Genomic DNA, 263,522 nt, shown 5'->3' with positions numbered 1-263,522 from the left:
TGTTTGTGTAAATAGTTTCCTTTGCTTTACCAGAAGCAGTTCTTTGTGCAAATGAATTTTTGCCACTGACTTCAGTGAGTAAACTTTAACGTTCTGTTTTTGTGTTAGTGCTGCTAAATCACTCTAGTTAAGGAGGTATGCATGGCTACCAACTTGCTGGGTCTTCATTACATATTGTCACTTTGAATGCTTTTGAATGCTGAAAGTAATGGGAGCCTCAGTTTTCATTTAAAAACTAATAGATTTTAGTGGTTGTGGAAACAAAAGTATGTCTGCAGTGTCCACTGAAGATTCAAAAAGCAAAAGAGAAATAAAAAGAATCCAAAATGGAATTTTAAACCTCATGATTCTTAGGCCATGATGTCTTTTTAAAAGGACCATGAATTTTAAAGAATTAGCTTTAGAAACACAAATGTAATGATTAAATTTGCTTCCCAGTTGGATTTAAGTTGTAACTAGCAAACCTTTTCCAGGCAGTGTATTAAATTCTGGGTGTCATTAATTCATGTCATTACTAAATTACAAAGGAAAGTAAAGAGTTGGGAGTAGAATAAGTATGCTGTTGTCCCTTTAGCTACACATTTGTATAGAAGCGAATGTTCATCACCACGGTGGTATTATCGCAAAGTGCAATTACATTTTGAACTGAATGCAAAATATTAATTTGTTGTGATGTCCATCTTTTCTAGAAGGACGTTTCCTTCATACCTCCCTTGCATTTCAGTGCAGCTTTCCTGGGACAATTTTCATAAGTTGTTCAAGAGAACCAAGAGAATCTCCCCCCCCCCCCAAGTTCTGTATTATTCATAAACATGCTGGTAATACTAGCAAATGTTATATGGCTAAAAATTTACATTTGTTTTTCTTTCTCTGTTCAAGCAAGCTATGGTAGTATGTTGTTGTTTTTTTTTTAAAAAAAAGATCTTCCCAAAAAGGGAAATGCAGGATGCTAGAGAAAGTTATAGGAAAAAAGCAGTTGGGGGGACGGGACACAAGCACTCTTCTTGAATGGAAATTATGGACGATAACAGAATATTGTGGCTGGCATAGTAGTGACTCCTCATGACTGTAGATGCATCACCTCATTTACAGTAGATTAGTAGATCTTAGGAACCACTCATTAAAGGAAATGGGCAGAAAAGAACCTCCCTGCTCTCCCTCCTACATCTCCAAATCACCTTTCCTGAGGGTTGAAAAACCTGGGTGGGTTATGACCTTGGGAGCTAGGGGAAAGGGGAGAATTGCCCAAGATTTTGAAGTGTCTTCAGCAAAGATGCACTTGCACGAGGTTCTGCTGCCTGAGTTGGGACAATCTTCCCATCCCACTGTGCCATAGCCCACCCACTCAAGGAGGACCCTCCAACCCTCAGAAAAGGGTGTTGGAGAGCGTAGGGGGTGAGGAGGGAGAAGGACAATCCCCTTTTGTTGTTTTCCTTCCACGAGCAATTCTTAGGATCCAACCCAGTACTTTTCAGGGAAGCCCATTCACACATGTGGAAATAAGCTGCCATGTGTTAATCACACACTATAAATGTGTGTGAACTCATCTTTTGTCTTTACCATTTTCCTGTGGCTAGTAGAAGACTCTTGTTGCTTGAGTCCTTATTCGTTGAAATCCCTAAATGAACAGGGATTCATTTTATTGCGTTAAACCATTGATAGTTAAAATGGGATGAAACCCATATTCACCTTCAATTTATTTTACACTAAGCATGGAAGAGGAGCTTGACTAGTGTCTAGAATGTTCTGTTCAATTTTGAGAACTGCATGCAGCATGAGCAGGAAGGAAAATAATTCTTTGTGACTAGATGCTTGTGCAAACATTGTTCCTCTCCTATCTTCTCATTGTGAGTAGCTTGCTATCAGATGTCCAATGAAATATTAAATTCCAAAGGATTTACTTGCTATATTGTAGAACTGCAGCTGGGCTTTATCTGTGTTAACTATGAAAGAACCTCATTACAGCAGAAGTAGTAGATTACCTGAAGCTTTTTGTGGCATATCTGTGCTGGCCTATGAAGACGGTTTGACTTAATGACTTGCATGATTTTGCTTAGATTATCAAAATCCACTTGTGACAAAAATTATGTACTGCTGTGGCTTTAAACCATAGTGAATTCCTGCATGCTTAACAGCAAATACTGCAGAAGCAGGAGCACTCAGGTAAATCACAGGGTGAGTTAAAAAGATGGTGCTTAAATAGTGCTAGAATACTGCAGTGGCTTAAGAGATTTTAACTACAAATCAGGATGTTCCTAGTTGCAAATTCACCTCTGCTGTATACTCACTAGGCAGACTTTTGGGTCTCAGAATTTCAGCAGCGCCCTGTGCGGTGCCAAAATTCAGCACATGCAAACTGCCTCTTGCACTCCGTTCTAAATCATAGTTGTGGAGTCCCCTGTGGCGCCCCTAAAGCGCCACACCCAGTGCAGCCAAACCAGTTGTTCTCCCCTAAATCTGCCTTTGCCCTAGGTTCCCTTAGGCAAACTACTCTCAACCTCACCTCAGGTCCCCCCAATTTTGTAATGGGTTGGATAATAAAACTGATTTGGCTCAGTGTTGTAAGGATTACAGCTAGATTATGTTTGAAGCACTTTGAATGCTTGAAAGTTATATACAAAAGTTAGCTATTATCCTTCAGAGAAATAATTCGTTTTGGAATGTGGTGTTCCTATGCGTCTTGTCAATATATGATACTGACCATCAGCAATGCACTATTCTGTCTTAATTCAAAGTGTTAACCTTCCAATTAGCAGTTTTTCTATCAACTTCACACATTTGCTCCACACATTCCCTGCCTTGCAAATGCATTGGTGTGAACAAAATTATTGGCACATCAATCAGTTACAGGTAGACAGCAGAAATGCCTGGGGTTACTCCTGTCTGGGCATTGGGCAAGCAGCTATACAGCCAACAATGAGCCACATGACTGAAACAAGTATATTTGCTCAAGCACAAGAACTGACTTGTTCACAAGTAGAGCATAATGTTTTAATGTGTGGGATTTCTATTGTTTGTTAGTTGTATCAAGCATATTTTTTTTTTGAAGTGATTATGGAGTTTACCGTATTAAGCAGCATATGTGATAAGCCAGCCAAAGGTTTATCTCCTCTTATCTACCATGATCATATTGGAAACTTTCTCATATCTAACTGGTACTGCCTTATTTTCAAACCACCTCTAAGAAATTGATATATTTGCAGAATTGTGCTAATTATTGGATCAAATGGGTTGGCATACCTATATTTTGCTACTTACTACTTTGAACAGCTGTTTAAAAATTCTGTTTTTCTGTTGCATTGGTTGTTCCTTGGGGTAAGCTTCCTAGTTTATCAGCTTAATTCCTGCTGCACCTCAGTTCCTCAAAACAAGTTCCCTTCATTGCTAAAGGTTCTGTGTGTGTTACTCCACATTTGATTCCTCTGCCTATACTTGCCACCTCATTATGTACTTTTATTTTGTTCTTGGTTCTTGCTTTCTTGCTTGGTACATAATTATTAATTTTTTCTTTCTTCAGTGTATGAATCTCACAAATCAACTTCTAGTTTTCAGCATAGAAGATTGTTTAGGTGACTTAAAAACTAAGAAAGTTTTGAACTAAACATTTTCAAAGAAAGGCACATAAGCAGGGATGATAAGAGTTATATAAATTTATGCTTAGTGTGAAGGAAGTACATAGCAAAGTTTTTCTCCCTCATAATTTTGGAAACTGATTCAAGATGGGTAATGTCCACCCATATCTCCTAATAATGACTAATACCTGGGGTCCTGTCTGCACTATATTTTTAAAGTACCTTTCCCCTCTTAAAGAATTCTGGGCACTGTAGTTTGTTAAGGGTTGCTGGAAATTGTAATGGGGGGGGGGGTAAACTACAGTGCTCCAAACCCTCTGAGAAACCATGTGCTTAGAATGTGCTTTAATGGTGGTGTGAGCACACAGAGCTGGTATTCCTCTGAATGTTGGATGCTGGTAAGAGCAGGAGAGTGCTGTTGCATTCATGACCTAATTGTCGGCATCCCAAAGGCATCTGGTTGACCACAGAGAAATGGGAACCTGCACTAGATAGGCCTTTGGTCTCATGCAGCAGGGCTCTTGCTATCTTACATTTTAGGTCCTTGCTCAGCAATTAATTCCCCTGCGAGATCAGTTTCACACAGGAGTAAGCGGGTTAAGTTTCAATCCCTACCCCATTAAGTGGCTGCTAGCCAGTTCTGTTACCACAAATGGCATTTCTTCCAGAGATACTTTACCTCTTAGGGTGGTAACTGTAGGCTGGCAGCACGTTTCAGAACCAAATGCTGATTCCTGTATTATGTTGACCTTAGTGATCAAGGCAGAAAGAGTCTAGTTGGGAAGAGGAAAAGTTAGCATATACTCCCCCCAATTTAACAATTTTGGTAATCCTTGTTTCATCTGTTAAGACTGCTGTCGCTTAATATACTGGCCCTTCATAGGCTAATATCCAGCTTAGTGCGCAACCATTTGCTCTGGCCAGCAATGGCAGGGCTTGATGGAACAGCACAGCCCCAGAACTTGTCCCAGCCAGAGTGGAGGGGAAATGCTCCCAGTGCAACAAAGGCCAAAAATGAGTCAATGCCATCCAGTAGATCCAGTGCTGGCTTTCCCCCACAACACCCCATTTCAGGGCTTCCTGCTGACTACCAACGGGAGAGGCTGCTGGGTGGTGCATGGGGGTCCTTGCCTGCGGGGCTGGGCAGAGGGATACCTTTGCACCACCCAAACTCCTTCCACTATAGCAGATCAGGGGCTTGGATTTCTCTGTATATCATGCTTGGGGTAGATCTGTTGAAATCAGTGCACTTAGCACTGATTTCCATTGATTTCCATGAGTCTTATTCTGAGTGTGACTAGTGTCAAAACTTACATGGCCAATTCACCATGAGTTTCCTGTTAGTCCTAATAGGACTGAGAAATTTGTTCCAGCTATGGGAAGTATTTTTCTCTGTCTAGAGATAAATGAGTTAAGCTTAACCCACAATTCTGTCGCCACCTCTATAGGAATTCTATTTTTGGATATATTATTGTAAATGCTACTGACACATTTTTCATTTCTAATAAGCATTTGTTTTGGCCATGTTACTTTGATTCCGCTGCAGCCCACTTTCAATTGTATTTTGAGTATTTCTAAGCATTAATTACAATTGAGAGTCGCCATTACCACAAGCAAGCATTAGGGGGAAAGACAATAGAGGGGAAATTTAGTTAAGTGTGACAGGCCTTTTACTAGACTAATACTGACTTTCTTGCATGTTACAAACTTACAAAAACTGTACATTGTGGTGGTGGAGCAGCTATTTCAATGTGTAAGCCTATTCTGAAATACTTAATAGCTTTTAGTATATCTCTGCTTCACCATCACCCGCCCCCTGCAAGTATATTCAAATAACACTTTATGTCATCACGAGCGTCAACTACTATTTTGCATTTGAACTAAATTTAAAGTTTTCAGAAATTCATAATTTTAAATTCAACATAGATCTATGGGGAATATGAAAACTTAGAAACTCTCTGTATCTGCCATTTTTATGCAGAAGTATTGGTTTGCAAGACATACTGTAGATGGTTTCTAGTTCAGCACTTTCTGAAACTGTAGTCCACTACTAACTTGCAAGATTAGTCTTATGTTTAAGGGGAAAGTTCATTTATTATGTACTTATTATGTCTAGCTACTTTAATGCAGTTGAGCTTTATGCTGATCTACAGGAATGCTGGAAATTTGGTTTCAATTTATTGTGGTTTACTTCAAAGTGTATTTTCAACTGTACAGGTACCCCTGACCATTAGGTCCAGTCGCAGACAACTCTGGGGTTACACACTCATCTCACTCTATAGGCCGAGGGAGCCAGCGTTTGTCTGCAGCTTCTGGGTCATGTGACCAGCATGACTAAACCACTTCTGGCAAACCAGAGCAGCTCACAGAAACGGTGTTTGTTTTCCCGCTGGAGCGGTACCCATTTATCTACTTGCACTTCAATGTGCTTTTGAACTGCTAGATGGGCAGGAGCTGGGACCGAACAACGGGAGCTCACCCCGTCGCAGGGATTCAAACTGCCGACCTTCTGATCGGCAAGCCCTAGGCTCTATGGTTTAGACCACAGTGCCACCCGCGTCCCTTCAACTCTATACTTCAATATAAATTAAGGATTGCATGTACTATCACACTAAGGAGAGTAGAAGAAACTACTACTTGCTGTAGAAACTATTTGCAGTTTCTTAACTTTCTGCTCTAGAATGCTTTGTGCCTCATGATTGAAAGTAGCCCTTTTTATTGGAAAGCAATGTTTTAGGAATAAGTTGCTTTGTTACTATCTTTTCAGGATTTTCCCCGGTTGGTTAATTCTGTGAAATAATTTTGGTCCTTGTAATTTTAGTTTTCTCTCCAATGTTCATATGCTGGACAGAGCAACACGTCACTGGACCCTTGTAGCAAAATTCATGACCGGTATACCACTCTGGGCTGCTATTCTAACACAAGAGCAGTTTGACTATAGCCTACTTGTTGCAGCGAACAATCATACAGTGGTACCTCGGGTTACAGACGCTTCAGGTTACAGACTCCGCTAACCCAGAAATAGCACCTCGGGTTAAGAACTTTGCTTCAGGATGAGAACAGAAATCGTGCGGTGGCGGCAGTAGCGGGAGGCCCCATTAGCTAAAGTGGTACCTCGGGTTAAGGACAGTTTCAGGTTAAGAACGGACCTCCAGAACGAATTAAGTTCTTAACCCGAGGTACCACTGTACACCTGTAGGCTGTCTCAAGTGTCCTACATATGGTGAAAATCATATTATTCTAGGTTGTACCGGTATTGTTAATCTAATCTATTGCTGCATGCTACCTACCTTTTCATAGAGTTTATAATTGTTTCATGGGTTATAAGTCTGGCCAAGACTAACATTTTTGAGAGCTCTACAGCTTTCAGGCTGTCAGCAGGACATCCCCCAAAATATTTTAATTCATTTTTCTTTAAATACATGTATTATGTGTATATTGAATATTGGACAATACTAAAATCACAAGTAACTGATAGGATTAGTCTCTAGCTGCACCTCGTAGCAGTTTTTAAACTATATAGTCAACGTGTTGACTTTTCCTGCACTGCTAGTTTACTTCTAATTAAGCAATCCTCATTCTTAGCTCAATGATTCCTTTCAAGAGATTGTTCTTCACTAACAGTTACATCACTGTTTTTCTAGAGGGTTGCTGTGGACTTCCAGCTTTAATCAACCCCAACCAACAGATCCAGTGGTAAAGGATGTGTAAATTATAGGCCAGCAGACCATAGCTTCCCCGCACCTTGCTCTTGAGTAGCTGTGCACTTACAAATGCAAGCAGTAGTTTTCCAATTGCTGTACATCTAGGAAAAGCCACACCTGCTTCTGAGACTTACTGGGTTGCTCATTAAAACCATTTGTGCTCACACAGCTTTGCTCCATACATACGTAAGGCAGTTGCCTGTTATTTTCAGATAGTGTGCTCTCTACCATGTGTATTATAAAGGTTTGTTAAGCTATATAGTTCTTGAAAGGAAATGAGAAAACTCTGTTGCCTGTGACATCATTAAGAGTACATGTCATTAGCCCAGCTTCAAAAATATTCCAATTTTTGTTTTCCAGTTAGCAGCACTTGTGTATATTTCTTACATGCTTCAACTCCCTTTTGTGAAAGCCGCCTTCCCTCCACCTCGTTTATCAGCAAAATACAGCATGCGCGTGATAACATCATGCAAAGCAAGAAGTCTGTTAAGTGCCTAGAAAATGTATGCTCCCACAGCGTTGCTTTTACTATCCGTGGTCCTCTGAAAACTATTCCATCTACTAAACATTGAAACTTGTTTTCTCTATGTTTGCACAATGTACTTAGGGCACCGATAAATCCTTATGCTATTTACATGGTATGGGGCAAAGCAGACCACAGAACAGGAGTTCACTTCAGTCTTTTCATTAAATGGAAAGCAGGAACTTCTACTTCCACCTGCTGTAGCAATCTTTCTCATGTTGTGCTGCTGCTGTGAGAGCCGTCACAAGAAAAAAGGAGGGGAAGCTGGAAAATAAATTGTATAAGCAGTATCCTTAACTCTGGATGCAGTCATTTGAGCCATGTTCCAAGCAGCCCAAAATGACATTCTAGGGAAACTGATGTACCATCAAAACATCTCTCCACTATTTGGATATGGGCTGCTTGGACTATCCCTCTTTCCTTGAACAGCTGACCATGTCAAACGGCTTTTGGAGGGAGATGTATCCTCCTCCCAAGTTTGCCAAAAGACCCTTGGGTGCAGCTGCATAGTTTGGTCCTTATTGAACAGGCTTCTTTAAGACAAAATTGGGCTTTTGTATCCAACACTGCAAACCGTTCTGCTCATGCAACAGGACTTCTTCCACTTGTGTGTACCCCCAACCCTCTGGAGAAATTTATAGTGTGCCAGGGAGCAAAGGGGAGAGGAAGGTCCTATTACACAAGCAGAACATTGTAAGTGCCTTAAACATACCTAACATTTTGTTCAGCGTTATGGAACTGTTTAAAGCACGGGTGTCAAACACAAGGCCCGCGGGCCGAATCCGGCCCACCAGACCTCATCATGTGGCCCGTGTAGCCGCCGCCGGCCGCCAGCCTTCACCTTTTATTCTCACTTTTTTTTTTTGACACAAGAAAGCCGCCTCTTCAGCGCATGCGCGGCAGCCTACAAGCCAGAGAACGTCTGCCCTCTAGCGGCGCCGGCCGTTCTACACAGGAAACCTCCACTTTACATGCATTCAGGAAACCTTCACTTGTTTTTATATTGAGCGCATGCCATCCTGTGATGTGACAGATCCAACGGCTGCCTGAACAACCGGCCCTTTGAGGGTGACCAAACTGCTGATGCGGCCCCCCGATGAATTTGAGTTTGACACCCCTGGTTTAAAGGATTCTATTTTGCCATTTATCTAAGCATATCACTCGCTTTCTACTCCCATTTGACATGTCTTTGCTATATAGCAAAGTGTAAGAATGTTGCATTGTGTACTAAGAACCAAGTTTGAGATCTTGCCTTCCTGAAGCTTGATGAAAGAGAACAAGAGACCCGCTGGATCAGACAAAAGGCCCAAAGTCCCGCTTCCTGTTCTCAAACTGGTCTACCAGATACTTGAGCTATCTGGACAACTTCATACACAATCTAAAACAGTTCCTTTGTAAGGTGATTAAAATTTCAGGACCATTTACACATGTATAAAATGTTTAGACAAACTGTTAAAACTAAAAAGAAAATGCCTCTCACACACATTGTACCAGTTTTGAACAAAAGGTGGCATTTATTTCTTTATGAATATATTGAACTGAATATTTAGTTCTCCTTCTCCTGCACCGTCTTTGTTCCACGCAGTCTGCCAGTACGACGGGCCGCAATGAGACCAACCTTGCGACCAGCTGGGGCATCTCTCCGGATGGTTGAAGGCTTACCAATGTGCTGATGGTTACCACCACCAAAGGGATGTTCAACAGGCTATGAAAGAAAAGCAGCAACCAGAGTAAATAATAAGGCAGGAAATTATTTCCAATACAAAAAAAAAAAAAGGGGGGGGGGGGAGAAACCAGCAACAAAGTTTATCACTAAGCTCCATCTGCATAGTTTGCTTAGATCAAAGGCGTGATTTGATGACCTTCAGGAAATGCTACAAAGTGAAGGTGTTACATTCTGCTGTTGATTTAACAACTTAGCTTGTTTTAGCTTTGAACTGAATGCTGATTTTTATTTTTTTTTACATTTGTTATGGGGACAGTGCCACTACAGATATATATTGAATTACAAGCCTTAAACTTAGCTTGCTTCGTTAATGTATTGGTTGTAAAGAAAACTTGCGTGGACACTTAGGTCATATTAGCACTATCTCCATTAGCAGCCATTTTATCTGGCTTCATCTGCAGGAGGAACCAGTCCAATCCCATATCTCTGTTGGAACCAGCTACCTGTTGGTTCCTATCCTTGTGGAACTGTATTCTCCATACTATGAAGGAATCACTAGCCAGGTCTGATTACATTTCTTCTACCTCTGCATTCCATTTTCCTCTTGTCTAATGTCACTAAAATAGATTACATCTTAAAACTGCAAACCACCATCAGTGTATCAAGGTAGTAGGTTAAGTAACCAGAAGAAGCAGGTGCAAGAAAGACTTACATTCATAGCTACACCACGGACACGTGGCCAGCAGTTTCTCTTTGCCTTGTATTTGTGGTAAGCCCGTCCAGCTTTCAAGATAGGTTTGTCAATACGACCACCACCAGCAACAATACCTGGAAGATTTTTTGCAAGAGATTTTCCCTGTTATTATTTTCCAAAAACAGTATTAGTGCTTTAACTGTTCCCCCATTAAACATGGTTAGTTATGCTCTTTGTAGGCCTTCCAAGTGCGCAGCACTAATAGTAGCAATAGACAATGTTTACCAAATGATTTTATTCGAAGCTTTCCATTTGCTTTGCTTCTGGGAAATGCTTTCATATTGTCTCACAGTTCACTTGGGTAAAAATATTTGAACCTTCCATATTTAGTACTGTGATCAGACTTCTAAATGAGACTGCAGCACTGAGGATGCTAATGTGTGCCCTTGAGGCTGCCCACAAGTCTCTTAGACTCCGTTATAAGGGGTGGCAATTATTATTTGTATACTGCCCTATACCAATAGACCTCAGAACAGTTCACAGCCACCACCTCCCACATCAAGGCTAAGGGAGGAAGTGGGAGGACCTTTCCCACTCACTCTTTCAGCAGTATGTGCATTCTAAGGCTAAGGTTGGCCCCTGATCAGAAAGCAGAGTGACTTGTGAGGGTAAGTAGGGAAAGTGAAGCAATCTAGCCTGGGGGAAGGAACATAAGACTGACAAGTGAAGTCCAAAGACAATGAACTGAGAAACTTGAGTGAATGTAAATGTCTTGAAATTCAAAGTTTTCCCCACAGGTTCTCTTACCACCATGTGATCACATACCGCATCAGTCTCCATTGAATGAACATCACATCTGGTACTTTCTAGTGTCACCATGGTGCAGAAACATGGGTCCAAAACACAGAACCCCATTGTTTATAGGGACTCCATCAAAACCATTATCTATCCACACATAACCAGATCACAGATATATTCTGTGATTCTGTTGTCGTACTATGTAAAAATCATGATTCATGCCATGGATCAATGATTTCCCGGTGCTGGCAAGCAATGGTTCTGTGAAGCCTACCTATTTAAGCTAAAATTTGAGAACGCTTGGGGGGGCATGTAAAACCATGCACATTCAAGAGGATCTGTTTTAATTCTGCTGAATGGTTTTATCCAGACCACCTGGAAAAGTGAAAGTCTATGTTCGCTTTTTGGGTGGGCAGGAAAAAAGCGACCAGAGGGAGTAACGTCCATGGCACTCTCAAAATTCCAAATTTGTGTAATCCACAAGCAAAAGCTAAAAGTGGAATATTATGTGATTACCTGTAGCTGTATTATATTTATGCTGCTATGATTGTTATTAGTTATACACTTTTCTTTTTCTGTATATTTCTTCATTATTGTATATTTGGATAATTTGCAGTAAAACATTTTTTTTTTTAAATTCCAAATGTGCCCAGGGCAAAAAAAAAGAAGAGAGAGGTTGGTGACCACTGCTGTAGCAACACAGTATTAAATAATGACACAGAACACATTTTGTGCAATGTCATTTTTAAAGACTGGATTCTAATTTCTTAAGTGCTTACAAGCAGCTATAGTGACAAATACCAAGACACCAATAAGAATGTAACAATGTCAGGGGCTTAATCATCACCTCATTCTTGCAATGCAATATGCCCATTGTCTATCAACAATGCCCTTCTGCTGTCAACAGAGACAAAAGAGGTCAGACTCAATGCAAAATAATATATGCTAAAAAATTCTCTTTTAAGACACCCAGCTGCCAACTCAAAATCACAATTATTCAATAAACAACATCAAAGACTCCCAAATGAATTTGCTTGACTAGACAGTTGGAAAATCTTAAGCTCCAAATAATCAGTCACGGTCATGTTCTTCTCTTTCATTACAGGCCTTAAATTAGTATGAGAAAGTTAGTAAAATGGTGATATCATGCATTGCTGTTGTAGTAAATAGCCAATTCGGTTGAGTTTTGCAGAAAACCTCCTCTATGTTAAGACCTTTTTCGAAGTGTTATTAGTTGGAAGCGCCAGAACACCTCTACAATCCAGATTCTGCAAGTACTGTCCTAAAACTACAGAACTTGCAGAATCTGGATTGTAGAGGTGTTCTGGCGCTTCCAACTACAAACACTTCAGCTTATGAGGCATAAAACCTAGCATATATATGAGGCAACACTTACCAACAACTGCTCTGTTTGCAGAGGAGATCACCTTCTTGGACCCGGAAGGCAGTTTCACTCTGGTTTTTTTGGTTTCAGGATTGTGGGAGATAACTGTGGCATAGTTCCCAGAAGCACGGGCCAGTTTACCACGATCACCTGGCTTCTCTTCAAGACAGCAGACAATAGTGCCTTCTGGCATAGTACCAACGGGCAGGACATTGCCAATGTTGAGTTGAGCTAAAAGATTTGTACACATGAAAAACATTTTTTAGAGCTGCAGTATCACTCTAATGTGCCACCTCTCTTGAAATCTACATTTTCAAGTTACCTAACTACAGTGGTGCCTCGCAAGACGAAATTAATTCGTTCCGCAAGTTTTTTCTTCTTGCGAGTTTTTCGTCTTGCGAAGCACGGTTTTCCATAGGAATGCATTGAAAATCAATTAATGCGTTCCTATGGAGACCGCCTTCAGACCAGGTCCGGGGACAGTCTGTCCCCGGACCTCTTCTGAAGGCTGGCGGGGGGAGGACTTTTCTCCCCACCGCCAGCCTTCAGAACAGCCTTCAGAACAGCCGGGCAGACATCCACAGCTTGGGGAGCCCTGCAGGAGTTCCCCGCAGGGCTCTCCAAGCTGCGGATAGCAGCCTGCTGCCCCACACGAGGGGCGCTCTTAAGCAGAGCGCCCCTCGCGCGGGGCAGACATCTGCAGCTTGGGGAGCCCTGCAGGAGTTCCCCGCAGGGCTCTCCAAGCTGCGGATAGCAGCCTGCTGCCCCGCATGAGGGGCGCTCTTAAGCAGAGCGCCCCTCGCGCGGGGTAGACATTCACAGCTTGGGGAGCCTTCATCTTGCGAAGCAAGCCCATAGGGAAATTCGTCTTGCGAAGCCGCTAAAAATCAGAAAACCCTTTCGTCTTGCGGGTTTTTCGTTTAGCGAGGCATTCGTCTTGCGGGGCACCACTGTATTTCCAAAAATATGCACAACTGTTTATTGTCTTTACTCACCTTTCTTGCCACAGTAAACAAACTGTCCAGTATGAATGCCCTCGGCTGCAATGAACAATTCTGTTCGTTTCTTAAACCTGTACGGATCACGGAAAACAACCTTGGCAAGAGGAGCTCCTCGACCAGGATCGTGAATTATATCCTATTGAAATATAAATACAGTTTAAGAATCTTATAATTTCAGATACTCAGTGAATTACATGCACTTTCCAGATCAAAAGGCCAAGCACTTGAGATAACTGCTTAGCCCTGCTAGGTAATATTACATATCTACATAACTTATGAGCTGCCTCATTTCCACATATTTTCCATTTGGGAATGGCTGAGGTTAAACAAAGTTGGAATAAAGGCAATCCTCCCCTAAATCAATCAAAAGCTTTGTCCCTTAGCCTCTGTGCTTTTCAACTATGCCATTGCCTTTTAAATGGAAGCCTATAGTTGTCTTGCTCTTAAGCAAGCTTAAATATTTTCAGAACTACCTTATTGGTATGCACTTACCTTCTTCCCTACCATCTCGTTTTTCTATTGTTATAAACCATCAGCAGAACAAAACCATTAAGAGAATAGCAACAGAAAATAAGTGTGACTTTAGGATTTTCCTTAAGACCTGCAATGTTGGCGCCTGTCAGAGCACAGGTTACTGACTGAATTTTGGAGATATGGGGGCCACTAAAGAATTCCCCATGCAAGATAAGTTATAAACCATGTTATGATGCAGTTTATTTCCTTACCCACAGTCAGTACCTCAAGTCCTGTCTAGGTCTCAACCTCAACTTGTTTGCCCACACTGCCTCCAGACACTGACTTCAATAGCCTCCATGGTATTATTAAATGGAAACAAGACAGTATCATCTGCATACTGCTGACAGTGGTTTCATGTAGATGTTAATATTTGCATAACCCACATTCAACATACTACCAGATTCATCAAGATGATAAAATACAAATATAAATATGCATCGTATTAAATACCATTAATACATACTGTGTCAATCTTAAAAACATCAAATCATTTGAGAAATTTTGTACTATAGAATTTCACAAAAGTATGCATAACAAAATAATACTGCCTGTACTAGTTCTATTGACTATAAACTGCTAATAACTACTCTTATTAGGGAAAAAGGGATTCAGATTTCTTAAAACTTAAGTTACAAGAATAGAAACAGAACATCCAAACAACTTGGTACTTGCCTTTACAATGCCTTTGATATAGCCATGCCTTTCAGCAAAGTCTACAGCTCTCAGCTTTGCTGCGCCTTTCCTGTGCTTCACATGGGCTCTGAACACTGACCCCGCACCTTTTCTTTGACCTCTGATTACACGGCCCATTGTGAACCTGAAAATAAATAGTTATTAGCATGCTTATTTAGAAAAGGCAGCTGTCTCTAGTGTAGAAAGATTCTTTAGTATGGGTCTCTATCCCACCCATCTTTCAGTTTAAAACACTTTCAGTATCTAGCGTGCTTGTTTTCTATATCACAAGTATTTTAACTGTATTTCTGGATCTCGCACACAGTGTTCCTATCAATCTAATGCACTATTTATGGTTTCTCAAAGCCCTCTCAAATGCCAAAGTTTGAGAGTGCAGCTTTTTTGTATGGGAACTTACTTTCTCCTCTATAGTCATGGTCTCACATAGCACAGTATAGGTTAAACACACACAAACATATACCCCAATGTTTTTATATTATTTTGAAAGTTTTTCAATGAAAATGTTTGCAACTCATACTGTTTCTGCACCAAGAAGTTATTCTTGGTATATGGACCTAAAGCATAAAGACTTGCAATCTGAAAGTTAGCTTATTTAAAAAATGCAACAGGGCCTTTGACTAAAACGGAGTAGGTAGAAGAAAAATATTTGCGACAGCAGGAGTTTCATATATCTTAAGATTCCTCTAACAATGTTATTCTGTTCTGAGGGATCGCCCTGGAGAATGGCTGCCGTTACAGACGTTTTTTAAAACATAAAATCACGAGCACAAAAATATCCCCCTCCTCCTGTTCCCCTCGAGCTCGGTCTCCCGTCGGAGCCCATTCTCCGCTGCTCATGGCCTCGGCAGCCAAAGGAAAATCCAGGCTCGCCCGGCAGCGGGAAGCGAATCGTTCATAGGAGCCGCACGAAGAGACGCGCGAAATGTTTCCCGCCCGCGAAACCGGCCAGGGGAAGCGGAGGCCGATGCCGGCCGTAGATGGTCGGCGGGGTGCCGCCGCGGCCCCGATGGACACGGATACACACCCGAGGCCTGTTTCGTGTCTTACCTCAGCCGGGGCTTGGCTCGGAAAGAAGGAAGCTCCGGAGGTCACGGCGCCACCAAGTCCTTCCGGCCTGGACGGCGAGCGGCAGGCGTAGAGGCGTCAGGGGCCTGACGGGTAATGTAGTTCCGGCATCCGGGTACTTGAAAAGTCTGTGGGGCACGTGACTCGCCCCGAGCCTCCCCGTTCGGTTCAATGCAGGACGCGGCTTCTCCGTCTCCCCTGCCATAAAAAATCGCAAGGATGCGCAAAATGGCAGCGAAGCGCCCGCCGCTCCCGCTTCTCCTTTCCGTCCCCCATGACGAGAGTTCGTGGGAAAGGCGTTGGAGAGCCGCTGCTGCTGCCCGTGCCCTGGAAATGGCGGGCTGTCGGCGAAACATCCCCCGTGTATATTTACCCCGAAGAAAATCGCAATAAGTTAAATGGGACTTAATGCCCCCACCCCACTTTCTGGTATGTTATTATTCATAGGCGGTTCCTGCTGTTTTGTAATTGACTTGAAAATTGTCTTTTAAAAAAATAAATAATCCACCGAGCTCCTTCCTCAGCAAGTTGGCTTAGTAAGATTGCCCCTGAAATTTGTCACCCTCCCTTTCGAATCTGCGCTGTCCCTGCAGAGGATAAAACGCCTGCTTGATTCCAGCTGCACTGCTGCTCCCTTTGCGCGGCCACACCAGGTTATGTAACGCGCGCCGCCTTCCTTTCAGCGGCAATGGAGCTTGTGCTCTTGTCAGGGCTTTTTCTCTCTCTCTCTCTCTCTCTCGCTCCCCTCCCCGCCCGCCGGGGCTGTGTTGGCATTTAAAAGCTGCGTCACGACAAGCAGCGATTCGGCAGGTGAAGCTGTCAGCGCAGATACAATGGGCGAGAAAAGCTTCACATTTGCTGATTTCCCGCTTGGCAGGAGGCTGTTGGAAGGCAATCGGAGCCATCCTGAAAAACGAGTCGGGGTTAGGCCATTAGAGAATTGGGAGGCTTTCATTCAGGCAAACTAAAATATCCTTGCTTGCTGAGATTAGGTAATGCTGTCATGTTTCTTTTAAACCAGTGGCTCTTAACCATGTTTGGGTCATGGGCTCTTCTGAGAACTTGATGAAAGCTATGGACCCCCCTCCCCAGAAAAAATATACACAAACACATATATGCACAAACACTAAACACAAAATATGCATACAAATTTTACTTTCAGCATTGGGAGAAAAAAGTATTTTTGGGGTACAGATCCCCTGAAACATAGGTAAAGAACCCCATTTTAAGAAGCTGCTCTGCTGACACCTTTCAACTCAGACCCAAGGTCTACAACATCCCTTGTTAGTTTCCAATTTTGGAGAAATACTGTCTGTTGATCCCTAGGACAGGCAATATTCAAAATGCTTCAAATAATACCTTTTTATAGTGTTCTTTATTTTTATTAAATTATTTCAGCATACAATAACAATTTGCAGATAAATAATGAAATATCCTAGCCCAGAAGCTGGTGTTTAGGCAATACATGCATAATAACAGCCAAATAACACGAGTTTTTATCCCAATCTACTTTTTTACAGATGGTGATGAACAGTTTAGGTTAACCAAAAAGTTTTAAAGTGTGGGGGGACCTCTCTACTTTTGTTTTTAGCTGTGTGCATAATAAAACTGCCATTCATTTACAAAGGAGTCTTTGTGCTTCATTCTAATAATACCTTTTTATTGGATGAATTGCATTGGCAGGTAACAGACTTCTGATATGTACTGAATTCTTTTTTAGATCCAATGGAAACTATATGAACCATTTCAGATATTGTTGCCTTTTTAAAAAGCAGCATCTAAACTAATATCCAATTCAATGCTTTGTTTGGATGCAAGGCACGTTATTGGCTTAAAATACAACTAGGTTGTTCTGTTTCTTTATTTGGATTGAAGCTGGTGTGTGTGTACACCACTTCCCAAACCAACAACAGGAGCACATGGGAGTAAATGGGAGTGTGTACACAGCCACTGTACACCTCCAGTTTCTGATTGTCTTTTACATATGTAACACCCGTGTCTGAGAAATTAGCCAGTTGCCTGCCCTGGAGACGGTTGTACTCCCCTTGAAGGAGCAAGCATACAGTCTGCAGACGCTTTGGGCACCAGCTTTTGTCACTGGAGGCACAGCTGACAATAATACACAGAGAGCTTGCAACAGAGTCCATCACTCTGCTGCTACAGATTAAGCCACATTGGTGTATGCGTTGGAGCTGTGGGACTGAAGGGAGAAAAGAATAAAAATGCCAACCGCCAGGAAAACCAATTATTCTAAGGGCATGGGTAAAAAAGGTAACTAATCCATTAACCAAAGGCTTTGGAAAAAATGGTGCAACTACAAATTATGGATGTGATACTAACAGTGGGCCTTATACAGGCAGGTTGATGATTTCTCATGATATGTCAGATACTTGAAGCAAATCTGCAGTGACAAATATTTCAGTAATGTCTGAATGTAAGAACTAGAAATGTCTTTTGTCAGTTTGGCTGGTACAACAGCTACAGCCATTCCTGGACTTGACCACAGTACAGTAGTAGTCCAGGCACCGTTAAAGATTTGATTTCGTCAATTAACTCTATGTAAGGCTTCCCTTGTGCTTGGTCTGGAAACTGCAGTTAGTGCAGAATGCTGCACGACTGGTAACAGGAGTGAGACCCTGTCAGCATATTACACCTCTGCTCAGAGATCTGTACTGGCTGCTGGTTTGTTACTAGGTCAAATTCAAGGTGTTATTATTAGTATATAAAGCCTTCAACAGCTTGGGACCAGTTTGCTTGAAGGATCGCCTTACCCCATCTACGCCCATTTGACGGCTTCGATCTGTGCAGCTGGCACTTCTACAAGTGCCACATAATGACCATTCTGCACCTACACTCTGAAACACCCTGCCAATTAATATTAGGCAAGTGCCATCACCATGTTGTTTTCAGCACCTGCAACAGACGTTTTTGTTTTGGCAAGTCTGCCAAGGCATGCAACTTTAACATGCAATTTTATTATAAACCCTAAACAACATAGGCCCCAAATATCTGAAAGATGCTTCCAGCTCTACAGACCCTCTTAGGTATTAACCCTTTTGGTTCCACCACCCACCTGCAGTCTTTTGTGTGTATTTTTCAAGGAGAGGACATTCCTTGAGGATGTTTTCAAGGGAGAGGACATTCCATTATGATTTACAGTGTCGAAGGCCTTAGTCAGGTCAATAAACACCATATACAGGGGTTGGGTTTGCTCTCTGCATTTTTCTTGAAACTGTCGAGCAGTGAAAATCATACCCTCTGTCCCCCCTAGAAGGTCAAAAACCATTTTGGGATTCAGGAAGGGTGCCCTCAGATATAGTTAGGAGAAGGTTTGCTAAGATCCTTCAATAATTTGTTAATAAAGAGATGCCTCAATATTTCCACAATACATTCTATCACCTTTTTTTAAAAAAAAGATTGATAATTTTAGCATCCCTAAAGTCTGCTGGGATCTCTTCTCTCGCCCATATTTTTCAGATGAGCTTGTGTGTAGTAAGTTCAATTCTGTTCACTTTGAAGACTTTGGCAGGTATCCCATCAAGTTTGATGACTTTTTTGTTTTTCATTTGGTTAATGGCAGTACACAACTCTCCCAGATTTGGAGATACTGCAAGCTCATGTCTATTTTGTTTTTGCAGGGCCACCATTTTTATCTGTAAGCTGCCTTGAGTCCTTGGCAGGGAAAAAGGTAGAGAACAGCTGCCTGGCTGCTTGTGGAGCGACAAGAGAAACACGAGAACAGTGATGACTAGGTGCTCATTGCGGGCAGGTGGCGCTGTTACGTGAGTGAATATGGGGAAGAGTGTCATATCACCTAGGGATTCTTGCAGTCCGCATATCTCATCTTTGTCCTTCATCTCCCAATGAAAAGCTCCCAGGGTCTCCATTCCAACTGCACCAGTTGTAGAACACAAGGTAGCCATTTGCGACTTTGCTCATCTTTTCTACAGTAGGGAGTTGCTCTGTAGTTTCAGTTTGTTCTGTTCCATATGCCCTGGTTCATATCCTGCACGCATGAGCGTCGTGACTGTTTGGCCAGCAGCGGCAATACCCAAAGACGAGTCTGCTATTGTGCTCCTCGTTGCTTTCCCTGGGATGTAGCGGAAGTTTGTATGCAGTGGGGTTATAGCGGCCACCAGGGCCTCTGCTTTTGCACAGTACAGATTTACCCTATATCCCCTTGTACAAGGAATACTCCTGCGGCCTCGCAGATAAGGTAGTGATGTTAAGCCAATCCACATTTTGTCCCTATTCTGGTGGGAGATACTCTGTGGCCTTGAGTGCTTTCCACGTCTTTCTTTCCTTGGGGGAGTTGGAGTAAGTGCAGGTGCCATACTTTGAGGCATGGTCTCCCCTTCCATGCTTACCCGCGTGTCATGGGGGAGTGCTTTGTTCTTAGACCACCATTTGCAGGAGTGGAGATTTTTAATGGGTACAGTAATACCTCCGTGACCATCCGCCTTGTCTAGCGTCCATTCTGGCGAACGTACACGGTAAACCCGGAAATACTGGAATGGGTTACTTCCGGATTTGTTGCTTGTGCACGTGCAGAAGTGCAAACCGCTCCGTGCACAGACACAGCACTTTGCCCTGCGTCCTTTTCAGCTAGCGACCGGGGCTCCGGAACGGATCCCAGCCGCAAGACAAGGTACGACTGTATTAGTGTCCTGACATGTGCTCACAGCAGCCTAAAGAACAAAAGATGAACAGACTCTGGGCCACAACTAGGATAGTCATGTTTACAGACGTTGGACTTTACATGTTGGCCTTTGGCAATCCAATATGTGGCTGTGTGCTAGGACAGGCTTGCCTGCATGTAGGCTCTGAACCATTATCTGAACCATTACCTGCAGCATTCTACTTTTTGTAACAACATTTTAAGTTAATGTGTTTTACAATCTTCTTATCCTTACAATGACATTGTCAAGCAGATCATAGTGCTGCTTGAACATTATAACAAAACAAACAGTACTAGTCTCTTAAAAATACAGTGGCATGAACTGTCTTGGGCTAGACTCCACTTCACTAGATGCATCATTCTTAGTAACCCACAAAAGCATATTGTTACACTTGCCAGCTTTAAACTGCTGCTGGACTGTTGTCTTATTTCTGGTGTAAGCCATGGTTAGCTGGCTACCTCTTTGATTAAAAGTGTACCAGAGTTGTGTACTCAGTATCATAAAAAGGCAAAGGTACCCCTGCCCGTACGGGCCAGTCTTGCCAGACTCTAGGGTTGTGCGCCCATCTCACTCAAGAGGCCGGGGGCCAGCGCTGTCCGGAGACACTTCCAGGTCACGTGGCCAGCATGACAAAGCTGCATCTGGCGAGCCAGCGCAGCGCACGGAACGCCGTTTACCTTCCCGCTAGTAAGCGGTCCCTATTTATCTACTTTCACCCGGGGGTGCTTTCGAACTGCTAGGTTGGCAGGCGCTGGGACCAAGCGACGGGAGCACACCCCGCCGCAGGGATTCGAACCGCCGACCTTTCGATCGGCAAGTCCTAGGCACTGAGGCTTTAACCCACAGCGCCACCCACGTCCCTTACTCAGTATCATACAATAAGCCATATTCTGGTGGGCTGTTTTTTTTTTTTTTAAAAAGGTATAAGACAAGGCTGTTGCCACTTGGCTTACTGAGAAGGAAAATGTGCTGCCAATATTGTGCCCAATCAAAATGTGACACAGCCTAAGTATTTTAAGTTGTATAGGAGGAGAAACAATTAAGAATCATGAGCCTCAGAAATGAATGGATAGCATGAGCATGTACAGAGTGTGCTTGCCTCCGTAACATAGAATTTGTTTGTATTTAATAACTTAAGCCTAAACCCTTAGTCATCTACGTGATGCATGGAATCACTTTTTTTTACCAAAATGCCAAGGAAAAAAAGGGGGGGGAAGACGAAAGTTAATTTAACAGCATCAAATAATTATCAATGTATTGCTAAGGGTGGGTGGGGGGAATCAGGACTCAGCTACACTGGCAAAGAAAAAGCACTTTATATGTGTTGTTTATCCTTTCTAACACCGTGACACATATAAAGTTTAGAACACGTTTATGAAATGTTTCTTTGATGTGTCTCAATCCAGCCTCAGTATCTTACGTGTTCCAGTTCCCTAGAACAGCTCCAGTCTAGGTTTCACCAAAAACACAGGAACCTAGGCTCTCTGGCAGATTTTTGGTGGGCTATATCACACCTAATGATAGAGTTTGTGATTTGGTCACCATCGTTTGTACATCTTACAATCACCACTATCGAGTTCTGCAATCCATCTGCCCAACGGCAGTTTGTACATGTACACAATAAATGTCCCTAGGTCCAATCAAGCTATAAGTACGAACACACACCCCTTCTCAGGTGGTACGGGTGGAGAGAGGCAGCAGCTGTCGGGACTCACACGACCCTCAGTGGGCTAAAGGCAGGCACCTCAGTGGGCTAGCGCCAGTTGCAGCAGACCGGCTGCATCTCCTGTTCCTCCTCCTAGCAGACCTTCTCGCTCTCTCATCCACGCTCCTCCCTCCCTTCCTCCTCCTCACCACCTTCTGACTCCCTCTCAGGGACCCCCTTGCCGTGCCGCCATCTTGGGAGCCGGCCCAGCCAAAACCAGGCAACATCTGGGGACAAGCCTGCTCCAAGCCAATTTTTGTAAGGTTGCGAATATAAGCCGCACTTTAACTTTTCACAGTCGGAATTTGGGGGGGAAAGTGAGGCTTATATTCAGGCCAATACGGTATTTTTATATGACATTCTTGTTTCAGAGCATCAGTCTTTAAACCAACTTCCTACTATGCACCTGTATTACCAAGTTTCCAGGCTCATGCCATCCATTACTGGTCAAAAAGAAATATACGTCCCGGCACATCTCTCCTTTCCTCTCAGCATAATTACCCTGTGACTTCCATCAGCTGTTAATGAGGGTTAGCTGGTTGTAGAATTGACAGATGAATTTTTTTTAAAATAACTTGAAATCTCAATCTCTCAGTCATCAAACAAAAATGGTATAATTGTAGTAACAACAACAACAACGTTTATTTTATATTTTATTTTTTACAAACAAGAGACTCACAGTATGTCCAGTGGTGTTCACTCACACAAACATGCAGGCCAGTGAAATGAGATAAGAGAAGAGAACAGCAAGGCAGCTCAGGGAAAGAAACACGAGGGCTTGGCTCTGCGGCTGTGTAGGTGTGGCCTTGGAAATGAGCTCGGACCATGTTCAGAGCAGATTTGTGATTCTGATAGGTCTACCATGGCAGCAGCCCTGTTAATATTACGTATGCCATGGCTGAATTGCCATCATGAGAACAGGAGGAAGGGAGAACTTGCGAAGCTAAGGCCAAGGAGCTTGCAGTTCTAGTAACATACAAATTTATCACCTGGCGTCAAGATGTCGCCAAATCCCTTGCAACTTATCAAATGGCATTTGATCTCTCCTGAGAGCTTGCAGTTCTTCGCATCTCTGCAATTGATTGAAGGCAATTCAGAGGAGAACAACATGCACCAACAATACAGAGGCCGATTGTATGCCTTGTGTCCCTTCCAGGAATGATCTATCCAGCATGTACATAACAGCCTCCTGGCAGTGGCTGTCAGGAGTTCCTTTATGAAGGTTTGCCAAGAAAGGAACAATATCACATACCAGGGCAGCTTGTTGGCAAAACGGAAGGGGCTGCTTTGCCCTGCCGCCACCATCTACCTACTCCTGCCGCTGCTGCATCTGCTACTGGACCAAAATCAGTGCCAATGGTGGGGCACCCATGGAGGCTTCTGCTGCCTGAAGCAGTGGTCTCATCCTGCCCTATAGCTGGGCCAGCTCTGCCACATACCATTTCAACAGATTTCACTTCTTGCCCCCTGCCTGTCCTGTCAGTAGCCTCCTTGAACAAGGAGGGACTTTCCAAAAAAAGGCCCCAGTAACCCCTCCATTTCAGCTTCCAGTGGGAAATGAGATGTCTTTGCATAAAGATCCTTGGTACCATGTATTCTATTATCTAGATGTGTAGATTGTCCAGCACTTTTTATTGATATTTTCTTACTGATGTTTTATTGATCCTGCAATAATGTATGTTGTTCGCAGGCTTAATAAAAGTGTGGTGTATGCATAGCTAAATAAATAATCATAGTAATCCCTGGGTAGTTTCCAGAACATCATAAAATTAACAGCAGTTGCAAAAATACATGTCAGTTAAACCAACAATTAAAAGAACGGTATATTTTAAAGAAGCACAGAACAGTCTAAAACACTGCAAATTTTTTTTTTAAGTCTCACTGGTTCTCTCCAAATGCCTGAGAGAGTAAGAATGTTTGGGGTTGATGTCAGAAGAGCTTCTGCAAGTAATTTGAGACTATGCTGAGCTTGATGGATCCATGTTTTGACTCAGGATAAGGCAGCTGCCCAGGTTCTTTGTATGCAGAAGTTATACAATAATTCCTGTTTGTTTTTATTTTTTCTCTAACAGAAACATGCCAGGTCAATTGTCATGTCAATCAATGTCAAAATGTATAAAGTATGAGACAGATTCAACTAACAGATCCCACAACTAGAAGCCTGCACAAGGACATCCTGTAATGCAATAGGATCCTACTCAGAGTAAATCTATTGAAATCAATGAGCACGACTAAGTTATGCCTATAAATTTCAGTGGGTCTACTCTGAGTAGGACTTGCATTGGCAATTAATAATAATAATAATAATAATAATAATAATAATAATAATAATTTGATATTTCTACCCTGCCCATCTGGCTGGGCTTCCCCTCTTACAACTCATCATTGACGGTTTTTACAGTGCTACATGGGTGCATGGACCATTCTAATTTAGGATCATAATTCTACATCAAGCAAATGCAAACTAAAATTATTTGTGGGAGAGAAAGGAAGTGTTAGTATTTTTTCATTTTGGTTAAAATAGTGCTATACCACCATTTTCTAAATGCATGGGAAAGTATGCAAAATATTCAGATGTACTGTATACATTTCCCCCTTTAAAAAAAATGTAAGAAGATTCAGCTGGGTGGAAGGCAAGCAGAGAAATCATTGGGTGGTAGCCAAAAAGCCATTTTTGAAGTAGGTACTGGAGAAGACAAAGTGGCTTAAAAAATGATCTCATTGGGGTGGCATATTTTAAAATTTATAAACTAAAACTTCAAGAGAAGCTATAAGAGCAATGCATGCATTTGCCAAATAGATCTGTCCTTTTAAGATGCATTTTTAATGCATGCATATTCCATGGCAACCTTATGGAAATCTCAGCAAACGTTCCAAATATAGCGTTTACCCAATTCATCCTAAGGGTTTGTTTTTAAGTTGCCTTGTTTTTCCCTTCTTTATTTCCTTCTGGACCTCCCAAACACTTTAATGACAGCATTGATTTCATAGCACCTTCCCTGGAGGTTTAAGCGAGGGCTGCAATGCACTGGCAGTTTAAAGACCAAGGAACATGAAGGGTTTCTCTCCTTTCATAAAGGTTACTTCTTATAACAACACATTTATTGGGAGATGAAAAAGAAGAACTAATACCTGTATGTTGGAAGCAGGAGACTTTTGAGTTTTCCCAGTGGAATATGTCCCCCCCCGCCCCCCGCTTTTTCTTATGCGACGTTAATCTGGTGTCTGCTGCTTTGTTTTTGCTATGTGCTCTTGTAGGCACTTGGAGAACTATTGGGATTATCAGTGACTTCATCAGAGACCGAAACTTAAGCTGCTAAGAGGAAGAGGGAGTTTGCAACACCTAAACACCTTAAAAAGCAAAACAAAACTCCAAGCACACATGGCAGAAAAATGATCTGAATGCATCCTAAAGACGGTTGTGTGAGAAAGGGCACAGTATGCAAATACAACAAAGGATCTTGTGGCACCTTCAAGTTCTTTGTTAATATTTTATGTGCCATAGGACTTTTTTTCTTGTTTCTGCTACCCTTCTGGAAGAGCTACACACACAGCACTTTTGATGCAGGTACACATCTGCATCCATGATGAGACCTTGATAGTCATTTTGGGAGGAAAGACTGGCCTTTCATGCTGTGTTGCCGTCCTGATTCATTTGATACGTGCAGATAGACACCCACCATAGGGATCCTGTTGAAATGTCTAGGCTCTTTAAGGAATATTGGAGGATTTACAATACTATATTAATCATAAACAAAACTTCTGATTCCTGAGGTGAGTTCCAGCACCTCTTTTTCTAGAAAAACAGCACTGAAGAAGAAGAGTTTGGATTTGATATCCTGCTTTATCACTACCCGAAGGAGTCTCAAAGCGGCTAACAATCTCCTTTCCCTTCCTCCCCCACAACAAACACTCTGTGAGGTGAGTGGGGCTGAGAGACTTCAAAGAAGTGTGACTGGCCCAAGGTCACCCAGCAGCTGCATGTGGAGGAGCGGGGAAGCGAACCCGGTTCACCAGATTACAAGACTCCTGCTCTTAACCACTACACCACACTGGATGTCCCTATTTTCATCAGAGAAATATTGGAGGGTATGTGCTCATCAGAATCATGCATAACTGATGACTGTGAGAGGAACATGCATTTGCCAAAGAGAGGCTCCTTTTCCGCCCCTGCCCCTGTCTCCCCTAATCCTGCCTTCTTCTGGGTCAAAAAGGACCTGCACATTGGCGATTGTGCATCAGTTGGATGCACCTAAAATGGCCGCCGCCTGTGTATCCTGGCCTCAGGATACCCCACAGCCCAGAAACTCTGGGAAATTGCAATCAAATATCACTAGCAAGCTTAGGGCTGGTTAATGCATGAAGGGGTTAAGATCACTGAATTGTATTGCTAGACTCAGTTAAGTCACGCACCTCATATCTAGTGAAGGAGGAAGTGAACCTTTCTTCATTCTCTTCCACCATGTGAAGCCAACCAGGCAATATGTCTGGGCTCGACTGCTTCAAGTTAAGACCATGTGTTCAGAAGTATTTTTCCGTATTTTGCAAACCCAATATTTCTGCCTGTGTTCTTCTTGCTGCTGCTTTTTGCTGGAGCTTTTAAGCAAAGCATTTAAACTTATGAATGCTATGGTCTGTTCACTGCAAGAGGAATAGAGAAGGGAAGCACTGTAAGCAGACAATGAGATAGTTAAAGTGTCTGCAACCTGTGCTCCTTATGCTTCACTGTGCTGCACAATTTTGTAATTTTATGACTCTGCTGTGTAATTTTATGACTCTTGCTGAATCCAGCCTCTTTATTATTATTAATTACCTCACCCAGGCGATTGTATTTATTGCACGGAAACCTCAGCCACCCCAACCAGAAACCTCAGCCGTGAGCCACAACAAACAACCTGAGGCATTTTCCACCCAGCGCCAGAACTACAGTTCCACAGCTGCTAATGGGACGGACCATAGTCGGGATGGAACTGCTGCAATAGAACAACATGGGCTTTGAAGCCCAGAGTTTATATACCTCTTTGAACAAAAACTTCAAAAACTGTTTCAGACTGAATATGTGCAGCCATGCCTTTTCCTATGGACTAGTGTAGCCAGGATACTACTTGGCAGGGTGTGGTGGATTCCTGCCCTGTCAGGATACTCTTCTTCCTTTCCTTAATGGAGCCCAAATGCATATGCAGTCCTTTAGCCAGTGTAGATAAATGTAGACTCTCGATTAATAGGACCGCCCTCATTGAGAGGGGGCACTTTTTTGTAATGTTGGTCTGATTGGATCACATTCCCTGAGCTAAGGTAAACTTGGCTTATAAAGACAGGACATTTATCATGAAGCAATCAGTGTAACTCTTCCGATACTTGTTTCCCGGATGCTTCCAGCTTCCCTCCTTTTTCTGAATAAACGAATTCCATTCTAAACTCTTAGCTGAGGTAAAGCATATCCCAGGCTCCTGCAGCAAGCAGCTGACCCAACAGTTTATTTATTAAATTTGTATCCCGCCCTCCCACTCCAAGGTGCTCAGGGTGACAAAAAAACAAGTGAATAAAAACACAATTGGGGGCAACATAGGAAGCTGCCTTATACTGAGTCAGACCATTGATCTATTTAGCTCAGTGTTGTCACTTGCTGGCAAATGCTCTCCAGGATTTCCGGTCTTTCCTGGAGACGCCAGGGATTGAACCTGGGGACTTCTGCATGCAAAGCAAATGCTCTACCATTAAGCTACTGGTGATAGCACCTTCTCCAGCACTAACATGTAACTATATTGGTGTAAACCTTTCAAGCAGTCGTGCTGTGCTCTGCTGGTCCAAGTGATTTAGTCTCAATCTCTATTCCTGCATAAGTCATAACTAGACAAAAAGATCATAGTGTTGTTAAAAAACAGTGTTATTTATTTTTTTTAAAAAGATATTTATTGAAATTTTCAACTTTAATACATTAAAAAAGAATCAAAAAAGAAAAAACAAAAAGGTTTAAAAACACATAACGTTCACAATCCTTATTTTTCTATAACATATTTCCCTGACTTCCCCACACCTCCCCTTCTTATATTCCAATTCAAAATGTTAGTTCAGCAAGTTCTTATCCCTAATTTTAACCTTTTTCTATTTAGTTCATTTTAAAAAACCAATTTTGCCTTATCCAAACTTAAACATCAATACTTATACATCAATACTCATTCTTAAAACATTTTTCTAACGTCGACCCAATTTTCATACAAATAACAAAGTAAAGTAAAAACAAAACAGATTGTAATTATGCACCCTTTGGATTCCCAAACTCCACCCCCCGTTTCCTGGTTTCAATCCCCAACAAATGTCCATCAGTCTTAGTCTACTATCAGCCTGGAGATCTCACGTCCGAGGCTCTTAATTCTCTCTCAATTCCTCTCTGCCGGTTTTTTTGATAGTCCTTAATATTAAACACCAGATATCGGAGAAGCTCTGGCCCAACGGGATCCATGTTTCTTCCAGCCAGACCTCCATACTTAAAAGTGGAGCCCGAATCATGTTTCTTACTCCTTTCAAGTCCAAATGTCCCCAAAGCTCCAACTTCCACCTTAAGCAAATTTGTAATCCTTGGGTCTTCAGATCTTCACATAAGGAGATCTCTCCATTCTTCAATCTCCAATTCAGACCAGATTTTTGACATCAATTTCTTATTTTCCTTTGTAGCCATCATGTCAGGCCTCTGGCTCTCCTTTGTCATCTGCAAAATTACAGCTCCTCCTTCCTTTTCCTCAGGAACAACATATATCTCCTTCTCCACACTCTCAAAACTCTCAAGTTTCTCTTTTTGTCCAGCTGCATGGGCTTCCTGAGTCAAATCCTTATCAAATTCAGTGATGTTATTTACTGTTAAGTTCAGAGTTGCAACATTTGTAGCCAAAACATCAATTTGGCCTTGTAGCTTTCCCAAAAGAACAAAAACTCTGTCCAACCCAGCCTGAATTTTCCCTCCTCCAGCCATTCTTGTAATGTCCCAAATCCCCCTCTAGAGGGATTTTGGAAACTTAGTATTCATTCCAGTTCAAATCCAAAAATCAAGTTAGTTTGTAACAGTTCTTCCTTGTTTTCAACAAATTGTAACCAAATTGTAACAAATATAGCCAGCAGAAGCAACAAAAACAAAGTTCTCTTTTCCCGTCTTGACAGCTAATTTGACAGCTGTCAAACTCTTCAATACCTCATCAGCAGGCTCTCTCGCGGAGCACTCCCGGGTCCGGGGGGGGGTGGCACTTCAGCTCCCAAAATTAGCTCTTTATCCTCCAGTAAGATTTCTTATATTGCCAAATCGTGAAATTAATGTCTTTTACCAAGTAAAAAAGAAAGGGTTCTCTCGACCTTAGTTAGCAGGTCCTTGCTTTAGATTATTTACAAGACGGGGAGACGGACTTCCTGTTTGCGCCTTCCCCGATCGTGCCTAATTCAAAAGAAAAATTTTTCTTTCCAATTTCCGTACTACTCACGGGTTGAAAAAACAGTGTTATTTTTCTAGAAAAAGAGGTGTTGGAACTCACCATTCTCTTAGAATGGCAATGGCACCTACCTGGTTGGTGCTGGAACTGAGTTCCAGTGAGTTCTGGCTGGAAAAAATCCTGGTTTAGAATGATTTTTAAAAGAACATTAAACTCTAGGTGCCACCCCCCACCCTCCATCCTCCCAAATGATGCTTGGAAAGCAGAGTAATCATGGTACAAGCTATTCTGTGTTGTTCTGCCTTCTGCATAAAGCAAACACAGCTGCACAAAAATATCCTCATGGTTTCTCAGCCAAAAATTAGCTTGCTTAAAGAAGGTGAACTTCAGTAATGGAGCTTTTAGAATGTAGGCCAAACAGCAGTAAATGTTCAAGTTGTGCATAAAACCAAGAGAGGGCATCAAAGCAGATGTAATTAAAGTTCAAGGTTCTGTGCGTAGGCATAAGGTATTAAGGCTGCCGGCAAGCAGAGAGCTGTTATGTAGTGAGGCCATTTTCCGCAGTAAGAAGGCATTTTGCTGTTATAAACAACAAATTTCCTTCAAAACACCTGGTGACCATAATATAAAAGAACCATGCCTGTACAACTTAAAGATGGCATTGATACCTCAACTGGAAGCTGCGCTATATGCTCAGTCTGCAGACTCTGGAAGACTGCATCAGCAAGAACCCACTTGTCAGGCAGTACCTTGCTTCTATAGCTTGGCTCTTCTAGTTCCTTATGGATGGTGTCTCTAACAATATCCAAGAAATTCTTGTCTCGGTCACCAGCTCCACTGTATACCATATTACTTTCTTGTTCAATTCTCTTCCTTCCCATCAGAATTCCTTCTTAGCATATAAACTTGGGTACAAGATCCCTCATTCTACTAAATCTTCAGGCTAATGCAAGTCACACAAAGGATTGCAGCTCTTCCCATTCGTAGAAATCTGGATTAACCTCCTTTACTTTGATTTTAAAAAAACCTTCGATTCTGGTTATCATTGCTTTTAAGTGCAAATTAACTATGCTATGCACATTTCAAAAAATTGCACATTTATTCCATTTGCAGTACAACGTTTCTGGGAAATTGATCTGAGGTTTATAGCACAGAATTATGGAACCACTCACATGGAGTGAAGCAGAGCTCAAAATTCACATACTAAAAAGTATCATGCCTGATCAGACCAATGGTCCATATATGTTCCTCTAGACGTAGGGGACCAAACACTGCCTGCCAGCTGACAGGGCTTTACAGAGCAGCAAGTCTGGGGCAGAGGTGGGAGGCTGGATGGTTGCTGCATGAGCCCCTGGCTGGTGCTGCGTTTGGGCCTGGATCAAGCTTGCTGTCATCACACAACGTCAGTAGGATTGGCTCAGGATTCCACAGATCCCCTCACTGCCTCTCAAGGTTCCAAGTGGAGGTTCCAATGAATGGAGGTACCAAGGGCAGGCTTTATTCATCTTCCAATCAGGACACTGAGGGCCTCAGCACCTTGAGTGGGCTGGGAAATGAAGCCCTGTAGTTACTTAGACACCCTCCATCACTTCCCTGGAATGATCAGACATATTCTCTCCCCTGGCAAGTTCTCTGTATCTAGGAGGAGATGTACCTAGGAATGATGTGCAGGGTAGGCTCAGGTAGAAGAAAATGGCACACAATGTGTTATCACATTCATGTGTTGTTCAGGGGTGCCAACTTGAATAAAATATGGGGGGGGGTCATGTAAGCCCCACCCCACATAATTGATCACATGATGTGGCACATGCACACTATTTGAATGGTAATGCTGATCAACTTGGGGGGGGGGGCTCGGTCCCTTCAAATATTTTATTGGGAGACCAAAGGGACCTGGGCCCCTAGGAATTGGCTCCTATGGTGTTACTGTTTTTTTTTTTTATGTGCGGCTGTGGAAGCGCCCTATCTGGATTGAACTCCAAGGGGGCTTTAACCAATTCCCATGATCTCTATTTTCCCCTATGAAAATTGCTCCCCCAACCTTCTATTGGCCCCAGAAAGGAAACTGAAATTTGCAGCTATGGAGGGGAGGGGCTCCCCACTCTCCCAGAGGGCCGTAGCTCAGTGAGAGAGCATTTACTTTGTATGCAGAAAGTTCCTGGATTCATCTCTAGGTAGGAGTAGGAATAGGGTTGCCTGGAAGTTGCTGAGGTTTTTTCAGGAAGACCCCAAAAATGCGAAAAAAAGAGCACTTTTTTGATTGACTTGCCTAAGGTCCAGGACAAAGTGCCTCCTCTCGGAAATTCCCCCTGGAATTTCTATTCTGCCTTTGAAATCCTGGTAATGTCTGGGAAAATCCGGGTGCACGGCAGCCCTAAGTAGGAAAGTCTCCTCTCTTAAAACCCCGGAGAGCTGCTGCCAGACAGTGTGTACAGTACTAAGCTGAATGGACCAATGGTCTGACTCCAGGTAGCTGTCAAGCAGCTTCCTATGTCTCTGCACATGGGTCGGCAAACTAATGCCCGGGGGCTGGATCTGGCCCAATCACCTTCTAAATCTGGCTCATGGACGGTCTGGGAATCAGCGTGTTTTTACATGAGTAGAATGTGTGCTTTTATTTAAAATGCATCCCTGGGTTATTTGTGGGGCACAGGAATTCGTTCATCCCCCCCCCAATATAGTCTGGCCCCCCACAAGGTCTGAGGGACAGTGGACCGGCCCCCTGCTGAAAAAGTTTGCTGACCCGTCCCTGCATTTCAAAGAGCAGCTTTCACAGTAGCAGAGGAAATAATTAATTTCTCCTTCCATGCCTGCAATGACCCTGATCATTATCACATGCCCCAGTTGGTTGATATTTTCATTTTAAAAGCAACAACCCTGCAGGCTAAATGCAAAGATACATTTAGCATCGTATCATATGAGAGGAGGAAATGATAACTAGCATACTTGTAGCAGCCTGCTCCACCCTTCTTCTTTTTTGCCAAATTATCAGAGCATTCCTTTTTAACCTCACATCCCATGCTCCATCCTACATCAGTCTGAAGTCTCCTGGTGCTCAGCAACATTCCATGCGGCGGCTACTGAATGAAACTCTCTTGGAAAATATAATTGTTTCAGAATAACAGGTCACTCCACTTCATCTAGAACACTTTGCCCTGGCAGTTTTCTAGGTATCTGTTTAGCTGGGAGAACAAGCAAACCAGGAAGTTGAATCTGAGGACTGATTCACACAGTCAGGCTACTCGAATCACAAGCACAAGTAATCATGGCATTTCATGATCATGCAGAGGGAAACCATGGCCAGATTCAGGGAGGTGTGGGTGCCAAGCTGAGGGGGCACAAAATAATATAAATAAATAAATAAATAAAAATTATTGTGAAAATAAGAAGTATTTTTTTTTGGGGGGGGGGGAAGGGAATCAAATTTGGTCCATGCTCAGAATGCCATATGACCAAAATCGGCCCCTGCAAACTGGAGGAAGTGAGTGAAGAGCTAAGGAATACGACTGCAGCTGCTTGCATGTATGTGCTCTCACCATCAGCACATGGTCATATAAGACGGCTGCATTGAGGAGGGGCTGGAGGACGGTGGGCTAAGCCCCCTTCCACATCCAACTGCATGGACTATGAGAAATATCTGTTTTCACAGTCAGCAGCTTTTCCACACCTTTCTCTTGCCTCTGGTTTGTGAGCAGCAGATGGTAATGAAGGACAACTCTGCAGAAAAGGTTCCAGTTTGGCCTTGAGGGTCTTCCGTTGTGCAGCATGATCCCTAAAGTAAGGGAACTGACTGCAAAACAACCCAAGGTCTTTACCATAGCAATATATTGAGAGATTCCCACAAGAGCCTGTCCAGTGTTCAGGGATGATGGGAGTTGTACTCCTGCAGCTTCCAAGATATCCAGCAGCAGTGGAAGCGATCCCTGTTTTCAATGCTATTTTATCTGTTGTTGCCTGTCTTTGATTTGACCCATTTCCTATTCGTTTGCCTTTTGTGTGGGCTGATTTGGAATGTTATTTCTCTCACACACAGTTCCTTATTCAACACAAGAAATAATAAAGGAGACAAAATACGTTTGCACACCTCTACTCTCCCCACCCAAAAGTCCCTCATTTGGAACAGCTGAAGTCATACACCTTCAGGTCCATGAGCATGGGCATAGCCGGGAGGGGGGGGCAGGGAGAGGCTGCTGCCCCCCCAGTCAATAAAAATACATTAGTGGGGGGCAGGCCCTAATAAAAAGCCTGCTTCCCACTAAAAATCCTGGCTATGCCCATGTCCATGAGTCTGATGTCAGAGATGCTGTAGGATAGGGTCTGATCCAAATCTTCCTTTTTTCCTCACAGCACTCCAAAGCTTCATATTTAAAAGGCTGAGCACAGTTAAAACAATTTTGCACCACTAAAAAAGGAGCTGCTCTGGTTCTTCCAAAATGGATTTTTAAGTGGTGGCAGGTTTATAAATACTGTTACACTGTTTCTACACACACACAGTGAATGGCAGCACAAAACCAGAAAACTGCACAAGCAAACTACACTAAAAATTGTGCACGGAGAATCTGCTTGTGTGCTTTTGCACACTTATTGGGCAGCTTCTTCTTTTTATTCTTTATCTTTTAAAATATATTTTTATTGAAATTTTCCGGTTTACAAAAGCATGTGCTATGCCTCTTTTTTCAAGTTACATTTTCTACAGATCAGTTTCATTTGTTGAGACATTGGTATTACATTAGGAAGAAAAGGGGGAAACAGGTGGAGGGGGGATGGTAAAGGGTGTGTGTGGGTTGGGTGGCAATGCTTCTACTGTATTCCTGTTTTGTGTATGTGTGCCACTTATGTGGGTTCTCTTTACTAATTGCATGTATTTCTTTGGTGAGGAGAGAGGTTGGGGGTGGCCTAGGCTAGGGTGTGGCTGGTTGTCTTTGGCTGTAGTGAAAATTGTTTTCATGTGTGAGTGGGCTGGGTGGGTGTTTTTGGATCAGGTTAGCCAGATTGATTCTAATGCTGTTGGCAGGTTCTTGTTGGGCTGTGTATGTGATAAAGGGTAACCATACCAGGGTGAAGGCGTCTTCTTCTATTTGTCCCCATGTCAGTTTCAGTTTGTTGGTTAGTTTTTCTAATAAGGCTGTTTCCCATACTATTTGACACCATTGGTCTATGCTTGCTCCTGACAGGTCTCCAGTGTCTGGCTATGATGCTTCTGGCTGCTGAGAGTAGGTGCGTTATGAGCTCTTTGTGCTGTGACTGGGCATTATTAGCTGTTTCTTTTTTAAGGTACATATGCAGCTAACTGTCAGTACTTAATTGGTATAATAGAGTCAACAAATTAGAAGGCAGGGACAAACGCAAACGCACTGGATGTCATCCACAGGCAGAGGACTAGCTCCAGGTCCTGCTAGCAGACAGAAAACAACAGGGAGAATTTGTTGTCCTTGCCTCACTTTGCTAACATACAAAGGACCATCCATAACAGATGAAAATAGACACTTCTGCTTAGCTAAATGGCAGAATCCTGGCAATGTTACATTTTTCATGCTTGTGTGTGACCCTAGGAACATGGACTTTAAGAAAGGCTGTGTGTATCCTACAGTACTGGATGCTGGTCATGATACTGAACAGAGAAGGCAGTATCCTGGGCATTTCAGCTTTCTCTCTTTTTTTAAAAAAAGCAAGTTTCTAGTTGGGCTTGAAAGAATACTGCAGTTCTTAATGAACTCTCAGAAGCCAGAGAATTTCCAAATAAAGTTTTCAGTGCTCCTAGGGCATAATTTCTTGTCCTTCTCCATGACCAGCAAATGTTAATTGTATGCATGTAGATTCAGAAGCAAGCCCTACTTTGTTCAATGGACTTATTCTCAGGAAAACATGCACAGAATTCACATATCAATTTGCATAATTTATAGCTTTTGTGGAAGCCAGCTTTAAAACAACATGGAGAGCACCATGCTTAGTTATACAAGCATTGTTACTTCCTTTGTTCAGGCGGTAGGTTTTGTATGTGTGTCTGCAGAGATAGGCACTTACCAGCTGCTGCAGTTGAGCCACTTACAGTGCTCCTTCTGGTCCCCCAAAACAGCAATAAAGCCTTTATTAAAGTCTTTATCCACGCCTTTCTTCCTCCATCCAGTGGATAACTGTCAGAAGGCTAATTTCCCTGCATCTCAGGGCTCTATGGTTTAAGAGGATGAACTGATGCTTGGGCAATCTCAGGATGGAGTGGCATACCTCCTCCCCTCCAAATATTCCACAATGTTCATTCAGACTACATGAGATGCATCACAGGAAATTAGCAACTCTTTCACAAGACATTCACTTTTAGAATAACCCATGAACCAAACCAAACCACAATTGTTTCTTTAACTTCCAGTAAAGTGTATATAGAATTGCACCCTTAATGCTAGGAGCGGAAAAGTTCACATAAGTGGCCCTGATGCACATATGATGCATATACTGGTAAACCCAGTTTTTTTAGTGTTGAGAAATTTAATTATTTTGTAGTTTCCTCAGCAAAAAAGGGGCTTTGCAACTTGAGTTGTAAATATATATTGCCAAGTGAATTTACAAGCACTGCGAGATAGGATACTTTCTGTCTCTTGAAGGAATAAATGGGTCCTATCTAATACACAACTCATATGAATACACACATTTGCCTCAGAACAAGCAGCACTTGCAGCACTATTTTATTTTGATGGGACTTACTAAAATAAATGTGCCTAAGATCATACTGTGTCAGATAGTGCAAATGTGAAGTTAGCATGTATGCACGGGGAGAAACAAACTTTTTGAGTATACAAAGATCTACTGAAGCAAGCCAACAATGTCAAATTGCTTTTCCTCAGGTGAATAGAGGATGAAGTTGGGGGGGGGGGAGGCTACTATGAGATCTGCTCCTTTGTCAAAATGCGTCCAAGGTGACAGGCATTCTGGAGAAGCGTCCTGAAGAGCTAAAAATACTGGGCGGCCTCTCAGCCCTTGACCTCTGGGGTCAGAAGCCTCCCGCACTTAAGACGGCAGAGGCCAAACTCCTCCTTGCAATGGAAGGCAGCATTTTCCGTGGGCAAATGATGCGAGAGGCCCAGACAAGGTCATCGCTATGCATCCTTTCTCTGCAGAGGGTTTTTTGTGACCAAGCGAAGCAACGGCATTAGGCGCCAGAGGGAAGGGGGTGGGAAAGGGGGAAAGGCGTAAGAAGGGGAACTCCGCCAGGAGGCCATCGCCTCCTTATTGTTCAGGGGTTACAGGGCGTCGGGAGGGGCTGCTGGCTGCGCTGCTGGTTGCCAGGCGACCCCTCCTAGGTCACACACAAGGCAGAAGCGAGTCGCGCAACGCCACTCTGACGTTACCGCCAACTCTCGTGCTGCTTCTCGCAATCCTCGGGAAATAGATGGCCTCGGCTCTCCACTTTGGGCCCCTCACACTATACCCCCACCCCCACCCGAAGGCTGCGCCACTTCAGCAGCCGCATACAGCCTAAGATGGCGGCAGGACCGAGCGGAAATGCCCACGTGACCTAGAGAGAACCACTCTGTTCCCAGAGCCTTATTTCATTTGGACAGAAATCTCGCGAGATCTCGAAGAAAACGAGGAGAGGGGGTGACTCACCAGAGTCTTTACGAAACGGGAGGGAGGGGAAGGCAAACCAGGGCGGGGAGAGAGGGGTAGAGATCTCGCGCGAGCAGCGCTGTAAACATTGTGTGAAGAAACCTCGCGATAACACCTAGATCCTCCTGAATCGGGAGGAGTCCGCAGCCTCCCTAGTTCTCGCGGTAGCCTTGGGATTTCTTCGCCCTCCCCCCACCTCTTTATGCGGAGCGGAGAGTTCTCCCCGCGATACCTTTTGCTGCAAGCAGAGGTGGGGGGAGGGGATCGAGAGGAGGAAGAAGGGGCGTGGTTTGCGCGCTGAAGTCAGCACGGCGGCTGCGAGGGGGCGGAGGAATATATAAACGCCCGGGCCGAACTGGGGGGGTTTCAGTTAGAGACGCGATTCTGAGGCGAAGTAGTGGCGAAAGCGACAGCGGCCCAGGCTAGTTCTACGTCTAGTGAATCCGAATTTCTCTACGCGGAGCGGGACCTCCCGACACGATCTCTCGTTATGAGTCATGTGGCAGTGGAAAATGCCCTCGGTCTAGATCAGCAGGTAAACGGGGGCGGGATGGCGGGTGGGCCTGGGGGACCGAGGCGTATCCCCCCCCGCTCCCCGGCCTGTTTTCGGGGAGCCCTCCGGACTCATTGAATCGATCCTAGTTCGCCCCTTTACTCCTTTTATTCTCGCCCCCCCGCATCCTCCTCACGCCGCTCTCCTGGTGGCGCATTTGACTGTGACGCAGTTCCTTTTGTGGGGTTCGCCCCATTGGCGCCTCGGCGAAGCCCCGAGCCTCCCTCGGGAAAGGGAGCGGAGCGAGGCGAGCGGAGCCCCCGCGAACGAGGGAAGGGAGCGGCGCGGCGGAGAGCGGAGGGTAGCTCGGGTGAAGCGCCGCCGGGCCCTTTGAGGCCTGCTGTGGGGGCTTTGTGCGTCGCTGGCGACTGCTTACATCTGCCGGGCCCCCTAGCGGCGGCGGCCGGGAACTGCAGCGGGTGGGGGACAACGGCGGCCATTGTGCGTGTGACGAAGCGAGGGTGGGGGAAAGAGAGGCTGCTTGGCGGCGGAGGCGCGTGCGCGGCTCCCTCTGTCTGGGGAAGGGGAGGAGGAGGGGAGTGGGAGCCACAATGGCTCTGGTGCTGCTGCTGCTCCCGCTCTCCCTCACGCGCACGCGCGCGCCCCCGACTCCTTTGTCCTCGAGGCCCACGAGGTAGGCGGGGAGGAAGGGCAGGCCTAAGGCCGCGTCTTCCTCTCGTCTTGGCTTCTCGGAAGCCTGTTTAAAACGAAGTTGCGCCTTCCCTCTGCCCGGTTCGGGGCGGGGTGGCGCTGCGCTAGAGCCGGCTCCCGAAGTAGGTCACGAAGCCGGCCGGGAAGGGGAAAGAGGAAGGAGCCACGTGACGCGGCCGGATTAGCGGCCGCCAGTGAAAGCCGAGCGTCGCTGCTTGTGTCGCTCCGGCAGTAAACTCCGGCGGGGGGGGGGAGCGGGCGGCGCTCCGTCTTCGCCAGGCCCGCTTGTGGGGCGGGAAGAGGGAGCGCTTTCCCCGAAGGCCCACCCGGCCGAGCGAGCCTGCCTTGTACAACTGCTAATGGCTCTGTCTGAAGGCCGCGCGAGATGATGTGCATCCATCTTAAGTTGAAAAAGGGGATTCTTAGATATAAATGGATCACCTTATTTTTTTAACCCCCCCCCCTTCCGCAAACAAAATAATAATACATGAAAATATTCAGCGGTATTTTTTTACCTTGGTTGTATATACCGCTTGGACAATCCTAAGGCCTAGGCCCTTTTTTTCTTGACAGTTTCAGTAAAACTACAGGAAGGCTAAGGTATACAGTGTAAGCTTAAGTTCTGTTATTTTTAAAAGCATTGGCACAAGTAGTTATGTTTGAGGAAAGGGGAATTTGGGTTGTAATCTGCTGTATATTTGAATGCAAATATTAAGCATATTGGAAGACAGCACTAAATTGAGGGTTTTGTCCATAACTTCACATGCTTTAAGTAAAACCAAAGTAAGTTTTAAGGAGGTATGGTTTAAATTGACATTAAATTTTCAGTAGCAATATCAAAGCTATTCTGGTGTTTAAAGCGGAGAGCCTGCTAACTTACAATGTGACATAAGACTAGAAATTCTTTACTACTTGAAGTATTTTCAATTAATCAGATTGAATGACTGTTCTCTTCCTTTTTTAAAAAGTTTGCTGGTCTAGACTTGAATTCCTCAGACGATCAGAGTGGAGGAGGTACAGCAAGCAGTAAGTATATAATTCAGAATTAAAGCATCTTACTGCAGCTAGTAGAGAATATTTGATGGCATGTTGGTCCAGTACAATAGTAGGTAAACGGCAGATTTTGAAGCTTGAGAGGGCAGATCTATAGCATCCTGCAAGTACTGTAATTGTAGACTACTAAATCTCATTGGTATTTTATGTAAATCAGTTATACATAAATCTGTTATACATTACGTATTACCATGCTAGAAACTTGCTTTTAAAATGAATGTTAAGAACCTTAAATTGGGTGCCTGCTTAATCAGTTAATTAGCTGCAGACCTTGAAGGAGTAGACTGCAAGTTGCATACAGTTTTGGTGCACAATAGTATGAGCATGGTATCAACAAAAGGGATTTAGTGATTGTGTTACTCGAGTGCATCAATTGTTTGATCTGCTAAAATGGGGTATGTATGTATTTCCTATAGTGAGGCAGCAGCATGTTCCAGTTGTTGCCGTTACTATTATTTATTAAATTTGTATATCGTCTGAGAATACAAAATACATTAGAAAACAAAACAAATAACCCACTTCCCACAAACACATTTGGAAAGCCATAGAATGTTAATTAGCTAAATGCCTGCTTGAAGAGCAGAGTTTTCATTTGGCACCTTTATTACATATATTTAGGTGTCCCTAGGGGAGAGCATTCCACAAATGGGGAAACAGCATCCAAAAGGCTTGTTCTCGTGTTGCCACCCTTTGGTTGTTTGCATATTTATAACAATGAAAATACTTGGGAAGGGGTGCTATATGTTTAAACACTTCTTAATGTGCATGTTGGTTTGGTTTTTTGCTTAAAATACTGTAAGTTATTTAGAGTTGCTATAGCAAAAACTGACTAAGTTTAATCAATAAACAAAATAAGGTGTTAATAATCTTGGTAATAAAAGAGCAACAGACCTTGCTGTACAGAGTTTTAATTTGAAACTTTTTTTTCCAACTTTCAGAAGGCCGGTACATTCCTCCTCACTTACGGAATAGAGAAGCTTCAAAGCAGGGTATGTTCGATGGTACTTGAATATATAGAGCATCAGGGTTAAAAAAATAGGCTCACAACTGAATTGAACTGCAAGAACCTCAAAATGTTGGGTGCTCAGATTCAGGGAGATTTGGTACAAGGGGTTGGACATATGAGTACCTAGGCTTTTGAAGGTAGGGAAAGGTATTAAGAGTGCACATTTAAGTAACACCTTATTAAGTCTGTGGCAAAAATTAGATTCCCTCATTCTACAGCGGGTACGGGGAAGATTTGGGCTCAATGTAGTTAGCTAGGCAAGTCTAAGTAAGCTGCTGATTGATGAGCTGTATATTTGGCTTGAGTAATAAAGCTACTTAAGTAACCGTGCAATCTGTTGTAAATGTAGTGCTTGCATCCAAGCAGAATAAGAGAATGGTTTGCTCATTTTGAAAGTTATGGTAATCATGAAGTCAAGCAGTGATTCCTGTATTGAAATATCCACCCTATTATCAGAGTGTGTCAATAAAGAATTTGTAAGGGAGTGGCCCCCATACATTATGAAAATGTAAAGTAAATGGTGACTGTATACACATACCATCATCTTGATTGACACTGGAAGCAATTTTCAGCAGTTCCTGTATACCCTCTAAATCTGCTGTGGAAGTTTCCTTAACCCTCTGGAGATCTAGGAAGGATGTGGTGGGATGTAGAGCTGATGGAGTACTGGTGAAAATCCTCTGCATTCTACTAATGGAATCCTTACGGTCAGCTCATTGACATTTTTTTGTTTTCACAATCCGTTCTAATAAGTTGGTGGCTATACCATGCCCTGAAAAACCCTATGTGTAGCCTGTAACCATCAAGCCTGTTTATGGGGAAGTTTGAACACAGAGCTTTGTCCAAGGATTCTTGAGCTTTAAGCAGTTGGTTGATTAAGCTCTTAATCTGCTAAATTGCATCATGATACTCTAAAAATTTAACCCTCCAATGCTATAGGGGAATATGCTGCATTAATAGTGTCTGATCAACTACTAAACTTGGGCTGCAGTCCAATACTCATTTACCCGGGAGTAAGTTAGTGTTTTACTCCATGTGGCTTAATTCAAATAGGATTGAAGTGCTGGAGACCATCAGGTCTCATCCCTCTCCCAACCTGTGACAGCTTGTCTTGCCTCAGATGCCTCTGCAAAAATTACCTTGCTTGTGGACTGGCAGGGAAGGCACCAAGAGTTCTCTAGAATACTTTTTACTTTCAATTGTGATATTTCAGTATTTTAGCTTAAATCTGCTTCATGGGTAAAAGCCAGAAACTAATTTACTGTGACTATAAATTGGTTCATTGGTAAGTAGCTCTCCAAGTTAATAAGAGGTCTCTCCCTTCTTTGCTGCCAGAAGTCTTTTAAAATAGGTGTGAGAACCTATGGCCTTCCATATATTGACTGGTCTACAACTCTGGCCATTCTTGGCTGAAGGGGATAGGAGTTGCAAGTCCAGCATCTTCTGGGATGCAGGTTTCCAAGCCTACTTTAAATATCTACAGATTGAATATTGTGTCCTTTATTGAACCATGATATCTGCACAGTTCAGCAAAGCTGTCTGGAAGTGCTACTGAATTTGGGAGCAGGGAAATAATGTACAGATACTACTTTTGCATGTATTCTAACTACTAGATAGGAAAGTTTAGGTATAGGGTGCTTATTGTCAGGACAACTTGACTCTGCCCACTTCGTTGCTCAACTGATAGAAGTTGTGAATAGTGGCAGAACAAGGGGCATAAGATGAAGCTTGTTCAAATTCACAGATTCTAATTTCTATTAGAAACTAACAGCTCTTTGCAAGAAAACTCAGTTGTATTGGAGCTAAGAAAATACTGAATGGCATTGATATCCAGCTATTTGTAGTTGTCCTTACCCTTCTCTCCTCGTGTAGGTATGGATACTGTAAAGACCAATAGAGTTGTATCACATTCACAGAAGCTCTTACCACAGTTGGTCAAGTATGTCACAAGTTCCTTTATTTTTGCAACAGACTGATACAGGTGCCCGTGCGCATTTGGAAGTTGTTGCCTCACAAGGACATGCTTGGAAACATTGAAGAGTGATTCCTGCTGCTTCCAAGGACTACCCAACACAAGAGGATAGGATGAACCTTTCCCAGGGGAAAGCTTATTCTCTCTCATACACATGTGGTTCATTCTGAGTTCCTCTCAGTAGATTCATAGAAATTAATGGACCTTAAGTTAGCCATGTTTGTTTATTTCAGTGGGTCTACTATGAGTAGGACTAGGACGCAACCCTTAAAAGCAGCTGTATAAATTATTGAGTGTGACATAGCACAATGCCTGTTGAATCAGATGGATTGCCCTTTTCTTGAGGGAAAGGACTCCTTGTGTTGGACTGTTTGGAGCTGTTGAGAGTTTATCTTGGCTTCTCAGGGTGTCTTGACCTGGTGAGAGGCTGGCTCCTGCCATTCCTAAGTCCTCTGTACATGTGCTTTGGCAGCAGGACGGGGTTCCCCTATCCTGGCCACCAGGAGGCAAGAGAGTGCTCTTGTTCCCCTTCCCTCTCATCGCCAAAGGTGAGCTGGTGAGTGAATGTGAATGTGGAAGCCTGGAAAGTTGACGTCTTCACACGGATATTTTTATGTTGCTTGAGTAAAATATCTTTTACAGGTTGAAGAAATTCTACTGTACCATTATGTTGAGTTTTTTATGCATTTGAACTGGAGTGAATTATAATGCTGGGAGTTTTATGGCTCTTTTGCAGCAGGTAATGCCTATAACTATGCGGCAAACTACTATTCCAATTCGATGCCACCAAGAAGCTGTAAGTTGGTGTCAGGATGGAGTGGTCTTAAAAATTTGTCATTTGAGAGCATGCCTCTAAGCATATTGCATAGTCATAACTTGCAGTCGACTAACAGTGTGAGCATTTGTTCCTTTACGCTCATTGTCAGGCATGTTTACTTTGCCTGCAACTTTAACTTTTTTAGGATTAATTTGAATACAGTAAACCCACAACTTACACACAGTTAGCTAGTAGGCATTCAGCTTTACATGTGTGGCAAAAAATAAAAAGGGAGTGGGTTTCAAGAAAACATTTATTTGGCAATCCCACCTGCATTTGAACCCAATGTGTTTTGAATTTGGCTTTAGACGCAATCCTTGGAATGTAAATTCTGCATAAGTTGTGGGCTTAATCTATTGGCTTACTGTGTTTAAGGAAAACTACACATTAAGGAAACTACAACTTCAGTTGCACTTTGTACCTGAGCAAGCTTTTGTTGCTTCTAATGGATAGACTGAAAAAGGCAAGGAAAGGTTTCTGCACCTTATAAAATTTAAACCCACAACAATCCTAATACTCAGGTCTGGCAAGTGCTGGGATTGTGTTTTTTGGATCTTCTGATTTATTAAACATGGCATAAAAGTAGCTGGCCCACAAGACAATTGAAAGTTACCAAGCCTTTTTAGTGCTAATTTTCTAGCAAGTTTACCATGCCCCACACTTTATTTAGTTACATGTTGAAGCTGAATAGTGCGCAGTGCTGTCTGGTGTGAATAAGATATAAGAAAAGCCCTTCTGGATCGGTGCAAAGGCCTATCTAGTCCAGCATCCTGCTCTCACACTGGCCAACTTAATGCCTATGCGAAGCCAGCAAGCAGAAGCTTAGCTCAACAATTCTAGTTCTTTCCTCTTGATACAGTACTTGGAGGTAGTAAATAGCTACTGTAACTAGTAGCCATTAATAACTATTCTATTTGGATATAGAATTTTAGACACCTAATAAAATATCTTTAAATATGGAAGGAAATACACAATATACTCTGAACTTAAATACTAATAATTTATTTTCCTTAATTAATGGGGTTGTGTGCTTAATCCTATTTACAGAATTTCCCAATTAAAAAAATTATGAACTTCTCCCCTAAGCCCTTGGACAGGTTCTCTAAGCAGGTTCACAGAACTTCTATAAGTTTACATATTAGCCTAATGTACTACATCTTTGAAAACTATTATTCCAACAGATGTCATGTTGCTTTTTTCAGTTCTTTTGCATTTTGGTTGCTTATAGGTTGGATAAGTTTGAAATATTTAGAATAGCTTGTTCTAGGTAATTTAGTAGAACTTGGCATTTTGAAATCTGCCACAAACTTCAGATTTTTGGAATGTTAAAGAATAACAGATGGAGCAGAATCTTACTTCAGTCTAGAGATGTAAAATCTTTTTGTTTTGACAGTGATGAACAAACAATTTTTCTAGAACTTCTTAAAAAACTGAAATACATGTACAGTAAATTGTTAATTACAGAAAGTAAAAATGTTAGGGTGCTGTCCAACTCCCTAATCTACTGTAGTGGCAGGGGGCTCCCTCTAGTGAGTCCAGACCAATCTGCTCTGGCAGTGCAGATTCCCTATTCACCCGCTGAAAATGTTCACTGGTAGGAGTACTGTTAGCAAGCTTCACTCCACCAGCTCATAAAAAGTTCCCAACTGGGTAGGGATCAGGGTAATTCAACTGGCCTGGGATTTGCTGGATCCTGAGCTGACCCCACTGTTGTCAATTGATTGCATTGGTCCTGATAGCTACAACAACTCTGCTCTTGCCTTCCAACCTGACCAGCGTGAGTGACAGTGCTGTGGGTGGGGCAGTGGCTCTGCTAAACCCTGCAGCTGCCTGGACAGAGGTTCGATTGCTCTGCTAGTCAAATAAATTCAGCATCTTGGAAGTATCATACATGTGTCAGTGGAAGGATCTTGTAGTGAACAGAAACCTTGTAGTGAACGATATTCTTACTAGGGCTTAAGTAGTGTCTGCAGTTAGCATCATCTAGGAATTGAAGAATCAATACAGCCCCCTGAGGTAACAGTGGGATAGTTTGGATATCATGCTAAATCACAGGTGTGATGCAAGCAAGCCTTGGACTCGTACACTTCCCGTGCTTGCTTTGGTGTGCAGCCATCAACGGGAGTTAAGACTTCTTTTCTGTTAAGTGCAGTTTGTTATTGACAAGCCTGTTAATACTAATTCTGGTTTCAACTTGGCTTGTTGCAAATGGTTCTGTAGTTAATATTCACCAGTTTGTCAGTTTGGACATCTAGCATTGATACCAGTCTTTTTGGGCTTATGGCACATTTGGAATGATGAGAGTTCTGTGGGCGTCACCACCTGTGGTTGCTTCTTTCTCATCTCTTTCCATCTCCCCCTGCAGACAGAAAGCACACATTTTTGACTTGAGTAAACATTGGATCCTGTAGAAATAAAGATACCCCAAAAATGACGATGAGAATAAAGATTGCAGTGCGAGACTGCACAGTAAAAAATGCAGATCTGGTGCTTCCCACTATCACAAACATATCAATGGCACAAATTCTAATGGATGTCCTCCAGAGTACCACAGTGGCCACCCCAGGCATAACAAATTGTGGTCAAGCGCAAATATAAGTTGAAGCCTTCAGAACTCCTTGTTAGCGTGTCAAGGAAAGTGTGGGAGCCCAAGGCTCACCAAGGTTCATTTGCATCACTAAACTGGCTTAGACTCAACTTTATACTGCAATCTGCTCTTACTAGGAAGCAGGATTTGTAATCAAAATAATACAACACTCATCGTTGACTGGTCTGTCGTCAATCCATTCATAATAAAATATATATTTGCCAAGTTTAGCACAGGATCTTGAATCTTGCTTCAGTCGGTTTGACTAGCTTACTTTAGGACATGCTTCTGTTTTCAGCATGGCAGCGAGTATTGATGCACAAAACTAATACACATACGAATCACTGCATTAGTTTTCGTTTTTTTAAAAAAATCTCTTTGCTCAACTAAATACACAACTTCCTATAAAACCTGGTTTGCAGCTTTGTAAAGTGGCTCACAATGCAGCATCCATGTCAGGTGAAGGCTTGCATCTCTAATCAAGAATTTAGGCCCAACACTACTCTGCTTTCCCCAGAAAAGGAGCCTTTCATGTAAATTTCTGGCAGCAAAAGTCGCACTGATGCTGTGGAGCTTGCAAGAACTTGCTAGCGCATTTTACGCTTTAATTTTGTAACTTTTTATTCTCTGCCAAAGATTCCCCCAGCTGGGACTCTCGTGGAGGTAATGGCTATATGAATGGATATGATCGTGACAGCCGGATGAATGGCTACGATCGTGATCGTGGTGTGTTTGGATCCAGAGGAGGATCTGGACGTGATGACAGAGGTGGGCGAGGGAGACCTGGCACCTTTCATCCAACAAAACATGAGTGTCCACTGCTGCTCTTGGCAATAAAGACAGCTTCTTTCTAGAGAGCTTAGATCAGGTTATAGTAGCATAGGTTGAGACTTCTTAGGGAAGTTTGAGGCTTCGTTTATCAAGTACCATTTGCAGAGCTGTTTTGCCCTCGGCTGGAAAGCTACGAAATTAGTACTCATTCTTGTTGGTTATTTGAATTTGGATCCCGGAGCCTTAATTATAGTTACAGCTATAGGATACTACCATAGGATTCTGGAGTTGTATAGTTATCCAAATAAAACAGTCATACGAATGTCTCAAGAACAGTGAAGCTTCTCACTGAGTGGCCTCATTATACCAGTTACAACCGACTCCAGATTTTGCCTGTCAGGAAATACCATCAGTCTCCAGGTCTTTTCACTGCTTTCTATTTCATCATCTTTGCTTCAGTGTACCTGTGGACACATTGATGGACTCCGGGAAGGTCTCATTTTCAGCTTTTCAGGTTGCATTTTTTTTCTTGAGACAAATTAATTGTAACTAGAATAAGATAATGACATAATTTTTGGAAGTGGTTCACGAAAGGTTGCCTGATGGCCATACTCTACTACAACGCCATGGGCACAAAAGTAGGCAGGGTCCTAATGGACATTTCTAGGCTTTGCTTTTGGGGTTTGCTGCAGCTCGAGAGAATAATCGGCTGCTGCCTCTTGAATATAATTTGCTACATGATCACCCTGGACCAGCTTTTTAAACTCTGCCATCTTGCAATATTGGCAGTAAAACACACAATTTCAGTGCCTTTCCTTGATTTAAAATGTGCAATAAAATATGGGAATTTCTCTTAAGACAGGCTGCTAATTACTCAAACATTTTCATGGTGATGGTTTGAGGGATTTTGTATTACAGTGAGCATCTACACAATCAGTGATTTCATTGGTGATTTTATTATTCCTAGGATTTGATGGTGGGTGGAATGCTGGCAGAGACAGGGATGCTGCATACAGTAGCTTTGGTGCAAGGAGTGACCGTGGATCAGGAAAATCAAGCTTTTTTGCTGAGCGTGGTAATGGTTCAAGAGGAAGGTAAAAATGTAGCTCTTTTCCCATTAAAAATGTGAATGCCACCACTGTAAAACATTCAGTAATCTGTAGAAATAGGGGAGAACTGACTGAGGTTAAGACATGTGTTTTTTGTGTTGAAAGCCTGCTTTGTAGCTCTTAGGCTTGCATTGACTGCAGCATGTTAATTTTTATGTGTATAGTTCTCATTTCCACCAACTTACTGCTGTAGGACTTCTAAAGTTTACATCCACATAATAGAAGTCCTTGTGCCTTCTTAGCATTAGCACATAGGCCCCAGCAGAAAGACAGGGGAATGACAATTTAGAGCAACTGTGCAGTTATGGCATATATCTGGGATTGGAAGGAGCTCTTTCAGTAAGCTTTCTCCTTGTTTGATGAAGGACCAGGAGGCTGGGGGCGTTCAGGGGATGTGGCAGAATTGTGTTGTGAGAGCAGTAGAGGAGTTAAATGATAGTCCAATTCCCAACGTGGATTAAAATGCAATCTGAACAATTAAATGCCTCTACCTGGCAGGTGTGCCACCTCAAATTTCATTGGTATTCTGTCCACATGCCTCCTATATATGAGACAGTTGAAATATTGGGGTAATATATCCTTCTCAAGGGGATGTCAAATCTTGGGAAATAGATAGCTGTGGTGTTATACGGATTTATTGTTTAATTATATCATGAAATACTTTGAAGCTGCCTAGCAGCCAGGCAGCTTCATTAGTGTGTTTAGTACATCACATCACAGAAACTGTCATGAAAACTGGTTTTAGTGTAATTTCATGTAATCTAGGTTTGATGACCGTGGTGGAAGAGGCGGTGAATTTGATGGCATTAGCAGTCGTGGTGGTGATAGAAGTGCCTTTGGCGGCAGATTTGATCGTGGTGGAAACAGTCGATGGTCTGATAAAAGTGATGAAGATGACTGGTCCAAACCACTTGCCCCAAGCGAACGTGTGGAGCAGTAAGTACTAGCAGTGGGATCTGGTGGTCTGTAAGTCAGGTGTTCAGTGCTATGTGATGGTACATTGAATGTTTATCTTCTAGGGAGCTGTTTGCTGGTGGGAATACTGGCATTAATTTTGAGAAGTATGATGACATTCCGGTTGAAGCAACAGGCAACAACTGTCCTCCACACATTGAGAGCGTAAGTATTTGTTTAATGCTACAACTAGTGTGCTGCTTACACTAGAATACCAAGGGACTACTTTTATACATTTAAATTAGCGTTGTGGATCTGATGGTCCTTCACAGGGACACGTTACTTAAAAGTCTTTGTCTTTAATAATCTATGTGATTGCTATAGGCAACATGGAATTGCATGCAGATGAATGAATGCAGGATGTTGGAGGAGTAACATAACTCTCCTTGCCTCCAGCAGCACACTATATTTTTACGTTAGGCTTTGAGAAAGATGCTTTGCTGCCTTTGTATTCAGCATAAACAAAAGGGGATACCAAGAAAGGAGGGGGGCATGCCATCCTACATAAGAATCAAATGGGCTGATGAGGAAGATGGAAAGTTTCTTCCATCTGCATTAGCCCACTGCAAGACTTGTTGGTATCCAGCCTTTTAGCAAGATGCTGGAAAATGAGGGGCAATTCTCTGCCCATCCTCTGACTTCCCCTCTTATGAGTGTAAAGCAAACTTTGGGCTTTTACCAGGTTGTTTAATAACTTGAACTCTGTTGCAGTTCAGCGATGTTGACATGGGAGAAATCATTATGGGGAACATTGAACTCACCCGCTACACTCGGCCTACTCCAGTGCAGAAATATGCTATCCCTATCATCAAAGACAAGAGAGACTTGATGGCTTGTGCCCAGACAGGCAAGTTTGTGTTTGCTATGTATTACTGCAGTGTTGTAATTGAGAAATTTTGGGGTGTTAGTTGAGGGTTCTTGGGTGCAAATAATGAGGAATAGGCCATTCCCTTACTGGCAGTTGACACTAGCACAACATGGACACTGCTCATTTGGTAAGACGTATATTAGGATTTAAAATACCACCCTAAATTTAATGCCAGTTTCAGATTAACTTGAAATGAGTACAGGATGGATGGAGCATAACATTTGCGTGGGATTTATGGAATGAAAATGTTTTTGCATTGCTTTCAAGGTTAAATGTCTTGTTTTTTAGGGTCTGGAAAAACTGCTGCATTTCTTCTGCCCATATTGAGTCAGATATATACAGATGGCCCAGGTGATGCCCTCAGAGCCATGAAGGCAAGTTCATTATATCTGGTTTAAACAAACAATACAGTACTTCACTTTAGCACTGTGCGCATTGCCATCTCTGTTACATTGCTGAAAAATGTAGATCTTGAGTACAAATATACCCTTTATTACATTTATTCATTGCTTACTACATAAAGCAATATAATTTACTAAAAGCAATCATTCTGCAATATTGTAGAAAGGATAGTTTTTTTTTTGCACCCCACTAAAAGATAAATATTAAAGCAGGCTAGGGTACCATTATTAGCATATAAGAATCAAATGCCAGAGTAAATGAGGAAATGTTGGCCTACGGCCTAAAAGTTGATAATTGTGCCAGGCACCTCTCCCTAGCATTCCACACCTAGGGGGCTACCACTGAAAAGGCCTTTTTTGTGTTACCACACTCCTCATCTCTCTTCACAGGAAGCACAGAAAAAAGGACAATAAGATGTGTGTACAGCTTTAGGTGAAAACCAGCACTTTGAATGGAGCCCACCCAGAAACCAGAAATCTGGTTGCTGAATTCTGCACTAGTTGCAGTTTCTAGACTGTCTTCAAAGGCAGCCCCACATAACACATTGCAGTAATCTATCCCAGAGGTTGCCATAACGTAGACTAAGAAACTGGGCCTTCCCTCTCCAGTCTAACCTGTTGGAGGCACTGGTCCACTAAGACCACTTGTGCCTGCTGTGACAGTAATGGATCCAGAAGTACTCCCAGACAGTGTATTTCTTTCAGGGGGAATGAACCCCATCCAGAACAGGTTCTACCATAACAGAAGGTGAATTGATTTTAAGACACTGCGATCAAATAAGTTTACACATCAGGATGGAGTTTGCACAAAATTACCCAGAGCAAGTCTAGGTTCAGTTGTAGCCAGCATCTTGATTCTGATGACAGTCACTTTGCTAGAATTGCTGTGATGCTAATAGTTACTGGTACAGCTTGTGGTTCTCCTGCCTGGGTGCAGTCATGAACACTCCAGGATTCAGACCTTTAAAAATCTTTATGGAAAGAGCAAAGTAAAGGTGTAAACACTTGGGTAGCAGATTGTGTTGAGAAATAACTGTTACTAGCAGCTTATTTTCTAGCTGGTAATGAGGACTTAATATTGCAGGAAAACGGAAGGTATGGACGCCGTAAGCAATATCCCATCTCACTCGTTTTGGCTCCCACAAGAGAGCTGGCAGTGCAGATATATGAAGAAGCCAGAAAAGTAAGTATTATTCAGGGAGTGGCTAATACAGCCACATTGACCTATGGTGGATGTGACAAACTTTTAAAAGAGGAAGATTGGGTGGGTGGTTAAAAAGCTTTCATGTATCACAGAATCACAGCAGTAGTGGTCACTGATTCCCCCCCCCCCCCCGGAAAAATATTAAAAGAGCAAAACAAAAACAAAATGGGGTGAGGGAATCTGCAAAAATCCCAGGGCGAGGGGGATGGGCACATGAGGCCTTTAGATTAGCCAGCCCTGTGATATTGTGCTCCTAGGAACTTGATATCTCAAGTCTTGAATTCTAAAACTAAATTTTGTTCCCATAGTTTGCATATCGCTCCAAAGTCCGCCCCTGCGTCGTGTATGGTGGGGCCGACATCGGTCAACAGATACGTGACTTGGAACGTGGTTGCCATTTGCTTGTAGCAACTCCAGGTCGTCTTGTAGATATGATGGAGAGGGGAAAGATTGGACTGGACTTTTGCAAGTATGTGAAAATAATATTTTAATAATTTTCACAGCAGCATATTAACATGGAGTCTTGGAAATCCTAATGTGGTCTTATAATATCTTCCAGATACTTGGTACTGGATGAAGCTGATCGTATGCTTGACATGGGGTTTGAACCTCAAATCCGTCGTATTGTTGAGCAAGACACCATGCCACCCAAAGGTGTGCGTCAGACTATGATGTTCAGTGCTACTTTTCCAAAGGAAATTCAGGTATTCTGTTTTGCAAAGTAGTTGAATGCCCATTTCCAGTGAGTCAGCATACTATAGAGGTGGGGATACTCAACCAGCTGCTGTTGTAGGCAGCTAATCATAGGAAGAGAACAAGAAAAGTTCTAAGTATTTCCCCCCCCCCAATACTTTGTTTCTAGTTTAAAAATATGGTGAGAAACACCTAGTTTGTATGTGTCCATGGAAGCTTATAGCTATAGGTAAGTCTAATGGGGGTGGATTCATTATTTAAGTGTCCCCCATACTGAGTAGAGTTCTCTCTTTTGAAGATGCTTGCTCGTGACTTCTTGGAGGAATATATCTTTCTGGCTGTTGGCAGAGTTGGCTCTACATCTGAGAACATCACACAGAAAGTAGTGTGGGTGGAAGAGTCAGACAAACGGTCATTTCTGCTTGACCTCCTAAATGCCACAGGTAAAGACTGTTTGGGAGAAATCCAACACAACTCTAATGGCTCAGGTAATGAGAATCTATGTTAGGTGGAGGAAAAGCTTCAGACTTTTCCTCCTTGTTTTCTCCTATATTTGAATATTTTTCTTTAATCTGCATGCAGCTAGCTTGACTAGTAAAGTTGTTATTTTTTTATGGTTGCAGTCATAATACTAGTTTGCACCACTTGGTGGTGCTATAACAATAGATTTGGCATTGTTTTACTAATGAGATGCTTCGCTTACATAGGAAAAGATTCCTTGACTCTGGTGTTTGTGGAGACTAAAAAGGGGGCTGATTCTCTGGAGGATTTCCTCTACCACGAAGGCTATGCTTGCACAAGCATCCATGGTGATCGCTCTCAGCGAGACAGGGAAGAGGCATTGCACCAGTTCCGTTCAGGCAGAAGTCCCATCTTGGTTGCCACTGCAGTAAGTATAGACTTTGTTAAGAAAATGCTTGTGTCTTTGTATTGGCTCTTTACACTGCAGTTTCAGCTTATGGGGAGCTGATAGCTGACTCTTTATCTTCATTAGGTAGCAGCAAGAGGATTGGATATCTCAAATGTTAAACACGTCATAAACTTTGATTTGCCAAGTGACATAGAAGAATACGTGCATCGCATTGGCCGCACAGGCCGTGTCGGGAATCTTGGTAAGACACTCTTCATCAACACCTTGATAAAACTTCCACGGTGGTATAAGCATTTGTGTTTGCATACTTTTAATGTCACTAAACTCCATCAGCATGCTTTGAGTATAAGAAAGTTGGTGACTGAGTAGACAGACTGAGTAGATTAGAACTGGTTTTGTGCAGAAGATCTCTGGTTAACAGAGGCATGTTGTGAAAGATTCACATGAAACATTCCCATTCCTGCAAAGCACACGGCAATTACCTGGATGTGGGAAAGGGTGGGTGTCATTGTATGCCTGTGTGCAAAATTTCTTGAATGCTGTTTTACAGTTCAGCTACAGCTGTAACTAAAAGTTTGTGTCATTGGAGAGCACTCAGGAATATGTCCTACTCATGCTCTTGGTATTTTGAACACACAGCTGCCTTGCCTTGCCTTGCCTTAATATGCTGTATCTCTTTCTTTAGGTCTTGCCACATCATTCTTCAATGAGAGGAACATAAATATCACAAAAGATTTGCTAGATCTACTTGTTGAAGCTAAACAGGAAGTACCGTCTTGGCTAGAAAATATGGCATATGAGCAGATTCACAAGGGTGGAAGCAGTCGTGGGCGATCAAAAGGGTAAGTTGAGTTAATCCCCAAGCAGTTAGATGTCATGTAGATGAGCTGGAATATACCCAGCGTCAAAGCAAAATACCTGACTTCCATATAGCAGTATAATATTTTACTTCTGTATTCCTCCCTTTGGCCCTTCAGTGGGAGACAAGATACTGCTCTTCCTTTGTCTTCAGGATGAGAAGAATAGTAATTACTAGCCGGGAGAGGTTGCTTTTAAAAGAGGACACATGGAGCAGCATGATAAAAAAATTGAAACCACTGCCCTCGCTGGCTCTGGGGAAATGATATTTTAGTGGAGTATGGCCCATAGAATAAGCCTCCTCAGCAGAAGGTGTTTGGTGTAACACAAATCTTAAGATTCCATAATTAATAATTAAGCACCATCAAAATAGTTATTTTTTATTATTAATTAGCAGTGGAGATCTTAGGTGAAAAATGGTTGTCCTTCAATTTCTAGAACTCTCAGGGTGGCTTGTAACTCGAACATATATAAACTATTACTTTGAAGCAGCAAGGCAGATTTAACAGATCTGTTTGCTTGGGTCTTTTTATGAGACTCCCTTTTACCTGGCAATACACAATTCTGCACTGGATGAATGCTCTACGGATTGGGAGCCACAGCTGTGAAGGCCCTTTATCTGGCTGCTTCTGTCCCAGCCTCTGAAGGCAGGGGCTGCCAGAGGCATTTATTTAGACTGGTTTATGTGGAAGTGGGCATTTCTTCAGATACTGGCTCTGAAACGGATTGGGGCCAGCATTGTTTTTATTCCCCCCCCCAAAAAAAACCCCATGATCTTTAATTGAAAATGAAATATATAACATTAAATATTAGTATAGTACATCATTTTATCCAAGGGACTAGCAATTGTTGAAAAACTAGCAAAGATGTTTGATTAACTGAATTTCCTGATGTAGCAACATGAAGGGCAATGAATTAGGAAATGTATTAAATAGCATATTTAAAGGAACCGTGGTCTTCTAATCGCAACTTGTTGCTGTTCTTTCCTCTAGCCGTTTCAGTGGAGGATTTGGTGCCCGAGATTATCGAACAAGTAGCAGTACCAGCAGCAGCAGTAGCTTTGGCAGCAGCCGCACAAGTAGTGGGCGCAGCGGTGGCAGTGGTGGTGGCGGTGGCCATGGAGGCAGCAGAGGATTTGGAGGTGAGTTTCATTTCACAGTGTGCCTTGGGCTGTTGGAATGAAGGAAGGTGGTGGGGAAATCTAAGCTCTTGGGTTTTTCCCAAGCTGTAAAAAATAAGATTGTAAAGGTAAATTCACTTGGTCATAAACTCTTCTTGCCTTTTTGTCTTAATAGGTGGAGGTGGTGGCTATGGCGGCTTCTATAACAGTGATGGATATGGAGGAAACTATAACTCTCAGGGGGTAGATTGGTGGGGAAACTGATCTGCTTGCTGCAGATTCTTACCAAACAAGCTAATATGGAAACCACATGTAACTTAGCCAGACTATACCTTGTGTAGCTTCAAGAACTCGCAGTACATTACCAGCTGTGATTCTCCACTGAATTTTTTTTAAGGGAGCTCAAGGTCACAAGAAGAAGGAAAGGAACAGAAGCCCTACTTTGAAGGTTTAAAGACTCCATTGTAGTTGAGATTAACTCCTCCACCCCCCTACTCCCAGACTGTATTTATAATTTTGTGACTGAGGATCATTTGTTAATGTACTGTGCCTTTAACTTTAGACAACTTTTTATTTTGATGTCCTGTTGGCTCAGTAATGCCCAAGATTATCAATTGTCTTGACAAAATTACTCTACTTGGGCTTTAAAAAAAAAATCAAACCTTGGCACGCAGGTGTGATACAACTTACAGGAATCATTGATTCATCCACTTTATACTACAAAAAAAAAAACTTGTGCGGTGGCCTGCATTAGGGCTTTGATACTCAGATTTGAAAAAATAAAACATCTTGAAGCATATCAATGGAATTAGTTTCTAATGTGGCAAAACTGTACTAAGTTAAAGTTGATTTGCTCACTCTATCCTGGATAGGTACTTAGAACCTGATAGTCTTTAATAAGCCATTCCAGTCATGATGATGATGATGTATGGATACATGCATACAAGCACTGTTTTAAAGTTAATGCAAGTAAACACAGCAATTCCAGTGTTTAGGCAGATTATTAATGTGAGCTAGCCAAATGGAGGCGGAACATTACAGGGAATGTTTAAAGGTCTGAACTTGAAATAGTTTTTAGGAGAATTCATCTACTTAGACTTTTCAAAATTGCCTGCCATATTAAAATTGAAATGGTAGAATGGCTGACCACAACAGTGATGGGTCCACCTTTTAAGGGCCTGACTGATTTTTTTGGTCTTAACGCATGCTAGTGTTGATGTTTTTTGGTCAAGGGGGAATGAACAGGAAGAATTATGCAGCAGGCTTTATTTTAATGCAGATTCACATTACTCTGTTCAAGCTGCGTTGAAGTGTTAACTGGCTTACTGTAGACTTGTAAAATGGCTCCAGAAGAGTAACAAATTCTGAGATCACAAAGGTTGGAATGTACATAACTGCACAAGGTTTCAATTCTGCTATCAAGTGCAGTTTTAGTCAGTTTTAGTTGCATAGGTTTCCATTGTATTTAGTCTGTTATGCTGAATCTGGCCAAAGATAAGTATTTTCCAACAGTAAAATGCCTCTGCCACTTAGTTTCTCTGAGCTATCTTCTGCGGCCAGAGCTGTTACCAACTCTTAGTCTAAGTGGCATAGGACAACAGCAAAATCTCCTAAAGTGCAATAGATCTTTTCAAGTGTATTGTGCCTTGTTCTAAACTTTAAGTAGGTGCACTTGACAGTATTTGAGGTCATTTGTTATGGTGCTATTTCAATTAGTCTAGATTTAGGCCCTTGTACATTTTGCCCATAACTTTTTACAAAATACTTCTTTTATTGCACATTCAGAGAATTTTATATGTCTTGTGTGCGTGTCCTTAACTTCCAATCTTATTTTGTCTCTTGGGAGACTGAACGCAGCTTGTCTAAGGAGGAGGAACTAGATTCTAAAACTGGGACCATGGGAATAATGGTTGGGAAGAAAACTTTGCACACGACAGATTTCTAGATACTTTTTGCTGCTAGTTTTGTGTAATATTTATTGAACATTTTTGACAAATATTTATTTTTGTAAGCCTAAAAGTGATTCTTTGAAAGTTTAAAGAAACTTGACCAAAAGACAGTACAAAAACACTGGCACTTGAATGTTGAATGTCACCGTATGCGTGAAATTATATATTTCGGGGTAGTGTGAGCTTTTAATGTTTAAGTCATATTAAACTCTTAAGTCAAATTAAGCAGACCCGGCATTGGCAATGTAGCCATAACTTTCTGATAGTAAAACAAAAATTGGCAACTTTAAAATTAAACATGCCAAGGTTTTGATACACTTGTCTTAAGATATTAATGAAACACTTCAAAACACTGACGTGAAGTGTCCAGATTCTCAGATGTTTGTTGCGTGAGTTTTTGTTTAGTTGTGTGGTTTTTTTTTTCAGTGAATGTCTGGCACATTGCAATCCTCAAAACATGTGGTTATCTTTGTTGTATTGGCATAATCAGTGACTTGTACATTCAGCAATAGCATTTTAGCAAGTTTTACAGCCAGCAATATTATTCAGTTCAGATAAGGATTCAATCATATGCAAAGAATGGGTTTAATCATATGCAATGAACGGATTTAAACTTGCTGAATGTAAAGATTTGAACTTCAAGTCACTGTAGGTTTAGTAATTGCTTATTGTATTAGTTTAGATGCTAGCACTGCATGTGCTGTGCATTGCTCTCAATTTTAATAAAATAAAAAGTTGAAATGCACTTTATGATGTTTGGTCTTTTTCTTGGTGACAAAATGTGCTTCTCCTTTTTCATTGTTAATCTGGGGTGTCTCACTGCAATCAGTATTGATTAAGTGCCACAGATGCAAGTTTCTATAGAAGCAGCTCACATATTTAGTTAGGAAAGGTCATTATATGGAACAGCCCTTTGTAGCTGTTCTGCTTGGTCCCCCAGACCTAGTGGCCTGTTTTGGTTCATGTTTTCTTAAATGTGGGGATGTTGTTCAAGTGGTGGGTCTTCCTTCCACCTGCAGAAAAATGGCTGCTTGATCAGTGGTATGTGGATTTAACCCCTTGCAGAACGATCTTGCATGCCATTCAGAGTTTTGACACCAAAACACTTTCATAGTCAGAATTCACCCCAATATATTTCCAGAATTATATGCTTTATGTCCATATAGTAATTGAAGGGTGTGAAAAGGAATAAGTGTGGTTTCAATTAGCTCAAGTGCCCTTTTCAATTCAGAGGTGCTTGAATGTTTATTATTAAATCATTAAAATACAATTTTTCTATCTTTAAAATAATGACTCCTCCAACAAGGAGAGAGTAGTATCTTGATGGAATAGGGCGGTGCTACTTAATAAATGTGGAACAGATCTCTGTTTAAACAAAGCACCTGAAACTTCAGCATTCACACAACTCAACCAGCATTAAACTACTTAAAGGTGGAATAAAATGCTGAAATAAAGTTGTGTCCACACCTGGTACAGGGAGGTACTTAACCCCTGAGATTGCTGTTGGAGTAAGTGACTGCAGATGGCAAGGGTAACTTCCAATACAGAAAGCACAATCTTCCAAAAGTCATTTTGAAAACAGCAGCTCAGACAAATCGAGAATGGTTTGAGATTGTAGGGTGTCAAGCTTTAAAAAGCTCTAATTGAAATGTGATCTTCACAATCTTAACTTGGAAGTTTAGTTTGGAAGAAGAACAAAATTAAGACCTGATAAAAGCCTGGGAAGACAAGTCTGCTAGGAAGCCATTAAAGTATTCATCTCATACAAATGATGCATTGAGTTAAAAATTACCTGAAATAAGCTGGGTTTTTATGGTAAGAACTCAACCCACCCCCTCAGTAACTAAAATGTTTGGGGATAGGGCTGGCAGCTCTCTAATACACTTGTCAACCTGGTGCCCTCCATATATTTTTGACTATATCCATCCCTTGACACCTTGCTGTCCCCTGCTCCCCTGAAATAAGTACTACAAGGCTCCAGAACAGGAACGTTCCTCTTAGGGGATGTGAATCCACTGAAACATTGTTACATATTGCACTTGTATTAATGTACTATGGAAGTAGGCGCAGGCGGTGCCTTGTGTTGCTGGTAGATCAAGTGGGGGAAAATAATGTGGGTTTCTTTTTCTGGTTAAAAGGAATATATATTGGGTATAATAAAAATATAATTCCCTAGATGACTGAGATCTGGGTTTGGGGCAAGTACTCTGGTGAGAGAACCTCAGCAGAGATTTAAATATAGTCATACCTTGGCTCCCCAACACCTTGGGAGTCGAACATTCCCGTTCCAGAACAATCGAAACCCATAAGTGACTCATTTTCGAACATTCTTTTGGAAGCTGAACGTCTTGACAGGGCTTCTGATTGGCTGCAGGAAGCTCCTGCAGCCAATCTGAAGCCGCGCTTTGGAAGTCAAATGTTTCGTAAGTCAAACAGACCTCCAGAATGGATTCTGTTCGACTTCCAAGGTACGACCGTACAGCAAAAGAAAGTGTGGATGGAGCAGTAGACCTTTAAAATAACCCCTCAGTTGCTTCTAAAGTTCTCCACTTCTCTTAGCATAGAAAAAGACCACGTGTTTGGTAAGTTAAAGATGGTTTACTTACAAACTCTTCAAAGGTCAGATTCGTGTGCTTTTCCGTAGAGCAGTTAGAAAAGACAAGCGGTAAGATTGGGGTTCCAAAGTCGTGGTCGTGAAAGTTCCTAAAGTATAGAAACACAAGGATGTCTTGCTTAAGTCACATGGTCTAAGCTAGAGATAGAGTTCGCATGATGGAATGGAAGAACAAAGGCTTGATCACCTTTCTAATGTGAGGGGAAGTGACCTAGCTAAACCTGGCAGGACAGCTTACTCTATGGTCTTAACCCTTTCATGCATTAATTAGGCTTAAGCCTGATTATCCCACAAATACTGGGTGCAGATGCACCGAAAAGCACAAACATGCAAGTTAATGTTTCAACAACAGAACTTTGCCTTTTGCTCCACCCTCCCCCAATCTGGAAGGCATGCTGGGGCAGGGAGAGCAAATAAAGTCCAATTGCATGACTGATGGCCACAGTCTGCACTATGCAGCAGGTTGGTTATGCAACTAGTGCATGCTAAGAGAACAGCATCTGGCACCAGAAATGTTTGTTACTTCAGCCCTGGTGGCTGGACAGCATTTTCCCCACTGCACCTGTGGGGGCATTGTTCAAATACATTGGGGGGGCACATTTCTGTCCCAGCATCTGCTTTCTGAGGTGGCTGCCTCACTCAGCCCAATGGTAGATCCAGTTCAACTGCTATGTGTTGTGGTTCAGTTTATGGCAGGCAGCTGAGTTTTGAGACTTTCCCTTGATAGGAGAAGTCAGGTGTGTGCCTTCACCAGTCACCGTGTATGTTAAAATCATAAGCTTGCCCTCAAACATAATTATATGCCTCTCCTTATGTAACTAGCACTGGGCGAGGGTTGTTTTCCTTTGTAATGCTGGGGATGGCTGAGGGCCAGCTCCTGTCTGATTTTTGGGGGGTGTGAGGGGAATAAAAGCTGATGGATTTGTCAACAATCCAGGAGCTTTATGGAACAAGACAAACTCATCCGTCTCTGCTAATCCTCCCCTGATACAGAGGATTTTCCTGCCATTAAATGATAGCTTTTGAGAGCAGAGAAAATGCCAGCCTTTCAGAGATGCTGCAACAGAGCTAACCGCAAGCTTCAGAAGAAAAAAGGACAACACAGACATCCCCCTGTCAGGTAAGGAAGGCAGGTAACCAGTCCTTTTTCTACTTCACTTTGATTCTGTAGGTGTTGGTGGAGGAAAGTATCTGTGGCTGGTTACATATAGCCATACATTTTCATTATTTCCACTCCACTTCATATTTCAGTGTGATGTATTATAAGACTGTTTGGGCAAGTAGGATCACAATCCAATGCACAATTTTTGGGGAGAAAGTCCCATTGAATTTAGAGGGAATCCAATTCCCTCTGAAAATAAAGATGCAAAGGATTGGGTTGCTGGTTGGAAAGGTTTGTGGAAGAAACCAGCGGAAGGGAGATCAGTTGTGCTTTCAGACAGAGGATGACAAAAACATATTGTAAGCAGTACTTTTTAAAAAGGAAAGGCAAAGGACAATTGCAAATCAGAACTGTATGGCATAGTTCCCTGTTTTTGGTCTGCTTTTAGATTTTGGAGGACCTGAGATGCCACAAGCAACTAATCAGGGTAATGTTTGTCATCATTTTAAATGGTAAGTAGACTTTTCATTCCACAAAATTTTACAGCAATTTCTAAAGCTAGTAGTGTGTAGTTCTTTTATTTTGAAAGAGTTAATTTATGTTAAGTATCCACTGCAGGGAATGTATTAGTTTTAGGAGTCAGATTTTTCAGCATAAAGGTACAGGACTGGATCATTTGCCAATTATTACAACATCTGTGTCATTTTTCTGCTATGCTGCACTTCTACTTCAGTCATATTTGGACACCAGCAATTCCTCTTTTGTTTAATCTATTATATTGATTAGTTTTTGTGGTTCTTTGAAGAGAAATATGGACCATGAACTCTGAGGAAATTGTATCCCTCTGTGGACTCTACTTAATTATGTATTAACTGTCTTTCTGTGTAAAGACAGTATGGCAGCTGTCCTTTAAGCTTATTCCTTTCTTTGGATACCTAAAATGGATACTTGCTACAAATGTCAAATTGACATTTGGGATTTGAATAACTTTTCAGCATTTTGTGCGGCTTAATTTGTGACTTTGATTAGGGACAATTTTATGGAAAAGAAAAACACTGCCCATCCCCTGCTATACTGAGGCAAATTAGAATAAAGTGGGGGTCCAGTTTACAGTGGGGAGGATTATTTACCTCAGTTTAGTGCTTTTTTGACTTAGTTTATCCTTCCTTCTCTCGCATGGAATAGCTAAGCCCTTCAGGTAATGCATACTTAATTCTAGGTGACATAGTTTTGCATTAATAATGCCTAAATAAACAGTAGAGCTGTGCAGAGATTTTTGATGGTGGACTATTGCAGTGTGGTCATTAAAGCTGACCTACACACAATACACAGACTAGCGCTGATCCCTTTTAGTTAGGGGAAAATGAACAGAAAGTGTTATGCAGCGGGCTTTATTTTACTGCAGCTGTAGGCCTTAATGTACCACCCTTTATGTTCCTAAGTACCAAAGATACATCAGTGTAGGAGAAAGGAGTGTTTCTTACCATTTATTAACATAAATGATGGTGTGTGGTTTTTTTTAAATCCCTTTAAAATGTCCCCCCCTCTACCCCAAGTACTTGACTGATTATTCCTATTCCAACTTTTAAGGCAGGACTTATAGCAGGGATGGGGAGCCTATAGCTCTCTAAATGTTGTTGGACTACAACTCCCATCATTTGCTGATCACTGGCCATGCTGGTGATGACTGATGGGAGTTGGAGTCCCAGCAGCATCTGGAGCAAGGAGGGGGACCCTTTTTAGGGGGCCATGTTAGTGGGGGGGGGGCAAAAGTGTGCAGAGCAATGAGTTCCAACATAGCACGAGTGGGCCTATGTTTCTTCTTCCCTGTGTGCTCCCAAAAATCTGCTTTGGAGGGTTGGCAGTCTTTCTCAAGCAGATATTGGGGGGCAAGTGGGGAGAAGGGAAACACAAGCACAAGCTGATTTCCATTGTGCAAGCAGATCGATATCATTAGGTGTTGTCCGCTCACTATTCAGTAAGCGTGTGTACCATCCAAGCTTCACAGAGAGGACTTTTAGAAAGGCTACAAGCACACATTTATTACCGGTACATGTTGCTTCATAGATGTATTTTGTTCTAGGGGGAATCCATTAGCAAGTTTCAAGCAGCACCTAGAATCCTAGACACTACTAAATGATTCTCAAACGACAAATCAGGACAGTCAGTTTGGACACATTTCCACCTCTCCAGATAGTCATTAAAAAGTGGTCCTGAGTGCAAGTATCTGCCTGAGTGAATGTGACACACCACTGACACCTTCTCCAAGTCCTTGATGTTTTCTGGAATTAATATGATTAATAATAGTGGAGTGGTATTCTAACTCATTCCCTTGGTGCAAAGATTACTGCTAGCGCAACAGGACTTTCCTCCTCTTCTCCCTTGCACCCTCCCCAAATCTGGAGTATTGAGGGGAACCTTTGAACAGATTTAGCAGGGGCAGGAGTGGGGGAAGTCCTATTATGCTAGTGGTAAACTTTGCACTGGTGGTGCCCTGCCATAGCACTATGTTGGATAGAACCCAAGAACAGTGCGCTAGATGTTGTATATATTTTTCTCTTTTTTAAAGCAAGAGTGCATTCCTCGGATCACTCCGAACACCATATCTGAGAGATCCTAAGCATGCACACTTTAAAGCATGTTGGTCTTCTAGGAAAACAAAATACTTACATTCTATAAGACAAATTCAGCCCACCTCTGGCCTTTGTTCATACAGTATGCAGAGGATGAAATGAATGTCCTGTAGTAGCTTTTCAAATGTCAAACAGGCCTGAGCTTGTCTGCACTCTTGAGGCACTTTGCAAAATAGATCTGTGATGTTCGGTATATCCATCTCCACGGTGCATAAAGCACAAAGGATTAAAAAAATGTATTCCTCTCTCCCCCCCCCCCGAAATATTGTTCACTGATGCTTAAATTATGTCATGGAGGCCTAAGGAGCCTGCAAGTTTGAGCAGAAGAACTTTGGGAGGAAAGGGAACTGCTTAACCCTTTCAATCCCAATTGCTTTTCTGTTCAGAACAACCCCCCCTTTTCTGTTCAAAACAACATAGTTTAGCATGCAAGAGGAGGAGTTGCTCCTTCTTATGTCATTGTGCTGGCATTACAGAGATCTCCAGAGAATTCCTCATGAAGCCTCTTATAGTAGCCTAAAGGAGACAAGATTCAGGTAGCCGTGTTGGTCTGATGCAGTTGAAATAAATTCAAAAAATTAAAAAATTGTCCAGTAGCACCTTAGAGACATACACATGAAAGCTTATTCCCAGAACAAACTTAGTTGGTCTCTAAGGTGCTACTGGACAATTTTTTAATTTATTTCTAAAGGGGGCAAAAACCAGTAGAAATACCTCCTTCACATTGTAGTAGAACTAGAGAGGGCAGGACTTTCTTCAAACTTGGGCACTGAACCAAGGGAATATTTCAAGCAAATCTCTTCTCATGGCTGTTTAAAAGGTGTCAATTGGATGAAGTTACAGTAAATATAATCCGGTCTTTGATGTGTAACCAATGCACTGATCCCACAAATTAAGGGTCTGGGAGCAAAGGATGTTCTGCAGGGCTTGTCCCACTGAGGGCAGAAGACAAAACTGTGAACTCGTTTTAATTAGACTTTGCACTTTTGTAGCTTGCTCTTAGAAGCTGAGTACAATTTTGGCCTAATACCACATGTTTGTGTTTGGTTGCGAAGAATACTACCTGCTAGCTTTTACTGCTTATACTCCATTAACTTGTGTTTAAAAAATTCTTTGCCCAATGTTTGAAAATGTGGGGCCCTGTGAGCAGATCAGCTGACACAAGGACCCTGTAATATTGCAGTGACATTGATGCCTTTAAACTCTCATCACCTGCCATGATGACAATCTTATCGGTTGGCTAGCCTGCCCACAGTGTGCACTTGAGAAGCCTCCCCATTCACAACCAATAATTTCAGTTTCCCCTTTTCCCAATCGAGAGAGTCCTAGGCTTAGTTCTAGCTGTATCCCTTAAATACAGTTCACAGGAATAGATAAAACTTACTGATGGGAAGAGGATGGGAAAATGCCTTCATTATGTAAGTTGGGGGCAAGTCTCTCCCTCGAAAGGATCCTAAAGAACCACCTATTGGATGTGATAGCAAAGCTTTCTCATGCCACATAATTTGTAGAGCTTATTGAGATTCTGCGAAAGTAAACCAGCTTCTTGAAACTTAATAGGACCCTTCCACAGCTGGTGTTTGTCTCAGCAACTAGTCACTCAATCCCAGTACATTTCCGGGCTCAATTCAAAGTGTTGGTGCTGACCTTTAAAGCCCAAAACGGCCTTGGCCCAGTATACCTGAAGGAGCTTCTCCACCCCCATCATCCAGCCCGGACACTGAGGTCCAGCGCTGAGGGCCTTCTGATGGTTCCCTCACTGTGAGAAGTGAGGTTACAAGGAACCAGGCAAAGGGCCTTCTCAGTACTGGCGCCTGCCCTGTGGAACGCCCTGCCATCAGATGTCAAGGAAATAATCAACTACCTGACATTTAGAAGACATCTGAAGGCAACCCTGTTTAGGGAACTTTTTAATGACTGATGTTTTAATGTATTTTTAATCTTTTGTTGGAAGCTGCCCAGAGTGGCTGGGGAAACCCAGCTGGATGGGCGGAGTATAAATAATAAATGATAATGATAATGATAATAATAATTACTAGGAAGCAAGATCCATTCATTATATAAATATTGTGTTTTGATACTGCGAGTGTTCACTAATCTCTGATTTCTCTCTTTCTCTCCCCCGCTTCCCTTGCTGGTACACTTCCTTGCCAGTCCTTCTCTGCATCCCCCCTGTTCACAGTGTGTGGGCCTGTGTCCGCTCCTGCCCCACCAGCTGTGTGTGCACTCAAGAGAGGAGTTGTGCCATTCTTTGCGACCGTGCTGGTTTCACACAGATCCCTAAAGAGTTTCCCTGTGAGGCCTACTCTATTAACCTGGATAAAAATAGCATCAAATTCCTCGCTGAGAGGGCATTTGGTACCCTCCCATCCCTCAGATCTCTCTCATTAAGCCACAACAACATATCCTTCATCACTCCTGGTGCTTTCAAAGGGCTAGCCAGCTTGACGGAACTAAAAATGGCCCACAATGAATACATTCAGTATTTGCACACAAGGACTTTCATTTCACTCAAGAGGCTCGTCAGACTGGACTTAGCGGACTGCAACCTTTTCAACATCCCAGACAGGATTTTTATAGAGCTTCCAGCCCTTCAGGAACTCTTTTGCTTTCAGAACAACTTCAAAAGGATTCCAGGAGCGATACGAGGGATGGAGAATTTGACCCATGTTTATCTGGAGAAAAACAAGATCGAAGCTGTGGCTTATAATTCTCTCTTGGGTCTGACCCAGCTGAAATATCTCAATCTGCAAGATAACAGAATAAACGTGATTCATGACAGAGCTTTTCAGTACTGTCAGAAATTGGAGTATCTTTATTTAAATGACAATGTCCTCAGTGACCTCCCTGATAACTGTTTTGACGGCCTAAGACGTCTCAACATGCTTAATCTTGGCGGCAATTTACTTCGGAATGTCTCTAATACATGGTTCCAGGACCAGTTAGAGCTGGAAGTTTTGTATTTGGACAGGAACAGGATTAGCCACATTGAGGAAGGGGCTTTTGAAAACCTCATAAGCTTGGTGTCTTTGCACTTGAACAGTAACAACCTAACCACCTTGCCTTTCTCAGTCTTCCAACCTGTCTACTTCCTAGGAAGGCTCTATCTTTTCCGAAACCCCTGGGAATGCGACTGCAGGATTGAGTGGCTGAAGGAATGGATGGAGAACTACAGACTTGTTAGGGATATTCCTTGTGCCTCCCCATCCTCTGTGGCTGGTCTTGACTTAACTGATGTTTCTTTCGAGAGAACGCCTGAAGGTTTTTGTCTTGACCCAGAGGAGCTAAATGCCACAACTTACAATCCTTTCGCAACTGCAGAACCACAATCTACCACAGAGAACAAGTTCAACAGCCTTATCTCTAAATTCCTGCTCCAGAAGGGCCTTTCGGAAGAAGTAGGAAACACCACAGAAGCTTTTGTCAACACAACCTTGTTAGATGGATTGACTAATGAGGCATCTTTAGGACTGGGGGAATGCAATATCAGATTAGTATGTTATCTAAATCTTTGGATATTGTTTAGAACTACTAGAAGTTCTATACCCTCTGTATAGTGTTTTGTACAGGATAGAATGTTAAGCTACCACCTTCAGACATAGATCAGGTACAAAAGGTCTCTGTGGTTTAGTGCATATTTAGACCTAGTGATCTACTTTGGGCCCATCTTTCAAAATAGGTTTAGGTTCACAGAGGCAGAACTCATTTATAAAGCGCTTTATAATTTTATAATCTGTCACACTTAGTGAGTGTGATTCCTGTCATTAGTCTCCCATAAGAGTGACTCTAAAGTCCCTCAGCTGCAGTAAAATTAATCCAAATTCACGCTGAATTGAAAGAAGCTTGGCAGGAACATGATTGCTGTTCATATTTTATAATGAGACATAGCTCAATAAGGAAGACAGAAAACAAATATGTATGGTGATATGCACTGAAAAATTTAGATAATAGACTTGCAGCTTTACTAAGGGATTTGGCAAGACATTCAGGTGGTTCTTACATATAGGATGCTATTGTCATGGAACAAAAAAGGGTGATGGTGTTCTGCAGCTATTAAAAGGATCAGAAAAACAGGGATCACTTTCTCTGTATGAATCTCTTGCACCTGATGGGAACCTATTTAGCAAGACTAAAGCATAATAATGCAGACACTGGAGATGGGTTTTTCCCTTTTCCTGCCATGTTTTTTATAAACACACTTCACAAATATATATCCATGTTTAAACAAGACTTTTCACTTCCTCTGCTAGTCCTGATTCTTCTGCTAACCGTGGGGAGAGCATTTCACCATTGCCACCGCGCACTGTACTCACCATGCCTGTGAGTCTGGCAGTGCTGAGAGAGAGGCCTAACAACTGCCACCATTCCATTATCTTCAGGGGACAGCAATGGAAGCGCCTCTTAACAGCCATGATAGCTAAATGGAATTACTACTATTAAGTAGTGGGTTGACAAAGCAGACGACACAGAGATTCCTCCAAGTAGTTCTTTATAAGTAAGCTGGAACTGAACTGAACTGAACACAGCTCAGCCGGCCTGCTTTTATAGCCCGCCAGCTGTCACATTGTAACAACAACAACCCAGGGTTTCCCGCCTAAATTAACTGACGTGGACCTGAGTGAAAACTATATACACAATACCCCTGGGTGGCCAGGGTGAGCACTTCAATACATAACAACTACTATATCAGATGCTAGGAAGTAAACAAAAACACAGGAGGAGCACCACACTCGCATCCTAACTATAAGCTGGCTAGCTTCTGTGGGAAAAAAGAATGCTGGATTAGATGGAGACAATTGACTTTGACCAAGATGGAGCCACAAATGCAGTTTAAGGCAAGCTGCTTCTTTGCTCCCACAGCTGCTGTCACCCCCATTTTTACAGAAGACCTGCTTCTGTAAGGCCACAAATGTTGACACTGCCAAAATCATTTCTGCTTCCAAAGCTAACCTCTCTCATTTGACTCAACATTAGCTGGAGTGCCATGGTCTGAATTGTTCTCCCCTCATGATAGCCACAGTTCTCAGAAACAAGGGAAATAAAATTCTGGCAGCTTTATAAAGAAACTCTGCTAACATTCTTCTTCAAACAACACATAATGAACATACAGAACTCACAGTTGTGAGGTGTGCTGACCACCATTAGTTTAGATGGGTTAAAAAAAGTATCTCTGAATTGACATATTGACAGCTTTTACCTGTGATAGCTAAACAATCTCTATGTTCAGACGCAATATACTTCCAAAACACATGGGTATAATAGAGATAAAAAATAAGAGAAGGCCACCACCATCTTCATGCCCAGTTTTTGAGCTCCTAGAGACATTTGGCTGACTGCTTTTGGAAGCAAAATGTCTGAATACATGGCCTTCCCACCAGGGGTGTTGTTACATTCTGATGCAACAACCATGACATGAATTAAAATTTTTAATTTCTCATAGTGATCTCTCCCAAAATTACATTTTCACTTCAATTAATTTTTTCAATAGTCACATCCCACTCTGATTTTCCTACTAAGCAGTGTTACTTGTCACGATCTTTGTTTTTAAAATTGCTTTTGTCTCATTACATCCAGTTATTTCAGCTCTCCTTCAGACTTTGTCCACTGGGCTGTGGGTGAACTCAAGGGAGGGGGAAGGGAGGGGGCAAGCCCCTGACTCTTCACAGGTGCTGAGCAAGCCAGCAGTCCTCTCCACCAAATAGAAGGGACTTGGACAAAGCAGTGTATGCAGTATATATCATGTAAATAAAATTAAAATGGGCAGGGACAGCTGCTGTGCTATGGGCAGTGGCTACTCAGGTCAGTAAGCCATTTGCCCCTGCCTCCATCATCCCTACCTCTCCTCTGTGAAGAACAGCTCAGGACCGCAATACCTCAAGGACCGCCTCTTTCCATATGAACCTACTTGGACCCTAAGATCATCTTCTGAGGCCTTTCTTTGTGTGCCTCTTCTTTGAGAGGTCCGGAGGGTGGCAACACGAGAAGGGGCCTTCTCTGCATTGGCTCCCGTCTCTGGAATGCTCTCCCCAGGGAAGTTCGCCTGGCGCTTTCATTATATACCTTTGGGTGCAAGGCAAAAATGTTCCTTTTAAACCAGGCCTTTGGTTGATTTGATGGACATCCTATGCCCTTTTAAAATGTGGGTTTTTTGGGGGGGGTGTTATTGGGTTGTTTTTTTATTTTGATTATACATTTTGTGGTTTTAAATTTTGATTTTATTCTGTGACCTCCAAGTACAGGGCAGTATATATCAATTCAAATAACACCACCACCACCACAAGCAGCGATGTGGTACTCCTGAACTCCTTATGACAGAACTGTAGAATCACAGAATTGAAGAGTTGGAAGGGACCACGAGGGTCATCTAGTCCAACCCCTGCAATGCAGGAATCCTTTGCTCAACGTGGGGCTTGAACCCACAGCCCTGAGATGAAGAGTCTCAAGCTCTACTGACTGAGCAAATCCTGCAAGTGCCATTTATGCACCCACACCACTTGGAGGCTCTTAACCCTTCAATTACATCTCAAATAGCACATAAAAGGGCATTTTAAAAAACAAACAAACATTGAATTCTTCTGTTTTTTAAATTTGCTTTTAAATGGTTAGTTGTGCTATAGGCACTGAATAAATATAAAAGTCTTTGCAGTGCTATAAGCTATACTGCAATACAAAATTAATTATGAATGCCCCCCTCCTTAGAAAATGTCTGTACTCATACATGCCTTTATAGGCATGGATATTAATTAGCATTCATGAAGAAACCAAATCAGTAAAATGTGTAAGGTTTCTACTTGGAAAATATTATTATTCGGGGTTTCTTAAAAACAGACTTTCCAAATGCACAATTCCCCATCACTTAAACAAACAAACAAACAAACAAACAAACAAACAAACAAACGTAAATGAGTTCAAAGCATGCTTTTCTGCTTGTTTACAAGGACTTGCATGGTTTGCAATTCCATGCCTACACGTTGGGCAAAATAAATTCCTGCATTGCAGGGGGTTGGACTAGATGACCCTTATGGTCCCTTCCAACTCTATAATTATATGACTCTACACTCTGTAGCAATGGCTGTTTCTCCATAGGAGTCAGCAGTTATTATCTACTATGCAGTCTCTAACAGAGGACAATCCAATGGCCCTTGCACTCATGTAAAGCCCAACTCAGTATCACTTACATTGGTGCAAGAGCCATTGGATCTACCTGAAAGTTACCTGTATCTATTCTTTTTGCCCCATCAAACATGTGCTACCAAAGCTGGTATCTCTCAAACACGACGGGGAGGGGGAAGAGGATCCTGGCAAGGGCTGGGACTGGGACACACTGGGGCAAGCAGGGGATAGGGAAGGAAGTACTCACGTGATGGCGAGGGGATGGGGGCCAATGCACAGGAACCAGAGCAGCAAGTCCCATCGCCAGAGCCAGAGGGGGCCTTGTCCCCACAAACATGGCAGGCCCTGAAGTGTAGAGAGCAGTGGGAGAGGCGTTGTAGGAGATTGAGGCAAGCAAGAGCCTACAGCCCAGCTCCCTAGCCGGCCAGGTGGGACTCACTAGCTCTGGGAATGTGTGTGATTCCTCAGCTGGAGTGGGCTTGGCACAGGTGAGGGTCATCTGCCTCATCAAGCCCAGATGCTGCAATCAGCAGGCAAAGTACTAAAGGGAAGCAGAGAGGAAGTGCTGGGTCTGCTCAATTGCCCATGTTGGTGGACCTTGGCTTGAATGTTCCTGGACCTCAACAGTACTTTGCTTCAGCTTTGACTCTGGACTGTATCCTGATATCAGACATTTTTACTTGGATTGACCCTGGACTGCGTTTCCTGACCTTTGGACTTGGTGTGGTTTGATCCCTGGACTTTGAGCGTGACTTGCTTGCCAGGTAGGCCAGGGGTTCAGGACACTCCCTGTTTCTTATGTTTGTGTGAGGTGGGGGAAGGAGAGAAGGAAATTGACGAGTGGAGCTTTCATTCAAGAAAACAAAACAGCCAACAAACCTAACAATGTTCATTGATGAAATATTTGGCGTTGTGTTGAGAGTGTGTCTTTCATGGCTTTGAGAGACAAGATCGATTTTTTTGCAGGGCTGCCAAATTACAAGAGCACTGCTATGATCCTCGCCAGCGTACGCACTCCACCCAATGAATCACTGTGCTCAACAGCTGTGGAGCTGAAATGATCCTGAAGGAAGGGAAACACCTCAGGTCTTGATTTGGGGGGGGGGGGTGAGGCAGGGAAAGAAGACACAACGTCTCTTTCCCTTCCCCTCTTATTGACTTAAGGGTTCAAAATCCCTAATTAAGCATTAGCCCTTGTCCCCAAACTTGTTTAGGACAGTACCCTGCCCTTTCTCCCAGAGGAGTCTAGGGTGGTAAACAAGTGATAAAGCAATAAAACATCTTAAAAACATTGCATATGCAGACAAGGCAATATATCGGCTTAAAAGTGCTTAGTAAACACATACACCTAATGTCCCTGCCCCAATTTTTCCAACTGCACTTTTTTCTACCTGGGCACCATCATAACCATCCACTTTTCAACTGATGCTGAGCTGGACAAGCGTATTGGCAAGGCAGATATGGCAATGGCTCGCCTCTCCAAAAGGGTGTGGGAGAATGTGATGCTAATGACCAATGTCAAGATGAAGGTCTAGCAGGCTTGCATGTTGAGCGCATTGTTTTATGGAAGTGAGTTGTGGGCGGAAAGATTTTGGGCGTCACATGGCAGGACAGAGTCTCATACAAATATATGCTCTCTCAAGCCCATATTCCTAGCATGTTCACATTCCTCATCCCTTGCACATGATTGTAGTGCCTGGGGACAGACAAGTGAGGTTGTGCATCCGCAGCAGTGGTAGGAGGAGTGCAGAGAGCAGAAACGCCATGATGCACCTGTAGCAGCAAAATAGGGTGGAACTTAATTTTTGCAGCTTTCTTCAGTGAGAGGGTCTTAAAAATATTTTTTGGGGTGTGAGGAATTCAGATGTGCTATTTACCAAAGAATTTTAATTTTTCCTCTTGAAAATGTCATGTAATGCTAAATAATAATAATAATTAATAATAATAATAATAATAAATAAACTGCAAGTACTTGACAATCATTTTTAATTATTTCCAATGAATTTTTACACACATTTTACTTACCAAGCTAAACTAAATTATATTATATTAATTTAACCAAAATATCTTTTGAATTCCCAAGTCATGTTACAACTTTTTTAGCATCCCTCATTCTTGGAATTTGAAAGCTGAAAAATTCAACACTCCCTTAGGCAACTGTGAACTAGATAATTATGTAAACTGTCTTTAGCTTTGGATTATTAGTTTTTTTAAAGTGTTGTCTAGTGTAAGATTATTTTTTTTTAATTTAATGGGAACTCTAAAAGAGCACTTTTCCCAATCTGGTGATACAATAAGAAAAAAAACATTTACCCACAAGTACATGGAGCTTGTAATATGTGGCTTACGGTTTTCAAAGCACACATATTCCAACATAAATGATAAAAGAACTGAAAGAATAAAATGTCTGACTAAAATTTCCCTACACAAAGATCCTGTTTTAAAATATCATTCATGTTCTTACATCTGCAATGCGTATTATAGGGAAGAATAGGCAAACAGATGGTTTTTAAACAGGATTAAATAAATAAATAAAAAATCATTGACTAGGCATGTCAAACACACAATCCAGCTATAAAAGCCATTTCCCACTCTTGATTTAAAACAGCAGATTTATTAACGACGGATGCTTCAACTAATAATGACCCTTTCCTGACAAATTTTATATGGTTTACAGAGAGTTACACATTGTTTCTGCTGAGCCTTTCAGAGTAGCAGCCATAGTAAGAAATAATGAACAACTTGTTATTGCATGGACTGGTGGAAATGTATTGTCCAGCTTTTCCAAGGCCAGCTGCTGTTGAAAGCGGTGTAATCCTCACTCTTTCTCCAGTCCATAGTTTTGACTGCCTTACAAAATAGGATTTTATGCTGCTAAATTCCTAACTGCGTGGCCCTATTATTATTCAGCTATGCAAAGAAAAAAGCAACCACAGCAGCAGTAGCAGCAAGCATTTTCGGGTGGAGTGTTAAATACACCCAAACCCAGGCATTCTAGCCAATGCAGTGTTATAGGACAATTTTCCTACTGCAAAAAAGGGGCCAGATGGCATGATAACTACTTGATTGATCTCTTCTGTGCACTACATTCAATGACTTTGGATTTTCAGGCTATTTATAAATGCAATAATCTTCTTAAATGCTAAATTCAACTGTGTATTATAAAAGGTCTCGTCCCTGTCCCCTCCTGTATCAGCCAAATGCTGTAGATTAAGTTGAGGATTTCTCCAGGGAAAACATTGTTCATCATGCAGCTTGAAGTTTGCAGACATTTGATAAAACTGCTAGTAGGATCTGGAATACTGGTTGGTTTTCATTTCGGTACAGCTGGTTCTTTTTGTAATGTATATTTAGGAACTGCTTTTACTGCTGTTGTCCTTAACATGAAAACTTTTTTTTTACTACAATTGCCATAATAAAGTTAACAGTACATTTTAAGCAAAAGCCAGCAGACAGGGTTTCTCAAAACTAATAAAAACACAGAAAGATTTGTGACTTAAAGAGATATCAGCAAACATTTAAAGACCCATCAACTATCTTAGAAACTCAATTACAAAAAACCTTTCCATTTCAGGGAAATTGGTGCTGTTCAGGGCCATGACCCTCAACAGACAGGTTGACATTATTGATTTGGACTCCTGTGGTTATTTCAGCTTCACCACTGCCATGGAGATGGAGTTGGAAGGGTCATCTAGCCCAGGGGTCGGCAAGGATTACCAGGCATGGGCCGGATCACTCCTGCAGAGATCCTCCGTGGGCCAGACTGGCGCAGTGTGATGCCGGAAATCACTTCTGCGCATGCCCAGATGCTGAAAATCGTGCCTGTGCAGAAGCGATTTTCAGCGTCTGGGCATGAGCAGAAGCGATTTCCAGCACCAAGGACATGCGCAGACACAATTTCCACTGTCTGGGCATGCACAGAAGTGATTTCTGGAGCAGCGGAAGAGTCCCTGCGCCGTGCCAGTTTAGCGCAGTGCGCGGGGACTCACTGAGCACACAGCTTGGTTCTGGGGTGGCTCATGGGCTGGTTAAATGGCCTCTGTGGGCTGCTTCCAGCCCATGGGCCACAGGTTGGGGACCCCTGATCTAGCCTAACCCCCAACAATGCAGGAATCTTTTGCAAAATGTGGTACTCAAACCTATGATCCTAAGACATGGGTGTAGCCAGAACTTGTTAGGAAGGGGCAGGGATGATGTGATTGGTCGGTTAGTTATTTCTATTGATTTACTTGAGAAAAGAAGACTCCCTGGAAAAGACCCTGATGTTGGGAAATATGGAGGGCACAAGGAGAAGGGGACGATAGAAGACGAGATGGTTGGACAGTGTCCTCAAAGCTACCAGCATGAGTTTGACCAAACTGCGGGAGGCAGTGGAAGACAGGAGTGCCTGGCATGCTCTGGTCCATGGGGTCACGAAGAGTTGGACATGACTAAACGACTAAACAACAACAATAACTTTGTTTTACTTGATCGGGGGTGGGTGGGGCAGCTACGCCCATGCCCATGCTCTGAGATTAAGAGTCTTATGCGCTACCAACTGAGCTATCTTAGTTTTGTTTGTTCACTGGAATACACATATGGAGTCTATACAGCTGAAGGTATTATTTTGCATAGCAAGTACCCAACTGGCAACAAATCCCATTCGCACAGAATGATATGGAGTTGGAAATGTGCTCGAATGTCACCTAGGTGAACTCCCTGCTTACTGCAGGTTAGCCAGAGTCAGTGGGAGAGAAGAGAAGCTTTTTAAGAATTTACTGAGTTTCCTGGCACAAGAAAGACTGAGGTTTTGGACTTCGTGGGTAATGATTGAACTGCATTGTAATGATATGTGAATTTGTTCTCAAGCATCAGCCATGGGGTTAGGGCAAATGAGCTCTCCTGGCATTTTGGAGCTGCAGTGAGCATGGAAAGCCCTTAGCAGAACATGCTAAGCTGAAAGGTTTTTTATGAATTGAATTTGATCATGAGCTATCCTCAGTATATTTTCTTCTTCACAAGTTTGAACAATTTGTGCAAAAAAGTAGCCCTGAATATAGTGCTCATCAATTTAATTGGATGACCCTGAACTCTAAATTTTTATCTACACTCCTCTCAGTTCCATTCATTATTGTCAAAAAATCCCAATGCAACTCCATAGCTTTTTTCTGAACTAAAAAATAAATAAATCCTGAAAAACTTTCATCATACGGTGAGTGCTCCAAACACAATAATTTGGGTAGCACTTTGGGGTACCTTTTCCAAAGGTATGATCTCCTTTTTGAAATGGAGCACCCGTTCACAGTATTCCAAATACAGCCACACCGTTAGAATAACAAAGCATTATGATGCTAGAAATTTCATTTCCAACACCTTTCCTAATAATTTAAGCCTTTCCTACCACTTCGCTCCCACTATTTAAAAATCTGAACAGCAGCTGAGGAGGAAAGGGCCAATTTGGACCACCACTGGACCACTAGGGTAGGTTAACTTTTCCATTGTGTACTGTACTCCTACTGAAATTTGCCACTGCAGATGCTAATTGTATCACAGTAAAAAATAGCTGCATGACACTTGTTGGTTCTACATTGCAGGGCAAATAGCTGCTGGAGAAACTATTTAAATCAGAAGAAGGCACTGGGAGAGAAGGTTATCTCCCACCCCGATACCAGAGTCCTGATCCAAACTTCCTCCTTGTGACTGCTATCCAATTTTAAACAACAACAACAACAACCCTGGAAGATTTAATTATAGATCCTCATGGGAATATGCCATGGCTACATGCACTCCTTGAAAACAATGATCTTTCCATTTCATTTTCTGCTAATCCTTTCATAAACAGAGTACTATTCACATAAAGCATTCTGGCATATTTTTCAGTGAAAAAAACATGAAGGCATTTCCACAGGATGAGCATAAGGGGTTGACATTGCTGAATAAACATGACACTCAGGTAAACATTCGAAGATAACCGGCCTAATTCACTTTAGTATCTGGCATATCCCCGCTCCCCTTGGATTCCCCCAAAGTAACATCTATGCGTTGATTTACCCCCATTTCAGAATACCAATTAAAATGAAAGCTAGTAGATATCAGAATATTACAAAACAATGCAGTAACTCACCATGCTAATTTCTTCATAGAAGTGCTAATTCTCTGGATAGATGCTCTCTTTTTTTCCTCGAGACCCATTTCAATTTCATTTAAATATTAATAATGGTAAGGTTTCTTATTCCAACAGAAAACAAAGCCTCTGTTTATAATGCCTTTTGGATAGATGCATACAGAGAAGCTCCTTCATTGTTCCCTAATATTATTTTTAAGAAGGGGTAGTATGGGGGCGCCATACTTTAGTGATTCCATTCTGACCTCCAGGGCTGTTTCCAGAGTAGTCATGGGAGGCTACTGTTCAGTACCATGGAAGTTGTCCTGTGGTGTCTTTTGTTTCTCAAAAACATGGCAGCATAGGCACATCCAGTAAATCAGGGTGGGCAGATTTCAGGCTTGCATTTTCTACCTTAAAAAAACAAACAAACAAAAACCTAGAACTCTGAAATTTACCAAATGGAACCAGGTGCAAAGGAGTGGCCGGGGTGGGGAGAACAGCATATTCTTCAAACTGAGGAGCAGGATGCTTCCAAGCACCTGCTCAAGTTCACAGAAAAACGAACTCCTGGTTTTCACTCTTGAGACATCATCTGCACAATATATTTAAAGTGGCATCATACCTCTTTAAGCAGTCACGACTTCCATGTGAAGAATCCTGGGAACTGTAGTTTGTTAAGGTGATGAGTTATTAGAAGACCCTTATTACACCCACAGAGCTACAATGCTCACAGTGGTATAGCAGCCAATCCTTCTTCCTAGTAACTCTGTTTTGGATGCAGAGTTCTGCATTTCGATGCCTCTGAAGGCGCTGTTGCTCAGTATGGTGTTGTGTCGCCCAGTTTGGTGTGATGGTTCCAAGCTGAACCAATTCTGACACCTCTGAAAATACTGTTGCTTAATTTGGTGTGTTGGTTCCCAAGAGTGAAGAGCAGGTTTTGGTCTGCTTGGATACCATTGGACAATGTTTTGAATCCAAACAGCAGACTGAACCATTCCAAACTCTGCCTATCTGGAGATGTCACAAGAGATTGTTGCTCAATTTGGTGCAACAAACCGGGTCAATGGGGATGTCTCTGATGGTTCTGCTATTCCAATTTGACATGGCGGTTCTTAAGATGGAGGTGCAGATTTTGGTCTTTGTTTGGAAAAGGTTGACTGCTATTTTGAATCAAGATGGGGGACCGAACCATTCCATACTCCACCATTTTGGATGGTGTGGGAGGTGGCGGCATTGTTAATGGGTGTTGGCAGTGCAGGAGCCACCCACCAAGAGTGCAATCCTGGTGATCACAGAATCATATAATTGCAGTCAGAAGGGACCCTGAAGGCCATCCAGTCCAACCCCCTGCAATGCAGGAATCTCAACTGAGAAGCAGAATACTACAAACCATGGGTGCTACTTAGCTGCATTAAAATGAACTAGAGTTTTGCTGTTGTCATGGAAGATGAACTTGCATCACAAGTGTACACGGATACTTCTAATAAATATGCTACTAGCACAAATGTTTTTGATAGTGGCACTGGCTACTAAATCCCCATAATTTGCTGCTGAATATTTAGCTAAAGAATAAAAAGTTTAACACATAAGAGCAGAAAAAATCCAGAGAGAATAAGTCACTAATGCAGATGTTAGAATGCTGGGAGATTAAAAGCTTATTGAATCAGCTCAGTGATTCCATTTCCACAGCACTGGATTATAATAGTACACTCAATTCCTTAAGAATAATGTTGATGGTAAAGAAACAGCTGTATATTGCTTCAATTTTTTGCCAGCCCTGTGATGCAAGGCATGATGTCATAAAGTCAGGAAAACCATGTAGTATAATAACAAATGCAAATTAAATGGTTATGTTTATAGTTGAATAATCAAAGCCCGGAGAAGGGGATAGAAAAAGGGATCTCTTTCTCTCATTAAACATACATTGTGCCAGGCTCAGAAATTCAAAACTAGCTTGCATTCCGAATTTCTGAAGGTGTCATGGGCTATGCAATGAGACAAAGGCAATTGATAAACTTTTTTGGGTGCTATCCAGCTAAATTATGGTTGTCCACTGAGATCAATGTATTTAAGTTTATTGAGTTGTGCTATGGGACTTCTCACCTGCATACCCTCAAAATCTGCTATAAAAGGTTTGCAGAGTAGTTCTTTGGCACATGTGAGGAAAAGTGAGGCAGGAGAAGTCCTGTTGCACAAGTGGAACTCTGTGTGCAGAGCTGGATTCAACTCATTGATTTCAATGGGTATACTATGAGGAAGACTAATGTTGGGTATCACCCTCTGTACATAAATACCCAAGTGCAAAGACTTATATGCCAAAGGAAATGGCTCTCTTTGCTCTTGCTTGCAGTCTTCTCAAAGTGCATTAACTCTTCTTAGGCCCTTTAAAAATCTTTAGTCTTTTATATTGTTAACATATGTTGAATTCTGAATGGTTCTCAAGGAGGTGAAGCTATCTATGAGTAAATAATTTTTTTTGCATTTTAACGTTGAGGATAACACTTTTCAAAAACATACTGGAATTTAATAACAAAAGCAAAAAATCCATATTAAATAATAAAAATGTAAAACAATCAGTCCAAGGTACATCAATACTGGCGATAAATGGTGATTTAAGTTCACAAAGACATCAAACTGGGATGGGAAATGCTCAGTCTCCCTCTTCTAGGACAGGGAACAGACGTTACCCTTTGCTGAAGGAAGGTCAGATAAATCAGAAAATAGCAACAACCCTGAGATGAATACATGGAAAATATTTGCTTATTAAGGCTCTGCATATAAAATTTAGGACTGCTTCACACATTGTCAAGAACAAACGCTTCCCCACTCAGTATGGACTGCAGGAGGACGTGGCCAATTGGAAGCTCCCGGAGATTTGTACCTGTGCACCACATGTTTGTTTTATTACGCATATTTTTTTCGGTATATTGTTTTTAGCATGTATAATATGCGCACATGCTAAAAATGTGACTGTATGAAGCAACCCTTATTTGCTAAGTGAGCCACAAGTCTTCAAGTCTCGCAGTCAAACCACGTATGCCAATCAACACAAAGATGGCAAGAATCCCTCCCCACCCTAAACATCTACAAAGGAGTTGACTGGCTTTCGAAGCACCTGAAGAATCCTGTGATGAAATGAATGACCCAAGGCATTTAATTGTTGAACACATAAAAGGAAGTATATTTAAAATAAAAAATTGGTCAGAATGTAGAGTCATTTACCGTTGAAAGGAATTTACAGGGCTGCGGCAGATGAGTCTTTTGGAATTGTTAGTTCATCGCAATGCCTAAACTGGTTTCTTCATTGCACAGTATTTTCTCTTAAAATGTGTGCATTTTCAAAACAATTACATACATATTAAAAATCAGCGTTTCTTTGCTTAAACGTAATTAAAACGTTAATACTCTCAGACAACACAGATCTGAAATGGTGAAACCAGTAATTTTTTCCCCCTCCCACCTTTACAACAAATTAAATTGAGACAAAATTACAAACACATTTCACTACATGATTATTAATAAAAATTAGGATTTTTGTTTATAAAGTTGCCCAAAATGCAAGGGATGTGCATAGGTTTTACAACTTAGTCATAGTACTTAATTTTATTCCCTTGGGTACTTCCCCCCATGAACGGAATGTACTTTGCTGTAGATTACAGTTTTTTTTCAACACAGATACACCAACAGCATGAACGCTTGCGACTGTCCACATGCATTAAGAGTCAAGACCCAACTTCAAATCTCTATAAGTTTTACAGAGTTCTTCAAAGAGACAGTATCACATTATTCGGATATTACATGAAAGTACTTCAAAATACTATTCTAAAAATAAAAAAGCAAAGGAAGGCCATTAGAATTTAAGAATTGATCTTGTTATGATTGGGCTAATAATTTCAAATAAATAAAGGAAAGCAAGGTATTCCAATTCACAAAATCAGACTCTAAAAAGAATGTAGTGTTCCAACCCCAAGTTAAGTAACAGATCATATTATTATTAAAATAGATTATAGAAAGCAGCATCTATTTTGTGCAGTTTTAGGGGCCTTTGAAATTAAAAGCTATGATTTCCAAAAATATAACATTCCAAAGGATTGAATAATACATATATTTAAAGATACATTTTAATAAAGTTTAGGAGAACTGATTAAAAAAGATACTGTCTCTTTAAATTAGCATTTTCTCCTCCTATCTATAAGGACATGACGATAATTATAAATTTAGGTCACACTACATCTAGGTAGTCTCTAGGGGCCAAGACCTGTTGACACAAGGTCAACAACAAAGAGGTTCTTCCATGTATGAGGTGGTTCCCAGTAATGATAAAATTCTTCCGGTGATAAGATTAATACACCCAGGAGACAGGAACCCATTGCGAGGCTGTACAAACAAGCTCAATGGCTTCCTCCAGATGCCTGATTGTTTCATCAATTTCATTGTTGATAATTGTAAGATCAAAGTAGTGTGCATATGTTCTCTGTAAGATTTCAGATTCCTTTTGCAAACGCTGAAGAGATTCATCCTGCACAGTGATGGGGGAAAAGGGGAGGTGAAACACATGTATTATTTTCTTGCCATTATATCTTGCATGTGTTACTTATACAGAAGAGACTACCAAATGAAATTCTTACCTAAGAATTTGTCAGTGATTTAGTACCTTAATAAATGCCAAATTCCACTTAATTTGTTATACAGTTTGCCATAGGTTTCTCACAACACAACCATACACTTATCTACTTTCAGGGAGACTTAAATGAACAAGGAATGAAAATGAGAAAAAAGGATCAGCATAAACAAGGACCAAGGGGTATGGAGGGCTATGTCATTAAGGACAACACAACACATACAACCTATTTGTCTTCTGTTATGCATTGATTTGATTAAGGCACATGAGCAATCTAATTCATTTCAATGAAAGAAGCAGCTCCGCACGCATAAAGGAACATGAGCTTGATCCTGTTGTCTCTTTCTAGATCGGGGGTAGGTGGGGGAGGGGCTAACCTGTGGCCTTGCAGATGTTACTGGATTCCAATTCCCATCAGCCACAGCTTGCATGGCCAAGGGTCAGGGATGATGGGAGCTGTAGTCCTGAAATGTCTGGAGGGCCCCATGTTAGTCGCCCCCTTATTTAAATGAATGGGGCGGCCCTTATGAAATCGCTTAATTCACACAAACTGGAAGTTCCTTTATTCACAACAAATTGGTAGATGGTGTTGACTAAAAGGAATACATTGTATGCTCTCTGGTACACATGAACTACTAAAGTGTATTAGAGAACAGGGAAGTTGGGAAACCATTACAGGATCATATTAAGTTTTTCTGATGTGCACACTTTTGCAAACCCTTTAAAGTGTTGGATTTTCAACTCCAGCCAGCATGACCAACAACCAGAGAGCCGTATGTATCCCACATGTGCTCTAAACCTATAAATGCTGGTGTTGCCTTCACAGGGACAACTCTGCTCCCTCCAATAAGAGCAGCCTATGCACACAAAGAGCTTCTAGTTTGGGTATTGTGCATTAGCAACATGAGACCTGTGGTATCAACTAATCCACAGATATATTGCTCCCTCTTCATTACTTTGGCCTATATGAAATTGCCACCACGGGAAACATTCACAGATCAAACCACACTCCTCCTGAACAGGCACGTATCAGGAAAGGGAGGTGAAGCAGAAAAGTACTAAGATTCAGAGCCAATGGATTCAGAAGCCAGGCATGTTATAGCCACACCCTGGTGATACTATGGGCCTTAAAATGATCATGGTGTAAGGCAGGCACCTTCAACTTGCGGCCCTCCAGATGTTTTGGCCTACAACTCCCATGATTCCTAGCTAACAGGACCAGTGGTCAGGGATGATGGGAATTGTAGTCCCAAACATCTGGAGTGCTGAAGGTTGGGGATGCCTGGTGTAAGGCAAAGAAAGTGCAGTTGTTCTTCATTAGTCTAAGTATCTACCAAGAAGCTGCATTTTGGCTTCAGGGATATAACATTTTCCTATCAGCAGAGGCAGTGCTTTTTTCCTGGCAGTACTCAACAGTATGCAGTACTGGGACGCCCCCACCAATCTTGCGATAAGGTATATGGAGGGTGGGGAGAGCAAGCAAGCAAGCAAGCATGGCTAAAAGGGGGATTGCAAAAAGCAGGAGGCTGAGGCAGCGGCAGTGAGGAAAAGGAGGTCCTTGTTTGGGGCTGGAGTTGCTGCTCTCAGTCAACAGGTTGCATCATTCCCCCTCTTCCGCCCTGGACAGGCTCCTATGCTGCTGCCTTGCAGTGCTGCGAGCGGCTGAGTGAGTGCCACTTCCCTTTCGTCTCTGCTCACTCTTTGCATGTGTACGGGGTGGGAGGGAGAGAGAGAAGGGGGACAAGGCTCCACCGCTCTCCATTCTGTAGCTGGGGCAAGCCATAGAGGCGAATGCAGATGGTGGCTGGGGGGAGGGGAAGGAAGGAGAAAGGGAGGGTGGGATGTTGGGTAGGTGTGAAGAGCAGAACGGACCAGGTTGAGGGAGAGGTTAGAGAAGTGAGAGGGGCACACAAAGTAGGCCTTTAATTAATGGAGGGGGGGACAGGAGAGAGTGTGTGAGAGAGAGAGAAAAGGGAGGAAGAGAACCACGGTAAGAACTGTCACCCCTTTTTTCTAGAAAAGAAGCACTGAATAGAGGTACTATAATTTTATATTTGGGAAAATGAAATATTTCCTTCAAACATTGTTACTGAGACTCCTGCATGGATTGTAACCTGTGCATTCACTGGTCTGTGACATCATTACTGAAATGCAATTCCTGTTTCTGTCCATGTCTGGCACCTTTCCACTGTGCAACTTAAAATAATAAGGATTATATATTATTGGTTCCTAAGCTGGTACTTACAGGCAACTTTCTGCACCATTTTGGCAGCTAGATAAAATTAGTACAAGTGCAAGAAAATGAGAAGAAAAGTAAAAATGATAATTCAAGAAAAATAAACAAAACAAGGGCAGTCATGTAGGAGGATATGTCTGTGACATCACCACATCTTACACTTATTTTCATTTCAATTTCTGTCTCCTTTTGTCAGTTCTGTCATACAATTTCAGTGAACAGGTGCTTGCTCCATCTTGGAATCACGAGTTCAGCATTTTGCTTTTTATAAAACGCAATACCAAAATATATACAATTACACCTAGACACCAACTATTGACACTTGATACAAAATGAAATGAATAAAATAGATCTATATGGAAGTTTTAAGCAGCTGGGCTTGGACAAAGTAAAAAACAAACTCCTACTTTCCCAATAAATGTAAGTAATGCTAAAAATTGTTTTAAAGATTAAAAGGAAAAAAAGCTCTGATAATGTCTTCACATCACAAGACATTGTCCAAACTAAATCTATATATTTAAAAAGGTTATTCTCTAGCTGTGTGTAAAGAAACTTGATGTGAACTTCTATTTAGGGACAATCAGTGACATAAAACAGAGAGGCAGACTTCCATCATCTTTTCATGCATTTTCAGCGAACGACTGTGCAGAAATGAGTGGTACAGACATGTCCTTAGAAATATGTGCTTTTAAGGTAGGTTTTAAAATAAGGTAAAGCAGGTAAAGAAAAAGGGATATTTATGCAAATGATGATTTGAAAGGAAAATGAATGAATGGACGTAGTCTTAAACTTCCATTACAGTACAGAGAAACAATAATGAATATAAGATTTCTTCATCAAGATTTCATTCATCACTATTATCTATCACATTAAATTCTGTCAAATAGGGATGAAGTTTCTGTTTGTGCCTATTCTTAAGTACTCTACAAATGTGATTTCACTGCAAAAGTCTTACCTCGTTAATGCCTGGGGTAATTGTAGGTGCAGCGATAAAAACAACAAAAGGAGCAAACTCTGCAGTCCTCAGGACCTTCAGGGCCTAAGGAAAGAATATTTTAGGAGGAGGAGCATGGCATACATTGTAATACATTTGAAGACAAAACATGACTCTGGATCCTTTTGGAAGCCAAATTGTAAGTTGATTAAGTGTTTCCAACCTTGCAGTGCCCGAAATGTCTATGCATTGTTAGGACTTGTTTCTGTCAATGGTACTACTGAATGTAAAAAATAAATTAAATATAATACAAGGGCCCCCAATTTTATCTGGGCTTGGCAGGCAGACACTATTTGTGGTTCTCACTGACCCCACCTGACCTCAGACTTTCTGTTTGTATCAGGCATTGGTGACACTTGGAAGCAGGCTAGAGAACTTAGGAGAGTGACAGCAAGAGGGGAAGAGATCTTTACCACCTTTGATTTCTCTGTGATGTGCAGAGAACTAGGTGAAGGGGCTTTCAATTGCTACTAGGTAACCAGGAATAGCAGGTATGTGTAACTGCTGCTGACTGCCAGGTCGCAACAGTTGTAGGTATTTGATGTTTGATGTTGAAGATTTTGCAAACCAGTACTCAAGCTGATATCATTGCAATTTATACAAATGAGAGAACCCATCTGCACAATTCCTATTGTTCATAAGACAACCTGCAGTTTAAAATACTGTTTCCGTCCGCAACTGTTCTTACTAGTGCTTGAAAAATAGCAAGAAACACTTTGGGCTATGTATGAAGTCTTTTCAGGAGCCCCGCCAAATTTTAATATTTAGAGAGGAAATGTTCCCCCACAAGCCCCTTAGCTGCATCCTTTCCCACTGCAGTTCACAGCTTGTTTATCCCTCTACTGCTGATTCAGCGGCATTTTATATTCCCCAGGTTCTCTTCCCTGAATGATCCCAGCTGATCAGGGATCATGTTGCAAAGGCAATGATTTCACAGACAATAAGGTTTGGCTATGTGTCAACCCACATTCTAAATGGGTATGGAACATCCTTGTTGCTGAGGTGGCTACACCCCACTAACAAGACAGTGTACTGGCCTGATTGCCTAAATAATTAGGGGCACCCTTGGAAAATATTTTCACAAACTTTTGTGGCCCACCTGGGATGTAAAACACACCGCAGATAGACTTTTTGTTTCATATTTCTTTTTGCAAGAGACAAAAATGTTCAGAAAAAGGATACATAGTTAGCTGAGATTCATTTTGTGGGAAAATGTCATATGTTTTTCATATATACCAACAATTTAAAAATCAAGTTCATATATGAAGAAAAGCTCATTAACATATCAAATGTGTTAATTTAGCGCCAAAAATAAAATCGTGTTATATATTTGTAATACAATGAGTTAGTCGCTTCTATATCTACCTGAGGTTCTACGTCAAGTATTGCAATTAATCCCTGTTCATGGATCTTCCGTATTGTTTCCAGTTTTGTCCCGTACATTGCATCTTCATGGCTACCATATTCCAAATATTCGTTGTTTGAAATGTCCTGCATCATTTGGTCATGTGATACAAAGTAATAATTCTTTCCATTCTCTTCATCTTTCTTTGGTGGTCTGGTTGTATCTGTAATTACAAGAGTCAGAACACTGAAACTAGCTCTTTGTTCACTCCCCATGTTTCACACCCAATCTATAATACAGACATACATACAGGATGGTTGCCAATGCTGTCCATGAGCAATGGAGCAGACTTCTGCTCATGTAAGGGGACTTTAACTTCCCCTCAACCCCTTTGCAGCAGCTCCTTGCATGCCCTCAAAATTTGCTTCAAAGGATTATAGACTGTCCATATATTCTGATGCCAAAGACATTCATAAGTAAATATGGTGGACTATTATTTTTCTCGAAGCAACTAACATGAGTCTGACCAAACTGCGGGAGGCAGTGGAAGACAGGAGTGCCTGGCGTGCTCTGGTCCGTGGGGTCACAAAGGGTCAGAAACGACAACATTATTCTTCACCTTCATATATTTGTATTTGCAAAGACTACCACTAATTATTTCAGTATTTTTACATTGTTTTGTCATGCGGTGGAAAACAAGAATGATGTTTTTTAAATTGCAGAACACTGAAGAAAACACTTCTGAAAGCAATTCTTTAGAATAATTTTTTAAAAATGATTTTATTACGAGTACAGCAGCCCCATATTTTTACTACCCACAGTTCATAATATCTCAATACCTATACTCAGAAAACGTATAGGTAAGTTAATGTTGTAGTTATCCATAGCTGTATCTATTGTAAATGTGGCTGCGTGAAAGTTCCACATTTGTACTGTGAGAAGCGGACAGCCAGGGAGTCGTGCTAGGGCTGGAGGTGGAAGGGAATAGGAAAAACTGACTAAATTTGCCACGACAGATCACAAAATGGTGTGAATTTATGAGGGAAAGTATTTTGCTTCTGCACTAGGGTTCTTTGGTGCTGTTGAGGTGTTTCTCTTCCACAGTCAGCTGGAAGGGGTATATGAAAGAAGCTACACTTGAAACTACATAATGCTATAATCCCCATTACAATTCTGCAATGCCCATTGCTTGTTGTCAGGGTCCACTCTAGCTGGGGTGTCCCCCCTCACTTACAGAGCCAATAGACACCATCTGCCCTATGAGGAGAAAAAGAGGGCAAAGACAACAAATGACACAGTATATAAAGCTGGCTTGGGCTTGCTCTAGGTGGACCACCCAGGGGCCAGAAACAAAACCCCCGTGAGGAGGAAGAAGAGGGTGAGGCACAGAGAACATGAGGTCAAGCAGTCTCCCCACCCCCAAGCCTGCTTCACATACTGTATCATTTGTTGTAGGCCTTTTAAACTGTAAACCACCCTGGGTGCTTGGGCAGAAGGGCAATGAATAAATAACATAATTTTGCACACAGAAGATAGTTGTAGGCAATCTCCGGTAGTAGATGATGTGAAATATTCCTTCCTGAGATCCTGGAGAGCAGCTGACAGAATAGAAAATATTGGGACAGACAGCAGAAGCTGCCTTCTACTACTTCAGATCATTGGTGTACGTGGCTCAAGTTGCTACTCTGAGATTGGGGTTAGGATGCAGAGAAAGGAAAAGTTGAAATGTCTGTATTGAAATGTGTTCCAAAAAACACAGCCAAGGGTTTTGCGGTCAGGAAAAGGACAGAAAATTTATTTTCAGCCTTATGATTGAAAGGGCATACAAAAAAGCTGGAAGTGTTTCCAAGAGGCAGTTCCTCTCATGCTGGTTTGATCAATGATCTCTACTGGGTGTAGAGAGAAAGAGAAATTGCCTTCTTAATTATCAGGTGCGTTCTTCATGCAGCACCTTCTCCCACAGTCGTCTCTTGCAATGTATTTGTGCTCTGCTTATTGCACAACAGTGTATATTATTAATTAATTAAATTTGTATACTGCCTTTCATCTGTAGATCGCAGGGCGGTTCCCAACATAAAAGTTGTGCATTAGTTATGGTCAACCTCTGACTGCAGGACTGCAAACAGCCTGGGGATGGTTTCCAGTGTACAGTAAATTCAGGCCATATTCCATACATGGTTTACAGAATGCACAAAATGAAGCAGGTGGCAAGGGACTTGATGGATGGAGTTGGTAGAGGAACTCTGAAAACCACCACTATATTTAGCTTTTAATCAAATTACAATTGTTGGAAAGTAACAAATTAGGTATATCATAATAAGTAGTTAATATGCAGCTATCTGCCTCATAACACAGTTACTTACGTGGAATAGGGTATGCAAATCTGTCTGGATGTTTTGTGATTAGTGTATTTTTTATATGTCGTCTCCCAACACCATGTGCTCCTACAGGAAAGGAAATTTAATATTATCACAGAGATTCAAAATTATGTTGTTTAAATTTCAATTATAGAACAAAAATGATGCTTGAAATTACCTAGTAAGACTAGTGTTTTCCTTTTGAATGCTGGCAATTTTACTACTTCTTCATACGTGACAAGATCTAATTGATCAAACACTGAAACAGAAAACAAAAGCCAGAAATAAGGTGAAAAAGTATAGCGAATCTACCCAATTTTCCACAAATGCCAAATTTATAGGCTAAACCAATATTTTAACCAACCATTTCCTTCTTTCAATTTATTAAACAAGCTAATTTTGCTTCAATATTAAGATCATATTTCAAATTGCATGCTTAAGAATTTGAGATCATGCACTATGCACGTTACAAAAAATTAGTGCTTCTGGAAAATTCTGGGATTCCTGAAAGTGAGCAATAAAGTTTGTAGACAGATGAATACAAATATGAGAACATCTACTTACACAGACAATAAAGATTTAGATTTTATTAAAACTATGGAAATGCATTAAATTGTTTGGTTTTATTGTTTTACTTACTCTTCCATGTACATTTATCAGATTAATTGTAAGTAGAGTTCTCTTCACACAGAAGTGCTAATTTTATATTAACATGCTCTCTAAATTTCAGACGGTGAGTAAAGATCTGATGACAGAGGATGGCTTCACGGCACACTATAAAGCCACCACCATAATTCAAGCATTTAATAAAATATGACTCTAGTAAAGGTTCTCAATTTTCCTTATGTTTACTGCAATGTGATCTCAAACCACTGTCAATTGCTATGATACAGCAAATCAAATTAACAACCCTGTCCTTACTTGTGGCCAATAATGACAGGTTTCTGGTGCTTTAATAATTTCTGTAGAAAACAATTGTCAGCTGAAGGATTTAGGCCAATTGTAATGGTATATTTGAATAACTAAATTATGATGATGTTAATAGTGAAGAAGCCATTCTATTAAACATTGTCTAGTATGATTTTGAAAAAAAAGGGAGGACCTAACAGTATGCATGGCTTAACTTTAATCAATTTATTAGAGTACCATTTTAAATTTAGATTCAGAACCAGGACATCCAAACATTTTTTCAGGACCTATTTCCAGGACAGGACAGGACAGTCAGTGGGTGGATCCAGATTAACTTCAGGTGTAATTCTGTCCATAGTACTCTCCTGCTGTCATTGGTCAGTTTTCCCATTCTCCAGGCAGCCTCCTCTGCCTTCCTCCCAACAAGCTGCTCTGGAGGATCAGGAAAGCCTCCGAAGAGCATGAGGAGGGGCTAGGAGGGTTGCAGAGGGAGTGGGGAAATGAGTGACAATTACGTCCTCCCCTTCTTCCAAGGGAAGTCTCCACTGCATCTCAGCCCATTTTGGCCAGCTGAAGGTCCCCTTTCATTTGTTGGAAGGCTACGTTTGGACCAAATCTATCTCCAGGTACAGCAATATTATGTCAAGAATGTTAGAAAGCTTTCAGTTTTGTTTTTTAAAAAATAAACCCCACACCCCATATAGCTGCTACGGTGGCAGAGGTGTCCCTTGAGATCAAAAGGTGGGGCATAAACACTTGATGAATTAAAAGCCAATATCTACTTCAGCAAGCGAAACATTTTAGTTTCAAAAACATTTCCAGGCAAATTCTAGGTATTTTTTAAATATTTACATCTTTAACATTTCTTCAGAGCTATCCCTAAACATATCTCAAGAACTTATATTGCCATGTACCAAGAACGTGTGTCAGTTATATCCTCAGGTTATTAAAATCAAAGAGCTTGTTCTACAATATCCCACCTAAGTCAGTAACTAGTAATATTAAGTCCTAAAAAATTTCCCTTCTGAAAAACTTCACTCCAGCTCCCCAAAATAATATATCATGCTAATAAGAATAAAAATGGTCACCCGGTAGTACTTTTCAGGCCCTTGCTATATTTGCTAAGAGTAGAACCACCCTTAGTGAAAACAGAACACAGTTCCTTAACTACAAAACAAACAGAATAAAACATTCTGGTAAATAATCATGACCACTAATAATTTCAGGGTTTCCAACAGAAATGAAGAAATGACTTTTTAAACACAAATTCAGGAGTACATGGACACATTTACAGACTGAACTTTTAAACACTTCTACACTTCTAGCTAATAAAGAAAAGGAGTTATTGAAAGGAAACCGTAAGAAGCAAATAAAGAGGCATTGTCACTTGACAGGTTACTTACATGCACAGAGGCCATTGGGATTAAGACAGCATGAAAAATGTACAGGGGTCATTGAAATATGGCTCATAATATATTAGTAAAATAAAAGTATATGCACAAAATAAACTTCACCATGCAATAGTCTAAACACAAGGCAAATAAATCACGTTAAATGATAAGCATGTTTTATAAAAACTTGGCTCTGTCCTGTAAGTTGCTGTCATTGGCATTACCAGACGAATAATTGAATATGCCTATGGTCTGGTGTTTAGAGAAAAGAAACCCACAACACTTGGCCTTTATAAATTCAGGGTTGTATCCAATGCTTCTGTGTGCAACTGGAAGTCCACTCACAGAGCACTAGATTCCACTCTTACTTTATAATTTTAAAATAAAACTTAGAAGTAATAACCTGCACTTCCAATTAGCTGTAGATATTGATGGGCAAGAATGAGCCTCATGGCCAGAATTTCTAAAATAACTAGGAATAAAATAAAAAGGAATTCAGAGATAACAGAAATAGGAGAGAAGGTAAGAAATACTGCCTATACACTATAAATGCAGGGTTGAATTCCATGGTGTCCTTCCATTCAGGGAACAGTTTGATCTAGAGGACTATTTCCTCCCCATTTTTTGTAGGATAGAATGCCCTTTCCCCCTGAATGCTTAAATCCGCTTCACAGACTTATAAGGGTAATTCCCTCTTCTCTTCTGCCAGTGGAGGTCTCCACTATATCAAAGATGCTTCTGCAAAAGGAATGATTCCTTCCAATTGTGGAAATGCACCATTGGATACCACTCAAAGGGAGGAGAAAAATAAACCAGTTTGAATTTTGGAACTTATTTTAAAGAGCTTTCCTTTCCTTGTGAAGTATGTGTCTAGCCATCTGGTTTGTTTGGAGGACACCATTTATAACTTGTATTTTTTAAAAATTAAAAAACACATTACTAACAAGGCAGCAACATGCCTCCCCATCAGTATTGAGAATGAGATATTGCGCATGTGCAAAGGTTGAGTAATTGAAAGGAAAAGGTGGAACGATGGGGCGTGAAAGAATTAAGGGAGGAAGGGTTGCAGAGGTAGTTTTAGCAACTGGTCTGTACACTACAGATTCCATAGCATTTTTAAAAAACCCAAATATATTAAAAACACACAGATTGAGGGGTCCTGACAATCTCTATGGTAGCAGCAAAACACAAAGAACTCTGGATTTATTTTGGGGGATTGGTGTCTGACACCCAGAAAGTTTCTGCCAGCAGTTTCAAATTCTCTTTGATAAGAGACTGTAGTAGGGACAGGACCACTCATTCACCCAAAGCACAAGAAACAGGCAAGAAGATAATGACACACAAATCAGGTATCCAAGTTATGTAACTCCATTTTTGCCTATGTACTTACTTGTTATTGCTTCAGATTTAAAATACAAGTACAACTACCTACAATTTATTGTGACTCATCATCATAATAAATACTGGACTCCTCCTAGATTCCATAAATTATGAATGGACCAATCCCCACCAAACCTAGAATATTAGGTGAATTGGGGGCATGAAGTACGGTAGTTCAAATGAAGTGCTGTTAAATCCCATTCATTTCAGAGGGTGAGTTAAGCACATGCTTAAATCTCTCTGCTGAAATCAATCGGACTTAACACCGTTTACCTCAGATAGATTGGGCCTTTCCAATTTGAAACATTTACTGTTTGAATTTTATTCCTGTTACCTTAAACACATTTGAGTTTTTCATAAGACTCTATGCAAGGAAATGCACCCCACCAGCAATATGAAGCAATTTCCAAATTGCCTGCCCATACTTTGACAAATTCCACATTTTAATGAGCATGCTTTGGAACATGGTGATTTCTGCATTTGATGGTCCAAATTAAAATGCACTAATCCTAAGAACAATTTAGAAGAAAGTCTCACTGAATTCACTGCCTCTGATTGTATTGTAACAGTTTTTTCACAAGGCAGATCCATCTAGGTAATGGTCCATTTTGAAGTACATTATTGCGCTTTATATTGGTAACTAACACAGCAGAATAGTACAGAGTATTGTGTGGGAAAATCCACTTCAGAAAAACATTCACAGTAGATTTCAATCTATCATTCAGGTGACACGAGTTTGCAGGCCATGGGGGAACTGCTTGTGGTCTCATATGAAGATTTGATGTTATACACAGGAGCTTATCACCACACACTGGAATATGTATGCAAACTATATTTTCACACTTTGACTATTACTTTTAATCTTCAACTTGTTTTTGTAAAAAACTTAAATATTTTTAAAACAAACAAACAAACAAACAAACAAACAAACAAACAAACAGGCACAGTCCTAATTTTAGGAGCTTGGAGTAAAACATATAGAATAGAAATAATTATGCTAATAAATATGAAAGGAACTTTTGTCTTTAATATACAAGCAACCCTTATGAATATTTGCACTGTCCTTTTCTATTTGTCAGTGTAGCTATGTGTAGCTCGACTATAAAAAATATCCGTTCTGTTGCACAATGGATGCCCACTCACAATACATTGTACCTAATGCTTAGATACTATTTCCAACTGTGCATAGGACACTGAAGGACAAAGTGGGAGGTGTCTATGTTAGCATGAAAAGCAAGGGGTAAGGATTTACAGGAATTTTCACTGCTGCATTCATATAATATCTTTTAGAGAATAGCCCCCAAATGTAGAGTCTGGGTGTGTGCGTGTCTCAAAATGTGTGCACAGTTCTGGTGAAATATTTCCAAATTTGGTGAGAACCTGGAATTGCCACATTCAAGATACCAAAACTCCTCAGTCTCAGTCATGTTCATTGCTCCTCTCCTCCCCTGCCCCACAACAGAAACTGTACTTAGGTTGTCCCAAATTTCCCACCCTTTCTTCTATAGCCCTTTCCCAAACTCCTTAAAAACAAAAATCCCTTCCTTCAACTATAGCAAAGGAATGAAAAATACACAACAAATTGTATATTTAAGCAAGTTCCAGAATTTGGAAGTGCCCTATAACGCTTAATTGTCTGAGTGTCAGAGTACCACAATACATCTTCATCACAAATACAGTGCCCACAGTCACATTAGACCGAAATGTCTTAACACAAAAACTTAAAATATAAACCCCCCAAATGCAAACATACAGTAGATGAAAATATGCATAATTTTCAGTTCCATTGTAATGAAATCCATGATGTACCCAGTCTCTTTCTTTTTGCTAATTCCCTTTGAGACTTCCTCAGATGTGAGAAGCGTCAAATGTAATAAATTACACTAACTCTCAAAAGATATGCATAATGTTAAACTTATTAAAACTGTTTTATTTCTTAAGAGCACTGTATTTTCTTGGAAGTTCAACTGCATATGCAAATTCTGTACAGCTGCAAAAACATTCTTGTACAACATCTCAGATTACCTAACACTGTCTCCAAGATGCAGATCTTGCCCCAGATGCATCAGCACATTTTCCATATTCAACTTATGCTAACCATTGCTTTTCCCATATATTGTTTATTCACCAGTATCTGTTTAGCGCTTATGCTTTCATACGCTTCAATATCTGGATTTTTTAAGTTAAATGTTTCCACTGAGAGACATTGGTGAAATTAAAATTTTACTTGATAATGAACAATGCAGCAATGTTAAATACGGCTTTATGTGCATTATGTTTTTCTCACCTGCATTGTGCTTTGCTAAGTATTTGTCTTTGTATTGCTTCTTTTTCTTTCCAAACCAAGTACAGCTTGCCTGCTGCTCTTGTTTAGTCTTCTCCATAGCAATACAAGCCACTCGCCTTGTAGGTGAAGAGGAAAAAACTATCAGCTTGTTACTAAAGATTACTTTTTAAATGAAGCAATGTTAATATTTATCTGTAACATAATCTCCCCCACCATTTTTTTTTTTGCAGGACAGATTAAAATTCATTCCCCAGCCTTCACATTGGAATTTTTGATGACCCTTTTCAAAACACCAATTCATTGTTTACCACACCAGCAGCCACCATGGAGTCAAATGAGTTATTGCTGCTTTAAAATATAGCTGCAGCTGCTGAGAGGAGCTAAGGCAGGGGCGAAGCAGCACTTTGACAGCTGTGGCTCTTTTCATCAGTCACAGCACAGGGCATGGCAGAAGGTACTCCAGTTCTCAAAGCCCCTCAGCCTGCCATGGCTACTGACTGTCATGACTGATGACAGGAGGGAGCTCCTGGGGCAACTATCATGAATACAATCCTCCAATAGCAGGGTGATCTGAAAACAAACTTAAATTACATGACCTTCATAGTCTAAACATGAAGGAAGGCCTTGATTTCATTCGCATTGCCAAAAGCAGGATGGACTGCTGCTTAATCCATAGTGGTCCAGTTTGTTCCACCTGGTTATTTAGTGCAACATCAGCCACAATTTGGGTACGGAGTAGATCTCTGATCTCTACAGTGGTAGCCTTCCTTTTAGTAGATAACCAGTACAGACTATATCCACATATAGGATAAGGATGACTGAGATTTTATCTTAGAGACTTCCTAATAACAGACCTGGTCTTCAGGTTTGCTATTATCAAGCCTTTAGCAGGAACTTCATGGCCGCTATGACAATCATTTGGCTATGCTGATGTGTTACAAACCCAGATAATGGCCTAAGATTATATGATGCATTTCTGCTACTGAAGTCTAACAAGTATAATCTTGGAAGCTGCCTTGGTGGGGTGCTGACTAAGAACCATATATAAGTTGCTCTGAGCTCCTCAGAGGAAGACTAGGGTGTAAGTTTAATTAATTAATTAGAAACCACACACAGAAGGCAGGATACACTCTTGATTAAGCGTTCTGTAGCGGGAGGCAGTGGAAGACAGAACTGCCTGGCGTGCTCTGATCCATGGGGTCACGAAGAGTCGGAAACGACTAAACAATAACAGCGTCCTAGATTTAGGTAGCCAAGGTATGAGGGTATTGTTGTAATACATTTTGTCATGAATTGACCACAACCTTATGTAGGCCTGAGTAGTCTCAGTTCATGCTCTCTGCAGTACTTCTCCAGAAGCTGATGGATCCTTTGACTTACAGAATTATTTGGAGGATTTATCCATTGACACTAAAGGTCACTCTGGTGACAGAATGGTTGATATATGAAATCAAAGTTGAGTACGGCTACAATGCTGTGGCAGCTAGGCATTCTATTCTCACACTTTTGTAAGGTGCTACTCCTTGGTAACTGAATTGCTAAGAAACTTAAAGCAGCAGGAAAAGCAACTGAGGGCAAGCAGTGTAAGATTCAGGCCGAATCAAACTAAGCACAACACAGATATCATTTGAAGGTCATGCCATGGGAGTGAAACAAATGCCATGCCATCTGGTGGAGCTCTTCTGCGTAGGCAAGGGGTTGTTGCCCTCTCTGGTTGGTCACTTATGTGAACTAACTGCAGTTTGTTATGGACTTGCTTTGCAAGGCATTTGCAGAAAAACAACATTGTCTTCAATCTGATCTGGACACTGCTACTACATGATAGTATCCAAACAGAGGCACTGAAAGTATCCTCTTATTTGTCCAATGCCAACATGGTGTATGGGAAAATGTTAGCGACCATTTACACTAAAAGGAAGAGCAGGTTGTTGAATGGGATTACCAATACATTTTTAAATTAGAGGAAGCTACTGCTGCCTCAGATGACAGCAATGATAAAAGCCCTCTGAAGGCTAGTGTATAAGCAGATAATTTATACAGCTACTATCTAGTGTCTAATCTCACTATTATTTTAAAGATGGTGGGGAAAAATGGTTGCTGAATCACACAACTCTCCCCAAACAATTTGTTTAGTTTAGTAGACCTGGCAGTCTAGCCAAGGAAGGACAAATGCAACACCATTTTCAACCATAAATTTCTCATGGATTGTCCACAGCACTTGTTCAAAATATCAATGAGAAAACGTCATGGCAGCACTCATCTGCGTCTTCACTGAATTGTTGATAGAAATGATTATGGAAGGCATATTTTAGTTTGTAGGGCGTCGTATCCAATGGAATGGGTGTTCACCTTGTTGTGAGACATGGTAAACACCCATTTCGTTGGAAACGATGCTCCACTCCCAAAACTACACTTCAAGTAAGACCAATTTTTCTTTTCTTTGTCACAAAGAGGCTGCCTGAATAAGTTCCACAGGGACTGATCTTATCACTGCAGTGTTACCACCACTTACGTCTCCCAGGAGTAGTCTCAGGATATATGTGCATGTTCTTGCTATAACAGTGTATGTGTGTTTTGAGCACTAGACTGAATGACCAATTTAATTGACTAAATCAAACACTTTTTTTTGCCAGAAAAAGGGAACAAATGTTTCAAATCGTAGGCACATTTTGACAGACCAATTTATTTTAAATTACAGACATATTAATTTTATAAAATTCCAAACATACCATTCCTGAAGCTCAGGAGAAGGAATGAGGCCTGCAGTTCCATTTTTTGAATTCTCCAGTTTACCCTGCCACCAATTGTGATCATCTTTGCTAATAATCTGGATAATATCACCAACTCTAAATCTGATACCAGCTTCTTTGCAGGGAATGAGGTCATCCTTTGCTGGGTCATATTCAAATTGTGCTCTTACATATATCTATAAAACAGGAGTTTGTGAAAACAATGCGATGTTAATATGGTTAGACAGGTGAAATGTTACTCTATAATCTAACTATCACTGTTTGCATCCAGGCTTAGGAAGATACCAGTATTAGACATAAGAATGACGGCTGAAAACAAAACAGAAAAAGCTGGAAAGAACTGTGGTAATGATTTTGATGAAGCCTTTAATTGGAGTGCTTTAACATTCCATTGAAACTTTGAAATTCTACTTCACCTCTTTGTCTGTTTACATTAAAATATTGTTACTAGTTACTCAAAATATGAAATAGAAATATGTATAACTTAATGGACAATACCTTAACTAACAAAAACTTTAATTCAGAAGATGAAAAATAATGATGCACACAGTGCATCTTTACTATGTGCTGAACACAAGCTATATTACTAGGGGCATATCTATAGGCAGCTTCCTGTGTTCTAAATCTTTCATTTTTATGTATGTTAAGATTCCATTTGACCCAGACCCTGGAGGAAGAGGACTGGGACCCCACGGCAGATCCCACCCCAACTGAAGACCTCAAGCAACTGACAGAAAGCCAGTCTATAAAGCCCTGTTTCAACGATTCCTTGTCTGGGCTCCCCAATAACTTCCTCAACATCATCTCAAGTCCTGTCTTAATCCTCAGTTCTCCCTCATGCACCTCCAGCCTTCAGGAGTCATGACAGCTGTAGATAAGAAGGACAGAATCATAGAAGGAATGCCTAATTTTGCTGTCAGATGGCCAGAGGTCTACTGAGAGAAGGAAAAGATCTAGCCCTTAGATTCAACATGTATTGTATTAAATATATATACTAATTTAAAATCTGGAATTCTTGGTTGTATTTTCCCAAGTCTTGGGATTTTTTTTAAAAATAAAGATGCTACTATTTTTGAAATTGATGAGTTAGTTTGAAATAATTTGTTGTTCAAGTGATGTTTTGGAATGAATTGCAAGCAGACAATACAGGATGCAAAGAATTTTTTTGAGAAGCGTATCACTAAAAACATTAAGAGCAACCATTTAAGGAAAAAATACATTAGAAGTAGGACACCTGCTAGACAGGCAGTTGGACCTTTGGAAGACAGGAAAGTTAAAGATGTATTAACAGGAAGAAAAGGAAATTGTGAAGAAGCTGAATGAATTCTTTCCATCTGTTTTCACTGTGGAAGATGTAGGACAGATCCCTGTAGCTGAACTAACTTTCTCAGAAAGGGAATTTGAGGAACTGTGCCAAACAGTGATGACAAGAGATGAAATTCTGGGTCTTATTGACAAATTAAGGTAAAGGTAAAGGGTCACGACTCGACCATTAGGTCCAGTCGTGACTGACTCTGGGGTTGTGGCGCTCATCTCGCTTTATTGGCCGAGGGAGCCGGCGTACAGCTTCCGGGTCATGTGGCCAGCATGACTAAGCCGCTTCTGGCGAACCAGAGCAGTGCACGGAAACGCCGTTTACCTTCCCGCTGGAGCGGTACCTATTTATCTACTTGCACTTTGACGTGCTTTCGAACTGCTAGGTTGGCAGGAGCAGGGACCGAGCAACGGGAGCTCACCCCGTCGCGGGAATTCGAACTGCGAACCTTCTGATTGGCAAGTCCTAGGCTCTGTGGTTTAACCCACAGAGCCACCCGTGTCCCTTATTGACAAATTAAAAACAGACAAATCCCTGGATTCAGGTGATATCCATTTTAGGAGTTCCTAAGAACTCAAACATGAAATAGCTGATCTAACAAAAATCTGTTAACACCTCCAAGATCAGCCTCTGTACTTGAGGACTGGAAAGGACCAATATTGCGTCTGCAAGGGTACCTTCTGTCTAACTTAAAAGTTATTTGAGAGTGTCAGTAATCATATGAAAGGACTTATCTAGGCTATATTGCATACTTCGACTTTCAAAAAACTTTTTGATGGAATTTGTCATCAACGGAATCTGAGTACTTTTAGCGGTCAGTCATGGGATCAGAGGACAGGTCTTTTAATGGATCGGTACCTGGCTGAACAGTAACAAGTCAAGCAGGAAGACAAAAGTAGAAAAAAGGACAGTTCTCACAATGACAGGATGTGAGGTCCTCAATATTGGGCCCAGTGCTTGTTTTAACTTTGTCATGATGTAGAGTTACAGGTGAGCAACAAAGTGGCCAAGTTCGTCCAGGGTGGTAAGAACAAACAGTGAGGCGCTCCAAACAGATATCTATTCAAACTGGGTGAATGAGCATTAAAATGGGAAATGAAGCTGAGGGTAAGCAAATGTAAACTGAAGCACATTCAGACAAAAAAAAAATGACGACACAAAATTGCTTCTTTGTAATATCTGAATCAGGGTCTAGATTGGTGTTTGAATGCCATGAGTGGGCTGCATGAGGACACATAAACAGAGCTCAAATCCTATGTCTATTCCTCGACTGAGATAGCTTGGCCACTGTGGGTATGGTCCTGGTACCCAGAAGACTGGACTACTACAGGGTGCTCTATATGGGGCTGCCCTTGAGCTTAGTCTGGAATCTGCAGCTGTTGCAGAATATAGATGCTAGGTTGCTGACTGGGACACCCTGTTTACACCACATAAACCTCTGCCACGGTACTGCACTGGCTACCAATATGCTATTGGGATCAGTTCCAGGTTTTGCTTTTAACATGTAAAGTCCTAAACAACTTGCCTCACCCCATATATCCCTGCCATGGAACTACACTCTTCAGATAGAGCACTGCTAAAAGTATCACATGCCCCAGAGGTGTGATTAGTATGCAGTAGAAACTAGGCTTTTAGTGTTGCAGCTCCAGCCCTTTGGAATCAGTTACCATTTGAAATCAGACAAACACCTAGCTGTTTTTATATTTAACTAAAGGGAGTTTTGTTTTAAAAGGCTTTTCATGAAATGTGACCCAGCCATTTTGTGCAATAATAACCGTAACTACAGAACTGGTTTTATTGTCCTTTGTTCATGGTGTTTGTAATACTTATTATTATTTTATTGTATACCACTTCAGTAATTTTTTGTTGTGAAGCAGTTTATAAACCTGCAAACAAGCAAATAAATAAATAAATTCTAAAGGTATTGCCAAATATTATCAGGATACCTGAGTAATAATCATAAATAAAAAATTCCAGCTTGTAAGAACTGTCCCTTAATCATCTCCTCCTCAGCATAATGAAACTTAAGAAAATCTAGTATTTATTAAGACCAAAATACTCAAGAATGCACAACTACCACACATGAAAAACTGTTATGTATAGTAAATGCCTAAATATTATTTTCAGGGCAGCAAACGACAACCATGAAGATGCAATGAAAACGAAACATTAGAAGAATGATGGCATCAACACATCACATGGTCCTGAATCTAGCTACTATTAGAAATTATAATAAAAGTTGTAATAAAATATATATATATAACTACATTTCAGGTCACAGGAAAATGGAACTATGATGAATCAGCTAGGTGAGTAAAACACAAAATGGGAAAAGTTTTTAGAGTTAAAGTCAGCACATCATGGAATACCACATTTGAGATGGTAAGGAGTGATTGCTACAAACTAAAGGCGCTAAATTAGGAAAGCTTCCACGTAGAATAGCTATTCACCTGTCGTCCTTTTGGTTGTGTTGTTGATGGCAAGTCCTGCAGAACAAAGCCAACCCAGGAAAAGAAAACTTCATTTTACTTTGAAAGCAGTCAACAGTATCAAAGCAAATAGTTAATTTGCAAGTATTAACAACAAATTTATTTTCAGAAATAACAATTTAATAGGAAAAAATGTCAAATCCAGGCTGTTTAGCAGCAAGCTGAAGAAAGCAGGTAAAAATTAAGCAGACAGAAAATGTGCTTTCAATAAGAATTCATCATCTTCAACACAAAAGCACCTGTAAGCAAAGGAGGACCCCTCTTTTAGTCTTAACATTCTAATTATATTCCTATTGGGACAATTATATAAATAAATTGTTTTTACAATTTGAAAGCTACTGTGTATCCAGCCATTACGTCTAAATAGATTTCTAATTCATATAAATCTTAGTGTTTATACATAAACCAAATTATTCCTGTAGCTAATTACAATGGCAGTATTTTAAACAACATATATAACAGTCTATATTGACGTTAATTGAAAGTTCGCAGAAACAGATACCATTTCTCATCTTATAGTACATGGGTTAACAGCACAATTATCTAAGTATTTCTCAAGGAAGATCTGTCTACAGGTGCTTTCTAGTGTTTTACCATATATGTTCAGTGAAAAACAAATGATAAAAAATAGTGGTGTCTGCCATTATGTTTAACAGTACCTTTTTTTCCTGAACATATGACTAAAAAGAAAGTACTTTGTGTTAAAGATGTGATGTTAATAGCTTGGGATTATAAATGCGGTTTAAAGCCAGTTCCTTTTGCTTTTCATATCCAGGCAAGGCTCATATTTCACAAAAATATGTGCACATACCACAACAGCAGAGGACACACCAATTCCTTAACTGAGATAGCGGAAACCAATACTGCAATCTACAGAGCTTTAAAAATAAAAAATGTCCAGGTCTAAAAAAACCAAAACCCTCCAAATACCTGCTGTGCAAATATTTTGCTTCAAAAGACCACTTCAAAAGTTGAAAATAGAAATTAGCCTTTTGGTTTAGTTTTGAGCAAGTCAGGATGAGGGTAATGATAAGCATATTTCAGGGATGAGTGAATTTTTACATTACAGTTGAATGTAACTCATTAAAGGGATTTTAATGAGAAGATTATGTTGTCGCGTAAACCCTTGAATGGGGAATTAGACTTCTAAGTATTCTTGATTTTATCAGCAGAACACAATTTTCTACTGAACATGTAATCATAACAGGAATGGTAGATGAGCACCAACAAGATCTGAATACTCTCTGTCTAGAAGTCTTACCGAAACAGAATTGTTAATGCTGCTATGGCCATTAGCTGGGGACTGTCTGGATGTAGAGGGGGAATCTCTCTGAAATAAGACACAAGGTTCATTATCACACAACACTACTGCAGAACACAGATATATTCATGTCAACAGTTATCCACAGGCTTATGACCAATTATTTTGCCTTTTCTTTCCTGGTCTGCTTTCCACATCACACAAAGCCAAACCACAGCTTTGTGCAAACTCTGGAAGAGAGGCAAGTGGCTGCTTTGCTTCTCCCAGGTGGTCCTGATGCTATATTGTACCAAACCATATTTTGGCTCTGTGTATTGTTTAAACCTAGTTGTAGTTTAGCTCTCTCTAGACTAATGTTAAGCTTTATCCAAGGTTTTGTCGCATGGTTTACAGTTTGAGGTTTGTCTGGGAGAGTGAAACCATGCATCCAGATTCAGATGACACACTGAATCAAGCTATGGCTTAGCTCAGCAAAACAACAGGGGAGGAGCAAAATTATTACCCTCTTCTCTTCTGAAGTTCATGCTAAACCAGTGATGGCCAAACTTGGCCCTCCAGCTGTTTTGGGACTACAACTCCCATCATCCCTAGCTAACAGGACAAGAGGTCATGGATGATAGGAATTGTAGTCCCAAAACATCTGGAGGGACAGGTTTGGCTGTCACTGTGCTAAACCATGGATTGGCTTAGCATGATGTGGAAACCAGGAGTCTCGAGTATTTTCATATTTTTTAAATACGCAATCTAAATTAATGTCTATTTTTTAAACTTGAAATGTAAGTGGGACATACTATATATATGTTTTTATGTGTGTGTAACTTGGAATGGCCTCTCTTTCATAGTATTTTGAAATATTGGGACATAATTGAATAGAAAACTTGCTATTATCTTTCTGGTGTATATGGGGAGGCCTTCCTCCTATAATAATAATCTGTAAATTCTGTTGGGCTTTTCATAGTCTGCAGTTCATCTGGAGGGCAACATGAAGAAACATGGCTTGCTTAAAAACAAATGGAATAGTATGATATTGTAAATAATAATAATAATAATAATAATAATAATAATAATAATAATAATATGCCACCAATCTGGCTGGGTTTCCCCAACCACTCTTTAGAAGAAATATATTTACACTTCTGATGGGGCATATAATACATGACAAACTTGTCAAAAAAGAAAACTTTTTTTGAATACTTCCATAGTAAAACAAATCACTTACATTATAGAAAAAAGGACTGAGGCAAAAGTACAGGACTCTGATATTTTAGGATGAGAATATTCAGTTGGGTTTAATAATTTCCCCAACAATAAGTAAAATATGTCTAACACCATATTAGATTGCAACGGGTCAATAGCTTCTTGTGTTACAAAACAACAGAGGACACGAATGGCTTCCTCATACATTTCAGCTTAAACAGTTGTGCATGCATCTATTAATATTAATATTAATATTAATAGCATGTATATGTATGTTTTGGGACTACAACGCCCATCATCCCTAGCTAACAAGACCAGAGGTCAGGGATGATGGGAACTGTAGTCCCAAAACACACACACATACACACACAACAGGGGCAGCTGCATATTTTCCTCAAAAGGGCTCACCCATCTATTGATATGAGAAGGAGTAGCTTCAGTCAAGAAGCGCTATCAATGAGGAGATGCAGCAGTCTTTATTGTTATGGCTCCCATATTTTGTATTCTTTGCCTAGGGAAGTCTGTCTAATCACCAATCATTTGTCTTCTAGGAAATATTGTAAGATCATCCTTTTAGGAAAAATGTTCGGACTCTATGATTTTCAAAATAAAGTTGTATCCAATGCTAGTCCTGCTCAGAGTAGACCCACTGAAATTAATGAACATGATTACTTTGGGTCATTAATTTCAAGAGTGCTACTCTGAGTAGACTAGTATTGGATATAACCCATGATTTTAATAGCCTTTTAAACATATACTTGCAGGTCCTGCTTACCGAGCACAATACTTTCTGTGAAAATCGTTCGTCAGGTGAGTGTTCACATAATGAGTTCATGATTTCCATTATTTCTGACATAAATACTTCTAATCTGGGATTTTCCCAATTTCTCCCCCCCCTTCAATTTTTTCTGCAGCCAATCAGCAAAAGAGAGACAAAGGGAAAAACTGATTTGTCTGATCCCTCCTACTCACTGATTCATCTGATCTTGCACCCTCAATCCCTTCATAGTTTCTGCCTAAAGATAGCTGCTACCAACCAGCAAAGCTGAAGCAAGCAAGCAAATAAGGAAGTGGGCAAACTCTGGATGTTTGGATATGTGAATCTGTGGTGTTTATAGTGAGGTTTGGGCACAATTCTTTACTTGTGGATTGGTGAATTTCTGCATACTGAGTGGGTTGATTTGCGCATATAATTTCTCTCCTTGGCCATACTTTTTTCATATCTAACTCTCAGCTTGTATTATCAGACATGTGTAAAGGTAAAGGTAAAGGTACCCCTACCCGTACGGGCCAGTCGTGTCCGACTCTAGGGTTGTGCGCCCATCTCACTTAAGAGGCCGGGGGCCAGCGCTGTCCGGAGACACTTCCAGGTCACGTGGCCAGTGTGACGAAGCTGCTCTGGCGAGCCAGCACCAGCGCAGCACACGGAAACGCCGTTTACCTTCCCGCTATAAAGTGGTACCTATTTATCTACTTGCACTTAAGAGTGCTTTCGAACTGCTAGGTGGGCAGGAGCTGGGACCGAAAGACGGGAGCTCACCCCGCTGCAGGGATTCGAACCGCCGACCATACGATCGGCAAGTCCTAGGCACTGAGGTTTTACCCACAGTGCCACCCGCGTCCCATCAGACATGTGAGGGTCTTCAAAAAAAGTACTGCATTGTTCCTTTGGGTTCTAAAACTTATCCTCCAGCTCAGAATTCCAGGCAGCCTGAAACAGGAGCCTTGCAGCACTATTTTGGACTTGCAGATTAGGGGACGACAGATTTGCAGTAGCAATCAGGAATGCATTCATACCTCAAGAATGTGTTTACACATTATTAATGTTTTCCAATAAACATTAAGTGCAAACAGCCAGTAAGGAAGTCTTCATGACTCCTTTGGTTCTACCTTCTTTTAAAAAAAACTAAAACAAACAAACTCTAGTTCAGTAACAGATTTTGCTATTTTACTAAAGGCTGTACATTCTCCTGTGGCCAACCATACAATTTGTTTATAATGTTCCTTTGATTTGTTATGCTTTATTTGTTGTATCTCAGTTGTCTTACCAAAGGCCAACTCGAAATCTGAACTCAGTTTAAAAAGCAAGGTATTCCTAACATAGCTACAGTTCTGAACACCTGAAATTACAAAACAACTTGCAGAACCCAATGGAGGAAACATGGATTTGACTTCTGCACAATTCCCAATGTTCTGCTATAAATAATGAAATCAAATTTCCATTTATCCATGGAATTTTCACTTCATGCCAGATTTTCATATGAAGGTAAAACTCGCATTGCTATTCTCTGGCTAAATTTCCTTCCTCTGTATATATTGTCTCATTTTCAGATAATTACTTTTGCTACTTGCAGAAGAAGGAACTCATGGACCTTTTAGGAACAAGCCTCTCAAGCAATGCCTCATGAACTAAAAGGTGTGTTCTACCTTTCAGCATTAAGGGAATGTCATGTTGGTCGCCAGCTCTGGGCAATATACTCTGATGTATTATTCAAACAGTCTATGCATTCCTTCAATGTGCACTTAATGGATGAGGAGCCTGAGGTTATAAATTTTAACCTATCTCAAAGTTAAGGGATGCAATATAATACTGGTTTGTAGGGCATGCTCAAACCATAGTTTGTTAATTCAAATGCGATGGCAAATTAAGGTTGACCTCAAACCAGAAGGGAAGTAGTGAATCACTATGTTCACATAATGCCAACCCATGGTTTGCCATTAGGCTTGAACCATTCTAGAGAAAGATACTCTAAGCAACATATTTTGGGGGATGAAATTTCAACACCACATTTGAATTCTAACTATTAGCCTATCTTACAGCAACTAGGAGAATATTTGTTAGTTCTGTTCCATGTTGAGTTTTGCTCAAGAGCTAGAGGCACAATGTGTCATAGACTGCATTACATTATAAGAAACTGGGCATAACTAAAATACCAGCTGTAGCATAAAAAATTCTAGTAGATCATAATAAGCTTGTGCAAAGTCCTACAAAAAAACTTGTACACATGGAGAAACTCCTCTGGATCTGGGGATTATTTTCTCACACAATGCTTTCCTGCTAAGTCAGAAACAGCCCTTCCATGCATGGAAGACGCTTTCCACCGACTGATGGCATACCTTTGGTTCCAACCCAAAGCCTGCATATTAGGTTTTCACAAATTTCCTGGTGCTTTTTTTAAAATGCAAAGCTTCTCCAAAGAACTCAAACATGCATTTCAATAACTTGTGTTTTGAAATTTTGAAAACTTAGCTTTTTACAGATGCTAGAAGTTGAGTTTTTTAATGAAAAATCAAAGTGTGGATAGACTACTAAAAAGAATGACTAGTAAAAAGCAAAATGAAAAGAAACACAATAACAGATCTAATTTTACTTCTATGGATCAAAAACCTCCAATTGTATTGTTTTAACGTAAATGAATGTAAAGTCATCTCTTTTTTTATTTTATTTTGTAGGAGCAGGAGAGCTTTGACAAAGGCAGCATCTAAAAAAAGAATTCTTAAAACTCAAAGTGATTATCAAAGTCTAAAATACATCCTGAGAGTTCTAGAAAAATAGTAACTTGTTTTCAGTGCTTGACTACAGATATGTGCTTAATCATTTGCAGAATGCATTTAGAGAAATAAGATTCTACTGTATACAAACTATCCTTTAAAAATCATCTTATGCTGAGGGTTAGTATTAGAGGTTGAAGCTATTTCACCGCCTCCTGAATTAAAGCACTCTTGGTATAGTCTATAACCATGTTAGGTGTTTTGAAGGGCAACATCCACTCAACATTGTGGTGCTTTGTATCACTGAGTAGGATTTATGTGTGGGAAATTGTGGGTTCCCCGCTAGCATATTCATTGCTTCTTTGATTGTTGTGAGGACTGCGGTGTGGAAGTGTCATGGGCACCTATTCAGTACAGTTTGTAATGTGACTTGTGATGCCAACACAGGGTTTTTTTTAAAAAAAATAAAATCCAGGCCATTTTTAAAGTATTACTTATCCTTCTAAAACAAAAGGTTTGGAGACTGTGCACTGAATCAACTGCACGACTCCTGAACAGGAGTGTACAACTTGTCAAGGTTTTAAAATGGAGAAACAGTAGCATGGCAAGCCTCCAGTGCAAGGTGGGCCTCTCCTTACCTTTTACATGAGTGTGAAATGTTGTGCTATTGACACAAACAAGTAATCTACATGGATGTTGAATAATGGCTTATATGCACTTCTGGCAACTACTGAAATAAATACAATTTACTTCAAAATTAAATAATTGCCATTTTAGAATGGAAGATGATAATTTTGCGTATCTGTATATTGGCAATCTATAATATGCTACGAAAATCCACATAGGAACAACTGATACATTGAGCATGCAGTATTTTAAAGTATGACATCACTTACATAGTATTTCTCCCAGTTTGTTTGCTAAGTAGGAAAAACATCCTTCCTTAAAATGAATTTAATCAAAACAAATCTATCAAAGCATATTTTATACAGGTACAAAACCCCAAACAAGCAATTAGAAACATTTTGCATGGGAGAAAAGAGAGTGGAAGGCTCTTTGGTTTAAGAAGTTACATGTACTTCCTGGAAAAAAAGTGTTTTAAATAGTTTTACACTTAGGCATTGCAGAATTAAAGATTATGAAACTAGAAAAAAAATTAAAGAGGTAACCCAACAATAATTTAAACAGAATTATATTAAAATATTTTCTGAAAGCTGTTTGGCTCACAATGTGCCACTAATTTATCTCCTTGCTAGTTTGGCTGATATCAGGATATTCCTAAACTTTTAAATCTTTTTTTAAATGTACAGTTCAAAATCCATGAACCACTTCCCACTTTTTGGAAGTATTGCAAACTGTGTTAAATTCCTAATTATAGTTTTCTTTTAATATTTTTGAACAGACATCATTTTCTTTGGCTAGATAATCCCCCCCAAATTTCATTCTATCCATGCCTCATTACAATTATGAATTGCAAAAAGAATCCAAGTTACCATAAGCCACTGTGAATTTCTACTTCTTACAACTAACAGTGATTATATGGAACTTTGGGCTCAGGATATAAAGTACAGTGGTACCTCGAGTTACAAATGCCTCAGGTTACAAACGTTTCAGGTTACAAACTCCGCTAACCTGGAAGAGTTACCTTGAGTTGAGAACTTTGCCCCAGGATGAGAATGGAAATTGTGTGCCGGCGGCACAGCGGCAGCAAGAGGCCCCATTAGTGAAAGCATGCCTCTAGTTAAGAACACTTTCAGGTTAAGAATGGACCTCTGGAACAAATTAAATTCATAACTAGAGGTACCACTGTATTAAAATCATGAAATAATTATCTGTGATTTTGAAAAGGGCTGGCTTTTCTCATAACTGCAATTCTCATAACTGCAATCTTCTCCTTTCTTCTTTTTCTTCTCTCTCTTACAAGGCATTTGATCTGCCATACTACTGCCAGGTAGATAACTCTACCCCCCCAAAATCAGCATTTTCAACAGGAACAGACTTTGTAAATCTACCCTATGTATGTTAGAACATTTACTTGTCTCATGAAATAAGTTATCCCATGAAATAAAATTGGTTATAGCGTTGCTTACTCCTGACAAAGCCAAACATCTACTTAATTTCTATCATAAGTGAGAAGTTTCATGACTGTACTTCTCATTAGGTACTAGATACAGAAATTTGTCCTAATGTATTAAATAAAAATAATTATTTCCCCATTTTTTTCTGATATCAGTGATTCTTCAGCCATCTGGTGCTTTTGCTTTCCTCTGGCTAAATTGGTAGATTAAACGGATATCATAAATGAAATATATCATACATCCCAATGACGAATTCATTTTCAACATTCTTTTCCTATTTATCTATATAACTTTTATCTCTTTATTGAGTATCTTGCCCTTTGGTCACATGGTTATCCTTTTTATAATAAACAAACAGGAATTTCCCCCATTAATTGATAATCATAATCCTGCTAAGCACTTACAATTTACTGATCTTTTTGCTAATTTATTTATCCTCTGTGATGTTTAATATTTTCACTAGATGCAATATATTGGGCTGTTGGCTTGATCGGTTTGTTTCTACTAGAACATCTACATACGAAATGTTTCTCTTTTTCTATTTAAAAGCTTGTCTTTAATTCTCACATTTTAAAAAACCCTGCTGCTACAGTGTGTGTTTCCTTTTAGTATCATCCTTCTGTCTCTGTCAGTGATTTGCTATAGTAGTTTAAACATTTTAACTCCTTGAGAAACAACAGACCATGCATTCTGAATTTATTTTGCCTTTACAGTCCTCCTGAACATACCATCTTATTCACTGCACTAAAAAACTTACTTAAGCCTGCTTTTTACCATGCAATGTCCCAATTAGGCCTAAAATAAAGCAGGAAATAGTACAAGTCCTTTTTCATATTATAGCTGTTAGGGAACAATTAATGAGCTGATGTAATGATATGAGAGAAGGACGACACAGTAGGTAGGTAGGTAGCGCTACTCCTCTGTTCCGTTATCTTTGTTGTAAAATTGGTGTGCGTGATCTAACAGCACAGGCAGAAACAATTTCCCAGAAAGCAATAACATTCAGCCATCAGCAGGCAGTTAGGTTATAGGATTGAGAAGAAAGAGAGTAACTCATTAAATTCATTACCTCACATGAAGAAGACTGGGTGCGATAACTTGGCACAATCTTGAAGGTGATACTACCTCGCATTTCCCTCTGGAGAAAGTGAAATACATTTTTTAAAAAACAAAAAAACACAACAGAACACTCAAAACCATCTAATATTTCAAGAAAATAAAACACCTTAGGGCTTCAGCAGTTCTTTCAGAAATTCATGTTCAGAAATAAAATAGAAAATATGGCAATCATGTGGCTGTATTTCAAACCAGATGCACCTGTACTGTTCACTAGTACTCATTAGAAGTCTTCAGAAATCAGCAAGACATCACAAACATTTTGAACCTGCAAGCTGCTTCTCTCTTGGTGATTTCAACCTTTTCTCCTTGTCATTTCCTGGCTTACTTTAGCAACAAAGACATGCGACTATTTTTCAATTTACATGTTAAATTCAAAGAAAATAATTTTGATATAGCATAAAATTTGTTATACTGAAGATGGAAAAATAGAGAGTGGCGTTGAGTACTGAAACACTAACATTAAAAACTCTAACCTAAATTGACCATTATTATAAGGTGAAACCTGCAGCTTGCTGCAGATTTTATAATTATTATTTATTTACATAGCATGCGAAGGCTTGTCATAATCCATTATTTCTTTAAAAACAACAATGAGGCTAAATTCAAAGAATGGGATTATTTTATGAACAACAAATGCGGGCATACAAGCAGAAGATAACAACAAGGATAATCAAATCTTACAGATGAAAGCTGCTTAATAGAATGCTTTGAAAATAACTTCCTTCCTGTGCTTAGTACTACTATTTAGATTGAGTTAAGTATTTTATATAAAAATGCATCTCCAGCCCTGAATAGAATGTGTAGATTAAACTTACACAACAAAAGACTGAACAACTTCTACAACAGCAATCACTGAAGACACAATATTTTTCATTACTGTTTCCATGAAAGAAAGATCGGTGTCACTGAACATTTTCAACTTCTGCTCCTTACCCTAACACACACACAAGTTATTTGTACAAACCTAAAATGACAGGATCAGAATGGTCAGTCTAACTGTTGGGAGCATTACTTTTCAATGGAAGAGAAAAAGAAGATTTTTTTTTAAGACAAATGTTCTAATTTTGCCATTATGAGTATCCCTAAATCATGCTGTATTTGTGTGTGTGTAGTACAAGTCATCCCAACTGAAACACTTAGTTAGGGCTTATTCATGCTTACCTTTCCTCTGCTATTTCAAGGCACAGCCGCAATTAAAAGCTCTGTGTCCGAGCCCCAGCACCCCTTTTTGCTTTGGAGCTTTCCCCGTGAAAATCCATTCTTTAAAGCTCAACTGGAGCAAACAGCAATCCGTGAAAAACCTCAACTGATGTTTGCTTCAATTCAGCTTTAAAGAACAGTTTTTTGTGCAGGAGGCTTGGGGCACACACACCCTCCCATGTTCAGACACGGAGCATTAAAATGTGGACCGGCGTCTGGAAAGGGCAGGGCAAAAGGTAACTGTGGATAAGCCCTCAGGGACAGTAAATATCTCGTCCCACTTTGGTTGGTAAGAAAATCAGAAGAAGGAAGGGAAAGGACAACAAATGCTTTGAGGCCTGAGGTTAAGCTTGCAAAGAATTATCTCTTGAAAAAACATTGATAGGTGATGGGGAAGCAAAGCTCACAGCACTGGATTCCATTAGGTTAAAGAAGCAAATTTGAGTTTTTATTCCTCCATTGAAGTTAGATAAATCAGATGTATAATTTGAATACTTACAAGCATTTTTTGCAGCTGTTCCACTGTTTGATTTGCTACACTGATTCCATTTATTTCCCGAATTTCATCACCCACATGAAGTGTACCTATAGAAGCAGGAAAGCAATATGGCATTGTGTAACAGAGGCATCAAATCCCAAAGAAAAAAGGATTGGCAGTAAAAGGAGCCATACCTGAAATAATATTAAACTACATCAACATATTAAATATTAACATCAAAAATACTCTACTTTCATTTCTCTTATTCAACACACACTATATATATCAGTGGGTTTTCATACTCTCATGCTTTTAATGTACATCTTTTTCTTTATTAAATGTACAGATTGCTTTTTGCTCCAAGACCTTAAAGTGGTTTCTAACAATCATAAAATGATACAATCATTAAAACTTAATACAATTTAAAATCAGATCCATACTAAGCAGTAAATGCAAGGATGGCAGAAGAGAGAGAACATAACACACAGCAGAAACAAAATAAAATGCTGTAGGAAGCCCACCATGCACAAGCCACTGGAGATGGGCCCTTGGCTGCAGTCCAGTTAGCTCATGTCTTAATGAGGCCTTACTCATGACTCTGGTTCACAAAATATAATATGAAACCAACCTTTGCATTATATGTCGTTTCTTGAAGCATTTCTATGCTTCAGGTATAGCAGGCACATCCAACAGGTAGATCATGATCTACCGGTACATCACTGGATGTCTGTGGTAGATTAGTAGCTCCCCTCAAAAAAGCTCAGCAGCTTTGACCTGAACCCCCCAAAAGGGGGTAGATCACTGCCAGACTTTAATTCCGTGAGTAGATCGTAGTACCTTGGGAGTTGGCCACCCCGGGGTATAGCAACAGGACTTGCTGAAGCAGAGAGGTATGGGACCATTGCCACTGAACAATTCCTAGCACCAGGTACTTTTGCGTCACTTGGACTCAATGCCTCTAAGCTCTGCATGTCTGCAGGGTACCACATGAAAGTTGTGCTAATTTGCTCTCATGCCAACATTACCTTGTCTGTGAATCATTCCTCCATGCATAATTCTTGCTACAATGCAGTGGTTCAGTTCATTCATTTTTAAAGTGATTCCCTAGTAAAAAGAAACAATCAATTCAGAAAATAGGGAAGAAGTATCTTCAGAAACTAAATTTGTTCATATGAGTATTCTTCACAGATGTGTAGAAGAAATAATGTCTGACCCAGCATGTTTGAAGTTGCAGAGTCTGTTTATGGCAACCCTTAGATTATTAGATAAAATTCTGTTTTTAATTATAATTGTTTTTAGAATATTTTTAACTGAAATTGTATTTAGAAGGTTTTTTCCCCCCCATAACTGTTTTTGTTTTAGAATGCTTAAAAACAAAACAGAACAAAAGTTCGGATGTGTTTGCAGCCCTGGGCTGCTTCAAGAGGAGGGGGAGAATGAATGAATGAATGAATGCATAGGGTCACTGAAATGGTTTTATTGAAATGTACTGTTTTGGTTTTATGTTATGCCTTCTTTGCTCTGAACCTTTTACAACTTACTTAGTGACTTTTTATAGTAAGCAACTAATACACAATATAATAATAAACCTACCACTTTCTACTTTGTTTGTGCAAATTGCATAAACATTGTAGTATTTTCCTTTCAGATACTGCACTCACAGAAATTACAAGGAAGTCACAGATCGGATGTGCTGGGAAATCAGGGATATGCCAACTCAAACATTATTTCCTTCATGCAGGCAGAATCCTTTGGGTCACTTGGGCTGTTATGTGTTAGTTTTTAAATATCTGAACCAGCTGAAAAAATGGCCAATTCTATTAACGGATTCATGGAAGCCAAAGGTTTCCATCTACAATATTAGGAAATAGTTGTTCTTTAGAAGGTCTATCATGCAAACTTTCCAAGAAAAGATTCTGTTATATCTGTTTACGTCAGCTAACATTCTAAATCAAGGCTTATCACAGGAAAACTCTACTGCAGGTACACCAAGAAAGGTCATAATTCTTCTCTTGAGCGAATATCCCCTATCAGATATTTGAAGTTCACTTGGAGGATACTTTCTTAAGCTAGAAATCAGATATATAAACTGAGGTAACCTTTCTGAGAGTATCTGTGACTTTATTCTTCTGCAAAATCCCAAGTTGTTGTTGAAATAGCCATTATCATTTTTTTCATTGCAATTTAAGGATTTTACTTTCTTTTCAGCATAACAATGTTGCTTAGGTTGCCAGCAATTCAGTTCCATTTCCCCTCGCCTATATTAGCCAGAATTCCATGATAGATGAGTATGCTCAGTGTTCATCGGTTCCTTCTGCGGTTATTCCTGCCCACATGGGCTTCCCCACCTAGTTTTTCTTTTTTTGTATTTCTGCAGAAGTTCTTAAGAGTTCTACCAACTTGGATTCTTCCTCTTGCGTGTGGATATTGTTTCAGTGATACATGGACTGGTGCTCAGCCATCTGCATTAGATATTAAGATGCGCAGGTGGGTCCTCACAACAGAATGGTGTGTGTCTGTTTTGAGGGAACCTTCAAAATTCCCCCTTTTTAGGCAGTGAACAAGCAGGCTTCAGCTAGCAAGAGCGTGAATGGTCAAGTACCTTTACATCTATGTGTTTCTGCCTTATTTTCCAGCCATTCCATCCAATCCCCACTCCCATCCAGTTTTCAGTCCTGTCCCCCACAAAGAGCTAGCATTCCATGGGCAGTGGGTCCTCACTGGTCTACTTTTGGGGATTCTTCCCATGAAACTCTTTTGTATGGCTGTTGCCATTTTGGCTACATAAGCAACAACACTTGAAAAACTGAATTGGAATGAGAATACAGTATGCTATAGTTGGGCTAAGCAGCTGCAGCAGCAACACAGTTAACCACAAATTGAAGTCTGTTTCTAAAGTTAGGACAATGCAATATGTAATGCTACAACTTATTAAGAATCCCCAATAAAACATTTTTAATGATTAGCTCTCAAATGCCATTCTAAAGATAGAAATTAAAAATGGTTATAACTAAGTTTTATATGATCCATTCATTAGTCACAATCTACCATCTGGTAATGAATGGATGCAAATCAGATATCTTTATATGGGAGCAGCTGTCTATTTACCATTGGTTCATCTGTGTTTTTCTGGAACTGAACCAATCGCACTCTTGTTACATTCTCCATGTCCATGTCTCCATTGGCGCTCTCTGGAGAATCTCCATTTAAATATGGAGAGGTGGGAGGTGGTGTAACTCGTAATGCTTCATCACTGTAAACTTCATGTGCCACAACATCATGAGTTTGAAGCAAGGCCTGTAAGAAAATAACAGTTAGGATGTTTCACAATTTCTTGTGCTTACTCTACATGTATGAGGATTGAACATATTCTACATACATAATGATGGTGTCTCAGAATCATACTGTATCTTTTTTGTCAGATTTCAAAACCCAAGCTACAGTGGTACCTTGGTTTATGAACCTAATCCGTTCCAGAAGTCCGTTCTTAAACCAAAGCGTTTTTAAACCAAGCCGCGCTTTCCCATAGCAGTGGAGGACTCAATTTACACTCAACAAGAAGCTGAACATGTTCTGCTTCCAAGGCAAAGTTCACAAACCAAGACACCTACTCCGGGTTTGCAGTGTTCTTAATCCAAGTTGCTCATAAACTAAGCTGTTCTTAAACCAAGGTACCACTGTATTTACATTATTGTGTGATGTGTGCGTACTTCACTGACACACATGCACACCTCTTAACTTCCCTTTAAAAAATTTTTTGTGGTTTATTGGAAACAAGAGTATTGTACACTACGGAAATGGTGAGATAATGTTTGCTCCTAATAGCACCCTTAATTCAGTGAAAACAAAAACTAAAGAGTGGGTAGACTGACTGATTGATTGATTGATTGATGCTTTTGAGGGGACTGCAATTACTTTAATTAAAAGAGGAGTTCCAAGTGATAGCAGCAATACTCATCCACGTGAAGAAAGTATGGCTGATGGCCTCCTTTCCCAGGTCTTTTTTTTTTTTTTTGGTGGAGTGGGTAGATTTTGTCACATTGCCCACTGCAGACCTAGCTGGCTTATTCCAGAACATAATAAATTAGCTCCACATTTCCTGTCTTGACTTGGCCATGCCACAGTCCAGCTATGGCTGATCACAGTGTTTGAGTTACAGGGTACCTCTTAGCCTATAGATGGCTAAGTTAGATAGCAGAAAGGCACGACAGAAATAAATTAAATAAATACATTTAAATAATAATATGTTGCTGATTAGTTATCACAAATTTTATACTATGATAGTTGATTCCTCTCAACAGATTTGCTTTTAAAATTATTTTACCTTAGTTAACTAACATCTCAATCCTATACATGTTTCTGCTCATAAGGAACACTGAATTCAGTGGTATTCCCAATGCAGAATTTCAGCCTTAGATTAAATAATTGTTTCTGGACTTTTCTGTTGTCACTATGACTAGAAGATGACAAACGCCATAGGCAAGCATGATCACTGTCAACTAAAATGTTAGGAGAGTTAATCCAAATGGTTGATTGAGCATACTTCTGTGTGCTTAGCTAGATTTTTGTTTTAATGCTCACAGGCTTCAGATGGAATTCTCCCCCCCCCCCATGCAGAGGTTTCAACAACAAATGTTAAGAATGGCCACTGCAACATTTTACTGTTATAAAACAATATAAAATTGTTTTACATTTTTAAAACAAACAAACATTTCCTTACCATGAAATGAGGTTGTGTTAAAATACGTTTCAGTTCTTTTGCATCACTGTTTTCAGGGTAACATGAAATTTCTTCCAATACCTGGGAACCAAATCAGCAGACATGCTAATTAAATGAAATGAACTTTTAAACAAATTAATTTCCGTCCCCTGATCAGCCATAACCCCATCATATGAATGTTAAGTCTATAGAAAGTCTAAAAGAAGTGAATTACTTACTTAAAATATCTTACTTTTCTTTTGACAGATGAAATAATGAGTGTTAAATGAAACCTTTCAATTAAAATTAAACAAATTTAAATTATTTAATTCCAAAGCAAAATGCTAATTATGAATAGCTTTGTATTTATTTGTTACATTTATCTCCCACTCATTCCCTCCAAGGAACCTGGATGAGTCTACAAGAGATTCATAAATAGTCTCAGATCTGCATAACTTACTAGCCATGTGTACCCCACACTTTAGCAGAAAAAGCTCCTTAAGAAGGCCCACAGTGTCCTGGGACAGACGCTAATATGCCAGTGTCAGGACACACAGATTTGTGCAGTAGTGGTAGGAAGAGCAACGTGTTTGCTTTACCCATTAAAGGACTTTCCTAATTGGGAGAGGGCTTCACTCTGTAAGTGGATTTTGATGATTGTTGAGTGTGGATGTATCACTCAGCATGGTGTATCCATCATTGGTGTGTGTGTGTGTGTGAGAGAGAGAGAGAGAGAGAGAGAGAGAGGAAGAGAGAACAATAGAAAAGTGGGAGCAGGTGTGTGAGAGAGATAGAAAAGGGGAGTAGGTAGATAGGTTGGTGGAAGAGGTGGGGGTATGTGAGTGAGAGAAAGAAAGAAAGAAAGAAAGAAAGAAAGGAAGGAAGGAAGGAAGGAAGGAGAGGGAAAGTATTTAGATAGTTGTGCATTGTGTCTGTAAGAGTGAGAGAAAATGGGGTCAGGGAGATCAGTGCAGTCTAGGCGTATGTGTGAAAAAGGGGAGAGCTAGATAGATTGGTGTGAGAAAGAGGAAAAATTGGAGTAGGTAGATCTGTATGGTCTATGTCTTTATGAGAGTAAAAGAAAGAGGGAGAGGTATGTTGGTTGGTTAGTTTGTGTGGGGTGTGTGAATGTGTGTGTGTGAGAGAAGAGAAAATAAAGGAAGAGGAGGAGAGGTACACAGGTATGTGCTCCTTGTTGTTACTAGATAGCAACATCATTCTGTAGGGGGAAAACCAATTGTGTTATTGCCACAGTTGGGATCAGCAGGATATCACTGACTTCTTCAAGTTCCATTAGGATAATCATATTAGGTATCTTTGAAGACTCTAATACCACTGTAGTTACTCAGGCAAGCTGAACACAGCACCATGGGTAACATTTTGACAGTTATTTCATTTGGATTTAGGACATAGAAGTCTGTATTCAACCAGTTCAAACACATTTAAAATGCTTACCTCTTTGGCTCTCTGTACAGCATCACTTGGCGGATTCCTGATTTGCGGTGAAGATTTTGTGTTAATTTTGTCATAAAGCTAAAAGGAAAAACACAAACATCTTAACTACATAGTCTACCTTTTGCTAAAACATGTCAACTTTTTTTTTCCAACCACACAATTGTTTCTAACCACACAACATACAAAAATGGTTATATCTTATGGCTATGCTAAAGAAGAGGAATAACCACAAAACTTTTTTGATGGCCAACATTCCCCAACACAATTTACTGGACACAATAGTGCTGCATAAAGTGCCTTTCCTCTGCTGGCTGCCACTGAGAGCAGATATGAACGGCCTGAAACAGTAAGTGGTGCTCTCATCTGCTATGAAGTTTCCCAAGTGCTGGGGATAATCCAACATGCAGAAAACACAGGTTCACACCTCCCTGTTTCCAGAGTGCTCTGACCTGCTCTCAATGGTAGTGGCTAGAGCTGTCTCCCATCACTCCTGACCACTGGTCCTGCTAGCTAGACTGCAAGCCAACATACACTTATGAAACAGTTACATTGCACTGAACTCTGTGAGATTTGTTTCCAAATAAATTATAAAACTCAAGATTTATTTTTTACAAGCACAGAAACCGTTGTACAAATATCCCTTACCTTAAAAACCGTGTATGAAATAAAAAGTAACACTAACTTCATAAATTGATTATTCATATATTTCCAACTTTAGCTATAGAGCTCAGGACAGACAAAGGTGGCAGCACAAACTAGCCTCGGATATACAAAAACCGATACTGTTCTATCACTAAGCAGAAATTTAACTTGTAATTCGAATGTCATCTCTATTCAGAATCATCCATGTAAGTTATCCCCGGTAGATGACTAAACTGCTTGATTCCATAAGATAAATTTAATTTGTGCCCACCAAGGTAGGCAGCAGTGAACTATTAGTGAATTGAGAATTTTGTTGCTGTCATCCCCGCCCCCCAGCAGCAGTTGTGCTGTGGGAAATTGGGCAGAATATCACTTTCATAAGAAAAGTAAAATGGAAATTCCTTATGTGGGGGTTACAAGTTTCATGAATCAAAACTAATCAATTTGTGCTATATTTTCATGGCCACCTGTAAGGTACGTATATAAATTAAGAAGATAACAGCACTGGTGCTCCACAGAGTACTTGCATGAAAGTCCTACTGAAGGCAATGCAATTTTCACAGTTTGCTTTTCAGAAGGAACAGTGTTGTACAGATTTACATGGCAGTAATTCTAAAACAGGAACCATAATTGTGATTCATCATTTGACAACTTCCAGACTGGATTATTGTTATAGACATTTTATGGAGTTTTCTATGAAATGTATTTGAAAACTATAATTGATCATGAATCCAGTGGCCATGTTTTTAGCTGCATTCAGTGACAGGTGCCACTGAGCCCAATCAATGGTAAAGCCTTTCTCTCTGGAAGGGCCTACTTCCTGGACAGAGAAGGGAATCCTCGGCGTCTGAGACACTGGATGGAAGCAAGTAGGAAAGAAACCAGCTTTCAAGGAGTGATACTGGCCTCCAATTAAGGTGTATGCACAATTCAAAGTGCTGGCTGTTATGACCATTTATAGAACCAGCTAAAATATACCAGGCACTGGTCACGATTTTGACATGAAATGTTTTAAGGCAATTTGAGGCTAGGGTACCTTAGGCACTTCCTCCTCCAAGCTGTTTCAAGATCTATAGCAATTTTAATATTCTCCACAACCAAGAAACATTGATTTGCTCAAAATATTTCAATAACCAAATATGTCTGCCTAGGAAAATACTTACATCTAGTAACGTATGAAGATGCTGATCCTGGAAAACACTATGTAGAAAATCTAAATCTTTTTCACTGCAATCTGTAAGCGCATGGATTTCCTCAAGGCTGTCCAGCACTTGTGAGACTGCTCCTATAGCCAAGGACACAGAGAAGAAACTACTTAGAGAAAAGACTGAGGGCTCAAGTGGAACAAGAATATTTCACTATGAATGAAACAAGACAGGAAGCTGTAACTTTTGCTGAGGAACTGTTATTTGAACATAATGAACATATTTTCCATGTATTTATATTCTATAAATTAAAAGTACATTAACACAAAACAATTTTCATATAGCATATAAAAATGGCTTCCCCAATCCAACCATGAGTTTGTCAGCACAAAACATCTAAAGTTGGTTCCACCTCAATCCAATTATGCTTAAGTCTGTAACATGATCTGACAAGAGTGTATTGGTTTTAAATCAGAAATGCAAGAGCAGCCAACATTTTTCACTGGTTGAGTTCATACATCATGTGTAATCCACGGTGTAGCATGGTATGTCCGAGTTGGAAGGCATCCAAGCTCCCCTCCCCCTCTTCCCTTGAGGCCAGAAGGACGACTTGGGCAGTGTTGTGTTTCGGTTTCCCCTAATCTCATCTTGCCATTGTCTGTGACTGTGGTTTGTAACAGTCTATGGGCAGTTTAACAATCAGCTTCAGAAAGCACAGTTTGAAATTGGCTTGTTCTGAAACTGAACAGAATTTGTTATAGATTATGAACTTTGGTTAAGATGCAAAGATAAGTGCAGTGCTAGCTGGGCTGATGCTAGCTGTAGCCCCACATGTCTGGAATGTACTAACTAGGTGAGCAAAGGCAAAAATTAAAGTAATCATTGGCCCTTCTGGAGCAGCAACCCACCCCCATCCCCAAATCTAAAATGTTAAATCCCACCATCACCAAATGGTTTGTGAAAAGCAGTTTGTGAAACGAATGGTGGACAAGCACATAAGAGGAAAAAGGTCAATTTTGCAGAGCAGAAACTGAGGTATGGTGCTCAAGACCTAAAGCAGGTCTTTAAATCCTAGCTACTACCTTTTGCTGACCGAAGCTGTCTTGTTTCCACATTACATGAAATACTGTGTTTATCAAACACCATTTCATTCAAAAGTATCATACCATAAGTACTCCAACATGCTACAATGATTTGTCTTTAGTAAATATTTGATGTGGTTGGGGAAAGTCAATGTATTTCCATATGCATAAACATGGAAATATATACACCTCATATCCCTAGCTTACTGATTTTGTGCAATCTTTAATAATGGTAAGGAAATGTCACTTCTTAAAAATGAACAAAATTTAAAGGAAACTGATATACATTTTATAGTTAATTACCCCTTTTTAATACCTGACCTACTTTTTTTAGTCAGATACTAGATCACAGTTGTCAGTGCCATATACTTGAACAGTGAAATGCATACGTGTGTTCATATTAGAGCAACCAAATAGAACTTTCCAGAAAAGTAGCAATTTTAATTCTGACATCCCATTCTAGGACCCTGAGTTAGAAACTGTGATACCCAGGATACCAAATTCTGCAGCAGATATCAGATTCCATTGTTGCATGGCAAACCTGCAGACGTGCAGAATGCATACAGCTGGTGACACAAAAAAAATTCCCATTGTGGTAATCGTATTGCCTATACAGATCTGACTCTTCAGGGCACTTCACTTAGAGGAGATCCTGAGATTTAGAACAGGATATTATCTTCTTAAGTGTCGTGAAACTTGTACTAATATTTAAAATAAAGAGGATTCTACACAGAAAGGAAAGGCATGTTCATTCACAAGTCAATCAAAAGCAAATGAGGGGAAACCTGTCCATCTCTAGCTGCTGCCGGTCTGAACAGACAATATACAGAGTTATAGTCTGACTCACCATAAGGCAGCTTCAATATGTTTACCTATTCTAACCACAGTTTGAAGATCAGGCTGTGTGGTGGGTTCATGTTCTCCCAACTCCAGCTTTGCATGCAGCTTCTCCATTCTGCTCCATGGGCTGTGATAACCAGCAATTGGTGAGGCATCTGAATCAGGCAAAACTATGGTTAGCACTAACCAGGAACTGTCTCCAAACTATGATTTGAGGCCATAATTTGGAAGCAACACTAGTTGATGCTACACATAGTTTGCACACTTTTGGAAAACTACAATTATTGCAAAAAATGAAAAAAGGGGGGGATTGAATGCAAGAGTGGAGAAGAGAGAACATGTGTATTATAAGTTACTCAATATGTTGATATTCAGTAACTTAAAATTACAGGAAGAGAGAGGGTGGGACACACAGACCTCCCATTTCCCTTAAGGCAGGCACAGGCAAATTTGGCCCTCCAGATGTTTTGGAACTACAACTCCCATCATCCTTAGCTAACAGGACCAGTGGTCAGGGATGATGGGAGTTGTAGTCTCAAAACATCTGGAGGACTGAATTTGCCTATGCCTACCTTAAGGCCTTCGTGTGCTTCTTTGTGCTTTGAACTGAGGAAGAGAAACAGGGCTGCATTGATTAGTTGAGGAAACCTGCCATATGCAGGTTTTGCACCCTTGCTTGGAGAAGAATTGTGTTCTTACTCTTAATACTATATCAAGAACAGCTTTCCAAAAAAAAATCCAGAGGAAACATTTTTTATTATACTTAACTACCAAATAGTGTATACAATTACAGCATGCTTTTATGTTTCTTTTAAGCACAGGCAATATAAAACTGGGATAAAGGAGAAAATAGCAGATTTAAACATGCAAGCCAAACACAGAAGCAGAATGCAAAGCTTTAGAGGAAAACAAAGGGATACCTACTTTCTGCAGCTAGAAGTCCTAGCAGGAAAGGCAGCATTTGGACAAACAACAAATAGCATGAAGATTTCAAAATAAGCAATTATAAAAGCTGCAACCTGGCACACTAGCTTAGTCACACAAAAAAGATGAACACACAAACACTTTTTATTTATTATAGGTTATATTTTAATATGTTGGTTAAAATAAGCAATACAAAGTGGGGAAGCAGACCCTGTCATACATTTTCCCTATGCTAAACACCTGACTTTCTGGCAGTTGTATAATTTTTGAAATTAAAACAAGTACAATATTTTTGCTATCAGTTATCGCATACAGGAGTAAGGAAGTACAAGTGTACATGATATATATGCAAAATCTGTGTGCATAATTATATAGCATCATAGCTTTTCACATCTTTAGTAAATTTAATCTACCAGGCAGTTTGATCATAATTTCAAAACATTAACCTGTGATTCAATTGTGAGAAAACTTTTTTGTAGCTGGAGTAGCTAGGAAAATTATTGTAAAAATGATCTTAAAACTGCTCAGACAGGAAAACAAATACATATATGTAAACATTATGGTGAGTAGATGTATTCAACAAAACAAGTGTGATGCAAAGAACAGGCTGTTTACCTATAATGCCAGTTCTCTGAGTAGTCATCTGTGCAGATACACAGTCTCATTTGGGAACTTCTCAACCTAAGCTAGAATTTGGCAGGCACTCCATCCTCAATGCACCCACCTTCCCACTCAGTTCAAATTTTCAGTGGTAACAACACATATATAAATGAGCCATGTAGAAAAATAGTAATGCCTGCAGCAGGGGACAGGCTGCGTGGCTGCACAGATGACCACTCAAACAACAACAGGTACAAGTCTCTATGCAGTCACACATATTGGTAGAGTAGCAAGCTTACTGGAGGTGGGACAAGGGCTAAGAAAGCAAAAAGCTAAGTACAGACAAAGAAGGCATCCATCCGGGATCTCACATCCAGCTAGAAGTGATGAACAAGGGCTGCAATGTTGCAGGGGGCCAAATATTTAGTAGTGCAACTCCCTGAAAGAACCCAGTGGAAGCTACAATAGCCCATGGGAATAAAGCTGGACCTGTTTCAGTAAGCTTTGCCAGTCCATACAGGTGAAGATGGACACTCAGTGAATGAAATGTTGAACTGAGACTAGTTCACTCAGTTTTGCATACCCACAGCAAATTGACGGTGGCAGATTCTCCCGATGATCTGGTCCTGGACAACTAAATGGACAAAGCCTAGCAAACATCTAAGCCAAGCACTGCTTTGTCCTATTCTAATCCCAGGTTTGGGAAAAATTCTAGAAGAACTATGGGCTCATTAAGATGGAATGGACTTTGGGTAAACCTGAGATGTCAGATTTCAGTATGACTCCGTCTCTGTGCAGAGCCAAATATGGCACAAGAAGTCTCAAAGAAAGGCCCACATCTCTTGGTCAGGATGAATCCTACTAAGAATACCACCTTTGAAGTGATAGGTTCAAACAGCAACTGCATGAGCTACACAAGCACCACTGTGAAGCTCCGCTATTGTGTTGAGGTAGCTGTTAAGTGTTTCTCAAACTTGGGTCCCCATTTACTGTTGGACTACAATTCCCATCATCCCTAGCTAGCCAGACCAGTGGTCAGGGATGATGAGAGCTGTAGTCCAACAACAGCTGGGGACCCAAGTTTGAGAAACACTTTTCTAGCCACTACTACTGAGAGCTGGTCACTCTGGGAACAGGAAGGTGTGCACCCATTTTCCTGCATGTTGGGCTATGCCCAGCACTTGGGAAACTTCATAGCAGATCAGAGCACTACTTACTGTTTCAGGGCACTCATATTTCCTCTCAGTGTCTGTGAAGTAGTAGTAACAGTACATAGGTCCCCATGAGAACCAGCTCCTTCTTCCTTGTGGAGGGGTGTTGATAACTCTTTACAGAGGCAGAAGATGCCAGAACACACAGCAGCAGACCCAGACACTTATCCTCTCCATCAGTACATCCTACTCCTTTTCCTTCCCTCACATTCACATGGCACACTGTCTACCTGCCACACTCACCCACGACTTCTCTTTCTTTCTCATTCTTTCCTTTCCCTCCATTCTCTCAAATTTTGCATACTACAGCCTTGCTCCAGCCTTGCTGTCTAACAAACTCCTGCTGAAACACATGTCAACATACTGTGCATGCAGGGAACTGCTGCTGGCATCAGCCTAGTCAAAAATTTATACTGCACCTGGGCTTCAGGGCTGAGGCTCACCAGGGAGCCCTGGGCCACAGATTGAAAAATGCTGGCATAACATTTTGTGAAACTGACTCCACTTAAAAAGATGTATAGTCTAATTCCAAGTTGGGAGACACTTTTTGGGGTAGCATGGATGGAGAGGAGTGAAGTCACAGGGAACCAAATCACACAAAGAGCAGTAATAATAACATGAAAATTAATGTTACAGTGACAATCACAGCTGATCAAATTGAATTTCCTGACAACATGCAGTCCAGCAGTTTCAAGATGGAGTCTAACACCAAAGTTCCTTTGTTTGAGGATGACTGTCTTAAGTGTCTTGGTATGTCAAAATATTCTCTAGTATTACAAGTTCTGATGTCAAATTTGTGTCCACTTTTTGTGTTTGACCTGTTCATCCTGCATAGAATACAGAAAGACATTGGTGGCAGATGACTCTGCAATGTTTTGGCTGACATTATTAGATCCTGTAGATACAAGGTCAAAATTGGCATCTAGATTTGTTGTAATAATGTCAACCACAATGCCACAGTTTCATTCATCTGCTTCTTTTCATTTAGGCTACAACACTACTGAAGAATGTTACATATATGCACATACATATTTTAGCTCATTAAGAAAGTATTGTGCTTTAAAGCAGGAGTGGGAAACTGGATCCAGTCAGAGGGTCTGACTGAAGCCTGGTAGACCTAATTAGACCTGTGGACTTGGGGCTCCCCTTTGCTGCTTCAAAGATTGCATACTGCATCATTTTATGCGGTAAAGTATGCAAGTAAACATTAACATTTGCCTGTTAAGGAAATGGTCCCAGAAAGTTCATTCTCTCTGCCATCTAGTGGCAAATCAAAGCACTTAAACCTTCAGTGACAAACTCAATTTGTCATATCCAAAAATAAAACTCAAACTCCTGAGTGATGAGAGTTGTGTTAAGACAATCATATGGTTTTTTTTTTTGGAAAAGAATAGTGAGATTGCCTAGACCATTTCTTTCTGTAACCAACCCCCCCCCCCATTTTCCTTTCAAGACAGTTTTATTTTTCTCATACTGGTTTAAATAACTCTGTTCTTTTTTTGTTCAAGCTCAGATGTTGGTTAGGTTATGGGATCTGGTTTACTTGAATTGTCTAGCCAGTTTGCTCACACTATGGGCTTTAAGGGAGATGTACTTTTGTAAAGGAAAGGGTATTTAGTTGTTTTCTGATTTTTTTTATTTTAATTGTTCATTGTAATGTGTTTGTTATATTTTTGTAACCTGCCCTGGGATAATTTGAAGAAGGGTGGTCTATAATTATCGGGGAGCGGGGGATACATCGTAGAACTGGACTCTGGCTATCTGTAAGCAAAGTGCTGGTTTGGATCTATAAACTCTTAAAAGGTTCAGGACCGCAATACCTCAAGGACCGCCTCTCCCCATATGAACCAACCCAGACCCTGCAATCATCATCTGAGGCTTTTTTTTTGTTTGCCTCCTCCACCAGAGATCTGGAGGGTAGAAACATGAGAATGGGCCTTTTATACGGTGGATTTCTGTTTGTGGAATGTTCTCTTCAAGGAGGCTTGCTGGGTGCCTTAATTACATATTTTTAGGAGCCATGCAAAAACGTTTCTCTGTAACCAGGGCTTTAACTGATTAAGATTCTGTAGCCTTTTAGAAGTGTTAATGGGAGGGGGGTTATTGGTAATCTTCGGATAAAGGGTGGTATACTAAGTAAGTAAGTAAGTAAGTAAGTAAGTAAGTAAATGTAATATCCAGAATAAATAATCTAAAGTTACTTCACAGTGTGTCCTACCTCAGGATTGCTGTGACTGTTTTTTCTTTTTGTTACATTATTTATCTTGAGTATTGCTTCCTTACTACCTTATCAAACTGACGTCTTTTAAAACCAAAATATAATTTTCCTCTGGCATTCTGTTAACCTAACAACAAGCAGAATGACATACTAAACTTTTGTTGAAGTGCTTAGGCAGGATTGTAATTATAGAATGTTAAAATAATTTTGGTAATTTAGTGTATCAAGCACTAAACACAAAATATTTCTTACATTTTTTCTTATTATTACAAGCAAAGCATTAAATACAGGAAATCTAAAAATACTTATTTTTAGCTCCCGGTATCCCGAGCCACTACACATGCTGACTAGGGCTGCTGGGAGTTGGGAAGACTGCTTTATACCCTACACAAGTTTTTTTTTTCCCATTAAAAATGTTTAGGGGTACTCTCATTTTGACTCAAGAAAATCACAATTTTATAGTTCAAACTGGGAAAAATAGATACAGTACATGGGCATATGTACAAAGATTCACAAAATGTTTAGGGGTATGCGTACCCCTCCATCCCCTCAGAAAAAAGCACTGCCCTACACACTATACTCTTCCTTACCAGAACTGTCACATCCCAGAAAATTCAACTGATATTGCCTTGGAAAGAAGAATCCCATTTGAAATTTGCATTCTGAAAGTTTTGCCAGTAAACAACCTGCATTTCTGCTGATTTCCATAATTTTATAAGAATAAGTATGATATTGAAGATATTGAAGAATTAATATTATTGCAGAAACCAGCAGCATTTGTACAGTGCTTTTAAGTATTCAAACCATTGCTAATCCGTACAACACACTTGTAAAGTAGACTATGTTCCCAAAATAAATGTTAAAAGACCAAGGCTGAGAATTAGGGTTTAGAGCACATTGCTCGCAGCTCAAGAGATCATGCTTCTTCACCTTGCCCCTCAGATTTAGAATCATACAGCACTACTTCAGTTAAATTTAAATATAAAAGCTTAACTGAAGATTCTTAAGTTCCTTACTAATAAGCTTGTATCTCATGTCACATTCGTTTTTTAAAAGTTGAATTATTTTATTTCAAGAAATAAGGTACAAATCCCTCTGAAGGATTCCCCAGTGAGAACAGTTAAGGTAAAGGTACCCCTGCCCGTTCGGGCCAGTCTTGCCAGACTCTAGGGTTGTGCACTCATCTCACTCTATAGGCCGGGAGCCAGCGCTGTCCGCAGACACTTCCGGGTCATGTGGCCAGCGTGACAAGCTGCATCTGGCGAGCCAGCGCAGCACACGGAACGCCGTTTACCTTCCCGCTGGTAAGCGGTCCCTATTTATCTACTTGCACCCGAAGGTGCTTTCGAACTGCTAGGTTGGCAGGCGGAGAACAGTTAAGTTAGTGTAAAAAAACCATTCAAGCCCCTCCTTCCTGCCTCTGGAAAAACAAAAAACAAAATAATACAGTAGGATGGCACTACACATAGCAATATAGGTTAGTAGAGCTATACAGCATCAACACATTCCTGCAACCTAGTGTGAGAAGGAGGCTTCTCCAGTTTCATAACTCTTCCACCTGACATATTCAAGACACAAGGGTGCCTGGGGAGACAAAGTAAACTAACTATGAACCTTTGCTTTAATACATGCTGATATCTTCAAATGAGGAAGAGAAATCATGCTTATGCTGTACAGAAAATAAGAGGAACCATGCAAGTTTTAGAACAGGAAATATGACAGGGCAGTTATGCAAGTGGGCTACTGCTTCTATTAAGATTGAGGAACCAGTAGAAAGAAAGCCTTCCTGAATCTTTAATAGATGGCTCTTGAAAAATATAGTGCATAATGCAAAAAGCTTGAAGTGAAAATGTATATTATGCAAAGTTGTGACTGACTTTCGGTGTACTATAGTACATTTTAGAGATCAGAGATAACAGCTAGTGGGAAATATGTCAATGTATTAATAGTGTTTGTGGGTGGGTAATCAGTAAGTGCTCTCTTTTGGTAACAGAACAACTTATCAAGACATGGCATGCAGTAAAATTAGTTAACTGAATTAATTATGTTCATATTATAAATATTATTTGAGAAAAAGAAAATTCATACAAACTGGGAACCACTTACAAGATACTGAATCGGAAAGAATATTCTAAACAATTTGGAGATGCATTTGTTACATCAATCTCAGGATTATTTTTTCATCACCTTAAAGGTTCCTTTACTCTTCCTAATTGTTTTTGTTACTTGGTTCTGATTGGGTTACTAGGAGGCTCCTATTTTTCCTTGCCACAACTACTCACCCCAAAGAGTGGCTGGGGAAACCCAGCCAGGTGGGCAGGGTATAAATAATAAATTATTATTATTATTATTATTATTATTATTATTAGTCACCTAGTAGGTGCAAAGGAATTGGGGACAAAGATAGAGATTTGCCTCAATTGTACTGAAGTATGATGGAACTGGGACGCGGGTGGCGCTGTGGGTAAAACCTCAGCGCCTAGGACTTGCCAATCGTCAGGTCGGCGGTTCGAATCCTCGCGGCGGGGTGCGCTCCTGCTGCTCGGTCCCAGCGCCTGCCAACCTAGCAGTTCGAAAGCACCCCCGGGTGCAAGTAGATAAATAGGGACCGCTTACTAGCGGGAAGGTAAACGGTGTTTCCGTGGGCTGCGCTGGCTCGCCAGATGCAGCTTGTCACGCTGGCCACGTGATCCGGAAGTGTCTTCGGACAGCGCTGGCCCCCGGCCTCTTAAGTGAGATGGGCGCACAACCCTAGAGTCGGACACGACTGGCCCGTACGGGCAGGGGTACCTTTACCTTTACCTTATGATGGAAGTAAGAAAGTTAGAGACTTTTGCTGTTTTTAACTTCTCCAAATTTCAGTGTAAATAACTGAAACTACCTTTCACCTAAGCCGTTATTTATTAATTGAAGTACTGGCATACCACTTTTTATCCAGAAAAAGATCACAAAGAGGTTTACAAAAAATAAAATAAAATATAAACAATAAACTTTAAAAAACTGAAACAAAAACAGTGAGACATCCTACAATATCAAATTATCATAAAACCTACAGAATCAGACAGCATTAAAATGTAAAGATCCATAGATGAGAACAGATAATCGTGTCCACCATAAACCTGAGCAAGTTTTAAATGGTGACAGAAGCTCATCAAGGAGGTAGCTGTCTGTGCTAATAGGGGGAAAGTGTTTCATAATTGGGGTGCCAGCACTGAGAAGACCCTATCCTACGTCCCCACACTGTGAATAACATTTACATGAGGGACAAAAAGCAGGACCACAGGCACTGTTCTCAAAGCCTCAACAGGTTGGTGCTGACAGAGGAATTCTCTCAGATACCCAAATCCCAAGTTGTTCAGAGCTTTATACATTATCAAAAACACTTTTACTTGAGTTAACTGAACTAATAGGCTGCCAGAGCACTTGCTAGAGGACTTGGGACAAAGATAGATTTCTTGCTCCCAATATGAATTGGGAAGCATAGCTCAGTGGCAGAGTATATACTACAACCAACCGCAGGTTTAACCCCTGGAACAAAGGTTTTCCACCTTTTTGGGTCCACGGCTCCCTTGACCAACTACATTCTTTCTGTGACACCCCTGTGGGGCTCAGAAGCCCAGTTATGTCACGCCTTGCCTCTCACCCTTTTTCAAACAAGTTCCCTTGTGGAGTGTTCTCTCAAGTCTCCTCTTCTCTCCGCTCTCCTTGAGAGTCCTCTGGGCAGCCACAGCTGCCACCCTGGTCTCTGAGCTGCCTCCCAAGCCCCAAAGAGAGGTACCTCCTCACACTATCCCACAGGCCTGGGAAGCACCCCCTGACCAGCACCAGAGGCACTATTCACATGGGGAGCTTGTAGCCAGGGCTGCTGCAACATAGAGCTGTGCAGGCCTTTGGGAGGCAGAGACATGAGAGGGCATCAGAGGAAGGGAGGGTAGGAAGGAACAGGACAGAGGTCAGTGTTGCCCGTGGCGCCCCTGACCATCATTCAAGGCACCCCAGGATGCCATGGCACACTGGTTGAAAACAACTGCCCTGGAATATCCATGATAAAGATTCCTGTCTGAAACCCTGGAAAGCCATTCCTGGTCAGTATAGGTAATACTGAGCCAGATGTCCTAATGGTCTGACATAAACTAAGGCTGCTTTCTATGTTCCTACTTCCTAGTCTGAGCTGAAGTTTATCTCTAAGGAAGACAAAGCAGGAATCTCTTCTGCTGTTTCTAACATTCTTCAAACATGCATTTTTTTAAGCTGTGGCAGGTAGACTACTGAGTAGTTCAGCTCCTTGGGAATGTTATTACACCAATCCTGCTTGACTCTGAATATTTCCTGCTTTGAAGGCCAGGTGGCGATAGTCATCCATGTGGTGGGCTGACACCCAATGAAAATATCTCTTGTGCAAGCAGAAATTCTGGTTTTAGCAGAAGTGCTCTGTTGGATACCACCCACATTTAGAATACGTCTGACCGAAAGTCACTAGAGTAATGTTCTTTTAAATGGAAATACCTGAGGAGGTAGGGTCTTCAGAGAAGTCTGGCAGTTCTTCAGGGGGATCACCGTAGAAAGAATTGAATTTGTGGCTTGATACTGCTGCTAGTACTGCACCCTGAATAAACAAAAAGCTAAAGTCACAAAGTGCACTATCAGTAATGTTCCCCCCAATACTATAGATCCTAAAGCCATCATTTTAAGGCCAAAGGGGATTCTAAACTTAGCACTAGCAAAAATAGTTGCTTGCTTGTAACCTGTATTCAAATGGTCACCTATGAATTCAACACACCTTTGCAGAGCGAACTCTGTGGATATTTTAATAGCCATTCTAGGATGAATCAGTTGAACCAGAAACTGGTTTAAAGTTCTTTACTTCTGTGAAGTTATGTCTGAAACAAAGGATTGTGCAATACCAGAGTAACCATTAAGCTTTATTCTCTGTAGCACAATTCCAAGTAGTAATATGTTCTTCAGCTGACTGAAGTCCTGAACTCGGGCACAATTGGCCTATATAGCCGGGCCCTCTGGTCCTCTGATTGGCTGATTCGAAAACTAGGAGATGGTGGGTTATCCCTGGTGGGGGATACTCCCCAGCAGCTGGCCACACAATGGAGAGGCCTTAGGTTCCGTTGCATTGAGGGCCTGCAGCAACAGGCTGCAACTGCTGCCCACCCAGAAACTGCGTAAATGGCCTATTACTGCTTTGCTCTGCTGAAATGCAAGTTAGTGACATCAGCTTGCAAATACGGCATGTACTTGGGCAGACAGACAAGAGAAGAGGAGACGCTTGGGAACTGTTCTATAACATAATGTGGATTTCATTGTTGCTGATTCTTTTATTCCAATTTAAATAATTCAAATTATGTGGCTATCCACATTCTTTTCATGAAGATCCCCCCCAAACAATCATTCCCCCCCCCAATATCATTAAGGCCAACAACTAGAATACTATTCTGAGAGTGATATTCAATTAAGTCATATTCAGAGTAACGTATAAGTCTGGCATGGATATGACTAACATTGGCAATCACCCTGAATGTTATTTTGGTATATTTTAATATAAGTAGTTTTCTTTACCTTTAACTTCCTTCTTGCATTGAATTTCCTCAGCTGTTCCACAGTTTCTGGAAGGTGAATCTTGTATGCATAGCGATCACGTTCCTACAAATAAAATATTGGAAACAATGAATTAATATCATTTAGAACTGTATTTAGTAAGAGTAAGCTATTAACTCAAACACATGTTCAAAACAAACATAAATCCCCTGAAAAATGTATGTTTGTAAGTTTCATTCTGAGCCAGGGCAGTTCTCAGGAATATCTCTCTTTTTTAAAAAAAGATATTTATCTCTCACAAAGTGTCTTGAGATAGCTCATAATCATTTAGAAAAATATTTAATAATAACCATTAGATAAAACACACACACACAAAAAACCAAGGAGCCATAAACAGAAAAACACAAGCTCAGAGTAGCAACTCAGAGGACCCTAAGTGCCCCTGAAATAAAATGATTCTTCGTTGCTGCCATAAAGTTAGGAACAAGAATGTGAAATTACAGATAAACAGAAGAGAATAATTAAGGATGGTATTGTAGATTTTTGACAAATATTGGAACATTACAAAATACCCCCTTAGAATCCATCCCTGGATGCCCTTTGACAGTTTGAGACAAACCTTCTCTGTGGCAAGACCACAATCACAGATTCCCTTATGAAAAAAGGTTAGTCGCATCCCTGATGGTTTTTAGGCAGGGAGTAAACCCTTTTTATTTTGTGTGTTTTTCTACAGTGTTTAGAACATTGACATTTTAATTTTTTCTATTCTTTTAGCTTCAAATATTAAATGTGCTCAAATATTTTTATAATGTTTTGTTTAAATATATTATTATTATGCCATCTGAGGGCTTGGTATCAATTCATACGAGTTAGCAACAGTCTTACCAAGATTTATAAACGTTGACAGATTTGGAGAGCTGCTGTTCTTTTACACCATTTATACTGCTTACCTTCAGCCAAGGATGGTTGAGTGCCTCGTAAACAGTTATTCTTTCAGCTGGGTCCAGCATAAGCATACGTCGTACCAAATCTTTGGCACTTTCAGAGATATGGCTCCATTGCCTTGGATTCATCTAGGTCAAAAACAGTAAGTTAAGCTAAGGCACATAACAGGGGTCTTTACAACAAAGAGTTCCAGAAGCATGCTGTAGATTGTTAAAAAGCTGGAAATGTCAATCCAAGTTAAAACATTTGTGCAGATTACTGCACAACTACTTTTGTAAGAACTGAAATAGTTCACCAAGTAATCTACCAGATCAAGTCAATTGAATTCTCCAGTATTTAAAAATACTGAACACTTTGAAATAGTGTAATTGCAAAATACTTCTCTATTTATTGCTGAATAGCCGAACTTAGACCTCAGCAGCAAGGGCCTAACTTAACACTATGTACAATGCATATAAAGAAACTATCTCAAGGACATTAAAAAAAAAAGTAATAAAAGACAGTTCAGGTGGTGGTGATTTAGGGTATAAGATATTTAACAAATCACCCACCCACCCATGTCGCTTTCTCTCCTTCATGAACTCCAACAGTATGTTTTTATGTATTTGAAACTTCATGCACTGAAAACAGTAACAGCAGTAACAGGATTTGGTATGCAAAAGTGAGGGGCAGGGAAAAGGTTAAGTATCCCCCCAGAAAAGAAAAGAGCAATTAGGGTTTCATTACTCATATTTGCATGCAATATTTAGCTAGTTTCTAATAAATAATAATAAATGTATGTATGTATGTACGCATGTGTTCAATACAAATAACATGTACACATTACATAATTCAGCTTTTTTCCAATGGAATCTGTTACCTAAGTTCAGGTTTCTTTGTGTGCATGTTTGAAGTGTACACATAAACCGCCATTGAAATATAAAATACATACTCAATATTACTGCAAACTAAGGACAATTAACTAAAGATGGTTTAATTCTCTCCAAAGTAAAGAAAATTTCAGCAAGCCACAAATGGAAAACACCCAACTTTGTGCAGCTTTTATTATATTAAAAAATGGTTCAGAATCACTTTATAGAAAGTGTTTTTGTTGCTCTTCTTTAAAAAAAACAGAGACTCCCCAGCTGATGAACTATAAACTAAAACCTAGTATTTGGCTTTGAAAACAGGTACTAGGAGTTTTCAAATGTCAGTTTTGAATGAAACTGTAAACTTGAAACTAGACTTTATTGTTAAACCACTGTGATTTGGAAACTATGTGGTTTCTAGCTCCTCCAAGTTTTCTACAAAAGAAGAACTGAGTAGTAAGGAAACACAGGACAGCTTACCCACAGAATGATTTTAATATGCTTTAATTTATGCGATTTAATGGCACCAACTTTATGTAAAAAGTGTTGTCATTGTTACCAAATGATATATGATTGCAACTCCAAAAATACAAACTAATTAATAAAATCAGAAAGGAGGTACAGTACTGTAAGAAGGCTCAATACTTGCAATGACCTTTTTAAAAAGTGAACATATTAAGAGGATTTATTTGAGCTCTTTAAAAATTATGGCACATTAACCTGGCTAACAACACTTCCAGTGCCATGGGCAGGGAAGCACTATTGTAGACTTCAGTGCTTACCTGCAGAATCAGGGGAAATAATGCAACAACAAATGACTAGGGATGAAGATTGTACAGGTCAGGGGTCTGCAAACTCACTTGCCGTGCTTTTCGTGGCAAGTATCCATGATGAGTGTGACAGGTCCTTTCATAATGAATGCCCATGACAAGTCCCAGCCCCCTTCCTGAACTTGGAGCTGGGAGAGGGGAGCTGCCTGTCAGGGAAGAGTTAGAGTTAGAAGATTCCAGTTTCCCAGAGGGAGAAAGCATTCCCCAAGGGGGGGAGGAGAGCAGTGAATTGAAGAGAAGAGAGCAACAGGAACAGCAGGGAGGGACCAGCTGTTCCCAGGAAAGGCAAGGGTTTAGTTCTAGCTCAGATTCGGAGGAGGGGAGATACAAGCCAGCTCTAGCCAGGAGGTTAGAAAAAAGAGCGGGAAAGCGAAGGGAAGGGCGCCTTCACCATTTTGAGAGTGGCTGGTCATGGAGAAGCAGAGCTCAGAAGGTATCTGAAAGAAGTGACTCCGAGGAATAATATTTAAGAACCGTTTATAAGAATGTTTTGGTAATACGCAATAAAAAGTTTTATAAAAGAACAAGAAGCATTTGTGTGGTGATCTGAAGAGGACAACGACCAGGCCTGACAGAATACCTTCTGCTCTGCGCCTCTTCACTATAAGGAAAGAAGAAGCCAAAATGGAGGGAGCTGTGGCGCCAGTTGGGCAAGGAGAAACCCCAGCGCTCCAGCTAACATTACAGGACTTATGGCAACAGAACTTACAGTTGAAAAGTCAAGTCGACATACTATCAGCAGCATTGGGAGAACATAGAGCCATGCTGCAAGCGACGCAGGGAGATAGAGTGAGTAAAACATTTACTGTACGTCCGCGTAGCTTCAAGGGAGAAAGCTCTGAATACATGGCTTTCAAGACAGAAATTTCTTACATAATAGAGATAAAGGATAAAGAATTTCAATCTGAGCAAGAGAAGGTTGTTTATGTGATTAATTTCTTGGAAGGGAGGGCTAAGGACTGTGTTATATCCCTAATATCTAGGAGGGATGCCGCCCTAGGAAATCTACAAATTTTTCTGCAGTATCTAGACACGATTTTCTTAGACCCTGCACATGAAACAACCACAGCTAGGCAGCTCTTGAGAATGAGACAAGGAAAGGACACTGTGGGAGTTTATTGGTCCAACTTTAGTTTGCTGGTGCAGAAATTAAAATGGGATCTGAATTCCCCAACAGTTGCAGCCCTTTTTAGGGAAGGACTGAATAATGAGATTTTAGACCAATTGGCCCAAATGCCAGAACCTAGTTCCTTGGACTCTCTGGTCCGAACTTGCCTGCAATTGAGCCTACGCGTGGAACGGAGGGCTAATGAAAAGAAGGAACAATGGCAAGCAAGAGGAGTTCATAGGGTTCGGTCCTTCAGAAACAGAGGAGAGCGAGGAGGAGGAAGGGGGGCTTAGGGGAGGGGGTGATGTCAGGGAAGAGTTAGAGTTAGAAGATTCCAGTTTCCCAGAGGGAGAAAGCATTCCCCAAGGGGGGGAGGAGAGCAGTGAATTGAAGAGAAGAGAGCAAGAGGAACAACAGGGAGGGACCGGCTGTTCCCAGGAAAGGCAAGGGTTAAGTTCTAGCTCAGATTGGGAGGAGGGGAGATACAGGCCAGCTCTAGCCAGGAGGTTAGAAAAAAGAGCGGGAAAGCGAAGGGAAGGGCGCCTTCACCATTTTGAGAGTGGCTGGTCATGGAGAAGCAGAGCTCAGAAGGTATCTGAAAGAAGTGACTCCCGAGGAATAATATTTAAGAACCGTTTATAAGAATGTTTTGTTAATACGCAATAAAAAGCTTTATAAAAGAACAAGAAGCATTTGTGTGGTGATCTGAAGAGGACAACGACCAGTCCTGACACTGCCCCTCTAGTTGTTCTGTACTTCCACAGTGCTCAGAGTACAACTGTTCAGGAGACTGCTGATCTGATTCATTCTTATGTGGACAAACTCCAGGCTTTTTATGATATTTTAATGCATCAAAATACATTTTACAAAACTGCAGACTTCCTTTTCCTTGAGAAAAGCAATTACTATAACGTACCTTGTATTTTCCTTTGATAATGCCTTCAAATAATCTTTCCTTTGTTCCATAAAAAGGCAAACAACCACTGAGCAGAATAAAAAGGATCACTCCACATCCCCACACATCTACAGGCTTTCCATATGGCTCTCTTTTTACTACTTCTGGGGCCATAAAATGAGGCGTTCCTACCCGTCCTGAAGGAAAATACAAAAATGACTTTAGTTTCTGAAGATGGAGCTATGATCTGAGCAGCTTCTACTTGGAAAAAGACATGGTGGCCTGTAACAGTTCTACCAGTGCAGTAACAGCCCATGACACTAGAAGCTTGGCTGATCTCAGTGGCCTGGGGCCTGGTAAATACACCCCTTTTCTCTCTCCTCCTCCTTGCTTTGTCTCCACTGAATGTTACATGACATGAACACAGGCGTCCTGGCTTTAATTGAAACAGAATAGCAAACTGGCAACTTTTAAGGAGGGGCCTCAAACGCATGCCTAGAAGGTTTTTTCTCTCCCCCACCCCCAATTATACATGATTCATGGCAAGGCTAATAAGTAGCTCAAGGATTGTTTATTTAAAAGGTGTTAAGACAGTCAAAAGACATTGGGGGAGGTGGGAAGGTGATAATAATAATAAAAAATTCTCAGGAAGGGAACATTCTCACCATGAATCCTCTTTCATTTTGACTGTCATAAAAACCCCTCCCTCCCATACAACCAAGAGAAGTGAAAGTGTTTTTAGGTAGTTCGTGCCTGAAATGTTAATTAGCCATTTTGAGCTCCATGGCACCTCTTTTGAAACACTTGCATTTCTTACCTCCAGCAACAAGTCCCGATTCCCCTAATTGAATAGCAACACCAAAACCACCAAGTTTCACAGGTGCCGAATTTTCCTTTGAGGCAAGTAGCACACAGTGCGGCTGAAATGACAAAAACCCCTCTGATATTTAATTTAAAAACACAAATTTTTGTATAAACAAAACATTATGACAACAGAAAATAGGCTTATGTCTTTACAACAATCACAAGCACCATATAAATGGCAAAGTATTCTTGGTGTAGGACTTCAACAGAGTTAGCTAGGCTTTAGGTATTCACAAAAATACAACACACATTTGGTAATGGTATTAAGGCTAGAAAGAATGTCAGTTGACATTAATGGATGCATCAGCTGAATAGAACCATGGTTTTGGCACGCGATATCGGGACAGCTGAAAGCGGGAATTTGTTGAGAAAGTAATTTTGTTATTCTTGTAAATTTCTGTTCTACCACCAAGGAGAGAAGCACCCAAAACCTGTTAGAGTTCAATCCAGGGATGGCAAGCCTCCTTCTGATGGCATATGTGATGTCATGTTTAGGGTAGGGAGACATACATTGAATTGGCTACACAACTGAGCACCCTCTGGCGAACTCAATCCTGCAGCCTATCCCTGTAGAAAGCAGGGCTGAAGTTAGCTGATGGGCAGTAAGTTCAATCCTACTGGATTGGCTGCCTGACTGAATTCCCTGTAGGGAACTCAATTGCAAAGCTGGTCTTTGTATATAGCAGCTTGTCACTTTGCTGGCAAATCCCATCATGCTGCGGTTTGCAAGTGCCTGACAACCAGGTGGTTGCTGAGTGCTTGGGACATGTTGCACAAGGAACTTTGACAACCCACCCATCAACTGTCTAGTATCAGGTGGTTTCTTGCCCACCTGTTAAAGATGGCCTATGGGGCCAAGGAATGATAACGATCTGGCCCCTTGAGTCAAAAAGGTTTCCCACTCCTGTTCTAATCCCTCACAAGAGTTTCACTGAGTTTGTTATTCAATTTAACCAGATTATTCTTCCACTAATCTGGTTTAGTTTTCTGCGTAGCACAAGCTCAACCAATGAAGAATATGTACAGGAGGATAAGGAAGATTCTGTGTAAATCGTCAGCCTAACCTATGTTTTCCAGAGGTATCCGGCTACTTCATTATTGGCATAAATACGACCGTTCACAACAAGGGATTGGTTACTTTGTTAGGTTTCCCTACACTGATGGTATGGTGCATTTATAAAAATAGGTTTAGATGACAAATGGGACAGCACATTTATGCAATGTAGGGGCACACTGGTCACAAGAAATGCTGCATGTAAACATATTTCAGGTAACATCTTATCACATTTTCTTAATGCCAAGAACCTCAAAAAAAGAGAATAAAGTTAAAACACAGATTTTTATTTTCATTTGTTTGTGGTGGAGGACTTGTGTGTTTTTGTGATCAACATAACACACTCAACCAACAGAAGCGTTATTTCCCTAAACCTATCTGATTTTATTCCTAATGAAAATTTATTGTTAGTTCACCAGAGCAAATCCAAATTTCAATACAATAAAAGGCAATTAGCCTATTGCCTATTTTTGTAGAGAAGTCTTTAACTGAACTTTAGGAGCAAAAATAGAAATTTCTGTGTCAACTTGCATACCACACTTCTGGCTACCTGCAGTTAGTGCAAAAGGCATTGGTTCAACTGCTTACTGGGACCTCTTGAAGATACCATCTCATCAGGAGGTCTGTTCCAAACAATGTAGGAATCAGGCCTTTAGTGTGGTGGCAACTATTCTTTGGGACTCCTTCCTATTACATATCAAAGAGGCACTGTCCCTATTATCTGGTGCAAAAACAGAATTTACTAAAACAAGCAACACACTTGTTTTGAGCTGGAAAACTCTTGCAAAATTCTATTTGCATGAATTCTTCTGTACCTTCTTTAAAACAAACAAACAAACAAACAAACAAACAAACAAACAAACAAACGAAAAGCTCTTATAATATGTCTAATTCCTTACTGTTAAATTACCTTTTCACAACAAGTTCTCATTTTGAGTATGTTTGATTCAGTAGTACCCCTTATTGTTTTACACCTAGCAAACGTTGACAAAACCAGTGCATATTTTGTCCATCCACTCCTGTGACAATACTCCTCTGTCAATCACATCTAACCTATCCACGGCAAAATTCACCACACACAAACAGTGATCTCATTTATCTCAGCTGCCCGTCCTTAGGTTGCCAAAATAGCATGATCATGCACAAAGAGGAGGTATCAGCAGACTTTGGGGAACTACAAGTTTTGCAGAGGCACGAAAAATATTTAGGGGAGGGAAGTTGCATTCTGAGGTGGACATACCATTATCGATTTGACATTTTATTTAGACATTATAACAACAATCAGAGGAATAGCTTAAATGGAAGATTGAAGTATGAAATTTGACAGCATTACTTAGTGCCTGGAAAAGGATTGTAGGCAATATTTCTTTCACCAAAAAAGTAATTGTCTCTCAATAATCATTAAAACATTGGAAGTAGGTCCAGGAAAACACACTACCCAACCACCCTGTAAAGTATCCCCTTCTGCTGCCTTAACTCTGATTAAGCTTTGCCTCATCAGCAAGCTAAAATCATGGTTAGAGCTAACTGGGATTTCTTTTTAAATGTGCTTTTCAGCTATGGCAGCTCTCTTATTAGAATGTGTTTCTGTGTTCCCCTGTATTTAGTGCTCATATTTTGTCCTCCACCATATCCCAATGTGTGTTTATATATACCTGCCATTCCCGCGGTGCATCTTCATGCACCAGAGATTTCTATTACACATAAAAGCTCATCACCATCCCCCAATCCTCCTACAGATATCTGGAGGAAAGCACGAAAGACTAAAATAGCTGATGAAGCCGATTCTTACCAGTTTAAAACAACCCTAGTCACAACTTTCTAATAAGACAGACTTCCTTTCCTTCCTTCCTTAAACACAAGTTCTGAAAGCAGAATTCAGTAGAAAAGACTCCGTCACTAACCCAAAAGTGAGTATTTCCTTTTATTATAGTTCAATTTTCTCATATGTTAAGTGTAGAAAAATAGTTTTATATTTCTAGTGCAACTTTCTTGAAAAGCACTTTTCTCAAGAACATATTCTACTTTTCTTTCACATTTTTTTTCTTTCCTTTTAAAAAGGCAGAGAAATGTTAAGACTGCCACCTGGATAACATTCACAAGCAACTTTATCAAAGTAGTAGCATATATTTGAAACAACAGGCAGTTTAGGATTTGCTGCCGAGGAAGTGTGAATACAGCACAACCTCATTCATGGCTATTGAGGAGTAAGCCCCTCTGAGCTTAATGCTGCTTGCTTCTATTAAGAGAGAGAGAGAGAGAGAGAGAGAGAGAGAGAGAGAGAGAGAACACGAACACCCACACACCCACAGACACACAGACACACAGACACACACACACACACACACACAGAGTATAAATATATAAAATGTGATATAAATATATAAAATGTGACACACTAGTAAAATTACAAATCTAAATCTTTCAAGGTTCATGTTTTCATTTTCAACAATGAAATCATACTCTAAACTACAAACACAAAGTAGAATTTGATTTCCCATTTTGAATCCACCCTTAAATAATCTGAATCTGTTTTTATGGTAACAAAGTCATTTTGGAATGTCACTTTATTATGGGCTCAGGTATCAACATGAAAATATTTTTGCAGGAACTCTCAATCAAGTTAATGCATGGGGAAATTCTCATAGACACAGATCAAGCATATTGCCAGAAATCATCTATCAGCTTCCTAACAAGATCTTTGTTCCATTTATAACATTTCTTTGCCTAAACCAGGTGTGGCACCCATGGCTCTCCAGATACTGTCGGGCTCCCATCAGCCTCAGCCACCACAGACAGTGGGGAATTCCAAATAATTATATTTGGTATGTAAACAAGATCTGCTTCTTACATTCCTAAGATACTACTTAGCTAATATCAAGGCACATTTTGTATTTTTGATTTTTTTTGAAACCACAGTTTGTTTGTTTTTAATGTGCCAAAGGAGATTTTACGTACTATTTGTTTATCACCACTTGTTATCAATGCAATCATCTAAACACTGGGGATACTGGATGGATATCAGATTTTATAGGAAGCCTACTTTTTGCTCTTTCCTTACTTTAAAAAAGGAGGAGAAATAAAAGGAGCAAAATGTTTGCATAAACAAAGCAGTTATAATTGCAAACTTGCTCATAAATAGTTTCTGGGTGAAGACCCTATTTTGCTGATTTTATGCATGACTAAAATAAGGCTTATGACTGAAAAGCTTCTGAGTTTGTTTGAAAAGTTAATCAAGTTAATTCCACACTGTACTCGTTGCACTGTCTTCCATTTTATTCCAGGCAAAGTGTAAGTGAAGATTTACTAAGAATTTTGACTTCCATACCGTATGCACAAGAAAACCCCAGCGAAGAACATGAATTTTTCATTTGCTGAAAATGAAACTGGAAAAAACTCCACAGAAATGCCTGTTACTTACTGTGATACGGAAGAGAAATCACTGTCTTTAACTCTACTATTTTCATATTCGGTCATTTTTGTAATTGGATTGGTTGGCAATATTACTGCCCTGTATGCTTTTCTGGGCATTCCTTGCAAGAAGAACTCTATCCATGTTTATTTGCTTAATGTTGCCATCGCAGACCTCCTACTGATCTTTTGTCTCCCTTTCCGAATATACTATCACATAGCCCAGAACAAGTGGCTGTTGGGCTTGATTTTTTGCAAGATTATAGGAAACTTATTTTATATGAACATGTACATCAGCATCGTACTACTAGGGCTTATTAGTTGGGACCGTTATGTAAAAATTAACAAATCTATACAACGCCCTAGAGTGTTAACAGCAAGACGAAGCGTATATTTGTGTTGTACGCTGTGGACAGTTGCAATAATGGGATTTATACTGATGGTTGTTCAGTCTACCAGGAAGGAAGATAAACATTCATCAAAATGTTTCCATTACAGAGAAAAGCAAAATGCAAAAGTGGAAGCAGGTGTTAATTATATTCTTGTTATAATATTTTGGATTGTTTTCATTCTACTGATTCTGTCGTATGTTAAAATTGCAAACAATCTTCTGAAAATTTCCAAGAAGAGAACAAGTTTTCCTAATACTAGAACATATGTTGCCATTGCAAGGAAATCTTTCATAGTACTTATCATTTTCACATTATGCTTTGTTCCTTATCATATATTCAGATTAATTTATATCACTTCACAACTACAAAAAACCTCTTGTCACTGGCAACAGATCATTCACAAATACAACGAGATTACACTAGTCTTCTCATCATTTAACAGCTGCTTAGATCCAGTTATGTATTTCTTAATGTCCAGAAGTGTCCGGAAAACTGTACTTCAACTGATTTGTAAGCGACTTCATGTGGATTCAAGTGTGAATGAGAGTACTTCAGAGACAAAACAAGGACATTCTTTTCAAGATAATTCAGAAATCCCAAGTCACCATTCCAGAATGCATCTTAATAAGATTAACAATTAACATATATTTCTGCTCAGAAGTAACTTCCATTTGAGTTCAGTGAGTGAATAGGATTGCAGCTTAAAGTTAACAAATCCTGTCAACACAGATAACATTTTTGCATGATCCTAGTTTTAGTTACTCTCATGCAGAACTTCCTTAAGAATTCGCTTTGGTAACCACATATATAATTTTGTAATAGCTAAGATTTTTAAATTTAAGAGTAAGATTTCTGAGAAGAAAAAGTAGTAATAGCTGTGGATTCAGTAGACTTTTGAAAGGGTGTGCATGTAAAGTATTTTAGAAACAGAAAGTAATCTCCCCACAAGACTCTTGTGTATGTAATGATGTTTGCTAGCATTGAATCTCAATAACATTTTATAACTGTACTGCATACTATAGACTTACATTAATTAAAACTATTTGTGTCAATGGATTCCAAACTATTGTATCTATATACCGTCCACATGCAGACACGTATCTCAAATATTACAAAACAAGTTTAGTGTGCTCACTCAATTCTTTTCATTTTAACATAAAACATAAAATAAAAATTACCTTATAAAGCAGGAAGAAAAAAATGATAAGAACCTAGCAGAGTAAATATGCTTAGAATTACACGTACAATGAATTGTTAACCATGAATCCTTAACAATGAAATTGAAACAGAGCGGGTAAAAATTCTATATTGCACTTTCCTGATTATGGCTACTAACCTGTTGCCGACACTACTGAATTAGAAATGATTGGAAAGCACTCTGTATTGCCAAGTGTGGGTGCCAAGCAGGCGATGGCTGAGGATCCTTTCACAGCTATGTTTAAAACGGACAGTGGCATGTGCAGGTTGCCATGCAAGAATGAAAAGGCTGCACTTAATATTTGTCTTCTAGCTGGTTATTCCTAATTACACATGCCTCACATATAGTAGAACCCTAAAACACATCTCTGTGTTTTGATAATATTAAGATAAAATGAGAAAAATGGTAGTGCCTTTTGAGTGGGTTTGGGCATTCTAAGCCCCTGCAAGTGGTTAAAATCTCATTGTGGTGTTCCTGAATAGAGAAGAGTCAGATACTGTATCTGGTTCCTCTGATCTCAACTGAATAACACTATCAGCAGCTGACTGCTTGAGTCTGCATTTGTTTTTGTAAGCAGCAGTCTAAGTTAGCAACCAAAATTTCCTGAGCCACAATAATTTAAATGATTGTTGCATGTATTATGGATGTTTTTATCGGTCTGCTTGTAACATGCATTGCAAAGTTCACTTCCTAGCAGGCTTCTATACAGTATAATATGTCTAGAGGATGACCGTAAATAGGTGAAATGGTGGCTCCAACATCACAACTTATGTTGGGGTCTCAGCCCATAACTGGATCCATTGCTGGCAAAATTATACAGTGGTACCTCAGGTTACATACGCTTCAGGTTACAGACTCCGCTAACCCAGAAATAGTGCTTCATGTTAAGAACTTTGCTTCAGGATGAGAACAGAAATCGTGCTCCGGCGGCGCGGCAGCAGCAGGAGGCCCCATTAGCTAAAGTGGTGCTTCAGGTTAAGAACGGTTTCAGGGTAAGTATGGACCTCCGGAACGAATTAAATACTTAACCTGAAGTACCACTGTACAATGAAGAACCCTTGCTATGTCACCATGGAGGTACAGCACTGGACAGCCACAGTCTTTTAGTCAAAAAGGACTAAGTGAACTTGAGACAAAGTGGTTATCCAGGAAGGTGGGTAGAAGATGTTTCATGTTGCAGAGGTTAAGCAAAATAGGTTTGCCTAGCCCTAGCTTGCCATAATTCAGAAGTTGCTTTATCTGTAGCAATCAGAGACACTGTTTAGTCTTTGGGCCTATAAGCCCCAAATTTCCAGTTCTAAATAACAACATACATGCAGGAAATAAGTGTTCCCATACTGTACCATGCCTTTGCTAATGTTATTTATTTCTTTGGCTTCAAGTAAGAACCAAAGCTAAAGAAATACTTACTATTTTACTTATTACATTGCCTCTAAAAAGGTTTAAAATTAGTGTTGAATATCTCTCTGGTAAAGCCACATATAATCCCCAATGTATCAATGCAATTAATTAAAAGTGCTCAATCAAAATGCAGCCATAGAAACTCTCACTCTACTAAATATAACAACAGAACAGACCTTTACTCTCTATTTCTGTTCAGTATATCAATACTAATGCTGCTATTCAATTTGCAAACACATGTACAAATACGGGGTGGGGGGAGATAAATATAATTTACAATTAAATCTTACTGCGGAAAACACCGAAGCAATTTTTTTTTTACAGATTACAGAAACCATTTACGGGCAGCACCATACAATATTTTCATTTTTATTTGATGTGTAGCAAAACACTGCTAAATAAAGAAGATTTTCATCAAATACTCTCCAATGCGGTTCAAGAAAAGCAAGCTCAAAACTCCCTTCAATGCAAGGAGTTAGTTGAAGAGTTCTTTGAATTCTGGCCACAGATTTAATCAAGTTATTTTGACTCACATGTTGTTAACCTAACTTGTGTCACACAGCAACTATTTTTGTTTAGTGGTTAGAAGCACCCTGTGACTTTTGCACCTTCCTGAACAAATTAAAAAAAGTTTGTTGTGCTTAGTATTGTAGAAAACATGGAAAGAGAAAATAAAATTTATTCTAAAGAAGACTGCAGAATACATGCAGATAAGAATTATTGCTTAATTTTCCATCTCCAAAATCCTACCCAGACATTTAAAAGTCTAGCTATTACAAAATCATATAAGTGGTTACCAAAGTCAAATCTTAAGGAAGATCTACACGACACTAACTAAAACTAAACTAACAAATACCAGTTAATAGTGACCAAATCTAATTCCTAAGCATCATAAAAGCTTCTGTACATTATTTTTTGGGACGCGGGTGGCACTGTGGGTTAAACCACAGAGCCTAGGGCTTGCCGATCAGAAGGTCGGCGGTTCGAATCCCCACGACGGGGTGAGCTCCCGTTGCTCAGTCCCTGCTCCTGCCCACCTAGTAGTTCGAAAGCACGTCAAAGTGCAAGTAGATAAATAGGTACCGCTCCGGTGGGAAGGTAAATGGTGTTTCCGTGCGCTGCTCTGGTTCGCCAGAAGCGGCTTAGTCATGCTGGAAACATGACCCGGAAGCTGTACGCCGGCTCCCTCGGCCAATAAAGCGAGATGAGCGCCGCAACCCCAGAGTTGGTCACAACTGGACCTAATGGTCAGGGGTCCCTTTAACTTTACATTATTTTTATTATGTATTACATTACATTATTATACAGTATAATGGTATTGCAATTGTTTTCAATATGTTTTTTGTTTTAACACTTGTTGTTTGCCACCCTGGGCCCTTTTAAGAGGATGGGTGGGATAAAAATGTAACTAATAAAATATAATTCATCATCATCATCTGAACCTTTCATGATTTTAAAAAAAATTCTAGTTGATAGCTTTAATAATTTTTAAACAGTATTACTGTTCAAAAAATATATGCACATTGACAAAATGCATTATATAAATGTTATAAATACATAAATAAAAGTTATGTAATGCAACAGCATGTAGAGTTTTCTGTTTTAGTGCAGCAACTCCAGGAATTGAAAGGACACTACAGACATGGATTCATCACATTTTCATTATGTCCCAGTTAAATCTGACTCGCAAGTGTTCTCTGTTTAATTCCTTATAACTGTGAAACAAGACTGGGTTTCTTTGATAAGGCCTTACTCTATGTCTTAACACAGCTGAAGATCAAATGTATTCAAAGGAATCAAACAGTGACACCTAGCTTATGGCATTAGGGAACACAAGCAAGCAGAGATCTGTAATTTCCACATTCCACATATTCACAATAGCTGAAGGTTTGCTGTTAAGATTTATAAACTATTGTAAAGGAAAAGGAAAAGCTTCACAATAAATAACCGTTTTTGTTGTTTTAAAAAATAACTGTCACCTTTGTATGATACAAATTCATCTTCTCTAATCTTTCCATGTACCTACAATCATGATAGGGCTTTACAATCAGTCTAGACTCTATATTAATAACTGTCAATATGAGCAGAATATAGGGTGGTATCCAACACTAGTCCTACTCAGAGTAGATCCACTGAAGTCAATGGATAGGACTAAGGTTCAATGTGTTGAATTCAATGAAGTCCTACTTAGAGATGACCCACAGAAATTAATAACATGTAGTCATATCCATCAACTTCAATGGAACTATGATTAAAACTAGCATTGCATACTACCTACTGATCTCAAAGGGTCTACTCTGAGTAGGACTTAGTTGAATACCACGCATAGCATTTATTTAAAATTAACTAACATGGAAGACAAGGGTGTGATTTTGTGTGAATCAAGAGATGAATTCTATTAAAGTTTGACTACATACTTTTTTGAAAGAGCATATGACATGTACTTTACATTAAAAGAGGGTAGAGTAAACCAAAGAGGACTTAACAAGCTAAAGCAATTATCCTTTGATTATTGTCCAAGATTATACTTCTAAGGCTTTCTGGCCTCACAACCTGTATTTTCTCGCCTCCTACAGTAGGTTAATGAATAGTTTACTGAATTTCCCCCATCCTTATATCATACCCCTAAATCAAAATAACCATAAAGTAATTCTATACCCCTTTATTATTGTGTAGATTATAGCATTTTTGTCTGGATAAAGAGCAAGACCAAGTTGCTGCACAGATAAGGTTTATTAAGAGGCATAGCTTTTACAATCAGCTCTCTCCTTTCAGTCTTAGAGCTGATGTGTCACCTTCCCTAGCAAAGTGACTACATAAACATTTATCTCCAGCAGCACTTCACTGCTGCTGTCTACACATTAGTCAGAAAGTTCCCCTTCTCTGTGAGCAAAACTCTTAAGAGAGAATCCCCCAGAATCTTTCTTCATACACGGCTAGTGGAGTTTAGAGATGTTTGAGCAGGGATTAGACATGTGAAAGTGTGGCTTCTAAATCAGGTGTGGAGAACCACTGGCTCTCCAGAAATTGCTGAACCACAACTTCCAGCATTTCTGCTTGCTGGGTCTGATGGGAATTTTAGTTTAGCTTTCTGGTGTGCTAAAAGTTCCTCACACCTGCTTTAAATGTACCAAATACTCAGCAAAGAATGAGATTTCCATAAACCTTTTATTAGCATTTATTAGTCATTAAATAAAGTTTGTACAGTCTACAGAGCAATTCAACCTCAAGTACTATCACGCTTACTGCAAAAATATTGAAAACGAAGCGAAAAGGAAACTATAGTTTGTACCTGTAATACTTTAATAGGAACATCATCACTGGCACCAGAGATGGTATAAAGGCAGTTCAGAAATATCATTAGAAAGATAAAACAAATAATGAATAATATTTAGGGACCAATCCACTCAAATGTGGGCACAGCACCCACACATGGGCCCAGGTTGCATGTGATGCTAAACCATGGTTTAGCACTACATGCATGTGCTGGATGGAGCTTTGAGCAAACCTTCAGGCTCACAAGCCCCCCTCCCCCCATGCACACCTGCCCTCTCCTGAATGGCCAGGAACTTGGTTAGCATTTAGTTTCACTATCCACTAATCCTAGCTCTCTGTTGCCAAAGATTTAAAACAAGCGGGCAAGTTAAAAAGCCAGCTTCAAAAAACACGACTTGTACTGAAACAGACTAGTTTGTTTTAAATCATGCTCTCTGGTTCCAATTTAATAAGCCAAGATTTGTGCAAAATTATCTAAACACTGCATAACTCCTTGTCCCAGTCAAGTTGGAGGAGAAGAGGGAGGAGTGTGAGAACTGGAGGCTTACATGGGTTCGTTCTAGCTCATACATGTGGTATTAAAGCATGGTTTTAGCATTACTTGCAAACAAGCCCATTGAGTCTCACAGCACTAATAGAGCTCTGTTTTCATCATTCCCTACCACAGTAGTACTGACATTTGTAGGTGCACGGGAGCACGGCAGAGCCTTGGAGACCTATGCATACCTTCCACATTTTCACTAAGCCCTCCCTCTTTGTGCCATGCAAGTTACTCAACTGGATCAAGCCCTATGTTTTATGAAACATTAAAAATGCGTATCATCAAGGGTCTACAGAGGCCCAACTGGACTCTCCTGTGCATTGAACCTGCACTCAACTGGAACAATAAATAGCAGATGTTATGGAAACAAATGAATTTAATACATAGCCTGTGGAACACATGGATTTATTGTAGCCTTATGTTCTAGCTTCTATTTTAAAGAATGTGGCTGTGGAGATAAATACAGCAGCAACGTATTTTAAAGGATCATAAATTCAAGGCCAAAAAATGTAAAGACAAAAAAAGTGTGTGGTGTGTATGCATAAACGATTTGCTAATTTTCAGCATTTTGGTAGTTGTACCAATGATTCTGGAAGTCCCAGCTGCTAACAGGTGCTTTACCTTCCAAGAATGGGTTAAACTACATGGCAACAAAGAAAAAGGCAGATAATATAAATGCCACACTTTACTGTTAACACAGTAAAGGGTAAATATTTTTGTGATGTTAATATGACTTACCTTCACATCTCTGTGAATTATGTTATTATCATGACAATAGCGTAGTGCTTCCAGTATCTGTCTCATGTAATGACTGCAAAATCAAAATATAAATAAAATTATTATAGCTTTACAAATATAGCATAGGAATTGTACTCAGGTTGTTTTTGAGACCATTTTAAGGTCCAAGGCTACAATCTTATATACACTTTACTAGGAATAAGCTCTGTTGGATACAGTAAGTGTTACATTTGAGTAAACCTGGGATTTCACCACTAGTCCCTAGAAAGAGCAGACAACCTCCCTCTCTCAGCCAAATGGATTATCAATTGACAAGGAATTGGAGAGAAAAAAGGTGTCTTGCCAGGTGTCATCCTGTAACCAACCACAGATATGATTTATAGACTTCTGCTGCCCTCCTAGACTTATGGATTAGTGCACAAAATATCTAAATCCAGTGGTTCATTTCCTAGTTTCCCTCCATAGCAGCCCTTTCTGCATGCAGTATCTACTATTGGATCAAGCACTAGCATATGATGTATGCAACATGCACATATTAGCTGCATTTGGACTTTACATTAAGCTATGGTTTAGTGAGACACCTGCTTCGAGGCTCACACCTTATTTTTAACTATCAAAGCTAATATACTTCTTCTCCATAACACTGTCCAGTTCTTTATTAAAATCAACTCAACTAGTGGTCATCACTACATCTTATGGAAATTAATTCCCTGTTAATTATGCACCACATGCGAAAACTTTTCTCTGTCATGAACGTAGTATATGTATAAGAATATATATATGAGAGAGATTAATACTAGGGTTTTAAGGGAGGAATAATATTTGTTTATTCTGACTAGATTAAAGTAAAGGTAAAGGTACCCCTGCCCATACGGGCCAGTCATGTCCGACTCTGGGGTTGTGTGCTCATCTCGCTCTAGAGGCCGTGAGCCGGCGCCGTCGAAGACACTTCCGGGTCACATGGCCAGCGTGACGAAGCTGCAGCTGGCGAGTCAGCACCAGTGCAGCACACGGAAACGCCGTTTACCTTCCCGCTATGAAGCGGTCCCTATTTATCTACTTGCACTTAAGAGTGCTTTCGAACTGCTAGGTGGGCAGGAGCTGGGACCGAACGACGGGAGCTCACCCCGCTGCGGGGATTCGAACCGCCGACCATACGATCGGCAAGTCCTAGGCACTGAGGTTTTACCCACAGCGCCACCCGCGTCCCTATAGATCTAGTCCCTGACTAGATTACCCACAATTTATTTTGCCCCCTCTTAGTTGCCTTTTCGAAACTATGTAAAGCAGTTTTGGACACAGAACAGTCAAAATTACAGTGTTCAAATGAGAGTTCATTGCACTGGAAATCTTGAAGGATGGAATAGAAATGTTTTAAATGAAGAAACAAAATGTTTATCTTTTAGGAATTCCTAACACTGAATTTGCCTTTTGTCTGCTCCAATTCTAAAATTTCCAATGAGCACTCTACCAATCACTTCAAAATTGTTTCTTTAGTAAACTGTAAGCTCCTTGAGGCAGAGAACTGTATTATGTTATTTTGCCAAGTATCATACACAGTGATGATGCTATGCTGCTGATAATTATCATAGTCTTAATCTTCCAACTCTCCTAGTTTTGACTGTTGGATTTATCTGGCTTTTAAATGCTAATCTGCTGAAGTCTAATTACACTGGATTGTATAAATTTCAATTGATAGTGTATCATTTTCATTTTTTGGGAAACTACTTTGGGAGGCTGTATGTGTGAAAGGTGGCATATTAATGTTTAATAACATTTCCCCTAGGGACTAGTACAATCCCACATGTTCATTCTGAAGCAACAATGGTATTTAAATTCATCACTATGTTATTTTCCCCATGCTGCAATTTACTTTGCCCAGTGGATGGCACTCTTCTACTCTGTACTAAACTAGCGCCAAAATAAGTGTTACTACATACAGAATGCTGTGAAAAATCTGGATTTTTAAAGATTTGCAGATTAACATATACCATACTTCTGAAAAGCTACCTTTTATGAAACTACCTTTTATTCAAAACAGAGCTGAAAAAGGAATAGTGAATAAAAGACCCAAAATTTATTCCATGTGTTAGAATACATCCTAGTTTTCAGTTTGCTTATTATTTACTGAACTTGTACACCTTTCACCCAACAAGGGTTTAAAGACTGTTTAAAGCAAAATAAAAACAAATTAAAAGCAATCCAGTTAAAGCCAATAACAAAAAAACCACACAACATAAAAATCAACAGAACACAGTGGCAATTATGGAACATAAGACAGCAACTGAACTAACAAGTGTCTCAGCCTGCCTACAGGGCTCCAAAAGAGCCAAAATGCACATCTTGTGGAAGAACTTTCCTCTATTTGAGGGATCAGGTTGACAGAAAGCTGAACTTTCATTTTGTTGCTACATCTAAATTGACCCACTTAAACTTAGAGTCCTCATAGAAAAACAAAGCAGCAGCACCATTAACAGCTTCAACTGATCAATGTGGACCCCATCTGACTATATGGGTTGTATGTCCAGAACAATTACTTAGTAGTGCTGCAGCAGCTGGTGGAACCAAGCAATTTCAGTGCAACATCCACGTTTCCTTTACACAGCATCATAAAACAGATATTGCTTGATTCCTGAAATAATTTACATGCAGGTAAGCAATACAAGGTGGAATAACTCTTCAAAGCAAACTTTGGTGGTATGCATTTTCCCATTTTCAGGGAAGAACTTACATTCATATCAGCCTGCACACACTTTAAGACTGACAATGGAGGCTCATTGCATGTGCCTGCCTCCAACATGGACAGGACCTTATCTGTAGTGGTCCCATGTCTCTGGAATGCATTACCAACTACATTTCAGCACACACCATTCCCTCAGGTACTTGGGAAAGCATAAAAAACCCAACTTGCTTTTGTTGGATTTTTCTTGAGTTGCTTTTATTCTCCTGTTTACAATCTTGTTGAATGCTTTATTCTGCATTTTAGTATTTGGACTGGAAGTTCACCATCTTATTTGCTGACTTCTATTAACAGTTTTAATGTTAGATTTGTAGCATACTATACTTTAATTGTAAGCCACCTTGAGAGGGTTTTGCCCTTAAAGGGATTATATTAATATATAGATTGTATTGGAGCTATATTAAAAATAACTAAAATCCTCTTTACACTTAATTATTCCTTAACTACCTACACATCAAGCTCACACCATAATGCCAATTTTAAAGCAACAAGCTCCTCAAGAAAACTCCTACTCTGACCAACCTGAAAAATAACGTCCATGCTTTTGGTTTGCCTTGCTTCACTAGGCAGGTAGAACAGAAAAGCACCAAATCAAAAACATCAATTAAATTCTCCTCAAACCTGTTCTAAGAATCTTCCACAAAATCTACAATCACAAGAAAACTCTATTTCTCCTAAGATCATTGCACCCCATTTTGTCCTTTCATTTTATTCACTCCTCCCCCCATTAAACTCATTGCCACCCTTTGCTATACTATCAAATGCACCCAAACCATTTTTCAGATACACTAGATTTCATCCTTGAGTATATTAAACTACCCTTTCCCTGCCTCTCCCTTCTGTCGCCATAAACTCTGTGCCCTTGAAAGCTCTCTGCAACATTTTATGATCTATCATCTATTAATCTTTACTCATATACTTTTTGGCTTGAAAATATTCCCAATGTCAGACATCCTCAACTCTTGAAATGCTAGATAATTAAACTTTATAAAGGGTAAATAATTCTGGGAAACATAGCCACTGAAGGTGAAAAGCTTCTACCTATAACCTACAAATGTGTAAAAAGTGAGAGAAGAAACTCGTCAGACATTTTGTGTTGCTTTGTAAAGCACACACACACACACACACATGCACACACAGAAATTTGGAATATGAAGTTAGTGGGATTTCATTCAGATGGCTCAACCAGAAGAGTTAAGCAATACAACTTATTCATTCAATACAGAGTTATAGAATTCTCTGCCTCACATGTAATGCTAAAACCATGGGTTAGTGTTATAAGGGTGTGCTGCTGTGAGACTAAGGCTTATGCACTCTCTCCTTCCCTCTGCTCCTCATTGTGATGGTGCCAGGGATCTGCTTCCATTTCAAATTAACCAGAGTTTAGGATAACACCCAAATCCCAAACTGTGGTTCATAAAGTATGCTTTGGAGCTGGCTTCCTTTCACTAACCATAGTTAAATTTAACTGTAATTGGGTTTGAACACCATGAAAATGAAAGCTTCTGAACTCCTTCCTGGAGGAGGACGAGAGAGTGCACAAGGCTGGCTGTTGCACCTTGTCATAATGCTAATGCAAATGCAGCCAGTGTGTTTTTTTGGGTACTGGTTTACATGATTTTAAGAGGGGAGAGCAAATTCATGGGGATCTTTCAACAGCAGCTTATGAGAACAGCTGATATGGTGACACCAGTCACTAGTGTTACTGCTGCTTACCAGGATGGTTCAGAGGTGAGGCTGGGTCTGCATGGGGACACCAGCACAGCCAATCTGGTGCTCTTACCAGTGAACCGCAGAGCCCAGCCTTTTACACCACCCTGACCCTGCACAGTCTCGGGAAGCAGCAGCGACACTGGTGTCAAAGGGGCAGCTCTGTGGCACCATTCCACCCACTCTTTAGTTTAATGCAGTGTTCCACTAAATACCAGTTGTCACAGGACAGACAGGCAGGACTATGCCAGCTTCCTAAAAACATCTGACTAGTCACTATTGGAAACAGGATGCTGAAGCAGGCAGACCACTGGCCTAATCTAGCAGGGTTCTTATGTTCTTAATTTACATTTGCTAAATTTTGGCTGGACCTGGGCCTTTTATTCTTTTGCTATTTTTAATTTAAAAAGAAGTATGATGGACAACATATTGCCAGCAGCAGCGTGAGATAGCTGAGTGGTATAAACTGCTGAGACAGCACTGGTATGAAAACATTTTGTTCCACTCTGACTAGCAACAATGTAAATTAATCCCATCGGAAGTTCAAAATCATACCAGTCACCCTTTGGATTTTTAACCCAAATGCATTTTAGTCCACTTTCATACTTTAACATGCATGAAGTTGGTTATAAAAACATACACTATATGTGCAGTATTTGTGTGTGTATGTTAGTACACACACACACAAATGTTGGATATTTAAGCATCTAATATTAGTCATTTATGCCCCCCCAATCTCCCTAACGATTTAATTAAAATAAGAATACATACCTGGCTACAGCTTCACTGTACACAAAGCCAGCATCTGCTCTCTTTACAATTTCAAAGCAGAGGTCTGCACCATCCATACTGCAGGTTAAAAAAGTAAGAAAAATGTGATTGTAGAACAGGAAATAGAAATGAAATAATGATAACGCTCCAATTTTACACTTTTGAAAGTATTCTAAAGAATCTCACACATTACACTAACCAAAATCTTAGACACAATTTTTTTATTTTTAATGACCAACAATATTTGAAGTCTTAACCATCTTTCTTATTGCAAGCTCAGTGCAGCTCAAAACGTAATAGAGTTGGGAAGAATGGTCTCAAGCATGAACAGCTATCAGTATTTCTAGATGCTTATGGGTACAGTTGGAAACAAAGTTAACTAAAATACCGTATTTTTCGCCCTATAGGATGCACTGGCCCATAGGACGCACCTAGATTTTGGGGGGAGGGAAATAAAGGGGGGAAAAATATTGCCCCCCCACAGGCGCGGGGCTGGGGCTGGGGCGGGGGAAGCCCGAGCTTCCCCCGACCCTAGCCCCCAGAACGGGTCCCAGAGCGATGTCCTTCAGCTCTCTATATTGGACAAACAGGCCAAACCTTACGCCAAAGAATAAACAGACATAAATCGGACATCAAGAATCGCAAGACAGAGAAACCAGTAGGAGAACACTTCAATCTCCCAGGACATTCTATACAAGATCTCAAAGTAGCTGTTATACTACAAAGGAATTTCAGAAATAGACTGGAAAGAGAAGCTGCTGAATTGCAACTCATTACCAAACTTAAAACCATGGAGAGACCTGGTCTGAACAAAGACATTGGATTCTTATCTCATTATACATGACAAAGCCATTTTTCACCTTCTCACCCCTTGCTTTTTCCTGTAAGACCTATTGCAGTCGTTAAGAGTCGTCAACAGGCTCATCACAGCTATCTGCCAATCACCCATTCCCACCACCCTTCTGAGTAATACCCCTCCCCACCTTCTCACTATATAGAAGGATCTGGCAACTTCTGTTTCAGTGTATCTGAAGAAGTGTGCATGCACACGAAAGCTCATACCAAGAACTAACTTAGTTGGTCTTTAAGGTGCTACTGGAAGGAAAAAAATTTTTTAGTTTGGAACATGGTGATGTAATAAATGTTTTGCCAGTAGATGGAGACAAACTCCTAACTAAATGATGTGCCATTTAGTTAACCAGCCACATGAGAATCTTAAAGTGCTTCACAAAAATAAGAAAGTGCACTTTTACAATGTGTCCAAGGACCAGACACTGTAATAAGATTTTAATATTTCCCCTTTCCGTTTCCCTTCCTCATAGATGTCTGATCAGGGTAAGAAAAAGTAAGCAACTGCTAGTGAAACTGTAATTATAATCACTGGATTAAAAAATTCATGCTTTAATAGCATCTAACATTACACAGTAAATCATTGCCTGTATATGATGGCAATCCATTAAATTAAAAAAAAATGTTAAGGAAAGTAACTGTGCAATGCCCAATCTGCATTAAAGTAAAGAAATGCTACTATCTGCATAAGTCTTTTAAATAAATAATGATATATTAATATATAACTCTAGATAAATATATTGTCTGGAATCCAAATACTATGTGAGTGATAACCATTTCCAAGCATGCTGGCTATAGTGAGAACTAGATGCTTCAATATTGCATCATGCATAGCTTCTAAGGTTCTCTCAGGTGATTCTTCTGCAAGCATTAAAGGATACAGAAGGAGGGAAGAGCAGAAAAGCATGTGGATATAAGCAACACAGTTTAATAAAACAAGCAAGCAAGCAAGCAAACAAACAAACATTTGCGATCCCATCCCCTCAGAAAAATCCAACTAAGACAAGCATGTTTATGTCCTACTAATTTAGAAAAGAGTTTATCATTTGCTTAGTTTTCTTGTGTTAACATCCACGAGACTTGCTCAAATTTGGCTGGACCTTTCTTATGTCGTAAACATTAAGGTTTTGCTTTGTTAGAATGTGTGCATTACAATTATAGTTCAGTATATTAATGACGTTCCATTTTCTTCATGATACTTTTTATTATATATAGGACAAGTAGCTTGGAAGGAACCGTTTGCAACTATTTGAATCCAATTTTAAAATTATGAAAGGTTAACTACCACCTAATCTAATGTCAGTTACAGAAAGGTAGCCGTGTTGGTCTGCCATAGTCAAAACAAAAAAATTTTTTCCTTCCAGTAGCACCTTAAAGACCAACTAAGTTAGTTCTTGGTATGAGCTTTCGTGTGCATGCACACTTCTTCAGATACACTGAAACAGAAGTTGCCAGATCCTTCTATATAGTGAGAAGGTGGGGAGGGGTATTACTCAGAAGGGTGGTGGGAATGGGTGATTGGCAGATAGCTGTGATGAGCCTGTTGACGACTCTTAATGACTGCAATAGGTCTTACAGGAAAAAGCAAGGGGTGAGAAGGTGAAAAATGGCTTTGTCATGTATAATGAGATAAGAATCCAATGTCTTTGTTCAGACCAGGTCTAATGTGTTATTAGTTAGTGCTAATCTAATGTGTTAGCCTATTTTGGTTGGCTTTAAGTGCATGCTTGACCATATGAGCAAAACATATGAAGAGTGTGTATGGAATATATAAATGTAAAACTTACAATTCGAAAACCATATATAGCATTCCATCGGAACTGTAGGTCTCCAAAAGTTCAACAATATGAGGGTGCTTCAACATGTGACAGATACTGGCTTCTCTTTTCAGATCTGTTGAGAGACAGTCATTGCTGTATAATTTGTACTGATAACAGAACACACACAAATGATGCACAGCCATTTGAATACTTAACCAAGGTACTGGATTAATTTCTGAATCATTTTCAAGAGTTTAAATAGGTTTGGCATGTTGAACTCTCTCCTTATAGCTGAAGTATTAATGCAACATTTTATAGATATACATATTTTATATATAATGGTATAAAATCAAGATGATTAATTAGACACACAGTAAAGAACAACCCTGCAAATATAAATGAAGACTCATGTGCAGTTATAAAATGCAATGGAAGGGCATTTAACATATGTGTGACAAGATCTGTAAAGGTTATGTAAACACCTGAATCTCATCATGAGGATCCCAACCAATCAGTTCCAGGCCTGGCAGAGTGCACGTCCTTAGAAAGCAACAGGCATATGAATAGGACACCATTTAGTAGGTTGCAGAGTGTAGTTCTTTTCAAATTACAAATGGATAGACACAATCACAAACCTAGTATTCACTGTCACCCTACTCCAACTGCTAAACTTATCTAGCAGTCATTTCCAACAACCTCTGCCTCCAATGTTCCTGCAGAACTGACATTTTGAAAATATATGCATCAGACACTTCCCGTTAAGTGGTAAGTTCATCAAACGCATGTTGAAGTTAAGTAAACTGTCAGTTCCTGTATGCATTTTCATGTGTACCCAACTAGCTATTCATGTGCACTATCTTTCTGACTATCATAATATGGGATCTGGTGCTCCCTACAATCCTCAGACCTACTAGTTTCCCTCGCATGATGGGAAGGCAACCTATATTGAATATATATGACGCTGCAACCTGGACCATAAGTCTAAGTGTCTGAGTCACAAAAAGGGGGGCAGTCAGACCAGACCATGAGTATTGCATTACAATTCTTCAATTGCCAAGATGCTTTGATACAGAAGCAGGTTTTGCAACATAGAAGTGTGGGCTCTCAGTTTCAGCTCCAGGAGGTCAATGTAGGAACAGGATGATGTCACAATAAAGGCAGTGCCATACTAGGCATCCCCAGTTGCTGAGGGCAACAGGACATGGGTCCACAGATGACTGCTACTGCCAAATGAAGAATTACCCCTCCAAGGTCCCTGTTTTTTAACCAAGCCTTCCAAGGCTGCAGTCAATCCACTTGCTTCCTCCGGAAAGCTTGTGCTAGACAAAGACATGTGTCCACACAACACAATATTTTCTTGTAGCACCAAAATCATATAATAGTTTGTGAAGTTTGACTGGCCCAGCAATGGTACAGGAAAGACTGAGCTACTGCCTGACAAGTCTCCATATCTGCTTAGCCACCCAACAGCTTGCAGTTGTCCCTATGTTGGCCTAAAGGTGATTTTCTAGGTTAAAACCTGCTACTTGTCCTTTGAATTACACCTTGACTATGATTTCAGCAAACCAGACCTGACACCAAGCGCAGGAATCAGACTTCATTAGCAATTCTAAGTCAAATCAAGGAAGATTAAAGGAAACAAAAACAAAAAACAAAACAAAAAAAGCCTTTCATACTGTATGAATTACATTTTGCAAGCTTGATTTCAAATCATTTTCTATATAGCAGAAGTACATTCCATGTAACTGTGCCTTGGTAGTAAACATTATTTCACAGGAGATAATTCTAAGAAGAATCAGATTTTTTAAATCCCATCAACCTGAAATCCAAACAATAGCCAATTGTAGGAAAAAATGTTTCCAAGAGCCAAACATTTCTGAAATTAACTTATCTCTGTTCTAAAGGAGCATGATAGAGACAGCATTTTTTTATTTTATTGCATGTCCTACATTAAGAACCACTGAATGAACTGATCTCCATCTTCTGGAAAAGCAGTATCAAGGATTTTTTAATCACTGTTCTGTATATTCTGAGAGGAAAATAACTAGTTTCAGTTAACAAGCAGACACAATGGGAAATGTTTTCACACAGCTGAACTCTCAGCATGCATAAAGAACACTACGGTAAGTAAAAAAGGACATTCCTCTTGCCTTGAATAAAGCACAAAGCTACATATACTGAAGTATTTAATGACAGACAATTAATTCTCTTCTATTTATCACAGGGACATTTAGCAGCAGGTCATTGTTAAGGTGGCCCAGGTATCCATTCCTCCCCCCCCCCCAATATATTTTTCTTTTCTTTCTTTGCTACAGGGCAGCTGGACACATTGCAAACTACACTGCTGGTGAGACCCCAGCTGTCTACCACCTTCATTTGGAGAGGGCCCATTCCAACATATTGGGCCCAGAAAACCCTGTTGGCACACCACAGATCAGAGTAAGTCCCAACAGTAGGAGCCAGAGTGTGCTGTTCCCCGCCCCCCTGAAATCTTAAATGTACATCTGGCACCTAACATTATGCCTAACAGCAGAAAGCAAGCTTCCATTCTATAGCACTTCAACTGATGGGCAGTAAAGTCCAAACCTCAGGTGGTTTAAAGTACCATACAGCTCTCTTTGCAAGTCCTGCATGGTGCTTTGAAGTCTCTACACTTTGGGACTTAAAGCATCCAATTACCCAATGTCATTGTGAAGTCAAGTGATTGACAGGCAGGCAACCCTGCCCACTTGTCAAATTTGGCCCATGAGGCTAAGATCTGATGATGATCTAGTCCAGGGTGGTCCAGCCCAATAGTCCTTATTTTGACGGTCTTTGGAAGCCATTCAGAAGAGAAGTAGCTGTGAGGCGTGAGTGAGTCCCTATCTTTCCAAACAACCAAATGCCTCTGCCACCACCCCCACCTTAGGGAACCAGGGGATGGAGCATCTCTCTATGTTACGCAGGTGTGCTAATGAGCAAATCACTACAGCCTGTGAAGCACGACATTTGCCCTCTTCCTCCTTTATGGCACGGAACTGTACAACAACCAAAGTTCCCTGTTTATCACTCGTACCACGGGTTATTTTGCTCGTTGCTATGTGACTGGTGGTTTCTTGGTGGTTTTCATCCTCGAACCAAGGGTAGCTCAGGTAAGCAGAGGTGAGAGCAGGCTGATGAACTGCAGATCAAAGTTTGGAGTATGACGTCCATACTTTTCAGAGACAGCCTTTGGGCTGGGAAGCAGGGGAATGGATGTCATGGGCTGCCTGCTCTCTTCATCCTTCTGCTGCTTGGGCTCTGGTGCTCTTGCTCATTCCCATTCCAGGGGCCCTAGTTGTGCTATGTGTGCCTAAGCATAGCCACCTTGTGTCCTTCAGAGCCACAAGGGTCAGTTGACAGCATGGCTTAAAAAAAAAGCAGCAGGCAAGTAGGCAGTTTGTGCTCACACAGATTTTTCCGGCTGCTTTTCGATCATAGATGGATGAAGCTTTTGTTAAGGGCACGTGGGATGCAATCTCAGCTTATTATAGAGTAAGACCCATTGGAATAAATAGGACTTACTCTTGAGTAACTGCACACAAGCTTATGACCAGGATGGGGAATCTATGATCCTCCAAATGTTGTTGGTCTGCTATCCCTTCCTATTGTTTGTGCTTATTGTGGATGATGGGAGGTTGAGGTCAGCAGCATCTGGAGGGCCACAGAGGGGTGGATGAGGGAAGAGGGTGGGCTGCAGGCTGCACTGTCCCATAGCATGCTTGTGGGGTGGGGGGGGCGGTGTACGGGTGAAGTTAACAGCAGTGGCAGCGGTTGGTTCTCCTTCTGCTCCTTCCTCCCAGCCTTCCCATAATGCTCATATGTTCTGCGGTGGCACCAGTGGTCCTGTGAGGAGGGGAGGGCAGGGAGGCAGAGCATAGCCTTCTAAAATAATTTGTGCATTAAATTTTGTTTAATAAATAAATACATTAAAGCTTTTAATTTGGTATATTAAATAATATGAACTATATTGTGAACACTTTAATTTACGATATGGAAATTTAATTTGGTGTGTGGCCCACACGTTCTGTACTGAAGTAGTCTTGCAATTTCACTTGGTCTGAGAGGCTGGACCACCCAGATCTAGGCCATGGAGCCAAAAAGGTTCCTTAATGTGGTCTAGTTAGTATGTGCTGTACAGTGGTACCTCGGGTTACAGACACTTCAGGTTACAGACTCCGCTAACCCAGAAATAGTACCTCGGGTTAAGAACTTTGCTTCAGGATGAGAACAGAAATCGGGCAGCGGCGGCGCAGCAGCGGGAGGCCCCATTAGCTAAAGTGGTGCTTCAGGTTAAGAACAGTTTCAGGTTAAGAACGGGCCTCCAGAACGAATTAAGTTCTTAACCCGAGGTACCACTGTATTCAATATAGGGCCAAGAATATCGTTCTGCTGTGCAAAGAGACATCCTTCCACTGACAGAATCATCTCCCCCTCTCGTCCCTCTGTGCCCCCTAAATCTGTTCTGGGAATTCCCCAACCCCCCCCAGAGCATATTTGGGGTGAGCATGAGGGAAGAGGAGAAATGTCATGCTATTTTGAATACCACACTATTTTCTGATAAGCTGAAGATTATTTTATAGGAGTGAGACGCTATCAGAATCAGCTGACATGATTTGCACAGGATAGATAGGAAATTTAAAGTATTTAAAGGCTGACATGCTATAGCATGCAAACACACAGAACTGTGCTTGAGGACAATGAATATGTATGGTTTGTTGGCCTTAAAAGATACTGTAGTTTCTTTTTAGGCAATTACTAGAATTTAACCAGTAAGGCATGGGGGGGGGGGACATGAGCATAGGTCTTTACATAATTAGACACTCTTTTGCATAGAGAATTCTACAAATATAACTTCTGACTCACCACACCCTACTAATAACAAAAGGCCAAATTACTGAGCAGTGCATTTTTACTCACAGCTAATCAAAGCCTTTCAGAAGCAAAGATGGACAATAAAATAGCTAGAAATTTCAACTCCAAGACATAGGTTACTTCAAAATACAGTGGAAAATAGCTATTTTGTAAAGGAACACAACCACAAGAGAACAATAAAAATAAGAGGTACTATTCAGATAAAAGTACAGCATGTTTAATTCTGACTGAAATAGAATCAAACTTAAAATCTGCTTAATTGGATTGTGCCCAAGGACATTTAAAATTTCACTACTGAAGTTTCACAGATATTCACTTATCTGAGGGAAGTGGGGGGGGGGAGAATAAATGTCCAGATTTGGAAATAAAATATTACTTTTCATAACGTAGCAATCCAATTCATCTGACTGAATGGACATCTTTTTAAAAGGAGAGGGGAAGATCATGTGCATCAAGAGTATGATAATCCGTCTCCCCCCTACCTGCTTGAGTTCCTTGTTACAGCTGACTCTAAAGACAACCCTACAACTACAAACATATAGGAAAATACCAGGCGCAATTTCTTTAGCGCAGAGCAATCTGACCAAGGGAGGTAGTAGTTGTTAATTTCTACAAAACATTAATGCTCTTGGGCACAATATGGTAAAGCAGTTTTAAGTTCAGATTCTAATTCAAGCATCCTCCCAGAGACCACTGAATTGGGCTTTTAAAAGTTTTTAAAACTCTGGAGCATTTAAGTAGTAAACTGGGGACACTCTTTAAAAGAATTGCTTGTGCATGAAGATACTGCATTCATGGATTAAAGCTAAAAGATAGGAAGACTGAAATTCCATGTACCCAGAGGGAACTTTAGATTCCTTCCTTAAACAGCTGCTCCTGTTTTTCCCTTCCTTCATTCACCAAAGGAGGACACTTTCAAAACCAAAAGCATGGCATGGGGCTTGAGCTTCATTAAAAAAAAACCAAACAAAAAACCAAAGAGTGAAAAAAGCTCTACTGGGCATACTCACAATTTTCACTCAGCTAACTGACTATTAATTTCACTTTGCAGGAGTGACACTTGGCAGTTAAACCATTATCTATACTGTACAGAGATCATAATTCAGATTAAATCAAGAGGTTGTATTTGACACAGAATCATTCAGCGTTTTACAGCAACTTTTCAGAGAGCTCTTAAATTAAACTAAACTTCTAATTCACTTAATACTTCTAATTCAACCGCACCAATTAATGATAATGTTTCTAATTTTTAGGTGATAAGCACCACTATGCCTGATTCTTCAGAGTGGGCATAATCTAGATCACCCAAAGGACAGCGCCTGAACATGGAGGGATCTCCATGGGACTTAATTGGAGCCATAATTTCTCACATTGATGATGCACACACAGGAAGTCTGTATTTGTTTCCCACATTCCTATCCAGCCTCCCTCTCTATCTCTAGGAGGTGTACACAGGTCTTCCATTGCTCATAATGCACATACAAATCACCCATACACTTGGGTAAAGAAACACGTTCTATGATAATCCCTCCATGTGCATGGATCAAGCCCAGTACTGTTTATAACTACTGTAGTCTAAAACTGTAAGATATGGCTATGTCTGCAAGCTTTTCTGATTCCTTCAACATCCTAGATGTGTGACAGAAAAGAAGTTTGTTGTATAAAATTGGTCCAGGTTTTTTCAAAAACACACCCACAAAGCTTAGATTTGAGAAATCATCCAAACAAACCATTATCCTATGCAGACATTTAATTAAGTGCAAATTTCTTACCTCCTTTCATGTACATATTTAGCCATTCCCTGAATATCATCTCTAGTTCCTATTCCTAGACAAGGTCTTGAAGTTAATTTATATTTGGGTTTATCGTTCACACCTGCAATGAGTTACTGTCACCATTGATACAGTGTAATGTATTCATAAAAACCTTATTGCCAACATGCTCAGGATTTTATCTTATTTTACTGCCACTATGGTAGCTTTTATCACTTGACCAGCAGATATTTCTTATTGTTACCACCCTCTATAAAAATTAGTACTACAATCTTATTGTAATTGTAAAATAATATAGTTGAGCATTTCCTGAATTTGAAATCAATATTTAACACCAGTGGTTCTTAAACTTTTTTCTGGGCCACACTTTCAGAATAAAAATTTGCTCACACCACACTGATCTTTTTATTAGTAGGAAATACATTGGAAAACAAAAAGAAACAACTCCTAGCAGTACTTGATTTATAACATAAAACACAACTACTTTATAATATGATCACAGGACATCCAGAAAGTATAAAACAATGCATCTACATGAGAAAATGAATAATTCCCAAAATATAATTATAAACGAGCCTCTTACATATGTGCCTTAAATATGTATACGAACTTAAGGAGAAGTGTGGGCTTGCTTTTGCTAGGTAATCTCATTTATATCAGGTCTAATTTGAGACAGACAAACTCTCATCAACATTAAGAAGCCATTCTCTTTTCTGATCTTTCATATTTGTCAGAGTTAAAAATCCCTGTTCACCACAATATGGCATGGAGAACTGTAGAATAGCCAAAGCTCTTGAAGAGAGGCATGGATACTGTTTCTGGTTGTACAGTATATCCCAAAATAATTATTTTGATACTGTACTATACTATACAGTCATACCTCATATTACATCTGCTTCATGTTACGTTCTTTCAGGTTATGTCCCGCGGCGACCTGGAAGTACCGGAAAGGGTTACTTCCGGGTTTCGCCGCTCGTGCATGTGCAGAAACGGCGAATTACAAACCGCGCGTGCACAGACGCGCCGCTGCGGGTTGTGCTCTTTTCATGTTGCAAACAGGCCTCCGGAATGGATCCTGTTCACAACCAGAGGTACCACTGTAGTACACTGAAATATCCCGGAATAACTGAACCATGCTTCCTCAATTTCTACAACTTCCACTCAGCTTTGTGCCCAGGCAATAGTCATAGTTCCCCCTGTGCACATCCACATTAATTCATTCCTAACCACTTCCCCACCCCCTTTGGTTCACATATGGCAATCACTGCACTTTGTCAAGGGGCCAACTGAACATGTATCTTTCCCTGTCTCCTTCTCCCTCTGTCTCCACATATTGATTAGCAATCAATTCTGTTGCAATTCTTTCTATTACAATTCTTTCTGGACTGTTTTGCCTCCTTCCAAATGTCATTGGTAAAAGGCACATGGTTCTTTAAATGGCCATGTTGATAACATTATAAAGACCAGTTCGTTGCTAGGCATTCTTTGGATTTAGCAGCATGGCAGGCACAGTAGGTACTTATCAGTGTTGCAATAATGGCAAGAGATGTGGGGAGAAAAGAGTATTGGTGTGATGGTTGAAATTGTCACAGTAACTGAAACCTGCTTTCAAAGTGATTTTCTCCTCTAAAACTTATGGGTAAGACATTTGAGGGGATTTGTCACAAGTGGTCACAGATGCTCAATACCAGTCTACTGACAGTCCCCACAGTCTACTCAGCTGCCTAGGCTAGCAAAGATGCTGAAAAGGTGGTTGTGGATGCCCTGAGGTATTTGTATATGTGAATCATTTTTATACTACAGTATCTGAAAGCTTATTTTTTAAAACCCCAAATAGTATCTGTATACTTTTATATGACACAAACAATACTAATACTCTAACTGATTCTGCCATCACATATACATATAATACCCAGTAGATTCTGCTACTTCCTGGAACACTGAGAAAGTGTCAATGGACTGTATTTGAAGTGATAAATTACAACACTACCAAGACTGATGACACAGAACCAAATACCATGAATACTAATATTTGCTTCAATAGAATTTTGCATATACTAGATTTGCTAGTTGTCAGAATTCATTACAAGGCATTTAATACAATTTTTGTTCCATTACAAGATACCTGCATTACATGGACACTTTGATAATTTCCCTCCTCTCGTTTATGTGTTATGCATATATGGAAAGTGACTGCTTCACCATTAAGAAGGATCAATGAAATAATACTCATTTTCCCCCATGAAGCATCAATTTCTTAGGTAATTGTATTTTAAAAGCAAAAACCTACTAGGCCTTTTTATTTTTCAAAATGTGATACGGGGGATATGATTTATACCACAATCATTAATAGCAACAGCATTGTGAATCTGAATGAGATGGATTCTGTGCACATTTACTTTGAAGTAAGTTCTAGTAGAATCAGTAGAACTTCTGAGAAAACATTACTATGGCCAGGCTCTAAGATTCCTTTTGCTAAAGGACATTATTTAATATTTGTTCATCTGTATTCTTATAATGTGCATAAAATCAAATGTAGTGCCGATGATTAAAAACAGTAGGCTCTATTTATATTTGTCTCTAAAAACTTTCTTCATTCCAAGCCAGTGTGATGTAGTCAGAGAGCTGGACTAAGACTTGAGAGACCAGGGTTCCAATTTCCACTGAGTGACCTTGAGCTAGTCACTAACTCTCAGCCTGACCTATCTCACAAAGTTATTGTGATGATAAAATGGAGAGAGGGGGAATGCGGTGTGCTGCCTTGACTTCTGTGGGATATAAATGTAATACATAAATTAAGAATGCTTGTTGCTAGTAATATTTCATAAACCATTGTCCAGTTTAGGAGCTTCTCTCATCTTCTTTGCTTCCACTATTGCTTCCGTCTTTCTAGTGGAGAAGCAGATGCATCTTTGTTACAGTCCACTGTTGCTTCCTCAGTAGAAAAGGGTGGGGGAATGTGAATGAACATGTATATGAATGCCTGGCATGTGATTAAAGAACAATGGCTGTGCATGAACATAGCTGTATGTGTTGGAGCAGACAGATAAAAAAAATAAAGTTATATATGTGGGCACATGTAGTTTTGAAGTGAAGTCTTCCATCTGTCAAAATTAGCAATGCCCTAGTTCAAAACAAGTGCTCTCCAACCTTGACTTAAAGCTAGAATAATTCAAGAAGATGACCACCTCTCCTCTTATCACTGAACAAAATTAATCACTGATTCCTCCTATCCTCCCAACAGGAAACAGATGCAGCTGGTGCAAAAAGATACATTTACATGGGCAGTTTTTATGTTTTCCTGATTTGTGATTCCTGTCATCTCCATATAATCAGAAGACTGGGAAGCTGTCTCAGAAAAAGGTGCCAAAATGTGATATTTGACCTTGAGAGATGCATCCTCATAAGTAATTCAAATAAGGCAGGAAATGGGTGTGGATGGAAAGCAACATAATTAAAAGGCAGAGCAAGGAGCTCTATAGCTCTGCCTGCTCTGAACACATGTGCTAGGAATCACTGAGTTGGAAGGGGTGTCGGATGTAATCGAGTCTGAAATCCTGCTTAGTGAAGGAACTACAATGCAGGTTGCAACTACAACATCCCTGATAGGTGGCAATCTAGCCTATGCTTAAAGACCTTAAGCAACTGAGAGCCCACCACTTCCTGAGGCAATCTGCTCAATAGATGAGCAACTTGTACTGTTAAGGAAGTTTTCCTATTGTTTTGCTGAAAGTTATTTGCCTGCAATTTGATTCTGGTCCTGCACCCTTGAGCAATGGAAAACAAGTGCACTCCATCTTCTGCACAACAGCTCATCAAATATTTGAAGACAGCTAATAATGTTAGCCAAAATGAAAGGGTAGCCAGCATGGTCTCCTCCAGATGTTTTAAATTACAATGCCCATCATTCTCTACCATTGGCCATGCTGACTGGAGCTCATGAGAGCTGAAGTCCAAAATATTTGGAGTGCATCATGTTGGCTACCCTTTTGGAACAGATAAGGCATGAAACCATGCACTCAATGGCACAACTTTACACTGGCCCAGATCTTGTACAAACGATTTCTCTCCAATTAAAATGAATTGAAGGAGAAACTTACAAATAGCTACTTCCACAGTGGCAACTCATGTTGCCATGAATGTGCACAGGAATGGTGTATCTCAGTACCTTTTCACAGCTCACCACCAGTATATGTGAACGCGACATGGAAAGATGACAGTAGGGCATGTGACATAGGGTTACATCCTTCTGGATCCATGTCATGTACCCATATTGCACACAAGGGTGACAGGAACTATTTGTAAGAAAAGGGAGAACTTTCTCCAAAACACATATAGGAATGTAAGCAATTTGCGAAAACTTTTCTTACTAGATCTCTAACCAGTACCTTGCCTCGGGACTCTAGACCCAAATACCCAACAAGAGCCACCACTTCACTGCAACAAACTGGTGGGTGTCAGAACAGAGCAGTCCACATAGACAAGAAAGGGGAAGGGCAAACATTTGTTGCAAACTGTGACAGTCTTCCATGTCTGCTCTCCAACCCCTTTGACATATGCATAGCCTAGATCTTGTCTGAACTGTATTTCTACAGCATACTCTCCCCCCAACCCCAGCACAACAGTGAGAACCAGTGTCTTCTACACAGTGGAAGCACACAGCCCCATGTGGAGTTAAGCACTCTGCTGACAAAAGCCAGGTATTCTGCTCCAACCATCAGCATTGCTGGCCCAACTCATGAGAAGGCTGCCCTGTAGGATCGCAGACACATGGAGCAAAACAAGCTGTCACCACATATACAGAGTCCTGAAACTCCCAGAGGGAAAGGGATTCACAATCAATGAAATCTACCCCTCTCCCCATGGGGTGGGGTGGTGACTGAAGCATGGGCAATAGTTGAACACTAAGGTGGCACCAGTCATTCTTCCTTCCACACTCCTTCTCAGCAGACTCCTCTCCAACAGGTACTATCATTGGGGCCAAGGAACTGCCCATCTCATGCAAACCATGAGGAAGACTCACCCTCATCTTCTTCAACACTGACTATGACCAGCACACTACTAGATGTTTCCTGTGAGGCTGCAAACCAAGCAGGGGTCCTACGTCCTGGCAAGCTCTGTGGTAGTCTGTCAGACAACATATGATTTGCCTCTAGCATAGACACTAAGCAATGAGGCTTAGTACACTTTCTTTACTTTCCTCTGTCATGCAAATGCCAAAGGAAGTGACTGCCTCGCCATGCCACATATGCTTTTCCTACTGTTTGCTGGGGTTGTAGACAGAACATGTTGGGAACATCCACAGCAAGCAAACCCTAGACAGGAAGTGGAGCAACAACAGGAGAGGGGGAAACACATCCCAGAAAGACCCTGTCCCCCTCCCCAGACAACAGGTATGAGGAAGGTAGGCCAACGAGGAGGCTTGGTGGGTCTAATTAAGCCTATGGTCTGGAGGTTTTACACCACTGGAACAGAGCTGGATTCCCTCCTCTTTGCCTGTTTAACACTGGCAGGATTTAAACAAATATATTTACATATTTGCAAGCTACTGTCTCGTAATAAAAACTGATACCATAGATCTATACAAGCAATATTAAATATATAATATGTTAAATACTTTTTTAAAAAATCCTGAATATTGCTTCTGCTTTATAGACTCCAGAAGAACAAAACTCCAGTATACATGGCATCAGCAGATAAAAAGTATATGTAGATTATAAATCCACTTGTATAACTGTGTAAAATATGCAAACATTTTTTTAAGAACTCAAGAAGAACCCTGCTAAATCAGACCAAAGTTTCATCCAGTCAAGCGTCTTGTTTTACTTAGTGGCCAAACAGATGCTTCCAGAAAGCCTACAAGCAGGGCATAAAGACAACAGTACTCCTTCACTCTTGATCTCCAGCTATTGGCATTCATGGCAGATTGTGCATCTCATGCTCCATATAACCATCATGACTAGTCACCACAGACAGACGTATCCACAATACTGTAAAGGTAAACCAGCAGCCATCACTACATATTGTGGTAGCAAATTCCATAAATTAACTATGTGATTTTTGTAGTAGTAATTTAATCTGTCCAGAATCTATTGCTAATTATTCCATTGGGTGACCCAAAGCTCTAATATTATGGGAAAACTAGAAAGAATGCTGGATTCTCTTTCTATGTGCAATGAATAATTTTATAAATTGTTAGAATGCCCCCCATCATTTTTTTAAAAACACTTCAATCTTCCCTCACAAGGTGCTCCAACTACCTGATAATTCTAGCTGTACTTTTCTTTATCTTTTCCAGGTCAATAATATCCTGACTGAGATGGGTTGACCAGAACTATACACAGGATTCCAAATGTGGCTTCACTGTAGATATATAGACATTAAATGTCAGCTGTTTTATTTTCGTCTCCTTTCTAATTATTTCCAGCATTTGCCTTTGTCATTGGTGCTGCACACTGTTGAAGTTTACATTGAGCCCCTGGATCACAGAAATAGCAAAAGGAGACTAGAGATTTGAACATAGAATTGAAGAATTGGAAGGGACCCTGAGAATCATCTAGTCCAATCCTCTGCAATGTAGGAATATACAGCTGTCCCATACAGGGATCAAACCTGCAACCTTGGCATTAATAGCACCACATTCTAACCAACTGAGCTCGCTCGCTCTCTCTCTCTCTCTCTCTCTGTGTGTGTGTGTGTGTGTGTGTAGAATACTGTACAACCAAAAAAAAGGAAGGAAAGATAGCCACTGATTTTCACCTTCTGTACTTAATCCTGGACTTGAGGTGAACTTTGCTACATCGACAATCTTCACAGCAAACTGTTGCCCCGTCTCTCTGTTGATACATCGCCGCACAACACTGAACGGACCCCTAGAAAAGAAGATAACCCATAGTTAATTGAGTGTAAGCTCCAAAATAGTTCACACATAGCTTTGTTTTTCTTTTTGATCTGATTAACTACTACTAACATGAAATTTTGAGAGGTTTACAGTGATATTTAGTCATTTACAGGAAAACCCCATCATTCTAAATATTACTTATGGTTATTACATTGGTTTTAGTCAGTTTAGCAAAAGCTTATGTTTGTGGAATTAACACCAGCATAGAAGACACTAAAAATCTTTTGGGTATGACTCTACAGCAAGGGTTGCCAACCTTTTTGGACGAGTGGGCACATTTTCAGGAAATGCCATGGGCACCAGTTACACATGACTGCTATGTGAGACATCACTTCAGGCATCAGAAATCCCTTTTACAAGGTAAGAATCAAATAGTCTTTTCACTTATACCTGTAGAGCTATCCCCAAATGAGACATACCAAAACTGGCCCATGAAGAGTAGGCATTTACAGAAGCAGGCATATAACTGCTTGGAAGCACATATAAAGTATTATTTTATTTTTTATTTTTGTGTTGTGAACCACCTTGTGATTGTTGCATGAAGGGCAATATAACAATCCAATGAATAAAAAGTAAGTAACATAAATAACATAAAGTCAACTTTCATTTCAATATCTCTGTCTAGAAAGCTGCTTATCCTCCCTTTAAAAACAGGTATAGGACTCAGATATTACATTGCATTTTATATCTCTCTTGCCCCCCCAAAAACAAATCTGGGGCTTCAAATGGGCTTTAGAACTGAAACACAAAATGTTATTCTGAATGTGCACACCAACTTTCATTCACTTAAATATCTCAATTTTCAAGTACACTATTGTATTGCAATATATTTGTATTTTCCTTCCCCCAGCAAGTGTTTAAACTTGAAACACAGAAGTATCACCTAAACTTGTGTAAATAATTTTATTCTATTATATCAATCTTCAGAGGAGTTATTGTATTACAGTCATACTTCTTGTTATGTTTGCTTCAGGTTGCGCGATTTCAGGTTGCGTCCCGCGGTGACCTGGAAGTACCGGAAAGGGTTACTTCCGGGTTTCGCCGCTCACGCATGCACAGACGCGCAAAATGACATCACGCGCATACGCAAAAGTGGTGAATCGCGACCTGCGCACACGCAGATGCTCATGTTGCGAACGGGGCTCCGGAATGGATCCTGTTCACAACCAGAGGTATCACTGTACTTACAAACAAAATATTAAAATATTAAGCCAAAGGACTCACATCACTTGGCTGATCATCTGTTTACAACAGATTTTTCATGTAAAATAATAAAAACATACTTTCTTATTCCACTCTGTGCTTTTTTGCGTAATGCCAAAAGAAACAAATGCTTTAAGTCTAGCTAATGTTAATCTGTCATAATAATAACATATAAAAATTTCAGTATAGATATATCTGAACAAAGAAGACCTCTGGAAGTATTACAACCAATGAAAATTGGGATAGTTGAAGCAAAGGACTTTGTCCCTACTTTATTAGCCAAATCACTCAAGAACAAACCTTGGCTGCAGCTTATGGTTAGTGAGGAGAGAACTGAACTGTGAGTCCCAGTTTGAATGACATGCTAAGCATGGCACAGCACTAAAAGGGACTAGGGAGAGAAAAAGTGGCCATCAGCTCATCTCAGAGATCCCACATGCTTGTGCAGTCTCAGTATGCCATAGCTTGGCTTGCCGTCTTGTACATACCAGGTGACTGTGCTCATCTCATGTGAAGGTACACTTGTAGCATATATGCTTTCTTCCCACAAAAGTCTCACTTCTGTGAAGGAAGACAGTAGTCCATAAAGTGATCCTGTAAAACTTCAAAGTTCTTTTACAGAATCCATTTTTTACAGGACTAAATATATATATATATATTGACAGCATTAGTTTATTTTATAAATTTAGGCAACATGGGCGCTTAAGACTATATGCAAAATTTTGTTATGGTTTCTAAAATTCTTATGAAGGTTTCTTTGGAAGAGAAATGCATATTCACTGTATGTAGTCTTAAAGCTCTTGCAAAAAGAAAATCAGCCTTAAAGCCTGTTAAGCATTCTATAGCCCAAAGCTAGTTAAACATTCTACTGCCAAAGGATTGGCTTTAGAGCTATATATAGCTGGAAACAACAATTGTCAGATAAAGCTTATTAAGCAATTTAATGATCACTTTAGGGTTTATTAAAGATGGAACCGTTCTAAAATAGCTACATTTCAATATCACTGACATTTAGAAGTAGTTAATGCATATAACACCATTTCCAGAAGAAAACACTGCTCTTGAGAACAACTTCAAATAATTTTTCAGATGGTCATTCATGAAAGGGAAGGACTACTCTGAGGACCACACACCTGTGCACATTAGGGCTGGGTGGTATTTCAATACATTGAAACCCACTTGAGGTTCAGATCGCGATAACAGTTTCAATTTTTTTGAGCTAGGAATATATCACGGTGCTCACCCATGGCAGCAGAGGGTTCCCAAGAAGGTGCCCACCTGTCTGCCTACCTTCACCAGAACAAACAGGCTCCTTCTTCCTCCCTTCCTCCTGGTTGCTCCTCCTTCCCTCCAGCCCAGCTGCCATGTCAGGTGATGATCACACACAGAAAAGATAAGCCTTGGGAAGGACCTCAGATAAGCCTTGGGAAGGACTGTGTGAGGTTCTTTTAATAAGAGTGATGGCCTCAGCAGAGAGAGCCTAAGAAGGTGCTCGCCTGCCTGCCTGCGACTGAGTAAGCAGGCTGCCTCCTTCCTCCAGGTCGCTCCTCCTGTTCCCTCCCCTCCCTCCACAGCCTAGCCACCCCTCCTTATTTCAGACATTGTGATATATCACTATACTGCAATTGTTAGCTGGTGATATATCACGATCTTGAAAACCAGATCTTGCCCAGCCCTAGTGCACATGCACACTCAACACACACACAAATCCACACATCTGGCAGTTTCAGAATTATACATGTACACACACATATGCAGGCAGAAGCATGAACACAGGCACACAACACTCTGTTCACAGCTGGGGGAAATGCTGTATTTTGCTCTTCACAGAACCACCTCTGAAGAATAAAAGACAGGGTTTCCACTCACTCTCATCAGAGCTCTGTGGTGGTGGTGGTGGGAGAGGAGGAACAGCATTTTGTTCTCCACAGAATGATCTGGGAAGAGTAAGCACAGTGTTTCTTCTAAGCATGCACACCTGTTGAGTGCTACAGAGAATACCTTCTAAAGGCATCCCTTCTTTCTCTTGCATAGCACCAGGGTGGAGGTGTTACTGACTGTGCAGGAAACAAGAACGAGTGCTCTTTCTTAAGCACCTCTGACCTAGCAACAGTGCCAAGCAAATTGAGGAGCGGAAGCTTTCACAAGGTGAAGAAGTACCACCTTTGGAAGGCACTGATTAACTAGGGGCTTGGGCCTGATGTGGCACTGGACCATGGAGTTACCACTCTGTCCTGCAGAGAGCAGCAAGAGCTAGAATAGAACAAGACATCGTCTTTTGACCTCAAAGCAAGTGCAGAAAACAGTGCACAATGGGAAACTTTGTAGACCTCAAAAGATTACCCACCTAACAGAATAAGCGCGAGCACAGGACATACAAACGTTAGTGTATTTTGTATTCATGAGGCTCAGAAGCATCATCCCACCCACAGATCCTACTTGGTCGCAGTTGAAGAGATATTCAATTCTTCCCTCTCTCATAGCATACACCAGGGGTCCCCAAACTAAGGCCCGCAGGCTGGATAAGGTCCGAGGGACTCGTTTATCCGGCCCACGGTGACCCCCGCTACTTGCTGTTACCAGTGCTGCGCTGCACAGAGCACCAGAAATAGCTTTTGCGCATGTACAAACGTTATTTGCGCATGCACAAACGTTATTTCGGTGCACATCTGCATTGGAAGAGGCCCGTGCACATGTGCACAAGCTATTTCCGGTGCTCCTCCCACCCGGAAGTGAACTGGAAATAGCGTGTGTGCACGCGTATGGGCACACACTCCCCCGCTCTCTGTGAGATCGGCGCTGGAAACACCGGCCCGAGGCACAGTAAGTTTGACCCCTGACATATATAATGCTGCTTGCTGCTCTTCATCACAACCATTCAAGTCTTTCAATCTTCAGTGTTATTCCCCCACTTTGCCTAACAATTACTATAGCAATCAAACAGTTTAATCCTTTGCGGCTCCTACAAATGTTTGCTGTGGTCTAAGAATATGAACAGTTTCCAGCTCTTTATTATGCTATCACTCAACTGTACCTTTTTGCCTATAAAAGTTAAATAAATAATGCTGCACTACAGATGCATACTATGAAAGTGGATAAAATTTGGCCTGTAGAAATGTGAATACTAAATAACTAAAAAGCTAGATTCAAATGACCAGCTGGATCAAGGAACTCAGCTTTTCTCTACATGGCACAGTAGGAAGAACTGTGCAATGCCCTATTTAGACTACAGAAAGCCCTGCTGGAATTGACATCTGTTCACACATTTTACAAGGTTTCATAAAGCGTCTAGAGACATGGAACACAATTCCTCCTGTGCATAAAGTTCTCACCACTGTACTTGTGGGAAAGGATCCTCAATAGAATCTTTCCCTCCCTCTCATCAGTTCTTGCTGTGTGCAAGCATAAACAAATGGAGCAATACTGCTAGTCACCATCACCAATTATGGGATATATACGCAAGTAAGGCTTCACTTGGAAGAGTGGATCCAGATATGAGAGATGTTTATCCACATATGGGAGAATTGGTGAGAAAGGGGCAGAGGGAGAAAAGAGCTTGATTCAATCTTATGTGGACCCCTTCTTGCAGGTGCTGCAGGCTGGAATGGGTTGGATTGTGCTCATGTGGTTTTTTAAAATGAAGATAAAGCAGATTCTAGGCTTATGTGATGAGGCCAGAGATACAGACAAATCAAACCCAGTCAACAAGTTATTAATAAAAACTGAAGGTTTTTTTCCTGATCTCAGCCCGAATAATCATATTAGGTTTAACAAATTAACAGGAGTCAAGACTCCTCTACAGTTCTCTCAGTGCTTGTTATTAAGCCAAAGTGACTACCAGCACTACCAGCAAAATTATCAAATAAATCATCCAGTCAACTATGCATATTGCTTCCCCACTAGTAAGCTCCAGAGAAGTTGCAGTCTTTATGATATGCATGCTAAAGGCAAACAAGACAATCAATGATCTCAATTTTCTAATGCAATAATAATCAAATCTCTTCTCTTCTACAATATCTCAAGACCAATACCATGTTTGAATAACGTAGAAATTAAACTCAAACATGCCCACAAAACAAGATTCAATGGACAAACTAGGCAAAAAGAAAAGCATATTATACATACACACATGCACATACACTATTGACCCAATCACACATGTTGCAACCACTTTGCTAAAGTCTGAATCTGGTCAGTGCCTTGATGAGAGACCATAAGGAAACCCAATGTTCACAACCTTGAATTCTGAATGACAAGCAGGATAAAGGTGCAACTACAAGGGGCATTCATTACAGATTTCCCCTGATGTACCGTACTTCCCGTGGACTGAAACAACTGGGCACAGTTATTAGTCTCTACATTGTTACCAGCAAGAGTCAAACACTTCTCCCATCACTTTATGTAGCTTTGAAGACCTCGTCTGTAGAGGTTGGCAGGTTGCGACAGAAGCCACAACTTGACCTCAGAAATCAGCATTTCATCATCTGGAAAAAGCTTGCCCTTCAAAAATAACTTCATGATTGAAAAGTGGTGGAAGTCCGATGGTGTGAGGTTGGGAGGATAAGGGGGGTGAGGAAGGATTTCATAGCCACAGAACCGTGCTTCTGTCTGAGCAACATGCGAGTTATGAAGTGGTGTGTTATCCTGCAGGAGGCAGACACCTTTGGTCAGCATACCACGCCCCTCGATTTGTATGCCCTCCCGCAATTCTGCAGCAGTGAAGTGTAGTATGTCCTGGTAACTGTGGTACCCTTGGCCAGGGAATCCATTATCACTACTCCACACTGGTCCCAAAAGACCCTTGCCCACTGACAGTTGAACACGTGCCTACATTGGAGGTGGTGAGGCAGAGTGCTTCCATTGTTTGGACTAGGATTTAGTCTGAGTCATAATGATGGACCCATGTTTTGTCCCAATTGAAGTCTGGTGAAGAAGTCATCATGGTTTTTGTGACACATGGCCAAAAGAGTCCGTGAGCATGTGACTCGTTCCTGCTTCTGGAAAGGCATCAACAGCCAGGGAACCCATGACGCGGCAACTTTCCCATGTGCAAATGGTCATGAATAATTTTTTCTACAGAGCCCACACTGATCTTGACATCTGCAGCTAGTTGGCGAACGGTTATGCTGTGATCCTCCAAAATGGTGGCCTCCACTTGCCAGATGGTGTCTTCATCAATGGCGGACTGTGGTCGCCCAGGAATGGGAGCCGTTCCACTGAAGTCCAACCACAAGATACAGCTATTGTGGTACACTAAGAATGAAACTCCTGCTAGTGAAGTAGCTGTCGTATGAATGGAGTACTACAAGTGGACATCATTCAGAGAACTGTGACATCACTCTAGGCACATTATATACTCCTGTCCTTCTAATAGCCTTCTGGAGGAGAGTAATTACTGACAGCAATATCTGTTTAGATGACAGAGAAGTTATAGTCTGGAATGGAAAAAAAAATGAGTAGATAACATGGTTGGCATCAGTCTAAGGAAGCCATTTGGGCATCTGACACCATCAAGCATGGCTTCTCCATGCTAATGACAGCTACAATATGTAGATCAGAATAAGGAATTAGAGTACCCTATGCCAAAACAAAACACTGGGCCAGGTATGTTTCAGTGTAATCTCATAGAGGACACTAGAGGACACTCTCCTGGAGATCATTTGTGGTGGCCCAAAGCTCGTTTTGAAGTGCACATTCACAGCTCTTTATTCTTTTCTAGTTATAATACAACAGCATTGTCAGTTGGTAGAACATGAGACTCTTAATCTCAGAGTCATGAGATTAAGATTAATCTCAGAGTCATTGCCACACTGGGCAAAAGATTCCTGCATTGCAGGCGGTTAAACTAGATGATCCTCGTGGTCCCTTCCAACTCTATAGTTCTAGGATTCTATTATTATGTTTACTCTTATTGAAATATCCCAATACTTATAGTTTGATATGCATTTTATGGATATAGGGGTCATGCTTCATGAAATAGGTATTGCAGAATGTTGGTTAACAGCCATTATTGGAAAATGGTTTCCACAGATTTATGCAAACCTGCAAATGAGGGCTACTCAATTTTCTTTCATTCCAAGCAGGAATTGTCATCAGAAATGACTTTCCTACAGAATTCAAAGATAGTGACAGAATTCATATGGCAGTATATTGGCAAAGAATGTGATCTGAAGTCAGACAACCTACTGTTAAGAAATTATAGTGAAGAAAACTAGGAGAAAGTATTCTTGATAAGTACTGTTAACAACCAAAGTCAGTATTGACTGAACAAAGCAAGCAGCAGAGAGATATAGTCAGCAGATGGAATTGTAAGCCTTACAAAAGATCCTAAACTACATACATATACAAGTAAGAATGCCAGTAAAGATTTTTTTACAGCTTTGCAAGATTCCATTAAAATTATGGACTGGTCATTTCTTTGTTTTATGAAGGTTGTTTGAAACATGAAAGCTTGCCTTATCTCACCAACCTTGTATGTTTTTATGTAGAATCAGTAGGAAAACCCATACTTTTGTCAACCTACCCATCAAATGGATAATTTCAAAGTTCAAATTGATAAAAAATAATAATAAATGATATGTGCTTTTCTATGTCACAAGAACACCCAGCAGGATTTGTACTGATTTCAATTGAACATAAAACTAGCAAAGGTTTGAATAACAGTGATTTGATTGAGGATTTTGCTTCAAATAAGTCTTTAAAAAGTTCATTTCATTAAACAGGGTAGCAGAACATTGACTCTTAAATCACTTAATCACTGTACCATTATTTATCAGTGAACAGGCTATCACCAATTCATCATATGTTCCTCTTACCATAAAATCATACCATATGCTTTTTGGGTCCTCCCCTCCACCTTATTTTTGTTTATGTAAGAGCATTACATACAGTGGGGGGGGGGGAGAGTATTTGATCCCCTGCTAAATTTGCCTGTTTGCCCTCTGACAAAGAAATGACCAGTCCATAATTTTAATGGTAGGTTTATTGTAGCTGTGAGAGACAGAATAACAACAGGAAAACCCTCAGAAACCCAGAAGACAAAAGCTTCATGTATAAAATTAAGTGAAATGTTATGCCTGACTTGATTTTATAACTTTAATGACTCTCCTGCCCAGGACCCCCAAAACCCTTCGGCAATTCCTAGTTTAAGTTGCAAATGGTCCCTTTAACACTGTAAAGTTTTTGGGAGTGGGATTAGCATTAGGCACATCAATATTTGTTGCTGCACTTCACTCAACCCCAATTCTCCTCTCCCTGCAAAAAAACAACAACCACCAGGTGAGCCTCTCTGGGGAGAGCATGCTACAATCAGGAAGCCACCACAGAAAAGGCCCATTCTCTTGTTGCTACCTTCCAAACACTCTGGGAAGGGGGACACAGAGAAGGGCCTCAGATGACAAGCACAGGGTCTAAGTCAGAGACTATTGTACTATTACAGTGGTGTAATAGTACACTCTGGGAAGCTCCTAACAAAAAATAGTAAAGGAAATACAATAATAATACAGTGGTACCTCGGGTTAAGAACTTAATTCGTTCTGGAGGTCCGTTCTTAACCTGAAACTGTTCTTAACCTGAGGTACCACTTTAGCTAATGGAGCCTCCAGCTGCCGCCGCGTGGTTTCTGTTCTCATCCTGAAGCAAAGTTCTTAACCTGAGGTACTATTTCTGGGTTAACAGAGTCTGTAACCTGAAGTGTCTGTAACCTGAAGCGTGTGTAGCCCCATTTGAAGGAGCAGGTACAAAGGTTGGGGGTACTTCTGGATGCTTTGCTACCTCTGAAGATGGTTTGGAAACTTTACCTGGTGCAGAATTCTGTGGTCAGGTTGCACACTGGAACAAGGTGGCTTGAGCATATTACACCAATCCTGGCCCAACTGCACTGACTGCCAATTAATTTCCAGACCCAATTCACAGTGCTGATTTTCCTATAAAGCCTTAAATGGATCAGGACCGCAGTACCTCAAGGACTGCCTCTCTCCATATAAATCTACCCAAATCCTGCAATCATCATCTGAGACCCTCCTTCATGTGCCTCCTCCACAAGAGGTCTTGAGGGCAGCAACACAAGCAGGCCTTTTCTGCAGTGGCTCCCCATTTGTGGAATTCTCTCTGGGAGGATTGACTGGTGCCTTCATTATGCACCTTTAGGTGTCAGGTGAAAACATTCCTATACCCTTTAAAATGTGTTTGTGGGAGAGAGTGGGGGCGGGGAGGGTGGTATTGTGGGTGGGGTTTTTTGTTCTGGTTTTTCTTGTGTATTCTGTGTGTTTTTCTTGTATTTTTATGTTGTGAACCTCCTGAGATCTACAGATGAAAGGCGGTATACAAAATTAATAAATAATAAGAAATAAGAAAACACTGAATGTCATGAAAAGCATTGAGGCACAAATCTGCAACTAGGAAGAGATTTTAGAAATACTGCTTCCATTTTCCAGTGGAAGACTGGAAAAAGTTGTAAATGGACACAATATGTGAGACTGTTGAATCTGTTTATTGCATTTGTGGAGAGGAACCTACGGCAAGTGCATTAGCTTTCAGCTTTCATGGTTTTCACTGCATGAGTGAATTTGTAGTTAGGTCTTCTCAAACTGAAGGACTTTTGATCTCAGAATCAATAATGATAAATGCCTTCTCATAGATTTCCTTTTCTCTGTAGTTATTGCAACCAAGTAGCCACTGAGTAGTTCAGTATTCTGAGTTGAGAATTTTTGTTGTCCTTCTTTATCAAACATCTCATTAAAAATAATATGGTTTCCCCCCTTTTCAAAGTGTAAGTATGTCTTGAAGATGTAACCAGAGTTATTATTTTTATTAAATTTAATGAACAACAGCTACTCCTCTTTAAAATAATTCAATCTGACCTGTGCAACCAACTTCTGATGCTTCAGTGATTCTCAGATGCTCTCTGAATACCCATTGCATGTCAGCTGCTGGTTGTACTGTCCCTCAGCTCTGAATACTTCTATTAAAAATAGCCTTTCAACTATAGAAGTACACAACCATATAGCAGTGGGAGAACCACAGCATTCTGTCAGTCTAACCATACTTATAGGTATGGGAAACGTTCCCTACCAATAGATCAGGGTTTCCTAAACTTGGGTTTCCAAACTGTTGTTGGACTACAACTCCCATCATCCCTAGCTAGCAGGACCAATGGGTGGATGATGGAAATTGTGGTTCCAAAAACAGCTGGAGACCCAAATTTGGGGAACCCTGGTATAAATCATTGTCATCCTACCTGGTGCAAAATATCAAACCTTTGAAGAACAGCAGTTTGAATAGCCAGAGCACCTGCAATGATAGCTGAGATCCGAGTATGAAGAAGACTTGTTAGTCTCTTGTTACTCAAATGTCTCCAAGCAACTTGCAACAAATTTAAAGCATAAATATAAATACATTATTGCATAAAAACAAAATAAAACAACCCGTCTAACAGCCGCAGGAAGCTTTGGCAGCATACTAGTAACAAAATAACAACATCTTGGTCTATCAAAAGCAGGGAGGAAAGAGAAGTGAAAAAGATGTTGATGAAGGCAGAACTTGCTGTGGACAGCATTCCGCAAATGGGGAAGCACAACTGAAAATGCCCTCTTTCGTTATCACCACCGTCCAAGTCTCCCTCAGAGAGGTGATCTGAAGGCTTGAAGGGTGGAGAGTGATTCTGCTGGTGCGAGTTAGTATCTCACAATTGGCTCTGCTGGCTTGTGCTGATGGGAGCTGGAGTCCAACAAGGCTTCCCATCCATGTTACATCATCACCCGTGAAGTCACCCATCTCTCTTAGAAAATAAAATGCTTGCTTGTGACGTACAAATTTTGTCTTATTGTCAGTCACCTTGGAATTCTTTTGGCAGGTGGAAAGATGGGCTACATTTTATATAAATAAATATAAGCAATACACCCAAGCTAATCATGCCAGATAAAAGCCAGAGCACCCACTACTAAGCGGGCTTTGGTATGAGTGTTCAAGTTACTCTGCACTGGTTGGAGAGGGGATCCTGAACACCCAATCCACCCAGACTTCCTCTTCTGTTAGGTAGCGGGCAGCAGGGTGACCTGTACACCACCAGAATACCTCTCCTATCTCAAGATCCCAATACCAGATACATATACTCAAAACTGATAGTCCAGTAGACAAAATACCTGGAAAAGGACTGGAATTCTTAAGTCAACAGCACCACTGTGTCCCTGCCCTACAAGCCAACATATACAAAGGAAGTTGCTTTATAAATTGTGGCACAACCACCAAGGAGACCTGTGTGCTCTTACTTGCTCCAAATGCAATTCACAGAATGGCGTTAAAGAGTTCTCAGTGAATTTGATGGCTAATTAATACTTGCTGGCAGCTGCCTCAGAAGACTATCAATGGACTTGTGGACAGGCCACACTCACACAGAACATCTGGCTCACAAATGGCAAATCAGTATAAGCTGTAAGCTAGTCAGAGCTCCTACACACTCCTAAGGAACTTGCTTGGGAGCTGCTGGCAAATGTGAGACAATCTTGAGAGACTATGGTATTGACTACCATGGATATCTTTATGTTCAAATACAGGATATAAACCATTGAAATATATTGACAAAACAGAATGAGGCACTTTCGTAGCTATCTTGGTATCTAAGCTGTTTAAAGCATTAGGTCAAGCACAACAACTAAAGCAGGAGTTGGTATAAAACACTGATATTGTTATGTCTTTCCATAAGTGAATAATCATTTGCTGAGTGTCCTTCCTAAGCAATTAGGAAAGAGTCATAGTCTGAAGCATAGATGTAAATTAATTTCAAAACGAAAACAAAAGAAATTCAGGAAGTGTTAGGAAGGGCTTGCCTTTTCTTCCTTGTAAAGGTTAGTGGAATGACCTAGAATGATACCTTGTCTATTTTTCTAAGATCCAACAAATAAAGGTCACAATATCATAGGATACTGCAGAAAATAAGTTGCATCAGAAATGCCATAGGCACTATTCAACAAGTGCTTGTAGCAATCACTTCCCAGAGTAGAAAAATAACAGATTTCAATTTTGAGTGTTAGAAAAGTTGAAGACCCCTTGAGCTTCCTGTACAAAGTTTTGCAGGAGAGCTTTGCAAAAATCCAGGTAGATTCCAGAACAACCTCAAAACTATTCTAAAGCAGCTGTGTGTCTGTGTGATTAAGAACAGTTAACTCTGGCTCACCTGACATTCCAACAGACTGGAAATTGGACAATTTACAGAATTGTCAGAGTCACAATGGAGCGATCTACTGTATCAAAATAGTGAAATCAAAACATTTCAGATACTGAATTGCTTATTTACTGGCTAGATTTCAGTTTTTCTTATGCTTGCTTTACCACTCTATTACTGGAGACACTCGGGACAAAGATGTCTGTCTACATTATATGCTACAAGCAGCATTTCCTAAATGTAGCTATTGTGTTTGCCAATATTTACAACTTCAAAACCTGGAGCTGATGTCACATTGCTGCCTCCCTCCAGTGCTGTAATATATTATTATTATTATTATTATTATTATTATTATTATTAGGGGGTAGGATGCATATACATTTGTCAAACATCAGGCTAAAGTACAATTTAAATACATATTCTAGTGATAATGTAAATATTAAACACTCAGCACTAAATGCAACATAAAACAGTGGCTAAATACAGCAGTAAACAGTGGCAGTAGTTTTCTATAACACAATTGTAGTTTTGAATGTTATACCTCCTAATACTTTGCAGAGATGGGGAGCAAAAATGAAGACAACACAACATGCTCTAAACAAAGCCACCAGTTCTTCACCCACAGTGAGGTGATTCTACAAGCCTGGAATCTGTCCATTCATTCTGTAAAATTCATTAAGCTGTAGCAAGAGTATAAAGAGGGAAAAGGCATAGGGAACCATAGAGTGAAACTACATATTACACTTGATGCTGAGATGCCTCCCAAAATACCATTGCTACATAACTTCTTCTTCCACATATCATGTAGGAATGCTTACCTGATAGGCAGCCCCACAGAGTGCATTACACTACCCATTAAAAAGTTATAGAATCATAGAATTAAGGAAGTAACACATGAAACAACTAAAGAAAATTTATTTCCATTCTCTTATAAAAAGGCTCCTTGGTCTTCTGCAGTCAGGAATCATAAGGGTGTAGCCAAGGATATGAAAATTGTCAATGATTTTTGTACCACTGCAATGGCATCTCATATTCCCAGTACTTGGTATACTTTATTTTGAACACTAAGCATGCTATTCTTGCATAGGCTAGCATATCTATTGCTTTTGAAACTACCATGTACAATATAATGATTCTAATCACAGACTACCTAAACCATTTACAGTGGAACCTCGTGTTACGGACGGGATCTGTTCCGGAGGCCCGCCTGCCACATGAACTGACAATTTAGTGCTTCTGTGCATGCGCGAGCGGAGAAACCCGGAAGTAACCCGTTCCGGTACTTCCGGGTTGTCGTGGGACGCAACACAAAAACACGTAACCTGAAGCGGACGCAACTTGAGGTTGACTGTAGCAATTTTACCACCACCACACTGCTCTACCTCCTAGAGCAGTGCTTTCTAAACTTTTCATGTTGGTGACACACTTTTTAGACATGCATCATTTTGCAACCAGAGGTGCTCTCCACTGGCAGAGCATGTCTGCAAGCTGCCCAGGGTGCGGGTGTGTGCACTCAGCCCTCTGCCACATTGTTGTTGCAGCCTCCTCACACCACCATCCCTGGATCCAGGCCTTGTAAGGCCACTTGGGGAGGATGGTGCGGGGACGTGACAGCCATGCACCCTGATTGAAAGACACATAATTTTATTATAATTATTATTTATTGAAATTATATACAGTGGTACCTTGGGTTACAGACGCTTCAAGTTACAGACGCTTCAGGTTACAGGCTCTGCTAACCCAGAAATAGTACCTCGGGTTAAGAACTTTGCTTCAGGATGAGAACAGAAATCCTAGCCTGGGATCGAATGGCTGCCATATCCTCCACGCTGCCGCCCCAGCAGCCTTGCTACTTGGATTGCAGCCTTGGTGCCTGCTTTTGTGCTGGAAGAATAAAGCACAGAGTTGTGCGTTTTGCTTTGCTTTGCTTGCTGCAAACCTGGAAATAAGTTTTCTCTCCTCTCTCAGGTGAGGTGCTTCAAGGGTTAAACCTAGAAACTGCCCCATTGCCTAGAGAGGCCCAGGTCTCACAGAGAGTTTTTTGGGGGGATTTAAATACTAACACCTTCCTATTCTGTTCTAGCTATTCTGGGGATAAATAAAATAAAAGGCTTTGGAATTTCCTAGGAGTAGTATGTGGAGAAGGATGCTGCTAATAATGCAGGCGAGGGGTATAAGAGGAGAAGGCTCCTCTCCTCTCCCGCTTTGCTCCTTTGAAGCAAGGAGGCTCTGCTTCTCTCCCACCTCCCCGGCTTAGAGAGCTGAAAAACTTTGATGCTATTTAGTAAGCTGAGTGGGGAGGAAAGAGGGACAGAGAGCATGGTTGCTTTAAAGGAGCCAACCGGATAAGAGTGTAAGCGGCTCCTCTCCTCTCCCACTTTGCTCCTTTAAAGCAAGCAGGCTCTCTGTCCCTCTCTCCCCACTCAGAGGCTCTTCTCCCGCTTTGCTGTTTTAAAGTGAGCCACGGAGGAGGGAAGGAAGGGGAACCATGGATCCTCTGCTCACGACTGCAGCAGATCCCCCCGCCATCAATAGGCATTTGCTCCATAACACGCACAGACATTTCCCCTTACTTTCTAGGAGGAAAAAAGTGAGTGTTATGGTGCAAAAAATACGGTAATTCCAAAAAAGGGGAGGATTTGTTGCTGCTTTTCAGAGAGTAGTGGGGGGGGGGAATGGACTTCAATGGAGGATGCAGATATGGAATCTCATTTCTTTGCAACCATCAAGTTCAGCCAGGGAGCAAGTCATTTGCAAAAGGGCTGATTTCAAGGGAGGAAAGTGTTAAAAAGGTTCGAAACTGTCAGATCTTTAAATCGGCCCCTGTAGATGTTTGCTTTTAAATGGTGGGTGTTGACCTGCAGGAATTAAGCCCTCTGGAGCTGGCAGCACAGATCACCTGCCTGTTTGCTGCGGATGGAAAGGTGTGCAGGCCAAGGCTGGTGCTAAATGGGCTCGTTGCCGCCTGTATGCCCTTGCTGCTCTCCCCTCCCTCTCACACACCAGATTTCCACCTGGCATGCACAGAGCCCTGACAGGGGTGGCAATGGCCGAAGGAGGCGAGGAAAGGGCAGAGTGCACTGTGGTGCAGGTGGCAGAGATGGGCAGGCTGGGCAGGAAAGGGTTGTGCCGCTCTGCACCAGAGAGGCTTCAGCTGCTTCAGCAGAGGGGGAATAGTAATTCTCCTCAGGTAAAAAGACTGGAGATCAGCTGGTTGGTCCAGCATGACATGACATACCCCCACACTGAAGTCAACATACTAATGTGTTGCGACACACGGTCTGGAAAGTTCTGTCCTAGAGGAAGCAGATTAACAATTTCACAGTAAAAACTATGCATTGAAAGAGCAGCAGTCAATGTACATTTTTACTAGAAAAAAGGGCAGATAACGTTAAAAGTATATTGACTTTTAGAAAATATGGGATATAATCATAATCAGTCAGTTTAGGCAGAGGACTGCTGAATAAAGTTGGTGATTCTAAAAAGTCTGCCCATCAGCAGTCATTTCATCCAGCAATTTCTGTGGGAGAACAAGACCCCATCTACTAGCCTGGCTGGGACTGACAGCTATTTGGCTGCTCCTCTTCCAAAATCATCTCCTGCACTGGGCCATTCCACCTCTGACCTTTATGTAGCATTGTACACAATCAATATCAGTATTTGCCATCCCCCTTCTCTTCCCTTTTTTCTTTTGTATTTTGCCTATAAAACATTATTTTAGGTTGCAAAGCACATCAGGTGAACTGAAAAAGGATATAAATATATGAAAAGTTGCATAACATTGTATGGCTAGTTGGATCAAGGCTGAGGCTGTAGCTCTTATGTATTCTTAATGTTTGAGTAATGCCTGATTAAAAGCTCTGGATTGCTGATGTGATAAAATCAACTGATTGCCTTTATTACAAAATAAAAACCTGTGATCTTTATAACTATCCAGAAAACATATAAACAGAAAATAACTAAAATGTGTGCGGACATTTAAAGGTTGCAATTTATTTTTTACATTCATAGTTCACCCTCCCCCCAAAGAGCTCAGGGCAGAACATATGGGGTTAATCCAATTTATCCTAACAACAATCCTGTGAGGCACCTTAAACCGCAGATTGAGAATCTGCAGAAGCAAGCTTCATATCTGTAAGGATGTGAATCCTGGTCTCTTAAGTCCGAGGCCAATACTTCACCTATCAGATCACACTATTAATTACTCCACAGACGCATCATTAATAATTACAGTAGCTTATACTGCACATTAAAATACAATATTGAGTACTACTATTCAGTGGCTGTTGCTGTGTATGCTCTCAGAATCACATAAGTGTATGTATGTATGTGTGTGTGTGTGTGTGTGTGTATATCTATATATCTATATATATATATATATAGATATAGATATATATAGATAGATAGATAATCGAAGCTAAGTTTTCTTGACCAAGTTAAGAGAGTGAGCCCATTATAAATTTATTATTATTATTCATATTAATTAAATGTCTATACAACTCTTCATCCAAAGATTACAGGGCAGTTTACAACATAACACAAAAATCATAACATTACATTAAAAACAATAATGCCTTCCTATGCCCAGTCTTTCCTTTTTAAAGAACCAGGATACTACATTATACATAGTTGTAGGATCTTCAGCAGCTTACTCAATTTCATCTCAGGATAATGCAGCTAAGAGCCTGGGTGGGGGGAATATGTAAAAGGAATGATGAACTTGATCATCATTCTGCAGATATCTGGAAAATGTATCTCACTAATTAGCTGGCTCTGGACAAATGAATTTTGCCAGGACATTTGCTATAAAGATAGTGTGGAATGCCAAAGAAAAGAGAAGCCAAGTCCTGGCTTCGAAGTTCAACAGTGGGCCAAACAGAAATAGGTGACAGAGCTTCAATACTCTTGTTTTAGAAGGTCAGTTTCTGAATGTGCCACTGTAGAATGCTGAAAATAGGATTCACATCTAAGAGAGTCATGTAAAATAAAAGGGCATTACTTTATATGCTTGGTTACAGAATATGCAAATTTATTTAAAAGCCAGATAACAAGTCAACTGGAAAAAAAAACTTTTAATTTTTAGGCCTAATACATGGCCTTAAAATAAAAATCTCCAGCTCACAACAGATCCAAATAAAAATACATTACATTTCTTTTAAAAGATACAGAACTTCTTCTGAGGCTTAGCAAACCTGTTAAGCAGCAACAGAATATACAAGAAAAAGTTCTCAAACTTTGTTCTGTGGGTCACACTTGCAGAATATTTTTTTTTCATGCCACACCAATTTTTATTATTAACAAGAAATGCATTGGAAAACAAAAAGGATCAACTCCTAGCTACATAAGAATATGAATCATTCCCAAAATGTAATTATAAACAAGCCTCTTACATATGTACCTTAAGTATATATACAAACTCAATGAGAGGTGTGAATTTGCTTGTGCCAGGTAATCTCATTTATATTCGGTCTTATTTGAGACAAACTAACTTATCTCCTCATCAACACAAAGAAGCCTTTCTCTTTTCTGTTTTGTTTTTGTTTTATAAAATTTTTATTGGTTTTTCCACATATAATATAAGACAATACAAAAGACAAACACAAACAAACACACATATAAACGTGTAAAATTTCATAGATTTTTTCATATACCCAATTTCAGCGACTTCCCCATGCCCCCCTTTTCTGCATCTCTATTTTAAACTTTTTTTTCCAGCAACCCCTGGTCCAAATTATTATTAATTCCTATCTTTAACTCTTATCCAATCATTTATCGCTGCAAATCTGTTATGCTTTACCCATGACATTTTAACACTCAATAATTTTGCAAGTATTTTTAAGATAAAGTTTAAATTTCTTCCAATCTTCTTCCGCCGTCTCTTTCCCTTGGTCACGGATTCTGCTCGTCATCTCTGCTAATCCCATGTAATCGATCACCTTCGTCTGCCACTCTTCCAGTGTGGGTAGTTCTTGTGTCTTCCAATACTTTGCTAGTAGAACTCTTGCTGCTGTTGTAGCATACATAAAAAACATCCTATCTTTCTTTGACACCAATTGGCCTACCATGCCCAGGAGAAAAGCCTCTGGTTTTTTATGAAAGGTACACTTAAGCACCTTCTTAATTTCATTATAAATCATTTCCCAGAAGGCCTTAATCCTTGGGCACGTCCACCAAAGGTGGTAGAAAGTACCTTCAGTTTCCTTGCATTTCCAACATTTATTATTGGGCAAGTGGTAGATTTTTGCAAGCTTGACTGGGGTCATGTACCACCTATAAACCATTTTCATAATGTTCTCTCTTAAGGCATTACATGCCGTGAATTTTATACCGGTGGTCCATAACTGTTCCCAGTCAGCAAACATAATGTCATGACCAATGTCCTGTGCCCATTTAATCATAGCTGATTTAACCATTTCATCCTGTGTATTCCATTTCAGCAGCAAATTGTACATTCTAGACAAATTCTTCGTATTGGGTTCTAACAATTCTGTTTCTAATTTTGACTTCTCCACCTGGAAGCCGATTTTCCTGTCCTGTTTAAAAACTTCATTTATCTGATAATAATGTAGCCAATCTCTTACTTTAAACTTCAATTTCTCATAACTCTGTAATTTCACATTTCCACCTTCTTGTTCTACAATTTCCCAATATTTTGGCCATTTAGATTCCATATTAAGTTTTTTAACTTCCTTAGCCTCCATTGGTGACAGCCACCTAGGGGTTTTATTTTCCAATAAGTCTTTATACCGACTCCAAACATTGTATAATGCTTTCCTTACAATATGGTTTTTGAAGCTTTTATGGATTTTTACCTTGTCATACCATATATATGCATGCCAACCAAATCTATTATTGAACCCTTCTAGATCCAAAATGTCTGTGTTCTCAAGAAGTAGCCAATCTTTCAGCCAGCAAAAAGCTGCCGCTTCATAGTAAAGCTTTAAGTCCGGCAGGGCAAACCCCCCTCTTTCTTTTACATCAGTTAATATTTTAAATTTTATTCTGGGCTTTTTGCCCTGCCAGACAAATTTCGATATATCTTTCTGCCACTTCTTGAAACAATCCATTTTGTCCACAATCTGTAATGTTTGAAACAAAAACAGCATTCTTGGCAAAACATTCATCTTAATAACAGCAATTCGGCCCAACAAGGAAAGTCTCAAATTTGACCATATTTCCAAATCTTTCTTAATTTCTGTCCAGCATTTCTCATAATTGTCTTTAAATAGATTCACATTCTTAGTTGTTAAATTAACCCCTAGATATTTCACCTTATTTGCTACCATTAGTCCAGTTTCACTCTGAAACTTCTCTCTTTCCTCCACTGTTAGGTTCTTTCCCAATACCTTTGTTTTTTGTTTATTTAACTTAAAACCTGCCACTCGACCAAAGGCTTGTATTATCTCCAAAACTTTTTTTGTACTAGTGTCTGGCTCTTGCAAAGTTAAAACTAGATCATCTGCGAACGCTTTCAACTTGTATTGTTTGGCTCCGACCTGAATCCCTTTAACCAGCTGGTCACCCCTGATCATATTTAGTAAAACCTCCAGAACAGTTATAAAAAGTAGTGGGGATATTGGGCACCCCTGTCGTGTCCCTTTTTCAATAGCACCTTTCTCTTTTCTGATCTTTCATATTTGTCAGAGTTGAAAATCCCTGTTCATACAAAATGTCACAGAGAACTGTAGAATAATAGCCAATGCTCTCAAAGAGAGGCATGGATGCAGTTTTTGGTTGTATATTCCCACCCCACCCCATGATACTCTACTCTACTCTACTCTACTCTACTCTACTCTACTCTACTGAAATGTTAAATGCGTCTTTGATTGTTCTTGAATCTTCCTGCCATACTTGCCATCATCTCCTGCCACACCAATGTGGTGCGCCACACCGTTTGAGAACCACTAGCCTAACCATAGATTAAAATGAGCACACTGGATTGTTTTCAAAGTTTGCTTTGCATTAGTGGGAAAAAGTGAGATGGGCAGAAAATATACCCAAATGAAACCTTACTTTTTCTGTGGAAATATTTTTTGTAAGTTTATTAGCAACTATGAGTAGAAGCCAATTAAAACTACAACATCAGCCAAACTTAGCAATATAAAAGGCTTTAGCTTTATTTACTATATAAAAACGACAAATTAGATAACTCTCTAGAACAGCCTTTCTCAACCTTGGGTTCCCAGATATTCTTGAACTACAATTCCTATCATCCCTGACCATTGGCCATGTTGGCTAGGAATAACAGGAGTTGTAGTCCAAAAACATCTAGGGACAGAAGGTCAAGAAAGACTGCTCTAGAACACAACAATTTTTTTATCAGAATTAGCTTAATTTGTATAGGAAAATTTTCCAATTCAAAAATTTCCAGAAAACCCAGATCACTGATGGAAAAGCACTTATGTTCATGCAAAGTGGGGCACCTGATTTTTACTGATTTTCCTCTATCCACCAAAGCAATATGGGATACAGCAAAGAGATCTTCTATAGATGGTTGAGCAGATCAGTTAAAATTAGGTGTGTGAACAGAAGTATTTTCCATTAATGTAAAATCACCATTTGATACAAGCCCTTGAGTTGTGCCTACTGTGCTATATCCATAGCTAACACAGATGCTACAAAACATCGGTATAATATGTGTCTGTCCTCCAGAAGCCAGGTTATAAAATTCCGTAATAAATCTAGCTTTGTAACTGTCTCCTAGGGCTATGTCACATAGAAAACCATTGCAGTAGTCATTTTTCAAGTATTATTGGGATCCAGCAATATATTATCCTGACATTTGTTGTTGGAGCAAAATTTAAAGCCACAGGGAAGACTTGGTTTTTAGGCAACATCAAGAGGTTACCTCTGTAGAAGAAAGTATTCTACAACAGCTTGAGAAGGAGATTACAGCAGGATTTGGCTGCAAGATACAAGGTAATGCTACCAAGAAGTTGAGTAACTCCTAGCACCATTCCAATAATTCATTCAAAACTGTTTTTAAATCTGGTAACAGGGATGGATTGGCTTGCCCACTCTAAGCCAACCACTGAAAACTCTATCATGGTTTCACCCAATGAAACCTGGCAATTGCAGTTTTACAGTTCCCAGGATTCTTTGGAGAGGAACCCACAACTGGTTTAAGCTGTATAATGCTGCTTTAAATGTATAGTATAAGTGAGGTCTGAGGCTAGGAATTTGCTTTCAATTGAAACCAATCCATTACCACTTTTCACTCCACAAAATAAGTCCTCTCCATGCCGCCCCTTGCTTACTACAGGGATAGCCAAGTTCTCAAAACAAGCTTCTGTGGAAAAAGTTAGCAGATCATGTCCTTTAGAAATGATTTTCATCTCCAGCATCCTCTATGTAGTTAAAACTGGAAAAGTCAAACATATGCTGAATGTAGACATAAAAGGATTTTAAAATGTTAAATGTTCTGAGCACCTAATTTCCATCAACTAACAGAAATCTGGTATAATTTGCTTTCTGGTATCCTTTGTTTTAGTTTTAAGGAACCTTGGTTTCATGTAATTAGACATTCTTTGCTCCAGCAATCCTAGGTGCACCCTGAAATCTACATAGCACATGGTTGATCCTAATCCAATTAAATCTGTTATCTACTCCCACACTCCATTTTAAGACTGTGACTAAATACAGACTTTGTGGCTTCAACATCAAGCCAGCTCTTTCCCTTCCTCTCTCTCCCTCCTGTCCCTCCCTTCACTTAAGTTCCAACCTGATTAAGAGTCCTAGGGAACTTAAAAACTTACTATTTTGTGGCTTTTTGGTTTGTCCTAATAAACCTATTGCCAGTCTGTCAATTTCTGAACAATTCTTATAGAACAACATAGGTACTTTTAAAAAAAACATTGCATTAAAAAATTATGTAACCAGGAAATTCCATTCAAATTCCTAGAGATTGCAAAGTGTTTCAGAAGTTGAGCACCCTCATATTAAAATGCCAGATCAATGTATAAGATTATTTATTCATAAAATTATTTACAGACCACCCCTCATACATCAAAGCTGTGTGCAACAAAGTATGCAAGTACAATAAACATAAAATACAATAATAATCATACAAGTAACTAGCTATCTTGAAAAAAATTAAACAACCGAATAGGCCTGTCACATAAAAAGGCCTCTAAGAGGCATCTGAAAATTAACAGTGAGGATGCCTGCCAAGTCTCTGTTGGAAGAGTGTGTGACTATCAACACTCAGTGCCGGACTTCTAATTGAAGCCAGTTGGTCCTCTGAAACACAACAGAACAACTAATAGCACTCCTCCAGGTGACCTCAGTAATCAATCTGAGATATATGGGCCGAGGCGGTCCTCAATTTTACTAAGACATTTTCAAACAGTTTAAGAACATAAGATGCTGGGTAAGACCAATTCTCTATCTAATGCAGCACTGTATTTTCAAGTGGCCAGCTGTAAGCTTCAAGAAAGCATGAACACACATATTTGCATATGTGTGTTACATTGAGAGAGAGAAACTTATCAAGCTCCCCAACCCCTAAAAATCCACTTTATAGCAAGTGCAGTGGTTACTAGCCATGAAAGCTATGTTCTAACTCCACTGTCAAGAGGCAGTATGCCTCCAAATACAAGTTGCCAGGAATCACCAGTGGGGAGAATTCTATTGTAACTGGTTTGTGCTTGCAAGCTTCCCACAGGTATCTGTTTTGTTGTGAGAACAGAATCTGACTACATAGTTCTTTGGCCTGATCCAGCAGGGTTCTTCTTGTGTCCTTAGCTGCTTTGTAGGAAAGAACATCGGATCCTGCCTCCTGCTCCAATGAGGCTGGTTGTTGTATTTTCTGAGCATATGTGGTGTATCCTCTATGATGACTGGGCCAAAGTCTTCCAGAGTTTCATTTCTGAGTGGGGAACAGAACTGGATCTCCACAGTCCAAGTCCAATGCTCTATCCATTAAATCATACTGCCTCTAAGAGGCAAATCTTTCCTCCACTGCTGGACCTGAAATGTTATTCTTACTTGGAAAATTACACAGAGATGTGCATTACAAAGTGGGCCAGAAGGCCGAGCAATGTAAAAAACAGGAGTGTAACATTAAGTATGCAGAACAGAGATGAGCTGAAAATACAACCAGAACATTCGAAAGAAGTATGCAGAACATTCTAAAGAGCTGAAAATACAACCAGAGTAGATGTGTAACCCACTTGTAGTGAATACGGCAAAGTATGATGGCTAGCGAGTATAAGCACTTAAAGAGTGACAAATATTTTCTGTAGGAGCTAGCTATGCTCACTTTCAATTGAGCCCAACCCCTATAGTAAAATCTCCATAGGTACAAGTAACGACACTTTAGGCACATCCAATGGATGCGCAATGGCTTTGGGACCCAGAAGAGACAGAAAAGGGGCATAATGGTGCGGGACACACTTATACATGCTTAGGGCTGCCATATGTTCTAATTTTCCCAGACATTACAGTGGTACCTTGGGTTACAAACACCTCGGGTTACAAACACTTCAGGTTACAAACTCCGCCAACCCAGAAGTAGTACGTTGGGTTACGAACTTTGCTCCAGGATGAGAACGGAAATTGTGCACTGGTGGCGCGGTGGCAGGCCCCATTAGTGAAAGCGCGCCTCAGGTTAAGAACAGTTTCAGGTTAAGAAAGGACCTCCGGAACGAATTAAGTCTGTAACCCAATGTACCACTGTACTGGGATATCAAAGGTGGAAGTGACATCCTTTTTGTTTAAAAAAAAAAGGGGCTCAACAACTTTAGGGGTGTCCTGGATTTTACAGAACCCTGTATGAAATGGTCACTGCCTGTGTTCTAACAGCAGCTTCAGTCTCTAGAGTCTGCCTGTCTCTTTCTGGACACAACAATGCAACTATGTTATTCCAGGAAGGAAAGCCCTTGCCAAAATACTGCAAACTTTAGTAACTTCCCAGTAGGACTATTGTAACAAACCCAACATGAGACTGCCCTTTAAATCATGCTCAAAAATTTAAGTGGTTCAAAATGCCACTGCCAGAATAGTAACTGGCTCTGACAAGACAAGAATACATAACTTTTAAAACTGTTAGTTTTTTCACTGGTTCCCAACCCCAATTCAAAGTGCTGGTTCAGCTAGCTTTCCAAAAACTCCAGCACCTCTAACTTGTGTATGCAGGCAAAGTTGGGATACTGATCAAGCTTTTTTAAAAAAATCATCACACAGAACACAAGTACTGTGCAAAATTGCCTGACCTTTTGAAACCACAAAGCTGGGTATACTAAAAAGTCCTTCATACACATGATTATGCAAATTCATTATAAGCACTAGTTCAAACTATACAGTTGTAATAGTTTGTCATCCTAGAAAAACTTCATATGGAGGAGACAATATGAATGAAACATGTACCAAAGTACTGGGGACGCGGGTGGCGCTGTGGGTAAAACCTCAGCGCCTAGGGTTTGCCAATCGCATGGTCGGCGGTTCGAATCCCTGCGGCGGGGTGAGCTCCTGTCTTTCGGTCCCAGCTCCTGCCCACCTAGCAGTTCGAAAGCACCCCTAAGTGCAAGTAGATAAATAGGTACCGCTTTATAGCGGGAAGGTAAACGGCGTTTCCGTGTGCTGTGCTGTGCTGGTGCCGGCTCGCCAGAGCAGCTTCGTCACGCTGGCCACGTGAGTCGGAAGTGTCTCCGGACAGCGCTGGCCCCCGGCCTCTTAAGTGAGATGGGTGCACAACCCTAGAGTCGGACACGACTGGCCCGTACGGGCAGGGGTACCTTTACCAAAGTACTGGAGTGTGCATCTTCAATATTCCGGCCAGTCAGCCACACCCTCAATTCAAGATGTTCCATTCCAGTCCTTCCTCTGTGGGGTTTTCTGTTCCCCCACCCACCCAGCTCAGCCCTCAGTGAGCTGTTTGATTCCCTGCTGTTTAGGAGGGTTGATAAAGTTTTCCTATGCTTCTGCAAACCTTGGAATTCCTCCCTCCTTCTCAATGATCCCATTTTGGTGACATTCCTATTGGCACTATGTTAGAGAGGGGTGACCAATTACATCTATTACATAATTTATAATATATGCAAACATCCCAACCTGAACAATATCAAAAACAAAATATTACTTTATCTTGGAGACATTAAAATTTAAACATATCCCAAATCTAACCAAAGCTTTACAGGCTTTACTTGGTTAGTCAATGTGAAACACAACCCACTAACTGTAATTCTGTGTCAGCCTGAAAGTCCAGCTATATGAGATTCTCTTAACCAGCAGCTGTGTGATCCTCTTAGGTAGATTGTTACCAACAGGAGGCTGGAGATGATGCAAAGCAAACAAGCTTTCTGTTTCAGTACACGGATAACACAAGTGGATCCCAGCCTGAGATTCTGTCCAGTTTCACTGTGGATCTTTACAACCAAACAATTGTTTAGCCAACAACACAGTTAATTCTGATGTTTTAAGTATAAGGATGTAAAATGTTGACCTTCAAAGCACCAAATGGCTTCAGCCCTGTATACCTGAAGGGGTGTACCCCATTGTTCAACCTGGACACTGAGGTCCAGCTCTGAGGGCTTCTGGCAGTTCCCTCATTGTGAGAAGTGAAGTTACAGCAAACCAGGAAGAGGGCCTTCTTGGTAGTTGAGCCTGACCAATGGAATGCCCTCCTATCAGATGTCAAAGAGATAAACAATCATGTGACTTTCCATATACACCTGAAGGCAGCCTAGTTTCAGGAAACTTAATGTTTGATGTTTTGTTTTGTTGTGCTCTGTTAAATTTTGTGGGAAGTCCTCCAGAGTGGCTGGGACAATCCAATCAGACAGGCAGGGTACAATAACCATTTATGATTACTGAAATTAACAATTGTTTTAACTGCATACTTTTATCCTTTTTAGGCGAAACCCAGCCAGATGGATGGGGTATAAATTATTATTAATTATTATTATTATTACTATTGCTATTATTAGGTATGTTCACACAAAAATGTCACATGCACTTTCCAGTTTGTCTCCTGAAAAATTCACTTTTCCCTTCAATTAAACTAACTAAATATGTGAAATAAAACTTCCTAAAGTGTTAACATTATACTTGAGAGCTTTTATCAGGTCTTTATTCAGTGTCTGAGTATAGTTGAATACTATTATATTATATCATATCATATTATAAGTGTGTGTCTAAATCCAGATTGTAATAAGTTTTTGCTGACATGCTAAAGTAGAAGCAAGAGTTTAATCCTATCCATTCAGAATGATGTGAACTGAAAAAAAAAAATGCCTATCACTTAGATGAAAGCACCATTGTTAAAGCGCTCATAAAACAGGTTCTTTGAAACTCATGTTCCTTCCACAGTAAATATCAGGAGATCATCCTTATCTTTGTGAGATATTTACACATAAAATTGCATGAATATTTTAAAGTTAGAGACTAAGCTATTTAGAAGTTAAATCAGTATATCAAAACTTTACACCTGCACAATTGTGTGGGTAGAGAAACAGCTATCCAAAATAAATTTTGGCAGATCATAAATTTAAATAAGAGAGAAACACAAGGTATGTCTACTAGATTCTAAATAGATACTGGTTATGCAGAAAGTTAATTACAACAATGATCTTTCTGACCCCTATTGAAAGAATTTAAGAATAAGATCATGTCTAGTTAGCATGTCTGGGAATGTAAAGATCTGGAATTCATCACTGGTTTATTTCCCCCATTAGATAATAACATGTATTTTCACACACCAGACATGTTCACACAACCACCAACAGCAACTATTATTATTACTGCTATATATGATCATTCGATACAAGCAATAATGGCTACATCCTTAAGCACATCTGAAAATAAACTCCACTAGAATTAATAAAACTTAAAAGTAATTTTGCTAAGGGTCCAAATATGCACGGTTGCAATCCTGATGAAGTAATCCAAACCTTTGATCTGCCATGTTGGAGGGGGTGCATGGATTAGCTGAGGTGCCTTTCTGTCCAATCCTGCTAATAAGGAGCACCCCAATGCCCAAACAAAAGGCAGGCAGAAGTTCCCACCTGCAGTACCCCTTACCAGCAGTAGTCAATGGTAACCTTCAAAATGAGACACCTGGGGGGGGGGGGGACACTTCCGGGTTAGCGCCATCGGCAATGGCGGAGTTCCTCTGACCGAGAGGAACCCGGTCCGCGAAAATCGGGTCTTGCTGCGGCGGCGAAGGCGGAGACCCTTTAAAAATCCCAGGCGGAGGAAGCCTGGGAACCTGGGATTCGGCTGACACCAGGAGCGCCTCCCCTACTCGCAGGGAAACCCCTTTTTCGGGGATCCGAAGCGACGTGGGGTGAGCGGCGCGGTGTTTTAAATCGACCGCTATTTTTACGGAGTGAAGCCGCACAGCCGTTGCCAGAGAGCGCTGACTTTTTCCTGTGGACAATTGGACTCTAAACAAGTACCCGTGAGTAGAACGGAAAATTGGATTAAGAAACATTTTAATTTGGCATTGAAGCGGGAAGGTTCTAAACAGGAAGTCCGCCTTCCGCTTTTGTAAATAGACTGAAGCAAAAATTGTGCAAGCTAAAGTCTGGAAAGTCGTATATAAAGGTCTAAAATTCCTCCAGTTTTAACCACCAAAACCCCTCTTGGAAGCAGGAGTAAAGAGGGGGAATTTTGATTGTTCAAGCCTGCAGGAGAGAGAGTAAAGAAAGATAAATTTCCACCGTCTCAAACCTGGGAACGGGGTGTCAGAGACAGAGATTTTTGGGAAAGTTCATTGACTGTGAATGGAACGTCTTTTGACAGATAGTTAAAGAAGAGAAACAAATTGATTCCAATGTTGCCTTTTGCATTTAAAAGAAACAAAAATTTTGAAAAATAAAAGTAATTCTCTTTTGTTGGACCTGCTTTCAAAAGATGGATACAAATAGAAATTTTCTCCTCTAGAGGGAGCTTGTTAAATTGTTGCTGGAGTCGATCTGGGGATTTCACAGCTGTGGAGATTAGGATCGTGGGACCAGACTCTGACCTTGAATAAAAATGTGTTTGGAAGAAGTTTTGGTGCTTGCTTTTTGCAAGACAAGCGCTTTGTTGGAGCAGATGCATGAGAAGATGGATTTGATGACTGTTGCAGTCAAAAATTTTAGACAGACAGCGAATATTTATACAGAAACCATTCAGGAACCAACCCTGGAACCTGTTTTGACAGGGCAAGTGCAAATGCAGAAGATAATGGAGGAGGTTGCTGTTGAACCTCAAGTAACACAAATGGAGAGACCCGAGGCCCTGCAGGAGCATAAGCCGCTGTTCTTGAAGACTGAATTTGGAGTGGGCCAGGGGGGGTCTGGAGTTGTGGGGGCCCTTAATTTTGGAGGGACTTTGAAACATGCTTTTAAATACTCTCTGGACTACACTGCTGACTGTGGGGAATGGGACTGTGGGGAATGGGCTGATCTGCTGAGGAGAGACGGAGATATTTTTGAGTTGGAGTCTCCCCGAGACCTACTCCTCAATGAGAAAGGAAAGAAATTAAGAAAGAGATCAGCAAAAGACAAGGTAAAGTGCAGGTATAAACAAGAAGAAGATCTGCAGAAGGGACATGGAAAAGACTTAAGAGCCTCGGACATAAGATTACCAGGTTGATGGACTAGATGGAATGGACAGTAAGGACTGACATAACCCAAGAGACGTTGGATGAAGGGAAGGAAGAAGAGACGTTGGATGAAGATTAGAAGAAAATTTTTAAAAATTTATTTTGGGAATTAGTGTAAAATTAACGAGTATTAGGAAAAATGTTGGAATGAAACTATTTGGCTTTAGTAGAAATGATATAAGGAGATATGTACAAATAAATATTAAGTTTTAAGCTTTAAGGTATTTTATGGTAAGATAAGGTTAAAATAAATTAAGGTAAATTGAACGACAGAATATAGTGAAAGATGGAAAGGATTTGCTGAGCTAATTAATAGGTTAGACTGTTAAGATAAATTACCCAATAAAAATTGAGAAAGATGGAAAGAATTTGCTGAAACAAATAACTAAACTAGAATACAAAAAGGGAGGTGTGAGGAGGTCGATGAAACAAGTACATGAAAGATAAAGATATGGAATATTGGATGTGTGTTTTTTATTGTTATTGTTGTATTGGTTTTTATGGTTTTTTTCCTTTTTTATGTATTGTTATGTATGTTTTGTTAAATTTTTTGTTGTTTTCTTTTCTTCTTTTTTCTGTAATTTTTGAAACTTCTAATAAATATCATTTAAAAAAACAACAACAACAAAATGAGACACTTTGGGACAGAACTTTTTGACATCAAGCCCAACTGAGACCTCTCAGGTTTTGCTAGCCTGGGAGCTCACATAGCAAATACAGTAGACATTTTTGCCTCTCCCCACCTGACTAGTGCATGTAGCGGGGTTGTGGATGCAGCAGTGGCTACACTGGTCTATTTAGCCCTGCCACTGCCAACCAGGGATTTGGACTGCCCATTAAATTCATTTCCATGAAACACACTTATGATCTTAGAATTGATTTGATTTCAAAGTAAAGACCTCAAAATCAGCCAGCATATACCTTCAAATAATTTTAGCCTTTGGGTCATATTCCTGCAAGACCCTTATCAATGCCAAAAAAAGATAGTTCAGATCTGGCCAGCAGGGTCAATGGTAAGAGATGATGGGAATTTGAGTCCAGCAACATCTTGAGGACCACAGGTTCAACATACCTGCTCTACAGTATGTAACAAATTGAGCAGTGAGAGAGAAAATTGCTGTGCCATTGTTCTTCCATCCCTACAGTCAAAGTTTGGGAGAATACGGAACCGAAAGATCATACAGCGAAGGCTATCATAAACCAAGGAAAAAACAACGAAGACTCAAATATAAGTACAATTAACAATTAACTGATTAAATAGTTATAAGAAAATTCAAATATAAATGTGTGCTTGTCAACTATCTCATTCATTGGTAGCAAAGTAGATTTGCATCTGATTGAGCAAATTAGAAGAATGATGTGCTTTAAGTAAAAGGGTTATCATATAGTCTTCCACTGAAAGCTAGGAGAGGAAGAGGTCAGGAATATCTCAGAAGGAATCAGAGTGCCACAGCCTCTTCACAAATGCTTATACCTGTCTTAAGAAACCTGCTAGATGTGTATTCCAATGCACAGCCTAAAGAGAGCAATTACTTTAAAAGCTCACAAGATGCCTAGGCATTACTACTGAGAATTAGCTTTGTAGATATTTGCCAGTTTAAAAGAATCATTAAGGCAGCCCTCCTGTTGGAGCTGGGAATGTAAGAAGTTGCATTTTGCCAGGTCAGACAATTTTCCAGGACTGTCTACAGTCTGTTTTGCAGTTCATGGAACTCACATATTCATACTACACACAGCAATAGTGTGTCAACAGCTCCCCCCCCCCAAAGTCTGCAATGCTTTTTATGTACACAGTCTTAATAATACTGAATACAGCAATACCTTGGAAGATAGGCCAGAATATCCAAAAAACTGATACAGTGGTACCTCAAGTTACAGAAGCTTAGGTCTGATTGATACCGGTTTGTCTAAAGCCAAGTAATGCAGTAGTAGACCTTGGAGTCTCTAATTTCAGCAGCACCCTGTACCACTCCAGAATTCAGCACCCCTGCCTTCCATTCTATATAATAGTTGCAGCACCCTGAGTCTTTGTGCTCCCCTAATCCATCTCTGGTCCCGGCTCAAAACACGCAGACAAAGGCTTCAACTTGTAAGTAGGAAAGATATCCTTATTCAGGCAAGTAACTGTACAGGCTTGGCAGCAGACATAGTGCTCAGAAGTCATGATTCAGGCGTTCAGGAGCATAGAAAGTAGAGAAGAAAGTATCCCAACAAGTTTCCCTGCCCTCACCTCCCAAGCTTTTAAAGATAAGGTATGCCTGAGTTTAGTCACAAGAGTCACTCATCTTGTGGGAATGCTGAGATTACAAACGCATGCTGTCAGGGCAGATGGGTCATTTTTTGTCAGTGAAGGCAGCACCTGATTCTAGGTCACAAGACAACACCATTATGTTTATGCTTCTGTTCAGTTGCTGCTGCCTCCTTTTCAGCCTTAGAATAATAGAATCAGACAGTGTTCGAAATTATCCATGCGCCAGGTTCATTTTGCACCTGGCTTTCAACCACTTGCAACCAAGAGAAGATGCTTAGGAACCAGGATGGCCCCTGGCACCTCCATCATTTGGAGGTGCATGCCTGGGGATCATTGGATCTGGACTGTTTTCACACACCAATACCCCATCCTTTAGAATTCCATCAGCTATATTTTATCTGTACTATCAGAATGAATTTCTGGAACCAAAATGCGTTGGGGGTTTTTGCAGCCTGAGCAGGAGCAGTCACTGCTAACAGAAAGAGGTAGGAATAGGCCAATAGATCTGTGAACTGCCCCTGGATTGAGTGACTTTTCTTCTTTAAGTTCTAAAAGTACTTAATCTAGCTCAAGTTTGTCATCTGAACTAGCCAGATGTTTAACTGAGAATCAATCACAGTCAGTCCATCATTTAAAAAATAAGACTTTAGAGCAGTTTTACCCCAAAATGGCAACTAGACATCCCATTTTGGCAACTGTAGCCTTGGTTTAAGGAGGCATTTGGTGCTTATCTTATATATCTGAGTTTCTAACACTGGAATCAGAGTTGGAAGGAACCACAAGGGTCATCTAGTCCAACCCCTTCCAATGCAGCAATATTTTCCCAATGTGGAGCTCAAACTCACAACCCTGATACAGTGGTACCTCAAGTTACAGAAGCTTCAGGTTACAGACTCCGCTAACCCAGAAATAGTACCTCAGGTTAAGAACTTTGCTTCAGGATGAGAACAGAAATCGCATGGCGGCAGCAGTGGGAGACCCCATTAGCTAAAGTGGTACCTCAGGTTAAGAACAGTTTCAGGTTAAGAACAGACCTCCAGAATGAATTAAGTTCTTAACCCGAGGTACCACTGTATTAAGAGTCTCATGCTCTACCAACTGAGCCATCTCAGCCTCCTCCCTCCTGGCTGATCAAAGCCCACCCCTGCTCTTTAGGAAGGTCGGAGGGGACAGCCGGCATCCCAGCTTCCTCTTGCACAATGGTTAAAGACAGCGTGGAAAGGGGAGGTCGCTTTCTTACAAATAAGGCTTCCCCAATTCACCCCCCCCCATATCTTCTTCTTCCTGTGAATCCAATCCCAAGGCCTATGGTCTCACAACACCTAATAAACTTTACCTAAGGCTGAATCTAGGACTTCTTCATTCATCACTTATGATCAAAGCTACACCATTTGTCATTATTTATTAAGTTACACCTACCCACCCCAATCCACCTTTTGGGCCAAACCTTCAGAAAATGGTTTAGAAACGAGGACATTAAAATAAAAACCCATAAAACAGCACCTAATTAGAACAAAGAGAACCAGCATTAAAAACCAAGAAGAGGTTTGGTAGAGCAAAAAGAGGGTTAAGAAATATTTAAAACCTAACAGAGGGCCAAATTAAGTTATCATACCAGTAAGTTCCAAAAGTGTGAGACCACAACTGAAAAAGCCCTTTCCCAACGCTAACACCTTCTGATATTTATCAGTGGCAGGACAGGGAGCAGGACCTCAGAGGTCAGTCTTAGAGTCACCTAGAGGGAATTCTGCATTTCCTCAAATACAAAATAGTGTTAATTGACTGCAACTTCCCAATGAAGGAGGAGAACCTTTTGGAAATACATGAGGGGTAGCACATTTATTGCAAAAACAACAAAACAAAGCCCTATCACATGGTATACTGGAGCAGCAAAGTTGAATGAATGAATGAATGAATCTGAGAACTATGGAGCAAACATGAATTTATAACTGATGCTTTTAGGGTTCTAACCAAATTATCTCTCAAAAACTGGTATTCCCATAGACAAATTAATAATTAAGAGTTGGGAGACACTTGTAACACACACAATTCAATAAAGTATTTGGTAAAAGGTGTTACAGGACCAAATGTCCTCAAATATTTTGAGCAAGCAGACACAAATTTTAGCTTCATAAAAGAAAACTTTGAGGGAAACATGACAAAATAAATGCTAAAAATATTATTTCTGCATTGTCTTACAGTAGACAACTATCTGACAACTATTATAGCAAAATTAGAATGAAAGAAAACAGTGCAATCCTATACTCAGAAGCATACCTTACTCCCAGGTAAATCATTTCCAAAGGCGTTTTCCTCACCATGTAGTTATCCTTTCAAAATCTGTAATAGGAAAGCCACCTAAGTGCTAAAGCATCTTCAGTTAACTCCAATATGCAAAGTTACCTGTTCTTTCAAAATGGTGCATCTTATTCTACTTTTGTTTTATCACCAAGAACTATAAAAATAAGTAGAAAGCTCACAAAAAACACAGTATCACTACTAACCTAAAACTATGAAGAAAAATAAAGTGTGTTTTGTTTCCTTTTAGTATCATAATTAATTTTATTTTCCACTAGCACAGAATTGCACAAGTTACAAACTAAGAAGACTTGAGCTGCCATTTTCAAACAACCTACCAAACTGGTCACTCCAAAACAGACAGGCAGTGGCAGTTTAGCAACCGCTGCAACTTCAGTTTTATGCAAGCTCTTGAACATCGATTTAAAAGCAGTTGCATAAGCCCCAGAAAGGCAAAAATCTCCTTCTGCACTCTTCATCATTATTATTCCAAGTGGGTGGGGGTGGGGGAGAGAAATATTTACAGAGAAACTGAGCATTACCTGAGTGTCACTTACATCGTCGCTAACGAGCTGGGCTATTATGCAGCAGAGCACAGGAAGGCACCTGGCGTGCAAATATACCAGGCACTCCACACAAGAGCAGAAAGATGTGGAGGGAAAACACCCCCCGCCTCATCCCTTCCTTGCCTACCTTCCTGGTCACACATAGACCTCTGCCAACACCGGGGCAAGCAGAAAACCAGGTTAGCTGCAGGAGCAAACAGCCGGTTTAATCTGAGTGCCCGAAGGTGGCGAGGAGGGGGGGAGGGGAGGGAGGAGAAGAAAAAGAAACAGCCCCCCCATTATCAAGTCACTTCCCCCACCGTGTGAAAGCGCGTGGGCGCCACGGCGGATTCACTTGTCGTGTCACTCAGCCCCAACGCCATGGAGCCGGTCCCTCTCTCCCCCTTCCCTGCCTCAGACAGACACGGCGGCCGCAACAGCAGCAGCAGCTCAGGTGGGAACGGAGCCGAGCATCTCTCTCCCCACCACCACCTCCCGTCGGGGAGGAGGCTTTGCTGCTTCGGTCACGGTCGCCTCCGTCTCTTTCTCTCGCCCTCCCTCTCATTCCCCCCCCCCCGGCCATTTGCCTCTCCCGCCGCCACTTACTTGCCGATCACCTCGCAGAGCTCATACACATCCTCGAAGAGCACGTCGTCGTCGGCCATGGTCCAGATGGGGGCAATTCGCCACACGGGCGGCCGAGGCGGGAAGGGGGCGCGGGCACGATCCCCTCCGCGCTCCCCGCACGACGCGCCGCCGCCACCACCGCGTTAAATCCCAGCCGCCTCACGCCGCACAGATCCAAATCCGCCCCGGAGGCTCCAACGGCCACGCCGGGAATCCCTTCAGCCGCCGCTCCTTGTTCCTTCCTCCTGTGGGCCTCAGCCTCCCCGCGTGTCTCTCTCCGTCTCTCTCGCTGCCGCCGCCGCCGCCGCCAGGTCCTCACCTTTCCCCACCCCGTCCGTCGCGACCCTTTTCCCTTTGCTCCCCCACCGCTGCGGCCCTGGAGGCTAATGCCGGCAGGCGGCGGCGGGCGGGGTGGAGCAGGGACCACGGAGGGGATGGATACGGAGATGAACCGGCGGAAGGCAGAACCGCCTCATTCGCCTCCCCTCCCCCACTGGTGCACACTCACACGCGAAGGGGCCGGGGAGAGAGAGAGAGAGAGAGAGAGAGAGAGAACGCGCGCGCGCGCACAAGGAGGGAGCGAGGGAGAGGCAGGCGCGGCTCCGACCACGCGCCAAGCAACTGCCGCGCTAAGCTGTTTAATGGAGGGCGGGCGCGCCGCCGCCGCCACCTTTCTAATCAGTCACGCAACCGCCCAGAGCCAGCGCGCGCGCTCCCTTCTTCGAAGTGCGCGCGCGCAGTCTTCTTCTTCTTCTCTGCCTCCTCCCCACCCCGCCCGGCCGTTCTCTCGTCCCCCCCACTCCCTCCCTCTTCCCCCATTTGACAAGTCCTTTGCCAGAAACGCGCGCAGAGCCACGCCCACAACACTCCCCTCCAGGGGGCGCAAAGGGAGCGCTCTGCGCAGACGCGGGTGTGTTAACGTCATAGGGAAGGCGAAGGGGAAAATGAGGCGGGGCGCCGTAGCGCTCTTCTGGGGGGCGGGCAGGCGGGCTTTCATTGTAGTAGCTTTGGAGCCTGTGCTTGGAGAGCGTAGTGAGGCTTGTAGGAGCTCGCGCGGAGAAGTGAGAGCGGCTCCCTGGCGCGGCGCGGCGCAGCAGCGTGTAGTGTTTGCGAAGAAGTAGCTGCGGTTCCTTCTCAGCGCTGTTTTCTGTCCTCCGTGACTAGTTTTTATGGGAACAAGAAGTCAGTTTGGCTTGTGCAAGAAGTTAGACGGGGCTGAGGAAGGACAGGTAATGTAGCCGGGCGTGCCTCTTTGGCGCTAAGGTACCTGACCGGGGCAGCCGGACAGGTTTTCTTCGGATCCGCACAAGGAAAGCGAGGAAGCCGCCTTGGGGAGCTGATTTTGGATGTCGTTGAAAGGCAGCACATTGTTGGCTATTTAATTAATCATTTGCATTTTCCTTGTTAAGCAAGAGGGAGAAGAGCTTGCGGGGTGTTTTTGTTTCTGGATGCTGTTTTATTAAAATACAAGTTTGGGTTCTTTACCCCCACTCCCCCAAATGCTTGTGTTGGATGTTTGACTTAAGTAGGAATGTAGTTATTTTTAAAAGGTGGGTTTAAAGCATACTTGTTAGACTGCAACAGGAGACAGGCGTACTTCATGACAATATTCATAACTCTGAGCTGGTAGTCACACCCCTAAGACTACAGAACAAAAATGTATTTTTTACTTATGTGGACATTATGCCTTCAATACCAAACTAGCTTTTTTTGCTTACTCAAAAGTCTGCTCACTATTTTGTAATACTTTATCTTATATGGTGAATTTATCTATGAGAAAAGCTCACTTATTTATTTGGTATATAGACTGTGATAAATAATGCTGCAGTAGATATCATCCTTGCTGTGAAATAAGTGGTGGATCCCTTCCTGGCTCTGCCACTCCAGTGTTGAGTGAAATGCTTTCTCTGTGACCACAAAACAAAGTTCTCCTTTTACTCTCTCACTTAAGTTTAGCATGCCTGAAGTTTAATGGAAGAGTATGTGTTTTGTGTGCAGGAGTTCCTGGAATCTACAGCTTCAGTTAAGAGCCTGTGAAAGCTGCTGCCAGTGGGAGTGGTTGGGTAATGCTTGGCTAGATGAACCAATGCAGCTTTTATGGGTGCTACTCCTGAATCTGATATCCCAAGAGCGTGAAAGCAAAATGAGAAATTGTGATATTTATATAAAACTGTTGTGAAGTGAAAGAGTACACAAAAGACATGGTTCAGATGTGCCTTTCTGCCCAGGATATGTTCAAACTGCAGTTGCGTATTAATAACTTTAAGCAAATGGACACAGCAATTATATATGTAGTGCAACTGTTTCTGTATATGACACTTTTGCTGTAAGAAAAAGAGCTTAAATGAAATGTCTTGCAGACATGCAGCCTGGTCTTCAAGCTAAGATCTCCCTTTGTTATCTTTGCATATGGGAAGGTGACTTGCAGTTACATCTACAGTCATACCTCCGGTTACAGACGCTTCAGGTTGCGTTTTTTCGGGTTACAGACACACCGAAACCCGGAAGTACCAGAACGGGTTACTTCTGGGTTTTGGCGATCACGCATGCACAGAAGCGCTAAATCGTGCTTTGCACATGTGCAGAAGCACCAAATCGCAACCCGCACATGTGCAGATGCAGCACTGCAGATTTCGAACGCTGCGGGTTGCGAACGTGCCTCCCGCACAGATCACTTTCGCAACCCAAGCGTCCACTGTACATTGTATCCTGCTGTACTGTCTTTATTGAAAATTTTATCTTGACTATTGTTTAGGCTAGTCTCTCCTACTTACAAGAGTGAGTCCCATTGAGCTTGGTGACTTCTGAGTAAACATGCAGTGGATTGTGCTGCTATGCCTGGATAAAGCAATCCAAACAGTTGCTCCTGGACCTGCTAAGGAGGAGTGCCTCTAGACACCTACCCAATAATCAGAGGGATGGAAGCCTAGGTGGCATCCCAAATTCCCAAAACAGAGCATGGTGGGGAGCTGCGCCAGCACTGCTGCCCATCATGTGACAACAACAGGCCTGATCCAGACCTTTTTGGTGTAGCAGCCCAGGAGCTAGCATAACAAAGAGGCAGTTTTCCTGTCCCCTCACTTTGTCATGTTGGCACAACCAGACGGGTTGTGGCAATGGCTGTGCCACACTCCATTAAGCCCTGTCATTGCTGGCCCCTAAATGAAGAACCTAAAAAGAATCTGCAGGATCAGGCCAGTGACCCATTTAATTCCAACAATCTCTTCTCAAAGTAGCCAACCACATGGGAAGTACATGAGCAGAGCTCAACAGCACTCTCTCCACTTTGGACGCCCAGCAAGTGGTATTCTAGTTTTAGTGTTATGAGGGAGAAAAACATTTCTCTACCCACTTCTCCCACATCATACATACCGGTAACTTTATACACTTCTGTCCTACTCTTTCTCCTCTTTACTCAAAAACCTTTCCTCATAGGGGAGTTGCTTCATTTCTTTAATCATTTTGATTATAATTTTTGGATTTTTTTCTCCCCAGCTGCACAATATCATTTTTGAGATGAGGCAACCAGAATCGTACACATTACTCCAAGTGCAGGCACACAATAGATTTGCATAATGGCATTATGATATTGGCTGTTGTATTTTCAATTCCTTTCCTAATGGACCCTTGCATAGAATCTGCCTTGTTCTCTATTGCTGCACCCTTGGTCAACATCTTCACTATGACTGCAGGGTCTTTTTCCTGGTCAGTCACCACCAGTTTAGATCCCATGAGAGTATATGTGAAATTACGTGGAGTTTGTGCATAGACATCACTTTATACTCTCTTACGTTGAATTGTGTTTGCCATTCTACCAACCGCTTACTCTTTTTGGAGAATAAAGGTAAAGTTTTTTTCCAATCATACTGACTCACAAGTGGAAAATTTCTTTGCAAATCTTGGCAAAGTCTGAACCTGAAACTCTTTAAAAACAGTGTAAGTTGTTACTTGGAATTGGTTTTCAACAGTAGAAGATAGGTAGTACTGCCACAATACAAATGGGGGGAAGGGGGAAGACTTGACTTCATCAGCTGCTCAGCCTCACTCCCTTGCCTTAGTGGAAACTACTACCTGGGAACTGCCATCAAAGGAAGACTTGGGTTTGGCAACAGCAGAGAAGACCAAGAAAGGCTGCCTTAATAAGCCTGGTGACATGTTATTTCTGATTATATGTGCAAATCTTTTTTGAATGTGAACCTCTTGTAAATTGTTTTGAGAGCCTCTTGGACCTATAAAAAACCAGGATGGTTGAAGACTTCTGGAGATAGACAACTAGTTTTGCCTGACAGAATGCAGCTTCCTACGTTCGTGTGATCAGTGGTGACAACAGATCATACGATAGACTCAATCAGCCAAGAATTTCAGGTTTGCTTCGTTCATATCTACATCGTATCTTGACACCCACCCATTCCCAGATAGACATTCGCACTAGTCCAGAGAACTCTGATTGCAACAGATAATTGCCATACCCAAGGACCTCTACTCCCCAAAATGTAATTTGAAGAATTTGAGAACAGCACCAGTTATCTTAAGAGGTGTGGTAGAGAGGATGCACCTAGACCAAATCTGGGCGTCTTATTCACACATGCCCTAACAGGTGTGGGCAAAATGGGTGGCTTGTGAAGTGGTGAGTGACTTTTGTTCTAGGTAGAAAGCACATGGAGTGACACAATTGTGGTTTAAATATGTCAGACCTACTGCTGTAGTGCAGTAGTGCCAAGGCAGGTACACAAAGACCTGGTCATACAGTTGCTCCTAAATCAGCTGAACTGACCTTGCCTTCCCCACCTTGCAATATTTTGGAATTATACATTTTTGCCCCCCACTCCTCCTCTCCTATCTTTCCTTGTGGAGACCATTTGTTTTATGTTTTCAATATTAAGGTTTATAATGGAATTACTGCACTTAAGGCATTAGGCAAAAGGTAAGATATAAATCTTAAAAAGAAATGACAGCATATTGCTGTGTCTTATTGTGGTGGATCTGTGGTGATTTATTTGCACACAGTAGTATGCATAACTTTGCTGTGGAGCCCATTGAGTGGAGTAATTGCACATTGTTCCTCATTTCAATTAAAATGGACAGTGCTGGGCTCCAAGCTATATGGTAGACCTGTGATCTGACCTTCCACTATTTAAAAAAAAATTTAAAAGCATCTCTGGTGGACTCCATCCTAAACCAGAGACAGTCCCCAATGCATGATTGATCCTTTGCCCTGCGCTGTTTTCCCAATCTAATTATCACCCAAAGCTGCTGTTAGCTATACTGGGGGTGGGGAGACAATCAAAATTTTAGTAGAAATTGTGATTCTAAAGGCAGGCCTTGTTAGAGAACTTTATAAATTTCATAAAATGTGTCATTCTTAAAGGATCCACCTTAATGCTGTCATAAAACAGGAAATACCCTCTTGGACAGAGGACATATTGTGGTCACATGGGGAGAAATAATGTTCTAGGTAGCAATTACCACTCCCCAAATCTGGGCAACTTGACATGAATTATCTAAATCTTTTTCCTGTTATGAAATACTTAGCTTGTTTTGTTTTTCTGCCTGTTAGAGTATGTTGCAAAAAGTCCCACAAAACTAAAAGCATTGATATACTTTCAAGTTTTTACTCATATGCATTCCTTGAGTGTATTTGAATATTCGGGGGGCGGGGCGGACCATGATCTAGTTTTAATTGGATTATATCAGATCATGATGCAGGGGACAAAACAGCACATTTGAATGCACCACTCAAAGTCTCTATGCATGTAAAGCTAGTATCCCTGGGAGAAATACTTACAAAATGGATCAATAAAACAACACCCCCCTTCAAACTATCAACAACAAATAGCAACATCCCCAGCCAATGAGAGCAAGTTCAAATTAAAAGTCTTCTATTAGCTCTGAAACACAGTAAGATTTGGGCACAGGCAGGATTGTAAGGGAAAGGGTTCCATAACTGCTGGCTCCGGAGGAGAGAGAGAGAAGGGAAGCTTACTATCAGCACTGATATGAAGGTAGCTTCATCAGGCTCCTCCCCCTATTAACTCACCAGGCAGCAGTCATTCCATCAACATCTAATAGAGAGAAGGGAAGCAGGGCTCTCTCTTAGGTGACTAGCAACTTTGCACCTTGAACTTCTTTCATTCCAGCTGATGGTTATAAGAACCAGTGCCTGAGTTTGCTTTTCCCTCGTCCCTCCCTGTTGCTTTTTCTTTTGTGTCATGTCTTAGATTCTAAGCCTAAGGGCAGCTCTTCATAACCCAGCCCAGGAGCCTTATTTGGCTAAAGCGCAAAGTGTTTCAAATAACAGTAACCTTGGCGCTATAATTGAGAACAAACATTTCCTTCTGTCCCTTTAAGACACACAGGATGTGCCAGAGAAGGTTTCCCATAGTTCTCCAAATCCATAGCAGACAAAGCTGTCTTTTAGCTTTTAGGGACTATGCCAACTGGTACTTTCTTGATTTATGCCTGAAAGCATGCCAGTAGCCACTTCAGAGTAGGACTGAGATGAGAACAATTCCCAACTGTGCCACTCTGTTTGCAGGCTACAATTAAATATTCCTCCATGTGAGTGGAAGGACTGTGAACAGGGACAATTTTTTACCTTGCTTCCCAGCAGCTGCAGCAGCATCCTGTTCCTGACTGACATCTTACCCTTTTTATACACAAGACACCAGAGAGTGATCCAGAAGCATTGGCTTCTGTCTGATTTGGTATCATGATGATGTCACATATCCAATGAAGTCTGACATCTGCAGCCAAATTAGAATGAGCTTGTTGCAGAGCCTGCAAAATCTAGAGACAGTCTCAGTGAAGTAGCCATGGGGCAAATGTTGATGTCACCCCAGACTCAATGGCGGCCCTACTCCAAAGTTAGCTTAGTGCTGCACAAAGTATGCTGATGGTATAGGGTAAGGATTGGCCGTCTCTGATTAATGTACATGATCTTGGCAGCCTCATTTAAGGCTGAGTTCCAGATATAAGATTTACTACCAACCTCACTTTAAGTGATAGACTCAATATGAGATTTCTATTTCAAGACTATTTCACAAGATCAAAGCCAATTTCCCTTCTCACAGCCAGGAATGTCATCCACAGCCACTCATATAAAGACAAGTCTGGAATGTGCCTCACTTCCCAGAAGTTTCCTTTCCAGCACTACTTTCCGAGATTAGGTCCTCTCAGAGGTTTGTATGCATACATATATTTACACACCCTAAAATTAATCTTTTTTTTTTTTTTGGCTTTGAAACAGGTTTGCAAGAGATTTCAGAAAGCAAGATAATTGTCAACAGTCCCCCTCTCCCTCTATTCTCCCTCCTGTACCTCACACACATGGTGGCAGCAAAATAATTGCAGTGGACTGCCACTTGAATATTGTACCACACTATGAACCTGAGCTACACCTACCCCTTGACTGGTAGTCAAGGCCTCTGATACTTGGCATCTTTTCACAACTCTCATTTCTTTCAACCTAAGGAACATTCCCTAAGATACAGCCACACTGCTTTGAAAAAAGACACTTCTTTCTGGCAAGTTAAGGTACTGTGTCATGTGGTCTTCATGACATTCACCAATGCATTAGATAAATTTTATCTATATGATCTGTAGATGGAATAATATTGCCAGTCATTAATAATTATTACAGTCATATCTGGCCAGCTACTAATGGAAACAGAATATTAAACTCGATGGCTTGACTCTTGGCCTGTTCTAGATATTATTTCTTCCATCTGAAAGAAACTATAGGTATAGTTAATAAATAGCTGTTCAGAGACAAATTAGGACTGCCCATTCTTTTATTGCCTGGAATCATGGATATAACATATCCAATGTTTTTTCTCCAGGGTACGCAGTACCGGCACCTCTTTTTCTTGCTGTTAAAAAGTGTGGCACTTACTGTCACAACTTAATGGTGAGTAAAAGGTAAAGGTAAAGGGACCCCTGAACGTTAGGTCCAGTCGCGGATGACTCTGGTGTTGCGGCACTCATCTCACTTTACTGGCCGAGGGAGCCGGTGTACAGCTTCCGGGTCATGTGGCCAGCATGATTAAGCCACTTCTGGCGAACCAGAGCAGTGCACGGAAACGCCGTTTACCTTCCCACCAGAGTGGTACCTATTTATCTACTTGCACTTTGACGTGATTTTGAACTGCTAGGGTGGCAGGAGCAGGAACCGAGCAACAGAAGCTCACCCCATCTTGGGGATTCGAACTGCTGACCTTCTGATCAGCAAGCCCTAGGCTCTGTGGTTTAACCCACAGCGCCACCCGCGTCCCTAATGGTGAGTACCAGCACCTATTTTTCTAGGGGGGAAAGCGCAACATATCACCCCGGAGGTCTTTGTATGTGTTTCATCAAACGGGAGCTGTTAGATCTTCACTATCTTCTAAATGAACAATTCTGCAGTACAAATGAACTGGTTAAAAATGGTTTCAACAGCTACTACCCACAAAAATTGCAGACTGGAATGAAGCAAGTGTTTTGCCTGAGGGTATGCCAGGAAAATACTGACCTTTTTCGAGCCATGTAGTCTTCTCTCCTCTCCCTTGTTGTCTTGTTCCTGATGAGACCTTCTGCTCTAAGTTCTTAGTAAACCACCAGAAAATGCTTTCCATTAGTTTCTGATTAAGTATTAAGGAAGTTTGCCTTCCTAATAAAAGCAGGTTTTGCAGGGAACCCAGCTGCTTTTCCCACAGCTTCACAGTGAGGGAGGAACCTGTCTGCCCACCTACATTATACGACTGTCACTCCCAAGTTCCACCTGCTCTGATCAAGTGTCATGATTTAAAAATTTAACCCTCGGTTATCTTGCTTCCCTAAGAATGAAATGTTTTCCATTCTTACAAATAGAGTGTTAAACCCGACAGTGGAGTTACGAATATCTTTATGTACAAGAAGATCGAACATGCACTTCAAGTTTCTGAGTAAAAATTAAAGGGGAAAAAAGAAGAAGTGATAATGTAGGGGATTTGCTATAGACTGCCTCACCTCAGCAGAAAACAGACAAAACAGAGTATGGATCACGAATATCCATAAAACATGAAATAATGCAAGTTCCAAAACACACACACACATGTATAGTATGTCGGTTACCAAGAGATAGTAAGTGACCAAAATATGCCCATCTGAGTGGGAATTTGAACTCAGACCTCCTGGCTTCAAGTCAAATACTCTGCACTAGACTAACCTAGCACTAAGTGTTTTTATCTTGTGGATGCCCATGAAGTGGTTATAGCAGCTATTCACAGGTTCAGCAAAGGAAACAGATAAGCTATGTTAATAGTTTTCTCTCTTACTTTGGTTAGAATCAGGTGATCTGGAAAAAGGTTTTTAAAATGTGCAATGGCTTGTTAAATAGAAGAAGAATGCTAATTCTTAAGACTGCATTTTGGACAAATGCAGGGGAAAGTATTCAGGGGGATTATGGAACATATGTTGTCTTAAATGTGCAAATATCTCTCTCTAGTGGACTGCAAAAGACTATTGCAAAAGCAAACCTTGCAACCAACCACCCTCTGGTATCTCTTATTTGTAGTATTGCTTCCACTATTTTTGGATCAGTGCACTTCAAAATCAAACATGGGGGAACTTACTATCTGGAAGGGAGTCTGGTGGTCCCAAATCTGAGTTTTGAGCTGGTTCAAATCCTCCCTCAGTCAGGAATTCAGCTAGGAAAGCTTAGTCAGACTGCTGTCTCGGCCTCGGTTGTATGAAGTGCTCTGAACACTAAATAAATACAATGTAAAATTTACATTCTAAAGGTTTATGACCGTCAGTCCTTAGAGTCAGTCACACTGAGCAGTTTCGAGCATTAAAGTGTATTTTATTCCCCATACAATCAGCTTCCCACTCTATGCATGCTCTTTCAAAGTCAAAATGCACATCTATATGGTCACTGTTAACTAACTTCATGCACCTACACATAGTGATGTTGGCCATCAGTGATGGCCAAACTTGGCCCTCCAGCTGTTGTTGGCCATCACTGGCATATGTGAACCTTTGATTGTGTTAAACAGCAGTGTTAGAATCTGCCCCCAGTAAATGCAGTCCCCCCCTGCAGTATTGCAAGCGTTAAACTAGGACTTCAGCTCAGACTTGCAAGTATTACAGAATGTCACACCTTTACTATGATTGCTACAGAGTTTCTGTCGCATTTATATAAGTGGGCTACCACCCAAAAGATGCTTGCGACATTTTAGAGTGTGGAAAACATATTCCTGGTACAGTACATAATATATTTGCACTCCTTTATTTATAATGCTTGCTTTGAATACACCCATCAGAGGTGCTTCTAAGCTGCTTAAGATGCAAGCCAAGACAAAATGCTTCACTTGGTACAGAACCCTTTCCATTAAATGGGAACAAAAAAACAAATGAGATGTAGGAGATTTCCACATGTTAGGCTACTGCATACAGATCACTGTTTTCTTAAAGTTAACCTCCTGCTGTAGAATATTCTATAGATCTGGGGTGAGGAACGTCATGGCTGAGGGCCAAGTGCAGTCCTCCAGAACTCTCTATCTGGCCAATGAGCCCCTCCCAAGGCCACACCTCCATCCCAGACTAAACCTTTCAGCAGCCTGTTAAAGAACAACAACAACAACAATTTATTTATACCCCAGCCACTCTGGGCAGCTCCCAACAGAATATTACAAACACGATAAAACATCAAACATTAAAAACGTCCCTAAACAGGGTTGTCTTCAGATGTCTTCTAAAAGTCAGATAGTTGTTTATTTCCTTGACATCTGATGGGAGGGCATTCCACAGGGCGAGCGCTGCTACTGAGAAGGCCCTCTGCCTGGTTCCCCGTAACCTCACTTCTCACAGGGAGGGAACTGCCAGAAGGCCCTCGAAGCTGGACCTCAGTGGGGGTGGAGATGCTCCTTCAGGTATACTTCAGGTATATATCAGTTTAATATGCATAAAATGTAACATTTGTATGCATCCTGTTGGTAAACATTTTGCAAAAATAAAGTTTGCATTAGGCATGGGATGTTTCACTCTGTCAAATGTGGCATAAAAGGTTGGATGTTTCTGTTTCAGTCTTTAGACTAATCAATGACTTGTCTTGGAAACCTGAGCAGCTGCAGATCTCTCACAGCAGGAGATGGAATGAGAACTAAGCATCTTTGTTAGCAATGAAGCCGACAGCAGTAGCAGTAGTGGCTAAGTTGCAGGATGATGCAAATTGCTTAGGATCTCTCTCTAGGATCAGAGAGAGAAAAGTTTATTGAACTGTATTAAGGACTAAAAAGAAGACAGGACCTCATTGCTTGCTTGTTTGAGAGCAATGTGTTCCTTTGAATCTTGTAATGTTTATTTGCAAACTCATTTCTGTGGGGGAGAGCAAATTATTTTCTACTCTACACAAGGTCCAGATCGGAGATTCTATTGCAGCAACTCTAACATGGCCCTGCTCTGCATTCTCCTTGAGTGCTTATGCCTGGCTGGAATGTGTGATTGAACTGCAATAATGCCTCTTGCTTGCCTGCATGGAGGCACACAGACACACATGTGCACTTGCACACAAACAGAGTAACCTGATTTTTGCAGGACAGGAATGTAGCCTACTGTAGATTAGTAGGAGTCACCTTCATTGCTCCACTTGCTTTTGTATCTAATCCCACTAGCATGCAGCCCTGGGAACATGATTGTTGAGTTGAAAAAGTTCCCATGCACACTGTGTCAGATGAAAAGAAAATCAGAATCCAAATTTAAATCAATGGAACCTAAGCTTTGCCACTGTCTTCAGTGGGAATACATGCCTGCACCCCGAAGTATTGTTCTTGTTTGTTTTATTGTGTGTCTCAAGAATAGTGAAGCCTTTGGGGGCCTCTCTACTCACTATCTATGTAGGTATGCACCAATTATTCTTTCTTTATTTTTTGTGTATTTTTTTGTGTATACATAACAACGTGTTTTAATGCAAGAAACCAGTGTTTGAAAATATTTATCATATTCCACTCTCATCTCAGATTGGCTGTGGTTCCCTGTTTGATATATACACTCAGTGGCAAACCTAGATTTATTGCTGCGTCATATATGAAATCACTCCAGGGAGAGCTGATGATATGGTTCCTTTTAGAAATTCTGAAATGTCAAATTCAGCATTACACATTTTCTTTATAACAAGTACTAAAGCAGACTCATCTCTGTATATTTATTATATACTAGAAAATATATCTGCTATCTGCTTCCAGTTGTTTCCTCTAGCACACAGAATGATTAGTGTGTATATTACATATATGCAGGCGTTAAGGTCATCCTTTTGACCAGCACAAACTAGAATATATTTCAACACTGAGGCTGGGCCGGACAAAACAATGTACATACATATTTACAGCTTCTTTATCACTGTAATTTGAATGAAGCTCAATCCTGTTATTGTTTCTGCAGAAGTAAATCCCATTACATTCAGTTGGACTCGCTCCCAAATAAACAAACATAAGATTGCATTCATAGAAGTGCAGTCCTGTGCATATTTGATTCAGCTTGCAAACAACAACAATGGCACTCTTGCCCATCTGGAGAGTTAAGTCTGCCACCTGAAGGGGGGCAGGCAGACCTGGAGACTTCTGGCAAATCATAATGTGGACCCAGATATTATATGAAAAAGCCCAATCCCAATGCAACCTTGCATACTTTGGGCAATCTTGATTGGTTTGCCCAATGCATGTAGGTCCGCATTGGTTTGTGAAGTGATAACAGATACATGTTTTGAACAGTGGCGTAGCGTGGGTTGTCAGCACCCGGGGCAAGGCAAGTAATTTGTGCCCCCTAACCTGTGGATTTGCGCCCCCTAACCCTAACCCCCAGATGTTGCGCCCGGTGCGGCCGGCCCGCCCTGCACCCCCACGCTACGCCACTGGTTTTGAAGCATGTGATTCTATCTATTCTATCTATTTGCTTCCTCACACTGTGGCCTACATTCTGCATTTCTTACTCAGTGGCAATCCATCACTTTGAAAAGACGAAAATATGCTGCTGGGAAAGATGAACCAGTCAAGGCTTCCTGGCAGTAGCTCAGAATCAGTATTTCTCAATGCTGGCCTTGGAGATATTCACACCTGATGCAAAATTCAAGATGTCATCCTCCCTGGCTATTCTTATGTTAAGTGATAAAAAGAGATGGAGACTGCATCCGTCTGGAATCTGTTGCCTGAAGCAACTGTTTCATGTCCAGGAAATCAACCATAACGTTGGGAAAACAATATTTTAGGTTTTAAATTATTTACTTTAAAGGAATTTCTCCTTTTCTGTTATCTCTCCTTTCAAAATTTCAACAATTCAGAGAATAATTTTATTCCACTTCCACCACACAGGTCACCACCAGGTACATCAAACCTTTTGAATCTCTTGGGAGTTTGAAAGCAAGTCTCAGTGCTGCATATGCTCTGCTGTGTTTCTGAAATGCATTGCATACATCTAATGGAACTATCTGAATTCAAAGAATCATAGGGTTCTTTGTAGAGGTTGGAAGGGATCACAAGGGTCATCTAGTCCAACCCCCACAGTGCAGGAAGCTTTTGTCCAATGTGGGACTCAAACCCACGTCCCTGAGATTAAGAGTCGCATATTCTACTGACTGAGCTGACTTTTTACTGCAGTGGTCAATCCTCTTTTAACACCATACTGCAAATTGTTCTATAGTAAAAAAATATTGGAAACATTCTATGTTTTTAATGCATGAGAAAGAAAATCTGTGGTTGTTAAAATTCTTCATTCTACTCTGGTCCAGAGTATTGGCTGCTCTGGACATTTAAAATTAGGCAATACAAAGAAGGTTTCTCATCAGATGTCCATAAACCCATGCAAAACTGGTCTAGGAAATCTTGTTTCTCTAAGTCAGCACTGTCTCTGCCTGTCCTGTCTTATTTTGGTGGGTGGGTGTTTGCCTCAAATAGAGAGGTAGTTGTACTAGAAAAGTCAACAGGACATCGTAACCTTTTTTCTCTTTAACGTGATACACTGAGATAGAGTCTGGAAAATGGGGTCATCTCTAGACTTGCTGCCTGAATGTTGCACCCAGAATTCAGGTACCCCCCTCCTTACAATCCCATGGGAATATTAAATAATGGCTACAATCAATGTAATTTAAGGTTATTAATTCTTCTCATGGCATAAGTGATGATACAAGCAACATCCAGTATCAGAAAGTCCTTTGTGAGGATCAAAACATGAGCAATGTGTCTAGGGTACCTTGAGTTGCAGAGCCTATGAGTTCTGCTGTTTTCTGAACATTTTTATTGTGCATAATTCTATGGTCTACTGAGTTTCTGAAGTAAAACTAAGCATAATCTGATTGAATGATGGGTGAAGCTTGTAACAATGTGAGAGGAAAGCAGCCATCTGAAAAGAGATGCTGATACCAGCTATTACGTTCTTATTCAACACACAGCAAGGTTACTTACTTTGTAGGCCCAGAACAAGAGGCTGTTTACTGATGGGCATTGTGAAGACAGAAGCAAACCATTCATTCAGCTGCTCTGGCATCTCTTTATGCTCCCTTAGCACAAATTTGACTTCATTGTCACCCAAAGGTCCAAAAATCCACTGTGTGAAAAAGGGAACTATATTGCAATGTAACTGGTGAAGGGATAAAGATTGCCGCTCAAGACTAATGAGGATTTGGGCAGGAAATGCCTAGCTATCTTAAATGAGTAGGCGAGGAAGGAGGGCCCCACAAAAAAGACCAAACAATATGTCTTCAACACCATGGATGATAATGGAACAGAATATACAGGAGTCTGTTTGTTAGCATCTTGATAACATTGAAGTGATCAGTAGAAGCCAACATGGAATTGTCTACAATAAATCCTGTCAGACCAATCTGATCTCTTTCTTTGACTGGGTTACAATCTTAGTGGATTGTGGGAATGCTGAGGATGTCCTTTATCTTGATCTTAGCAAAGCATTTGACAAATTTCCCTACTATGTTTTAGTCCGCAAGTAGGTTAAATGTGACCTGGTAGGAAAATGACTCCATATGGACTAGAAGAAAGTTTTCAAATGGGGTGCTACTGGGCTCTGTCATGGGCAAAGTACTCTTCAAGATTTCATATCAATAACATAGATGGAGGGCTAGAGGATAATCCTTATCAAATTCCAGAAGAAGCAAAACTGGAAGGGATACCTAACAGCTCAAAAGACAAACAAAATTTGAAATGACATTGACAGGAGGGGGTGGGATCCAAATGTATGGGGATATCTGGTTTGGCAGCAGTACATATGAACATATTCCCAGGATTGTAATCTGCCACAAGCAAAATGTGAGTCAGCTGTGTGATGTGACTGCAAAAAAGGGTTAATGCAATTTTAGCTGCATTAACAGAATATTTGTTTCCCTGAAAGTAACAGTTCTACTTTATTCTGCACTAATAGTCATACCTCATCTAGAGTGCTGTGTTCAGTTCTGGACGTTGCACTTTAAGGTTGTAGACAAATTGGAAAAAGGTTAAGAGGAGGCAACAAATATGGTCAGAGTTATGGAAAACAAGTACTTTGATAAGTACATTGATAAACAAGTACATCGATAAGAGCTACTGTGTGTCTTTAGCCCGGGGAAGAACGTGGGGGGACATGATAGCATTTTTCAAGTATCAGTGAAGTGTTGTCACAAAGAAGACGGCAAATACTTTCCTTCTGTTTCCTCTGAGGACATAATTGCAAGAGGGTAGATGTCAGATGTATATTACATGAACTAAGAGCACTTTGACAATATAGCCTACTTGACAGGAACATTGTAGTTGAATGCAACCAGCAGCTCTAATTGTGTTCCTTGCCTAACTTGTTTAGGCTTTTCGAAGGAGACATTCTCATTTCTATATACAGTTCTGGGAAACAGCTACTTCAGGAAGGGCATGTGCGCTTTTTGAAAATGGTGAATAGCAATATCTGCAGTTGGACATACAAATGGTTTAGAACTGATGGATGAAGTAAACTGCATTTGTCTTGGGTGCTTTAGCTGAGATTCCTGCATCGCAGGGGGCTGGACTGGAGCACCCTCAGGGTCCCTTCGAATTCTACAATTCTATGATTCAGTGAATGGAACCAATTGCTTAGAGAGGTGGTGGATTCTTCCTTGCTAGACTGTGAGAGGAGAGACTCCATCAGGCAAGGCCTCCTTCCACCTGCCCTGCTCTACCCTTTAGTCTCTGCTTCTCAATGTGTATTGTATTATTTTATGTACTGTGGCTTGCCGTTGTTTTATTGATTATAGTTTAGATATTATTTATTGTAACTGTTGAGTGGATTTCTGTTTCACTTTTATATGTTGATATTATTATTTTATACTATTCTAATGATTGTTGAATGTTACTTTTTGATGTAGGTTGCCTATTTTATTTTTTTTTTTTTTATAAATTTTTTTATTGCTTTTTTCCAGAATCTAAATCCATCATCAATAACACAACAAAAGCGGTTTTACAGAAAGAAAAAGAAATTAAACAAGAAAAAATTCATTTTTCGAAGTCTTTTTTTTTTTTTTTTCATCATCCACTGGACTTCCCCATCTCCTCCATCCCTGCATTCTTTATAATAAATATAAACAGCAAATTAATACCTTGTTTCCTGTGTTTTTGTATTTTCATCTAATTATTCACTCTGAAATTAAAACTTTTCTCGATCATTAACTTTGTTTCTATCAACTCCGAATTTCAATACTGAAGCATATTTACCTCAAACCTTAGCAAATTTTTAACATTCATATATCTTATAATGTTTTTGTAAATAGTCCTTAAATTTTTTCCAATCCTCTTCCGCAGCCTCTTCTCCCAGGTCTCGGATTCTGCCAGTCATTTCGGCTAGTTGCATATAGTCCATCAGTTGTGTGTGCCATTCTTCCAGTGTGGGTAGCTCCTGTGCCTTCCAGTATTTAGCTATGAGAATTCTTGCTGCAGTCGTTGCATATAGAAAGAAGGTTCTGTCTTTCTTAGGTATCCTCTGGCCCACAATGCCCAAGAGGAAGGCCTCTGGTTTCTTCTGAAAGGTATACTTAAATACCTTTTTCAACTCGTTATAAATCATTTCCCAGAAGGCCTTCACCCTCGGGCATGTCCACCAGAGGTGGTAAAAAGTTCCTTCAGCCTCCTTACATTTCCAACATTTATTATCAGACAAATGGTATATCTTTGCAAGTTTGACTGGGGTCATGTACCACCTGTACATCATTTTCATAATATTTTCCTTTAAGGCACTACATGCCGTAAATTTCATACCGGTGGTCCATAACCTTTCCCAGTCCTCAAACATAATGTTGTATCCAATATCTTGTGCCCATTTTATCATGGCTGATTTGACTGTCTCATCTTGAGTATTCCATTTAAGCAGCAAGTTGTACATTCTTGAAAGCACTTTCGTCTTAGGTTCAAGTAATTCTAGTTCTAATTTTGATTTTTCCACCTGGAAACCAATTTTTTTATCTTTTTTAAAGATCTCTAAAATTTGGGCATAGTGAAACCAGTCTCGCACCTTCCCTTTCAATTTTTCAAAGCTCTGCAACCTCCAAGTGTCACCCACTCTTTCTATTATTTCACAGTATTTTGCCCAGCCACCCCCCATATTAAGTATTTTTGTGGCTTTAGCCTCCATCGGTGATAACCACCTCGGAGTCTTGTTTTCAAATAAGTCCTTGTATTTAGTCCAGACAGAAAACAGAGATTTCCTTACAATATGGTTTTTAAACAACTTATGAGACTTTACCTTGTCGTACCACAAATATGCATGCCACCCAAAAGCATTGTTGAACCCTTCCAGATCTAGGACATCAGTGTTTTCTAACAAAAACCAATCTTTCAGCCAGCAGAGGGATGCAGCTTCATAATACAACCTTAAGTCCGGCAGGGCAAAACCCCCTCTTTCCTTTGCATCTGTTAATATTTTAAATTTTATTCGGGGCTTTTTGCCCTGCCAGACAAACTTCATAATGTCCCTCTGCCACTTTCCAAAACATTCCACTCTGTCCACGATCTGTAGGGTCTGGAACAGAAACAGCATTTTTGGCAATACATTCATCTTTACTGCTACAATTCTTCCCAACAAGGAAAGTTTCAATCTTGACCAGATTTCTAGATCCTTTTTAATTTCAGACCAACATTTTTCATAATTATCTTTAAACAGATTCAAATTTTTCCCAGTCAAGTTGACCCCCAGGTATTTCACTTTATTAACAACGTTTAGTTCTGTTTCCTTCTGAAACCCATCTATTTCTAAAGGTGTCAAGTTTTTTGCCAAAACCTTAGTTTTTTGTTTGTTTAACTTGAATCCCGCCACCCGACCAAACTCAGAAATTAATTCCAATACTCTTTTTGTGCTGGACACCGGCTCCTGTAATGTCAAAACCAAGTCATCTGCAAAGGCCTTCAGTTTATATTGTTTTCCTCCGACCTGTATTCCTTCCACCTGCTGATCCTTCCTGATCAAATTTAGCAAAACCTCAAGGACAGAAATAAATAGCAAGGGTGATAGGGGGCACCCCTGTCGTGTTCCTTTTTCAATTTTAAACTCTTCTGTCACCACATTGTTTACTATCAATTTAGCCTTTTGTTCTGAATATATTGCATCTATGCCATTTTGGAACGCCCTTCCCACTCCCATCCCTTCCAAATTCTTCTTCATAAATTTCCAAGATATATTGTCAAAGGCCTTCTCCGCGTCTATAAATATCAAAACTGCTTTTGTATTCAAATTTGTCTGTAGAAGTTCCAGAACGTCAACAATGTTCCTAGTATTATCTGACAAATGCCTGCCAGGGAGAAAGCCTGCTTGGTCTTTATGAATAACTCCATTTAAGACTTTTTTCAATCTATTTGCCAAAATGTCAGCAAAAATCTTGTAATCCACGTTTAGGAGTGAGATGGGACGGTAGTTCTTAAGTTGAGTCTTTTCAGATTCCAATTTTGGTATCAAAGTGATGAATGCCTCTTTCCACGATTCTGGTGCCCCCTTCCCTTCCATAATTTGATTACATACCTCCATCAATGGCTGAGTCAGGTATTCCTTCAATATCTTATAGTATTTGGAGGTAAGTCCATCTGGGCCCGGGGATTTGCCTAGTTGCATGTTCTGAATGGCATTTTCGATTTCCTGTTGGGTTATTTTATAATTCAGGTCAGTTTGTTTGTCTTGTGTTAGTTTTTGTAGGCCATAGCTTTTTAAAAATTTATTTATTTCAGTCTCCACTTGGGGTCCTTGGGAAAACAATTTTTTAAAATATCTCTGGAAACACTTTCTAATTTCCTCTGGTTTCTGAATACATTCTCCTTCAACCTCTAGATTGGTAACAAAGTTCAGTTTTTGTCTCTTTTTCAGCTGCCATGATAGCAGCTTCCCACATTTATTTGCCGATTCAAATGATCTTTGTTTCATCTGTTTGATTTTCCATTCAACTTCTTGATTTATCAGTTTTGCATATTGTGCTTGATGGAATTTTATTTCTCTCAAAACTTCTTTTGATTTTGGATTTAGTCTCAACTTTTTCTCTCCGTCTTTTATCCTTTCCAAGATCTTGTCCTTTTTACCGTTCCAGAGTTTTTTCTTAATAGAATTCTGCTGTATCAGAAACCCTCTCATAACAGCTTTGCTTGCGTCCCAGATTGTTTTTTTTTCCACCGAAGTGTTCAAATTTAGTTCAAAGTAGTCTTTCATCGTCTTTTGGGCCTTCTTCACTATCTCCTGGTCTCTAAACAATGCATCATTCATTCTCCATCTGAAGGATCCAGCTGGTGTAAGTCTCAAGTCCATTTTCAAGGGGTTATGGTCGGAGCAAGTTTTAGGGCAGATCTCTACTTTTTTGGTCTTGGGTGCCAGTCCTCTAGATATCCAGATATGGTCGATTCTTGTCCAGGATAGGTGGGCCTCAGAAAAGAATGTTCCCTCTCTACCTAGGGGGTTCTTTGTCCTCCAGATATCAATCAAGTCCATATTGTCTGTGAGTTCAAAAAAAGTCTTTGGTAGTCTGCCATCTTTAGTCACATTTTGATTTTGTGACTTATCCATGTGTGTGGAGACAACCCCATTCATATCTCCCATCAGAATGATGTTATTATAGTCCATATGGTCCAGCATTGTCTCATGCAGCTTCCCATAAAATTCAGATTTCCCCTCATTTGGTGCATAAATTCCAATTATCAAAAATTTTTCTCCTTGTGATTGTATTTCGATCGCCAAAATTCTTCCTTGTTCATCTTTGAACACAAATTTTGGTGCTAGGCTCTCCTTTGCATATATCACGACTCCCCTTTTCTTTTCTTTAGCTGATGAAATAAATTCTTGGCCTAGTCGCTTGTTTATTAGCACTCTTCTGTGGAGCCTAGTCACATGGGTTTCCTGGAGACAAATGACGTCTAGTTGTTCTTTCCTCAAAATGTGAAAAATCCTTTTCCTTTTTTCAGGGGAATTTGCCCCATGGATATTCCAACTAAAAAGCTGCAGAGACATCCTGGATCAGCTTGTTAGCCGATGGGGTTGTCTCCCTTCTCGTCTATGTCTGGAGGTGGATCTTTTGTACCAGGCGTGGGGGGTGGCCAGGTACCTGCTGTCCCTTTTCGAAGGTCCTCCCCGTGATCGTTTAGGAATTTTTCTTGCTCTTCTGCTGTTCTGATTCTCACCTTCTTCCCTTTCAAATTAAAAGATAATCCTTGGGGGAATTCCCACCTGTAAGGGATTGTGTTGTTTCTTAATAATCTTGCCAGATCCTTGTATGTAGTTCTTAAGTCCAACAATTGTTTTGGTATGTCTCTGAAGATTTCTGCTGTCTTTCCCTGTATCACCAATGGGTTTTTAAAATGTAGGCCAAGTATGTTGTCTTTTTCTTGCTTGTATCTCAATATGATCAAGCAATCCCTTGGTTTATCTTTCTTGGCCACTCTTCCCAATCTAAAAGCGGTGACGATTTTGAAGTCTTTCTCTTCTGCCAAACCCCAGAACTTGGATATTTCTGCAGTCAAAAAGCCAGCCAGATCTTCCTTTTCTAGTTCTGGAATATTTCTAATCCTAAGATTACTTTCCCGGTTTTTCAGCTCCGCCATAGACAGATAGGCCTGTTGTTCAGTGACCTGTCTACTCAGTGGTCTTACTTCCCCTCTTAATTCCTCAATCCTTTTTTTGTTTTGGTCTGCTTTCGTGTTTGCGTCCTCAGCTAATTTTCGGTTCTCTGATATAGTCTTTTCAAAATTTCCTATCGCCTGTGTGTTTTGAGCAACTTGGTCTGTCAACTTATTAATCGTTGCTGTAACCTGGTCAAATTTAGCCGCTTGTTCATCAGCTTTCTTATTTAATGCTGCCAGTTGATCCAATATTTCTTTAGAAATAGGGTCTAATCCTCCTGCAGCCATATCCTCCAAAACTGGCTGTTTAAATTGTCCTTCTTGCAGACCTGTCACAATTGGAACAGATGATCTACGTGGCTGCACAGGCAAAGTTGATTGCAATAGTTCAGTTTGTTTTGCTTTCTTGGCAGCCCTTGTTTTTCCTGCCACACTCATTCCACAACTGTCTAGGTTTCAAGGTCAAATTGTAAATCCCATGGGAAAAGCAATCATCCAGGCAAAAAGATTTCCAAAACAACCAGCAGTTCTCAGAGGTTTATATTTCCACAATCCAGCAGGGGGAGCTCCCCAAAAGTTTCCACCATTTAATTCCCAAATATGGTAAAATCCAAAATAAGGGGGGGAAACCCTCTAAATTCACTTTAAACTGCAGATGATAAAGGTTCTTTGCGAAGGTGTGAACAACAGTTCCTTTTTTGTAACTGCAAAGTAGCCCAATGTAACTTTATGTCTCTATACACAGTTGCCACAGTCTGATGTTACTTTGTATCCAGGCAGCCCGTGAGCTGGGGCTTATAACTTTATAATCCACAAAATATAGAGAGGTATAGCACAGTCTCACAATCAAATCCAAACTTGCAGGGTAAGTTCCAACTTCTTTTAAACTCCTTTCAACGCTTCCGCTTTAAAAAAACTTTGCTCAGTACTTTAAACAGGGACGGAAGACTGACTTCCTTTTTAGCGTCTCCCGCTTTCAGCCGAAATTCACCAATTTGATGTCCAAATAAAGCCTCAAATTTCTTACTCACGAGTTTGTTGTTTCCAATCAAATGTTCAAAGAAGAAAGGTCAGCGCTCATCAGCAGCAGCCGCGCGGCTTCGCTTCCGCGGAAAGAGCGATGGATTCACAGCACCGCTACCCCCTCCACGTTCCGGAGCCCCTTACGGGGTCCCTTCTGCGTATCCGAGGTCGCTCCTGGTGCCCGCCGAATCCCACGGCCACGGGCTCACTCTACCCGTGGTTTTCCTAAACGGGTCGTCGCTGTTATGTTTTATTATCACATTTTTGTATTGCATTAGATTGTTATAAGATGCACATTTTTTGTTTCTTCAGCTTGTAAACTGCCTTGAGTACTGGAAGATAGAAAGACAGTATACAAATTAAAAATGATGATGATGATGATGATTCCACAAACAGAAGCTGGACAGCTATCTGTTGGGAATACTCTTGTCTCTGGATTTCCTGCATTGCCTAGGGGGTTGGACAAGATGCCCTTAAGACCCACTCCAAATATAAGATTCTATGATTCATATTTTCAGAAGCAGCCATACAGCATACAGCTTGACTCTGTCCTCTTTCCTTTGGTATGACTACTTAGACCTTTTTGTAGGTCCTCACTGAGGAGGATATCAGCTTCTGGCAATCTGTCAATGCTATTGTTTGCAAAAGCATAGTCCACACACGTCACTAGGGCAAACTGCCCAAGAAGGCAGAAGAAAACTCTGCAACAATTAACAGTACATTTTGCAGCAGTGTGCACGAACTCAAGCACACACAAAAAATTATAGTGTCTCTTTTTATTTTCAACCTTTGTCTTCCCTGGGTTCAAAATAACTTTCCTACAAGAAAATAAACATATTTCTCTCTGGGTTGTCTGTCAGAGAATAATCATGGTCTGCAGCTCCACTAGCCACCAGGAAGTCATAAAGCATAATTGCATCTATTAGGCAAAGAACTTTATTTCTTGTCACCATTGTTTGCTTTAGTTTCTCAGTCTCCCCTCCTGTAAACGTTACTTCAAACACGGGGATCTGGCTATATATTCCATGAAGGCAGATGCACAGAATTCATTCAGCTTCTCTGGAATCTACTAATGCTCCTTTAGCACAGCTTTGACTCCCTTGTTATCCAAAGGTCCAGCCACCTCTCTAGCTGTTCTCTTGCTATTAATGAAATTAAATAATTCCTTGTTCTGTGTCTTTATGTTTCTCAAATTATTATCTTTTGTATCCCTTATTGTCTGCTTGGATTTCTTTTGCCAACATGGGTGATCTTTTTTGTTCTCATTTGGGCATTATTTTGAAGGAAGCCTCTAATGGCATCTTGAACACCAGTGACATTCCTTTGGCTTTGGTTGTGCCTTTCCTGATCTGTGGTATATGCTCCAGTTGAGCTTCTTTTTAAAAAACAAAACAAAAACCCAAACATTTTGGAGTGATATTAATTTGCCTATCAACTTCTGTTTTTAACCAATCACCTTGTTTTGGGGATTCAAAATTTCCTCTTTTGAAGTCAAAGGTAACTTTTGGATTTTCTTGACAATTGACCATTTGCGCGTACATTTAATTTAAAAGTCCTATGATCACGACTCCCAATTGCTTCAACAATACATCTCACACCAGCTCCTGGCCATAACCCAAGAAAAAACCCAAGTTTGCTGCCCCTCTGGACACCTCCATGACCAACTGGTCCAAGACACAGTCACTTCAGGTATCTAGAATTTTTACTTTTGTCATGACTGACCTATGTGAGGTTTGCTGAAGTCATCTATTGTTACATTTCCTTCTTGGGGTGCTTCCTTGATTTCGTTCTTCATTTCAAGATTTCCTTGAGCATTTTGATCAGGGGGACAGTAGCATGCTACCAGTACTAAATTACTTTGGAGGCCTAATATTACTTACCCACAATGATTCTGTGGAGGCTTCTGGAAACCACAGGAGGGAAGAGGGCTGGGAGAACAGGATGGTGTGCTAGAAGGGCCACCGGCCTGATCCAGCGGGCTCTTATGTTCTTAACATTGTCCTATTTAGTATTTCAGTACACTCCAAGCATTATTTTATTCTTCATTGTGGAATATTCATCTACCTGTTTAGCAATTTCTATTAATGTTATTTTCATACAATTAGCTCCCCCGCAGGCCGATTCGTACTGATACTATAATGCAAACCTTCTAGACATCTTGTATAGAAGCTCATTTAAATACATATGTGGCTTCTTCACAAACTTTTAGGCAGACACCTTCAGATCCTTGTGATTTACTACTGTTTCATCTTGCCAGTTAGATATTCATTCAAAGCAACAATTTTGTTCCCTGTTTTTAAAGAGTGACAAATGGACTTGTTTGATTGATATCTCACTCCATTTCAGAGGCTCTGAGCAGCTTACACAAATATTTCAAATATTTACATTAAAGAAGGGGAAAAAACTGGCCTTCCTCTTGCAGATGCTCTTGCTTGGTGGAAGGGAGCTGGTGTTCTTCATCTTATTGGTGACTGACCAACACCAGATTGTTTCTCCCTCACATCTGCAGCTACATGAAAACAGTCTATTGCTGCGTACCTCTTCTTCTTCTTTTGTGCCAGAATAATGTGGCTGGTCCTGGGAGCCCTACACTTTTATTAGCCATTCATCAGGGTTACCCCTTTTCGGGTGTCTCACAGTATATTAAAACATAATCTATTACAAGATTGCAAACCATAATAAAACATAATCTAAAACACAACAGAACCTCTAATATATATAAAATTTCAACAGCAGACTAAAAGCAATGGAAACAGATAAAAATGATACAAGCCTAGAACCAGGCAGCAAAAACAGCAAGTTCAGAAGACCTTTTGCAGTAGAAAGCCAAACATAAATAGTGACTTACATCAGTTTGGGATAATTATAATGAACATTATTCAGTGGAGTGAACCTATGTTCGACTTCCAACTGATTTCAGTTAAGGTGCACATTTTTGTTGCAGTTGCAAAATTCTATGTACGTCACCTTAGTCAGAAGATGAATGGGGGAATTTTTGTATTTTTAAAAGCAGCTTCCTGAATGGGGATGTATCTCCTCGATCAAAAGCATCTGTTTCCCAGATGCAATGATTTACAGTGCTGTCTGTGGTCACTCCAGACATTTTATTGCTGCTGTAATCATTCATGCTAGTGGCAAGATATGCATCTATCACATTCAGCTGACCGTTCCTGTAAAATGAAAATCAAACCAAGGGAAGCAGAGGTAGTAATACTTGCATGTAGTCCCTTGAGACATTTGTCATCTTCCCAGACACGATGCTCTCAAAATAGATGAGCACCTTTATAAACCAGAGTGTGAGCAGCAGCAGCAACACGAACCTTTAAAGAGACATATATAAATTATTGCACAGAATAGGGTTTTTTATTTTATTTAAAGAATATGCAGTAGCACTGCAAGCAGGAGCAAGAGATTACACAGGAACCACAGTTTGAACATGGACCTTCAACACAATATGGTTGAAAAATTATTTCATGATTATGTGTGTCTCCTCTTTCTCCAAACAGCTCAAGGCGACTGACCTTGTGTTATCCTTGTGAGATAGGCTAGGCTGAGGGTTTCTGACTGGCCCAAGTTCATTCAGGGATTCTCATGGTCTCCATCTGCTAAACAACTTTGCTCCATTAGATAAACAACCTTTTAAATGACATTTCTTGATGCATTGTGTGAAATAGTACTTGGCACTAAACCAGGGGTGGCGAACCTTTTGCAGGACAAGGGCAACTTTCCAGGGGCCACATGACAGTGGTGGGTGAGGCCAACGGCAAAAAAGAAGGAGAAGTAAGGAATGCACATCTTTTGTTTGTGTGCAGTAGGCTCGTTTCTGCACACTCGCTCACACCACTGGCATTATCAGAGTTCAAGGGCACATTCCAGTCAGGCAATGACCCTCAATGAAGGCAGGAAGCAAGGTTGGTGAGGTGGGTGGGGAGAGATGGTGTTCTGGGGAGGAGATGTGGGATGGAGATAGCTCCAAAGGCCAGACAGAGAAGCCCAGCAGCGGTGGAGGAACTTTGGGGTCTCAAATTTCAGCAGCACCCTGTGTGATACCATAATTCAGCACCCCTGCCACTTGGCTTCCATTCTACATCATAGTTGCAGCACCCCCTGCAGTGCTCCCAAGGCTCTGCGCCTGGTGCAACCGAACTGGCCTTGCACCCCGAAATGCACCTCTGCTGGAGGGCTGTATTTGACCCCTCAGCCTGGGGATCCCATTCTCTGTTCCAAACACATGCCAGGCGATTCTAATACTAATCATGCCAGCTAATTTAGACATTTAACCTCCCATTTTTGTTACTGTTTTTCAAAAGAAGGATGCAAACAAATTGGAAAGAGGTTTGACCTCCTATGCATGTGAAGAACATTTAAAGGTAAAGGTACCCCTGACCTTTAGGTCCAGTCACAGACTCTGGAGTTGTGGTGCTCATCTCGTTCTATAGGTCGAGGGAGCAGGCATTTGTCCGCAGACAGCTTCCAGGTCATGTGGCCAGCATGACTAAGCCACTTCTGGTGAACCAGAGCAGTGCACAGAAACGCCGTTTACCTTCCCGCCGGAGCAGTACCTATTTATCTACTTGCACTTTGATGTGCTTTCAAAATGCTAGGTAGACAGGAGCTGGGACTGAGCAACAGGAGCTCACCCTGTCGTGGGGGTTCAAACCATCGACCTACTGATCAGCAAGCCCTAGGCTCTGTGGTTTAGACCACAGCCCCGCCCGCGTCCCTTGAAGAACATTTATGCCCCCAATAAAGCAAGAGTGCCTCAGATTTTCTGAAAGCTACAGTATAAGGTTTCTACCCAGCTAGGGTGGCTCTTTGAGAAGCATAGCAGAACAAAACAAAACAGGAGTGCTTCTTCTGATTTTGAGCCTTTTCATTATAAATAAATATTCTCTTGTTTATTAACAAAACTGGATGGAGCAGAAAAGTCAAAGGTAAGTAAAGATTGATAGAAGTCCAAAGTCTGGTATGTAAGGATGGATATGGTCTGTACAAATGTAATGACACATTTCCTTTCTCTTAGTCCCCATCTTACTATTAAAGCAGGCAAGCAGAGAACCTGACATGTATGTCTCTCTCTCTCTCATCTCACTCACAGAGCTTAAATCCCTTCTCCTTGCAGCCTGCATGAAGACCTTGAGGTTACTTGGTTACTGTATCTCATCAGCAACTCGAGCATGCCAGCCAGACCAAGCAGAGTTGGTTATTTCAACACAAGCGCCAAGATAAAACTGTCTGTCAAAACATATCCTTGATAGAGCACAGTTAATTGTTCATCAAACTTGCTTCACTGGTCAAGGGGCACAAAGTGGCTTTCCTCTGGATATTTTTGGAGGCTCCAGATCTCTGTTAATTGGCTAAATATGAGGTGTCGACTGGGCCATCTGTCACAGGTCATCTGAGGTCTCTCACAATTCAAAGGTGATAATCATCTATGTTTTAAAATCTATGGGCCTGCACTGGGGGAGGGATGCTAGATACAGCTGGGGCTTTCTTCGCTGCCTTTCCCCCCCTGCTGCAGCTCTGTCACCCTGAAGAGACTGAACATATGCTTTTCAATTTGAAAAGCAGCTCAACTTTTCAGCAACAACAAGAAAACTACACATGTGAGCTCCTTCTCCTAGAATGTGCATATAACTTCTTTAGACACTGAGCTAAGTGTCATATTTAAAATGCTATTTAAAAGGTGGTTATGAAGAAAAAGGAGAACAGATCATACCTGCGCGCGCACACACACACACTCTCTCTCTCTTTCTGTTGTAGTTCTTTATTACGCCTAGTGCCTGTATTAAAGTACATAAAATACAAATGAAACGTAGGCCAGTACTGACTTGCAACAATCAATACACAATGGGGCTTACATACTGACCCCATGCTCTATGGATTTCATATCACAGCTGATTTATGCTTAGTACTACAAGACATTCTGCTCTAAAGTTGTTCTCCGTTGTTTTAAGATTTAGTATCTCAGCACCTGACTCTCAGGAGATTTAGTCCCCCCCCCCCAATAGCCAAGAGTTCAATAATTTTGCATAGAAATGGCTATGGGCAACTTTTCATTCATTCTTCTAGGTTCTAATTTCAATGCTCTGACTTCCTGTTTGTGTTCACAGTGATGTGATGACAAACTGGGATTACTGCTTCCCTAGACTTTACTTTTGATATTACATCTGTGAAAAAGATGGGGGGTGAAGAACAGCTAAATACTGTTTGGAGGAGACATAAATGTGAGCCAGTCGGCACATAGCATCATTGGTAGAGTGATTATCAATCTTTTGTAAAGCTGTGATAATTGTCATATGGCCATGATAACAGTTTTTAAGTTAGGCTCTGTATATACCAGATATTTAAAGCACATTCAAAGCCTATCCCCCCCATGGACACTGATGTTTACTTATTATGCTCTGCTAGGTTTTTCTTCAGCGAGGGAGTTTATAAAGGACCTTCATTATCACCAACATTTAAATATATTGTTATAAAAAGCATTATTTTGCAAATACTGCCTGTACATACGTTTGACTATGTCTGCATACACCAGCAAGGCACAAGCTAAATGCATCTGTAAAGAACACTGATGTAATTTGTATGTCAAGTACAGCAGCCTGTTAGAGGCACATCAAGTCTCATGCTCATGCTATACGGCACTGAAAAGCATATTGTTTCACTGTGTTGTTGTTGTTTTTTTAAAAAAATAAACTGCAGTACAAGTACCACAGAACACAATTTGTTCCTTCACATCATCCTAGTTTCCCCGAACTCAAACCTCATATATTGCTGTATAACTAAATTTTTGTCAAGCTGATATAAAAAATAGACCTTATCTTTGATTTTCATTGTGCTGCAGACATGCACTGAAATTTCTAGACAGCCTTATAAAAATAAATCAAGGTTAGCCACATAACCCTACAGGCTTCAATTTGCTCATATTTTTTAATGAAGCAGCATCATGGTATGCTTCTGCAGCTCAGAGTTTATCTAATTTGACACCTGCCACCTTGTTTCTGTCAAAGGTGGTATGAAAGTTTGCTGCAGCTTCCCCCTCCGACTTTCTGGTCTTGATCCACAGTCTTCAAACACGGCACTGAGCTATTGGATATTACCATCTTCATGCAGGCACCTGCAGAACAGATGGTTGCTGTGTTGCTGGGACAATGTCAATCATCCGTTGAGGGTAGAGAGGAAAGGGGCCACTGATATTCATGGACTCTAAACTCTGAAAATTCGACATTTTAAAGTAAGACTGAATCCAGCAAGTGCAGCTGTGTACAGCACCTCTGGTAGTGGGTGCAACGAGTTTTAACTGCACACAGAAGCCTTTTGAACACAAAGGGTTTGAACTGAGAAAAACAGAGTGGGGTGGCTAGTCTGAAGGCTAGATACAGACCATCAAGACATTAGAAATGGCCTGTCAGACCCCACAACTTCTGTTCCTTCTCTGCTAGGGGGATAAAATGCTCTGTCTACTTTAGAGTTCTCAAAAATTAGCATTAAGCATCCAAGAGCACTAAGATAGGAGATTAAGCCTTCTGCCTGCTTTTTAAGACCATGGCCACCACGACCACGGCCATCAATTACACGCGTATACTCCCCTTTACCCAAAGATCACAGGCTGATTCACAACATAAAAATGCAAAATGAGAACACTATATAGTAAAACAACAAGAACAAACCAATGAACCCCTTCCCTCAAACACATTTAAAAGGGCATACAATGTTAATCCGTCAAAGGCCTGGTTATAGAAAAGTGTTTTGCCTGGTGCCCAAAGATATGTAGTGAAGGGGCCAAGGAAGATTCTCTGGGGAGAGCATTCCACAAACAGGGAGACACTGCAGAAAAGACCCATTCTGTATTCTGTGGTACTGGTGAAGGAGGCACACAAAGGAGGGCCTCAGATGATGATCATGGGATTCATATGGAGAGAGGTATTGTGGTCCTTAGCCATTTAAGGTTTTATATGTCAAAAGAGAATGAATTGGGTCCAGAAACTAATTGGCAGTCAATGCAGTTGGGCCAAGATTGGTGTAATACGTTCAAACCATCTTGCCCTGGTGAGCAACCTGGATGCTGAATTCTGCACCAGCTGAAGGCTCCAGACCAACCTCAGAGGCAGCCCAATGTATAACACATTGCAGTAATCTAACCTAGAGATTACCAGAGCATAGATGGCAGAAGTTATGCTATCCCTGTCCGGATAAGGGCACAACTGGACCACCAGCCAAAGCTGATTGATGGAAGCCCCTCCACGCCACTGAGGCCACCTGAGCTTCAGTGACAGCAAAGAAGTCAGAAGTAGCCCCAAGCACTGTACTTGCTCCTTCAGAGGCAGTTGAACACCATCAAGAGCAGCCCACCTTCTATCCATCCGGTCTAGAGGACCACCCACTAACAGCTGCTCCATCTTATCTCTGTTGAGCTTCAGTTTATTGCCCAGTCCATTGCTGAGGCGAGACGATGGTCCTGCACATCCACTGCCACACTTGCAGATGTAAAGGGGGGGGGGATATACATGAGGAATTGAAAAGAATGTTCAGAATAACAATTGGTAAAAAGCCAGAAGCATTCCTTTTAGGAATCCTAACAAATGACATCCCCAAAGACATGAAGAGAATTTTTCTATATGCAACAGCCGCCGCTAGATTATTGGTTGCTAAAAATTGGAAATCAGAAGAAATACCATCAGTAGCAGATTGGCAACATAATTTTTTTGAAATGAATGAATTAGCAAAAATGACAGTAATAATTAGAATGCCATCTAAGCAAAAACTCAAACAGGAATGGAAGTGTGTAGACGAATACATGATTAAAAGATGCTCCAACAAAAAATTATTGATATGTATAGACTGATCTCACAAAGTAGATATAAATAGATATACAAGAATGTATGTTTAATTATTAAGATACAAGAATACAATCACAATAATAAAGTTATAAAATAAAAATCACGCACGGGTGGAGGGAAGACATAGGGTAAGACAAGAAGTAAGTAAGAAATGACTAAATGTTGATACATAATGAAATGAAAAATGTGAATTTACAAGTATAATGTATATGTAATATTATGTAAACATTTTGTATATGTATTGAGATATAAACAAAACAAACAAACAAACAAAAAAGTAGGGTCTGAAAAGGTAGAAGATACTGGGGCTCCTATTTTAAAGGTGTCCATTTGGTAGCCATCACTACTTCTTGTAAAATGAATTCTATTGTTTAGCAACGCATTGTGTGAAGAAGTGCTACAGTCCTGAATCTTGTATCCCAATCTTTTAAGAGATTGTTTCCTTCTTCCTCAGAATTACAGCCTCCTTCCCTGAAGCCCCCCCTTCACCAAGACAGTAGGGGAGCTGTCCTCCTGGGAGCAGGACACAGCTATGACATCTCCAAAGGCCTCACCCACCAACCTCTCTGCCTCTTTCATATTCTCCAGATTAGACACTTTGGCCTTAAGGGAACAAACACATTCTCTGAGGGCCTGGTGCTCATCGACTTCCATCCTGCAGATAGATACATGTGACATACTGTGCAATACACTGAATAGTCTTCCTACCCCTACTGGCTTTCTAACTGCATGTCTATTTTTGTACTTCATTGAGTTATTTTTCTGAGGGGGAGAACAGCCCGCCCTGCTGGACTCACTTGCCAGTTTAACTCATGCACTAGCTTGACGCTCTGTCAATGTGGCCCCTTCTAGCTACTGGGCTACTTTCTGGACTGTTCTAAATTTACAAGCCTGGCTAATTAATGCAAGCAATGAGATCAAGCACAGTGGCTGAAATTCCAGGGAGTAGGAATTTGAAAAGGGGCTCTATTTAGGTCAGTATAGAGCTAAAAAGTAGCCTTTGAGCTATAAGTTAGTACAGGATTTAGCTCCTAGTACACAGCGTCCTTACTATGCCCGTATTCTCTTTATAACACAACCATCATGTTCAGTTACTTTATTTATTTAGATTTTTTGTATCCTGTTTTTTGTACAAAAAATAAACAAGCAAGACAGCACGAAATACAGTCAGAAGATAAAAGCTCACTCCATATATTGCAGAAAAGAAAAATGGCAAGCTACAAAGATGTTTCTACATCTATTTGTCTATCTTCATTCTGTGAGACCAAGACTCCATTGGCAATGAAGTTCAGTATTTCATTCCTCTCTTTTTTCCAATGTAATTTTTTTTAAAAGAAAGGTATGAAATATATCCTGATCAGATGCCTGGTCTAAATAAACAATCACCCACATTTCTGAGTCATGTGCACTTTCCCATCTCCCATATACCACAATTTTCCTGATCTATGGTGGAATGGAATGCTTCACAGATGTGATTCTCTGTCTAAGAAAATGTTGTTCTATCCCATCAATTAAACCTTGCTGGAAGGAAACACATACTTTTCCCCAGTGCTTGGTATAGAGAGAACATTTCTGCATCTGCAGGCAGTATTATAAAGCTGGCACTACTATGAAAAAGCCAGCAGTTTGCTTTCACCTTTAGCATCAAGTGTGTATCTCTGCTATTAACCTGACCTCTGCTAGCTCAAGAAGTTAATTCCACATTTGCTTCCAGAACTTATAGTAACATACTGTGCCGATGTCATGCTGCTAAGGTGGCCACATTAGGATGTTAAAAAAATGTGCTCTGAAAGTAAGTTGCATTGTACTATTATGATGTTTTTTTGGTACTTGAAACATGCCAGCATTACCGCACACAATCTACCCCCATTATAAGATTCCTTGCTAAAGAAACTGAAAATTTGTTACTACAAATTGTTACAAAAGCTCATTTAGTCCAGCATCTTGTTCTCACAGTGGCCAACCAGATGTCTCTCGTAAGTTCAGGATCTGAGTGCAAGAGCACTCTGCTCACTTAGGATTCTGAATTGCTGATATTCAGAGACATACTGCCTCCAACAGTACTGGCAGCCATCATGGCTAGTAGCCACTGAGAGCTTTCTATTATTGTCTCACGCCTGGAACATCAACTTTATTTCCCTGCGTAAGAAACACTAGCCAGTGGTTCTATTGAATGCATATAGTTCTAATGCACATATATGAACAAGATCTCTCCCGTTCCCTTCCCTGGTAGAATTACAGACCAATCCTATGCATTTATGCTCAGAATGACATCCAATTGACTTCAAGCAGGATCATTCTCTAGTTAGAATCCCTCCTCCCACACCTGTAATTAATTAAATGAAAATTAGGCACTTAGTCACATTCCACACATTTAAGTGAATATCCATTTTGGCTCTCAGAGATGGCTGTGTCCACAAAGCTGACATCTGCCCATCAACCTTTATCTCAGCAGTTTTCAATACTATTTTCCTTGAATACTTTTCAAGGTAATTATTTCTGAAAGTTAGAAGGCAAGGCCAAAAACTGTCAGTTCTAACTTATTTAGATGACAGTAAAGTTCTTCTGAATCAACAACATCATCATCATAAAAAAATTGGTGCAGGGAATAGTAATAAATATCCTTCCACATATGAAAATGTTATCCTATAGGCACATGAAACCAGTGAGAGTGCCTATACATGAAAAACCAGAACAAGTAAGGTACGGTGATATATTGTTGCTATACCTCAGTTATTTGGATTTCTCATAATTTCTTGAGGTTTCCCTTATTGTTGTTGTTGTTGTTGTTTATAAAGTAAGCATGTCCAGTTGGCATCCTGTGGACCAAATTGTCCTCCAAAGCCATGTTTTCTGGCTGCCAACTAGCCTATCAAATTTTAGTCAAGATGAAACTGCTCAGTCATAAGTAAAATTATTATTATTTCTATAAGAATATGGCCTACACATGGGTTATACTGTATGTGAGAAACATCGCACATTTTAATGGATTCAGTCCCAGACTTGCTGATGCTTAGAGTAGATCCATATAAATTAGTAGGGCTTAAATCAGTTGTGATTAACTTGTTCCAATCATTTCAATGTGTTTACTCCATAAGTCTGGGCCTAATCTAGGGCTTACATCCATAATTGGGTTTTCTATACTATTCCTGAGCTCAGTTACTGTGAAACTCTTGCTCCTACTACCTAAACTCTGGTGAAAGATTTTGTCTGTTCTTCTGTAAAAATTTAGCTCTGATCCCTGGTCCATTGTGTAGTTAACTGAACAGCCCCTAATATTACAGAAATTGGCCATTCCATTGGCTATCCTTGTTCTTTCATTTTGCCTTTGAAAACTGAACCTGATTCAAAATCCCTTGCTTTATATCAGCTGTGCTATGTTGTTTTTCCTTGGCTTTAAATAATTGCCATTTTAATTTTCTAAACTGTTCTGGTATGTTTCATGAACAGTGGTCTAAAAATATTGTAAAATAAATAATAAAATACTACCATCCTCAACAGTGTTTGCTACAGGATCACAGCCCAGGAACCAGGGCACAATCATTAATAGAACCTTTCCACAGGGCTAGTCCTGTTGTACTTCCTTTGTAACCCCAGCTTGAACTTCCAATGACTTGGCATTAGGTGATTGACAGGTGGGTATCAAGGATTCACTACTGACTCTAGCCCTTTGGCCAGATCCATTTCTCCACTCCTTACCTAAAGTGAGAAAAAAAATATCACCAATAAAAAAATAAGTGCTCAGTTTCTGATCTATAAGAACTGGAGTTTGATGAGCTCCATAAGATCTTTCTTAATAAACGCACATCTCAGGGTTTCATATAGATTGCTTTTTATTTGTAGTTACCATATGCAATCCTTACCTAAGGAAAAAATGTTTTCTCTTCCTTCTTGGCCCAGAGGAAATGAAAAAGCAAACTTTCAGCTACTTTCTGTTAATTGACTTTTATTAGGCTCCAGTGGGTCCAGCTGTCACTAATTATAAAAGTTGCAGGTTGTGCAATAATCAGTGACCAAGAAATGAGTCAGAATGGGTATCCCACTATATACATGTTTATATTTAGGTTTTCTAAAGTAGCAGCATGAAACTTAGAAAAGTAAGTGATAGACTGCACTTGCTTTGAAACTGGAGAAATTCTTGTTCCCAATTTATTTCTTCTAAGTAATCTTGCTCCCATGCATTACAGACTATTTCCCACCCAAAACATTTCTGTCCTTCAGAGAATGCTTCTGATTTCTGAGAGTGAATTAGGTCCAGTTTTCCAAAAATCAAATCACTTATTGCAGTCAGTGGTATTGGCCTGGGTTGTGCTCCCCATGTCTCTCTCCCAATGCAAGTCATCAATCAGGATGACCAAACCCATTTCGGTACTGAATCCAGGTCTAAAGCAGATTGAAATGGGTTGAGATGGGTACAGGCTAGTAACCTTTTTTGTAAGGCAAATGTTGCTAAACATTTCTGACCTCATTTGAAAGGATGTTTGGAATTATTGAAGTAAAGTAACCCCAACTTTTGGCAAACAAAGAATCCTTTTGTAATTTCACTCCTACAGTACTAATTGTTCAAATGATGGCCAGATAAATAACAGTTGAAATTATTTTAAAGCAGCAGTTCTTCTGGGGTGTTTGCCTTTGATTATCCTCAAAATTAACAATTTAGCCAAATGAAGTAGCCAACTTGTTAATTTTGGTGAAAATGACAAACCCAGCCCATTTTTTTCTTTGTGAGGTGGTGTGAGCCATACCACTCAATTTTAAGAAAACCCAAAGTTTCCCCCCAGGTTCAAGTTAATTGCTGTTGTGACAGTGCCTCCCCACCTGTATGAAATTTGCTGAAATTCTGTTTGAAAAGAAAAGTGTTCTGAAATGTTGGGCAAGTTACTTGCTTTGGTCAAAATGAAACATTGGCAAATGTTACTATGCATTTTTATATATGTATAAAAAGAGCTGTAACCTTTCACAAGCAAACAGATGGCAAAAGTATATTTTTTTAAAAAGAAAGGCATCTGCATTTAAGGTTAATTCATTCTGACAAGCTGCATGGGAAGGATTTGGCCATTCTGGTTTCTCCTCTCATATTTGTATTAAGGATCTTGCAATACCTTGCTATCAAAATATTGGGCCTTTTGTAAGCAGGGGCCTCCTGCTATGCATGCCTGCACAACAATCTGTTCTTCAAAATGCAACCAAGAACATGTTTCTTGTTAGGTATGAGCAAAGCATGGCAAGGTGTAGAGTGAATATGTCAAGTTGTGAAGTTGTAATGCATATCCTGAAAGTCAGGACCAATAAAGGCAGACTGTCTTTCTAACATGCTGTTGTGCTGTAGGAGTGTCAAAAGCTACCAAGATATCTAATAAAAGAAGACAGGGTGTTTCCTAGGCAAAGAGATGAGTCTAATTAAATTGTCAGATAACACAAGTTTGTAGTGTGTGAAGAAGATTGTTGTGCAAGAGTATATCTGCATAATATAGCCATTGCCTAAGCCTTATTAGAGATAAATCCTTAATGCTGGTACATTATGTTGATTTGCTCCCAAATGAATCAGCAATTTACACAACATGTTAAATGCTGGCTTCACAATAAAGTTCCTTGAACAGATAAAGGTCCTTCTCTTACCTGAAGGCAGTGTTGGAGAGATAGATTTGAAAGAGAGATCCTTGCTCTCTTGTAGCCAAGTTAAGCACAATGATGATTGCCCCAAGCACATTACAACTTGGTTAGATTTATATCTGCCCTCATTCACCTTTAAGTACATGTTCCCCACAAAAATACCTAGGCTAGAACAAATCACAAGGGAAGATTTTGCTCACAGAGTTTCAGAAGTTACAGCAAGCAAGTCTCCATCCACTGGAAGAAAAATGGTTCCAAATGACTTGAAAAGGACAAGAACTTGGTTTCCTTACAAAAAGGATCATGCAGCCTTGCAGTTAGTAAAGATGAGAAGAAGAAGAGTTTGGATTTGATATCCCACTTTATCACTACCCGAAGGAGTGTCAAAGCGGCTAACATTCTCCTTTCCCTTCCTCCCCCACAACAAACACTCTGTTGAGGTGAGTGAGGCTGAGAGACTGCAGAAAAGTGTGACTGGCCCAAGGTCACCCAGCAGCTGCAGGTGGAGGAGCAGGGAATCGAACCCAGTTCACCAGATTACAAGTCCACTGCTCTTAACCACTATACCACACTGGCTCTTCCAGGCTATAAAATCGCCCTTTTGGAAAGATTCCGTTCACTTAGTTTTTCTTGCCGTTGGGAGCCATAGCCTCATGGCTTCTTTCTTGTTTCAGGAAGCATGAAGAGAGAGAAGAAAGGGGTGGGGACTAAGCCTGCTGAGAGCCTGATAAGTCACACCCACACTGTCAACTTGAGCTCAGGGCTTAGGTTAACCCTTTCATGCACACAAGTGTGAGTTAGTAACTGTATACTACAACAGGCAAATCCCTCTATCAAGTTCAATGGGTGTAAAACAGTGGAATTTTTAACCACTACATGGTCTGCTACTTTAATACTCAACTCTTTCTGCCCATCTGCTCTCTCACTTTTGGCTCCATATCACAGGTAATTGAAGTGATTCCATGACCCCAGGATTTTAATTATAGCTGGGTGAATCAGTACAATTTATACTGTACAATTCCTATAAAAAAGAGTCAGGAAATGGTTCAGTCATTCATCTATCCCAGACTTTGGATTTCAGCTGCCTCTCTTCTTATGTACCTTCAGTGCTGGGCTGTCTACCTTCACATAGGCCTTGTTTTTACCTATCTTGGTTGTGGAAGACTCTAGCATTGGTATTTCTCTTACAAAAGAGTCTGAGACACAGAGAGTCGGCTAAAGCAGAGCAAATAAATTCAGCCTAGTTCCCTAACTACTAACTTTCTTCTTGATCTGATGGAGTTGCCCAAAATAGGGTGAAATTGTTCCATAATTAAAAGAACCCTCAATATCTCCATTATTTCCCCCCTCTTCTCTCAGAAGCTAAAGACCAAACTGTCCAGTCCCTTTATCCACATGGCACTTCAGTGGTTTTAATATGATGCAGAATTCTCCCCAGAATTTAATTCTATAAGGAGTCAAGTTAGCCATTTGACCTGAAAGCCCATCTTCAGAATCCCCAGTGTGTGGGGCTGATTCTGTTTATGTAATGAAAACACTTTGCACACATAAAGGCTGTTTCTCCTCATTACCCATTTCAGAACTGAGCCACAATCCTAAACGAAGTTTCTGGGACTTGTCAGTCCTGAACCTGTTTTGGGGGGAACCATTTGTGGGATTAAAACATCCGTTTGCTTTACTGCACTGTCAACTCTTGGTTGTGTTGAACTGCTGAAACAAATGAATGTCTCCATGTGTCTGTTTGTGCATGTGTTTGGGTATGTTTTTGTGTGAAGCAAGAACAAGAGATGGCATTTTAGTAATACCAGACACCAGCCCTGTAAATCACCACTAATCTGTTTTATCCTTTTGGGCAGAGATAATAGAGGCCTGCTGCCAAACCTTGCAGCTTCTTTCAGGACCAGCATCTGGCTTGTTGGCGTGTCCCTTACAGTTATGATGTATGACTTGCCGGGACCTTTGCCTGCAATTTCGTTTGTGGATGGAACAAACGGACATTAAACAGGAACATTATTGATTTTTGCTCTGGCCCAGTAGTCCTGCCATCACAGGTGCTCTGGTTCCCAGTGTAAACACAGAGAGGCGAGCTTGTGCTTCATAGAAGCATTGCTCCTTTCTTCCAGCTCTTTGATATAAGCAGCAGGCTGCCTCTACTCATCTTCACATGGGGCTTTGTAGGTTCTCGAAAGGACATCATCTTCTCTTGGGATTCTATTCACTGCAAAGGGTGCAAGTTCATGACGTATTGATGGCTCTTAATAACTGATTCACACAAACAATTCTGTTTTTCAATTTTTAACTTTGCCTAAGTATATGGACAGAAATAAGCACATTTGTTCTTTGATAGTAACAAGATATAAAGTCAATTACAAGCAGAACAATGATAAAGGACAACCATAAGTTCTTAAAGTTACCTAGCCAATGGAAGTATTGAGTGGTTATTAACTTTTATTTACTTCTTTGAATCATTAAACTAAATGGTCTCTTTGGATATATGGTATTTCTTTTACAATAGTTAATATGTCCAATTTCCCCTAAACTTGTCCTATTTCTGCTGTCCTTTGTGCTTTTAACTATAGTGTGGAAATTTGGCCATAGGAGAACATTTTAATTAATTACGGTAATTAATTAATTAATAATAATAGTAATATAAGCCACCCATCTGACTGTGTTACCCCAGCCACTCTGGGTGGCTTCCAACATATTAAAACACAGTAATAGGTAAAGGTAAAGGGACCCCTGACCATTAGGTCCAGTTGTGGCCGACTCTGGGGTTGCGGCGCTCATCTCGCTTTATTGGCCGAGGGAGCCGGCATACAGCTTCTGGATCATGTGGCCAGCATGACTAAGCCGCTTCTGGCGAACCAGAGCAGTGCACGGAAACGCCGTTTACTTTCCCGCCAGAGTGGTACCTATTTATCTAATTGCACTGGCGTGCTTTTGAACTGCTAGGTGGGCAGGAGCTAGGATCGAACAATGGGAGCTCACCCTGTCACGATGATTCGAACCGCCGACCTTCTGATCGGCAAGCCCTAGGCTCTGTGGTTTAACCCACAGCGCCACCAGCGTCCCTTAAACACAGTAATGCATCATAATAATAACCAGGATGACATTTTGCATAACCACAAACTATCTGAATGCCCTAGCTCCTCATTTAGGTTGTAGCCTTATTCACACTTACCTTGGAGTAAGCTCCATTGAACAAAGTGGGTCTGTGAATAAACATGCCTAGGATTTTACTGAGAGTTGCTTACACATGGGCATGGATCTCAGCAGGTGTTCATGCAATGAGCTCAAAGAGATACACAACTGTCGCACATGTGCAGACTCATTAAGATTTATATGGACGCCAGAGCACATAGGAAACTAGAACACATGTAGAGCATCAGTAACCACGTCCACATTTCTAGCTTTGTTCTAGAATCATAGTTCAGCTAGCAAATCCAATTATGGAGAAACATGGGTGTGTGTGTTATGAACACCTGTTTTGTTTCTTAACTGTTTCCTCTGGCCTCATTTGAACGGTCTGAGACTCAGTCTACACATGAAGACAGCATTCAACTGAATAATCAAGCCAGCAGTATGACTTCTGCTTGTGCAATGGGACTTCCTTCTCCCCTCCTCTCTCCCTATGCATGTTTTGCACCATTCTCAAATCTGCTCTGAAGGGTTGGAGAATACCTAGCACAGCTTTAGGGGTGCACAGGGGAAGGAGAGGAGGAAGGTCCCAGTCCAATGCACTAGCAACAATCTTTGTGCTGAGGGGACCCTGACTCAGCACTACGTTGAATACAACCCTTATATTCTTAAATTATTATCATTTTCCAACTACCTGTAATGCAAGTGGGTGGATCGGAAAAGGGGCCATAGTCATAGAACCACAGAGATGGAAAGGACCACGAGGGTCATCTGGTCCAACCTCTTGCAATGTAGGAATCTTTTACCCAACGTGGGGCTTGAACCCACGACCCTGAAATTAAGAGTCTCATGCTCTACCAACTGAGCTATCCATAGCTCCACACTGAAGGGTTTGTTTTAAAGAAGATACACAATATGTGGGTGAGTGATATTAAACTCTCACCCTGCCCACTACTTATCTCCCTACAGTTCTTCCATCCAGGTCAGGAATGGGGAACTTGCATCCCCCACCCAGAGGTTGCAGGACTCCAACTCCTATCATCCCTGACCATTGGCCAGGTTGGCTGAGGTTGATGGAAGTTAAGAGTCCAACAACATGTGGAGAGCCACAGGGTCTCTCCCCACCCCCACCCCCACCCCCATTCTGGGTGCTTTTGTCCCAGATAGGCACATGCCTGGTGTCAAAGCATGCCTGAAGGAAAAGTTAGATTACAGTCAATTTTGCAGTGAGGAAAACCATAGACAGATGATAGGAGAGTTCAGTACCCCATGCCTTGACCTCATTTTGCTCCCCCCCCCCCAGTCTGCTTTATAATATAACTAGGACAGGCTCACATGAGGCACTTTAAAATATTTTTTCCTCACGCTAGTGGTGACTGCATCCTTTTGCATTAATATTCCAAGGATAAATGATTGCAGGCCTCCTTTTCTTTTTTCTTTTTGTTTCCGATTTTTATTGTTACACATATAATTGCAAATGAAAGGGGAAAAGGCAGAACACAGTGGCTGAAGGGAAGAAAGGGGAAACAAATTCATTCTTTTCCTCATATACGGGCAAGAACAAGCTCCAGATTAAAACAAAATCTACAATGGTATCTCAAAAATGCTTTCTATCTTTTTTGAAACGGCGCAGCAGGAAACATCAATAAAAGGGGGAAAGATAGAATAATAATAATATAGTTTTCTATAGCGGTGAGTGTGAAACTTTTATTAGCAAAAAAATTATAATGGAAAGTGAATTTCATATGTGAGCAATAGGACATGGCGATATACAGAGTCTTGTTGCAGCTATTGTATAATACCAAGGTTTCTTTGAAGGGCAAAACAGTTTCTTGCAGCCACACAAATCTGTGCTTACACCTAGAGTTCTCCCATACTACAGTGGGCTTCATATTTTACAAGAAATAGAAAAAGCAATTGCTGTCAATAGTTGTTGGTAATGAACAGGAACCTGCAGCTAATTATATGGCATAGGATTTCATTCAGATTCTCAATTTTCAAATTTGCATGTAGTCTTCCAGTGCAATCCAAACCATGCCTACTTAGAAGTAAGTCCTGTTGGTTTCATTGGTGCTTAGTTCCAGGTTAGTGGAGTTAAGACTGCAGCCCAAAGAACTAATTTTTGAATTCAGGAGAGAGACCTTGAGACACAGATGATAGTTCAGTGAAAATGTAAACTCAGTGTGTGGGAACTGTTAAAATAAAGAGGCAAATTGGATGCTAGGGATTATTAAGAATGGCGGAATTATAAAGTCTTTGTATAAGTCTGGATTCAGAGTTCTCATGAGTGGAATACTGTGCATGGGATACTGTAGCTAGAAAAAAGGTGGGAAGTGGTTCTGGGGTTGCAGGAGAAGGGAGAATCGGCATAAATTGCTTCCCCTCTTCCTGCAATGGAAGGCTTTGCAGGTTTTCAGCTCCTTCCCCAAATGAAAGAGATCCAGGGTAACTGTAGATCCAGCCCCATGTCATTTTGGCTGTTCTTGTCTGCACGTTTTCTAGCTGTACAATATCTTTTGAGCTGGGACAATCTGTACAGACGAAAAGTGCAGAAGAGGGCAGTCAAGATGATCAAAGGCTTGGAGTATCTTCTCTAGGATAAAAGGCTTTTGTCATCACCCCTGAGTCCAGCAGCAATACAGAAAGAGGCTGCAGAGGCCAAGCTAAGGAGTCAGGCCAGGATCGAGAAGAGATTCTAAAACTTTAGAAGCCATGGACAAAAGCTTTCTAAAATTATTTTTCAATAAAAAACTAATGTTGGGGGAAATGGAAAACAATACACAATACAGTGGTACCTCGGGTTACATACGCTTCAGGTTACAGACTCCACTAACCCAGAAATAGTACCTTGGGTTAAGAACTTTGCTTCAGAATGAGAACAGAAATCGTGCTCCGGCGGCGTGGCGGCAGCGGGAGGCCCCATTAGCTAAAGTGGTGCTTCAGGTTAAGAACAGTTTCAGGTTAAGAACGGACCTTCAGAACGAATTAAGTTCTTAACCTGCGGTATCACTGTACTTATCTTTTAGCACCCTTTATAGACTGAAAGTTACTTTGTTAATATAGGAACATAAAATGTATTATGTGACAACAGAGGTGTTATGTGTCTTGAGTTCTGAAGTCTAGGATCTGGAGAGACAGCCTATTCTGGGCCGGGTTGCACTCCCTTGAAAGGAGCAGCAATGTAGCTTCAGGGTGCTCCTGGATTCAACCTCTGTCACTGGAGGCCCAGGTGACCTCGATGGCTAGTAGTGCCTTTTTCCAGCTCCAGCTGTATTTTATGCTGTTTAGCATAAAATAAAGACACAGAGAGCCAGCAATATTTTCATGGATGGAGGGCAGCTCATTCGAACTCCTTCTCTCCTCTCCAGTATCTTTTTTTATTATCCTTTGTTCTCTCCTCTCTCCTGTCGCGTGGCCGTTTGCCAATGTCTCATGTTACCTACATCCGGTCATGGCTTTTACCCACCCATCGCCATATAGGGTCATCACTGCCCAGAGGAAACACAACTCCATTTAAAGTCAATACATTCCAATACATTTTAAAGCTTGGAGTGCTGGTCACGACGTCAGGGTCCCCCTGCAATATTACAAGCCTCTGCTATGGCTTTATGACTCCCACACAGCTGGTCTGCCAGCTAGGTCCTGTATTAGACAGAAATGACTTTGCCACTTACCTCCATGCTCTGATAACTTCCAGATTGGATTGCTACAATGCGCTCTATGTAGGACTGTCCAGTAACTTCAGTCGGTCTGAAATTCAGCAGTTGGGGTTCCATTTAGATCTGGCATAGCCCCACTTTTAAAACAGCTGTATTAGTTACCAATTCAAGGCTTTCACATTAGTATTTAAAGCCCTAAACAACTCAGACCACAAGGGTCTGAAAGACCTCCTCCTTCCCTATAGACCCTCTAGCTGGTCGTCATTAAGATCAGCAAAGGGGTCCATCTCAGTAGTTCTGCTTCCTTCAGAAGCTCTTCCCCCAAAGAATTCTGGGTGCTTTAGTTTGCTAAGGTAGTGCCAGATTTATGTATAAGCTAAACAAGCTATAGCTCAGGGCCCCACTCTCTTGGCCCCCCCAAAAAATTAAAGAAAAAAGAAACTGGATGTACATTTCCAAAATATAAGATAAAAAACAAATAAAATAAAACTTAGATACAGCAGCAGTGTTTTGTGTTGTGTAGGCTCCTATTAGGTCGATAAATTACCATATAGCATATATTCAACACAAAAAACAGCGACAATTTGTTCTTGGCAAAGGACAGCTGGACATATAAAGGGCCCCATTACCTTCAGTGGCTTAGGGCCTCATCAAACCTAAATCAGGCCCTGTGCTAAGGTGTGGGAATTGTATGTCTGTGAGAGGTAAACAACATTTCCTTGGATTCCTAGGGGTAGGGGAGCCATGCGCCTCAAATGTGCATTAAATGTATGTCTGGGTGTGATAGTAGTTTGTTTTCAACCTCTGTTGGATCAGGTTGCTGACTCAGAGCTATCCATGGTTCTGCAACTCCTGGCCTGCCTTAACCGCCTGGGATCTGGCACTGGACTCAAACACGACAGCTTTTTTGTTTAGAAATGACAGCTAAGGAGAGACATAATAGAGCAGGCTTCCTCAAACTGGGCCCTCCAGATGTTTTTGGCCTACAACTCCCATGATCCCTAGCTAGCAGGACCAGTGGTCAGGGATGATGGGAATTGTAGTCTCAAAACTTTTGGAGGGCCGAGGTTGAGGAAGCCTGTAATAAAGGTTTATTAAATATTTATTTATTTATATTATTTATTTATATTATATAGCTGCTTGGTCTTATCCAGCAGGGTGCTTCTTAAATGGGCACTCATTGTTGGGATGCTATGGGAACGCAACAGACGGACCTTCTATATGTGAAGAGATTTTCAATTTTGTTAGCATATCTAAGATTAGAACTTGGCACTGTTACATTCGTTATGTGTAAAGAAAGTATGAGCTTGTCAAAAATGACTAATACACTGAGAAAAAGGAATGAAACAAATTCAGAAAAAATTGTCAAACAGATGCACAATATATTTATTTATTCACTCTTTAGAAGAAAAGAAAAGTCTGCCCTTAATAAAATAATTGAGATTGTAAAACTCCATATTCATGTGGATCAGCACAAAGCAAGATTGGAGGCTACAGCCAAAATTTTATTTAGACAAAAGAAAGATTGCTAAATATTTTTGAAAACTTGTCCATGTTTTAAAAAAAGATACTTGAAATGCCATGGTTATTTTGTGTGTGTGTGTGTGTGTGGGGTTTACACAGCCAATTGACATGATAATTATGCCATGTCCTTCTTTACACGTATATGTGAGTTGTAATTTGTTATGTAGATGTGTGCCTGATTATATGTGCATTTACTCAGAAGTAAATGCCTTTTGACTTAAGCTATGGTAAGTATGCTGAGGATTAAAACCTTCCTTTAAAAAGAGAGAGAAATGAACCAACTTGTAATTAGGAATAGCAGTAGCTGAATGTTGCTGTTAACTCTTTCCTGGGAGGAGAATAAGGAACTTTTCATCAAGTGCAATAAGAATATAAGAAGAGTTCTGCTGGATTATGCCAAAGGCCTGTCTAGTCAAACATTCTGCTCTCACTGTGGCCACTCGAGGCCCCTGGGAAGTCCATGAACACGACTTTACACTATCCCCAATTGTGAGTCCAAACAATTAGGTATTCAGAGGCATACTTGCTCTCATAGTGGAGGTTGAACACAGCCCTTGTGGCTAGTAGCCCTTCATTGTATTGTCCCAGGGTATGGTATTAAGACTTATAATGAAACAAAGTTGATGAAGCTAAGCAAATCTGACCTGATCAATTCCTGGCCAGGAAACTGCTTACAGTTCCTCCCCACCCCAGCTTCATGAATTAGTGCAGACATTGTATCACTTCAGTTTGTTGGGTTCCCTAGGATTCTCCCATGATGGTAATTCCCTTGTTTGCGAAAGGCTCAATACCTTTGCATTGAATCTTGAATTAGAATCAGCACTGGCCAAAGGACATTCTCAGATGATCTGCTCCATATTTTGAAAATTCAATATATTTTTCGTGAGATAACCCTGAGTGCAGATCTACCAACCTAAAAACAAAAGAGATACTTAACACTCCCAGTCGGTGTTAATTCACTCACACGACTATATTATGTTGGGGCTATTGTTCAGCTATGCAAAGTCTATCTAATTTGTGCCCTTAACGTATCACAAAAGGCTTAATACAAAAAAGACTTAATACATTCCTCCCTAAACTGCAACCCCCTCAAATTTACTGTGAATGCTGAGACATGAAACTCTGAAAGCAAGACGCAAGGCAAAAATGTAACTGTGATATCGTTATATAACATAGCTGTTTCTGCTTCACATTTCTGAAAGGAGTTATGTTGCATTCCAGTTTTAAATACATTTACCTAGACATAAGCATGGTCAAGTACAATAGATCTTATGTAAAAGTTAAGGTGCTTACAGTGCGGTCCTCCTAAGCATGCTCACTCAGAAGCCCATATCACTGTATGCAATAGGCTTACTCCCGAGTAAGAGGATTGCAGACTTGCACAGTAGTCTCAACAAATTTACTATCAATTCCTATTTATTTCTATGGAAATGTACTTCTCTGCAAGTGTCAAGGCTGCAGCAATAGTGGGTTATGAGTCAAAACTCCCACAGGATGGATGTCCACTCACTGGAAATGCTGTAGAAGTAAATTTCCTGTATTAACAGGCGGTTGATCTAGCTGACCTATGAGGTTCTTTTAATTTTATGACACTGTGGCTTTCCCCAACAGTATTGAGTAGAAATTACTTTTATGTTTTCTTTGCTGTGTTAGTGCTCCAAATATATTCAGTGTCATTTTCTGAAACTATTCAATGCATTTTCCATGTTGGGATGAGCTATCTGACACTCATAATGATTCAGCAGCATTTATTACGCTTTCTAAGCCCACTGATTCCAGGAGGTTCAAGGCTGTTTAAGTCTGCACTGAATTGTTGTCTTTTTTGTCTAATGCCTTTTCTTTTCTCATGAGGAGCAGAATTCATTAGCAGAATAAGGTTTTGCTACATTTTCTTCTTAAGATTTGGTTCTGCCAAGAGGGTACATATAAGTATTTGAGTTACCAATAGCTATTTGCAAGGCATTTTTTCAGCCGGAATTTGCCAGAATTCAGTTCCAGCACCTCTCTGGTGGGTGCCAATGCCATTCTAAGAGGACAAGGGCAGTGGTGGAGGAAGGGAGGTGCGGTGGGGGCAGTCTGCCCTGGGTGTCATCCCTGAGGGGGGTGACATCACCGCCCCCCCGGGACGCTCACTGTTTGCCGGGGTGGCACCCCCTGGGCCACTCACTGGTGCCCCCACAGGCAGCTAGCCCTCCAACCCGGGTGCACAGCATGTGTGCCGCTCTGGGTGCCAGAGCAGCTAGCTCTGCCTCTGAACAAGGGAGGTGTTCATGGTGAATTTTGACACCCCTTTTTCTCAAAAAATAACACTGGATAGCCTGTTTGACATTCCCAGTGGCCTTGGGATTTATTTTTTATTTTTATTTTGCAGAGTGTATATCTGATGTAGACTGCTTCTACTTGTGGCATTCATGATAATGCCACTGTAGAAATTAGCATTGAAAATCCATCACTCAAGTCGAGCAAGGGAGGACCAGAAAAGCAAAGAACACACTTTGCACTGGAAGACACAAAGAATTAAAAGCAGATATCAGAACAAGTGGAGTGAAGCTGACAAGATGACTGTGCTCTCAGGTGTTCTCAGAATATTTAGCCTTGGGGTAGTAGCTGTTTTGAGCATTTGCACATCATTGTTTGGGTGTGACAACAAAATGAGGCATCTCCTGCATTATTATTATTTTTTCTGTATAGAAGTAAAACCTGGAAAATGTGGCTTATCTTAGTGATGGCATCAAACAATAAAAAGGCCATCTTCTGTGTGGTTCTGGGGTGGCAAAAGTTGCTTGAGACTTTGGTCTATGATGTTTATTCCCCTAAATATAAATACCATATCATGGAAAGTTCAGTTGTGCATGGGGTAGTTTCTTACAAAAAGCTAAGCCAAAATATTGGCAGGGCTGTTAGAAAAGGGCCAAACATTTCTGTTTCTGGTGTTAAAATGGCAGAACATGAGGATAACGCAAAATTGCATGCAGATTGTGTAACGCTATCATTATTAAACTCATTCTAGTCTTTTAGCTTAGGCATAAGAATTTTTTTCTCTTTTTAAAGTATTATCAATCAGAAATGATGTAGATAATAGAATCAGGGAATAAATTAATATCTGAGGGGATGGGAGGTAATTAATTATATTAATTTATCTTCAAATTTGATGATGAATAGCAACTTTTCAAAATAAGACAGCTTTTGTTGATAGGAAGGCTCTTGATCCTGATAATGAATTGCTTCCCAAATCACTCTTCTTTTTTGCTCTACCAATTTCATTTTTTTAAAAAAAAGATATTTATTAAAGTTTTACAAAAAGAAGAAAGTTACAAAATAAAAAGAAAACAAAAAGAAAAAAATACAAAAATACATAGAAAAAAAGATACAAAATACAGAAAAAATAAATAGAAAATAGTTAAAAACAAATCAATCTTTTCATATCTTAAATTTCGTTTGCTTATTTCCCCGACCTCCTCACACCTCCCTTTTTTGTATTCCCGTTCACATGGTTAATTCAGCAAATCCTTACCCTCTTTCTTTTATCTTAATTCTATATCTCAACATATTATAACTTTATATTTTCATCCGTTATCAATCCATTTTTACATATTCTTATTAACCTTGTTGCTAAGGCCGCTTAATTTCAATCCAACATCATTTTAAAATTCATTAATTTTACAATGTTTCTGCAAATAGTCTTTGAATTTCTTCCAATCTTCTTCCACCGACTCTTCTCCCTGGTCTCGGATTCTGCCAGTCATTTCCGCCAGTTCCATATAGTCTATCACTTTCATCTGCCATTCTTCCAGGGTGGGTAAATCTTGTGTCTTCCAATACCTTGCGATGAGTATTCTTGCTGCTGTTGTAGCGTACATAAAGAAAGTTCTATCCTTCTTTGGCACCAATTGGCCGACCATGCCCAGGAGAAAGGCCTCTGGTTTCTTCAAGAAGGTATATCTAAATACCTTTTTCATTTCATTATATATCATCTCCCAGAAAGCCTTTATCCTTGGGCACATCCACCAAAGGTGAAAGAATGTACCTTCATTTTCTTTACATTTCCAACATTTATTATCGAGCAAATGATAGATTTTTGCAAGCTTGACTGGTGTCATGTACCACCTGTATATCATTTTCATAATATTCTCTCTTAAGGCATTACATGCCGTAAATTTCATACCTGTGGTCCACAACTGTTCCCAGTCAGCAAACGTAATGTTATGTCCAACATCTTGTGCCCATTTAATCATAGCAGATTTAACCGTTTCATCCTGAGTATTCCATTTCAACAGCAAGTTATACATTCTTGAAAGTAACTTAGTTTTGGGATCTAACAGTTCTGTTTCCAATTTTGATTTTGGAAGCCAATTGTTTTGTCCAAATTGTAAGCCTCCCTTATTTGATAATAGTGAAGCCAGTCTCGCACTTTATCTTTTAATTTCTCAAAACTCTGCAATTTCAATTTGTCTCCTTCTTGTTCCAAAATCTCCCAATATTTCGGCCATTTGGCCTCCATATTGAGTTTTTTCTGAGCCTTCGCTTCCATCGGTGATAACCACCTTGGGGTTTTGTTTTCAAGTAAATCTTTATATCTTATCCAGACATTAAACAATGCTTTCCTGACAATATGATTTTTAAATGCTTTGTGTGCTTTAACCTTGTCATACCACAGATATGCATGCCACCCAAAAACGTTATTAGAACCTTCTAAATCCAAAATGTCTGTGTTCTCAAGAAGCAGCCATTCTTTCAGCCAGCAAAATGCTGCTGATTCATAATAGAGTTTAAGGTCTGGCAGGGCAAATCCACCTCTTTCCTTTACATCAGTTAGTATTTTAAATTTTATTCTGGGCTTCTTGCCCTGCCAGACAAATCTAGAAATGTCTTTCTGCCACTTCTTGAAACAGTCCATTTTGTCCAAAATTTGCAATGATTGAAACAAAAATAACATTCTTGGCAATACATTCATCTTTATAACAGCAATTCGACCTAACAAGGAAAGCTTCAAATTCAACCATATTTCTAGATCCTTTTTCACTTCTGACCAACATTTCTCATAATTGTCTTTAAATAAGTTTAAGTTCTTAGTGGTCATATTAACCCCCAGGTATTTTACTTTCTTAACCAATGTTAAACCTGTCTCCTTCTGAAACCTCTCTTTCTCAATCTTGCTCTACCAATTTCAGTCCAAATTTTATGAGATGTATTTCAGACCTAATTCACTTTCAGTCATTTAACTGGCAAATTCAGGGTTAAACATATCCACAGTGCAATCCTGTGCATGTCTACTTAGAAGAATCACTTGATACGAGGCACACTGAACTAAAAATGTACCTGTACTTCAAAAATAAAAATGTGGATGTGTGCAGGTGCAAGATGGTGAGATATGACAACATAGATATAAGTAATTGAGAACCATATACCACAAGTGCACTGAAAAGGCAGTAGGAGAATCTTTTTAAATATTTTCTGAATATTAGACATTTATCAACTGCCCATTAACTATGTCTTCTGGGTGGTTTACAGTTAAATCAACAAAATATACAATTAAAAATTAGAATAAATCAGTACAATGACTATATAAAAACCAACAAAATCCTTTCCAAAGTGTTTAAAAATTAGCTAAAAGTGCTGCAAGGAATAAAATTTACTAAATGTGGTCTAAACAGCCTGGAAGAATAAAAAGGTTTTTACCCACTGTCCATTTTTTTAAAAAATGAACATGTATGTGCAGTCAAGCCTTGGATCCCAAATGCCTCTGTTTTGGAATGTTTCAGCTCCTGAATGCCAAAAACCTGGAAGTAAATGCTCTGGTTTTTGAATGTTTTTTGGAAGCCGATCGTCCAGGGGAGGCGGCGGGCGGACTGTTTGGGCAGCATGGAGTCTGTGGGTGCCTAAGCCACCATGTCACTCCTAGGAGAGATGTGTGGCTCGGGTGCGCTGCAGGCCTCGCAGTGAGTGCGGTCCTGCATTTTGTCACCCCCCTCAGTGGTGACACCTGGGGTGGCCTGCCTCCACCGCAGCCCCCTTCCTCCGCCCCTGCGTGGCTTCCGCTTGAGTGCAGCAACCAATCGGAAGCCACACATCGGTTGTCAAACATTTCAGAAGCCAAATGAACTTCTGGAATGGATTATGTTCAACAACCAAGATTTGACTGTATAACTCAGCATTCAGTGCTTCATTCACAGAAATACAGACCCATAGTGAGCTAAGCTGAAGTTGGTGACATACTAGTGTTGCCTATTGTGAAGCCTTTCCAGATCCTTATTTACTAACTCTCTGGGCTTTTATTAGGTCATCCTCAACATTAGGAAGAGGGCAACTGTGATTTCCCCTTCATGGGAAATAAGTGGAGGGCGCAGAAATTGGACAAAACCTGGGCTGTGTACACTCTCTATTTAAAGCACATTCTTTCTCCTAAGGAATCACAGGAACTGTAGTTTACTCCTCATAAAGTCCCCAGCACCCTGAACTAACTGAAGTTTCCAGGATTCTTTGGGGGAAATTATGTGCTTCAAGTGTACGGTCTATATGCAACCTTTAAAGAAGTAAAAGTCAGAATTAAATGTCACTATATAGGTATAATTATATCATCAGCCATACTTGAAGGGGGTACTGGGCAGAATTAGAAAACAGTAAAGTGCAATACACAATAATCCTATGCTTCTTTCCTTAGGCGTAAGCACCATTGACTTCAACAGGGCTAACTCCCAGGAAAGTGTGTATAGAAGTGCAGCCATAGTCAGAGTAACACCCAAGTGCACTAGACAACAGATATTTCACCAAAAAGCCAATTTAACAGCTCTCACCAAACAGCATCATTTGAGTTTACAACTCAGTATTTGCTTTTTAATGGGCTCAAGATTGGTCTCTTCTGAATCAGCCTTACTTCATGTTCTGAGAACTGTTTTCAGAAACAATCCCAGCTTGGCAGCTCCCATGTGCTGTTTACAGATTACAGTAAACAGCCTCCAAGAGCTGCCGAGCTGATTCAATGGAACATTCCTTTGTGTTTTCTCTGCATTTTCAACTCTTTCTCTCCACATTCGCCCCCCACTACCCAGTGTGGCCAGCAGCCTTTGAACAGTGGAAAGATGTGGATGAAATCACAGCATTCTTTGCTGCAATTCATAGCCAGCCACAATAGGAACTGAGGAACTCAATACGTCGAACACTCTCCTTGTCGAGTATATAACCCAAAGATATACTTTTATGTGCCTGTCTTGACTGTATTCTGCACATTCTGCACACTCAAAACAGTACAGAAAGGCTGAAGAAAGGTTTAGGAACAATTTAAATTGAGTCAAAGACGTTTTCATCTTGTTGGAAAAGTGAGTGCCTGATGTATGTCAACAGGGATGCTGTTAAATGATAATTTAACATCCACATGTGCTTTGCTCTCCTTTGCTCCTGACTGTGTCACATGGGGAAAAGAAACAAGCCAGAGTCTAGCTTGCCATGACATGCAGATCAAGGATTGTGGCTTCCATCTTTCAAACAAACCATGAATGGTAAGCCAAGGTAGGGGGATAGTAAGACAGCTATAGTAATAGGAGGAGAGAGGGTCAAATCAGTATTCTCTCCTGTGGCAGTGCACAGTGCAATTCCAGGCTAATAGTGTTAACTGACTGAAGATGGAGGAGGGTGACTTGAATTTAAATCATAGAATGGTAGAGTTGGAAGGGTCATCTAGTTCAACCCCCTGCAACCCATGAATCTCAATTAATGCACCCATGGCAGATGGTCATCCAATCTCTGCTTAAAAGCCTTCAGTGAAGAAGATTCCACCACCTTCCAAAAGAGTGTGTTCCACTGTTGAACAGCTCTTACCACCAGGAAGTTCTTACTGATGTTTAATCAGAATCTCCTTTCTTGGAACTTTAATCCATTGGTTTGGGTCCTAGCCTCTGGACCAGGAGAAAACAAGCTTGCTCCATCCTCTGCGTGACAGCCCTTTAGATATTTGAAGATGGCCATTATATCTCCTCTACGTCTTCTCTTTTCCAGGCTAAACATACCCAACTCCTTCAACTGTTCCTCATAAGGCTTGGTTTCCAATTGAAGGCTTATTGGAGTGTTACCCAAAATGGAAAATATGCACAAGCAGTTGAATGTCTGAGTGTGTTCATGTGCGCAGACAGGACATCAATCAATGGAAATAACTAAGTAAGATACAAATTTGTAACAATATCTAATATACAATGCACACAGGATTTCCCCCACCCCAACACTTTAGATGCACAGAATTTCTTTCTTTCTTTCTTTTTTAATGAAAAACAGTATTACAAAGACTGCTGCCTTCAGATGTGGGGAGTATTGTATTCATTTTCCTGATTATAATGCTACTGCTTCTGTCCTGTTCACTAATGTTCCTTTCATACTGCTGTACTTGTTGTGTTATGGAATGGTGAATTTTTAACTGATACTCGTACCAGCATATCATGCTAGATTTCATGGTTTGGTGTGACACAACAATCAACATCATTGGACAACGTTGCTATGCCCTCATTATTTCTGCACATGTATTCTTTGGTTTCCCAAGATTCTCCCATGGAAACAGCAGGAAGGAACTGTATACCACCCCAAATGTTGTCACTTTACTCTCACAATTTTCAGGGTTAAGGGGGCTGCAAATGGATTTTTTTATGGAATCAAATACCATGGAAATGAGGGTTAAACATGTACTATATTCCATTAGTTTCTTTTGGAAATGGGTTTTACATCATGTGAAAGCTCAGATAAAACGTGGAAATTAACAGTTAGGGGGACGTTGGGGAAATGGAATAAATTGCTGTGTAAATGCAGCCAAAGAGCCCATATGGTCTGTGTTTATTGGTCTGTGCAGGCTGTTGCTAGACCAGCCCTCTCTGTCAGTTGGCTGGCATATATGACTGGCATACACACTGGAACAGCAGGAGGGCCAAGATGCCATCATAAACATTTCAAGTTTATTATCAGCACTCTAAATTAAACACTCACCTGATTTTAATAAGAATCTAAAATAGAAATCTTTTACTCTTGTAAGTCTTTTCCTCCCTGGGCTGTGCTATTTTCTCTAAACTGTCCTACTTACATAACATTTCTGCTAGTATTAATTCCACTAGACTAAGAACTGCTGAAGCTCAATTTTGTCTCAACCCAAAGATGGGATTTGGTGTGTGAGTGGATTAGCCACTATCTTTTGCCATCCGAGACTGCTACATGAATCAAACAATTATTAAATTGCAGAAGATAAAAGTCTTTGGTGAATGAGCCAAACATATTTTGTTGATAGCAGGCTGTGACTTAAAATGCATCTGGGATCCCTTTGTACTATCTGGAGTTCCTAATTTTATCATATCTGTTTTTAATAAAGGGGGTGGGATGGCGCTTAAGAAACGAGTCCATTGTTCCTCTGCTATAGCCTGTTTGTGCTTGTCTGCAAAGGGATTTTATATCTGTACTTTAGAAGATAAGAATGAATAAGAGAACCCCAGTCTGAGCTGCTGTCGGCCCCTAAGGACAGCACTGGCATGTCTAAGCAGTAGGAAGGCAACAGAGGAAGGAGTATATAACTTGCCACAGTTTTAATCAGAATGCTCCCTATACAGCACTTTGACCTTTCAGTTGATTTCTGAGGCTAGGAATATACAGATCTATATATCAGGGAAAAATTATCGGTAGGCCCACCTTTTGTAAAAAAGTACCCCCCCCCAAAGAGAGTTACAGGATGCTTGGGGAGTTTTCTGGGCTCTATTGCCCAGGAACCTTCCTTACATCCCAGATCTAAGAAAGAAAACCCACTTTGGATTGTACTTCTCCCAAAGCCAGAGGACACAGAAGCTAACAAAATCTTGTGAAATATCCTTAGAACACAAGGGGTATAGTAGGTGGAAAAGATTCTTGTGAGAACTGAATTTTTAAAACCAAGGAGGCCAAATGTCAAAGTATAAAGAATTGTATTGGGGGCGGGGGAGAGAAAGGGAAAGGCAACATCACACAGAAATACTTGCAAACTGAATAGAAAGGGAACTCTAACAAAGCCAGTTGCATATTATCTGCTTGAGAAGAGCCTTGGGTTCCAGATAATGTGCAGAGTTCCTCACAGATGAGTTTGTGTCTTTGGTGACTGCTGGGCAGCGTCTGCTGGCACCATATAACACTGCCCCTAAAAGAACTACATTTGCTCCCAGTACATTTCTGAGCACAATTCAAAGTGTTGGTGCTGACCTTTAAAGCACTAAATGGCCTCGGCCCTGTATACCTGAAGGAGTGTTGTTTCTTCTTTTTTTTAACAAAAGAGCCAACCAGTTCCATCTAGTTCAGGTGTAAAAGGATTACCTCAGAAGTTTATTGGTATGTTGCGGACTTCCCCAAAGAGCGCCCTACTCCCAGACGCTCTAAGTGACACTGTTGAGTTATACTAGAATATAGGAGTTCATCAAAATATATTGTGCCAGTGATCTAGATCCCAAGCATCCTTATCAAGTACTTTATTTGGTCCATGTAGTATCTCTGTCTGGATCTTCAGGTCTAAAGAAGATTCCAGAAACAAGAGGTTGCATTATACAGATTTATCTTCAGTCTGTATAGAGAACATAGAAAGCAGGCATTTCAAGATTAAGGTTAACACACATTGCTAGCTACCCAGGAGTAAATCTTCTCTAAAGGTTTGTCATGCAACAAAGTGTGTGCTAAGAATTTACAATCAAAGTAACAGAATCAACAAAGTTGGAGACAAATGCAAGGGGGACGCACCTACCGTGTGAACAGGAAAGACGGAGGACTACAGATTCAAATACTTTCAGGTGTGGACTTGCCCAGTCCAATTCAGATGGAGAAAAATGATTAACAGCTAAATGATGCATGAATGTGGACAAGCTCTAAGTGTCCTAGTCTGTCGTTTATTCTTCACTGTTGTTCTTGTCCCTTAATTATCCCTTTTTGTGCATCTGCACAGCACACAGCAGTATGGGGACATCCCAGGGATGATGTGAGGCAAACAAAACAAAGCCGCAAGAAATGAAATGTGACAAAGAGCGATGGTGCGTGCACGTCTAATTTGATCAGAGGCTGTTTTGTCAAAATAAGTACAGTATAGGCCAAATGGCACAGTGTGTACATGCAGGCAGTGAAATCTAGGTTAATTACGCAAAGTTAGGTTTAGCTGCTCTAGGGTACTTGATGGTGCCAGAGTGCTCAAGCACGGTGAAGAGAGCTTTGTTTGCGTGTTTGTTTGTGTATTCGTGGAACTCCTCTTTGCTCAGGAGAGGCAAGTGACTCAGCATGAATCTGCAGAAATGAGAATGGCTTCTGAAGAAGTCTTGGGTAAATCTGTTCACAAGAAGCAGCATGAAACACTCAAGAAATGGAAAAAAACTGCTATGCTTCTAAAGTTCTAGGAAAGGGAATCCCCCCACTTTCAGTCAATCAAAAAGAAAGAGAGAAAGAGAGAGAGAGAAAGGAAAAAAAGCTGGCTTCTTGAATCTTTACATTTGGCACATGAATTGGGCTGATGCAAAGAAGATGTTGAGTTATGAAGTAGATCCATATCTGCAAAACACGGGAACAGGACCACTCAGTGTTCCTGCACAACAGGGTTCTGACTGATTTTTCTTGGTTAGCTGACAAATGCTCAGGATTTTCCTCTCATCTAAAAATAAGGGTTTATTTTCCAGAAGACTGCAATTTCTGTGTAGCTTTGGTTTTACAAAATGTTACCAATGAATGTGGTTAAATCTTCCTCCAAGCAACAAAAAAACCACACAAATATTCTTGGGGACATTTTCCTCACCACAATCAGAATTCAATTATATCTTGTGGTTCTAATATATTCCAAAATAAGCGACCCATGTGTGTGGTGTTGGAAGGACATTGAAGACTGAATCAGTTTTTGTTTGAAAAACCACATGCATTTTTTTTTATCTCTTTGTTTCCCAGTGGCAGGGACAAAAATATATTTCAGCCATAGGAATAAGCTGGGAAGTTATCTGGTTATTTTTGTCTCAAAAAATTCTTTGTATAGGAAATAAAATTTGGCTTTTGTTTTTGTTAGTTTGCCTGCACCCCCGCACCCCCATATTACATTAGCAGGGACAAAATATGCCCCAAACACAAGTATCAGCTGGGATTCTTTTATGATTTTTTTTGGTCCCAATAGCTTTTTGTGTATGAAGGGGAAGCTGTCAATGGTAAGGGGCTGAAATTTGCAGACATTGCTTACTACTGTGCATGTGACAATTCCCTAGAAGGACTATGTTGTAAGTCTACTTTTGTGTAAATTCTGCAATGAAAAGTATGCTCAGGTTAGAATTGTACACCACCCTTCTCCCAGAATGTAACATATCTCTTCAGAAGCAGCATGCCAGGTGGAGCAAAACCACTACACTAGCTTCCTGGAAGGTGGGTCAGTGTTGCTTACTGGGAGCGAGAGGGAGAAGGGGGAATGACTAAGGTGGCGGGAAGGCTGGTGCAGTGCAAACACACCAACGGGACCACCATATTGGCTCCATCAGTGTGCTTGCTGTCCAACAACATCTGGAGGGCACCAGGTTGGAGAAGGCTGACCTTCTGAGAGGTCACCAGGTTGGAGAAGGCTGACCTCCTGAGAAGGAAGGGGACCGTTGCCCACATACTGTGCTGGTGTTATAGACCATGATGGCCAGGGTCCATTGGGGTTGGTGGAGTGGAAGGCAGGGAAGCCAAAAGTAGGTAAAGCCAGAACCAATGAGAGGTTGAGCTCTGACTGGTTGTAAGTGAAAAGGCAGGTGGGGTCTGGCTAAGGGCAGTCTGAATTTGGTGGGGCTGTGCCTCCATTGGTTGTAGATGCTGCTGCTGCTAAAATAATTGCACAGCATCTTTCCCAACTCCTGGTTGGGGCAACAGCAGCACTGGAGAAGAAACCTACCCCCTCGCAGCACACACACTTTCCCTGAAGACTCCTTGGACATGCTGCCCTCCCCAAAACATATAGTACCAAAAGAAATACTCTACAGCTAATAACAACATGAATAATAATAGCTGGATTCACCTACATGTTCATGTGTTTGTCAACACTGCAAGAATGCCAGCCAGAAATGGTTAAGCCAGCACTGCTTAGAGGTAGGGGCTGGTTTGGGTTTTTTTTGCAACTTCTCATGCATTAGTCTTTTTAACCTTTGTACCCCTTTGGCCTCTGTGATTGTCTTTTTCAAATGAGTCAGTATCATTCATTTATAAAGCACACCAGGAGTTTCATCTGTTTTATCTTGTTCTAAAACGTTCTGTGTTTGTTTGCATGGTGAGGCATGGGTTACATTTGTACCAAACATTTAAAGCATTATGGTACCAGTTTAAACAGTCAGGCTTCCCCCGAAGAAGCATGGGAGCTGTAGTTTGTTAAGGGTGCACTGCTAAGAGTTGCTAGGAGACCTCTGTTCCCCTCCCAGAGCTATAATTCCCAGCGTGGTTTCTTAATCAATCTGTCTTCACAGGGAACTCTGGGAATTATAGCTCTGGGAGGGGAACAGAGGTCTCCGAACAACTCTCAGCTAGTTGTATTTTCCCCGGTGGGGCAGATAGCATATTCATGTTCTGAGGTTTGTGTGGGGAGTATAAAAATCAGGAAAACTTCTTGGGGAAATGGTTAAACCCCCTTCTCCCAGCAATGCCACTCTAAGAAAAAATGGATCCCCCCAATATTGCTTTGATGTTTGGATTTCAGAAAGTTGGGATCTGGTCTATTTTGTCCTTTAGAGAATAGATCAAGCGAAGGATATTCTGTAGTCTATCCTGAACCCTTTGAAAAGACTTTTTTTTTAAAAAAGTGCTAGAGTAGTATTAAAGTCCTCTAATTAAAATATTCAGCAGATGCAAAAAAGCAGTAGGGCAAAGACTGTCAGATTT

At 40.7% G+C, this 263,522-nt stretch overlaps 5 protein-coding genes and 2 long non-coding RNA genes across 23 annotated transcripts; 5 read left to right on the top strand and 2 right to left on the bottom strand.

Moving 5' to 3' along the window:
• Window positions 1-9,290: 9,290 nt before the first annotated feature.
• Window positions 9,291-15,717, bottom strand: RPL8 (ribosomal protein L8). Its single transcript, XM_053386904.1, has 6 exons — window positions 15,599-15,717; window positions 14,531-14,675; window positions 13,337-13,478; window positions 12,354-12,572; window positions 10,178-10,293; window positions 9,291-9,504 (listed from the first exon to the last, which is right to left on the bottom strand). Exons 2-6 carry the CDS (start codon window positions 14,666-14,668, stop codon window positions 9,346-9,348), a joined length of 774 nt encoding a protein of 257 aa, XP_053242879.1. The 5' UTR covers window positions 14,669-14,675; window positions 15,599-15,717; the 3' UTR covers window positions 9,291-9,345.
• A 26-nt stretch (window positions 15,718-15,743) lies between these two features.
• LOC128413088 (uncharacterized) lies at window positions 15,744-20,785 on the top strand. Its single transcript, XR_008330230.1, has 2 exons — window positions 15,744-16,045; window positions 19,255-20,785. It is a non-coding gene; the product is annotated as an uncharacterized LOC128413088 (long non-coding RNA).
• Window positions 20,786-37,183: 16,398 nt separating this feature from the next.
• Window positions 37,184-57,202, top strand: DDX3X (DEAD-box helicase 3 X-linked). Of its 6 annotated transcripts, none has more exons than XM_053386898.1 (19): window positions 37,184-37,555; window positions 39,193-39,250; window positions 40,216-40,266; window positions 42,992-43,051; window positions 46,296-46,427; window positions 47,398-47,524; window positions 48,305-48,475; window positions 48,559-48,658; window positions 49,205-49,340; window positions 49,650-49,735; window positions 50,847-50,945; window positions 51,275-51,435; window positions 51,526-51,670; window positions 51,958-52,102; window positions 52,367-52,548; window positions 52,654-52,771; window positions 53,216-53,372; window positions 54,381-54,529; window positions 54,684-57,202. In XM_053386898.1, exons 1-19 carry the CDS (start codon window positions 37,511-37,513, stop codon window positions 54,770-54,772), a joined length of 2,211 nt encoding a protein of 736 aa, XP_053242873.1. In that variant the 5' UTR covers window positions 37,184-37,510; the 3' UTR covers window positions 54,773-57,202. The 6 variants fall into 6 exon arrangements, with proteins under 6 accessions (XP_053242873.1, XP_053242872.1, XP_053242876.1 ...); XM_053386897.1 differs by having other exon boundaries at window positions 51,958-52,147; XM_053386901.1 differs by lacking the exon at window positions 42,992-43,051 and having other exon boundaries at window positions 37,186-37,555.
• Window positions 57,203-59,709: 2,507 nt separating this feature from the next.
• On the top strand, window positions 59,710-66,879 carry NYX (nyctalopin). 2 transcript variants are annotated; one of them, XM_053386895.1, is made up of 3 exons: window positions 59,710-60,191; window positions 60,622-60,685; window positions 64,961-66,879. In XM_053386895.1, exons 2-3 carry the CDS (start codon window positions 60,664-60,666, stop codon window positions 66,361-66,363), a joined length of 1,425 nt encoding a protein of 474 aa, XP_053242870.1. In that variant the 5' UTR covers window positions 59,710-60,191; window positions 60,622-60,663; the 3' UTR covers window positions 66,364-66,879. The 2 variants fall into 2 exon arrangements, with proteins under 2 accessions (XP_053242870.1, XP_053242871.1); XM_053386896.1 differs by lacking the exon at window positions 59,710-60,191 and having other exon boundaries at window positions 60,540-60,685.
• An 11,627-nt stretch (window positions 66,880-78,506) lies between these two features.
• On the bottom strand, window positions 78,507-205,533 carry CASK (calcium/calmodulin dependent serine protein kinase). Of its 11 annotated transcripts, XM_053386883.1 has the most exons (29): window positions 204,816-205,533; window positions 203,644-203,706; window positions 170,022-170,134; window positions 156,625-156,730; window positions 153,989-154,066; window positions 148,768-148,840; window positions 136,710-136,812; window positions 135,914-136,089; window positions 132,217-132,339; window positions 131,288-131,371; window positions 130,226-130,325; window positions 121,691-121,708; window positions 118,863-118,984; window positions 117,058-117,135; window positions 115,624-115,704; window positions 114,012-114,200; window positions 111,929-112,007; window positions 110,925-111,010; window positions 109,176-109,244; window positions 106,925-106,948; window positions 101,340-101,408; window positions 100,040-100,075; window positions 96,254-96,450; window positions 93,525-93,640; window positions 87,736-87,816; window positions 87,564-87,644; window positions 85,221-85,423; window positions 83,817-83,900; window positions 78,507-80,523 (listed from the first exon to the last, which is right to left on the bottom strand). In XM_053386883.1, the coding sequence occupies exons 2-29, from the start codon at window positions 203,685-203,687 to the stop codon at window positions 80,347-80,349; spliced, it is 2,790 nt and encodes a 929-aa protein (XP_053242858.1). In that variant the 5' UTR covers window positions 203,688-203,706; window positions 204,816-205,533; the 3' UTR covers window positions 78,507-80,346. The 11 variants fall into 11 exon arrangements, with proteins under 11 accessions (XP_053242858.1, XP_053242857.1, XP_053242861.1 ...); XM_053386882.1 differs by lacking the exon at window positions 203,644-203,706; XM_053386886.1 differs by lacking the exons at window positions 100,040-100,075; window positions 203,644-203,706.
• On the top strand, window positions 139,533-142,669 carry LOC128413083 (probable G-protein coupled receptor 34). Its single transcript, XM_053386894.1, has 3 exons — window positions 139,533-139,720; window positions 140,547-140,635; window positions 141,095-142,669. The coding sequence occupies exon 3, from the start codon at window positions 141,142-141,144 to the stop codon at window positions 142,252-142,254; it is 1,113 nt and encodes a 370-aa protein (XP_053242869.1). The 5' UTR covers window positions 139,533-139,720; window positions 140,547-140,635; window positions 141,095-141,141; the 3' UTR covers window positions 142,255-142,669.
• Window positions 157,812-169,661, top strand: LOC128413084 (uncharacterized). The gene is made up of 3 exons (XR_008330229.1): window positions 157,812-158,720; window positions 158,913-159,036; window positions 169,561-169,661. It is a non-coding gene; the product is annotated as an uncharacterized LOC128413084 (long non-coding RNA).
• Window positions 205,534-263,522: the final 57,989 nt, after the last annotated feature.

Source organism: Podarcis raffonei, chromosome 4 (assembly GCF_027172205.1).
Source record: "Podarcis raffonei isolate rPodRaf1 chromosome 4, rPodRaf1.pri, whole genome shotgun sequence".
Taxonomy (NCBI): domain Eukaryota; kingdom Metazoa; phylum Chordata; class Lepidosauria; order Squamata; family Lacertidae; genus Podarcis; species Podarcis raffonei.
Note: the sequence above shows the minus strand (reverse complement) of the source record. Positions and strands in the feature narration are given on the sequence as shown.

Coding starts and splice junctions, on each gene's coding strand:
- DDX3X (XM_053386897.1), top strand. CDS start 37,511: ATGAGTCATGTGGCAGTGGAAAATGCCCTCGGTCTAGATCAGCAG. Junction 52,549..52,653: donor CCATCTTGGTTGCCACTGCA/GTAAGTATAGAC, acceptor TATCTTCATTAG/GTAGCAGCAAGAGGATTGGA. Junction 52,772..53,215: donor AGGCCGTGTCGGGAATCTTG/GTAAGACACTCT, acceptor CTCTTTCTTTAG/GTCTTGCCACATCATTCTTC.
- CASK (XM_053386882.1), bottom strand. CDS start 204,874: ATGGCCGACGACGACGTGCTCTTCGAGGATGTGTATGAGCTCTGCGAG. Junction 109,245..110,924: donor AACAGCTGCAAAAAATGCTT/GTAAGTATTCAA, acceptor CACTTTCTCCAG/AGGGAAATGCGAGGTAGTAT. Junction 106,949..109,175: donor CCCAGTCTTCTTCATGTGAG/GTAATGAATTTA, acceptor TTTCCTACTTAG/CAAACAAACTGGGAGAAATA.
- RPL8 (XM_053386904.1), bottom strand. CDS start 14,668: ATGGGCCGTGTAATCAGAGGTCAAAGAAAAGGTGCGGGGTCAGTGTTC. Junction 13,479..14,530: donor ATATCAAAGGCATTGTAAAG/GCAAGTACCAAG, acceptor ATATTTCAATAG/GATATAATTCACGATCCTGG. Junction 12,573..13,336: donor TGTTTACTGTGGCAAGAAAG/GTGAGTAAAGAC, acceptor CAAATCTTTTAG/CTCAACTCAACATTGGCAAT.
- NYX (XM_053386895.1), top strand. CDS start 60,664: ATGTTTGTCATCATTTTAAATG. Junction 60,686..64,960: donor GTTTGTCATCATTTTAAATG/GTAAGTAGACTT, acceptor CTTCCTTGCCAG/TCCTTCTCTGCATCCCCCCT.
- LOC128413083 (XM_053386894.1), top strand. CDS start 141,142: ATGCACAAGAAAACCCCAGCGAAGAACATGAATTTTTCATTTGCTGAA.